Source organism: Salvelinus fontinalis, chromosome 23 (assembly GCF_029448725.1).
Source record: "Salvelinus fontinalis isolate EN_2023a chromosome 23, ASM2944872v1, whole genome shotgun sequence".
NCBI classification, from domain to species: Eukaryota; Metazoa; Chordata; class Actinopteri; order Salmoniformes; family Salmonidae; genus Salvelinus; species Salvelinus fontinalis.
This window is the reverse complement of record NC_074687.1, coordinates 5768467-5972822: the sequence shown is the minus strand read 5'-3', so window position 1 is coordinate 5972822 and position 204356 is coordinate 5768467. Positions and strand designations below refer to the sequence as shown.

Genomic DNA, 204356 nt, shown 5'->3' with positions numbered 1-204356 from the left:
ACTTACTTCCTCTGTACACTGTGTCATGAACGTCTGTGTCTCCGTTTGCCTTTCCAGGTCTGTACTTGATGGTGAAGTTGAAATCAGCCAATTCAGCAACCCTCCTCTGTCTTGTTGCATTCAACTTAGCGGAGGTCAGTGTAACCGGTGTAAAATGGTTAGCGGGGTGCGCGCTAATAGCGTTTCAATCGTTGACATCACTTGCTCTGAGACCTTGAAGTAGTTGTTTCCCCCCACAGCTTTTGTGGAGCGATAGGTAACGATGCTTCGAGGGTGTCAGTTGTTGTGTGCAGAGGGTTCCTGGTTCGAGCCCAGGTAGGGGCGAGGAGAGGGACGGAGGCAAAACTGTTACATAAGCACATATGTGAGGGAGTTGTTGTTCGTATACACCACAAAGCAAGGAGCGTGGAATAGGTAGTCTCTGAAATGATCACAGATAGCCCACTTCAGACCCAGGAACTCTAGCTTGCCCTAGTGTAGATTGTAGTTATTCTCTGGACACTGGTACAGCACTGCTCCAAGTCCTACTTGTGATGCGTCCGTGTGTAGTTGAAGTCTGGGTAGGCTAACACTGGAGGGTTGGACAGCCTGTCAGTGAGGTTGTTTAACACTTCCTGGGGCTCCTCTGTCCATTGGATGGGGGTTGCACTCCGTAGCTGGAGTACTTTTCCTGCTGTTTCTGCTTTCCGTGCTTTTGCCTTAGCTTTGACTTCCCATGCTGTAGCTGGGTGTCACTCCTTCAAGGCCTGGACAGGAGCCACCTCTGCAGGGCCCATTGACACCATCCTGCCTAGGAACCTCACTTTTACCTTAAACGGTTCACATTTCTTAGAAGTGAGTTTGATGCAATGTTGTTGGTATCGACGTAGGACTGTTTGGATGTGTCTGATATGTTCATCAAAGGACTGACTGTGAACTAGCTTGTCGTCTAGATACCCCCCCCCCCCCCTCTCTCTCGCTCTCTCTTTTTCTCTGTCTGTCTGTTTGACTCTTGGTCTCTCTGAGTCTCTTTGTCTCACGCTCCTGCTCTGTGTGATACAGTAGCTTTTGTTTAGCACACAAGCTGAATGTCCTCTAGTATGTGAGTTGAGGCCAAGGTCCAGTCGGTTCCATTCAGTCAGAACAGCTTCCAGAAGCTCCTGCTCTTCCCACCTGAACTATTTTCTGTCTCGGTGGAAATCAGTGAGAGCGCTGGGATCCTGCTCCTCATCCCGTGTACGTGAGGACTGTGTTTACACACAGTTGTGACAGCCGCCCAACCTGTGAACAGACAGACAACATATGCCGTGGAAGAGGGAAGACATTCTGTGGAAGAGCTGAAACCTACCCTGGGAGACAGTGTGCAGTTGGAGAGGGAAGGGGCTCCAAGGGCCTGGGCTCGTGTGAGAGAGAGAGACAGAGACAGCAGGACAATGAGTGAACCTGTGCCAGTGGATATGCATGTGCCAGGACTTTGCTGTGAGAAAGTGCACTTCGATACCATTGTTAGTAGTTCTGTAATGTATTGTTGTTGTTGTAATCGTCATCTTGTCGATTGAAATTGTCATCTTCATCATCATCATCGTGACAAGGACGGCCGTCGCATTGTTCACTTAAAAGATTAAAAAGTAGACAGAGAACTGTTCAAAGATGCTAAAACCAACCTTTGACCTTTCAGACATGGCTCTAGAACATACTGAACACACTTGTTTTATACTCCGGTTTGACCATCAACTAATTAGGTACACCTGAAGTGTGGCCATGCAACATTTAACCAAACACAGTAAAGAGGGCAGGACAAAGGTATTGTGAAGAGGGCACGACAAAGCCTATTCCCTATCAGGAAAATAAAAAGATTTGGCAATGGGTCCTGAGATCCTCAAAAGTTTCTACAGCTGCAACATCGAGAGCATCCTGACCGGTTGCATCACTGCCTGGTGCGTCAATGTGCTCCTGCACATTGGCTAATCGGGCTATCTGCATTGTGTCCCTCCACCCGCCAACCCCTCTTTTACGCTACTGCTACTCTCTGTTCATCATATATGCATAGTCACTTTAACCATACCTACATGTACATACTACCTCAATAAGCCTGACTAACCGGTGTCTGTATATAGCCTTGCTACTCTTATTTTCAAATGTATTTTTACTGTTGTTTTATTTCTTTACTTACCTACACACACACACACATACCTTTTTTCTCCGCATCATTGGTTAGAGCCTGTAAGTAAGCATTTCACTGTAAGGTCTACACCTGTTGTATTCGGCGCACGTGACAAATAAACTTTGATTTGTTAAAGACAATTAAGACATTTAGGGCAATTCAATCTAAATGCTGAAGCGTGACAGATTCCGTGATAGAAATGTAAAGGTCATTTCCGATTGCACCAACATATACAGCGTTTACCACGAATGCAGTCTCCGCTAAAGCGGGAACATTGCCTTTAAATTTTGCACACAGGTTGTAATATGGCTTTTTTTTCTGGCTTGGCCTCCACAGTGATTTTAACACGCGCACCGCTAGTCTAAAATAATGAATAAAACACAACAAACACACCTTGCTCTTGAATAAATACTTGAATACACATTTAAAACAGTCCAATGTCTAGTGAAGGAGCCTCACCTTCACAATCATCATCATCACCATCATTTTGACCATCATCACTATCACCATCATTACCATTACCATCATCACTATTACCATCATCATCACCATTACCATCATCACTATCATCACCATCGTCATCGTGAACCATGCCAACCATATGCCCATATTCTGATTTCAATCCATGGTTTCCACATAATGCACAAAAGCTTTTGATCATTGGATCATCTATTCCCATTGAATGGTCATGTAAGAGTGGATGCTGATGTACAGTGCCTTGCAAAAGTATTCATCCCCCTTGGTGTTTTTCCTATTTTGTTGTGTTACAACCTTTAATTTAAATAGTTTTTAGTTGGATTTCATACACAAAATAGTCCAAATTGGTGAAGTGAAATTCAAAAAAACAAACTGAAAAGTGGTGCATGCATACAGTGGGGAGAACAAGTATTTGATACACTGCTGATTTTGCAGGTTTTCCTACTTACAAAGCATGTAGAGGTCTGTCATTTTTATCATAGGTACACTTCAACTGTGAGAGACGGAATCTAAAACAAAAATCCAGAATATCACATTGTATGATTTTTTTGTAATTCATTTGCATTTTATTGCATGACATAATTATTGATCACCTACCAACCAGTAAGAATTCCGTCTCTCACAGACATATTAGTTTTTCTTTAAGAATCCCTCCTGTTCTCCACTCATTACCTGTATTAACTGCACCTGTTTGAACTCGTTACCTGTATTAAATGACACCTGTCCATACACTCAATCAAACAGACTCCAACCGCTCCATAATGGCCAAGACCAGAGAGCTGTGTAAGGACATCATGGATAAAATTGTAGACCTGCACAAGGCTGGGATGGGCTACAGGACAATAGGCAAGCAGCTTGGTGAGAAGGCAACACCTGTTGGCGCAATTATTAGAAAATGGAAGAAGTTCAAGATGATGGTCAATCACCCTCGGTCTGGGGCTCCATGCAAGATCTCACCTCGTGGGGCATCAGGAAGGTGAGGGATCAGCCCAGAACTACACGGCAGGACCTGGTCAAGGACCTGAAGAGAGCTGGGACCACAGTCTCAAAGAAAACCATTAGTAACACACTACGCCGTCATGGATTAAAATCCTGCAGCGCACGCAAGGTCTCCCTGTTCAAGCCAGCACATGTCCAGGCCCGTCTGAAGTTTGCCAATGGCCATCTGGATGATCCAGAGGAGGAATGGGAGGAGGTCATGTGGTCTGATGAGACAAAAATAGAGCTTTTTGGTCTAAACTCCACTCGCCGTGTTTGGAGGAAGAAGAAGGATGAGTACAACCCCAAAAACACCATCCCAACCGTGAAGCATGGAGGTGGAAACATCGTTCTTTGGGGATGCTTTTCTGCAAAGGGGAAAGGACGACTGCACCGTATTGAGGGGAGGATGGATGGGGCCATGTATCGCAAGATCTTGGCCAACAACCTCCTTCCCTCTGTAAGAGAATTGAAGATGGGTCGTGGCTGGGTCTTCCAGCATGACAACGACCCGAAACACACAGCCAGGGCAACTAAGGAGTGGCACCGTAAGAAGCATCTCAAGGTCCTGGAGTGGCCTAGCCAGTCTCCAGACCTGAACCCAATAGAAAGTCTTTGGAGGGAGCTGAAAGTCCGTATTGCCCAGCGACAGCCCCGAAACCTGAAGGATCTGGAGAAGGTCTGTATGGAGGAGTGGGCCAAAATCCCTGCTGCAGTGTGTGCAAACCTGGTCAAGAACTACAGGAAACGCATGATCTCTGTAATTGCAAACAAAGGTTTCTGTACCAAATATTAAGTTCTGCTTTTCTGATGTATCAAATACTTATGTCATGCAATAAAATGCAAATTAATTACTTAAAAATCATACAATGGGATTTTCTGGATTTTAGACCTCTACATGCTTTGTAAGTAGGAAAACCTGCAAAATTGGCAGTGTATCAAATACTTGTTCTCCCCACTGTATGTATTCACCCCCTTTGCTATGAAGACCCTAAATAATATCTGGTGCAACCAATTACCTTCAGAAGTCACATAATTAGTTAAATAAAGTCCACCTGTACGCAATCTAATTGTCACTAGATCTGTCACATGATCTCAGTATATATACACCTGTTCTGAAAGGCCCCAGAGTCTGCAACACCGCTAAGCAAGGGGCACCACCAAGCAAGCGGCACTATGAAGACCAAGGAGCTCTTCAAACAGGTCAGGGACAATGTTGTGGAGAAGTACAGATCAGGGTTGGGTTATAAAAAAATTCTGAAACTTTTAACATCCCACGGAGCACAATTAAATCCATTATTAAAAAATGGAAAGAATATGACACCACAACAAACCTGCCAAGAGAAGGCCGCCCACCAAAACTCACAGACCAGGCAAGGAGGGCATTATTCAGAGAGACAACACAGAGACCAAAGATAACCCTGAAGGAGCTGCAAAGCTCCATAGCGAAGATTGGAGTATCTGTCCATAGGACCACCTTAAGCCGAACACTCCACAGAGCTGGGCTTTACGGAAGAGTGTCCAGAAAAAAATAAGCAAACACGTTTGATGTTCGCCAAAAGGAAGGTGGGAGACTCCCCAAACACAACTTCACTCCTGGTGCCAAACATACCCTTGTAAAACTGACCATCTTACCGATCCTCGACTTCGGCGATGTCATTTACAACATAGCCTCCAATACCCTACTCAATAAATTGGATGCAGTCTAACACAGTGCCATCTGTTTTGTCACCAAAGCCCCATATACTACCCACCACTGTGACCTGTACGCTCTCGTTGGCGGGCCCTGGCTTTATACTCATCGCCAAACCCACTGACTTCAGGTTATCTACAAGACCCTGCTAGGTAAAGTCCCCCCTTATCTCAGCTCGCTGGTCACCATAGCAGCACCCACCTGTAGCACGCGTTCCAGCAGGTATATCTCTCTGGTCACCCCCAAAACCAATTCTTCCTTTGGCCGCCTCTCCTTCCAGTTCTCTGCTGCCAATGACTGAATTAAACTACAAAAATCTCTGAAACTGGAAACACTTATCTCCCTCACTAGCTTTAGGCACCAGCTGTCAGAGCAGCTCACAGATTACTGCACCTGTACATAGCCCATCTATAATTTAGCCAAACAACTACCTCTCCCCCTACTGTATTTATTTATTTTGCTCCTTTGCACACCATTATTTCTATCTCTACTTTGCACATTCTTCCACTGCAAATCTACCATTCCAGTGTTTTACTTGCTATATGCTTGCCTACGGAGCTGTGAGGGGAACGGCACCTCAGTACCTTCAGGCTCTGATCAGGCCCTACACCCAAACAAGGGCACTGCGTTCATCCACCTCTGGCCTGCTCGCCTCCCTACCACTGAGGAAGTACAGTTCCCGCTCAGCCCAGTCAAAACTGTTCGCTGCTCTGGCCCCCCAATGGTGGAACAAACTCCCTCACGACGCCAGGACAGCGGAGTCAATCACCACCTTCCGGAGACACCTGAAACCCCACCTCTTCAAGGAATACCTAGGATAAAGCAATCCTTCTGCCCCCCCCCCCCCCCCCCCCCCCCTTAAAAGATCTGATGCACTATTGTAAAGTGGCTGTTCCACTGGATGTCATAAGGTGAATGCACCAATTTGTAAGTCGCTCTGGATAAGAGCGTCTGCTAAATGACTTAAATGTAAATGTAATGTATATTATATTTACTTCACCACCATGGCCTTTTTTTGCCTTTACCTCCCTTTTCTCACTTCATTTGCTCACATTGTATATAGACTTATTTTTCTACTGTATTATTGACTGTATGTTTGCTTTACTCCATGTGTAACTCTGTGTTGTTGTATGTGTCGAACTGCTTTGCTTTATCTTGGCCAGGTCGCAATTGTAAATGAGAACTTGTTCTCAACTTGCCTACCTGGTAAAAATAAAGGTGATATAAAAAATATGGAAGAAGGTACTCTGGTCAGATGAGACTAAAATTCAGCTTTTACGCCATCAAGGAAAACTCTATGTCTGGCGCAAACCCAACACCTCTCATCACCCCGAGGAGACCAGTTTTTCATTTGCAGGGACTGGGAAACTGGTCAGAATTGAAGAAATTATGGATGGCGCTAAATACAGGGAAATTCTTGAGGGAAACCTGTTTCGGTCTCCCAGAGATTTGAGACTGGGACAGAGGGTCACCTTCCAGCAGGACAATGACTCTAAGTATACTGCTAAAGCAACACTTAAGTGGTTTTAGGGGAAACATTTAAATCTCTTGGAATTGCCTAGTCAAAGCCCAGACTACAATCCAATTGAGTATCTGTGGTATGACTTAAAGACTGCTGTACACCAGCGGAACCCATCCAACTTGAAGGAGCTGGAGCAGTTGTGCCTTGAAGAATGGGCAAAAATCCCAGTGTCTAGATGTGTGAAGCTTATAGAGACATACCCCAAGAGACTTGCAGCTGTAATTGCTGCAAAAGGTGTCTCTACAAACTATTGACTTTGGGGGGTGAATAGTTATGCACGCTCAAGTTTCCTGTTTTTTTGTCTTATTTCTTGTTTGTTTCACAAAAAAAAATACTTCAAAGTGGTAGGCATGTTGTGTAAATCAAATGATACATCCCCCCAAAAAATCAATTTTAATTACAGGTTGTAAGACAACAAAATATGAAAAATACCAAGGGGGTGAATACTTTTGCAAGCCACTGTACTTTACTTCAATATGAACTGTATGGGGAGGCTGCGCTGGGGCTTGGTCTGTGTTGTCTCCGTGCCCTACCAACATTTTTGTTATTCTACCCCTGTGGGGAAAGGAGGGAGGGGGATAGAACATGTTTTATATTTCTTACTTTTTCCGTACATCCTCCTCCTCCTCCTCATACCCCCTTCAATACTTCACACTATACCTCATCATTTAGGAGTAGAGCACCGGGCCATCCCTCCTGCCTGATTGGTTGGACGGTATAACAGATCTCCCCTTGATTGGTTGGTTTGCCAACTCTCTTCTGGCTTGGGAATGGAAGACACAAATGAGCGACAACTAAAACCAGAATTTATGGTTGCCCGGGTGGCTGTCCAAGAACGGGAATGCTATAGTAGACGTTGCTGATATAAAATAGCATTCTATTTATGATGGTAAAAACAGAGACTCCCTGCTATGTTGCATATTGAAACAGACTATTGTGTAACTGAGCAGAAGGTTTGGACCTGTCAGTCTCAGCCTGTTCCCGTCTCTTCTTCTGGTGATTTTTTAATACATTTTTTATTTCACCTTTATTTAACCAGATAGGCCAGTTGAGAACAAGTTCTCATTTACAACTGCAACCTGGCCAAGATGAAGTAAAGCAGTGTGACAAAAACAAACAACACAGAGTTACACATGGAACAAACAAACATACAGTCAATAACACAATACACAGAGTTACACATGGAATACACAAACATACAGTCAATAACAAAATAGAAAAGTCTATATGCAGTGTGTGCAAATGAGGTAAGATAAGGGAGGTAAGGCAATAAATAGGCCGTAGTGGCAAAATAATCACAGTTTAGCAATTAAACACTGGAGTGATAGATGTGCAGAAGATGAATGTGCAAGTAGAGATACTGGGGTGCAAAGGAGCAGTCCTCTGGGGCTCCAATGCCCACTGAACACACAAAAGACATGGAAATGTGTAGAATTGCAGGACATTAGCTATAAAACTGCAAAACTTTATTTTCGCTCCATGGCATAATGTGTAGAATTGCAGGAAATTATCTTTAAAAATGCATTTTTTTTCTCTGCCAACAAGAGGGGTGTGAACAGTTTGAACAGTTTGGGACCACATGGGTGGCAGATTCGGATCACACTGAAGCCAACTGTAACTTTGGAGCAAGAATCTTACGTGTCCTTTTGGGCTCATAAGGAAGTTGATGTTGTTGTGCGATGACATGTTAGCCATCTGGTACACAAGTTTATAGTGAGTGTAAAGCATATGTGCACTTGTCAATAATCAGCTGTACAATACAGTCCTGCACCAAAAACAAACAATTTTCCATTTACATACAGTGCCTTCGGAAAGTACTCAGAACCCTTGACTTTATCCACATTTTGTCACGTTACAGACTTATTTTAAAATGGATGAAAAAAAATATCCTCAGCAATCTACACACAATACCCCATAAAGACAAAGCGAAAACAGAAATACCTTATTTACATAAGTATTCAGACCCTTTGCTATGAGTCTCGAAATTGAGCTCAGGGCATCCTGTTACCATTGATCATCTTTGAGATGTTTCTACAACTTGATTGGAATCCAGTTGTGGTAAATTCAATTGATTGGACATGATTTGGAAAGGCACACACCTGTCTATATAAGTTGACAGGGCATGTTAGAGCAAAAACCACGCCATTATGTAGAAGGAATTGTCCGTAGAGCTCCGAGACAGGATTGTGTCGAGGCACAGATCTGGGGAAGGGTACCAAAAAATGTCTGCGGCATTGAAGGTCCCCAAGAACACAGTGGCCTCCCCCATTGTTATATGGATGAAGTTTAGAACCAAGACTCTTCCGAGAGCTGGCCGCCCGGCCAAAGTGAGCAATTGGGGGAGAAGGGCTTTGGTCAGGGAGGTGGGAGAACCTTCCAGAAGGACAACCATCTCTGCAGCACTCCACCAATCAGGCCTTCATGGTAGAGTGGCCAGGCGGAAACCACTCCTCAGTAAAAGGCACATGACAGCCCGCTTGGAGTTTGCCTAAAGGCACCTAAAGACTCTCATGCCATGAGAAACAAGATTCTCTGGTCTGATGAAACCAAGATTGAACTCTTTGGCCTGAATGCCAAGTGTCACGTCTGGAGGAAACCTGGCACCATCCCTACGGTGAATCATGGTGGCGGCAGCATCATGCTGTGGGGACGTTTTTAACGGCAGGGACTGGGAGACTCGTCAGGATCGAGGAAAATATAAACAGAGCAAAGTACAGAGAGATCCTTGATGAAAACCTGATCCAGAGTGCTCAGGACCTCAGACTGGGGCGAAGGTTCACCTTCCAACAGGACCACGACCCTAAGGAAACAGCCAAGACAACGCAGGAGTGGCTTCGGGACAAGTCTTTGAATGTCCTTGAGTGGCCCAGCCAGTGACCGGACTTGAACCTGATCGAACATCTCTGGAGAAACATGAAAATGTTTTGTTAGTACAGACTGGAATATGTTCTGGGATCCCTTGAGGAGTACACCACATCGGTCATTGGCTTCAAGTGACCGTATGTACATACCCCAACCATAAGCCATGGATTACAGGCAACATCTGCACTGAGCTGAAGGCTAGAGTTGCAGATTTCAAGGAGTGGGACTCTAACCCGGAAGCTTATAAGAAATCGTGCTATTCCCTCTGACAAACCATCAAACAGGCAAAGCATCAATACAGGACCCAGAACGAACCGTACTACACCGGCTCTGATGCTCGTCGGATGTGGCAGGGCTTGCAAACCATTACAGACTACAAAGGGAAGCACAGCCAAAAGCTGCACAGTGATATGAGCCTTCCAGACGAGCTAAACTACTTATACGCTCGCTTCGAGGCAAATAACACTGAAACATGCATGAGAGCACCAGCTGTTCTAGAAGACTGTGTGATCACGCTCTCCGCAGTCGATGTGAATAAGACCTTAAAACAGGTCAACATTCACAAGGCCGCAGGTCCAGATGAATTACCAGGACGCGTACTCCGAGCATGCGCTGACAAACTGGCAAGTGTCTTCACTGACATTATCAAACTCTCCCTGTCCGAGTCTGTAATACCAATATGTTTAAAGAAGACCACCATAGTCCTTGTGCCCAAGAACACTAAGATAACCTGCCTAAATGACTACCGACACTTAGCATTCACGTCTGAAGCCATGAAGTGCTTTGAAACGCTGGTCATGTCTCAAATCAACACCATCATCCCAGAAACCCTAGACCCACTCCAATTTGCATACCGCCCCAACAGATCCACAGATGATGCAATCTTTATTGTACTCCACACTGCCCTTTCCCACCTGGACAAAAGGAACACCTATGTGAGAATGCTATTCATTGACTACAGCTCAGTGTCCTCAAAGCTAATCAATAAGCTAAGGACCCTGGGACTAAATACCTCCCTCTGTAACTGGATCCTGGACTTCCTGACGGGCCGCCGCCATGTGGTAAGGGTAGGTAACAATAAATCACACAGGGGCCCCTCAGGGGCGCTCAGTCCCCTCCTGTACTCCCTGTTCACTCATTTTAATTTTTAATTTTTATTTCACCTTTATTTAACCAGGTAGGCCAGTTCTCATTTACAACTGTGACCTGGCCAAGATAAAAGCAAAACAATGCGACAAAAACAACAACACAGAGTTACACATGGGATAAAAAACGTACAGTCAATAACACAATAGAAAAATCTATGTACAGTGTGTGCAAATGTAGAAGATTAGGGGGGTAAAGCAATAAATAGGTCATAGAGGTGAAATAATTACAACTTAGCATTAACACTGGAGTGATAGATGTGCAGATGATGATGTGCAAGTAGAGATACTGGGGTGCAAAAGAGAAAATAAATAAATAACAATATGGGGATGAGGTAGTTGTTTGGGCTAAATTACAGATGGGCTATGTACAGGTGCAGTGATCTGTGAGCTGCTCTGACAGCTGATGCTTAAAGTTAGAGAGGGATAAAAAACTCCAGCTTCAGTGAATTTTGCAATTCGTTCCAGTCATTGACAGCAGAGAAATGGATGGAAAGGCGGCCAAAGGAAGAGTTGGCTTTGGGGATGACCAATGAAATATACCTGCTGGAGCGTGTGCTATGGGTGGGTGCTGCTATGGTGACCAGTGAGCTGAGGTAAGGCGGGGCTTTACCTAGCAAAGACTTATAGATGACCTGGAGCCAGTGGGTTTGGCAACGAATATGTAGCGTGAGCCAGCCAAGGAGAGCATACAAGTCGCGGTGTTGGGTGGTATATGGGGCTTTGGTGACAAAACAGATGGCACTGTGATAGATTGCATCCATTTTGTTGAGTAGAGTGTTGGAGGCTATTTTGTAAATGACATCGCCGAAGTCGAGGATCGTTAGGATAGTCAGTTTTACGAGGGTATGTTGGCAGCATGAGTGAAGGAGGCTTTGTTGCGAAATAGAAAGTCGATTCTAGATTTTAACTTTGTATTGGAGATGCTTAATGTGAGTCTGGAAGGAGATTTTACAGTCTAACCAGACACCTAGATATTTGTAGTTGTCCACATATTCTAAGTCAGAACCGTCCAGAGTAGTGATGCTAGACGGGCTGGAGGGTGCGGGTTGAAGAGCATGCATTTAGTTTTACTAGCATTTAAAAGCAGTTGGAGGCCACAGAAGGAGTGTTGTATGGCATTGAAGCTTGTTTGGAGGTTTGTTAACACAGTCTCCAAAGACAGGCCAGATATATACATAATGGGGTTGTCTGCGTAGAGGTGGATCAGAGAAACACCAGCAGCAAGAGCGACATCATTTATACATACAAAGAAAAGAGTCGGCCCGAGAATTGAACCCTGTGGCACCCCCATAGAGACTGCCAGAGGTCCGGACAACAGGCCCTCCGATTTGACACACTGAACTCTATCTGAGAAGTAGTTGCTGTACCAGGCGAGGCAGTCATTTGAGAGACCAAGGTTATTGAGTCTGCCGATAAGAATGCAGTGATTGACAGAGTCAAAAGCCTTGGCCAGTTTGATGAAGACGGCTGCACAGTATTGTCTTTTATCGATGAGGGTTATGATGTTGTTTTGGACCTTGAGCGTGGCTGAGTTGCTCCCATGCTCGGAAAACAGATTGCATAGCTACAGTGGGATTTGAAATGGTCGGTAATCTGTTTGGCTTTCGAAGAATTTAGAAAAGCATGGCAGGATGGATATAGGTCTATAACAGTTTGGGTCTAGAGTGTCTTCCCCTTTGAAGAAGGGGATGACCGCGGCAGCTTTCCAATCTTTGGGGGATCTCAGACAATACGAAAGAGAGGTTGAACAGGCTAGTAATAGGGGTTGCAACAATTTTGGCGGATAATTTTAGAAAGAGAGGGTCCAGATTGTCTAGCCCAGCTGATTTGTAGGTATCCAGATTTTGTAGCTCTTTCAGAACATCAGCTGTCTGGATTTGGGTGAAGGAGAAGTGGGGGTGGGGGGGGCTTGGGCAAGTTGCTATAGGTGGTGCAGAGCTGTTGGCCGGGGTAGGGGTAGCCAGGTGGAAAGCATGGCCAGCCGTAGAAAAATGCTTATTGAAATGATCGATTATAATAGATTTATCAGTGTTTCCTAGCTTCAGTGCACTGGGTAGCTGGGAGGAGGCGCTTTTATTCTCCATGGACCTTACAGTTCAAATTTATGTTGGAAAAGCTAGCCTTAGCTTTCCTAATTGACTGTGTATATTGGTTCCTGACTTCCCTGAAAAGTTGCATATCGCGGGGCTATCTGATGTTAATGCAGAACGCCACAGGATGTTTTTTTGCTGGTCAAGGGTAGTCAAATCTGGGGTGAACCAAGGGCTATATCTGTTCTTTGTTCTACATTTTTTGAATGGGGCATGCTTATTTAAGATGGTGAGGGAAGCACTTTTAAAGAGCAACCAAGAATCCTCTATTGACAGGATGAGGTCGATATCCTTCCAGGGCATCCGGGCCAGGTCGATTAGAAAGGCCTCAAGACTGCACGGCCAGGCACGACTCCAATTACCTTGACTAACTGGTGGCCCCGCAGATTGACTCTGTACCGGTACCCCCCTGTATATAGTCTCGCTAATGTTATTTTACTGCTGCTCTTTAGTAACTTGTTACTTTTATTTCTTCTTCTTTTTTTTCTTTTAACTGCATTGTTGTGTCTTGTCTGTGACTATCATTAAATGTGAAGACTGTTATTTTATCAAATCAATTCTCTAGGTTTAATTGTTACGTGATTAAACTAATCATGTAAACATTAATTAACTAGGAAGTCGGGGCACCATGGAAAATGTTGAGATTACAAAGTTATAATTTTCCGAATATAACTCCACAGGTATTTTAATATCTGATCAATTAGTCTTCTATTCATGAATTATTATTTTTACCTCAATTCTCATTACTGAACACCGCAAACCCTTGGATATCTGCACAAACCCTAGCCAAAATCATGAATCAGCGATATACAAATTGGCTTCATTTTTTATTTACTAACTAACTAAATAATCACACAGAATTACATAACAAACAGTAGATATTGGTTACTAACAATGATAGAAAAGTCCCTAGTGGTCTAAGCTGATATGACGGCGTGGTAGACAAAGGAAAGGGGTGGGCACCGAGAAAGAGCAGGAAAGACAAAATCGATTCACTACACACAGTCAATCAATCAATCAACCAATCAGGTCAATAGTTATATTCATTGAAATGAAAATCCTTTGCACATTAATGGCCGCTCATAATTGCAATTTATATTTTTACGCCCGTATGTCATTGTTGTCTTCTCTGTTGGAGTCCTCGATCGTCCTGTAATGTTCATCAGAGTCTCTGGTTAACTTTCCCTGAAGTCACAATGTCTTTCATGGTTGTAGGTGGTTAGAATGGATACCTCAGAATACCATTCGGAAATGTTCTCATAGAGTAGATGCTTCGGCGGTTGTCGGTATTCTCATCCTAGATTTGCGTAAATTCTAGCTGCAGACTAGTAATTATACGTCTAAGATTTGCTCTTATTCTGTAGTGATCGATAGTCTAAGAGTTGAACCATTTCCAGCCGTGTAGCCAAAACTATAGCTGTATGGTCTCCGATGGCCTATAGAATTGTAACCACTCCAACATGGGGACTCTGTCCCGGTGTTCTCTGACTTCTTAACCATTCGAGACGTCCGGCTTACCGTGGGTCTCTTTGTCATGAAATGCAAATTTCATCACGGGTGGTTTTATACTCTGGAGTAGAAAAGGGCGGTTCCATGACGCCGACCTAATGTCTACGCTCATGTGGGCGTGGCAATTGATTTGGTTAACTATATTTGAAAACCCATACTCTCATTTAGAAGGTTAACATCACATTACATCTTTTCACAAATAGGTTCATGTTTAATCACATACGTTTCCAAATATTTAGATGTAAACCAGAAAGCTGGGAGATGTACACTTTAAGAGATATCGTTATGTGTGTTTCCTGTCCTTCATGAGATCACCAAATGAAACACACTCATCATAACTGTCCCTTAAGCGTCCACGGACCATTCACACATTCTCAAAAATAGAAATATTGTTTAGTTCTCGCATTTTGGGGATTAGGAGTTTTGAACAAAAGAAGGTCTTTGTTCTCTCTCCCTCAATGCTGTATGGCAGTTTCTACCAGGTATTTATGTCTTCAAGTAAAAAAAAATGTAGAGAGGGGGAGGGGGGGCTATGATCCTCCCCCCAGGGCACGTCATGACAGTTGGTTAGGGGCTCGTAAGTAAGCATTTCACTGTAAGGTCTACACCTGTTGTATTCAGCGCATGTGACTAATACCATTTGATTTGATTTGAAATAGCTGTGCAGCTTAGTCCCCATCCAACCTGACAGAGTTTGAGAGGATCTGCAGAGAAGAATGGGAGAAACTCCCCAAATACAGGTGCGCCAAGCTTGTAGCGTCATATCCAAGAAGACGCTGTAATCACTGCAGGTGCTTCAACAAAGTACTGAGTAAAGGGTCTGAATACTTATGTAAATGTAATAATTTATTTTTTATTCTTTAATAAATTTGCAAACATTTCTAAAAACCTGTTTTTGTTTTGTCATTATGGGATATTGATTTAGAATGATGAGGGGAAAATACAATTTAATACATTTTAGAATAAGGCTGCAACGTAACAAAATGTGGAAAAGGTCAAGAGGTCTGAAAACCTTCTGAAGGCACTGTACGCAGTGATCTACTCATTCAAGGGTTTTTCTAAATTTGTACTATTTTCTACATTGTAGAATATTGTAGAGTAACCATTTCTGTTAAGCAAATCAAAATATATTTTATATTTCAGATTCTTCAAAGTAGTCACCCTTTTCCTTGATGACAACTTTAAACACTTGGCATTCTCTCAACCAGCTTCATGAGATAGAAATTAAATTAAATTAACAGGTGTGACTTGTTAATTTGTGGAATTTATTTCCTTCTTAATGTGTTTGAGCCAATCAGTTGTGTTGTGACAAGGTAGGGGTGGTATACAGAAGATAGTATGGACTTGGTCTTTAACCAAATAGGGCTATGTCAGGAACAGCTAAAATAAGCAAAGGGAAACGACAGTCCATCATTACCTTAAGACATGAAGGTCAGTCATTACGGAAAATTTCAAGAAAGTTTCTTCAAGTGCAGTCGCAAAAACCATCAAGCGCTCTGATGAAACTGGCTCTCATGAGGACTGGCACTGAGGTGCAGCTGCAGTGTGATCCCAGTAGGATACCCAACAGTGTGTGAGTGCGTCTGTGTCTCTATTGCTCTCTGTGTGTGTGTGTGTTTCCACATCTTTTTCTCTGTCCTTAACTGCACCTCAGATTGCTGCCCAAATAAATGCTTCACAGAGTTCAAGTAACAGACACATCTCAACATTAACTGTTCAGAGGAGACTACATGAATCAGGCCTTCATGGTCAAATTGCTACAAAGAAACCACTACTAAAGAACACCAATAAGAAGAAGAGACATGCTTGGGCCAAGAAACATGAGCGATGGACAATAGACTGGTGGAAATCTGTCCTTTGGTCTGATGAGTCCAAATCTGTCCTTTGGTCTGATGAGTCCAACCGCCATGTCTTCTTGATACAGAGTAGGTGAACGAACGATCTCTGCATGTGTGTTTCCCACAGTGAAGCACGGAGGAGGAGGTGTTATGGTGTGGGGGTACTTTGCTGGTGACACTGTCTGTGATTTATTTAGAATTCAAAGAACACTTAACCAGCATGGCTACCACAGCATTCTGCAGCAATACACCGTCCCATTTGATTTGCGCTTAGTGGGGCCATCATTTGTTTTTTAAGACAATGACCCAACACACCTCCAGGCTTTGTAAGGGCTATTTTACCAAGAAGGAGAGTAATGGAATGCTGCATCAGATGACCTGGCCTCCACAATCACCCGACCTCAACCCAATTAAGATGGTTTTGGATGAGTTAGACCGCAGAGTGAAGGAAAAGCAGCCAACAAGTGCTCATTATATGTGGGAACTCCTTCAAGACTGTTGGAAAAGCATTCCAGGTGAAGCTGGTTGAGATAATGTCAAGAGTGTGCAAAGCTGTCATCAAGGCAAAGGGTGGATACTTTGACGAAACAAAAATATTAAATATATTTGGATTTGTTAAACACTTTTTTGTTTACTACAAGATTACATATGTGTTATTTCATAGTTTTGATGTCTTCACTATTATTCTACAATGTAGAAAATAGTACAAATAAAGAAAAACCCTTGAATGAGTAGAAGTGTCCAAACTTTTGACTGGTACTGTACATCAAGCGTCCATCTTAGTCAGGGCTGATATAACAGATGCATAACTTTCTCTTTTCTTTTTCATGTGGGAGTCCTCTGGCCAATCAGGGGTGTTGGTTGGTGTCCAGCCAATCACATGACTTGTCTTGGACAGCAATATGGTTACCAGATGGTTTTCAGCCCCAACAATTCCGCTAAGCTCCAAAACGGTATGTGTGTGTAAAAAACAATTTTGAGGCTAACACACCAACCTGTGACCTCAAAATGAATGTGACACACTTCAACTCACTGCAAACACTTTTTTAAGTGTGTGTGTGTTCTGTGCATATCTGCCAGAATATGTGTGTGTACTGCATGTGTGTGTATATGCCTGGCCCTGTGTGTATGCATACCTTTCATCCTCCTTGCAGCCCTTACCAAACCACCTCAATGATGACCCCTGGTCAATGGGTTTCCTGGATGAAGTGCTGTTTTTGGTTACGTGTGTATCATGCATTTTGGCGGTGCCCTCCTAATGGTCATGCAAGGTGTGTGTTACTGTGTGTCTGTGTGTGTACGTGCATGCATGTGTGTCGTGGATTAAGGAATTAAATTAGCTTCGTAGGGAATGTGGTCGTATGGACCGCCACTGCAGTTGGAATGGCGGGCGTGTTTTTCCGATCTGCCCGTAGCGCTGTGCCTGCTGCTGGTCACCTGTTCACAATTAAGACTGGATCTGGATATCTCCCCTGCTCTCCCCTCACTGGCCCCTGCAATCACTGCCTGGACTGGACCGAGCCTCTCCATCACTGGTCTGGGAACAGTTACATTGACACAGTGAGTTCTGAGGAGGTGTCAAAGAGGCAGATCAAATTACCAGAAATAAGTCACGTTACTCAGTGATATCTAGTTTTTAAAAACCTCACAGTACATAGATGCTGTTGACCTTCAGGCTTTTAACCATTTTACAATGGGTGCAAATTTGACCAACTAGAATAGCTTAAATTTCCCAGTGTTGCGTAAGTCCTACACCTGCAACAACGTGATATACTTCTGTTTTTTCTTTGTATAATTTTGACGACAATTATCCCGAATTCCCCTAAATCCACGGCTATTACACGCCGAGTGATTTCATCTCTGTGTGTTTTGGAACAAAAAGACGTACAAAACAGCAGTATAGCAGGCCCGGCTCTTGGCAGTGGAGTGGAAAAGGGAGAATTCAAGGAATCTGCTTGGTGAGAGGCTAGCTCCGGAGTCAGGGGCCACTGCGGTGAAACCTAACTGCAGTCTGGCAGTGGCTGCAGCAGGTGCTACCTAAGGCCGGCTGTTTCAAAACCCTATTTCCACTGGCTGAAAACTATTTTAATGAGAAACGCAGAGATGGTTAATAAAGAGAGAGAGAGAGAGAGAGAGAGAGAGAGAAAGAGCAAGCGAGACAAAGAAAGAAAGAGAGCGAGAGCGGGACAGAGAGTGAGAGAGAGCGAGCGAGAAAGAGAAATTAGCTGGTGAGGTGTTTTTGTCAAGAGCCTTTCAGCGGGTGTTCAGGGAGCCATACTTATTACACAACTACATTGTCTAACCCTTGAAACTTTGACACCCTGCCTGTGGAAACTAAGGTCTTTAGGGAGGTGGAGAGAGAAGGGGTAGGGAGGGAGGGATAGAGAGAAGAAAGGGAGAAAGAGAGAGAGAGACGGCTGGGGTATGGAGGGTTAGAGAGAGGGAGAAAGAGAAAGAGAAAATAGATTGGGTGGGTGAGAAAGTGTAGAGAGACAAAAACTGAGTGAACAAAGGAGAAAGAGGTCTATTTAATACTATATGAGGTATTTAGAGATTGACAGTTGTGAGTGATATGAAATACCAGGTGGATATTTCTTCCTCCATCTCAGTAACAACAGCTGTTAGGTAATAATAATTGCACCCGGTAAATTACCGGATATATCACAAATGAAGTGCAATCAGGCGTGTGCGTGCGCTCTTCACAAGTCTGGCCACGACTGCTGGCACTGACTATATCCTAAATACCTTCTCTCCCTGTGGCACCTCAACTTGTTGTTGTCTACACATTTTATTTAATCATCTGTCAACTAACTTTATGGCGACTTTCCCACAGTATGTCTAAGCCACAGCTGCAGTGTGATCCCAGTAGGATAACCAACAGTGTGTGAGTACGTGTGTGTCTCTTATCTCTGTCCTTAAACAGTGGGGATCCCAGATGGATATACTCTGTAAGAACACAGGACTGAGGAATCATGGATGTGTTTCAGGTGTGATCCGTGCTACGGACTTGAGGGAGATCACTGTTTCATTACAAATTTGCCCAAAATTTACAGTACCAGTCAAAAGTTTGGACACACCTACTCATTCAAGGGTTTTTCTTAATTTTACTGTTTTCTACATTGTAGAATAATAGTGAAGACATCAAAACTATGAAATAACACATATGGAATCATGTAATAACCAATAAAAAGGTGTAACAAATCTAAATATATTTTATATTTGAGATTCTTCAAAGTAGCCACCCTTTGCCTTGATGACAGCTTTGCACACTCTTGGCATTCTCTCAATCAGCTTCATGAGGTAGTCACCTGGAATGCATTTCAATTAACTGGTGTGCCTTGTTAAAAGTACATTTGTGGAATTTCTGTCCTTCTTAATGCGTTTGAGCCAATCAGATGTGTTGTGACAAGGTAGGGGTGGTATACAGAAGAGCCCTATTTGGAAGAAGACCAAGTCCATATTATGGCAAGAACAGCTCAAGTAAGCAAAGAGAAATGACAGCACATCATTACTCTAAGACATGAAGGTCAGTCAATCTGGAAAATGGAAAACTTTTAAACTTTCTTCAAGTGTAGTCGCAAAAACCATCAAGCACTATGATGAAACTGGCTCTCATGAGGACCGCCACAAGAAAGGAAGACCCAGAGTTACCTCTGCTGTAGAGTATAAGTTCATTAGAGTTACCAGCCTCAGAAATTGCAGCCCAAATAAATACTTCACAAACTTCAGGTAACAGACACATCTTAACATCAACTGTTCAGAGGAGACTGCGTGAATCAGGCCCTCATGGTCGAATTGCTACAAAGAGGAGGTGTGATGGTGTGGGGGTGATTTGCTGGTGACACTGTCTGTGATTTATTTAGAATTCAAGGCACACTTAACCAGCATGGCTAACACAGCATTCTACAGCGATACGGCATCCCATCTGGTTTGTGCTTAGTGGGACCATCATTTGTTTTTCAACAGGACAATGACCCAACACACCTCCAGGCTGTGTAAGGGCTATTTGACAAAGAAGGAGAGTGATGGAGTGCTGCATCAGATGACCTGGCCTCCACAATCACCTGACCTTACCTCAATTGAGATGGTTTGGGATGAGTTGGACCGTAGAGTAAAGGAAAAGCAGACAACAAGGGCTCAGCATATGTGGGAACTCCTTCAAGACTGTTGGAAAAGCATTCCAGGTGAAGCTGGTTGAAAGAATGCCAAGAGTGTGCAAAGCTGTCATCAAGGCAATGGGTGGCTACTTTGAAGAATCTAAAATATATTTGTTGGTTACTACATGATTCCATAAGTGTTATTTCATCGTTTTGATGTCTTCACCACTATTCTACAATGTAGAAAATAGTAAAAATAAGAAAAACCCTTGAATGAGTAGGTGTGTCCACACTTTTGACTGGTACTGTATCTCCAACACTTTGTGCCAAATAATCACTCAATGATTCTTTACTCACTTCATTGCCAGATGGAAGAGAATGTGAGGGCTTTTCCAAGAGCAGACCAAACTTGTGTTTGTGTATCCAGAGATAAGGATGGTCAGAGAGAGAAAATAGATTGATGTTACTGTCCTCAAGAGGATTGCTGTTTTCCTAACACATTGAATTGTACAAATGCAACACAATGTAACGTGGAACAGTAAACATCAGAGAACCAATATTGTATTTTCTACCTTCAGATGTATCCTGATTTCTCCAACATGATCTCAAAGGGATTCCCCTGTGTGCTGAGAAAGGCCTCATATTGACTTGCTTTGAAGTATTGAGGGAGCAAATTTGAAAGATGCTCTTTCCTTTGGTCTTCCATGTAGCCATGGTACCAATTTCAGCTGTGTTCCTTTAAAGACACAAACGTCGATCTCACAGAGAGTTGGAGCTTCGATACGTGAAACCTCCTTGTTCCCCATAGCTTTTGATACACAACGACTAACTGACGTGTGTGTGGTACCACACTTTTCCTTCCAACTCATTCCAGCTGTTCTTATGATCGGAGTAATTTGTCACCAGTGTCACCAGAACATGAGAGGGCTCAGGCTCCCATTGGGTTTAAATGTCCCCAGACTACAAATCAAATGTATTTTGTAATGTGCTTCGTAAACAATAGGCGTAGACTAACAGTGAAATGCTTCCCTATGGGTCCTTTTCAACAATGCAGGGGCAATGCAGGGTCAATGCAGGGTCAATGCAGGTTCAATGCAGGGTCAATGCAGGGTCAATGCAGGGTCAATGCAGGGTCAATGCAGGGTCACTGCTGAGTTAATGCTGAGTTATAGTTAAAATAGGAATAGAAATAAAATAGAGACACGAGGAATACATACACTGTGAATAATACATACCAATAACGAGTCAAAAATAACATGGTTATGTACAGGGAGTACCAGTACAGAGTTGTGCAGAGGATGATGTAATTGAGGTAGCTAGGTACATATAGGTAGGGGTAAAGTGACTAGGCAACAGGATAGATAATAGACAGTAGCAGCAGTGTATGTGGTGAGTATGACAGTCAAATCAAATCAAATCAAATTCTATTAGTCACATGCGTCGAATACAACAGGTGTAGACCTTACAGTGAAATGCTGACTTACGAGCCCCTAACCAACAGTGTAGTTTCAAAAGAAATATGGATAAGAATAAGAGGTAAAAGTAACAAGTAAATAAAGAGCAGCAGTAAAAAATAACAATATATACAGGGGGGGTGCCGGTACAGAGTCAGTGTGCGGGGGCACCAGTTAGTTGAGGTAGTATGTAGGTAGAGTTAATGTGACTATGCATAGATGACAACAGAGTGGTAGTGGTGTGGAGGAGGGGGGGGGGGGGGGGGGGGCAATGCAAATAGTCTGGGTAGCCATTTGACTAGATGTTCAGGAGTCTCATGGCTTTTGGGTAGAAGCTGTTTAGAAGCCTCTTGGTCCTAGACTTGGTGCTCTGGTACCGCTTGCCGGGTGGTAGCAGAGAGAACAGTCTATGACTAGGGTGGCTGGAGTCTTTGGAAATTTTTAGGGTTAGTGTGTGTGTGCGTGCGTGTGTGTGTGAGAGTGTATGTGGCGTTAGTATGCATGTGTGTGTTGGCTGATGTAGTGTGTGTGTTTGGGTGTCGATGTAAGTATGTGTGAGTGTGTGGGTAGAGTCCAGTGCAAGAGAGTTAATGCAAAAAAGGGTCAGTGCATGTAGTCTGGGTAACCCTTTGGTTAGCTATTTAGCAGTCTTGTTTAGCAGTCATGGCTTGGGGATAGAAGCTGTTTAGGGTCCTGTTGATTCCAGAAGTCCTGGATAGCAGGGAGCGATGTACTGGGCCGTACTCACCACCTTCTGTAGCGCCTTGGGATCGGGTGCCTTGCAGTTGCCTTACCAAGCAGTGATGCAGCCAGTCAATATGCTCTTAATGGTGCAGCTGCAGTACTTTTAAGGATTTGAGGACCCATGCCAAATCTTTTCAGCCTCCTGAGGGGAAGAGGCGCTGTCGTGCCCACTTCACAACTGTCTGGGTGTGTGTGGATTATGTCAATTTCTTAGTGATGTGGACACAGAGGAACTTGAAGCTCTCGACCCGCTCCACTACAGCCTCATCGATGTGGATGGGGCGTGCTCGCCACTCCATTTCTTGTAGTCCACAATCAGCTCCTTTCTTGCTGACATTGAGGGAGAGGTTGTTATGATCGCACCATGCTGCCAGGTCCTTGACCTCCTCCATATAGGCTGCCTTATCCTCGTCTGTGATCAGTCTTACCACTGCTGTGTTGTCAGGTTGTTGTTTACACCTGTTTAAAGGTCTTACTCACATCAGCTACAGAGAGAGAGATCAGACAGTTGTTCAGAACAGCTGGTGCTCTAATGCATGGTTCAGTGTTTCTTGCCTCGAAGTGTGCATAGAAGACATTTAGCTAATCTGGTAGGCTTGTGGTTTTAGTTTCCCTTTGTAATCCGTGATAGTTTACACAACCTGATGAGCATCAGAGCCGGCGTAGTAGGATTTGATCTTAGTCCTGTATTGATGCTTTGCCTGTTTGATGGCCCATCGGATGTCGTAGCGGGCTTTTTTATAAATGTCTGGATTAGTGTCCCTCTCCTTGAAAGTGGCAGCTCTAGCCTTTAGCTCAGTGTGAATGTAGCCTGTAATCCGTGCCTTCTACAGTATAATCCAAAATGTGCTGTCATTACTCCAAACTTTTTAAGAAACCCGTTGCACTTAATATATGAGTACAGTTACTTAATCTTGAGAATACAGGGGGTGCTGTTTTCGCATTAGCACAATTTCCTCTACAGATTAAACTGCCTCTTATTCAATTATTGCTGTTACTATATGCATATAATTAATACCATTGGATAGAAAACAATCTATGTGTCACGCCCTGGCCTTATTATTCTTTGTTTTCTTTATTATTTTAGTTAGGTCAGGGTGTGACATGGGTAATGTTTATGTTTTGTTGGTTTTGGGTGTTTATTTGGTAAAGGGGTTATGGGGTGTAGTAGATGGTTTTGTGTTGAGTGTATATGTCTAGTGTTGTCTATGTTGGTTAGTTATCTAGGAGAGTCTATGGTTACCTGAATGAGTTCCCAATTAGAGACAGCTGATTTCGGTTGTCTCTGATTGGGAGCCTTATTTAGGGTAGCCATAGGCTCTCATTGGTTGTGGGTAATTGTCTATGTAGAACGTTTGTAGCCTGTCTGTATGTGCACAACGTTTGTAGCTTCACGGTCGTTTTGTTGTTTTGTTGTTTGTATAGAGTTTTGTGTCGTGTTCATCTTCGTGTTGTTAAATAAAGAAGATGGCTTATTTTCCAACAGCTGCATTTTGGTCCGTCAATCCGCCACACGATCGTGACACTATGGTTTCTAAAACCGTTTCAATTTTGTCTCTGAGTGAAACATAAGTCATTTGACAGCACTTTCCCTGAGAAAGAAGAAGATTGCAAGATGTGTATGCTCGCTTCAACGCTCTGCCTATATATGGTCACGCCACCTATGACCCGAAACACACTTCATTCGTCTTCCTCTGGGTGTCAAGAAGACGTCAGAGGAGAAATTTTTTGTTTATCTTGTACTGACGTGAAATAAGACCTATTTCTTTAGCGTGACCGACAACTTCCGGTTTTCTGAAACGCGCGTTTTAGAGGTGCAATTGTCTTTTGTTATGCTGCCGTTACGGATGAAAACTATCTCCGTCTCGAAGTTTGTTTGATACATGTGACCATATCATCTTAATGTATGTTTTTTCAATATAGTTTAATCAGATTATTTGAATTTTTTCGGGAGTTTTGCCGTGTTCCGTTCTGTGAGTTTTTTAACTTTGGAAAGAACCGTGCCAGTCGACCAGTACCTATGCTAAATGAAGAGGGAAAGTTGCCATTGTGAATGGATTGAACGACTCATCAGGACTAAGGACACCTTTATCAACATTCTGATGAAAGATCAGCAATAGTAAGACCCAATTTACGATGTTATTTCATATATCTGTCGTGCATGTGAACTGGTCGGGCGCGCCCAGCTGGTTCTGGCTGGCGTGGCTATGCTAATTTAGCGCTACATTTTGTTTTCGCTATAAAACATTTAATAAATCTGAAATATTGTTTGGATTCACCAGATGTTGGGCTTTCAATATCTGTACGCTGTGTATTTTTTCTGAAATGTTTTAAGACAAGTAATTAGTTATATGACGTTGGTCTCTGTAATTGTTCTGGCTGCATCAGCACTATATCAGATTGCAGCTGCAATGTAGAACTGTGATTTATACCTGAAAAATGCACATTTAAAAAAAAATAACTATGCTATACCATAAATATGTTATCAGACTGTCATCTTATGAATTTGTTTCTTGGTTAGTGGCTATATATATTTTCATTTAGTCGAATTAGTGATAGCTACTGACGCAGGAAAAAACTGTTGGAGTAAAAAAATTGTGTCTTTTGCTAACGTGTTTAGCTAATAGATTTACATATTGTGTCTTCCCTGTAAAACATTTTAAAAATCTGAAATGGTGGCTTTATTCACAAGATCTGTGTCTTTCATTGGGTGTCTTGGACTTGTGATTTAATGATATTTAGATGCTACTATTTAATTGTGACGCTATGCTAGCGATGCTAATCAGTGTGGGGGGGGTGGGGGGTGCTCCCGAATCCGGGTTAGGTACTCGGTAGAGGTTCAAGTGATTTTGTAGTCATTACTCAAACCAATTAAAACATATAGAGGGGTCCAGATTTGAGTTGTATCAGCTTAAAAATGATGAGTAACAACCCAACGAAGCCATGCCTCCAATATAATATCACAGTGTGCCTTGTCTTTTTGAGTGAATTGTAGAGTTACCAACCATGACTGTATTTGTTAGTGACAGAAACATGGTTGTTGAATTGTGACTGACCGCCTTGATTTAGTCATATGTAGCAAAATGTACAATGGTGTTTTTCACATTGGATAAAAGCAGAGACGGAGAGCAACAACATGGTATATCATGCACTGTATTTGAGGAACAATGGGGAAGTAATTATGCTTTGAAAGTTCATAAACTTGCAAGCCCACTTTTGAGAAAATGGCCCTTGAATATTTTGGTACACCTACGGGAGAGCTCTTCTTTGTCTACACCCATTCAGCATTGTTCACACCCTCTTAAGTAAGTAATGTCATCTAAAACAATAATCTGTTTCCATTATGTGGAACTGTGTCCAGAATTGAAGTAGATTCAAGTAAATGTTTTTAGTACCAAATATTGAGCTGATAAGTCAGCACCAACATTTTGAAGGTCCTAGCAGATTTGCTAAACAACAGGTTTCATATTTGACTACTTGATGTCCTAGGGACAGTTAGTACAGAACTGTTTGTCATTGCAACATGCCAAAAAGATTAAGATTACAAGAGAGGGGCTCTGGGATTTAAATCAAATAAAATGTTATTTGTCACATACAAATTGTTAGCAGATGTTAATGCGAGTGAAGTGAAATGCTTGTGGTTCTGGTTCAGACAGTGCAGTCATATCTAACAGGTAATCTAACAATTCCCCAACAACTACCCAATACACACAAATCTAAAAGGGGTGAATGAGACTATGTACATAGAAATATATGGATGAGCGATGGCCGAGCGGTATAGGCAAGTTGCAATAGATGGATATGTGATATGAGTAATGTAAGATATGTAAACATTATTAAAGTGGCATTATTTAAAGTGGCATTGTTTAAAGTGACTAGTGATCCATTTGTTAGAGTGACCAGTGATTGGGTCTCCATGTAGGCAGCAGCCTTGAGAAAGAAGCTGTTCTTCAGTCTCTCGGTCCCAGCTTTGATTCACCTGTACTGACCTCGCCTTCTGGATGGTAGTGGTGTGAACAGGCAGTGGCTCGGGTGGTTGTTGTCTTTGAAGATCTTTTTTGCCTTCCTGTTACATCGGGTGCTATAGGTGTCATGGAGGGCAGGTAGTTTGCCCCCAGTGATGCGTTGTGCAGACCGCACCACCTTCTGGAGAGCCTTGCGGTTGAGGGCGAAGCAGTTGCCATACCAGGCTGTGATACAGCCCGACAGGATGCTCTCGATTGTGGATCTATAAAAGTTAGTCAGGGTTTTGGGTGACAAGCCAAATTTCTTCTGCCTCCTGAAGTTGAAGAGGCACTGTTGCACCTTCTTCACCACACTGCCTGTGTGGGTGGACCATTTCAATTTGCGTTGATGCGTACGCAGATGAACTTAACTTTCCACTTTCTCCTCTGCTGTCCCTTCGATGTGGATAGGGGGCTGCTCCCTCTGCTGTTTCCTGAAGTCCACGATCATCTCCTTTGTTTTGTTGACGTTGAGTGAGAGGTTGTTTTCCTGACACCACACTCCGGGTGCCCTCACCTACTCCCTATAGGCTGTCTCGTTGTTGGTGATCAAGACCACTACTGTTGTGTCGTCTGCAAACTTGATGATTGAGTTGGAGGCATGCATGGCCACGCAGCATTCTGACATAGGTATTCCTCTTGTCCAGATGGGATAGGGAAGCGCGATGGTGACTGCATCATCTGTGGACCTGTTGGGGTGATATGCAAACTGAAGTGGGTCTAGGGTGGCCATTAAGGTGGAGGTGATATGATATCCTTAACTAGTCTCTCAAAGCACTTCATGATGACAGAAGTGTTAGCTCTCTTTAGCGGGCCGCAACGGTGGAACTGTATTATCCTCAAAGCGGGCAAAGAAGGTGTTTAGTTTGTCTGGAAGCGTGACGTCGGTGTCCATGATGTGGCTGGTTTTCTTTTTGTTGTCCGTGATTTCTTGTAGACCCTGCCACATAAGTCTCGTGTCTGAGCCGTTTTTTGTCCCTGTACCAGCATTTCACTTGTTTGATTAACTTGCGGAGGGAATAACTACACTGTTTTATATTCAGCCATATTCCAAGACCTTTCTCCATGGATAAATGCTGTGGTTAGCACTTTTAGTTTTGCAGCGAATGCCACCATCCATCCACGGTTTCTGGTTAGGGTAGGTTTTAATAGACACAGTGGGTACAAGATCTCCAATGAACTTCCTTATAAATTCACTCACCAAGTCAGTTTACTTCAGTAGGTGCCTATTCAGCTTTACAGGAAAGCGTATCATCTGATGTGTCTGGAGTTTAATTCTGTATACATATGGTTTTATTAAGACTTCCTGCCCAAGATGCAGTAAACGCAATTAATGATGAAGAATTTTCAGGACTCATTAAAATGTAGCATAGTGAAACTAAGTACGTGTTTATTTTCTTTCTTCCAGGACTGATGAAATGTCCACTACCAAGTTTTTTATCAACGATTCTGTATCTCTTCCTTTGAAACGCTTTCTGAGGCAGGTGCCTTGGCAGTTAGTATAAAGGTACACAAATCCGACTGTTAAAGGAGCCCCAAATTAAGTAAGGCCTGGCCATTTTGTTTGTTTTTACCTGTTGTTGAATGTTTGTTAGTGGTGTTAATACTGATTTGTGTGTTTTTATTTTATTTTTGGTTTTAGTGGATTTTCACAGTTTAGAAAGGATGCACCTTAAAGGGCACACAAAGGAACTTTTCTGAAGTATCTATTGTCAGAGTTTTGGTTGCACACAAAATATTCTCTTGATGAGAAATGAACTGAAGAACCCAATGTAAACCTGATACACAAAATATTATCTGAGGTACAGGGAAAGAAACACTCACTTAATGGGGTTGAATGACCTCTGACCTCTGCTTTGACTTTCTGGTGAGGCCTGATCACCCTAGGCCATGTTAACACTAGTCATTTAGGATGGAGTCAGTCCTAGATGTGATTCCAAACAAGAGAAGGAGAGAGAGAGCGCTGCCCCTGAATGAGGGACACATGTATATAGTCTATTTTACCATTACCTTATGGGATACCATTTAAAAAATATATATATATTTAACCAGGTAAACTAGTTGAGAACAAGTTCTCATTTACAACTGCGACCTGGCCAAGATGAAGCACAACAGTGCGACAGAAACAACAACACAGAGTTACACATGGAATAAACAAGCGTACAGTCAATAACACAATAGAAAATGCAAATGGCATGAGGAGGTAAGGTAATAAATAGGCCATAGTAGCAAAGTAATTACAATTTAGCAGATTAATGCAACCGCTGTGTCAGATTTAAAAAAAACTTTACGGAAAAAGCACACCGTGCAATAATCTGAGTACAGCGCTCAGAGACCAAAACAACCCAAACAGATATCCGCATTGTTGTGTAGTCAACAGAAGTCATAAATTGCATTATAAATATTTACTTACCTTTGATGATCTTCATCAGAATGCACTCCCAGGAATCCCAGTTCCACAATAAATGTTTGTTTTGTTCGATAATGTCCATCATTTATGTCCAAATACCTCCTTTTTGTTTGCGCATTTAGCCCAGTAATCAAAATTCATGAGGCGCGATCACTAGGTGCAGACGAAAAGTTAAAAAGTTCCGTTACAGTCCGTAGAAACATGTCAAATGATGTATAGAATCAATCTTTAGGATGTTTTTCATTAGCCCCCACGTCACAGTAGAAGCCTCAAACGAGGTTCTAAAGACTGTTGACATCTAGTGGAAGCCTTAGGAAGTGCAATATGACCCCATAGACACTGTGTATTTGATAGGCCATGAGTTGAAAAACTACAAACTTCAGATTTCCCATTTCCTGGTTGGATTTTCTCTCAGGTTTTTGCCTGCCATATGAGTTCTGTTATACTCACATCATTCAAACCGTTTTAGAAACTTCAGAGTGTTTTCTATCCAACTCTACTAATTATATGCATATTCTAGCTTTTATGGCTGAGTAGCAGGCAGTTTAATTTGGGCACGGTTTTCATCCAAAATTCCCATTGCTGCCCCCTACCCTAGTGAAGTTAAGTACATTTAAATGTGCAGTATTTCCATGACATGCCTTTCACTGAGGAGTGGCATCCGTCTGGCCACCCTACCATGAATGCCTGATTGGTGGAGTGCTGCAGAGATGGTGTTCCTTCTGGAAGGTTCTCCCATCTCCACAGAGGAAATCTGGAGCTCTGTCAGAGTGAACATCGGGTTCTTGGTAACCTCCCTGACCAAGGCCTTTCTCCCCCGATTGCTCAGTTTGGCCGGGCGGCTACCTCTAGGAAGAGTCTTGGTGGTTCTAAACTTCTTCCATTTAAGAATGATGGATGCCACTGTGTTCTTGGGAACCTTCAATGCTGGATAAATTTTTTGGTACCCTTCCCCAGATCTGTGCCTCGACACAATCCTGTCTCGGAGCTCTACGGACAATTCCTTCGACCTCATGGCTTGGTTTTTGCTCTGACATGCACTGTCAACAGTGGGACCTTATATAGACAGGTGTGTGCCTTTCCAAACCATGTCCAATCAATTCAATTTACCACAGGTGGACTCCAAGTTGTAGAGACAACTCAGGGATGATCAATGGAAACATGATGCACCTGAGCTCAATTTCAAGTCTCATACATTTGCACAACATTGTCATTATGAGGTATTGTGTGTAGATTCATGAGCAAAAAAATATTTCATACATTTTAGTATAAGGCTGTAACGTAACAAAATGTGGAAAAGGGGAAGGGGTCTGAATATTTTTCGAAGGCACTGTATGCTGTATATATTATTTTTTTTACGGCAGAATCCCAAAATATCACGCATGATTCATAGAGCCACCTTTCTCAACTCCTGGCTTTGGAATTTGTATTTTATTAGGATCCCCATTATCTGTTGCATAAGCAGCAGCTACTCTTCCTGTGGTCCACACAAAACATGAAACATAATACAGAATGATATAATAGAGAACATCAACAGACAAGAACAGCTCAAGCACAGAACTGCATACATTTTTAAAAAGGCACACAGCCTACATACCAATACATACACACAAACTAACTAAAACTGCAACACTGCTGGTTTTCATTCTTCCCTTTAATCTGGAAACTAGGTGAGTGGCCTCTCTGTGGTCAATCAGTGACATGTAATCAATCAATTAATAAGGAGAAAAAATCTGCAGTATTGCAAAAGACCTGGATCAGATTTGAAGGTTTTTATTCAAAAAGGCTGGTACATGGTGAATATCATCCCCGTTGACAACCACCCCAGGCTGTTCTGGGATCTGTTGTCCCTGTGTAGGGGATCAGAACGGAGCTGGAATGCTGTTAGGAGGAACGGTCTGCGTTAATGGTTTGTCTTCATCTGTCATGCTCACCTCAGATGCTGCAGAGACAGCTTGGAGTCATTTGTAGTGGTGGACTGGAGTGGCTGGGATGCTTTACTTTAGAAAACGTACAGCAGCATTCTTATGTTTATGATATGCAGATCCCTCTCTCTTTCTCCGTCTACACACACATGTTGATCTGACAACACTCAACAGTGTGCGTGTGTGTGTGTGTTCTCTGTGAGGTTCATCGCTTCCTGGTAGCACGCTGTCCTGACACACACTGTAGCCTCTGGAGCCTCCTGACCAGCTGTCCCCTTGCACTCTTTGCACCACTCGACCCTCTAACTGCTTCCCCCAGAGCAGAGCTGCAGTGAGTTTCTCCCAGTGGTTTACTTGTGTTAATCACCCGGTGAAGAACAGAGGGAGCCCCGAATACAGAGAGTGTAACACTATAGCAGATCAGCCAGCTAGCAAAACAAACACACATCAATCACAATCTCTCTGTCTTTCGCTCTCTCTCTCTCTCCATCTCTCTCTTTCTCTTTCTCTCTCTTGACTCAGTTTCTGAATCTCTGTATGACTCTCTAACATGTATTTTCCTAACATTGTCTCTAAAACCCTCTCTCTCAACAATATCAACTCAATTCAAGGGGCTTTATTGGCATGGGAAACATATGTTAACATTGCCAAAGCATGTGAAGTAGATAATTTACAAAAGTGAAATAAACTATAAAAATGAACAGGTAACATTACACTCACAGAAGTTCCAAAAGAAAAAAGACAATACACATGTCATATTATGTATATATACAGTGTTGTAACGATGTACAAATGGTTAAAGTACAAAAGGGAAAATAAGTAAACATGAATATGGGTTGTATTTACGATATCTCTCACACCCTCTCTCTCAACAATACCCTCTCTCAAGAATATCTCAATCACCCTCTCTCTCAATAATATCTCAATCACCCTCTCTCTCTCAATAATATCTCTACCTCTCTCAATAATATCTCTACCTCTCTCAATAATATCTCATTCACCCTCTCTCTCTCAATAATATCTCTACCTCTCTCAATAATATCTCAATCAGCCTCTCTCTCAATAATATCTCTATCACCCTCTCTCTCTCAAAAATATCTCTATCACCCTCTCTCTCTCAATAATATCTCTACCTCTCTCAAGAATATCTCTATCACCCTTTCTCTCTCAATAATATCTCTATCACCCTCTCTCTCTCTCTCTCAATAATATCTCTATCACCCTCTCTCTCTCAATAATATCTCTACCTCTCTCAAGAATATCTCTATCACCCTCTCTCTCTCAATAATATCTCTATCACCCTCTCTCTCTCAATAATATCTCTACCTCTCTCAATAATATCTCTATCACCCTCTCTCTCAATAATATCTCTATCACCCTCTCTCTCTCAATAATATCTCTATCACCCTCTCTCTCAATAATATCTCTATCACCCTCTCTCTCTCAATAATATCTCTATCACCCACTCTCTCTCAATAATATCTCTACCTCTCTCAATCATATCTCTATCACCCTCTCTCTCTCAATAATATCTATACCTCTCTCAATAATATCTCTATCACCCTCTTTCTCTCAATAATATCTCTACCTCTCTCAATAATATCTCAATCACCCTCTCTCTCAATAACATCTCTATCACCCTCTCTCAATAATATCTCTATCACCCTCTCTCTCTCAATAATATCTCAATCACCCTCTCTCTTAATAATATCTCTTTCACCCTCTCTCAATAATATCTCTACCTCTCTCAATAATATCTCTACCTCTCTCAATAATATCTCTACCTCTCTCAATAATATCTCTACCTCTCTCAATAATATCTCTATCACCCTCTCTCTCAATAATATCTCAATCACCCTCTCTCTCTCAATCATATCTCAATCACCCTCTCTCTCTCAATAATATCTCTATCACCCTCTCTCTCAATAATATCTCTATCACCCTCTCTCTCTCAATAATATCTCTACCTCTCTCAATAATATCTCTATCACCCTCTCTCTCTCTCAATAATATCTCTACCTCTCTCAATAATATCTCTATCACCCTCTCTCTCTCAATAATATCTCTACCTCTCTCAAGAATATCTCTGTCACCCTCTCTCTCTCAATAATATCTCTACCTCTCTCAATAATATCTCTATCACCCTCTCTCTCTCAATAATATCTCTATCACCCTCTCTCTCTCAATAATATCTCTACCTCTCTCAATAATATCTCTATCACCCTCTCTCTCAATAATATCTCTATCACCCTCTCTCTCTCAATAATATCTCAATCACCCTCTCTCTCAATAGCATCTCTATCACCCTCTCTCAATAATATCTCTATCACCCTCTCTCTCTCAATAATATCTCAATCACCCTCTCTCTCTCAATAATATCTCTACCTCTCTCAATAATATCTCTACCTCTCTTAATAATATCTCTACCTCTCTCAATAATATCTCTACCTCTCTCAATAATATCTCTACCTCTCTCAATAATATCTCTATCACCCTCTCTCTCAATAATATCTCTATCACCCTCTCTCTCTCAATAATATCTCTATCACCCTCTCTCTCTCAATAATATCTCTATCACCCTCTCTCTCAATAATATCTCTATCACCCACTCTCTCTCAATAATATCTCTACCTCTCTCAATAATATCTCTATCACCCTCTCTCTCTCTCAATAATATCTCTACCTCTCTCAATAATATCTCTATCACCCTCTCTCTCTCAATAATATCTCTACCTCTCTCAAGAATATCTCTGTCACCCTCTCTCTCTCAATAATATCTCTACCTCTCTCAATAATATCTCTATCACCCTCTCTCTCTCAATAATATCTCTATCACCCTCTCTCTCTCAATAATATCTCTACCTCTCTCAATAATATCTCTATCACCCTCTCTCTCAATAATATCTCTATCACCCTCTCTCTCTCAATAATATCTCAATCACCCTCTCTCTCAATAGCATCTCTATCACCCTCTCTCAATAATATCTCTATCACCCTCTCTCTCTCAATAATATCTCAATCACCCTCTCTCTCTCAATAATATCTCTACCTCTCTCAATAATATCTCTACCTCTCTCAATAATATCTCTACCTCTCTCAATAATATCTCTACCTCTCTCAATAATATCTCTACCTCTCTCAATAATATCTCTATCACCCTCTCTCTCAATAATATCTCTATCACCCTCTCTCTCTCAATAATATCTCTATCACCCTCTCTCTCTCAATAATATCTCTATCACCCTCTCTCTCAATAATATCTCTATCACCCACTCTCTCTCAATAATATCTCTACCTCTCTCAATAATATCTCTATCACCCTCTCTCTCTCTCAATAATATCTCTACCTCTCTCAATAATATCTCTATCACCCTCTCTCTCTCAATAAAATCTCAATCACCCTCTCTCTCAATAATATCTCAATCACCCTCTCTCAATATTATCTCTACCTCTCTCAATAATATCTCTATCACCCTCTCTCTCTCAATAATATCTCTACCTCTCTCAATAATATCTCTATCACCCTCTCTCTCAATAATATCTCTATCACCCTCTCTCTCTCAATAATATCTCTATCACCCTCTCTCTCTCAATAATATCTCTATCACCCTCTCTCTCTCAATAATATCTCTATCACCCTCTCTCTCTCAATAATATCTCTATCACCCTCTCTCTCTCAATAATATCTCTACCTCTCTCAATAATATCTCTATCACCCTCTTTCTCTCAATAATATCTCTACCTCTCTCAATAATATCTCTATCACCCTCTTTCTCTCAATAATATCTCTACCTCTCTCAATAATATCTCAATCACCCTCTCTCTCAATAACATCTCTATCACCCTCTCTCAATAATATCGCTATCACCCTCTCTCTCTCAATAATATCTCAATCACCCTCTCTCTCAATAATATCTCTTTCACCCTCTCTCAATAATATCTCTACCTCTCTCAATAATATCTATACCTCTCTCAATAATATCTCTATCACCCTCTCTCTCTCAATAATATCTCTACATCTCTCATTAATATCTCTACCTCTCTCAATAATATCTCAATCACCCTCTCTCTCAATAATATCTCAATCACCCTTTCTCTCAATAATATCTCTATCACCCTCTCTCTCAATAATATCTCTATCACCCTCTCTCTCTCAATAATATCTCAATCACCCTCTCTCTCAATAATATCTCTACCTCTCTCAATAATATCTCTACCTCTCTCAATAATATCTCTACCTCTCTCAATAATATCTCTACCTCTCTCAATAATATCTCTATCACCCTCTCTCTCAATAATATCTCTATCACCCTCTCTCTCAATAATATCTCTGTCACCCTCTCTCTCTCAATAATATCTGTATCACCCTCTCTCTCAATAATATCTCTATCACCCTCTCTCTCTCAATAATATCTGTATCACCCTCTCTCTCAATAATATCTCTATCACCCTCTCTCTCTCAATAATATCTCAATCACCCTCTCTCTCTCAATAATATCTCAATCACCCTCTCTCTCTCAATAATATCTCTACCTCTCTCAATAATATCTCTACCTCTCTCAATAATATCTCTACCTCTCTCAATAATATCTCTACCTCTCTCAATAATATCTCTACCTCTCTCAATAATATCTCTACCTCTCTCAATAATATCTCTACCTCTCTCAATAATATCTCTACCTCTCTCAATAATATCTCTATCACCCTCTCTCTCAATAATATCTGTATCACCCTCTCTCTCAATAATATCTCTATCACCCTCTCTCTCTCAATAATATCTCTATCACCCTCTCTCTCTCAATAATATCTCAATCACCCTCTCTCTCTCAATAATATCTCTACCTCTCTCAATAATATCTCTACCTCTCTCAATAATATCTCTACCTCTCTCAATAATATCTCTACCTCTCTCAATAATATCTCTACCTCTCTCAATAATATCTCTACCTCTCTCAATAATATCTCTACCTCTCTCAATAATATCTCTACCTCTCTCAATAATATCTCTATCACCCTCTCTCTCAATAATATCTCTACCTCTCTCAATAATATCTCTATCACCCTCTCTCTCTCAATAATATCTCTATCACCCTCTCTCAATAATATCAATTAAATTCAAGGGGCTTTATTGGCATGGGAAACATATGTTAACATTGCCAAAGCAAGTGAAGTAGATAATATACAAAAGTGAAATAAACTATAAAAATGAACGGTAAACATTACACTCACAGAAGTTCCAAAAGAATAAAGACATTACAAATGTTCTATTATGTCTATATACAGTGTTGTAACGATGTACAAATGGATAAAGTACAAAAGGGAAAATAAATAAGCATAAATATGGGTTGCATTTACAATGGTGTTTGTTCTTCACTGGTTGCCCTTTTCTTGTGGCAACAGGTCACAAATCTCGCTGCTGTGATGGCACACTGTGGTATTTCAGTTTAAGTTTAAGAGTTTAACAAAATCGGGTTTGTTTTCGAATTCTTTGTGGATCTGTGTAATCTGAGGGAAATATGAGTCTCTAATATGGTCATACATTGGGCATGAGGTTAGGAAGTGCAGCTCAGTTTCCACCTCATTTTGTGGGCAGTGTGCACATAGCCTGTCTTCTCTTGAGAGCCAGGTCTGCCTACGGCGGCCTTTCTCAATAGCAAGGCTATGCTCACTGAGTCTGTACATAGTCAAAGCTTTCCTTAAGTTTGGGTCAGTCACAGTGGTCAGGTATTCTGGGCCAAATAGCATTCTAGTTCGCTCTGTTTTTTATCTCTAAGACCCTCTCTCTCAACAATATCTCTATCACCCTCTCTCTCAACAATATCTCTAAGACCCTCTCTCTCAACAATATCTCTATCACCCTCTCTCTCAACAATATCTCTAAGACCCTCTCTCTCAACAATGTCTCTAAAATCTATCTCAATAATATCTCTACCTCTCTCAATATCTCTACCTCTCTCTCTTTCAATAATATCTCTATCACCCGCTCTCTCAATAATATCTCTACCTCTCTCAATAATATCTCTACCTCTCTCAATAAGATCTCTACCTCTCTCTTTTTCAACGATGTCTCTATCTCTCTCAATAATATCTCTAACTCTATTTTTCAATAATATCTCTACCACCCTCTCTCTCAATAATATCTCTAGCTCTCTCTCATTTAATAATATATATATTTATCTCTCTCTCTCTCTCTCTCTCTCTCTCTTTCCTCTCTCTTTCTCCCATTGTGTGGCAATGGCCTTGAGAGTATTTCAAGACGCCCTTCATCATTCTTCACATCTTTGTCTCAGTTGGAATATTGTTCCACCACATCTTACACGCAGCTTCTCAAACCAAAGACGAGAAAAACATGCCACAGAGTCTGCCTTTTGTCATCATGCCTCGGCTAAAATAATACAGATCATTTCACACGTGGAACCTCTTAAAATCAGGGAAAATATTTTTAAAAAAATTCAGAGATGGGATCTCTATTTCACCTCCCTGTCAGTTAGTGTGTAGGCGTATAGCATTTTAAATGTTAATATTGCATTATTTACAGGTAAGATTTTGACTTAAAGGTTATTGGCAGATGAGATGGGCAAGTAAAGTGGATCTTTGAAGAGGCTTGATTTACATGTACCCACATGTCCCCAACACCAAATCCGTTGTTTTTAAAACCTCTTGAGTCCCTTAAGCAGCACTTGTTAGTGAAAGCCAAATGATACGCAACACACACCAGCAACTGCCATCCTCAACGCAACATAAAAACGTGCAGAGCCCAGTGATTCTTTGCAATTCACTGTACGCCTCGCAACATGTTTGGCTTATTTTCATATTCACAGTGTGCTTCCTCACCGCATGGCAACAACAAAAACAATCCATCGTTGCCTGAGTGAAATCTTTGGCCTCCAACTTGTTTTGGTTGTTTGTCACTTGGAGTGCTGACATGCTCACAATGTCTTTTTGTTTTCACAGGGTTAGGTTGTAATACAGGATCAGAGGTCATTATCACACCTACCATCAACTGGGATCTTCAACACAACATAAATAACATGTGTAGAGACCAGTGATTACCCAGCAACGAATTTACAGCCATCAACAGACTTCTGTCCGGCACATCTAATGTGCTTCTTTTGTGTCTAAACTAGAGATCAACTAGGACCATTGGCTGGTATTGCTCTCTCTTTGAACAGGTTGTGTCCTGCTTGTTGAGGTTTCCCCTCATGTTGACGCGCTGTCTTCTGTGAATCATCCTGTTCTGTGCCACTGTCCAATCACCGCCAGCTACACCGAACAACAACATCAGTGTTCAACCACACTTAAACATGGGAGAAGTCAGAGAGCTCACCTCTAAAACAATGCTTTGATACCTAGAGGTGAGTGATTGTCCATACTACGGATACTGTGGATTCTGTATATGGCTTTAGTATGGTGTGTGTCTTATTTGGCTTTGCCCATAAACGTGTTACGTAAAGTATTGTTGTAGCTGCTTTAACTATCATCACGGCCTTCCTCTGTTTGACTAACGTGTCTTGTAGTCAGTAGACATGAATATGTTTCTCTGATGTAATCGTGCAGGATATTGTACTATTGTGATTTGTGATGGTGATGTGATTTCTGTTCCGCCTTGATGAGCTTGTACTGTTCTGCCATTGTGTGGACTCTCCATACTCTCTGCTATTCATATGTGTGTGTGATTGTATGCATGCCTGTGTACACGGGTTGATGTGTATGTGCTTGTCCAACTGCATGTGCTTTAGCATGTATAGTGTGTGTGTGTGTGCTTAATCGTGTCTTGTGTGTATGAATGTGTGTGTGCGATTACTTAAGCATGTCTTGTGTGTAGGGGGTGTGTGTGTGTGTCTGATCTAGACTTGTCTGAATCCTCCCTCCATGTGTTAGCGGTGGACGTGTAATGAGGTTATATATCACTGAGAGGCTGGAGGCTTTCAGCAGGGAGCACCCACCCACACACTCACACAATCAGAAACACATTGGGCTTCTCTCCCTCTCCCAAATCCAGTGCTTCTTCCTCACAATCCCAGCAGCACTGACTAGAGTACTGTTTTCCCCACACAACCGTCCAGAAAAGATCTGCTGATTGCCTGAGTGAAATCTTTGGCCTCCAACTTGTTTTGGTTGTTTGTCACTTGGAGTGCTGACATGCTCACGATGACGTATGTTTGCGCAGGGTTAGGTTGCAATACAGGATCATACGTCATCAGTGTATTTGGACTCGTTGTGGTATGGCATTCCTCCACTTAATGTCACAACAGATCACTAAACAAACAATAGTTTTCTGTGAAAGGACCCCAGTGTTTCACTCACACGTTTTACCGTAACACAGATTCAAGACAGGGATGCAAATTTAGCGATGTAAGTCAAACATCTCACCAGATATGGATCACTGGTGTCTGTGAGTGAGGAGGTGTGTTTCTGCTTTTTAGGTGCATTAGTCACGCTTAGGACTGAAGAATAATACACAGGAAATGACTGACCCAGTTACCTGCAACAGAGAGAGAAAGAGACAGGATACTACTGTTTATGGCCTTGTTAAGATGACCATTGCCGTCTCGACCATCTCCAATCCCACCGTACCTTCTACGCTATGCAATCCGGTTTCCGAGCTGGTCATGGGTGCACCTCAGCCACGCTCAAGGTCCTAAATGATATCATAACCGCCATCGATTTTAAAAAAAGTACTGTGCAGCCATTTGACTCTCAATCACCGTATTCTTATCGGCAGACTCAACAGCCTTGGTTTCTCTGATGACTGCCTCACCTGGTTCACTAACTACTTCTCAGATAGAGTTCAGTGTGTCAAATCGGAGAGCTTGTTGTCCGGACCTCTGGCAGTCTCTATGGGGGTGACACAGGGTTCAATTCTCGGGCCGACTCTTTCTTCTGTATATATCTCTTGCTGCGGGTGATTCTTTGATCCACCTCTACGCAGACGACACCATTGTGCATACATCTGGTTCTTCTTTGGACACTGTGTTAACAAACCTCCAAACGAGCTTCAATGACATACAACACTCCTTCCGTGGCCTCCACCTGCTCTTAAACGCTAGTAAAACTAAGTGCATGCTCTTCAACCGATCGCTACCCGCACACGGCCTGCCCGCCCATCCAGCATCACTACACTGGACAGTTCTGACTTAGAATATGTGGACAACTATAAATACCTAGGTGTCTGGTTAGACTGTAAACTCTCCTTCCAGACTCACATTAAGCATCTCCAATCCAAATTGAAATCTAGAATCGGCTTCCTATTTCGCAACAAAGCCTCCTTCACTCATGCTGCCAAACATACCCTCGTAAAACTGACTACCCTGCCGATCCTTGACTTCAGCAATGTCATTTACAAAATAGCCTCCAACACTCTACTCAGCAAATTGGATGCAATCTATCACAGTGCCATCCATTTTGTCACCAAAGCCCCATATACTACCCACCACTGCGACGTGTATGCTCTCGTTGGCTGGTCCTCGCTACATATTCGTCGCCAAACCCACTGGCTCTAGGTCATCTATAAGTCTTTGCTAGGTAAAGCTCCGTCTTATCTCAGCTCACTGGTCACCATAGCAACACCCACCCGTAGCACGCGCTCCAGCAGGTATATTTCACTGGTCATCCCCAAAGCCAATTCTTCCTTTGGCCGCCTCTCCTTCCAGTTCTCTGCTGCCAGTGACTGGAATGAATTGCAAAAATCACTGAAGTTGGAGTCTTATATCTCCCTCACTAACTTCAAGCATCGGCTGTCAGAGCAGCTTACCGATCGCTGCAGCTGTTCACAGCCCATCTGTAAATAGCCCATCCATCCAACCAACTACCTGCCTCATCCCCATATTGTTTTTTAGTTTTTTTCTGCTCTTTTGCACACCATTATTTCTACTTGCACATCCTCATCTGCACATCTCTCACTCCAACGTCAATTGCTAAATTGTAATTACTTCGCCCATTGTGGGCTATTTTTTGCTTTACCCTCTTCCTTCATTTGCACACACTGTATAAAGATTTTCTATTGTGTTATTGACTGTATTTTTTTGTTTATCCCATCAGTAACTCTGTGTTGTTATTTTTGTCGCACTGCTTTGCTCTATCTTGGCCAGGTCGCAGTTGTAAATAAGAACTTGTTCTCAACTGGCCTACCTGGTAAAATAAAGGTGAAATATATATTTTTTAAAGAATGGGTGTGTGTGTTCATACATTTGCATCTGTGTGTGTGCATGTACGTGTGCATATGTGTGTGTGTGCGTGTGCGTGTGCGTGTGTGTGGTGAAACTCTGAGGAGCTGCGTAAATATTTGCGGGAACATTCCATACATCAAATTTTCCACTGTGCTGTCCTGAGCCGTCAGTGTTCCTCATGTCCATTCTGGCAGGAAAACCAGCCTTGCACGAGACTCTACCCGAGATTCTACCCGTCAGTCACATGATACAGCTCAACATATAGAATAGTGTTAAAGGTTCAGAGGTCTTATGGTTTGCCCAACCATTGTACAATGAGGAAGCAAGAGAGTGACGCTGAAATTTTTTAGAATATGCAGTATAATTTAACTTTTACTCTGTAACAAACTGCTTTAGAGTGAAGGCATGAACCGTGCTACTTGAGCATTCAAACAAGGATTTCACAGAGGACGTAATGAAAATGCAGGATTTGTGGTGAAAGAGCACACATTCATCAATAGTTTCTATAGAATCATCGATAATCATATTGTAGGCTACTGTGTATTCCCAAATTGGCGTAAATTGCTGTGTGGAATTTGGAGGTGAACCTAGAATTTGGAGGTGGAGAACCTAGAATTTGGAGGTGAACCTAGAATTTGGAGGTGGAGAATTCTGGAATTTGGAGGTGGAGAATTCTAGAGATGTGTGGAGGACAAAATGTGAAACTGAAATGGAAAATTGGGACCCAATAAGCCATTCAATACCAGGTATCAGCAGATGAAAACGGCTTTGGAAAAGAATATCAAAATAATAGTATTTTTCCATTCTACATAATCACAACCTGGTCCAAGTGGGGAAACTTACAAACCCAAGTGACTCTGGTAAGCTGCGAAATACTGTCCGCCTGTGTAACGATCGTCCTCCTCCTCTTCAGACGAAGAGGAGGAGTAGGGATTTGACCAAAACGCAGCGTTGTGATACGACATGAATATTTATTAAACAAGACGAAAACTAAACATACTTGAGAATTTACAAAATAATAAACGAAGTCAAACAGACCCGAACAAACGAACTTACATAACACGAAGAACGCATGAACTGGTACAGACGACACAAACGAACGAACAAACGAAAAAGTCCCGTGTGGTGCACAGACACAGACACGGAAGACAATCACCCACAAACAAACAGTGTAAACAGCCAACCTTTATATGGTTCTCAATCAGAGGAAACGTCAAACACCTGTCCCTGATTGAGAACCATATAAGGCTAATTACAAGTGACCTAAACATAGAAACACAAAACATAGAATGCCCACCCCAACTCACGCCCTGACCAACTAAACACATACAAAATAACAGAAAACAGGTCAGGAACGTGACATAACCCCCCCCCCTCAAGGTGCGAACTCCGGACGCACCACCAAAAGTCTAGGGGAGGGTCTGGGTGGGCATCTGTCCACGGTGGCGGCTCAGGCTCTGGGCGTGGTCCCCATCCCACCTTAGTCAAACCCCGCTTTTGTAGCCTCCTCCCAATGACCACCCTCCAAATTAATCCCACCGGACTAAGGGGCAGCACCGGACTAAGGGGCAGCACCGGACTGAGGGGCAGCACCGGACTGAGGGGCAGCACCGGACTGAGGGGCAGCACCGGACTGAGGGGCAGCACCAGAATGAGGGGCAACACCAGAATGACTGGCGGATCCTGGCTGGCTGGCTCTGGCGGATCCTGGCTGGCTGGCTCTGGCGAATCCTGACTGGCTGGCTCTGGCGGATCCTGGCTGGCTGGCTCTGGCGGATCCTGGCTGGCTGGCTCTGGCGGATCCTGGCTGGATGATGGCTTAATGCTGGATGACGGCTCTGGCTGGTCATGGCTGGATGACGGCTCTGGCTGGTCATGGCTGGATGACGGCTCTGGCTGGTCATGGCTGGATGACGGCTCTGGCTGGTCATGGCTGGATGACGGCTCTGGCTGGTCATGGCTGAATGACGTCTCTGGCTGGTCATGGCTGGATGACGGCTCTGGCTGGTCATGGCTCGCTGACGGCTCTGGCTGGTCATGGCTCGCTGACGGCTCTGGCTGGTCATGGCTCGCTGACGGCTCTGGCTGGTCATGGCTCGCTGACGGCTCTGGCTGATCCTGTCTGGCGGAAGGCTCTGGCTGATCCTGTCTGGCGGAAGGCTCTGGCTGATCCTGTCTGGCGGAAGGCTCTGGCTGATCCTGTCTGGCGGAAGGCTTTGGCTGCTCCTGTCTGGCGGAAGGCTCTAGCGGCTCCTGTCTGGCGGAAGGCTCTAGCGGCTCCTGTCTGGCGGACGGCTCTGTAGGCTCATGGCAGACGGGCGGCTTTGAAGGCTCAGTACCGACGGGCGGCTTTGAAGGCTCAATACAGACGGGCAGTTCAGGCGCCGCTGGGCAGACGGCAGACTCTAGCCGGCTGAGACGCACTGTAGGCCTGGTGCGTGGTACCGGAACTGGAGATATCGGGCTAAAGACACGCACCTTCAGGCTAGTGCGGGGAACAACAACAGGGCACACTGGACTCTCAAGGCGTACTATAGGCCTGGTGCGTGGTACCGGCACTGGTGGTACCGGGCTGAGGGCACGCACATCAGGGCGAGTACAGGGAGAAGGAACAGTGCGTACAGGGCTCTGGAGACGCACAGGAGGCTTGGTGCGTGGTGCCGGGACTGGTGGTACTGGGCTGGAGACACGCACCATAGGGAGAGTGCGTGGAGGAGGAACAGGGCTCTGGAGACGCACTGGAAGCCTGGTGCGTGGTGTAGGCACTGGTGGTACTGGCCTGGAGCGGGGAGGTGGCGCCGGAAATACCGGACCGTGCAGGCGTACTGGCTCCCTTGAGCACTGAGCCTGCCCAACCTTACCTGGTTGTATGCTCCCCGTCGCCCGACCAGTGCGGGGAGGTGGAATAACCCGCACCGGGCTATGTAGGCGAACCGGGGACACCATGCGGAAGGCTGGTGCCATGTAAGCCGGCCCGACGAGACGCACTGGTGGCCAGATGCGTTGGGCCGGCTTCATGACATCCGGCTCAACGCTCAATCTAGCCCGGCCGATACGTGGAGCTGGAATGTACCGAACCGGGCTATGCACGCGTACAGGAGACACCATGCACTCTACTGCGTAACACGGTGTCTGCCCGTACTCTCGCTCTCCACGGTAAGTACAGGGAGTGGGCGCAGGTCTCCTACCTGACTTCGCCACTCTCCCTTTAAGCCCCCCCCAAGAAATTTTTGGGGTTTACTCACAGGCTTCCTACCGCGTCGTCGTGCTGCCTCCATTCGCCGGTATCCCTCCTCGCACTGCGCCAGAGAATCCCAGGCGGGCTCCGGCACTCGCCCTGGGTCCATCGCCCACCTGTCGATCTCCTCCCACGTAGTGTAGCCCAGATCCTTCTCCTGCTTCCGAGCTAGCTCCTCGTAACGCCGCCTCTCTGCTTTCGCTGCCTCCAGCTCAGCTTTGGGGCGGCGATATTCTCCTGGTTGAGCCCAGGGTCCCTTTCCGTCCAATATTTCCTCCCATGTCCACGAGTCCTGTTTTCTTTGTTGCGCTCTCCCACGCCGCTTGGTCTTTGGTTGGTGGGTGATTCTGTAACGATCGTCCTCCTCCTCTTCAGACGAAGAGGAGGAGTAGGAATTTGACCAAAACGCAGCGTTGTGATACGACATGAATATTTATTAAACAAGACGAAAACTAAACATACTTGAGAATTTACAAAATAATAAACGAAGTCAAACAGACCCGAACAAATGAACTTACATAACACGAAGAACGCATGAACTGGTACAGACGACACAAACGAACGAACAAACGAAAAAGTCCCGTGTGGTGCACAGACACAGACACGGAAGACAATCACCCACAAACAAACAGTGTGAACAGCCAACCTTTATATGGTTCTCAATCAGAGGAAACGTCAAACACCTGTCCCTGATTGAGAACCATATAAGGCTAATTACAAGTGACCTAAACATAGAAACACAAAACATAGAATGCCCACCCCAACTCACGCCCTGACCAACTAAACACATACAAAATAACAGAAAACAGGTGAGGAACGTGACAGCCTGGTGTGTGTGTGTGTGTGTGTGTGTGTGTGTGTGTGTGTGTGTGTGTGTGTGTGTGTGTGTGTGTGTGTGTGTGTGTGTGTGATATTTTATTTCAGCTCATGAGACATGGAACCAACATGTTGTGTTTATATTTTTGTTCAGTGTATTTAGCAGTCTTAGAGCTAATTTATGCTTGATTCGAAATGTGGTCGGAGGTGCCGTATGGATGGTGTGACACAATTGTGGAGCCTATGGAGGCATGCAGAGGCCAAATAGAGCTCTATACCACACCACCGTGTGCCTCTCAAATTCTGTAACAATGCAGAGGGCTCCCTATAGCTCTGCATTGATATAATTGGTTGATGGTAGGTGAGGGCAGGAGGTCCTGTATAAACACAAACTCACTTCCTTGACAACTTCCTTCACAACAGCTCTGTGCTGCTCAGCAAATCACAAGAAGTGTGAATGTCCTGACATCTGCAGAGGCCGTATCACCTTAAATGCTGCACGTCCAATGCAGATATCGGATTGACCATGCTGCTCCTTTTATGGCTTGGGGGTTAGAAGCTGCTCAGGGTCCTGTTAGTTCCAGACTTGTTGCATCAGTACTGCTTGCCTTGCGGAAGCATAGAGAACAGTCTATGACTTGGGTGGCTGGAGTCTTTGCCAATTGTTAGCTGTCTCGTTGTCGTCCGTGATTAGGCCAACCACCATTGTGTCGTCAGCAAACTTAAGGATGGTGTTGGAGTCGTGAGCAGCCACACAGTCATGGGTGAACAGGAAGTACAGGAGTGGATTAAACACGCACCCCTGAGGGGCCCCCGTGTTGAGGGGCAGACGTGTTGTTACTGACACTCACCACCTGGGGGCGCCCGGCTGGATGTTCGGGATCCAGTTGCAGAGGGAGGTGATTAGTCCCAGGGTCCTGAGCTTAGTGATGACCTTGGAGGGCACTATGGTGTTTAACGTTGAGCAATAGCATATAGGTGTTCGTCTTGTCCAGGTGGGAGAGGGTAATGTGGAGAGCAATAGTGACTGCGTCATCGGTGGATCTGTGGGGCGGTACATGAATTGGAGTGGGTCCTGGGTGTCTGGGATGATAGTGTTGATGTGAGTCATGACCAGCCTTTCAAAGCTTTTCTAAGGGGGCGATAGTCATTTAGACAGGTTACCTTGCGTGCATGTGTGTGCGCACGTGTGAGTTTGAAGTTTTCCAGCAGCATGGCTCTGGTTGGCAGGTGGGCCTGATGATGTGGCAAAAGGCTATAAAATGGAGGAAAGGAACAACCAATCAGTGATTACTAAAGCAGAACAACATGTCTCACCTACATGGTTCTGCTCTCTGAAATATCACTTATTTCAGTAGAGATGCAACTACTATACTGAACAACAATATAAACGCAACATGTAAAGTGTTGGTCCCATGTTTCATGAGCTGAAATAAAAGATCACAGAAATGTTCCATATGCACAGAAAGCTTATTTCTCTCTAAATGTATTTCTCTTTTGTGCACTAATATGTTTACATCCCTGTTAGTGAGCATTTCTCCTTTGCCAAGATAATCCATCCACCGGACAGGTGTGGCATATCAAGAAGCTGATTAAACAGCATGGTCATTACACAGGTGCACCTTGTGTTGGGGACAATAAAATGCAACTCTAAAATGTGCCGTTTTGTCACAGACATCTCAAGTTTTGAGGGAGCATGCAATTGGCATGCTGACTGAAGGAATGTCTACCAGAGCTGTTGCCAGATAATTTAATGTTAATTTCTCTAGCATAAGCCGTCTCCAATGTCGTTTTAGAGAATGTCGCAGTATGTCTAACAGGCCTCACAACCACAGACCACGTGTAACCACGCCAGACAAAGCCCTCCACATCCGGCTTCTTCACCTGCGGGATCATCTCAGACCATCCACCCAGACCGCTGATGAAATTGTGGGTTTGCACAACCAAAGAATTTCTGCACAAGCTGTCAGAAATCATCTCACGGAAGCTCATCTGCGAACTGCAGTCAGGGTCTTGACCTGACTGCAGTTCGGAATCTTAATCACCTTTGTGGCCACCGGCACACTGAAGAAGTGTGCTCTTCACAGATTAATTCCGGTTTCAACTGTACCGTGCAGATGGCAAACAGTGTGTATGGTGTCGTGTGGGCGAGCGGTTTGCTGATGTCAATGTTGTGAACAGAGTGTCCCATGGTGGCGATGGGGTTATGGTATGGGCAGGCATAAGCTTCAGACAATGAACACAATTGCATTTTATCGATGGCAATTTGAATGCACAGAGATACCATGACAAGATTCTGAGGCCCATTGTCGTGCCGTTCATCCGACGCCATCACCTCCTGTTTTAGCATGATAATGCACAACCCAATATAGCAAGGATCTGTACACAATTCCTGGAAGCTGAACATGTCCTAGTTCTTCCATGGCCTGCATACTCAGACATGTGACCCATTGAGCATGTTTGGGATGCAGTTTGTTTCAGTTCCCGCCAACATCCAGCAACTTCGCACAATGAAGAGTAGGACATCATTCCACAGGCCACAATCAACAACCTGGTCAACTCTATGCGAAGGATATGTGTCACACTGCATCAGGTAAATGGTGGTCACACCAGATACTGACTGGTTTTCTGACCCACGTCCCTACCTTCTTTTTGTGACCAACAGTTGCATATCTGTATTCCCATACATGTGAAATCCATAGATTAGAGCCTCATTTATTTATTTATTTATTGATTTATTTATTTATTGATTTCCTTATATGAACTGTTGTTTCATATAACAAATGAACAAATGAATTGTTCATGTTGCATTTATATATTTGTTCAGTGTAGATGACCATAGGATTGACTATACAGTACATCAGTATCCATTTTTATTTATTTATTTATTTAACCTTTATTTAACCAGGTAGGCAAATTGAGAACACGTTCTCATTTACAATTGCGACCTGGCCAAGATAAAGCAAAGCAGTTCGACACATACAACAACACATAGTTACACATGGAGTAAAACAAACATATAGTCAATAATACAGTGAGAAAAAAAAATAAAAAAATAAGTCTATATACAATGTGAGCAAGTGAGGTGAGATAAGGGAGGTGAAGGCAAACAGATATATGTATAGATAAATAAAAATATAAAAAGGCCATGGAGGCGAAGTGAGTACAACACAGTAAGTAAAATAAAAGCTGAAAAAAAACACTGGAATGGTTGGTTTGCAGTGGAAGAAAGTGCAAAGTAAAGACAGAAATAATGGGGTGCAAAGGAGCAAAATAAATTAATAAATAAATACAGTAGGTAAAGAGGTAGTTGTGTGGGCTAAATTGTAGATGGGTTATGTACAGGTGCAGTAATCCATCTGACAGACATACACACACTGGCACCAGGCACACAGACACGCAGTATAAGCACATACTTGTAGACAGGTGTTTCTGCCCTTAAAGGAATCTGAGGTCAGAGGTGGGGTGTCAGAGGTCATGGTCACGAATAGCTCCGGACATTGTCTGACAGGTATATGGCTATCTTGAAATTAACCAGGAAACATTCCACTACAGGTTAGCTGGATAGCATGGATAAGGCCTGGAGAAGGTTAACAAAGGAAATATCTTAAGAACATAACTGACAGATGCTATGGAAACAGTTATCTTGTCTTCCCCGGAGTATGTGGAACATTGACTAGATTGGATGAAAACTCTGTGACTCAGATTTAAATCAAAGGCACTTGTCTCACTTCAGAGGTTTCACAGCATTTTAGATTACTTTGGACATTTTTGTTGGCACAGCTTTAGTCCATCCCCTCTCTTTTTTACCTTCCCTCCCTTGTTCTTTCTCTCCCTCCTCCCTCTCTCTCTGGCCACCCATCCTTTGCCCAGTACAGAGGGACAGAGGTGGTATTGTGCTGTACAGAGGGAGTTTCATCTGACTTCCCCCTGAAGATCTCCTGAGTCTTGGACATGACTTTTGTAGCAAAGACACGGTTATGTAAGCTGAGCTCAGACAACGCCATCCTGCACTCACTGTTCGGTCTCTTCCTGTGGCTTCATCACTGATCACCCTCACAGACTACATGTGGAGAGGATGGGTGGGAGGGAGATGTAAGGAGGAGGGAGGAAGTGGAAGTAGGTGGGTAGAGGTGGAAAAATGTTGGAGGAGGTGGAAGGAGGAACAGTAGTTGTAGAAGTTGAACAGGGGAACGGGGCTTGGCCAGGTACAGGGAGGGGCAGGATAGTAAAAAGTTCCCCATTGTCCTAGAAATGCTCTCTGTCGACTTCTGGACCTGGCACCTCTGTATGTCCATTTAACACTCAGCCCTCAGATAACCCCTGACACACCAGTCTATGGCTGGCTTACTGGACAGGACAAAGAGACAAAGAATCAACATTTTTACAACCTTAATTATAGCCATGTTGTGATCTGACTAAGTCCTTAGTCCTTGATGTCTAATGCAAATTAACAAAGACATTGTGTATTTTCCTATTTCGTTCTAAATATAGTTGTTCCTCATTTATAAGCTCTGAATTATAACATTTAAAGGAAAGCAGTCTGTTGCACCATAACACGTCCCACTGGGCACAGATGTCAATTCAATGCGTATTCCACATTGGTTCAACGTCATTTCAATCAACGTTAATTCAACCAGTGTGTGCCCAGTGGGATGTCTTTATGTGAATATTGACTCTGTAGCACCATAACACATACCTTTATATGGATATTGGAGAACGAAGCCTGTGTCCTGGACTATGACAGTGCTTAGGGACTTCCTGTTTGAATAGACCCGCCCCCTCTGCCCAAGCCTAGTTCATGTCTCGTGTGATGGCATGTGGGATGGAATCTCAGTGCCAGAGGGGCGGAGCTCCTGGTAACAAACCTCATCCCAGAGGCCTGGTTCTGGCAGAACTTTGTTGGACGACTGACTGCTGGCAGTCTGGACCCAGACAGGCACACGCATGCACACACTCAATCACATGCACATACACACACGCACATGTGCCCAAGTATGTACACAAGCACACACTCACGTTACCACGCACGTTACCACACACTCACTGTGCCCAATGGTGATAAACATTGATGGATGAATCTACAGTTCAAAGGCACTTTTATGGTGCAGCACTAATATACCAGCACGTGTTTGTGATGGGTGGGTGACATGTTTGGGGGCTCATAGTAGGCATGTAGTGACCAAAGTTGCACGTGTTGGTGGCGTGTTTTGGGGTTTGGTACAGTAGAATGAGTTGAGATTGTGTGAGAGAGGAATGAGAGAGGAATGAGAGAGGAATGAGAGAGGGATGAGAGAGGAATGATAGAGGGATGAGAGAGGAATGAGAGAGGAATGAGAGAGGGATGAGAGAGGGAAAGAAAAAGAAGGAGGGAGACAAAGAAAGGAAAGGGAGAAATAGAGAATAAGTGCAATCAAAAATCAGAGAGAGAGAGAGAGAGAGACAGAGAGAGAGAGAGAGAGAGAGAGAGAGAGAGAGAGAGAGAGACTGAGAGAGAGACTGAGAGAGAGTGTGACAGCAAGTAAAAGAGCTCTGTTCTCTGTGGGAGAGTGAGAAAAAGAAAGGGGGTGTGTTTGCCTCCCTGTGTCCCCTCCCTCTGTATGTATATATGCTGCAGACTGGTCTCCCTGGATCCCAGAGCACAGCATAGAGCCCCAGAGCAACCAGCCCTTCAGCCCCAGACAGAGTCTGTCCAGTGTGCTGCACTAGTCCTGAGACCCACCAGCTCAGGGAAGTAGTCCAGACACCAGAGACAGTTCTCATAGTCACACAGACCTAAGAGAATAACTTTATTGTTCTAGTTCTACTGTTCTAGTCGTATACCAGGCTCAGTCTGTGAGCTAGTCCGGAGCAGGTGGATATTTACACTGAAATTCTCCAGTACTGTAGTCCAGTGGCTCACCTTAGTCCTCCTCTTAGTCCTGAACTGAGATCCTTTAGTGGAGCACCTGAGCAGATCTACACAAGTCACGTGTATCTAGTGAGACCCACCAGCCAGTCCTTTTTACCTGAGACCTCTGCAGATCAGCTACAACCATGCAGCGTTCACACACCTTCCTCCTCTTCCTCCTCTTCATCGTTGGGATGGCGCTGGCCAGCTCGTCCACGGCTCGGAGAAGCAGAGGTAGGTGACATCTGCATCACCATCATGGCCATGATGAACCCTTACAGTTGACTCCTGATCAATACAACCGTATTTCAATTGCTTGACTTGCACTAAACTGAAGCATGCAGATACAAAACAATGAAAAGGACAGGACTTTAATAAGAACTGGTGAAATAGAGCGCACAGCCTGCAGCTATCCAATGTTTCCTTACCACGGGTTGACTGTACATCAAATAGCATGAATATAGGCCTTTTTTATTGGAATTCTGTCTTGCCTATCACGACGACAGCCTCAGATGATGTAAATGAAATGCATGTATACATGCAGGTGAATGAAATGTGGACACCCCATACTATGATCACATTACATTTTATGATGCTGACCGCTCAGTTTCATGTAGAATTGTTGGACCAAATTGGAGACTGGTATTTTATAATCATCAGATAGGGCTAATTATCAACCTACTTGTATGGATCCTGTAGTGATTATGGGTTCATATAATATTGCTAGACATTATTTTTTTATCCTTTATTTAACTAGGCAAGTCAGTTAAGAATAACTTCTTATTTACAATGACAGCCTAGGAACACTGGGTTAACTGCCTTGTTCAGGGGCAGAACGACAGATTTTTACCTCATCAGCCCGGGGATTCGATCCAGCAACCTTTCAGTTACTGACCCAACGCTCTTACCACTAGGCTACCTGCCGCCCCATTGTTGCAATGCTGAATCTAAATCTGGAATATGACTGTTATTGTAATGCATACGCTGAGACTATGTCCACTGAGACCATGCTCCAAAACAGTCTGTGTACTTCACACTACGTGGTTGTGGTCGTAGTCTATGTACACTGATTAATGCTATGCAATTGTTATTAGAAACTGGGTCGTTTGAGCCTTGAATTCTGATTGGCTGACTGCCATGGTATAACAGACCGTATACCATGGGTATTACAAAACATATTTTTTTTACTGCTCTAATTACGTTGGTAACCAGTTTATAACAGCAATAAGGCACCTCGGGGGTTTGTGGTATATGGCCAATATAGCACGGCTAAGGACTGTCTTTAGTTGACCATGGACTGTCTTTAGTTGACCATGGACTGTCTTTAGTTGACCATGGACTGTCTTTAGTTGACCATGGACTATCTTTAGTTGACCATGGACTGTCTTTAGTTGACCATGTCCAAAATTGTGCTTGTGCTGGATTTTTTAAGAGCCACGTGAGTTTGTCCTATTTCCGTGAAACAAGGTGGGCAGACGAGGGTAAGAGAGGTTAACTCCTACTAATAGTGTCCATTCTTTACAAATGAAAGTGTTTCCAGGTTACAGGTCAGGGTTGTGGCAGTTTGGTCCTTTTTGCAATGTGCCATGTTGTTGATGCACTTTATATCAATTCAATTCAATTCAATTGAATTCAATTGAATCTCTTTGTGCATGTTAGGTGTATTAAATACTGATGAAGACAGCATGGCTGTTGAAACGATGGTATTAAATTCTTGCATCTGAGCTCCTACAGTGTGCGACTCTCCTTTCATTTTTCAGTTGTATGTGCTCTTACAGCCTGAGGGATGGAGGGATGGATAAGAGAGCTAGAAAGATAGAGGGATGGATGAGAGAGGTCTGGACAGATGGAGGGATGGCTGATGGATAGCTAGACAGATGGAGAGATGGCTGAGAGAGGGCTGGATAGATGGAGGGATTGATGAGAGAGCGCAAGACAGATGGAGGGATGGCTGAGAGAGGGCTAAACAGATGGAGGGATTGATGAGAGAGGGCTAGACAGATGGAGGGATGGCTGAGAGATAGCTAGACAGATAAGGGATGATTGGAGAGCAATGGAGGGAGACGAAGGAAGGGAGATTTGGGAAAAGAGAAAAATATTTTTGCCACCAGAGAAAACAGCTGTAGTTGAGCCAGATGTGGGAGATATAGTATGAGATTAGATCAGATGTGGGAGATATAGTATGAGCTCAGATCAGACGTGGGAGATATAGTATGAGATCAGATCAGATGTTGGAGATATAGTATGAGATCAGATCAGATGTGGGCGATATAGTATGAGATCAGATCAGACGTGGGAGATATAGTATGAGATCAGATGTGGGAGATATAGTATGAGATCAGACATGGGAGATATAGTATGAGATCAGATCAGATGTTGGAGATATAGTATGAGATCAGATCAGATGTGGGAGATATAGTATGAGATCAGATCAGACATGGGATATATAGTATGAGATCAGATCAGATGGTGGAGATATAGTATGAGATCAGATCAGATGGTGGAGATATAGTATGAGATCAGATCAGATGGTGGAGATATAGTATGAGATCAGATCAGATGTGGGATATATAGTATGAGATCAGGGGTACCAGTGCAGATGATAGTGTGGGAGTGTTAGCCCAGGCACGGCTCTCTCTAGCTGGGCTGTGAGGTAAAGCTCTCCTCCCTGAGAACCTGGAGCATGGCTGGGCTGGCCCATGGCCAAAGGTGTGGTGCAGTGGTGTAAAGCCCCCTAAAGCTTATCAAGCCCCACCCCCTCCCCTGTCCCCCATTGGAGTTATGTGATACTGTAGGTGAGGCCTCGCTCTTTTTGCTCTGAGGCGGAACCATTCTTCCCCAGCTCTTCACCTTCTCATTCCCAGGATGGAAACCTGGGAGCCAAAAACAAGGAGAGCTACATAAAATCAACTACAGCCACAGAGCCCCACAGTCTTCAACTAGACTAAAGTTAAAGAGCCCCACAGTCTTCAACTAGACTAAAGTTAAAGAGCCCCACAGACTTCAACTAGACTAAAGTTAAAGAGCCCCACAGTCTTCAACTAGACTAAAGTTAAAGAGCCCCACAGTCTTCAACTAGACTAAAGTAAAGAGCCCCACAGTCTTCAACTAGACTAAAGTTAAAGAACCCCACAGTCTTCAACTAGACTAAAGTAAAGAGCCCCACAGTCTTCAACTAGACTAAAGTTAAAGAGCCCCACAGTCTTCAACTAGACTAAAGTTAAAGAGCCCCACAGTCTTCAACTAGACTAAAGTAAAGAGCCCCACAGTCTTCAACTAGACTAAAGTTAAAGAGCCCCACAGTCTTCAACTAGACTAAAGTTAAAGAGCCCCACAGTCTTCAACTAGACTAAAGTTAAAGAGCCCCACAGTCTTCAACTAGACTAAAGTTAAAGAACCCCACCGTCTTCAACTAGACTAGAGCCACACAGCCCCTAAAACACAAAACCTGCCCAGTAGTGTGTGAATGTGTGTGTTTTATGTATTGTATGTGCATACAGTAGGATCCTAGTAGTCAATGTCCCTTCAAACAGAGGAAGGAGAAGAACAAGTATAGAAGGACATGAGGGAGGAGGAATCCAAACACTAAGAATACAAAACAAGCTGCCAAGAGGACACACACAACACACAACACACACACACACACACACACACACACACACACACACACACACACACACACACACACACACACACACACACACACACACACACACACACACACACACACACACACACACACACACACAGAGTACATTTGAATTTCTGCAAGAGCACTGAGCTCAACCACTGACAAAACGAATGACCTCCTCCCTCTCCCAGAGGACCATCCATCACCAGTGATGAGCCGGGATGGCCGTTGTGAAGCCCAGTCTCCTCAAGTCAATGTTTCTGCTCAGTGTCTTCAGTCAAAGGGAGGCTCTATGATCCAGCCATAGAGGAATACAGTGGGATCAGAGTGGGAGGGTTTATTGTGTCTTGTCAAGTGTGCTGATGGATTGTCAGGTCCATTTTTGTGGTGATTCACTATCAGTATGAGGTGGAGGTTTCATCTCTTGATCAAGAAAGGATTGTATTTTAGGATTGTGTCGTTTCTCTGATAATTGTTGAAGTGTGCGAGTGGAGAAAGTTGCTGTAGTAAACCCCATGATAACATGGTGATAGGCAGAGCTCTCCTCCATAAAAACAAAACATCTGATCTTCCTGCTTAGTAACCACTTGGATGAATCCTGCAGCTATGTGGGAAATTTGCATTGGTTATCACCTTCTAATAACATTCAGATGACATTTATGAAAGAATCTATGATTTATTGATCTATTGCATAATTAAATAAGTGTGCGTAGCTGCTGAGACCTGGAACAGAGTATGGAGCACACTGCACACACTGTGTCCCTGTCACAACATGTGGACTACATTTTCTCAGATGAAGAGCCAATTAGCTATCTCAATGGTTTTATCTAAACATTTCACATTACATTTCTCTCATACCTGTGTAGTAACATATATGGTAACACAATTGTTTAGTAACATGTTGTTGCTATAGGTGTGAGCTTTTCACCTGGTGCAAATGCTTAGTAATTGTGGCCATAGATGGTCAAAGGCATGTCCTATCCATGAGGTCCATCAGGGTCAAACAGTCAATTGGTACATTCAACTGAAGTATTTATTCGTTACATATAACAGGTTGCTGGTAAGGTCAGGTCCATGATTACAGATGGCTATCTACAGGTCTGCTGCCCTCAGTACAAGCCTAGGTGTTTGTGTCAGTGTGCGTGTGTTTGTTGTGAAGATGAATATGGTCCTCAAGCTGTAAGTCCGTGGTAACAGTGACAAAACTTTGGTCAGTTTGAACATTCTGTTACGTTGGAGATGTTGGAACTTAAAGATGATAATCCGTCATTCTTAATCCTTACTGCCTGTATCCAAGACGATAACAAAATTCTCTTCCTTATCTGTGTTGTTGTTGGCTAATATTCCTTTCTAGTCTCATCTGTTCTTGTGGCTTGGCTGTGAACAGCTTTCATTTTAATTCAGACTGCAACACAACAATTGTGGAATAAGTCAAGCGGTATGAAAACCTTCTGAAGCGACTGTAGATGATTGGAGTAATGACTGTCCATTTACAAACATCCAGTCATTTCAAACTGGAAATACAGATAAGCCTAATAGTCTCTGGTGTAGAACGGCCAAACTGTTGGGGGTTGGACCGGGTTCTTAGGTGACTGAGACAATGTTTGCTTGTTTTGGAGTTGGAAACCCCTCTCATTGGAGCCAAAGCAAAAGCCAATCCCTCATTGTTTGATCTGAAATATTGAGGAGAAAAAAAACAAATGCAGTTTTGATAGAAAACACACAGTTGGCAAAGCTTGAGGCTATTTATCAAAACCATGGTTTCCCCTCATTTCTGGCCAACCTCTTTGTCTCTGGCGGCTGCTGGCAGTGTGTGCATATTTATTTTTTCAAAAGCATGTTCCACAATTTCAACTTAACTATTTAGTTTGCCCTTAGATATCTCATTGCAGTTTGCAAAATGCACATCCTGTATAATTAAGTAAAATACGTGACCGACTCGCTCGATTCAATCTTACACTGCCTCCAGAATGTATTCAGACCCCTTGTCTTTTTCCACATTTTGTTATGTTACAGCCTTACTCTAAAATGGATTAAATACAACAATTTCCTCAGCAATCTACACACAAAACCCATAAGGACAAAGCGAAAACAGGTTTTTAGATTTTTTTGCAACGGTATTAAAATTAAAAATAAAAATAACTTATTTACATAAGTATTCAGACCCTTTACTATGAGACTCAAAATTGAGCTCAGGTAAATCATGTTTCCATTGATCATCAGAGTCCACCTGTGGCAAATTCCATTAATAGGACATGATTTAGGAAGGCACACACCTGTCTATATAAGATCCGACAGTTGACAGTGCATGTCAGAGCAAAAACCAAGCCATGACGTTGAAGGAATTGTCCGTAAAGTTCCGAGACAGGATTCTGTCGAGGCACAGATCTGGGGAAGGGTACCAAAAAATGTCTGCAGAATTGAAGGTCCCCAAGAACACAGTGGCCTCCACCATTCTTAAATGGAAGAAGTTTGGAACCACCAAGTCTATTCCTAGAGCTGAGCAATCGGTGGGGGACAAACTGAGCAATCGGTGGGGGAAGGGAATGGTCAGGGAGGTGACCACGAACCCGACAGAGCTCTATAGTTCCTCAGTGTAGATGGGAGAACCTTTCAGAAGGACAATCCTTGATGAAAACCTGGTCCAGAGTGCTCAGGACCTCAGACTGGGGCGAAGGCTCACCAACAGGACTACGACCCTAAGCACACAGCCAAGACAATGTAGGAGGGGTTTCGGGACAAGTCTCTGAATGTCCTTGAGTGGCCCAGCCAGAGCCCGGACTTGAACCCAATTGGTACATCTCTGGAGAGACCTGAAAATAGCTGTGCTGCGACGCTCCCCATCCAACCTGACAAAGAAGAATGGGAGAAACTCCCCAAATACAGGTATGCCAAGCTTGTAGCTTCATACCCAAGAAGACTCAAGGCTGTAATCGCTGCCAAAGGTGCTTCAACAGAGTACTGAGTAAATGGTCTGAATACTTATGTAAATGTGTATTTCATTATTATACTTTTTTAAAATTAGCAAACATTTCTAAAACCCAGTTTTTGCTTTGTCATTATGGGGTATTGTGTGTAGATTGATGAGAGAAAAAAACATTTCATCCATTTTAGAATAAGGCTGTAACCTAACAAGATGTGAGAAATGTGGAAAAAGTCAAGGGGTCTGAATACTTTCGATGGCACAGCTTCCAAATAATGTTACTACACAGATCAGACACGTAACGTTAGCTAGCAAGCCAGCCAGCTAACATTAGCTAGCTAGCTAACAATACACTTTAACTTGCAATGAAATTACTTTCTGACAAAATTAGAAATGTATAATGTGTGTAGCTAGCTAGACTCTCTGACCTGTATTCATGGATGAACGCGTCTCCCTCTATTTCACGGATGCCATGGTTGCCCTTAGTTTGAAGATTTAATCCATAGACAGGGATTTTATACAACAACCTTCTGTGTTCCATTTTCGACTTCCTGCGCATATTTGCAATCAAACGGCAGAACTTTTTTAGCTATCATACTCTGCTTCCGCCGGGCATTCCACTGATTTCGAAACTCAGTCAACTTCTTCTGTGACAACAAGAATGATGATCGCTGTTTCAGAAGAGTCTACAATGTCTGGTTCAATGAAAATGTATTTACCTAAATCAGGGATTTCCTCATCGTCTGATTCAAAGCATTTGCAACACTTTTGCAGTTCTTCGTGGTATCTTTCAAAAAAGCTGTGTTAGAAATGATTACCTACACATACTGAGCAGCTCATGTTATAGATAGAAGCGTGCTGCATGGCAGACCAATCCGAACTCATCTCTCGGCGTGTCCAGCCCATCAATTATCTCAGCCAATCATGACTAGCAGGAAGGTTCATGACTTTTTCCATGGCTAAACCAACGAGGATCATAATAAAATAAAACAAATCTTTGTATTTTCAGATATACAAGTTTGTTTTTAAGGCACAGGAAATTCACATGTTCCAGAACACGTTTCTGAACATTTGTACATAAATGTTTATGTTCAAATGCCTCTTCTGTGACGTGCGACATACGGCTAGTTTCCTGAAACGAGTGACATATTTGATCATTCTGACCTTTGGTTTACTTCTGTCTGTTTTTGCGTTTACCTTCACAAGTTAACGGAGCAGGAACTTTGTATCCTTCCATTCCGTCTCATACCCAACACAGACCTGGCCAAAGGTCTCTCACCCAATTAACACTCCTAGCTTCAGTCCCTGTTTACTACCAGTAATTTATATATTTATTATTATTTTAATTTAACCTTTGTTTAACTAGGCAAGTCAAATAAGAACAAATTCTTATTTACAATGACGGCCTAACCCCGGAGAAGGGGGGGGGGGGGGGGCATGTGTGTGTGTGTGCGCACCATGCTGACTACTGTACGCTCTCTTCTGCCCCCAGTGAGACGACAGAACATGAAGGTGAGGATCAATGCTACAGGCGACACCATCGTGATGAAGTTTGTACGTCCCAACGCTGACACCAAGCTGGAGGGTTACATCCTGGGCTACGGCAGCAGCATGTTCTCTAAACAGTTCATCCAACTCCCAGAGAACGGACTGCCCTACGAGACAGAGATCGGTGAGGCGTTTGTGTGTGTGTGTTTGGTATGTAATGTATGATTGCATGATTATGCCCCATGAACTGTGGTAGATTGCTCTGGCACACGTGTTTTATCTTCACGTTTTAGTCATGGTTTGATTCTATGCGTCACTGACAAAGGACACATCTGTGCAGACTCACTTTGACTCATCCAACATCCGTACAACACACATACCTAGACACATGTAGATGCTCGCACACACACACACACACGCACACGCACACGCACACCTCACCCTCAAGCCTCCTTTTCAAGACAGCATGTCCTGTCCTGAATGTTCAGTCAGGTAACATATGAGAACACGCACACTCAACGCTATGGAGCGAACCACTTCAGAGACATTCATTAGCAACCTTTCTTCTGCTAGCAGTGCTAAACCCTGAATCTCTCTTCCAGATGCCGAGCCCAAGTACCTGATTGCTGTCCAGCCCGTCCCAGTTAACAATGTGAAGAAACAGTGCACAGGTACTGCACGTGCACCAACTCTGTGTTACCAGTAATCATTTGATAGATTACATTGACTCTTTTCTTATTTATACCCATTGCTTTGAATCTGATGAGGTTGACCTTTGAACTCTGACCCCTGTGACTCCCCAGGCAAGGTGAACCTGGAGAAGCCACTGCACCTGGTGATTGGGTCCGTGACCCCCACCTCGGTGCTGCTGTCCTGGGGGACCTTCCTCAAGACGCCCTACGAGGGGGACATCATGAACGATTGCCTGGAGGACGGGTGAGTTAAAGTACACCAACACACACGTAAGGACGCACAAACATGCACACTCAGCAGAGTGAGCCAGTGAGGGGGTTACGGGTACACAGCTCATGTCCCAACCCATCTACAAAGGTTCATGTTGTTCCCATTCCAGTACTGGTTCGTCATGCTGCTCTCTGTCCATAGAGACACAGGGCAGTAAGGGTACTCAGATGGGCCAAAAAGCACACAGTGGGTCCCACAACACTAAGGAGATTATTTTCACAGTTTGAGAAAAACAAAGACCTATTTCACTCAAACTGACACTTACAGTATGTCATACACAACAGACAGCATAAAAAATGTGGTATAACTGCAACACATTGTTCCGCCAGGGAGGCAGTGGGGCGAGGGCACAGGTGTTTAGTCGTGGTGGAGTGATACTCATCCTACACATCAACCAAATGTACCTCTCTAAACTTCCCCTCTTCTCTCTACTGAGCTTTGGAAAACCCATTGGAAAGATTGACCTCAACCTGCTCTGCCCACCCAACACTTGAATGTCGCACACGACCACGGCCTGCACAACAAATCTCAACCAGGAAACTAGAACTTACAGCTCTGCATTCATAGCTGTCACTGTCACAAAATGGTGAACAGACAGCTGTCACAGCTTAATAACAAGCCATTGTGTTACAAATGAGTCCCTAGAAACTGTGCCATCAATGCTGTAGTATCCATGTTACTACACAATATCTGACATTTCTATTACATTCTATGTTTGTTGACATAGTCACCACACAATACACAATGTTATAATACTACTGATGAAAATGTGTGATAATGAACAATGTTGTGTTCTATCTGTGTTGACCCAGGCACTACACGGTGCGTTACCGTGAGAGGAACAGGAAGTGGACTCAACAGACCTGCCCCGCCAGCGACATGGTCATCGATAACCTGAAGCCCAACACGGCCTACGAGTTTGGTGTCCGACCCAACAACGAGGAACGCAGCGGAGTGTGGAGCAAGCCAGTTATCCACAACACCAACATAGGTAGGTCACCTAAACACTTCGTCTCTTTCCTTCCATGGTGCATCGCTCAAATCATTCCCCCTTCAAACACATCCAAAAATGGATGCAGCACTGAGTCTGTCAGTATCTTACACATATCACCTGTTTTTACATACAGTTGAAGATGGAAGTTTACATACACCTCAGCCAAATACATTTAAACTCAGGTTTTCACAATTACTGACATTTAATCCAAGTAAAAATTCCTTGTCTTAGATCAGTTAGGATCACTACTTTATTTTAAGAATGTGAAATGTCAGAATAATAGTAGAGAGAATTATTTATTTCAGCTTTGTTTTCTTTCATCTCATTCCCAGTGGGTCAGAAGTTTACATACAGTCAATTAGTATTTGGTAACATTTCCTTTAAATTGTTTAACTTGGGTCAAACGTTTTGGGTAGACTTCCACAAGTTCCCCACAATAAGTTGGGTGAATTTTGGCCCATTCCTCCTGACAGAGCTGGTGTAACTGAATCAGGTTTGTAGGCCTCCTTGCTCGCACACGCTTTTTCAGTTCTGCCCACAAATTTTCTATAGGATTTAGGTCAGGGCTTTGTGATGGCCACTCCAATACCTTAGCCAAATACATTTCAACTCAGATTTTCACAATTCCTGACATTTAATCCTAGTAAGAATTCCCTGTCTTAGGTCAGTTAGGATCAGAACTTTATTGTAAGATTGTGAAATGTCAGAATAATACTAGAGAGAATGATTTATTTCAGCTTTGTTTTCTTTCATCTCATTCCCAGTGGGTCAGAAGTTTACATACACTCAATTAGTATTTGGTAGCATTGCCTTTAAATTGTTTAACTTGGGTCAAATGTTTCGGGTAGCCTTCCACAAGCTTCCCACAATATGTTGGGTGAATGTTGGCCCATTCCCCCTGACAGAGCTGGTGTAAAGGAGTCAGGTTTGTTGTTCTCATTGCTCGCACACACTTTTTCAGTTCTGCCCAAAAAATGTCTATGGGATTGAGGTCAGGGCTTTGTGATGACCACTCCAATACCTTGACTTTGTTGTCCTTAAGTCCTTTTTCCACAACTTTTGAAGTATGCTTGGGGTCATTGTCCATTTGGAAGACCCATTTGCGACCAAGCTTTATTTTCCTGACTGATGTCTTGAGATGTTGCTTCAGTATATCCACATAATTTTCCTGCCTCATGATGCCATCCATTTTGTGAAGTGCACTAGTCCCTCCTGCAGCAAAGCACCCCCACAACATGATGCTGCCACCCCCGTGCTTCACGGTTGGGATGGTGTTCTTCAGCTTGCAAGCTTCCCCCTTTTTCCACCAAACATAACGATGGTCATTATGGCCAAACAGTTCTATTTTTGTTTCATCGGACCAGAGATACATTTCTCCAAAAGGTATGATCTTTGTCCTCATGTGCAGTTGCAAACCGTAGTCTGTTTTTTTATGGCGGTTTTGGAGCAGTGGCTTCTTCCTTGATGAGCGGCCTTTCAGGTTATGTCGATATAAGACTCGTTTTACTGTGGATATAGATACTTTTGTACCTGTTTCCTCCAGCATCTTCACAAGGTCCTTTGCTGTTGTTCTGGGATTGATTTGCACTTTTCGCACCAAAGTACGTTCATCTCTAGGAGACAGAATGCGTCTCCTTCCTGAGCGGTATGATGGCTGCGTGGTCCCATGGTGTTTATACTTGTGTACTATTGTTTGTACAGATGAACGTGGTACCTTCAGGCATTTGGAAATTGCTCCCAAGGATGAACCAGACTTGTGGAGGTCTACAATTTTTTTTCTGAGGTCTTGGCTGATTTCTTTTGATTTTCCCATGATGTCAAGCAAAGAGGCACTGAGTTTGAAGGTAGGCCTTGAAATACATCCACAGGTACACCTCCAATTGACTCAAATTATGTCAATTAGCCTATCAGAAGCTTCTAAAGCCATGACATCATTTTCTGGAATTTTCCAAGCTGTTTAATGCACAGTCAACTTAGTGTATGTAAACTTCCGACCCACTGGAATTGTGATACAGTGAATTATAAGTGAAATAATTTGCCTGTAAACAATTGTTGGAAAAATGACTTGTGTCATGCACAAAGTAGATGTCCTAACTGACTTGCCAAAACTATAGTTTGTTAACAAGAAATATGTTGAGTGGTTGAAAAACGAGTTTTAATGACTCCAACCTAAGTGTATGTAAACTTCAGACTTCAACTGTATATATTCCTTACGCTCCAGTACCAGTAACGTGTTATTACTTCCAGCTGTTCATTCTTTTTGTGTTGTGGTTGTATTTTCAGAGAAGGCCATGCAGAAACCTTTCAGACCAAGAACCCCTCTGACGCCTGTGGTACGTCCTGCACTTATTACTCCTGCTAAAGAATGTGCACTGTGTCTGTGGTGAGCGTTCTGTACAACGTTGGTGATTTACCTTAGTAAGTTTGTAATGTACTCTAGTCTGTAGTGTACTCTAGTCTGTAGTGTACTCTAGTCTGTAATGTACTCTAGTCTGTAGTGTATTCTAGTCTGTAATGTACTCTAGTCTGTAGTGTACTCTAGTCTGTAGTGTACTCTAGTCTGTAATGTACTCTAGTCTGTAGTGTATTCTAGTCTGTAATGTACTCTAGTCTGTAGTGTACTCTAGTCTGTAGTGTACTCTAGTCTGTAGTGTACTCTAGTCTGTAATGTACTCTAGTCTGTAGTGTATTCTAGTCTGTAGTGTACTCTAGTCTGTAGTGTACTCTAGTCTGTAGTGTACTCTAGTCTGTAGTGTACTCTAGTCTGTAGTGTACTCTAGTCTGTAATGTACTCTAGTCTGTAATGTACTCTAGTCTGTAATGTACTCTAGTCTGTAGTGTACTCTAGTCTGTAGTGTACTCTAGTCTGTAGTGTACTCTAGTCTGTAGTGTACTCTAGTCTGTAGTGTACTCTAATCTGAAGTGTACTCTAGTCTGTAGTGTACTCTAGTCTGTAATGTACTCTAGTCTGTAGTGTACTCTAGTCTGTAGTGTGCTCTAATCTGTAGTGTACTCTAGTCTGTAGTGTACTCTAATCTGTAATGTACTCTAGTCTGTAGTGTACTCTAGTCTGTAGTGTGCTCTAGTCTGTAGTGTACTCTAGTCTGTAGTGTACTCTAGTCTGTAGTGTGCTCTAGTCTGTAGTGTGCTCTAGTCTGTAGTGTACTCTAGTCTGTAGTGTGCTCTAGTCTGTAGTGTACTCTAGTCTGTAGTGTACTCTAATCTGTAATGTACTCTAGTCTGTAGTGTGCTCTAGTCTGTAGTGTGCTCTAGTCTGTAGTGTACTCTAATCTGTAATGTACTCTAGTCTGTAGTGTGCTCTAGTCTGTAGTGTGCTCTAGTCTGTAGTGTACTCTAGTCTGTAATGTACTCTAGTCTGTAGTGTGCTCTAGTCTGTAGTGTGCTCTAGTCTGTAGTGTACTCTAGTCTGTAGTGTGCTCTAGTCTGTAGTGTGCTCTAGTCTGTAGTGTACTCTAGTCTGTAGTGTACTCTAGTCTGTAGTGTACTCTAATCTGTAGTGTACTCTAGTCTGTAGTGTACTCTAGTCTGTAGTGTACTCTAGTCTGTAGTGTATTCTAGTCTGTAATGTACTCTAGTCTGTAGTGTGCTCTAGTCTGTAGTGTACTCTAGTCTGTAATGTACTCTAGTCTGTAGTGTGCTCTAGTCTGTAGTGTACTCTAGTCTGTAGTGTACTCTAATCTGTAATGTACTCTAGTCTGTAGTGTGCTCTAGTCTGTAGTGTGCTCTAGTCTGTAGTGTACTCTAATCTGTAATGTACTCTAGTCTGTAGTGTGCTCTAGTCTGTAGTGTGCTCTAGTCTGTAGTGTACTCTAGTCTGTAATGTACTCTAGTCTGTAGTGTGCTCTAGTCTGTAGTGTGCTCTAGTCTGTAGTGTACTCTAGTCTGTAGTGTACTCTAGTCTGTAGTGTACTCTAATCTGTAGTGTACTCTAGTCTGTAGTGTACTCTAGTCTGTAGTGTACTCTAGTCTGTAGTGTATTCTAGTCTGTAATGTACTCTAGTCTGTAGTGTGCTCTAGTCTGTAGTGTACTCTAGTCTGTAATGTACTCTAGTCTGTAATGTACTCTAGTCTGTAGTGTACTCTAGTCTGTAGTGTATTCTAGTCTGTAGTGTGCTCTAGTCTGTAATGTACTCTAGTCTGTAGTGTACTCTAGTCTGTAGTGTATTCTAGTCTGTAGTGTGCTCTAGTCTGTAGTGTACTCTAATCTGTAATGTACTCTAGTCTGTAGTGTGCTCTAGTCTGTAGTGTGCTCTAGTCTGTAGTGTACTCTAATCTGTAATGTACTCTAGTCTGTAGTGTGCTCTAGTCTGTAGTGTGCTCTAGTCTGTAGTGTACTCTAATCTGTAATGTACTCTAGTCTGTAGTGTGCTCTAGTCTGTAGTGTGCTCTAGTCTGTAGTGTACTCTAGTCTGTAATGTACTCTAGTCTGTAGTGTGCTCTAGTCTGTAGTGTGCTCTAGTCTGTAGTGTGCTCTAGTCTGTAGTGTACTCTAGTCTGTAGTGTACTCTAATCTGTAGTGTACTCTAGTCTGTAGTGTACTCTAGTCTGTAGTGTACTCTAGTCTGTAGTGTACTCTAGTCTGTAATGTACTCTAGTCTGTAGTGTGCTCTAGTCTGTAGTGTATTCTAGTCTGTAATGTACTCTAGTCTGTAGTGTACTCTAGTCTGTAATGTACTCTAGTCTGTAGTGTACTCTAGTCTGTAATGTACTCTAGTCTGTAATGTACTCTAGTCTGTAATGTACTCTAGTCTGTAATGTACTCTAGTCTGTAATGTACTCTAGTCTGTAATGTATTCTAGTCTGTAATGTACTCTAGTCTGTAGTGTACTCTAGTCTGTAGTGTACTCTAGTCTGTAGTGTACTCTAGTCTGTAATGTACTCTAGTCTGTAATGTATTCTAGTCTGTAGTGTACTCTAGTCTGTAATGTACTCTAGTCTGTAGTGTACTCTAGTCTGTAGTGTACTCTAGTCTGTAATGTACTCTAGTCTGTAATGTATTCTAGTCTGTAGTGTACTCTAGTCTGTAATGTACTCTAGTCTGTAATGTACTCTAGTCTGTAATGTACTCTAGTCTGTAGTGTATTCTAGTCTGTAATGTACTCTAGTCTGTAATGTACTCTAGTCTGTAATGTACTCTAGTCTGTAGTGTACTCTAGTCTGTAGTGTATTCTAGTCTGTAGTGTGCTCTAGTCTGTAATGTACTCTAGTCTGTAGTGTACTCTAGTCTGTAGTGTATTCCAGTCTGTAGTGTGCTCTAGTCTGTAGTGTACTCTAGTCTGTAGTGTACTCTAGTCTGTAGTGTACTCTAGTCTGTAATGTACTCTAGTCTGTAGTGTGCTCTAGTCTGTAGTGTACTCTAGTCTGTAATGTACTCTAGTCTGTAATGTACTCTAGTCTGTAATGTACTCTAATCTGTAATGTACTCTAGTCTGTAGTGTACTCTAGTCTGTAGTGTACTCTAGTCTGTAGTGTACTCTAGTCTGTAGTGTACTCTAGTCTGTAATGTACTCTAGTCTGTAGTGTGCTCTAGTCTGTAGTGTACTCTAGTCTCTAGTGTACTCTAGTCTGTAATGTACTCTAGTCTGTAGTGTACTCTAGTCTGTAATGTACTCTAGTCTGTAGTGTACTCTAGTCTGTAGTGTACTCTAGTCTGTAATGTACTCTAGTCTGTAGTGTGCTCTAGTCTGTAGTGTACTCTAGTCTGTAATGTACTCTAGTCTGTAATGTACTCTAGTCTGTAGTGTACTCTAGTCTGTAGTGTATTCTAGTCTGTAGTGTGCTCTAGTCTGTAGTGTGCTCTAGTCTGTAATGTACTCTAGTCTGTAGTGTACTCTAGTCTGTAGTGTATTCTAGTCTGTAGTGTGCTCTAGTCTGTAGTGTACTCTAGTCTGTAGTGTACTCTAGTCTGTAGTGTACTCTAGTCTGTAGTGTACTCTAGTCTGTAATGTACTCTAGTCTGTAATGTACTCTAGTCTGTAGTGTACTCTAGTCTGTAGTGTATTCTAGTCTGTAGTGTATTCTAGTCTGTAATGTACTCTAGTCTGTAGTGTACTCTAGTCTGTAATGTACTCTAGTCTGTAGTGTACTCTAGTCTGTAATGTACTCTAGTCTGTAATGTACTCTAGTCTGTAATGTACTCTAGTCTGTAATGTACTCTAGTCTGTAATGTATTCTAGTCTGTAATGTACTCTAGTCTGTAGTGTACTCTAGTCTGTAGTGTACTCTAGTCTGTAGTGTACTCTAGTCTGTAATGTACTCTAGTCTGTAATGTATTCTAGTCTGTAGTGTACTCTAGTCTGTAATGTACTCTAGTCTGTAGTGTACTCTAGTCTGTAGTGTACTCTAGTCTGTAATGTACTCTAGTCTGTAATGTATTCTAGTCTGTAGTGTACTCTAGTCTGTAATGTACTCTAGTCTGTAATGTACTCTAGTCTGTAATGTACTCTAGTCTGTAGTGTATTCTAGTCTGTAATGTACTCTAGTCTGTAGTGTACTCTAGTCTGTAATGTACTCTAGTCTGTAATGTACTCTAGTCTGTAGTGTACTCTAGTCTGTAGTGTATTCTAGTCTGTAGTGTGCTCTAGTCTGTAATGTACTCTAGTCTGTAGTGTACTCTAGTCTGTAGTGTATTCTAGTCTGTAGTGTGCTCTAGTCTGTAGTGTACTCTAGTCTGTAGTGTACTCTAGTCTGTAATGTACTCTAGTCTGTAGTGTACTCTAGTCTGTAATGTACTCTAGTCTGTAATGTACTCTAGTCTGTAGTGTACTCTAGTCTGTAGTGTATTCTAGTCTGTAGTGTATTCTAGTCTGTAGTGTGCTCTAGTCTGTAGTGTACTCTAGTCTGTAGTGTATTCTAGTCTGTAGTGTACTCTAGTCTGTAATGTACTCTAGTCTGTAGTGTACTCTAGTCTGTAGTGTATTCTAGTGTGTAGTGTGCTCTAGTCTGTAGTGTACTCTAGTCTGTAGTGTACTCTAGTCTGTAATGTACTCTAGTCTGTAGTGTACTCTAGTCTGTAATGTACTCTAGTCTGTAATGTACTCTAGTCTGTAGTGTACTCTAGTCTGTAGTGTATTCTAGTCTGTAGTGTATTCTAGTCTGTAGTGTGCTCTAGTCTGTAATGTACTCTAGTCTGTAGTGTACTCTAGTCTGTAGTGTATTCTAGTCTGTAGTGTGCTCTAGTCTGTAGTGTACTCTAGTCTGTAGTGTACTCTAGTCTGTAATGTACTCTAGTCTGTAGTGTACTCTAGTCTGTAATGTACTCTAGTCTGTAATGTACTCTAGTCTGTAGTGTACTCTAGTCTGTAGTGTATTCTAGTCTGTAGTGTGCTCTAGTCTGTAGTCTGTAGTGTACTATAGTCTGTAGTGTACTCTAGTCTGTAGTGTACTATAGTCTGTAATGTACTCTAGTCTGTAATATACTCTAGTCTGTAGTGTGCTCTAGTCTGTAGTGTGCTCTAGTCTGTAGTCTGTAGTGTACTATAGTCTGTAGTGTACTCTAGTCTGTAGTGTACTCTAGTCTGTAGTGTACTCTAGTCTGTAATGTATTCTAGTCTTTAGTGTGCTCTAGTCTGTAGTGTGCTCTAGTCTGTAGTGTGCTCTAGTCTGTAGTGTGCTGTAGCCTGTAGTGTGCTCTAGTCTGTAGTGTACTCTAGTCTCTAGTGTACTCTAGTCTGTAGTGTGCTCTAGTCTGTAGTGTGCTCTAGTCTGTAGTGTACTCTAATCTGTAGTGTACTCTAGTCTGTAGTGTGCACTAGTCTGTAGTGTACTCTAGTCTCTAGTGTGCTCTAGTCTGTAGTGTGCTCTAGTCTGTAGTGTGCTCTAGTCTGTAGTGTACTCTAGTCTGTAGTGTATTCTAGTCTGTAGTGTGATCTAGTCTGTAGTGTGCTCTAGTCTGTAGTGTGCTCTAGTCTGTAGTCTGTACTGTACTCTAGTCTGTAGTGTGCTCTAATCTGTAGTGTACTCTAGTCTGAAGTGTGCTCTAATCTGTAGTGTACTCTAGTCTGAAGTGTGCTCTAGTCTGTAGTGTGCTCTAGTCTGTAGTGTACTCTAGTCTGTAGTGTATTCTAGTCTGTAGTGTGCTCTAGTCTGTAGTGTGCTCTAGTCTGTAGTGTACTCTAGCCTGTAGTGTATTCTAGTCTGTAGTGTATTCTAGTCTGTAGTGTGCTCTAGTCTGTAATGTACTCTAGTCTGTAGTGTACTCTAGTCTGTAGTGTATTCTAGTCTGTAGTGTGCTCTAGTCTGTAGTGTACTCTAGTCTGTAGTGTACTCTAGTCTGTAATGTACTCTAGTCTGTAGTGTACTCTAGTCTGTAATGTACTCTAGTCTGTAATGTACTCTAGTCTGTAGTGTTCTCTAGTCTGTAGTGTATTCTAGTCTGTAGTGTGCTCTAGTCTGTAGTCTGTAGTGTACTATAGTCTGTAGTGTACTCTAGTCTGTAGTGTACTATAGTCTGTAATGTACTCTAGTCTGTAATATACTCTAGTCTGTAGTGTGCTCTAGTCTGTAGTGTGCTCTAGTCTGTAGTCTGTAGTGTACTATAGTCTGTAGTGTACTCTAGTCTGTAGTGTACTCTAGTCTGTAGTGTACTCTAGTCTGTAATGTATTCTAGTCTTTAGTGTGCTCTAGTCTGTAGTGTGCTCTAGTCTGTAGTGTGCTCTAGTCTGTAGTGTGCTGTAGCCTGTAGTGTGCTCTAGTCTGTAGTGTACTCTAGTCTCTAGTGTACTCTAGTCTGTAGTGTGCTCTAGTCTGTAGTGTGCTCTAGCCTGTAGTGTACTCTAATCTGTAGTGTACTCTAGTCTGTAGTGTGCACTAGTCTGTAGTGTACTCTAGTCTCTAGTGTGCTCTAGTCTGTAGTGTGCTCTAGTCTGTAGTGTGCTCTAGTCTGTAGTGTACTCTAGTCTGTAGTGTATTCTAGTCTGTAGTGTGATCTAGTCTGTAGTGTGCTCTAGTCTGTAGTGTGCTCTAGTCTGTAGTCTGTACTGTACTCTAGTCTGTAGTGTGCTCTAATCTGTAGTGTACTCTAGTCTGAAGTGTACTCTAGTCTGAAGTGTGCTCTAATCTGTAGTGTACTCTAGTCTGAAGTGTGCTCTAGTCTGTAGTGTACTCTAGTCTGTAGTGTATTCTAGTCTGTAGTGTGCTCTAGTCTGTAGTGTGCTCTAGTCTGTAGTGTGCTCTAGTCTGTAGTGTGCTCTAGTCTGTAGTGTGCTCTAGTCTGTAGTGTGCTCTAGTCTGTAGTGTGCTCTAGTCTGTAGTGTGCTCTAGTCTGTAGTCTGTACTGTACTCTAGTCTGTAGTGTGCTCTAATCTGTAGTGTACTCTAGTCTGAAGTGTGCTCTAGTCTGTAGTGTATTCTAGTCTGTAGTGTGCTCTAGTCTGTAGTCTGTACTGTACTCTAGTCTGTAGTGTTCTCTAGTGTACTCTAGTCTGTAGTGTATTCTAGTCTGTAGTGTACTCTAGTTTGTAGTGTACTCTATTGTACTCTAGTCTCTAGTGTGCTCTAGTCTGTAGTGTGATCTAGTCTGTAGTGTGCTCTAGTCTGTAGTGTTCTATAGTGTACTCTAGTCTCTAGTGTGCTCTAGTCTGTAGTGTGCTCTAGTCTGTAGTGTACTCTAGTCTGTAGTGTACTCTAGTCTCTAGTGTACTCTAGTCTGTAGTGTACTCTAGTCTGTAGTGTGCTCTAATCTGTAGTGTGCTCTAATCTGTAGTGTGCTCTAGTCTGTAGTGTGCTCTAGTCTGTAGTGTGCTCTAGTCTGTAGTGTGCTCTAGTCTGTAGTGTGCTCTAGTCTGTAGTCTGTACTGTACTCTAGTCTGTAGTGTGCTCTAATCTGTAGTGTACTCTAGTCTGAAGTGTGCTCTAATCTGTAGTGTACTCTAGTCTGAAGTGTGCTCTAGTCTGTAGTGTGCTCTAGTCTGTAGTGTACTCTAGTCTGTAGTGTATTCTAGTCTGTAGTGTGCTCTAGTCTGTAGTGTGCTCTAGTCTGTAGTGTGCTCTAGTCTGTAGTGTGCTCTAGTCTGTAGTGTGCTCTAGTCTGTAGTGTGCTCTAGTCTGTAGTGTGCTCTAGTCTGTAGTCTGTACTGTACTCTAGTCTGTAGTGTGCTCTAATCTGTAGTGTACTCTAGTATGAAGTGTGCTCTAGTCTGTAGTGTATTCTAGTCTGTAGTGTGCTCTAGTCTGTAGTCTGTACTGTACTCTAGTCTGTAGTGTTCTCTAGTGTACTCTAGTCTGTAGTGTATTCTAGTCTGTAGTGTACTCTAGTCTGTAGTGTACTCTAGTGTACTCTAGTCTCTAGTGTGCTCTAGTCTGTAGTGTGATCTAGTCTGTAGTGTGCTCTAGTCTGTAGTGTTCTATAGTGTACTCTAGTCTCTAGTGTGCTCTAGTCTGTAGTGTGCTCTAGTCTGTAGTGTACTCTAGTCTGTAGTGTACTCTAGTCTCTAGTGTACTCTAGTCTGTAGTGTACTCTAGTCTGTAGTGTGCTCTAATCTGTAGTGTGCTCTAGTCTGTAGTGTGCTCTAGTCTCTAGTGTACTCTAGTCTGTAGTGTGCTCTAGTCTGTAGTGTACTCTAGTCTGTAGTGTACTCTAGTCTCTAGTGTACTCTAGTCTGTAGTGTACTCTAATCTGTAGTTTGCTCTAGTCTGTAGTGTACTCTATTCTGTAGTGTATTCTAGTCTGTAGTGTACTCTAGTCTGTAGTGTACTCTAGTCTGTAGTGTGCTCTAGTCTCTAGTGTACTATAGTCTGTAGTGTACTCTAGTCTGTAGTGTACTCTAGTCTGTAGTGTACTCTAGTCTGTAGTGTGCTCTAGTCTGTAGTGTACTCTAGTCTGTAGTGTACTCTAGTCTGTAGTGTGCTCTAGTCTGTAGTGTGCTCTAGTCTGTAGTGTACTCTAGTCTGTAGTGTGCTCTAGCCTTTAGTGTGCTCTAGTCTGTAGTGTACTCTAGTCTCTAGTGTACTCTAGTCTGTAGTGTGCTCTAGTCTGTAGTGTGCTCTAGTCTGTAGTGTGCTCTAGTCTGTAGTGTGCTCTAGTCTGTAGTGTACTCTAGTCTGTAGTGTGCTCTAGTCTGTAGTGTGCTCTAGTCTGTAGTGTGCTCTAGTCTGTAGTGTACTCTAGTCTGTAGTGTATTCTAGTCTGTAGTGTGATCTAGTCTGTAGTGTGCTCTAGTCTGTAGTGTGCTCTAGTCTGTAGTGTGCTCTAGTCTGTAGTGTGCTCTAGTCTGTAGTGTGCTCTAGTCTGTAGTGTGCTCTAGTCTGTAGTCTGTACTGTACTCTAGTCTGTAGTGTGCTCTAATCTGAAGTGTACTCTAGTCTGAAGTGTGCTCTAGTCTGTAGTGTATTCTAGTCTGTAGTGTGCTCTAGTCTGTAGTCTGTACTGTACTCTAGTCTGTAGTGTTCTCTAGTGTACTCTAGTCTGTAGTGTATTCTAGTCTGTAGTGTACTCTAGTCTGTAGTGTACTCTAGTGTACTCTAGTTTCTAGTGTGCTCTAGTCTGTAGTGTGATCTAGTCTGTAGTGTGCTCTAGTCTGTAGTGTTCTATAGTGTACTCTAGTATCCAGTGTGCTCTAGTCTGTAGTGTGCTCTAGTCTGTAGTGTACTCTAGTCTGTAGTGTACTCTAGTCTCTAGTGTACTCTAGTCTGTAGTGTACTCTAGTCTGTAGTGTGCTCTAATCTGTAGTGTGCTCTAATCTGTAGTGTGCTCTAGTCTGTAGTGTGCTCTAGTCTGTAGTGTACTCTAGTCTCTAGTGTGCTCTAGCCTCTAGTGTGCTCTAATCTGTAGTGTGCTCTAGTCTGTAGTGTGCTCTAGTCTCTAGTGTACTCTAGTCTGTAGTGTGCTCTAGTCTGTAGTGTACTCTAGTCTGTAGTGTACTCTAATCTCTAGTGTACTCTAGTCTGTAGTGTACTCTAATCTGTAGTTTGCTCTAGTCTGTAGTGTACTCTATTCTGTAGTGTATTCTAGTCTGTAGTGTACTCTAGTCTGTAGTGTACTCTAGTCTGTAGTGTACTCTAGTCTGTAGTGTGCTCTAGTCTCTAGTGTACTATAGTCTGTAGTGTACTCTATTCTGTAGTGTACTCTAGTCTGTAGTGTACTCTAGTCTGTAGTGTGCTCTAGTCTGTAGTGTACTCTAGTCTGTAGTGTACTCTAGTCTGTAGTGTGCTCTAGTCTGTAGTGTGCTCTAGTCTGTAATGTACTCTAGTTTCTAGTGTGCTCTAGTCTGTAGTGTGCTCTGATCTGTAGTGTACTCTAGTCTGAAGTGTGCTCTAATCTGTAGTGTACTCTAGTCTGAAGTGTGCTCTAGTCTGTAGTGTGCTCTAGTCTGTAGTGTGCTCTAGTCTGTAGTGTGCTCTAGTCTGTAGTGTGCTCTAGTCTGTAGTGTGCTCTAGTCTGTAGTGTGCTCTAGTCTGTAGTCTGTACTGTACTCTAGTCTGTAGTGTGCTCTAATCTGAAGTGTACTCTAGTCTGAAGTGTGCTCTAGTCTGTAATGTATTCTAGTCTGTAGTGTGCTCTAGTCTGTAGTCTGTACTGTACTCTAGTCTGTAGTGTTCTCTAGTGTACTCTAGTCTGTAGTGTATTCTAGTCTGTAGTGTACTCTAGTCTGTAGTGTACTCTAGTGTACTCTAGTCTCTAGTGTGCTCTAGTCTGTAGTGTGATCTAGTCTGTAGTGTGCTCTAGTCTGTAGTGTTCTATAGTGTACTCTAGTATCTAGTGTGCTCTAGTCTGTAGTGTGCTCTAGTCTGTAGTGTACTCTAGTCTCTAGTGTGCTCTAGCCTCTAGTGTGCTCTAATCTGTAGTGTGCTCTAGTCTGTAGTGTGCTCTAGTCTCTAGTGTACTCTAGTCTGTAGTGTGCTCTAGTCTGTAGTGTACTCTAGTCTGCAGTGTACTCTAGTCTCTAGTGTACTCTAGTCTTTAGTGTACTCTAATCTGTAGTTTGCTCTAGTCTCTAGTGTACTCTATTCTGTAGTGTATTCTAGTCTGTAGTGTACTCTAGTCTGTAGTGTACTGTAGTCTGTCGTGTGCTCTAGTCTCTAGTGTACTATAGTCTGTAGTGTACTATAGTCTGTAGTGTACTCTAGTCTGTAGTGTACTCTAGTCTGTAGTGTACTCTAGTCTGTAGTGTGCTCTAGTCTGTAGTGTACTCTAGTCTGTAATGTACTCTAGTCTGTAGTGTGCTCTAGTTTGTAGTGTGCTCTAGTCTGTAATGTACTCTAGTTTCTAGTGTACTCTAGTCTGTAGTGTACTCTAGTCTGTAGTGTACTCTAGTCTGTAGTGTACTCTAGTCTGTAGTGTGCTCTAGTCTGTAGTGTACTCTAGTCTGTAGTGTGCTCTAGTCTGTAGTGTACTCTAGTCTGTAGTGCACTCTAGTCTGTACTGTGCTCTAGTCTGTACTGTGCTCTAGTCTGTAGTGTGCTCTAGTCTGTAGTGTGCTCTAGTCTGTAGTGTGCTCTAGTCTGTAGTGTACTCTAGTCTCTAGTGTACTCTAGTCTGTAGTGTGCTCTAGTCTGTAGTGTGCTCTAGTCTGTAGTGTGCTCTAGTCTGTAGTGTGCTCTAGTCTGTAGTGTGCTCTAGTGTGCTCTAGTCTGTAGTGTACTATAGTCTCTAGTGTGCTCTAGTCTGTAGTGTACTCTAGTCTGTAGTGTACTCTAGTCTGTAGTGTGCTCTAGTGTGCTCTAGTCTGTAGTGTACTCTAGTCTGTAGTGTACTCTAGTCTGTAGTGTGCTCTAGTCTGTAATGTGATCTAGTCTGTAGTGTACTCTAGTCTCTAGTGGTTAGAGTGTTGGACTAGTACCCGGAAGGTTGCAAGTTCAAATCCCCGAGCTGACAAGGTACAAATCTGTCGTTCTGCCCCTGAACAAGGCAGTTAACCCACTGTTCCTAGGCTGTCATTGAAAAATAAGAATTTGTTCTTAACTGACTTGCCTAGTTAAATAAATAAAAAAATAAAATAAAAAAAGGTATAAAAATATATATATACTGTATGTAACTAGTATTGAAATATGATGTAACTACATTGAAATATGTAAGAAAGTGAAAAGCTGTGAAAATCTCAATGCTATCCAATTTGTAAGTCGCTCTGGATAAGAGCGAGGAGAGGAGAGGAGAGGAGAGGAGAGGAGAGGAGAGGAGAGGAGAGGAGAGGAGAGGAGAGAAAAGTGTTGGCCTTGAGTTTCTGGCCGTGACTGGACTGTGTTCCTCTGTTGTATCACTTGTCCCCGGCCCCACTCTTATGCAGCTGCACAGCTTATGAAGTGCCTCAACGCTGGCACTTCATAAGGGAAAGTTGGAATAACCGGAGAGATTACAGATAAGACACAGTGAAGAGGGCAAGGGGCCATGTAACAGAAAGAGAGAGTGAAGATACAGGGATAGAGACTATGAGAGAGACATACACACCCCACAGAGCCCCAGGACAGCAACACAATTAGACCCAACCAAATCATGAGAAAACAAAAATATAATTACTTGACACATTGGAAAGAATTAACAAAAAACAGAGCAAACTAGAATGCTATTTGGCCCTAAACAGAGAGTACACAGTGGCAGAATACCTGACCACTGTGACTGACCCAAACTTAAGAAAAGCGTTGACTATGTACAGACTCAGTGAGCATAGCCTTGCTATTGAGAAAGGCTGCCGTAGGCAGACCTAGCTCTCAAGAGAAGACATGCTATGTGCACACTGCCCACAAAATGAGGTGGAAACTGAGCTGCACTTCCTAACCTCCTGCCCAATGTATGACCATATTAGAGACACATAATTCCCTCAGATTACACAGATCCACAAAGAATTTGAAAACAACCCCGATTTTGATAAACTCCCATATCTACCGGGTGAAATACCACAGTGTGCCATCACAGCAGCAATATGTGTGACCTGTTGCCACAAGAAAAGGTCAACCAGTGAAGAACAAACACCATTGTAAATGCAACCCATATTTATGCTTATTTATTTTCCCTTTTGTACTTTAACTATTTGTACATCGTTACAACACTGTATATATATATATATATATATATATATATATATATATATATATATATATATATATATATATATATATATATATATATATATATATATATATATATATATATATATATATATATATAATATAACATTTGTAATGTCTTTATTCTTTTGGAACTTCTGTGAGTGTAATGTTTACTGTTCATTTTTATAGTTTATTTAACTTTTGTATATTATCTACCTCACTTGCTTTGGCAATGTTAACACATGTTTCCCATGCCATTAAAGCCCCTTGAATTGAATTGAAAATGGACAGACACTGACTGGATTGAGTGAAGTAAATAGGTGAAGTAGGTAGCTCTTCATCTTATCATTGTTGCGTCACGTCCAATGACCATAGCCTACAGTATCATGGAGATCTCGCTGTCTCCACCCCTTCCCTCTCTCTCTTTCCCCCATCTCTCTCTTTCTTTCCCTCTCCTAACAGAAAACGGACAACATGCCACTGTCCTTCTTCCCTCCTCGTCACGGTAAGCCAACAGACAGACATACAGTGGGGCAAAAAAGTATTTAGTCAGCCACCAATTGTGCAAGTTCTCCCACTTAAAAAGATGAGAGAGGCCTGTAATTTTCATCATAGGTACACTTCAACTATGACAGACAAAATGAGAAAAGAATATCCAGAAAATCACATTGTAGGATTATTAATGAATTTATTTTCAAATTATGGTGGAAAATAAGTATTTGGTCAATAACAAAAGTTTATCTCAATACTTTGTTATATACCCTTTGTTGGCAATGACAGAGGTCAAACATTTTCTGTAAGTCTTCACAAGGTTTTCACACACTGTTGTGGTATTTTGGCCCATTCCTCCATGCAGATCTCCTCTAGAGCAGTGATGTTTTGGGGCTGTTGCTGGGCAACACAGACTTTCAACTCCCTCCAAAGATTTTCTATGGGGTTGAGATCTGGAGACTGGCTAGGCCACTCCAGGACCTTGAAATGCTTCTTACGAAGCCACTCTTTCATTGCCCGGGCGGTGTATTTGGGATCATTGTCATGCTGAAAGACCCAGCCACGTTTCATCTTCAATGCCCTTGCTGATGGAAGGAGGTTTCCACTCAAAATCTCACGATACATGGCCCCATTCATTCTTTCCTTTACACGGATGAATCGTCCAGGTCCCTTTGCAGAAAAACAGCCCCAAAGCATGATGTTTTCACCCCCATGCTTCACAGTAGGTATGGTGTTCTTTGGATGCAACTCAGCATTCTTTGTCCTCCAAACACGACGAGTTGAGTTTTTACCAAAAAGTTCTATTTTGGTTTCATCTGACCATATGACATTCTCCCAATCTTCTTCTGGATCATCCAAATGCTCTCTAGCAAAATTCAGACAGGCATGGACATGTACTGGCTTAAGCAGGGGGACACGTCTGGCACTGCAGGATTTGAGTCCCTGGCGGCGTAGTGTGTTACTGATGGTAGGCTTTGTTACTTTGGTCCCAGCTCTCTGCAGGTCATTCACTAGGTCCCCCCGTGTGGTTCTGGGATTTTTGCTCACCGTTCTTGTGATCATTTTGACCCCACGGGGTGAGATCTTGCGTGGAGCCCCAGATCGAGGAAGATTATCAGTGGTCTTGTATGTCTTCCATTTCCTAATAATTGCTCCCACAGTTGATTTCTTCAAACCAAGCTGCTTACCTATTGCAGATTCAGTCTTCCCAGCCTGGTGCAGGTCTACAATTTTGTTTCTGGTGTCCTTTGACAGCTCTTTGGTCTTAGCCATAGTGGAGTTTGGAGTGTGACTGTTTGAGGTTGTGGACAGGTGTCTTTTATACTGATAACAAGTTCAAACAGGTGCCATTAATACAGGTAACGAGTGGAGGACAGAGGAGCCTCTTAAAGAAGAAGTTACAGGTCTGTGAGAGCCAGAAATCTTGCTTGTTTGTAGGTGACCAAATACTTATTTTCCACCATAATTTGCAAATAAATTCATTAAAAATCCTACAATGGGATTTTCTGGATTTTTTTTCTTCTCATTTTGTCTGTCATAGTTGAAGTGTACCTATGATGAAAATTACAGGCCTATCTCATCTTTTTAAGTGGGAGAACTTGCACAATTGGTGGCTGACTAAATACTTTTTTGCCCCACTGTACACACAGACACTTACACACGCATGCACATACTGTACACATGCGCTCCTGGTTTGGTCAAACCCTGGTTTTACACTGCGGCAAAGACTTAACAGGACATGATGATTTATCACCATCCCTTCCAAAACGTGTTCCACCACTCCTCACTGAACCCTGTTCTGAGGAACCAGCACTGGAAGAATTTAAACAGAACGTCTGAATTATGACTCTGTAGACAGGACCTCATCATCATTAATTCAATGTTATAGTCTCCTAATCTTCCTTCTGATAACCACAGGGTTTATTACAGGTGACCAGAGAAGATGACAGCCACTGTGTACATGTCTACTGTACACACATGTCGCCCGATGATGGTTATGACGATGTGATCAGCAAGATACATGCTTGTTAGGGCTGTCAATACTTTTTTTATAATCTTTGTGAAATAGGCTTACTGTACTTAACTCAGGCCATATAACCTGTGCTGTAATATACTGTGCTCATACATACTGCACTGTAATACACTGAACCCATATAACCTGCACTGTATCACACTGAGCCCATACATACTGCACTGTAATACACTGAACCCATATAACCTGCACTGTAATACACTGAATCCATACAACCTGCACTGTATTACACTGAACCCATACAACCTGCACTGTATTACACTGAGCCCATACAACCTGCACTGTATTACACTGAGCCCATACAACCTGCACTGTATTACACTGAACCCATACATACTGCACTGTATTACACTGAGCCCATACAACCTGTACTGTATTACACTGAGCCCATACATACTGCACTGTATTACACTGAACCCATACAACCTGCACTGTATAACACTGAGCCAATACAACCTGCACTGTATTACACTGAACCCATACATACTGCACTGTATTACACTGAACCCATACATACTGCACTGTATTACACTGAACCCATACATACTGCACTGTATTACACTGAGCCAATACAACCTGCACTGTATTACACTGAGCCCGTACATACTGCACTGTATTACACTGAGCCCATACAACCTGCACTGTATTACACTGAGCCCATACATACTGCACTGCATTACACTGAGCCCATACAACCTGCACTGTATAACACTGAGCCCATACAACCTGCACTGTAATACACTGAACCCATACATACTGCCACATAATACACTGAGCCCATACATACTGCACTGTAATACACTGAGCCCATACATACTGCACTGTATTATACTGAACCCATACAACCTGCACTGTATTACACTGAACCCATACAACCTGCACTGTATTACACTGAACCCATACAACCTGCACTGTAATACACTGAGCCCATACATACTGCACTGTAATACACTGAACCCATACATACTGCACTGTATTACACTGAACCCATACAACCTGCACTGTAATACACTGAGCCCATACATACTGCACTGTAATATACTGAGCTCATACATACGGCACTGTATTACACTGAACCCATACAACCTGCACTGTATTATACTGAACCCATACAACCTGCACTGTATTACACTGAACCCATACAACCTGCACTGTAATACACTGAACCCATACATACTGCACTGTAATAACCTGAACCCATAAAACTTGCACTGTAATACACTGAACCCATACAACCTGCACTGCAATACACTGAGTGCATACATACTGCACTGTAATACACTGAGCCCATACATACTGCACTGTAATACACTTAGCCCATACATACTGCACTGTAATACACTGAGCCCATACATACTGCACTGTAATACACTGAACCCATGCATACTTCGCTGTAATACACTGAGCCCATACATACTGCACTGTAATATACTGAGCCCATACATACTACACTGTAACACACTGAGCCCATACATACTGCACTGTAATACACTGAGCCCATGCATACTGCACTGTATAATACACTGAATTCATTCATACTGCACTGTAATACACTGAATTCATTCATACTGCACTGTAATACAATGAACATAGCCAATACATTGGGAATGTAATTGCTACTCACAGCAGCCACACAGGGAAACTCCAGCCTGGCAAATGATAGCTGTTGATGATAGCTGTTGATGTTTGTCGCCTCCTTCTGTTTAGCTGTCCGTAACAGGAGCCAGGGCAGAACCCTCTTCAGGACCCCTATGGCTCCAAGGACCACCTTCGGTAATGAGCCATGCAACTATGTCCTATGATCTTTCCTTCTTGACCTTATTCCATATTGACCTTATTCTTCTTGACCTTATTCCTTCTTAACCTTGTAGTCTTTTTCAATCTTACACTTTTCATTTCTCTTTCTTTTCCTCGGGAAAGCATTGACACCATTTCACAGTGTATATCCTGTAGTAGGACATCACGTTTCACTCCACAGATTTTGTGTTGTTCTTAAAGTGTGTTATGTTCCTCAGCCCCAACCTCGACCAATAGACAGCGCTTCCTGTCCACTCCAAGACCCACAATGCCTCTGGTGCAGAACGAGCCAACCGGTAAACAAACAGACACTTTACTCCCTAACGAGGCAGGACGGCTTAACTGTCAGTCAGCTTGGCTGCAGCCAGTGAAAGGCTGGGTGGGTGGGTGCTATTTCAGAGGGATCTTCTTTTATGATTGCCTACATGAGTACGATTGGCATGCACTAAGTACAGAAGTAGAGAGCCCCTCATCCGGATCTCAGGAGAAGATGACTGAAAGTTCTAATACTGCCTCAGACAATTGGTCCCCATGGAGGCGAAGGTAGGTTGCCACGGCAGCATGGCCTAGCCTAGTGGTTGGTTGGTCCAGGTGAGAACGACTCTTGAACTTTTGAGCATATTGCATAAGCGCTGCTTGTTCACTCAATATGTTTCTCATCAGTCACGTCCCACAAACAAGTCAATCGTCTTTCTCACTCTTCCTCAATCTTTGTCTCATTTCGATGCTGTCTGTCCAAACATCCATCATCATCTTGTACCATATGTAACCCACATTCATTCATCTGTTGATTTCAATACTTTTAAAACGTTCTACACAACACTGTTCATTTAGAATCATTATTTTAACCCATGGTGCTTTGCTTTCAGCCAGCGTTGAAGGTGTTCAGTCCAGTTTGCATGATAAAGTAGAATATTACAGTCTAGAAGGTGTTCAGTCCAGTCTGCATGATAAAGTAGAATATTACAGTCTAGAAGGTGTTCAGTCCAGTCTGCATGATAAAGTAGAATATTACAGTCTAGAAGGTGTTCAGTCCAGTTTGCATGATAAAGTAGAATATTACAGTCTAGAAGGTGTTCAGTCTGCATGATAAAGTAGAATATTACAGTCTAGAAGGTGTTCAGTCCAGTTTGCATGATAAAGTAGAATATTACAGTCTAGAAGGTGTTCAGTCCAGTCTGCATGATAAAGTAGAATATTACAGTCTAGAAGGTGTTCAGTCCAGTCTGCATGATAAAGTAGAATATTACAGTCTAGAAGGTGTTCAGTCCAGTTTGCATGATAAAGTAGAATATTACAGTCTAGAAGGTGTTCAGTCTGCATGATAAAGTAGAATATTACAGTCTAGAAGGTGTTCAGTCCAGTCTGCATGATAAAGTAGCATATTACAGTCTAGAAGGTGTTCAGTCCAGTCTGCATGATAAAGTAGAATATTACAGTCTAGAAGGTGTTCAGTCCAGTCTGCATGATAAAGTAGAATATTACAGTCTAGAAGGTGTTCAGTCCAGTCTGCATGATAAAGTAGCATATTACAGTCTAGAAGGTGTTCAGTCCAGTCTGCATGATAAAGTAGAATATTACAGTCTAGAAGGTGTTCAGTCCAGTCTGCATGATAAAGTAGAATATTACAGTCTAGAAGGTGTTCAGTCCAGTTTGCATGATAAAGTAGAATATTACAGTCTAGAAGGTGTTCAGTCCAGTTTGCATGATAAAGTAGAATATTACAGTCTAGAAGGTGTTCAGTCTGCATGATAAAGTAGAATATTACAGTCTAGAAGGTGTTCAGTCCAGTCTGCATGATAAAGTAGCATATTACAGTCTAGAAGGTGTTCAGTCCAGTCTGCATGATAAAGTAGAATATTACAGTCTAGAAGGTGTTCAGTCCAGTCTGCATGATAAAGTAGCATATTACAGTCTAGAAGGTGTTCAGTCCAGTCTGCATGATAAAGTAGAATATTACAGTCTAGAAGGTGTTCAGTCCAGTCTGCAAGGTAAAATAGAATATTACAGTCTAGAAGGTGTTCAGTCCAGTCTGCAAGGTAAAGTAGAAAGTTACAGTCTAGAAGGTGTTCAGTCCAGTCTGCAAGGTAAAGTAGAATATTACAGTCTAGAAGGTGTTCAGTCTGCATGATAAAGTAGAATATTACAGTCTAGAAGGTGTTCAGTCCAGTCTGCATGATAAAGTAGAATATTACAGTCTAGAAGGTGTTCAGTCCAGTCTGCAAGGTAAAGTAGAATATTACAGTGTAGAAGGTGTTCAGTCTGCATGATAAAGTAGAATATTACAGTCTAGAAGGTGTTCAGTCCAGTCTGCATGATAAAGTAGAATATTACAGTCTAGAAGGTGTTCAGTCCAGTCTGCAAGGTAAAGTAGAAAGTTACAGTCTAGAAGGTGTTCAGTCCAGTCTGCAAGGTAAAGTAGAATATTACAGTCTAGAAGGTGTTCAGTCCAGTCTGCAAGGTAAAGTAGAATATTACAGTCTAGAAGGTGTTCAGTCCAGTCTGCATGATAATGTGTCATGCTACTAAATGAGTCCACTTTCTTCCCAACAGAAGCAGAGCCTCACAGATCTATCATAAAATGTCCTTGTTTCTCATAGTGTGCTCTTTTTATTTGTATTTTTTAAATATGTTTTTAATTTAACTTTTAATTTAACTAGGCAAGTCACCTAAGAACAAATTCTTATTTACAATGACGGCCTACCGGCCAAGCCCTAACCCGGACGACGCTGGGCCAACTGTGCGCCGCCCTGTGGGACTCCCAATCACGGCCGGTTGTTAAACAGTCTGGAATGATACATACAGTACTCTGACTGTATGTCCCTTCTATCCTTTCTTTATTCACATCATTCTATCGTTTCTGTTATCCCTCTTGAACAAGTGTTAGCAAAACATCCGAAAAAGAAAACTATACTCTCAACATTATCCCTGAAGTACTTTTGTATATATTTTAGACAGCAGTTCTGAAAATAGCACTCATGAGCCAAAAGCTGTCCCAGAAAATGGCCTACTACGTCACACATGTGCAGATATGTGCACCACGTCATTGCTCTCTCTATTGCAGTGTTCATATGCTAGTCGGAACTAGGGAACTCTGACATTTCTCACTTGCTGATTTGTTGAACATGGTACCTGTATAACTACAACCAGTTAGCATGTCGAAAATTTCAGAGTTTCCTCGTTTCGACTAGCACTTGAAATCGGCATCTCTCTCTCTTTCTCTCTCTCTCTCTCTCTCTCTGCTGTATCTACTGAGCTGTTGGGCCCGCCCTGCAACCTCATTTGATAATGCTGGGCAGGCCTCTTACTGGGCAGGCCTCTTAGTTTTTCTAAGCCATTTAAATATAAATTTTTTCCAGTGTCAAAAGACCTGTCCTTGGTGTGCTGTCTGTTCTATAAAACATATTTCTATGGCCTCAATGTTCTACTCTCATCTCTCACCCACTCCAGGACGAGCAGACCAGATCAGATCTGCCTCCTCTCCCTCCGTGGACATCACCCGTGCCGCCCCCACCCTCCCCAGTGCCGCCCCCACCCTCCCCCGTGCTTCCCCCACCGTCCCCCGTGCCTCCCCAACCATCCCCCGTGCTTCCCCCACCGTCCCCCGTGCCTCCCCAACCATCCCCCGTGCTTCCCCCACCGTCCCCCTTGCCTCCCCCACTCTCCCCCATGCCTCCCCCCAGCTCCTGCCCTCCCCCACCCTTCCCCTGGCCTCTCCCACGGCCCCTGCTCCTAATCCCCATCGTAAGGAAGAGAGACACAGGGGACCGGCCCAGGGCAGGCCCCAACAGCCCAGACCCCAACAGGCCAGACCCCAACAAGCCAGACCCCAGCCTGAGCCTCAGGCCGAGCCCCAACAGGCCAGACCCCAACAGGCCAGACCCCAGCCTGAGCCTCAGGTCCAGCCCCAACAGGCCAGACCCCAACAGGTCAGACCCCAACAGGCAAGACCCCAGCCCGAGACGCAGGCCCAGCCTCAGGCAAAGCCCCAACAGGCCAGACCCCAACAGGTCAGACCCCAACAGGCCAGACCCCAGCCCGAGACGCAGGCCCAGCCTCAGGCACAGCCCCAACAGGCCAGACCCCAACAGGCCAGACCCCAACAGACCAGACCCCAACAGGCCAGACCCCAACAGGCCAGACCCCAACAGGTCCAGCCTCAGGCCCAGCCTCAGGCCCAACCTCAGGTCCAGCCCCAACAGGCCAGACCCCAGCCAGAGCCTCAGGCCCAGCCCCAACAGCCTGCTAAGGTCACCCAGAACCTACAGACACCCACGGGTAAAGACCCTGCTCTCTCCACTCACCTAGGCCGTAACAGAGAAATAGAAACATTTATAATGGATCATTGAGTCCAAACGTCTAATCTGATAAAAAATAAAGTTCTCTCTCACACAGCTCCCAGCCAATATCAGGTGGGACAACCTCTGCCAAGACCCGCCCTCGCCACTGAGAGGGCCAATAGTAACACCCGGGGTAACGATGACACCATTTTGTCCTATCACCATCTCTGTTGTCATCCAACCTCATGAACCCAAAACTCTCATTGGTCATGTCTGCTCTCCATCAGTCAATTATTGGATGACCTCATAGCTTACCCATAATACTATTTTCAGCAGTCCGCACACTGTTACTATTGGTTGAAGCTGTCTGTGTTGCACTCTGAACCCTTTCTCCCTCCTACCATCCCATTACAACAAACTGTACACCTAAACTCCTGCATCTCTCCATCACCCTTGCCCATCCATCTCATCCTTACTCCACCACACTCACCCCATTCCTGATCATTCCAAGCACTGGATAGTTTGGTCTCACTGGCATTAAATCATCCATCTTTCATGGAAAAGAAAAGAAGGGCAGTTCAACCAAAGTTTTGTTTCGTATCTCCATCCATTATTTTCACTTCACTCTTCCTTTCCTTGTCTGCATCTTTCATTCATCCATTTATCCACTCACTCATTCATTTATTTTTCCATCCAGGGCTCCTACCATCTCACCTGAATGACCTTTGAACCTTGTCTCCATGGGATCGGACCCCTTCTCTCTCTCTAACCTCTCTTACTGCCAATCTCTCTGTTCATATAGGTACCAGCTTCCTGAGACCGTTGACCCCCACCGAGCCTCGCTCTCCTATAGGCTCTGCCATTACCACGGCAGCCAGGAACACGACGTTGCCTCGTGGTCACGTAGCTCTCTACTCCACCCCTAACGGCATCAGACCTCTCTCTCTACCCAGGAACAAAAACACCACCTCCCTCCTCACCTCCGTCACACGTGAGGGTAACGGAGCAATGTTTTCCTCTTCCTCCTCCTTATCTTCCCCCCTCTGTCCTCACCACTAGCTCAGGTCTCACCTTCTCTCTCTCTCTCTCTCTCTCTCTCTCTCTCTCTCTCTCTCTCTCTCTCAATTCAATTCAATACAATTCAATTCAAGGGGCTTTATTGGCATGGGAAACATGTGTTAACATTGCCAAAGCAAATGAGGTAGACAATACACAATCTCTCTCTCTCTCTCTCTCTCTCTCTCTCTCTCTCTCTCTCTCTCTCTCTCTCTCTCGCTAACTCTCTCTCCTCTCACAAATCGATATGGGTGTCATGTGGTCTTGGTCCACAGTGTGGGTCAGAGAATGTGTAGGCTTAAATCATTTCTGCCAATGTTTTTGGAGAGAGAGAGAGAGAGCTACGTCTGTGGAACACAGGCCAACTGGCTTCAAATCATTCCAAACACCAGACTGATCTGACCATTTCCTTTTAAGAGACAGTGTTTTCAGATGAGATTATGTTATCCACTTTTAGTCCTGTTGTTGTTGTCCTCTCGTGTGTTCCTAGCATGTCTTAAGCATGTTTTCTGCATTTTTAGACATGCTTAATTTAATGAGCCCTCTTCTCCCTCCAACAGCCGACGGGGAGCACCACAAGGGTCTTGCTATTCCCAAACCTGCAGTTTGGTCCGGAAACCGACTGGGTAAAAAACAGAGATGATTGTTACCTCTCAGTTTGTCTCTCACCCACTAACCCATCTCCCCCGAGAGATGCCATTTTGTTTTATGTTCCCCGCAGCAAGCCCTCCATGCGCTTAAGCCTCAACAACTTGCCCCTGTCCTAAGATTGGCAAGCTTGTCTGTTTGTCCACATGACTGTCCATTCTTATTGAGCATCCTGTCCATTTGCGTGTTGTGCCTGTTATTGTTGATGTGGGTCTGAATCTGCTGGTGTGTTTTTCCACGTTTTGACTGTCAATATGACTGAGACTAAAGAAGAGTCCTCTCCTCTGGTCGTATCACTACAGTCTGATCCTAGACCTGTTGTTCATAAGTAGCCAGCAGCATACCACCCTGCATACCACTGCTGGCTTGCTTCTGAAGCTAAGCAGGGTTGGTCCTGGTCAGTCCCTGGATGGGAGACCAGATGCTGCTGGAAGTGGTGTTGGAGGGCCAGTAGGAGGCACTCTTTCCTCTGGTCTAAAAAATATCCCAATGCCCCAGGGCAGTGATTGGGGACACTGCCCTGTGTAGGGTGCCGTCTTTCGGATGGGACGTTAAATGGGTGTCCTGACTCTCTGAGGTCATTAAAGATCCCATGGCACTTATCGTAAGAGTAGGGGTGTTAACCCCGGTGTCCTGGCTAAATTCCCAATCTGGCCCTCAAACCATCATGGTCACCTAATAATCCCCAGTTTACAATTGGCTCATTCATCCCCCTCCTCTCCCCTGTAACTATTCCCCAGGTCGTTGCTGCAAATGAGAACGTGTTCTCAGTCAACTTACCTGGTGAAATAACGGTAAAATAAAAAATAAAAAAATAAAAAAATAAAGGTCATAAAAGACTGCATCTTACAGTAACTTGATATCTGGGAGCATGGTTAGAATTTTCACACAAATCTCCCATTGACGTCAATGCATGATTTGCTCGAAAATGTGTTACATCTCAAACCAAAAAATGACCACAGTCATGGATGTCCACACCTACATTCCACTATAACCAGTTGTTGGCTTCAGTTTCTGCTTCAGTCTCAGCCGGTGTGTGTGTTTCTGTGAAACTGGCAGAGTTTCAGAGGTCATCAAGGAGCCCTAGGGCTTGCAGGAAGCAGCTCTACAGAATTAAAAACACACTTTGTCGACAAAAACCAATCTGAAATACCAATGAAATATTATTAGATTTCAAATGTCCCCACAGCAATGTTATCCCAATATTTGCACTTTTTGGTTTCTAATGAACTGCAAAAGTAAATCATTGATGTAGTTGTGAATTATGTGTCTAAACGATCTGTCAGTGGTGTCTGTCTGTCTGTCTGTCAGTGGTGTCTGTCAGTGGTGTCTGTCTGTCTGTCTGTCTGTCTGTCTGTCTGTCTGTCTGTCTGTCTGTCTGTCTGTCTGTCTGTCTGTCAGTGGTGTCTGTCTGTCTTGGGCGTATCTGTCTGTCTGTCTGTCTGTCTGTCTGTCTGTCTGTCTGTCTGTCTGTCTTGGGCGTATCTGTCTCCTATTACTCTGTTCCCATCCACCTCCTGAAGCATGTGTTTCTCAGGGTGAATTCCACACTGGATGGAGTGCTCATGTCTGTGTTCGGTACCTCAATGTCTTGCACATTGCACATCTCATGTTTGATTTGATGTTGCTCAACTGTGAATGTGGTCTATATAGTTTTTATAGGCCTTACATTGTTTTGAGCCCTCTGCTTTGAGAGTGGATAGTGACCTTGAGTTTCTCCAGTATACAGTGCATTCGGAAAGTATTCAGACCCCTTGACTTTTTCCACATTTTGTTACGTTACAGCCTTATTCTAAAATTGTTCAATTGTATTTTTCCCTCATTAATCTACACACAATACCCCATAATGACAAAGCAAAAACTTGTTTTTAGACATTTTTGCAAATTTATAGAAGAAAAATAATACATTTACATAAGTATTCAGGCCCTTTACTCAGTACTTTGTTGAAGCACCTTTGTCAGTGATTACAGCCTTGAGTCTTCTTGGGTATGACGCTACAAGCTTGGTACACCTACATTTGGGGAGTATCTCCCATTCTTCTCTACAGATCCTCTTGGGGAGCGTTGCTGCACAGCTATTTTCAGGTCTCTCCAGAGATGTACCAACTGAGTTCAAGTCCGGGCTCTGGCTGGGCCACTCAAGGACATTCAGAGACTTGTCCCGAAGCCACTCCTGCGTTGTCTTGGCTGTGTGCTTAGGGTTGTTGTTCTGTTGGAAGGTAAACCTTCGCCCCAGTCTGAGGCCGTGAATGCTCTGAACCAGGTTTTCATCAAGGATCTCTCTGTACTTTGCTCTAATCATCTTTGCCTCGATCCTGACTAGACTCCCAGTCCCTGCCGCTGAAAAACATCCCCACAGCATGATGCTGCCACCACCATGCTTCATCGTAGAGATGGTGCCAGGTTTCCTCCAGATGTGACGCTTGGCATTCAGGCCAAAGACTTCAATCTTGGTTTCATCAGATCATAGAATCTAGTTTCTAATGGTTTGAGAGTCCTTTAGGTGCCTTTGGGCAGACTCCAAGCGGGCTGTCATGTGCCTTTTACAGAGTAATGGCTTCTGTCTGGCCACTCTACCATAAAGGTCTGATTGGTGGATTGCTGAATAGATGTTTGTTCTTCTGGAAGGTTCTCCTTTGTTTTGGTAGCCTTCCCCAGATCTGTGCCTCAACACAATCCTGTCTCGGAGCTCTACGGACAATTACCTCCACCTCATGGCTTGGTTTTTGCTCTGACATGCACTGTCAACTGTGGGGACCTCATATAGACAGGTGTGTGCCTTTTCAAATCATGTCCTATCAAATTTACCACAGGTGGACTACAATCAAATTGTAGACACTTCTCAAGGATGATCAAAGGAATCAGGATGTACCTGAGTTCAATTTCGAGTCTCATATCAACGTGTCTGAATACTTATGTAAATAAGGATATTTCATTTTCTTTATTTTTGAAATTTGCAAAAATGTATAAAACCTTTTTCCGCTTCGTCAATCTGGGGTATTGTGTGTAGATTGATGAGGGAAAAAAAGATTTCATCAATTTTAGAATAAGGTCGTAACATCACAAAATGTTGAAAAAGGGGAGAGGTCTGAATGCTTTTCGATTGCACTGTATGTTGCAACAAGCATAACAGTAATTTTGTAAATCAGTGTAAAATCTTTTCTCAGGGAATATTGTTCTGGGCAAACCTAAAGCACAGTGTTTGAACAGTGTTTTTGACTGTCTTGCCAGAGGATTCTGACAGAAACCAGCTCACACAACAATCTACTGCTGGTAAAGCTCACACTTCAAAACAGTGTGTGTGTGTGTGTGTGTGTGTGTGTGTGTGTGTGTGTGTGTGTGTGTTTTGTGTGTTTTGTGTGTTTTGTGTGTTTAAGTGCGTGGGAGCGTGTGTGTGTGTGTCACTGCTGTTGTAAAACAGTGCAGCGGTTAGGTGTTTGTCACCCAAAGAGACCAGTGAGTGTTTTGTGGGGTGTTGTGAATAATCTGGTTCTCCTATAGCCAGCTGCAGGGTTCAGGATGATAAACAGAGCTTCCTCATGACATCACACCTTACGTTCCCATAACGCTGATCCCCATCACCCAATGAGCAGTCAACAAAAGTTGTAGATTACATTTTTTGGGGAAAAAGCATTTAAGGAGCCACAAGGTTTTACACACAGCCACATTTTCTTTGGCTGAAAGCGACACACACTGTGGCTCTCCAAGACTTTCCCTTGCTTGGCTTCAAGTTCTACTTATCCTTGTTTGGTCTTCGTAGCCCCATTGAGGTTGGAGCTCAGTCTGATTTACCCCTGAAAGAGTGGCAGGCATGCAGGGTCAGATCCGACTGGGCCAGGGGGTCGAGGGGGGGGGGGGGGGGGGGTAATATTTATGAAGGGGTTTAGTGCTGATAAGGAGGGCTTAGGAACAGTAGATACCCTAGAGGAGAACACAACCACTAATCATTCTCTTGAGATAAGCGTGGGCCAAGTGGAAATGACATGATGTGACATAGGGTCCCCTGGGCTGCACACTGGGTGGTCAGAGCTATAGACATAGGCTACAGTGAATAGAAGGAACCAGTCTCCCAAGCATTCAAAGAACTGCCACAATCACGCTCAGATAGTGTCTACCACATCAAAGTCAACGGTATGGAGAGATGACGCATGTCCAGTAAGTGCATTTACTCAATGAGACCTGAACTAGGGTTGCCAACACTCTCAGTTTGGCCAGGAGTAAAGATATTCAGGGAGAATATCCTGACCTGGATTGCTTAATAGTAGATCTGAGTTCAGTCTGAGTGGCCTGTTCTGAGTTTGATACTCCAGAGTCTTCATCACAGAGCTTTGCCCCTACAATCAGTCCACAGCCTGCTAAAGCTCCAACAGACTTTAAAAGAACATAATTTAGCGGGAGTTTGAACTGGCGTCCGCCTTATTCCCTGGGTTGTGTTTAGTTTGATCCTATTCGTAGTTTTTGGAATAGGAACAATACAGGGATTGTGAAGAATTTTGGCTTGGCTGTAGCAGAGGATTAATTGAGACCAGGTTTCTTGCTTTTCATCTAAAATATATAAGAACATGCATAAAATGTTATGGTGTTTCAGGGGTCTATTCAATCAGCTCTGCTTTAGTTGACATTCACATAGCGGCTGTTTTGGCAGTGTCGGAGGTGGAACTGCGTTAGAGCTGTTAAATCCACAAACTGCTCCTGTGGCATTATACCTAAAGCGGACATTGGCATTGGCTGCATGGAGTCACATTAAGAGAAATCCCATGCAGACTTTTTTTTACAAGTTCGAACACTGGAATGTGAGATGTAATCAACAACTTGATTAGTCTGATAGAAATCGTCATTATTTAGTTTAATGATTTTCAAATTGAACGTAATTATTTCTACAGTAAATAGACTACACTTTCTTGTTCTGAACTTCTAACGCAAGTGGGAGGGTGTGGCTTTGTGGCAATAATCAAGAGCAGTTGCTCAGCTGCAGTTTCACCTTGAATGCAGTTCAACCTCCAACACCGCCAAAATATCAGCTACAGAGCCTTCAGAAAGTATGCAGACCATTTGACTTTATACACATTTTGTTACGTTACAGCCTTATTCTAAAATAGATTAAATAATTAAACCTATTCAGCAATCTACACACACTAACCAATAATGACAAAGCAAAAACAGTATTTTTGGACATTTGTGCAAAGTTATTTAAAAAATTAAGCAGAAATACCTTATTTACATAAGTATTCAGACACTTTGCTATGAGACTCGAAATTGAGCTCAGGTGCATCATGTTTCCATTGATCATCCTTGAGATGTTTCTACAACTTGATTGGATTCCACCTATGGTAAATTCAATTGATTGGACATGATTTGGAAAGGCACACACACACACACACCTAAGATATGGTCCCACAGTTGACAGTGAATGTCAGAGCAAAAACCAAACCATGAGGTTGAAGGAATTGTCCGTAGAGCTCCGAGACAGGATTGTGTCGAGGCACAGATCTGGGGAAGGGTATCAAAACATTTCTGCAGGATTGAAGGTCTCCAAGAACACAGTGGCCTCGATCAATCTTAAAAAGTCCTGCGTCCCCCTCTTCCTGACCAAGAACCCGATGGTCAGGCTGACAGAACTCCAGAGTTCATCTGTGGAGATGGGAGAACCTTCCAGAAGAACAAGCACCTCTGTAGCACTCCACCAATCTGGCCTTTATGGTAGAGTGGCCAGACTGGAGACACTCCTCAGTAAAAGGCACATGACAGCCCACTTGGAGTTTGCCAAAAGGCACCTAAAGACTCTCAGACCATCAAAAATAAGATTTTCTGGTCTGAGGAAACCAAGATTGAACTCTTTGGCTTGAATGCCAAGCGTCACTTCTAGAGGATACCTAGCACCATCCATACGGTGAAGCATGGTGGTGGCACCATCATGCTGTGGGGATGTTTTTCAGTGGTAGGGTCTGGGAGACTAATTAGGATCGAGTCAAAGATGAACTGAGCAAAATACAGAGAGATCCTTATGAAAACCTGCTCCAGAGCACTCAGGACCTCAGAAAGGGGTGAAGGTTCACTTTCCAACAGGACAACGACCCTAAGCACACAGCCAAGACAACGCAGGAGTGGCTTCGGGACAAGTCTCTGAATGTCCTTGAGTGGCCCAGCCAGAGCCCGGACCTGAACCCGATCAAAATTCTCTGGAGACCTGAAAATAGCTGTGCAGCGAACCTCCCCATCCAACCTGACAGAGCTTGAGAGGATCTGCAGAGAAGAATGGGAGAAACTTCCCAAATACAGGTGTGCCAAGCTTCCAGCGTCAGACCCAATAAGACTCCAGGCTGTAATCACTGCCAAAGGTGCTTCAACAATGTACTGAGTTAAGCGTCTGAATACTTATGTAAATGTGATATTTCATTTTTTTATATTAGCAAACATTTCTAAATTCCTGTTTTTGCTTTTTCATTATGGGGTATTGTGTGTAGATTAATGTGGGAAAACACTATTTAATACATTTTTGAATAAGGCTGTAACCTAACAAAATGTGGAAAAAGTCAAGGGGTCTGGAAACATTCCGAAGGCACTGTATGTGTCGGCTATCACCGGTAAATACTTGATCTTATTAAATCTATGCCTCGGTCTTGTTGTCAAATTCTTTGAATCCTCGTGTGGTTTTTAGGTTTCTTCTGATTGCTGCTCTTGTGTTTTTTATGTGACAGCTAGGTTTATAGTTGAAGGTTATTAAGAGTTGATGTGGTGTTACTCATAGCCTATGGCTGTGCAATGTAGTAGGAATTCTCAACATCCTTTTTTAACAAGTCCAATCTGTTGGGCCTGTTTGTATGGCAATGCTTTTTGTCCATCACGATCTCCTCTCCATTGGTTCAGTTAGCACTGTGGCTTCTCTCTTCTTCATCCCTCTTGAAAAGTTTTCCACTGATTTTTCAAAAGCCCAATATTCATCCTCAGTTATGAGTTAATAGGCCTCTCAACAGTGCACTCCAGCAGCCTCCAAATATGTAGTTCCTAACCCTGCTATGGCCTCTATTTCCCAGGCTCCCCTGCAGTCCTGCGTCCCTCTCTTCCTGTCAACAAGAGGCCCAACCTGGTGGGGAAAACAGGAGACAAGGGTGAGGGCAGAACTGACCGCTGTTTTGGCTGCTGAATACTTTGACTTCTGTTAAAGCAACACTTCACAAGTTTTTCACCGACATCTTCATTTTGTCGTCATTTTGATGGTTCTTCCTTCCCTCAGTAAAGTTATAAAGCGCCTTGCACTTCTCTGAAGAATACACACACAGCTTTAAACCACTTCTTTGAAGAATTCACACACAGCTTTAAACCACTTCTCTGAAGAATACACACACAGCTTTAAACCACTTCTTTGAAGAATACACACACAGCTTTAAACCACTTCTCTGAGGAATACACACAGCTTTAAACCACTTCTCTGAGGAATACATACACAGCTTTAAACCACTTCTCTGAGGAATACACACACAGCTTTAAACCACTTCTCTGAAGAATACACACACAGCTTTAAACCACTTCTCTGAGGAATACACACACAGCTTTAAACCACTTCTCTGAGGAATACACACACTGCTTTAAACCACTTCTCTGAAGAATACACACACAGCTTTAAACCACTTCTTTGAAGAATACACACACAGCTTTAAACCACTTCTCTGAGGAATACACACACAGCTTTAAACCACTTCTCTGAGGAATACACACACAGCTTTAAACCACTTCTCTGAAGAATACACACACAGCTTTAAACCACTTCTCTGAAGAATACACACACAGCTTTAAACCACTTCTCTGAAGAATACACACACAGCTTTAAACCACTACTCTGAAGAATACACACACAGCTTTAAACCACTACTCTGAAGAATACATACACAGCTTTAAACCACTTCTCTGAGGAATACACACACAGCTTTAAACCACTACTCTGAAGAATACACACACAGCTTTAAACCACTACTCTGAAGAATACACACACAGCTTTAAACCACTACTCTGAAGAATACACACACAGCTTTAAACGCAACAACTGTGTGTGAGTGCGCTCCTGTCAGTATACAGCTGAGAGATACACCTGGCTGGGTATCAGATGACCACAACTGTATCTGTAGCTAATATGACTGAGCTGTGTTTTCTCCCCCCTGTCCTCAGATAAGTCCATAGACCTGAAGCAGGGAGACAAGGCATCCATCTTGAAGTCCTTCCTTCCGGTTACGACTAAGCCCTCCAAACAAAAGACCACAACCATCGCCCCGGCCTTGAACGGTACGGTTCAGTGATTGTGTTTCTAAGAATATACACTATATAAATACAGTGCATTCGGGAAGTATTCAGTCCCGTTGATTTTTTCCTGATTTTTTTCCCCCCTCGTCAATCTACACACAATACCCCATAATGACAAAGCAGAAACAGGTTTTTAGAAATGTTAGGAAATTTACAATAACTTCAAACCGGAAACATTTACATAATTATTCAGACCCTTTACTCAGTACTTTGTTGAAGCCCCTTTGGCAGCGATCACAGCCTTGAGTCTTCTTGGGTACGACGCTAGAAGCTTGGCACACCTGTATTTGGGGAGTTTCTCCCATTCTTCTCTGCAGATCCTCTCAAGCTCTGTCAGGTTGGATGGGGAGCATCGCTGCACAGCTATTTTCAGGTCTCTCCGGAGATGTTCGATCGGGTTCAAGTCCGAGCTCTAGGTGAGCCACTCAAGGACATTCAGAGACTTGTCCCGAAGCCACTCCTGCGTTGTCTTGGCTGTGTGCTTAGGGTCGTTGTCCTGTTGGAAAGTGAACCATTGCCCCAGTCTGAGGTCCTGAGCAATCTGGAGCAGGTTTTCATCCAAGATATTTCTGTACTTTGCTCAGTTCATCTTTCCCTCAATCCTGACTAGTCTCCCAGTCTCTGCCGCTGAAAAACATCCCCACAGGACGATGGTGCCACCACCATGCTTCACAGTAGGGATGGTGCCAGGTTTCCTCCAGATATGACGCTTGGCATTCAAGCCAAAGAGTTCAATACTGGTTTCATCAGACCAGGGAATCTTGTTTCTCATGGTCTGAGAGTCTTTAGGTGCCTTTGGGCAAACTCAAATCGGGCTGTCATGTGCTTTTTACTAGGGAGGGGCTTCCGTCTGGCCATTCTACCATAATGTCCTGATTGGTGGAGTGTTGCAGATATGGTTGTCCTTCTGGAAGGTTCTCCCATCTCCCCAGAAGAACTCTGGAGCTCTGTCAGAGTGACCATCGAGTTCTTGCTCACCCCCCTGATCAAGGCCCTTCCCCCCCGATTGTTCAGTTTCACCAGGCGACCAGCTCTCGGAAGAATCTTGGTGGTTCCAAACTTCTTCTATTTAAGAATGATGGAGGACACTGTGTTCTTGGGGACCTTCAATCCTGCAGAAATGTTTTGGTACCCTTCCCCATATCTGTGCCTCGACACAATCCTGTCTCGGAGCTCTACGGACAATTCCTTCAACCTCATGGCTTACTACATTTCAGAGCAAAAACCGTCAACTGTGGGACCTTATATTGACAGGTGTGTGCCTTTCCAAATAATGTCCAATCAACTGAATTTACCACAGGTGGACTCCAATAAAGTTGTAGAAACATCTCAAGGATGATCAATGGAAACAGGATGCCCCGGAGCTCAATGTCGAGTCTCATAGCACATGTTCGGAATACTTTTGTTAATAAGGTATTTCTGTTTTTATTGTTAATACATTTGTAAAAATGTCTAAAAACCTATTTTCGCTTTGTCATTATTGTGTGTTGATTAATGAGGAAAGTAATTTATTTAATCCATTTTAGAATAAGGCTGTAATGTAACAAAATGTGGGAAAAGGGAAGGTGTCTGAATACTTTCCGTATGCACTCTATAGAAGTATGTGGACACCCCTTCAAATTAGTGGATTCAGCTATTTTAGCCACACCCGTTGCTGACATGTGTATAAAATGGAGCACACAGCGATGCAATCTCCATAGACAAACATTGGCAGTAGAATGTCCTTACTGATTAGCTCAGTGACTTTCAATGTTGCACCGTCATAGGATGGCACTTTTCAAACAAGTCAGTTCGTCAAAATTGTGCCCTTCTAGTGCTTCCCCGGTCAACTGTAAGTGCTGCTATTGTCAAGTGGAAACGTCTAGGAGCAACAACAGCTCAGCCGCGAAGTGGTAGGTCACACAAGCTCACAGAACGGGACTGCCGAGTACTGAAGCGCTTCACGCGTAAAAATCCTCTGTCCTCAGTTTCAACACTCACTACCGAGTTCCAAATTGCCTCTGTAAGCAAATTCAGCACAATAATTGTTTGTTGGGAGCTTCCATGGCCGAGAAGCTGCACACAAGCCTAAGATCACCATGTGCAATTCCAAACGTTGGCTGGAGTGGTGTAAAGCTCGCCGCCATTAGACTCTGGAGCAGTGGAAACATGTTCTCTGGAGTGATGAATCACACTTCACCATCTAGCAGTCCAATGGACAAATTCGGGTTTGGCGGATTTCAGGAGAAAGCTAACCTGCCCGAATGCATAGAGACAACTGTAAAACTTGGTGGAGGACAAAAAATGGTCTGGGGCTGTTTTTCATGGTACGAGCCCCTTAGTTCCAGTGAAAGGAAATCTTAACACTACAGCATACAATGACATTTTAGACGATTCTGTGCGTCCAACTTTGTGGCAACAGTTTTGGAAATGTCCTTTCCTGTTTCAGCATGACAATGCCCCGTGCAGAAAGTGAGGTCCATACAGAAATGGTTTGGCGATAATGGTGTGGAAGAACTTGACTGGCCTGCACGGAGCCCTAACTTCAACCCCATCGAACACCTTTGGAATTAATTGGCATGCTGACTGCGAGCCAGGCCTAATTGCCCAAAATCAGTACCCAACCTCACTAATGCTCTTGTGGCTGAATGGAAGCACATTTCCGCAGAAATGTTCCAACATCTATTGGAAAGCCTTCCCAGAAGAGTGAAGGCTGTTATGACAGCCAACTCCATATTAATGCCCATCATTTTGGAATGAGATGCTCAACGAGCATCTTTTGGTCGTGTAGTGTATGTGTTTTTTTGTGCTTTTTTAAAACTTTTATTTGTTCAAGTTAGCCCAATTGAGACCATGGTATCATTCACAATGGTGCCGTGAGAACAAACAATTCATTAGTCAACATGATGATTCAGTAAAATAGCAAAAAAACTACAAGATACACTACATTTCAACAACACACATCATTTATTTCTATCAAGCAAAACACTCGCAAACCTCAGTGAATTCATCCCTCATCAGCCTTCTAAACTGCCCTGTTGGCACCAAAGATTCAAGATGTAATGTGGATTGTAAATTATTCCAAACATGGGGGGGGGGGGGGGGGGTTTAAACTAAAGACTGATTTACGTAGGTTGGTAGAAACACGAGGGACTTCAAGAGTTAACCAACCATGTGAGCGTGTTTGGTGCCTCGTATTTTTATACTTTAACAGAGAATTAAGATATGTTGGAAGCTTGTGCAGAAGAGCTTTGTAAACAAAAAGGGAGAAATGAAATGAAATGGTTCCACAACATCCAAGGGTTTTAGAGAATTGCTGCTGCAGTCTGATGAATAGTGTCATCATAATTGCCTGTACAACCTGCAGGATATATTTCTATAAAAGAAGCCTATTTTAAATCTCAGCTTTTTAGCTAGCTCATCTGAATGTTTTTTAAACGTAAAATCTTTGTCAATCCAAAAGCCCAGATATTTACATGCATAAGTGTCATCTGCATACAGATGAATGTTACAGGATTTTGCAGATAGACCAACATTATTTATATAAATAGTAGAGGACAGGTCCCAAAATTGACCTTTGCACGACACCTTTAGTAGTATTGAGGTAACTTGACTTGACACCATCAAAAAGCACACGTGTTCTGTCTGACAGTTCCCAAACCATTTGCAAGATGCCTGTTCGAGGCCCATTCCAGACAACTTTTGGACAGTATCCTAGTCCTTAGATACGCTGTGAGTCTATAAATATGGAAACACAATGATGCCTATGATCTATTAAACACAGAATTTAAGACAAGCGTAGCTGCTGAAACATCAAGAATATCATTTGAAGTTCTTAGCTGACAGTTGGTTATTTTTTTCTCTCTCACTGTTCTGGGACCAGAGGCTGTCATAACCTGTTAGGGCAATGAGGGGGTGGAGTTTGGTTTCAAAGATTTGACCACATTCCAGAATTGCTACAGAATTGCTTGATTTCCACCAGATACACAATGTTGACTTTGCTTTCTAACCAGAGTAAGACATCTACTTCTCAAATGTCTACTTCTCAAATCTAGCCAGTGTGCGTTAAGAGAGAGAGAGAGAGAGACCAAAGCAGCTGCGGACTGTAGGACTGAGCCAGAGAAGTTCTGCCAGGGAATGTTGACATATCATCACAGTACTCTCATAGCATGCACACACACTCACTTTGTTGTTTCTCAATCTCATCATCCATTTCCCTATAGCCACTCGTAATGAGACAGGTGACAACTCTTCTGTGTTCAGCTCTCTGCCTGCTTCGGAAGTGGACGCCTTGGGCAAGAAGCGCTTCGTAGGTAAGGACACATGCATCATAACAGTATTCAACAAACCCCCATGACTAAACTCACGGTGGACAGGGGCTGGAGGATCACTGAGGACAATAACCTGGAGAACATTAGCCTTTCGTGCTTCCTCTTACCGCCAGTTGTTTTGGATTTGTCTTGTCTGTATCCAGATGGTTGGCTGAGCTCCAGCTGACTTACATCTCTTGTCTCTTACAGATGTCAGATACGTAAACAATAATACCACTATACTGCTGATCATAAGCTGTTCGAGGCCTTTTCAATGAATGCAATGTATAATTAATTGCATGTAACCCGGATGTAGAACAATATGTGACAGTACATTGTAAGTGCACTGAAAAACATTTACCTAAATCTGTAGTTACAATGTTTTTAATCGTTCTTATCCTATTGTGATTCTTTGTAGATCGGTTGGTAGAGATTGGCGCTAGCAATGCCAGGATAGTGGGTTTAATTCCCACGACCACCTGTATGTAAAAAGTAGTCCTATGCCGCATTACTGAAAGTCACTTTGGATAAAATCGTCTGCTAAATGACGTGTTATCCTACAGAGTTCTGTGTCTTTTAAGATATTATTGTTTGAGCACCAACCCTTTAATGTCTTTTCCAGCCCCTCATGTGCTCTATAAGACGGACAAGAAGCCAGACGAGCCGTGTTCCATAACACACTCCCTCAGCTTCTTCCCTGAGGAGGAGGGCGTGGAGCAGAACGTCACCGCACCCCCCCGCTTGTCCCCCTCCAACGTCACCGTGGTGACCGTGGAGGGATGCCCCTCCTTCATCATCCTGGACTGGGAGAAGACTGACAACGACACCACAGGTTTGTGTGTGAATGTGTGTGTGTGTGTGTGCGTATGCGTGTGTGCGTATACATATGTGCGTGTGCGGGTGTGTGTGCGTGTGTGTGTGTGTGTGCGTATACGCGCATTTATATGTATATGTGTGTGCGTATATGTGTGTGTGCATATATATGTGTGTGTGTGCGTATACGTGTGTGCGTATATGCGCGTATCTATGTGCGTGTGTGTGTATGATTGTGTGTGTGTGCTGATACACGCGTGTGTGCGTATACGTGTGTGCGTATACGCGTGTGTGCGTGTATACTAGTGTGTGTGTGTGTGCGTGTGTGCGTATACGTGTGTGTGCGTGTATACTAGTGTGTGTGTGTGTGCGTGTGTGCGTATACGTGTGTGTGCGTGTGTGCGTATACGTGTGTGCGTATACGTGTGTGTGCGTGTATACTATTGTGTGTGTGCGTGTGTGCGTATACGTGTGTGTGCGTGTATACTAGTGTGTGTGTGCGTATACGTGTGTGTGCGTGTATACTAGTGTGTGTGTGCGTATACGTGTGTGTGCGTGTATACTAGTGTGTGTGTGCGTATACGTGTGTGTGCGTGTATACTAGTGTGTGTGTGTGCGTATACGCGTGTGTGCGTGTATACTAGTGTGTGTGTGTGCGTGTGTGCGTGTGCGTATACGCGTGTGTGCGTGTATATTAGTGTGTGTGTGCGTATACGTGTGTGTGCGTGTATACTAGTGTGTGTGTGCGTATACGTGTGTGTGCGTGTATACTAGTGTGTGTGTGCGTATACGTGTGTGTGCGTGTATACTAGTGTGTGTGTGCGTATACGTGTGTGTGCGTGTATACTAGTGTGTGTGTGTGTGCGTGTGTGCGTATACGTGTGTGCGTATACGTGTGTGTGCGTGTATACTAGTGTGTGTGTGCGTATACGTGTGTGTGCGTGTATACTAGTGTGTGTGCGCGTATACGTGTGTGCGTATACGCGTGTGTGCGTGTATACTAGTGTGTGTGTGCGTATACGTGTGTGTGCGTGTATACTAGTGTGTGTGTGTGTGCGTGTGTGCGTATACGTGTGTGCGTATACGTGTGTGTGCGTGTATACTAGTGTGTGTGTGCGTATACGCGTGTGTGCGTGTATACTAGTGTGTGTGTGCGTATACGTGTGTGTGCGTGTATACTAGTGTGTGTGTGCGTATACGTGTGTGCGTATACGTGTGTGTGCGTGTGTGCCTGTGTGCAAGAGCACATGCGCAGAGGTTCATAAAGCTCTCTAGGTTATTGAAGGGTGAAGTCCTAACTCATAAGACTCTATTACAATGGTTCTTTTAATAACATCCTGAAAGTCCATCTGTGCTCCATCAGGATAACTCTACAATAAGAACATGTCGTGGAGGTGGAGTGTTGCGGCAACATATTTTCACGACGCTTTTTATGGCCCAGTCCTTGTCAAACCCACCCAAATCCGCAGAGTCCTGTCTTGAAATGTTATATTTCCCTCGTTAAGACACATAAATCACATATGTATGATATCAATGAGGTTGTAAAGATATAATTAAACACGTTGTGTGGATTTGCTGCTTCTCGTTTGATCAGAGTATGAGGTAATTTCAAGGACCCAAGGACCCAATGGAGAAGAGGTGTCCATCCTGACTACCAACCAGACTCACACTGCTGTGGAGAATTTAAAACCAGAGAGCAGGTGTGTGTCTGTGTTTGTTTTTATGTGGTGTGTGGAGGCTTGCTGGAGCAGTGTTGAGTTGGGAAGGTTCACTGTGTTTCTAATTATGCTGGATCCTGATCTTCGTCTTGGCTGGGAGTTAGAGATTCATAGAATAAACCACATTAACCAGAACCTTATCCTGGGCTGGGTCTGTTTCCCCCACCACAACATCTGAACATCACATACGTTATGGAACAGCCATTAGCAAAGTGTGTGTGTGTGTGTATGTGTGTGAATGTATGTGTGTGTGTTTAAGTGAGAGAGTCTGTGTGTGTGTGTGTGTGTGTGTGTGTGTGTCTGTGTGGGAGAGAGAATAGGAGAGAGAGGCAGACAGAAAGAGAAAGAGCAAGAGAGAGAGGGAGATGGAGAAGTAGAGAAAGGGATAAGGGAACCATGAGCAAGCACTGGCCTCTGCTCAAGGCTGTGGAGAATATAAAATATCAAGTGTCATAGTGTTGGAGATGGGTGGAATATAAACTCAAGCTCCACAAAGGTTACGATTATAGCGAACAAGTGTAACTAATGTTTCTTTTTGTGTACGTGAAACACAGGTGGCTGGTGGCACCATAATTGGGGAGGACGGGCTCATAGTAATGGCTGGACTGGAATTAATGGAATGGTATCAAATACGTCAAACGCATGTTTCCATGTGTTTGATACCATTCCATTCACTCCATTCCAGCCATTATTATGAGCCATCCTCCCCTCAGCAGCCTCCTGTGATGTGGAATCTCCCGTTTACATTCCTTTGATGGGAAAGCTATCTCACCATGGCGATTGGAATAGAAAGTTCTGTATATAAAAATGAGATTTTGAAATGACTGAGCTGGATTAACACCATGCTGACTTTTTCTCTTTCCTTTTTCAGTTACGAGTTCAAAGTGAAACCCAAGAATGAGCTTGGGGAAGGGCCTGCCAGTGAGGCGGTGTCATTCAACACAGAGTCAGGTAGGTGTAGAGCCAAAATGGACTCCACTGTATCAAATCAAATGTTATTGGTCACATACACGTGTTTAGCAGTTATTGTGGGTGTAGCGAAATGCTTGTGTTTCTAGCTCCGACAGTGCAGTAGTATCTAACAAGTAATATCTAACAAGTAATATCTAACAATTCCACAACATATACCCAATGCTCACAAATCTAAGTAAAGGGATGATGAATTAAGACTATGTATTAAGAATATATAAATAGATGGATGAGCAATGTCAGAGCGACCAATATGTCTAATTACACTTACATACTGGAGCCGGAATGGAGGCCAGCTCCAGATAGAAGTTCCCATTGGGCATGGATAGATCTATGATCAGCTTACCATTCCCATATCCAAATGTTAACTGTTGATGGAAACCATGCAAAAGGGACCATAGATCAGAACCTTGACCTAGGACCACAATTCCCACTGTTGGCATTATAGAGCCCCATTGGCTGCGCCAGTGAATTAGTTAAAAAAATGGAATAACAATCTTACTGTTTCAACTTGAATACTTTGCTTTAGCTTGGCTCCGCCTCTAAATGCTGTATCAAACACTGATATCACATGCTTTTCAGACATGTGTCGCTAATTAGTTGCAATTGGCATGCTGACTGCAGGAATGTCTCCCAGAGCTGTTGCCAGAGAATTGAATGTTAATTTCTCTACCATAAGCCGCCTCCAATATCGTTTTAGAGATTTTGGGTACGTCCAACCGGCCTCACAACTGCAGAACATGTGTAACCACGCCAACCCAGGACCTCCACATGCGGATTCTTCATCTGCGGGATCATTTGAGATCAGCCACCCAGAAAGCTCATGAAACTGTGGTTTTGCACAACCAACGAATTTTGGCACAAACTGCAGGAACTGTTTTAGGGAAGCTCATCTGTGTGCTCATTGTCTCCACCAGGGTCTTGACCTGACTGCATTTTGGCATCGTAACCGAGTTCAGTGGGCAAATACTCACCTTTGAAGGCCACTGGCATGCTGGAGAAGTGTGCTCTTCATGGATGAATCAGCGTTTCAACTGTACTGGGCTGACGGCAGACAGCATCGTGTGGACGAGCGGTTTGCTGATGTCAACATTGTGAACCGAGTGCCCCATGGTGGCAGTGGGGTTATGGTATGGGCAGGCATAAGCTAAGGACAACGAACACAATTGCATTTTATCGATGACAATTTGAATGCACAGAGATACAGTGATGAGATCCTAAAGGCCCATTGTCGTGACATTCATCCGCTGCCATCATCTCACGTTTCAGCATGATAATGCACGGCCCCATGTCGGAAGGATTTGTACACAATTCCTGGAAGCTGAAAATGTCCCAGTTCTTCCATGGCCTTCATACTCACCAGACATGTCACCCTTTGAGCATGTGTGGGGTGCTCTGGATCTATGTGTTCGACAGGGTGTTCTAGTTCCCGCCAAGTGGGAAAACATTCCACAGGCCTGCGAAGGAGATTTCACGCTGAATGAGGCAAATGACGGTCACACCAGATACTGACTGGCTTTCTGATATTAAGATATATGTGACCAACAGATGCATATCTGTATCCCAGTCGTGAAATCCATAGATCAGGGCCTAATGAATTCATTTCAATTGACTGATTTCGTTATATGAACTGTAACTCAGTAAAATCTTTGAAATTGGTGCATGTGGCATTTATATTTTTGTTCAGTGTACCTAAAGGGGACATTGCCATTGGCTGCACAGTCACATTAAGAAACATCCCATGCAGCCTTGTTAACAAGTTGGAACACTGGAATTTGAGATGTAATCTACACCTCCATAAGGAACACTGGAATGTGAGATGTAATCTACATTTCCATAAGGAATACTGGAATGTGAGATGTAATCTACACCTCCATAAGGAACACTGGAGTGTGAGATGTAATCTACACCTCCATTAGGAACACTGGAATGTGAGATGTAATCTACACCTCCATAAGGAACACTGGAATGTGAGATGTAATCTACACCTCCATTAGGAACACTGGAATGTGAGATGTAATCTACACCTCCATTAGGAACACTGGAATGTGAGATGTAATATACATTTCCATAAGGAATACTGGAATGTGAGATGTAATCTACACCTCCATAAGGAACACTGGAATGTGAGATGTAATCTACATTTCCATAAGGAATACTGGAATGTGAGATGTAATCTACACCTCCATAAGGAACACTGGAATGTGAGATGTAATCTACATTTCCATAAGGAATACTGGAATGTGAGATGTAATCTACACCTCCATTAGGAACACTGGAATGTGAGATATAATCTGCACCTCCATAAGGAACACTGGAATGTGAGATGTAATCTACACCTCCATAAGGAACACTGGAATGTGAGATGTAATCTACACCTCCATTAGGAACACTGGAATGTGAGATGTAATCTACACCTCCATAAGGAACACTGGAATGTGAGATGTAATCTACACCTCCATAAGGAACACTGGAATGTGAGATGTAATCTACACCTCCATAAGGAACACTGGAATGTGAGATGTAATCTACACCTCCATAAGGAACACTGGAGTGTGAGATGTAATCTACACCTCCATTAGGAACACTGGAATGTGAGATGTAATCTACATTTCCATAAGGAATACTGGAATGTGAGATGTAATCTACACCTCCATAAGGAACACTGGAATGTGAGATGTAATCTACATTTCCATAAGGAATACTGGAATGTGAGATGTAATCTACACCTCCATAAGGAACACTGGAATGTGAGATGTAATCTACATTTCCATAAGGAATACTGGAATGTGAGATGTAATCTACACCTCCATAAGGAACACTGGAATGTGAGATGTAATCTACATTTCCATAAGGAATACTGGAATGTGAGATGTAATCTACACCTCCATAAGGAACACTGGAATGTGAGATGTAATCTACATTTCCATAAGGAATACTGGAATGTGAGATGTAATCTACACCTCCATAAGGAACACTGGAATGTGAGATGTAATCTACACCTCCATAAGGAACACTGGAATGTGAGATGTAATCTACACCTCCATTAGGAACACTGGAGTGTGAGATGTAATCTACACCTCCATTAGGAACACTGGAATGTGAGATATAATCTGCACCTCCATAAGGAACACTGGAATGTGAGATGTAATCTACACCTCCATAAGGAACACTGGAATGTGAGATGTAATCTACACCTCCATTAGGAACACTGGAATGTGAGATGTAATCTACACCTCCATAAGGAACACTGGAATGTGAGATGTAATCTACACCTCCATAAGGAACACTGGAATGTGAGATGTAATCTACACCTCCATAAGGAACACTGGAATGTGAGATGTAATCTACACCTCCATAAGGAACACTGGAGTGTGAGATGTAATCTACACCTCCATTAGGAACACTGGAATGTGAGATGTAATCTACATTTCCATAAGGAATACTGGAATGTGAGATGTAATCTACATTTCCATAAGGAACACTGGAATGTGAGATGTAATCTACATTTCCATAAGGAATACTGGAATGTGAGATGTAATCTACACCTCCATAAGGAACACTGGAATGTGAGATGTAATCTACACCTCCATTAGGAACACTGGAATGTGAGATGTAATCTACAACTCCATAAGGAACACTGGAATGTGAGATGTAATCTACACCTCCATAAGGAACACTGGAATGTGAGATGTAATCTACACCTCCATAAGGAACACTGGAATGTGAGATGTAATCTACACCTCCATTAGGAACACTGGAATGTGAGATGTAATCTACATTTCCATAAGGAATACTGGAATGTGAGATGTAATCTACACCTCCATAAGGAACACTGGAATGTGAGATGTAATCTACACCTCCATAAGGAACACTGGAGTGTGAGATGTAATCTACACCTCCATAAGGAACACTGGAGTGTGAGATGTAATCTACACCTCCATAAGGAACACTGGAATGTGAGATGTAATCTACATTTCCATAAGGAACACTGGAATGTGAGATGTAATCTACATTTCCATAAGGAATACTGGAATGTGAGATGTAATCTACACCTCCATAAGGAACACTGGAATGTGAGATGTAATCTACACCTCCATTAGGAACACTGGAATGTGAGATGTAATCTACATTTCCATAAGGAATACTGGAATGTGAGATGTAATCTACAACTCCATAAGGAACACTGGAATGTGAGATGTAATCTACACCTCCATAAGGAACACTGGAATGTGAGATGTAATCTACACCTCCATAAGGAACACTGGAATGTGAGATGTAATCTACACCTCCATAAGGAACACTGGAATGTGAGATGTAATCTACACCTCCATTAGGAACACTGGAATGTGAGATGTAATCTACACCTCCATAAGGAACACTGGAATGTGAGATGTAATCTACGCCTCCATAAGGAACACTGGAATGTGAGATGTAATCTACACCTCCATTAGGAACACTGGAATGTGAGATGTAATCTACACCTCCATTAGGAACACTGGAATGTGAGATGGAATCTACACCTCCATAAGGAACACTGGAATGTGAGATGGAATCTACACCTCCATAAGGAACACTGGAATGTGAGATGTAATCTACAACTCCAATAGGCTGATCGAAATCTTCAGTATTTTGTTTAATGAATTTCAATTTGAGTGTCATTTTTTCTATATAGCCTACACTCTGAACTTCTAACCTGAAAGGGAGGATGTGGCTTCGTGACAATGATCAAGAGCAGCTGCTCAACGATTTGACAGCTTCAACATCAGTCATAGTCACATAATAGCTACAGATGGACTGGATTTTGGGATTCATATCATATCCGTCATGCACACTACTGAAATCAATGAACTAACTTCATTCAAAGCAATATTGTGTCCAAACAGAAATAACAGTCGACTGATGTGCCTGAGATGGATTGATCTCCAACACTGATAAAGAGGAGTGATTGGACCAAAGGCTCTTTGCCCTGTAGTGAAATCAGACTGGGAGAGACACGACTATGTAGCTGTCCATGTGCAAGTATTGCTTATTAATGCGGTAATAATGGACTGATGTGTGACTAATGATGTTTTCTCTCTTTCACTCTCTCCTCCATAGCGGACCCTCGGGTGAGTGAGAATGTCTCAGGTGAGTGGACTCAGTATGTCATGTTCACAATCATTTTTCCTCCATAGTTTGTGTCCCGTTCTCTATGCCATAGTGTCATATGCATCTTTAAATATATTCTCTCTCCTGCCTCCAGGTAAAGCTGCTATCTGGACACAGTTCCCCTTCAAGGCAGATTCCTACTCGGAGTGTAACGGGAAGCAGTACGTGAAGAGGACCTGGTACCGCAAGTTTGTGGGCATCCAACTATGCAACTCCCTTAGATACAAAATCTACATGAGCGACTCGCTCAATGGTCAGTATAGTATAGTAAGAGGGTTTGTACAGTGCCTTCGGAAAGTATTCAGACCGCTTGACTTTTTCCAAATTTTGTTAGGTTACAGTAGGTTACAGCCAGGATTAGGGAGTAATGAATTACATGTAATCCTTTATATGTAAGGGATTACAAAAAACTATAACTGTAAACCGTTACATTACCAGGAAAAATATTGTAATCAGATTACAGATGCTTTTGAAAAATTAGATCATTACATCGAGGATAGCTTTTAAGTTCAAAAAGGAGATTTGCGAGAAAAAAAATCTTTGACACTTCTGTTTTCTCAATGACATTCAAATCAGCATTGAAAAAAGGCGCATGTTTAAATTTGTTCCACCTGATTCAGAGACCACTATGATGACACACCAAATGGGTTTGATGGATTGCGGGAAAAGAGCAGGAAAGGGCTTTTGTAAACTCCAGTCCAAGCCATGTCTTCCAATGGTACGACTGCTGTCGGCATCCAAAAATTATCCAACTTGAATAAACGCTTGGAGGTAAGGATGACAGCAGTGTAGTCTATGGCGATACGGATATCACTTATTATTGCCATCTACATAGCGCATTGATGTGAATCACACTGCTGCTCTCTCATTTAGCTATTTGCACCTTACGGTGGTTGTGGTGGATGGCTGTTCCCAAATCTAAATGTATATTTGAACCAAATAATGGTTGAATTCAAAAAGTTTAAGCTGCCTCTCAATCATTGTTTTTGAAAACAGTGGACAGCCAGTAAAAAATATGCTATTGCAACAGCTGCATAGTGCGAATCCCAGCCTATGGAATAAAAGTGGGGGTTTTATTGCTCAATCTAATTCATGCTGATACTTTTTTTTCTTATCCATAGGCCTAATGGGCACGTGTTCAAACTCAAACTCACTTTTGACAGACTTAAAGGAGCAATCTGTAGTTGCTACATCCATTTTTGGACTTATAAATTATATACCAACTGATTCTTGAAGAATATAATTTATAAATGCCTCATGAGCTTAGTTCAACTGTCACACTCCATGAGAACCCAAAATGTCTAATTACACTTACATACTGGAGCCGGAATGGAGGCCAGCTCCAGATAGAAGTTCCCATTGGGCATGGATAGATCTATGATCAGCTTACCATTCCCATATCCAAATGTTAACTGTTGATGGAAACCATGCAAAAGGGACCATAGATCAGAACCTTGACCTAGGACCACAATTCCCACTGTTGGCATTATAGAGCCCCATTGGCTGCGCCAGTGAATTAGTTAAAAAAATGGAATAACAATCTTACTGTTTCAACTTGAATACTTTGCTTTAGCTTGGCTCCGCCTCTAAATGCTGTATCAAACACTGATATCACATGCTTTTCAGACATGTGTCGCTAATTAGTTGCAATTGGCATGCTGACTGCAGGAATGTCTCCCAGAGCTGTTGCCAGAGAATTGAATGTTAATTTCTCTACCATAAGCCGCCTCCAATATCGTTTTAGAGATTTTGGGTACGTCCAACCGGCCTCACAACTGCAGAACATGTGTAACCACGCCAACCCAGGACCTCCACATGCGGATTCTTCATCTGCGGGATCATTTGAGATCAGCCACCCAGAAAGCTCATGAAACTGTGGGTTTGCACAACCAACGAATTTTGGCACAAACTGCAGGAACTGTTTTAGGGAAGCTCATCTGTGTGCTCATTGTCTCCACCAGGGTCTTGACCTGACTGCATTTTGGCATCGTAACCGAGTTCAGTGGGCAAATACTCACCTTTGAAGGCCACTGGCATGCTGGAGAAGTGTGCTCTTCATGGATGAATCAGCGTTTCAACTGTACTGGGCTGACGGCAGACAGCATCGTGTGGACGAGCGGTTTGCTGATGTCAACATTGTGAACCGAGTGCCCCATGGTGGCAGTGGGGTTATGGTATGGGCAGGCATAAGCTAAGGACAACGAACACAATTGCATTTTATCGATGACAATTTGAATGCACAGAGATACAGTGATGAGATCCTAAAGGCCCATTGTCGTGACATTCATCCGCTGCCATCATCTCACGTTTCAGCATGATAATGCACGGCCCCATGTCGGAAGGATTTGTACACAATTCCTGGAAGCTGAAAATGTCCCAGTTCTTCCATGGCCTTCATACTCACCAGACATGTCACCCTTTGAGCATGTGTGGGGTGCTCTGGATCTATGTGTTCGACAGGGTGTTCTAGTTCCCGCCAAGTGGGAAAACATTCCACAGGCCTGCGAAGGAGATTTCACGCTGCATGAGGCAAATGACGGTCACACCAGATACTGACTGGCTTTCTGATATTAAGATATATGTGACCAACAGATGCATATCTGTATCCCAGTCGTGAAATCCATAGATCAGGGCCTAATGAATTCATTTCAATTGACTGATTTCGTTATATGAACTGTAACTCAGTAAAATCTTTGAAATTGGTGCATGTGGCATTTATATTTTTGTTCAGTGTACCTAAAGGGACATTGCCATTGGCTGCACAGTCACATTAAGAAACATCCCATGCAGCCTTGTTAACAAGTTGGAACACTGGAATTTGAGATGTAATCTACACCTCCATAAGGAACACTGGAATGTGAGATGTAATCTACATTTCCATAAGGAATACTGGAATGTGAGATGTAATCTACACCTCCATAAGGAACACTGGAATGTGAGATGTAATCTGAGAGTGGTTACATTTCTCCAGGCCCATTCCTCAGCTTTTTACCAAAACAGAGGCGGGGTGCCATTTTGTTATTGTTTCATCTGTCGATTTGCCCTTTAAACAGCTGCATATTATCAAGATATCAAAGTGTCACCAACAAAATGTTAAATAGGCCTATAGAAAATGTAGCATATGGCATTCATTTTTCACATGTAAATAGCTCTTTTCAGTAGTGCTCAAAGCGTGCCGTTCCATGAGCGCAGCATTTATTTTTCAACTCGAATCAATCAGTCCTCCATGACAACAAAATCATAAATAACAGAGTAGGGCTGGCTGATAAGTCCTTAGTTTTGGGGTTATGTTCAGGCTAATCTATACTTCCATATTTCCAAGTCCTATTCTAGAAGATCAAGGGGTATAACATTTATTGGAATGACTGGAATTCTGATTAAATTATATTTTTACATTAAAAACCAAAGTTTAACACATTATTAAATGTAGTAGAAAGCGATGGGGGAGAAGAAGCCTACACAACCAACGCATAAAGTCAAATGTAACATCCATATGTGGCCAGCTATGTCAACTTTAACATTGCAGCAGAATTCAATAGATGTGGTTCAATTGGTAACATACATTTTTTTTCCTTCTAATGCCTCTTAAGGGGAAAGTAATCTAAACGTAACTGAATGTAATCAGATTACGTTACTGAGTTTGGGGTAATCCAAAAGTAACGTTACTGATACAATTTTTGTACAGGTAACTAGTAACTGTAACGGATTACATTTAGAAAGTAACCTACCCAACCCTGGTGAGACAGCCTTATTCTAAAATTGATTAAACTGTTTTTTTCTCATATCAATCTACACACAATGGCCCATAATGACAAAGCAAAAACTGGTTTGTCGAAATGTTTCGACATTTATTAAAAATATAAAAGTATTCAGACCATTTACTCAGTACTTTGTTGAATCACCTTTGGCAGCGATTACAGCCTTGAGTCTTCTTGGGTATGACGCTACAAGCTTGGCCCACCTGTATTTGGGGAGTTTCTTGCATTCTTCTCTGCAGATCCTCTCAATCTCCATCAGGTTGGATAGGGAGCATTGCTGCACGGCTATTTTCAGGTCTCTCGAGAATTGTTCGATCGGGTTCAAGTCTGGCTGGACCACTCAAGGACATTCAGAGACTTGTCCCGAAGCCACTCCTGCATTGTCTTGGCTGTGTGCTTAGAGTCATTGTCCTGTTGGAAGGTAAACCTTCGCCCCAGTCTGAGGTTCAGGACCAGGTTTTCATCATGGACCTCTCTGTACTTTGCTCTGTTCATCTTTCCCTCGATCCAGTCTCGTCTCCCAGTCCATGCTGCTGAAAAACATCCCCAAAGCATGATGCTGCCACCACCATGCTTCATTGTAGGGATGGTGCCAGGTTTCCTCCAGACGTGACACTTAGCATTCTGGCACTCTACCATAAAGGCCTAATTGGTGGAGTGCTGCAGAGATGGTTGTCCTCCCATCTTCACAGAGCAACTCTAGAGCTCTGTCAGACTGACCATTGGGTTCGTGGTCACCTCCCTGACCAGGTCCCTTCTCCCCCGATTGCTCAGTTTGGTCTGGCGGCCAACTCGGTGATTCCAAACTTCTTCCATTTAATAATTATGGAGGCCACTGTGTTCTTGGAGACATTCAATGCTGCATAAATGTTTAGGTAGCCTTCTCCAGGTTTATGCCTCGACATAATCCTGTCTCAGAGCTCTACGGACAATTTCTTCGACCTCACGGCTTGGTTTTTGCTCTGACATGCACTGTCAACTGTGGGACCTTATATAGACAGGTGTGTGCCTATCTAAAACATGTCCAATCAATTGAATTTACCACAGGTGGACTCCAATCAGGTTGTAGAAACATCTCAAGGATGATCAATGGAAACAGAATGCACCTGAGCTCAATTTCGAGTCTCATAGCAAAGGGTCTGAATACTTATGTAAACTGGGTATTTCTGTTTTTTTTAAAAATACATTTGCAAAAATGTTTAAAAACCTGTTTTCGCTTAGTCATTTTGGGGTATTGTTTGTAGATTGCTGAGGAAACTGTTTTATTTAATCAATTTTAGAATAAGGCTGTAACGAACAAAATGTGGAAAAAGTCAAGAGGTTTGAATAGTTTCCGAAGTCATTGTATACACTGAGTGTACAAAACATTAAGAACACCTGCTCTTTCCATGACATAGACTGACCAGGTGAATGCACCACTCTTAGAAAAATGGTGCTATCTAGAACTAAAAAGGGTTATTTGGCTGTCCCCATAAGACAGTCCTTTGAAGAACCCCTTTTGGTTCCAGGTAGAACCCTTTTGGAGGGTTCTACATGGAAACCAAAATAGTTCTACCTGGAACTAAAAAAGGGTTCTCTTTTGGGGACAGCCGCAGAACCCTTTTGAAACCCTTTTCAAAGAGTGTTTGATCTCTTATTGATGTTACTTGTTAAATTCACTTCAGTCAGTGTGATGATGAAGGGGAGGAGACGGGTTAAAGAAGGATTTTAAGCCTTGAGACAATTGAGACATGGATTGTGTGTATGTGCCATTCAGATGGTGAATGGGGAAGACAAAATATTTAAGTGCCTTTGAACGGGGTATGGTAGTAGGTGCCAGGCGCACTGGATTTGTCAAGAACTGCAACATTGCTGAGTTTTTCATGCTCAACAGTTTCCTGTGAGTATATTAAAAATGGTCCACCACCTAAAGGTCAACCAACCAACTTGACACAACTGTGGGAAGCATTGGAGTCAACATGGGCAGCATCCCTGAAGAACACTTTCGACACCTTGTAGAGTCCATGCTCCGATGAATTGAGGCTGTTCTGAGGGCAAAAAGGGGGACAACTTAATATTAGGAAGGTGTCCCTAATGTTTTATACACTCAGTGTATGTCTGTTTTACTCTGTTTATATTGCCTTGTCTCTGTGTACGTACGACTATAAAGGATTTATAAATTACAATGGAATTCTGAACGAGGTGTAACTAACAAAAATGATTTAATCTCAAACAACAATATTTAACCTATAGCATCATAGAGAGCCATAACCTTTGACCCTGTGCAGGCAAGTTCTACAACATCGGGGACCAGACTGGTCATGGGGAGGACCACTGCCAGTTTGTAGATTCTTTCCTGGACGGACGAACAGGCAGCCAGGTACTGGCCGACCAGTTACCCAGCCGATCAGGTAGAGTACCATCAACTGGGACCCATTAGAAAGATCAGTGGGAGAGAACCACTTGTACAGGTGTCCATGACCATGATTTCTTGTTCACTTTTCAATGACTACTAAAGATTTCTGTTTCAGGGTTAACTATGGGAAACAATGATCTCTAGACTATATAAAAAGACCATTCACATTCCAAACCATTTTTAAAAGAAAGGTTCTCATTATGCCTTTCTCTCATGCTCAGGTTTCTACCGGGCTATGCGTCAGGAACCAGTCAACTTCGGCCAGATCGGAGGGAACTCACATTCCACCTATGTCGGCTGGTACGAGTGCGGAACACCCATACCTGGGAAATGGTAAGACCCCTCCACCAAGGAGGTGGCCAGGAAGATGCCTGACTGAAAGAGGGATTATTTTACCAGGCTGAAAGGAGGACTGAGGAGGCCTGAGGGGAGGTGGGCTTCTCTGTTACCATGGAGATGCGCCTTTCTGACTGTCTATTTGTCAGATGGCAACAGCCCACATTCCATTGTATAAAAGTGTACAGGACCATGCTTTGTCACGAACTCTGTTAGGCACATTTTTCATATCTCCTTAAATCTAATCTCACTATTTATCAAACACGACAACATGAGAAAATACTCAAAACCTGTAAACATGGAAGAGAAGTAGTTAAAGGTTTTTCAGAGTGCTTCATTAAATATGAACACCGGAAACTGTTGGGAAGCTGGCTCCCTAAAAATGTAACGTGTATGGTTTTATTTATCAGCAGTTGTTATTCATGTACCTTGTGGTTTCTATTGGCCAGTCTGCTACAAAAGCATTCGTTTTCACTCATACGGATACTGTCTATACTCAATACCTTTCTTGATTGGTCCTGTGGGATTAACAGTTGCGGTTTGCACAATATGAAAGTATTAAATATATGTATATGATGTGAAAGAACAATATTTCTGAACTACTATTAAGTCTCAGCATTAAGTTTACAAAGCAAGGCGGTTCCACGAGTGTGTTAATCACTTGGAAAAACACCTGAATGGGTTCTTTAGCCAATGAATGTCCAAATATTAAGTAGAGATAAAATCATCAGATACTGGGATTCACTCAGTTGGAATGAACAGCATAAGGATATGCTTTGTTGTTCTTTCGTCTTCAATTTTCTAACTTCAACTCATCTCAATTTGCAGAATGATTGCCAGGTATCCGTTATGTGGATGTGGTCCTAAGCTCATTGCAAGTGACCACAATTGTCCACCTCTGGGGCGTGTTCAGTGGGGTGCAACATGGCAGAATGTTCAGATGTAATGTATTGGGTTTGTAGGATGATGAATTGTGTCAGTTCTATACGTTACATTTCTACCTACAACATTCAGAACATTTCCCCTCACTGACAAAACCCTTTGTTTTTAGCCTTGGAATGTTTTGCTACAGTTTTGTTCGTCTGAGTTTAAATATTATATAACATGTACATAAAGGCTTCTTTTAGTATGGAAACAACCAAAGAAATATTACATTTAGTACAGTTGCTCGCAAATGGCTGCAGTTGTATTTTCAACCCACATTTTGTGGGAAAAGTGTTTATAGATTGTTTCAGATATGTACAACCATTTCTGTTTCTGTTTTCAACAATAAATCCTTAAGTATGGTCCTTTTTTTACTACTTATACGACTCAAATTGGTTGTAAATGCATTGTGCACATCTGAAAGTGTGTTCATATGTCACACACACACACACACAAATCATCAACACATGCCACGTTTCACTTGTTTGGCCATTAGTTGACTGCAGACAGGCAGAGCTGAGGGACCTACCACACACTCCCTCACCACACGTCCCAGCCAACCACAACGCCCGATTAGGAAAACAAACATCAACAGCAGCATTACCACACTTTTCCAAATCCAAAATCCAAATCTGGTGGGATACGAAAGGCTCTCGGAAGCCAAGCTCAACACGGAGCCGTAAACTCACAAACCACAGTGTGAGGGAAGGAGGGATAGAGAGTGAGGGAGAGAAAGAGTGAGGGAGAGAAAGAATCAAAACAGTGACAGACTTCAAGGTTTCAAAGCCTTTATTAGGTTTAGAGAAAATGTTTCAGTTTAAACAAACTAAATGACACTTCAAGGTGGAAAATCTGACTGATATATTATTACAAACCAGTGAGGGAAAAAAATGTATGAGAGAGAGAGCGATAAACCATAAGGAGGTGATCTAAGAGGCTAAACATGGTAGGACCCTTCTGGAAGGTCAAAACTACGCCTCCCATATTGTACTCAACCGAGAGGCAGATTCCATGACACGTCTTAATATCAACATGGCGGTGATGAAAACAAGTTGTAAAAAAGGGGATGAACACCATTTTGAACACTAGCATCGGTTGACACTCTATATCCTCAAAAGATCAGTTAAATGCCAAACGAATCAACATCATCTGTTGACCAGCGTATACAGGTGCATTTACAGCTGTCAGACTAGCAAAACAAGTCTGATGATGATAATGATAGACAGCTTTCATATTCCAGCCTGTTTTGTTCTCCCAGCTGATTGTGCTTACAGACTAGACTGACTACATGTTCACCAGTGTTGAGCACAATTTGAACTGAAGGCAGTCAATTTGAAATTAAAACATTTTGAAATAAATACCTTCGACTTCTCAGTTTATTGAAAAGTCATTGAAAATGCTTTGAATTGTACATTAGGAGTTTTCTTCCTGAATTGACTGCCTTCAATTCAAATTGAGCCCACCCTGATGACAGACACATGGGGGGGAGAGTGTGGGTAGGAAACATTGAATTTCAAATAACAGGGCAATAACACATGGGTGTAACATGGGTTTGTGTGTGTGTTGGTGGGGTCGAGACAGAGCACAGACGATCAGATGGGGGGGGGGGGGGGGTTGTAGTTTGTTTTGGATATGGACTCATCAGTGACTGAGGACTGACAGAAGGACGGATGGACAGATTAGCAGACTATGTTTACCAAACCCAGGCCAAACAGAGCCAGCCAGGACACAAAGGGTAGGGGTGGGTGTGTGTGGATAACGTTTTTCATTCCTTCTCTTTTACCGGTACCCAGGGCCAGGCTGGGCATAGCCCGAGCCGAAGGGGGGCCGGTTGCGGGCATAGGGGTTGGATGCCCCAGGAGGGGGGGTAACGTTGCTACCGGGGGGAGGAGTGTAGCTGGGACGGGCCTGGTAACCCTGGCCAGACTGGGAGGTGGGGGGTAGGCTGTAGTTGGCAGGCTGGTTGGCCTGGGAGGTGTAGTTTTGGGGAGGGAAGGCCCCTGGGGGGTACTGCTGGGGCCCCTGGGGTGGAGCGGCCTGCTGTTGGCCTCCCTGGAAGCCGGGGGCTGGGCCCTGGCTGGGTGCGGGGCCCTGGGAGTTGGGGGCAGGGTAGTTCTGGAACTGCTGTTGTTGAGGCTGAGAGGTGCCGGGCTGGGGGGTGCATCCTGCTGAGTGAGAGAGAGAAGTACAGTATAACTTTTGATTGTAATCCATTTCACATTCATAGAATCATTCCTGTGAAAGTCTGGGCCATTTTTATAAGATCAGCCTGTCCTTCTTGGACCTTTTCTGAGGGAAAGTGTCACTGTCTTACCCGGGTACTGCATGCCATACTGCTGCTGCGGTGCTGGCTGCTGGGGAGGGTATCCACCTGGAGACTGGTACATCTGACCTGGAGAAGAGAGAGCTGGAGGACATCAGTATGACTGCTGGGGAAGACAGGCACACACCTGGGTGTCTGGATGGAACCAGACAGGAGCATCTTAATGCAAACAGCCCCGAGCACTAAAATAAAACAGGACTGGTTCTTCAAAGCCCTGCGCCTAGACACTCTCTATGGCACATTACAGTCAGCTGAACAGCTCCAAGCTAAACACGCACACACTTTTATTTGGATAGACGTGTTGGGTCAGAGCCGGTGCCATCTGTCTTAACAGGTCTGTCTGTCAGTAGACAAGACACTTCCCTCCCAACTTTAATTAGCCATAACCTCAGTCTACGTGTGTGTGTGTGTGTGTGTGTGTGTGTGTGTGTGTGTGTGTGTCTCTTTCTCGGGTCCATGTCACATTTAATAGTCTAGACTGGAAAGTCGGCTCAATACCATGGACTGAAGAGTGTGGTTAAGAGTGTCTGAAAATAAAAACTAGAAACACAAACGGCACATACACGTAGTGTGCACACAATGTGGACGGGACCGCTGAGCTTCAAAGACCTCAAGACACTGACTGACAAACGTTTTGCCACAGGCAATGAATATTCCATTCTTTTACATTGGTCTGTATTGTTGTGTATGGTTAGATATTATTGCATTGTTGGAGCTAGGAACACAAGCATTTCGCTACACCTGCAGTAACACCTGCTAAATTGATTTGATGGTTGCTTCTACGCAGGTCAAAGCTGATTAACATGAGCTTGTCTGGCACAGCTGCCTGACCGAGACTTTTATCTTTGCTAAAGTTCACAGTTTTTTCATGTGCCAGTTGAAGCAGAGCGTTGATTTTCCACTCAGAGGGCCCGTAACAGAGCCCTATGGAACTCCTTTGTGAGGGAATAGGGACTAGACATAATTCTAAGAAGTTCTGCAGGGACATTTGTGCTAGGCTATCACTAGGCTGATTAAACACTCACTGAAGTGGTAGTTCACTCCAAACACACACATGCAGTGTCTGAAAGATACACAGACAAACACAGATCCAAACAGCTGGGGCACAAATGTGCCAGAATAAAACTGACCCAAAACCTGCAGGGGACAAACTTTCTCAAAGTCAGAGGAAGATCAAAAAAACAAGGGTCTGAGCTGCAGTGGACTGGGGAACTAATGAAGACTGTCTACTACAGACAGACAGGGTGCCACACAGACACATGAAGTGATCTTATGGCAGCAATCTTATACACTCCCAGATCATAACCCAGACCCAGACTGTAGGTCCGTACCTGGGTTGAAATGCTATTTGTTTTTTCTTTCAAATACTTCAGATACATTAAGTACAAATACATTTTGACCCAAGTCTGGACCAGATGAAAGAACCATGTTTCATTCCTCCACCATTGGTGATCTCTCATCGAACATGATTCAAACATTTACAAAAATGTAACTAGGCAAGTCAGTTTAGCGCAAATTCTTATTTACATTGACGGCCTACTGGGGAACAGTGGGTTAACTGCCTTGTTCAGGGGCAGAACGACAGATTTTTACCTTGTCAGCTCGGGGATTCAATTCCCAAGCTGACAAGGTAAAAAGCTGACAAGGCCCAACGCTCTAACCACTAGGCTACCATCTTGCCCCAAATTGTGAAAAGTCTATAGAATGAAACCAGACATACTGCTCTATAGGACTGCATCTATGAAATCAGCTGTAAGCCCACTGTTAACCCCTGTAATGTGAGCACCATGGTGCTCGAGTGAGAATCACAAAGTGTGTGTGTGAATGTGTGTGTGTGTGTTCGCGAGCATGTAGGTGCTGACTTTCTCTCCGTCTTGGTTTCCTGTCTGCTATCCATCATGTGTGTTATGTAATCCGATAGAGGGATGGATGGAACTGCCGTCAGGCCTCATTGGCCAGAAGAATTCATCTCTGATCAGTAAATGTAAGTCCCAGAGGACAGAGAAATCACTGCGGCTCTATGGAGAGACCGGCTGCCTGCACATCCCTTCAGCTGAACACAAAACAGAGCTGGAAAAATTATCTGGAATGTTATTGCTTCACTGTAGTTCTCAAGCCTATTAGGGATGTTTTCAGAAAGGAAACAAGATAATATGGGTAGTATTACATTTACGTCAGTTATTTAGCAGATGCTCTTATCAGTTAGTGCATTCACCTTAAGATAGCTAGGTGGAACAACCACATATCATAGTCATAGTAAGTACATTTCCCTCAATAAAGCAGGTATCAGCGAAGTCAGAGCCAGTAGTGTGGGGGGGGGGGTCAAGTGCGAGTGTTAGTTCACAAAAGTCGATTTCTTTGTGTGTGTGGGGGGCTGAGGAGGTTGTGTGAGAGGGTACTGTGGGATTATTTAAGATACTCCTTGAAGAGGCAGAGTTTCAAATGGTTTTGAAGATGGGCAGGGAGTTTGCTGTCCTAGTTTCAGGGTGAAGCTGTTTCCACCATTGGGGTGCCAGGACAGAGAAGAGCTTGGACTGGGCTGAGCGGGAGCTGCTCTCCCATAGCGGTGGGAGTGCCAAGAGGTGGCAGAACGGAGTGCTCAGGTTGGGGTGTAGGGTTTTAACAGAGCCTGAAGGTAGGCAGTTCCTCTCGCTGCTCCGAAGGCAAGTACCATGGTCTTTTGTGGATGCAAGCTTCAACTGGAAGCCAGTGGAGTGTGGGGAGGAGTGGTGTGACATGGGAGAACTTGGGAAGGTTGAACACCAGGTGGGTTGCAGTGTTCTGGATAAGGTGCAGGGGTTTGATGGCACAAGCGGGGAGCCCAGCCAACAGCGAGTTGCAGTAGTCCAGATGGGAGATGACAAGTGCCAGCTCCGCTTTATGTGTGAGGTAGGGTTGTACTCTATGGATGTTGTGCACATGAACCTGCAGCGAGTTAAATCAAATAATGTATTTGTCACATGCACCGAATACAACAGGTATAGTGAAATGGTACAGTGAAATACTTACTTATAAGAACTTAACCAACAATGCAGTCAAGAAAAATAAGTGATAAAAGTATTCACTAAAATAATAAAATAAATAAAGAGCAACAATAAAATAACAGTAGTGAGGCTATATACAGGGGGTACCGGTGCAGAGTCAATGTGTGAAGGGCACATGTTAGTCGAGGTAATTGAGGTAACATGTACATGGGGGTGTTGGTGGGGGGGGGGTCAATGCAAATAGTCCAGGTAGCCATTTGATTAGCTGTTCAGGAGTCTTATGGCTTGGGGGTAGAAGCTGTTAAAAACCTTTTGGACCTACACTTAGCACTCCGGTACTGCTTGCCGTGCAGTAGCAGAGAACAGTCTATGACTAGGGTGGCTGGAGTCTGACAAATTTTAGGGCCTTCCTCTGACACCAAGGAACTTGAAGCTCTCAACCTGCTCCACTACAGCCCCGCCGTTGAGAATGGGGGCGTGCTCAGCCCTCCTTTACCTGTAGGCCACGATCACCACTTTTGTCTTGATCACATCGAGGGAGATGTTGTTATCCTGGCATCCACTGCCAGGTCTTTGACCTCCTCCCTATAGGCTGTCTCATCATTGTCAGTGATCAGGCCTACCAATGCTGTGTCGTCAGCAAACTTAATGATGTTGGAGTTGTGCTTGGCCATGCAGTCATGGGTGAATAGGGAGTACAGGAGGGGACTGAGCACGCATCCCTGAGGGGCCCCCGTGTTGTTACCTACCCTTACCATTTAGGGTTGGGCCGTCAGGAAGTCCAGGATCCTGATGCAGAGGAAGGTGTTTAGTCCCAGGGTGCATAGCATAGTGATGAGCTTTGAGAGCACCATGGTGTTGAACACTGAGCTGTAGTCAATGAACAGCATTCTCACGTGGGTATTCCTTTTGTCCAGGTGAGAAAGGGCAGTGTGGAGTGCAATAGTGATTGCATCATTTGTGGATCTGTTGGGGCGGTATGCAATTGGAGTGGGTCTAGGGTTTCTGGGATAATGGTGTTGATGTGAGCCATAACCAGCCTTTCAAAGCACTTCATGGCTACAGACGTGAGTGCTTGGGGTCAGTAGTCATTTAGGCAGGTTACCTTTGTGTTCTTGGGAACAGGGACATGGTGGTCTACTTGAAACAAGTAGGTATTACAGACTCGGTCAGGGACAGGTTGAAAATGTCAATGAAGACACTTGCCAGATGGTCAGCGCATGATCGGAATACACGTCCTATTGCCTTGTGAATGGTGACCTGTTTAAAAAGGTCTTACATCGGCTATGGAGAGCGTGATCACACAGTCATCCATCCGGAACAGCTGGTGCACTCATGCATGCTTCAGTGTTGCTTACCTCGAAGAAACCATATAAGTAATTTAGCTCGTCTGGTAGGCTCGTGTCACTGGGCAGCTCGCGGCTGTGCTTCCCTTTGTAGTCTGTAATAGTTTGCAAGCCCTGCCACACCCGACGAGCGTCTGAATTGTACTACACCGGCTCCATCTTAGTCCTGTATTGATGCTTTGCCTGTTTGATAGTTTGTCGGAGGGCATAGTGGGATTTCTTATAAGCGTCCAGGTTAGATTCCTGCTCCTTGAAAGCGGCAGCTCTACCCTTTAGCTCAGTGCGGATGTTGCCTGTAATCAATGGCTTCTGGTTGGGGTATGTGCGTACGGTCACTGTGGGGACGATGTCGTCGATGCACTTATTGAAGCCAGTGACTGATGTGGTGTACTCCTCAATGCCATTGGAAGAATCCCAGAACATATTCCAGTCTGAGATAACAACAGTCATGTAGCTTAGCATCTGCGTCATCTGAGTCACTGCTTTGATGTTTGCAGAGAACGACAGGGTGTTGTCCAGGGTCACGGCAAGGTTCTTTGCACTTTGGGCGAGGGACACCGTGGAGTTGTCAACCGTGATGGAGAGGTATTCCTATTTTTTTATTACATTTTTACTCCACATACAAAACAACTTAGACGCACAAACAATGACTACATCTCTGCCCAGACCAGCATGCTTACACCCTCATCCCTTGTGCCTGTATTATTGTTTGCCACTTGGCCTTAAATTGTATCAATTTGTTTTTCTTGGTCACCCATGCTATTTCAATAAATTATTATATTTTTCCATTGTGTTCATGATGGCGGAATGATTGATTTCCACATTTAGTATACTTTCTTTCAACATCAGTAATGAAAAGAGTATCTTCCAGCCTATATGGTCTCTCACTACACCCCCATATGCCATGTCTTGAAATAAGCAGACAGACGGATTAAAAGTTCACACTGTAATACTTCTGTCAGCAGACTTTCAAGCTGGAGAGGTATTCAATCTGATAAAGCATCAAAGACACCGTCTGTGCAGTGGTGGGTGAACAGGTGTGCTAAAACTCAGACACAAACACAGAACATTCCTTATCTAGGGTTGATCATAATCTGTACAAAACATTAAGAACACCTTCCTAATAGTGAGTTGCACCCCCCCTCCCCTCAGAACAGCCTCAATTTGTCAGGGCATGGACTCTACAAGGTGGCCCATGTTGACTCCAATGATTCCAACAGTTGTGTCAAGTTGGTTGGATGTCCTTTGGGTGGTGGCCCATTCTTGATACACACGGGAAACTGTTGAGTGTAGAAAAGCCAATCAGCGTTGCAGCTCTTGACACAAACCGGTGCGCCTGGCAACTACTACCATAACCCGTTCAAAAGGAACTTAAATCTTTTTTTCTTGCCCATTCACCCTCTGAATGGCACATACACAATCCATGTCTCAATTGTCTCAAGGCATAAAAATCCTTCTTTAACTGGTCTCCTCCCCTTCATCTAGACTGATTGAAGTGGATTTAACACGTGACATCAATAAGAGGTCATAGCTTTCATCTGGATTCACCTGGTCAGTCTAAGTCATGGAAAGAGCAGGTGTTCATAATGTTTTGTCCACTCAGTGTAAACGAGAGACAGCCACTAGAAATCTTCTGCTTATGGATCTTATTAGCGCCATGTTTACGTGTAAACACAAACCAAATGTTGACAGAGAGATGAGAGAGTGATTGGTCCATCTACCCCCAAAGTACATGATCTGTGTCCTTGTTGAGTTTCTGAAGTCGTCCTCTGTGCATAATGTCAAGGCACCACACCCTTAAATCAACGTGTTCATTCCCAACATGTTGGCAGGAGTGCACTGATCCTTTGAGACTATTCCTGGTCAACGATGATCAGTCTTCAATGTATTGTCTTTGTACAGACCCTATGGACACTCCTGAACTAAGGGAACATTTGGGGTCTCTCTCTCTCACCAGAGCGTTGGGATAGGGAAAAACGTGTCCTTGCAGCCTGACTCGGCCGTCTGGCCAACAGCTGCAGCCCAGAGCCTCTCTCCTCCCTGGAAGTCTGGGAGAGAGGGAGGAACGGATGAGCAGAGGGAGGAAAAGATGAGGATGATGAACTCCAGAAGACGACCAGCCAACCACACAGTCAGCGATGTCACACAACCTAGTAACAGCCCGTGACCGTTATATGACCGCACAGTCATTTATGGACAAACTAAAACTAATAACCAGCACAAAGTGCAAGGGTCTGGAATATAAAGAGTACGACTGAGTTGAATAAGTAAGACGTAAGGAAGAATGACTGTAACTTTAGACTCTTAGGGGTGTCTTAGCTCCGTTAAACTCAACCCAAACCCCTTGGAGAAGCCTGAACCCTGCCCGAGCCAAAACCACAGAGCTGGTCTGGGGAAACACGGTCAAACCAACACCATGTGGAACTGCACTCTCTTTGTTCCAAGTGTGGTTTGGAGGCCCTGGTATGGCTCCTCTGTGTTCAAGCCACAGCTCAACGAGCGTACCGTGCGTGTGCGTGTACCAGCTGTGGTTTGGCTCCTGTGGTGGGGTTTTGTCTGTGAGCTGGTTATGGGTCTCTCTGGGTGAAAACAGAGACGTCTCCAGGGATGGAGGCGGCTACGGAGAGCCAGAAGAGCCAAAACCCGTGCCCGCCAATGAAAAAACATCCCATCCAAAATAATGAGGTAGCTTAATAATAAGACTGACTCACAACATGTTCCTCTGTCCCCTCCCTTCCTGTGTGTCTGTGTCATATACTGAGATGCCAAAAACTAGAGCACACCTCGTTATCTGGTAAGAGAGTTACTTTCGATCTCTGTTCATTCCAGATCACAACCATTATGGGAATACTCAGCGGGTCCTAGAGGAAAAGCTGTGTTCATTCCAGATCACAACCATTATGGGAATACTCAGCGGGCCCTAGAGGAAAAGCTGTGTTCATTCCAGATCACAACCATTATGGGAATACTCAGCGGGTCCTAGAGGAAAAGCTGTGTTCATTCCAGATCACAACCATTATGGGAATACTCAGCGGGTCCTAGAGGAAAAGCTGTGTTCATTCCAGATCACAACCATTATGGGAATACTCAGCGGGTCCTAGAGGAAAAGCTGTGTTCATTCCAGATCACAACCATTATGGGAATACTCAGCGGGTCCTAGAGGAAAAGCTGTGTTCATTCCAGATCACAACCATTATGGGAATACTCAGCGGGTCCTAGAGGAAAAGCTGTGTTCATTCCAGATCACAACCATTATGGGAATACTCAGCGGGTCCTATAGTTGAAGCTCTGTGTTCTTCCTCAATTTACACACAATACCCCAGAAATGACTAAGCAAAAACAGATTTGGATTTTTTGGGAAATTTATAAAGATAATAAAAACTGAAAAATGACATTTACATAAGTACTCAGACCCTTAGTACTTTGTTGAAGCACGTTTGGCAGCGATTACAACCTTGAGTCATCTTGGGTATGACGCTACAAGCTTGGCACACCTGTATTTAGGGGAGTTTCTCCCATTCTTCTTTGTCAGGTTGGATGGGGAGCGTTGCACAGCTATTTTCAGGTCTCTCTGGAGATGTTCAATCGGGTTCAAGTCGGGGCTCTGCCTGGGCCACTCAAGGACATTCAGAGACTTGTCCCGAAGCCACTCCTGCGTTGTCTTGGCTGTGTGCTTAGGGTCGTTGTCCTGTTGGAAGGTGAACCTTTGCCCCAGTCTGAGGTCGAGAGCAGGTATTCATGAAGTATCTCTGTACTACTTACTAGTCTCCCAGTCCCTGCCGCTGAAAAATATCCCCACAGCATGATGCTGCCACCACCATGATTCACCACAGGGATGGCGCCAGGTTTCCTCCAGACATGACGCGTGGCATTCAGGCCAACAAGTTCAATCTTGGTTTAATCAGACAAGAGAATCTTGTTTCTCATCGTCCGAGAGTCTTTACGTCCCTTTTGGCAAACTCCAGCAGGCTGTCATGTGTCTTTTACTCAAAGCAAATCAAATTTTATTTGATCACACGTGCCAAATACAACAGGTGTAGACCTTACTGTGAAATGCTTAGTTACAAGCCCTTAACTCTATTTATTGAACTGCTTTGTTGGTTAAGAAAATATTTACTAAATAAACTAAAGTAAAAAAAATTAAATAAAAAAGCTACTCAGGAGTGGCTTCCATCTGGCCAAACTACCATAAAGGCCTGATTGGTGGAGTGCTGCAGAGATGGTTGTCCTTAGAGGAACTCTGGACCTATGTTAGAGTGACCATCGGGTTCTTGGTCACCTCCCTGACCAAGGCCCTTCTCCCCAAATGGCTCAGTTTGGCCGGGCGGCCAGCTCGAGGAAGAGTTTTGGTGAACTCAGCAAAAATAGAAACGTCCCTTTTTCAGGACCCTATCTTTCGAAGAATTCATAAAAATCCAAATAACTTCATAGATCTTTATTGTAAATAATTTAAACACCGTGTCCCATGCTTGTTCAATGAACCATAAATAATAAATGAACATGCACCTGTGGAACGGTCGTTAAGACACTAACAGCTTGCAGACGGTAGGCAATTAAGGTCAGTTCTAAAAACTTAGGACACTAAGGAGGCATTTCTACTGACTGAAAAACACCAAAATAAAGATACCCAGGGTCCCTGCTCATCTGCGTGAACGTGCATTAGGCATGCTGCAAGGAGGCAAGAGTATTGCAGATGTGGTCAGGGCAAAAAATTGCAATGTCCGTACTGTGAGACACCTAAGACAGTGTTACAGGGAGACAGAACGGACAACTAATCGTCCTCACAGTGGCAGACCACGTCTACACCACCTGCACAGGATCGGTACACCCGAACATCACACCTGCATGGGTCAGGTACAGGATGGCAACTGCCCGAGTTACACCAGGAATGCACAATCCCTCCATTAGTGCTCAGACTCTCAGCCTATTGCGGACAGAGGCTGGACTGAGGGCTTGTAGGCCTGTTGTAAGGCAGGTCTTCACCAGACATCACCGGCAACAATGTCGCCTATGGGCACAAAGACACCGTCGCTGGACCAGACAGAACTTGCAAAAAGTGCACGTCGCTGACGAGTCTGGGTTTTGTCTCACCAGGGGTGATAGTTGGAGTTGCGTTTAATCGTCAAAGGAATGAGTGTTACACCGAGGCCTGTACTCTGGAGTGGGATCGATTTGGAGGTGGAGGGTCCGTCATGGTCTGGAAGGGTGTGTCACAGCATCATCGGACTGAGCTTGTTGTCATTGCAGGCAATCTCAAAGCTGTGCGTTACAGGGAAGACATCCTCCTCCCTCATGTGGTACCCTTCCTGCAGACTCATCCTGACATGACCCTCCAGCATGACAATGCCACCAGCCATACTGCTCGTTCTGTGCGTGAATTACTGCAAGACAGGAATGTCAGTGTTCTGCCATGGCCAGCGAAGAGTCCGGATCTCAATCCCATTGAGCATGTCTGGGACCTGTTGGATCAGAGGTTGAGGGCTAGGGACATTCCCCCACAGAAATATCCGGGAACTTGCAGGTGCCTTGGTGGAAGAGTGGGGTAACATCTCACAGCAAGAACTGGCAAATCTGGTGCAGTCCATGAGGAGGAGATGCACTGCAGTACCTAATGCAGCTGGGGGCCACACCAGATACTGACTGTTACTTTTGATTTTGACCCCCCCTTTGTTCAGGGACACATTATTCAATTTTTGTTAGTCACATGTCTGTGGAACATGGTCAGTTTATGTCTCATACAAATATTTACAAATGTTAAGTTTGCTGAAAATAAATGCAGTTGACAGTGAGAGGACGTTTCTATTTTTGCTGAATTTAGTTCCAAACTTCTTCCATTTAAGAATTATGGAGGCCACTGAGTTCTTGGGGACCTTGAAAGCTGCAGACATTTTTGGTACTGTTCCCCAGATCTCAAATCAAAATCAAATTGTATGTCACATATGCCAAATACAACAGGTGTAGACCTTACCGTGAAATGCTTCCTTATAAGCCCATAACTCTATTTCGATTGTTGGTTAAGAAAATATTTACTAAATAAACAAAAGTAAAAATGTAATAAAAACAAAATAACAATATGGTCAGATTGCCATACCAGGCGGTGATGCAACCGGTCTGGATGCTCTTGATAGTGCATCTGTAGAACTTTTTGAGGATCTGGAGACCCATGCAAAATCTAAATCGGTCTCCTGAGGGGAAAAAGGTGTTATCGTGCCCTCTTCACGACTGTCTTGGTGTGTTTGAACTACGATAAGAATTTGAAACTCTCGACCCACTCAACTACAGTGCCGTAAATGAGAATGGGAGCGTGTTTGGCCCTCCTTTTCCTGCAGTCCACGATGATCTCCTTTGTCTTGCTCACGTAGAGTGAGAGGTTGTTGTCCTGGCACCACACCACCCAAGTCTCGGACTTCCTCCCTATAGGCTGTCTCATCGTTGTCGGTGATCAGGCCTACCACTGTTGTGTCATCAGCACTTAACTTGTCAATAGGGGGGCGCTGTTTTCACTTTGGAAAAAATCGTGCCCAAATTAAACGGCCTCGTACTCTGTTCTAGATCATACAATATGCATATTATTATTACTATTGGATAGAAAACACTCATAAGTTTCTAAAACTGTTTGAATTATATATGTGAGTAAAACAGAACTCATTTGGCAGCAAACTTCCTTACAGGTAATGAAAAATCTTAAAACGAGGCTCTGTTTCAGGGCCTGCCTATTCAACTGGCTTTTATTTATCGATATGTATGCCCTTCATACGCCTTCCACTAGATGTCAACAGGCAGTGGAAGGTTGAATGGGGTGTCTAGCTTGATCTGAGGCCGAATAAGAGCTTTTGGAGTGGCAGGTCCGGTATTTTGTTTGTTGTCGACGGCGCGCGGGGGACCTCGACATTGTCTTCTGAAGAGCGTTCGGTATACACGGCGAATTGCTCCGGCTCTGATTTTATTTGATACATATGAGAAAAACATCATAAAGTAGGATTTTTCAACCGAGTTTTATCAGTTTATTCAACGTTTATTGGGACTTTTGGAATTTTCCGTTCTTTGCGCCAAGAGAAGATGAGCATGTTCACGCCACATGGCTAGCCAAGGTTGCTAATTCGACAGAAGAAATGGACATTCTAAAACCAAACAACGCTTTATTCTGTACCAAGGACTCCTTGCACAACATTCTGATGGAAGCTCAGCAAAAGTAAGACACAATTTATGATGTTATTTCGTATTTCTGTGGAATATGTTCACTCCAACAGGGGGTAGAATATGTGAGCGCTCTCACACAATAATGCTTTTTGTATGTTGTAGTAAAGTTATTTTTAAAAATCTAACACAGCGGTTGCATTAAGAACCAGTGCATCTTTAATTTGCTGTACAACATGTATTTTTTAGTAAAGTTTATGATGAGTTCTTTGATTAGATGACTGTCCAAAATATCTCCGGAGATTTGTGAATTGTTGCTACATATTCACAATGTATAACCACGATTTGCAGCTCTAAATATGCACATTTTCGAACAAAACATAAATGTATTGTATAACATGATGTTAAGACTGTCATCTGATGAAGTTGTCCAAAGGTTAGTGATTCATTTTATCTATATTGCTGTTTTTGTGAAATCTATGCTGGCGGTGGATAAATAGCTTTGTGTGTTTGGCTATTGTGATGAGCTAATATAATTCTATATTGTGTTTTCGCTGTAAAACACTTTAAAAAAAAAACTGAAATATTGGCTGGATTCACAAGATGTTTATCTTTCATTTGCTGTACACCATGTATTTTTCATAAATGTTTTATGATGAGTATTTATGTATTTCACGTTGCTCTCTAATTATTCCTGCTGCTTTGGTGCTATTTGTGATGGTGGCTACAATGTAAAACGAGGATTTGTAGCTATAAATATGCACATTTTCGAACAAAACCTAAATGTATTGTATAACATGATGTTAAAAGACTCATCTGATGAAGTTGTTCTAGGTTAGTGATTAATTTTCTCTCTATTTGTGGGTTTTGTGAAGGCTACCTATGCGGTGGAAACATGGTGAAAATATGCGGTTGTGTGTTTGGCTATTGTGGTTAGCTAATATAAATACATATTGTGTTTGCTGTAAAACATTTTAAAAATGGGAAATGATGGCTGGATTCACAAGATGTTTATCTTTCATTTGCTGTATTGGACTTGTAATTTCATGAAATTATATGATATCCCTGTCCCGTTAGGCTAGGCTATGCTAGTCAGCTTTTTTGATGAGGATACTCCCGGATGGGTATGAAGTAAAGGTTAATGGTATTGCAGTTGAGCCTGGCCACGCAATCGTGGGTGAACATGAGGGGCCAAAGCACACACCCATGGGGCCCCTGTTTTGAAGATCAGCGTGGCAGATGTGTTGTTGCCTACCCATACGACCTGGGAGCAGCCCGTCAGGAAGTCCAGGATCCAGTTGCAAAGAGAGATGTTTAGTGCCAGGGTCCTTAGCTCAGTGATAAGCTTTGTGGGCACTATGGTGTTGAACAAGGAGCTGTAGTAAATGAACAGCATTCTTCCATAGGTGTTCCTTTAGTCCAGGTGGGAAAGGACAGCGTGGATTGAGATTGCGTCATCTGTGGATCTGATGGGGCAGTATGCAAATTGGAGTGGGTCTAGGGTTTTGGCGATGATGGTGTTGATGTGAGCCATGAACAGTATTTCAAAGAACTTCATGGCTACCGACGTGAGTGCTACGGGAGGTAGTCAATTAGGTCTACTTGAAGCACGTAAGTATTACAGATTCCGTCAGGGACAGGTTGAAAATGGTCAGTGAAGACACTTGCCAGTTGATCAGTGCATGATCGGAGTACACGTGCTGGTAACCCGTCTGGCCCCACGGCCTTGTGAATGTTGACCTGTTTAAAGGTCTTGCTCACATAGGTTATTGAGAGTGTGATCACAGTCGTCTGGAACAGCTGGTGCCCTCATGCATGCTTCAGTGTTGCATGCCTCGAAGCAAGCATAAAAAGGCATTTAGCTCATCTGGTAGGCTTGCGTCACTGGGCAGCTCGTGGCTGGGTTTCACTTTGTAGTCTGTAATAGTTTGCAAGACCTGCCACATCCAACGAGCGTCAGAGTCGGTGTAGTAGGATTCCATATTAGTCCATATTAGTCCTGGCTACGTCCCTTCCGTCTTCAAGAGAGCGAGAGTTGCACCCCTTCTGAAAAAACCTACACTCGATCCCTCGGATGTCAACAACTACAGACCAGTATCCCTTCTTTCTTTTCTCTCCAAAACTCTTGAACGTGCCGTCCTTGGCCAGCTCTCCTGCTATCTCTCTCAGAATGACCTTCTTGATCCAAATCAGTCAGGTTTCAAGACTAGTCACTCAACTGAGACTGCTCTTCTCTGTATCACGGAGGCGCTCCGCACTGCTAAAGCTAACTCTCCTCTGATCCTTCTAGACCTATCGGCTGCCTTCGATACTGTGAACCATCAGATCTTCCTCTCCACCCTCTTCGAGTTGGGCATCTCCGGCGCGGCCCACGCTTGGATTGCGTCCTACCTGACAGGTCGCTCCTACCAGGTGGCGTGGCGAGAATCTGTCTCCTCACCACGCGCTCTCACCACTGGTGTCCCCCAGGGCTCTGTTCTAGGCCCTCTCCTATTCTCGCTATACACCAAGTCACTTGGCTCTGTCATAACCTCACATGGTCTCTCCTATCATTGCTATGCAGACGACACACAATTAATCTTCTCCTTTCCCCCTTCTGATGACCAGGTGACGAATCGCATCTCTGCATGTCTGGCAGACATATCAGTGTGGATGACGGATCACCACCTCAAGCTGAACCTCGGCAAGACGGAGCTGCTCTTCCTCCCGGGGAAGGACTGCCCGTTCCATGATCTCGCCATCACGGTTGACAACTCCATTGTGTCTTCCTCCCAGAGCGCTAAGAACCTTGGCGTGATCCTGGACAACACCCTGTCGTTCTCAACTAACATCAAGGCGGTGGCCCGTTCCTGTAGGTTCATGCTCTACAACATCCGCAGAGTACGACCCTGCCTCACACAGGAAGCGGCGCAGGTCCTAATCCAGGCACTTGTCATCTCCCGTCTGGATTACTGCAACTCGCTGTTGGCTGGGCTCCCTGCCTGTGCCATTAAACCCCTACAACTCATCCAGAACGCCGCAGCCCGTCTGGTGTTCAACCTTCCCAAGTTCTCTCACGTCACTCCCCTCCTCCGCTCTCTCCACTGGCTTCCAGTTGAAGCTCGCATCCGCTACAAGACCATGGTGCTTGCCTACGGAGCTGTGAGGGGAACGGCACCTCAGTACCTTCAGGCTCTGATCAGGCCCTACACCCAAACAAGGGCACTGCGTTCATCCACCTCTGGCCTGCTCGCCTCCCTACCACTGAGGAAGTACAGTTCCCGCTCAGCCCAGTCAAAACTGTTCGCTGCTCTGGCACCCCAATGGTGGAACAAACTCCCTCACGACGCCAGGACAGCGGAGTCAATCACCACCTTCCGGAGACACCTGAAACCCCACCTCTTCAAGGAATACCTAGGATAGGATAAAGCAATCCTTCTGACCCCCCCCCCCCCCCCTTAAAAGATTTAGATGCACTATTGTAAAGTGGCTGTTCCACTGGATGTCATAAGGTGAATGCACCAATTTGTAAGTCGCTCTGGATAAGAGCGTCTGCTAAATGACTTAAATGTAAATGTAAATGTCCTGTACTGACGCTTTGCCTGTTTGATAGTTCGTCTGAGGGCATAGCATGATTTCTTATAAGCGTCCGGATTAGTGTCCCGCTCCTTGAAAGCGGCCGCTCTAGCCTTTAGCTCGGTGCAGATGTTGCGTGTAATCAATGGCTTCTGGTTGGGATATGTAGGTAAAGTCACTGTGGGGACGAAGACGTCAAGGAACTTATTGATTAAGCAGGTGACTGAGGAGGCATACTCCAATGCCATTGGATGAATCCAGGAAGATATTCCAGTCTGTGCTAGCAAAACAGTCCTGTAGCGTAGCATCCACGTCATCTGACCTCCCCCATATTGAGCGAGTCACTGGAACTTCCTGCTTTAGTTTTTGCTTCTAAGCAGTTGTCAGGAGGATAGACTAATGGTCAGATTTGCCAAATGGAGGGCGATGGAGAGCTTTGTATGCATCTCTTGTGTGTAGTAAAGCCGGTCTAGAGTTATTTTTCCTCTGGTTGCACATTTGACATGCTGGTAGAAATGAGGTAAAACAGATTTAAAGTTTGCCTGCATTAAAGCCCCCGGACACTAGAAGCACCGCTTCTGGGTGAGCATTTTCTTGTTCGCTTATGGCCTTACACATCTCATTAAGTGCGATCTTAATGCCAGCAATGGGTTGTGGTGGTAAATAGATGGCTACGAAAAATGGTAGATAGAGTACCTCATCATAAACTGTAGACCACACTACCTCAGGCGAGCAATACCTAGAGACCTCTTTAATATTAGACATTGCGCACCGGCTGTTACTGAAAAATAGACACCACCACCCCTCGTCTTACCAGACGTAACTGTTCTGTCCTGCCGATGCACGGAAAACCCAGCCAACTGTATATTATCCGTGTTGTTCCGCCACGACTCTGTGAAACACAAGATATTACAGTTAAAGTCCCGTTGGCAGGATAGTCTCGAGCAGAGATCATCCAGTTATTTTCCAGTGTTACTCACGTGCCAACAAATTCTCACAAGTCACCCCGATCTCCGGCCTCCTTTATTACTGTCTTTTCTTCACGCGAATATAACAGGGATTTGGGCCTGGTCTCCGAGAAGCAGTATATCCTTCGCATCGGACACATTAAAGGAAAAATCTTCATCCAACTCTAGGTGAGTAAACACTGTTCTGATATCTAGAAGCTCTTTTCAGTCATAAGAGACAGTAGCAGCAGCATTATGTACTGTTACATACAATGTGAAAAAACACAAAAAAAGCAAAGTTGGTTAGGAGCGCGTAAAACGGCAGTCATCCCCCACCGGCGCCATTCTGTCATATGTGCCTCGACCCAATCCTGTCTCGGAGCTCTACGGACAATTCCTTCCACCTCATGGTTTGGTTTTTGCTCTGACATGCACTGTCCACTGTGGGACCTTATATAGACAGGTGTGTGCCTTTCCAAATCATGTCCAAACAATTTAATTTACTACCGGTGGAATCCAATCAAGTTGTAGAAACATCTCAAGGATGATCAATGTAAACGGAATTCATCTGAGCTCAATTTCAAGTCTCATAGCAAAGGGTTTGAATACGTATATAATAAAATAAAATATTTTTGGGGAATTTGCAAACATTTTTGAAAAATCTGTTTTTGCTATGTCATTATGGGGTATTGTGTGTAGATGAGTGGAAAAATGTATTTAATCTATTTTAGAATAAGGCTGTAACGTAACATGTGGGAAAAGGTATGTTCTGAATACTTTCTGAATGCACTGTATGTTACTGATACATCAGCATGCAGATATGCAGAGTTAAACTACTGTACAGAAAACAGGACTGGGGAACTAGCCAATCCAAGTGTAAAATGTAGCCATCCCTGACTAAAATGGAGGCATTAATAAATACCCTACTAAGATGGCAGTTGTGATTTCCATTAGATTTAATTTCCAACAGCATGACACAAACAATTAAGTAGGACAACCAATTCCTCCCGTTTGTGGTTGCCGACAAGTCTGAGCAGTGAAAATCATCTGGATGAAACCATCGTGACACTGACACATTCATAATTTTAACGGAAATAAGAGCAAAAAAACAACATGCCATTGGCTTGGCAGGGGACTGGAACATCGTTCTGTGGTAGGGCCTGGGACAACACTACTTGAGCAAAAGGGCCCAAAGCTGCCACGCCAGAGAGGTGTACCACAACACATCAACTGGATTGAGGTGGGCCTGAGGCACAGGCCTAAGATCAGTTTAAAGCACAAACTGACCTCGGGTCACTGTCATGGGGTGAAGTCACTCTACCATCTTGACAAGACAACAGTTTTTTAGGGATCCCAGTTAACCCCAGATATTTGGAGGTGCTAAACCACCCAATGGCTACACTGGCCCACACTGATAACCTCCCTCCCCACACATTCCTACATATATTCATCCATGCAGAGATATGGTCTGGTGGTAATGGTTACTGTGTGCGTGTTCCTAACCGTCGAGGGCTGCTGGGTGTCCCTGCTGCATCCCTGCGTAGGGGGACTGTGGCTGTAGGGCGGCGGACGAGGATGATGCAATGCTTTCTGGAGTATCTGACCGCTCCACAGACGAAACACCCGGGGGGGCTAGAGAGAGGGAGAAAGAGAGAGGGACAGAGAGAGAGAGAGAGAGAGAGAGAGATGATGATGAGGATAGGCTACCCGTCCTGTTGGGGGAGGACGCAGAGAGCTGTGGGTTGGCAGCGCACTACATTGCTGCCTGCCATAAGTTGAGGGACAGTGTCTGACAGACCAATCAACCTGCACATGTCCTCTATTGTATGTTTATTGTTATTGTTGAATGTATGGTTATTTTGACACTTAGTTATTGTTGTTACTGTTGTCCCGTTGACCATTTTGATTCTCATTTTTATATTGTAAATAAGCTTTGGCAATATGTACATTGTTTCGTCATGCCAATAAAGCAAATTGAATTGAATTGAATTGAATTGAATTGAGAGAGAGAGAGAGGATGATGAGATTACAGAGCATGAGCAGAGAGAGAGAGAGAAATATATAAAACATATATAATTAGAGTTGGATAAATGTAGATAGATTTTTTTTCACAAGGACATACAGGACACCATCCTCTACGGGACACTATCCTCAAAACTCCATACCTAAAACCATGATTTGACAAAATTACCTGAATGGATTCTAACTACCAAGGACAGAAGAAAAAAAACTTAGAGCAAACAAAAACCTGCAGAAGAGACACAGCGGAAACCTGGAAATACCATCCAACACAAAACTGAGTGAACATTACTCAGTATGAACCTACTTTTGGAGCCAAAAAGTAAAAGATTTTTAATAAGCTTTATATAACCAAATTAACTAAGGCTACTAAGCTGCTAGGACAGAACAGACCTGACCTGGCTGCAACTTCAATTAGCACTGAAGTGATGTGTGTGAACACTCGAGGCTAACAATGGCAGCAGTTTCATAGCCTCCCCCACCCAAATGCAAAGGCCGTTGAAGCCCCCTGTGCCATGGCGTATCCCTATGCAGATGTCAAAGTACAGTACCCCTTGGATATTTAAAATAAAACTGCACGGAATAACTACAAAAATAAGCTCCTCAAGGACAATCCAGACACACTATTTGCTGACTGCAGCAAAGAGGGGAACATAAGCAACTTAATTTTCCGCACAGACCATCCCCTGGCATGACACAGTGCTATATTAACACAGACCATCCCCTGGCATGACACAGTGCTATATTAACACAGACCATCCCCTGGCATGACACAGTGCTATATTAACACAGACCATCCCCTGGCATGACACAGTGCTATATTAACACAGACCATCCCCTGGCATGACACAGTGCTATATTAACACAGACCATCCCCTGGCATGACACAGTGCTATATTAACACAGACCATCCCCTGGCATGACACAGTGCTATAAGAGCACACTACCCTTACGTCAAGAGAGAGGGTATTGGCCCAGGATGGAAACTCAGAATATTAGACATTGAGGAAATTGAAACAACCTGTCAACATGTACAAGTCTGGGACAGTAATGGTGCAGGGCATCCTCATGCACTTCCATCCAGCAGGACTTTTACGGGATCAAAGAGAGAACACAGAAGGAAAAGCGCTATCTCTCTGTGACGACTCCCCCATCCTGAGTGAGCCTTATCACATCTCTTCAAACTGTCCTGCAGACGAGGATAATCACCCCTCCTCCCCAGTACTGAACACACTCAGGTCCAACAACTGCACTGCTCCACAATCATTGAGAGGGATAAGTTCACAGAGCTGGAGAGAGACATGGTGGAGGTCAGAGAGCTAGTCCACACAATCCAGACAGAACAAACCCACAAAACAGACCAGCACAACAACAACCCCTCAACAAGACCCGGAGGGCAGAAGGTGGAGATGGACGGCTGTCTGAGAGCTGACTGCGCAACGGACTGAGGTGAGAGAACTTATGTGGGGAGAAATACACATGGCACAGCTAACAGCAGTGAAGGAGGAGAGAGAGAAACACATGGGACAGCTAACAGTACTGAACAAGGAGGTAAGAAAGCTGAGGAGTGACAGAGCCGGACACTCCCCCAGAGAAGCCCACCTCAGACCCGGACCACAACGGGACAGACAACCCAACAGACACCACCCCCTTTTAACAGTCCCCGTCAGCTCCCCCATTAGCTCCCCTGACAACACCCACATATCCACTGAGGACACAAAAGCCAGAAATTGTGTTCCTCATTGACTCAAATGGAAAATCAATTCAAGAGAATAAACTTTTCCCCCAACGCACAAGTAGTTATCTCCACCCTGCTACCACGAAAATACTTCCACCCAGCCACCATACAGCGGGTGAATGAAAGCATTTCCCAGGACTGTCTCAAAACCTAATGTCTACCTGGCCCACCACATCACCCTGGACTTTAACAGCCTTTACGACCAGGTCCACCTCAACAAGGCAGCCATCCCAACTTCTGCCAGGACCCTGAAGGACGCAACCCTGAACCGCAGCACCTCACACAGGAGCGACAGAGCAGTGGAAACCCCGCCCAGACCAGCGAGACACCTGCACCAAGAGAACCTACACCACGAGGACCTACACTCAGACCACAGCATCACCAGCCACACCCCAACCAAACCCTGGCCACACTCTATATAGGTCCCCCCAGATCAGACCTATGCCCCTTCTGCCCCCCCATGCCGCCCGCCCACAGCAAAGACCTCAACATGAGAGCCGCACATATGCCCAGGACAAGAGCAGAGCAACAGGCCCAACCACCACTAATTTTGGGCTCCAGAGTGGCGCAGCGGTCCAAGGCACTGCATCTCAGTGCTAGAGGCGTCATTAGAAACCCTGGTTCGACTCCAGGCTGTATCACAACCGGCCGTGATTGACCCAGCGTCGTCCGGGTTAGTGTTTGGCCGGGGTAAGCCGTCATTGTAAATAAGAATTTGTTCTGAACTGACTTGCCTAGTTAACATTTTATTTAAGTAAAATACAAAAATTATGCACCCCCCAAGCCCCATCCTGCGACAAAGCGGGTATGTATCAGACGCTCAACAGAGAGAGAGACAGACAGACAGAGAGGCAAGTGAGAAATCAAACAGGGTGGGGAGTGAGGGCAAGGTCAGTCAGAAGACTGCATAAAAAAATACAAACAGAAAGCAACAGAAAGTAATAACAATGATGGACGGCCTTACCTAGGACATGGTTCTCACTCAGGCCAAAGGCGGACATGACGTTCTTGCTGACTTCGTCCTGCTTATTCAGGGGGTCGAAGGCCGACATGCTGGCCGCACTGACTGGGACCGGGGCCTGCTTCACCGCCGCCACCACCACCCTCCCTTCACATACATCCACCGAGTCTGGAGGAGAGAGGAAGTGGATGGGAGGGAGAGGGAGGGAGGGGATGCATGTCAACACACAATCACAAAAAATACATTGTCAAATATGCAAATAAGCAGAACGTTCCATTATCTTTTATCATTGAAACATCAACTCATTACCCCGGATTAGCGGCATAAACATGCCAAAGGAAACAACTCGTAAAAACATTTTTTACACTTCTCTCCTCTACACCTTGGAAAAACAAATCCACCTGTTGCTGTCCACCACAAGCCAGCTAGCGAACAACATTGATGCAAAGCATGCTGTGATTAGAAGCAATGGATGGTTTTGGAAAGAGGACAAACCACCCTTTTCAGGGCTACCTAGTGAAGTTACAGAGAGGGTTTAGGAACTAATAAAAACCAGCCTGTATCTGTGTGGATACTTCATAAAGTTATAGAACAAATATGCAAGACGTGTGCATATCAGTAGATAATTAGATGATTTAAAAACACACTTCACACTTGCAAAGATAGAGGTAGGTGTGTGTGTGTGTGTGTGTGTGTGTGTGTGTGTGTGTGTGTGTGTGTGTGTGTGTGTGTGTGTGTGTGTGTGTGTGTGTGTGTGTGTGTGTGTGTGTGTGTGTGTGTGTGTGTGTGTGTGTGTGTGTGTGTGTGTGTGTGTGTGTGTGTGTGTGTGTGTGTGTGTGTGTGTGTGTGTACGTACCCCTGTCTAGCGCGGAGGCAGCCAGGCCAGGTTCTGAGGGGGGCTCCAGACATTCCAAGAGACCGTTGATTTTGTTCCTGAGCTCAATGAGCTCCTTACGCAGGTACTTGACCTGACAGGACTCCAGAGGTCTCGGCTGACCATTCACTGTGGGGGGAGAGAAGAGATGACCACTTTAGAGATACATAGACTGAACAAAAATATAAAACGCAACATGTAAAGCATTTCAGCTGAAATAAAATATGAGTGAAATTTAACATTTGCACAAAATGCTTATTTCTCTTAAATTTTGTGCACAAATTTCTCCTTTGCCAAGATAATCCATCCACCTGACAGGTGTGGCATGTGAAGAAGCTGAATAAACAGCATGATCATTACACAGGTGCACGTTGCGCTGGGGACACTAAAATGTGCAGTTTTGTCAAACAACACAATGCCACAGATGTCTCAAGTTTTAAGGGAGTGTGCAATTGGCATGCTGACTGCAGGATTGTCCAACAGAGTAGTTGCCAGATAATTGAATGTTAATTTCTATACCAGAAGACGACCTCCATGTTGTTGTAGAGCAGGTATTCCCAAACTGGGGTAAACGTAATGCCGTCGGGGGTACGCCAAATAAAAATGTGATCCACAATTTAAAAAAATATATACATACACTACCGTTCAAAAGTTTGGGGTCATTTAGAAATGTCCTTGTTTTTGAAAAAAAAGCACATTTTTTGTCAATTAAAATAAAATTGATCAGAAATACAGTGTAGGCATTGTTAATGTTACATTCTGATCAATTTGCTGTTATTTTAATGGACCAAAAAAATTGCTTTTCCTTCAAAAACAAGGACATTTCTAAGTAGGTAGAGTTAGAGTGTAGAGTTAAAGTGACTATGCATCGATAAACAGAGTAGCAGCAGCGTAAAAGAAAGAGAGAGGGGGGGGGGTAATGCAAATAGTCTGGGTAGCCATTTGATTAGATGTTCAGGAGTCTTATGGTTTGGGGGTAGAAGCTGGTAACAATCCTTTTGGAACTAGACTTGGCACTCCGGTACCGCTTGCCGTGTTGTAGCAGAGAGAATAGTCTATGACTAGGGTGGCTGGAGCCTCTGACACCGCCTGGTATGGAGGTCCTGGATGGCAGGGAGCTTGGCCCCAGTTATGTACTGGGCCGTATGCACTACCCACTGTAGTACTTTGCGGTTGGAGGCCAAGCAGATGCCATTCTAGGCAGTGATGCAACCAGTCAGGATGCTCTCGATGGTGCAGCTGTAGAACCTTTTGAGGATCAATGGCAAATCTTGTCAGTCTCCTGAGGGGGAATAGGCTTTGTCGTGCCCTCTTCACAACTGTCTTGGTGTGCTAGTTTGTTAGTGATGTGGACACCGAGGAACTTGAAGCTCTCAACCTGCTCCACTATAGCCTCGTCGATGAGAATGGGGGCGTGCTCGGTTCTCCTTTTCCTGTAGTCCACAATCATCCCCTTTGTCTTGATCACGTTGAGGGAGAGGTTGTTGTCCTGGCACCACACGGTCAGGTCTCTGACCTCGTTCCTAAGGGTTCTTTCATCTCATCTTTTGTTCAGTGTATTTCCCACAGATCACACAGACCCACAAACAATTTCAAAACAAATATTGATAAACTCCCCTACATGTTAGGCCAAATACCACAGTAGACAATCACAGCAGCAAGATTTGTGGCACGTTGCCATTGAATAGAGAGCGAGAGACAAAGAGAGAGAGACAGACAGCGAGAGAGGGAGAGAGAAAGAAAGCTAGGGAGGGGATATATTGGGGAAGAGAGAGAAGAGTACGAGACGATATAACATTATTACATTTCAAATATATAGCGGTATGGAACTTCACATTGGTAAGGATCACCTCTTCAATCTCTCTCCATCCACACTGCAGCATCCCAGAGCTATAGGATACAGTGATCTGTCCCAGACCTTCTGATCACTATAACAGATGAGCCCTAACCTCTGTACAGAGATGTACATTTATTTTGGTCCTGCGTGAATGCAGAGGAGTGTGAACAGTTTGTGTCATGAACAGAGCTTCTGCCCATAGAAATAGACACAGGGGGAGGATGTTCCCCAATGCTGGAGAGGAAGCCAGAGTGAAAACGTTTGGGAACCATGTATCATCTCAAAGAGTCCCAGTCTTACAGGCTGTCATAGCACAACACACCACCATCCTCATCAGCACTGAATCAATAGCTAGAGAGTATAGGGGCACAGAGGAGAGGTAGAGTATGGCCCATCAATGGGTACAAAAAGAACAGGGAGACGAGCAGCCCCACAGTACTCTGGCTTGACACAGAAACCACATGACTGAATCCACAAAGCGACACTAAGGATGTGGCTCTGGCCACTCAATGGGGAACAGGGAGTCATTTGAGATGTGACCAACAATCATCTCCTGGACCACGACTAGTACAGACAGATGAGCACTGTTCCACACTACAGGAAGTCCAACAAATAAATCTCAGTTGAAATGCATGATGGGAGCTTTGGACACAAGGTATATGATATCAATGAGGCTGTAGTATATGACATACGAGGGTATAGGCAGAGCATTCTACAGACAGAATTCCAGATTCCTGTGTGAGCAGAGACACAGCAGGTCAGAAAAAGGCCCTGGATGGAGACACGGACCGTCGGGATGAATCCTAATCTTCCCTCCTGCTCCCAATCCCTGTACACATGTCTGGGAATATCGACTACACGTGAGGTCCCGGCCGGTGGCACGTGCTGACGCTCCAGGCCTCGGCACTAAAGTCTCGGGATGGAGTCAAATATCCCCAAAACATTTACTTTCTGCCGCTCCCTCTCTAATAATAGCAGGGATAGTTCAGGGACACTGGGGTGTAATTGGGAACAGAGCACGGGAAATTACATTGGAGATGAAAGAGGGAGAGGTGTGTGTGTGTAAACAGTAACACATATCTGACATTTCTGCACTGTGAAACAAAGGCGGAAGCATAACACATGGCCAGCGTACAATACTGTGACATGGACACACACTACAGTGTAGGGATGTCGCTGGCAGAAGAGCAGAAGGCATTATGATGATTAGGCCTAAAGCAGACAAAAGTTCTCGTCGTCCATCTGCCATCCTTTGCAGAGCACACTCTTAAAACTCTCTGAAAAGGGGTTGACAACATGGAGCCCGAGATGGAGCTCAACTCTTGAGAGACATGTGAAAAGTATTACAAAAATTATAATAACTTTCAAGTATAACTTGGTGCCTCTACTAACCAACCAGCATAGGAACACTGCCATTGGGACGATATTGGCAGGAGAGAAAAACAGAAAGTGTCAAGGGGTACGAAGTAGGAGTTCAATGTCAAGGTCTTCTTGGATCGAAAAATTGAGATCCAAACCATTCAATTCCTACCCAACCAACAGGATCCAGTATTTTGGGGGGAAAATCAATATCCAATGCAGTTCGGATACGAAGTGGACCAGATGTGACAGAACACATGTCCGACCTGAGAGAGAATTAGATTAAACTAATATATCTGTATCCGACTTAAACGGATGAGAAAGAAACATTATTTTTTAGCTTTACTGCCACGGAAGGTGGTTTTATTTGGCCTCAAACGTTTTCTGAGTAAAATAAAAATAAATATTTTTAAAATTTTCATTGCTGGACATAAGACTGTATAAACACCAGGATATCAACTCCAAGTGATTTGAATTTTGTAAATCTCTTAAAATATTCCCACGCATAGTAGAGAGACGTGATCATATACAAATGTAAGCAAGGTTTGAAATTAATATGTTTCAGTCAAATATTATCTCTGTTTGGGCTTCTTGCGATCAATTTGCAGTCTACAAAAATTGTTTTATTATGTTTGACATTTAAATTATGTAATTATTATTTATTTAATTGAAAAAATTGACATTTTAAAATGTATTTATTTTAAATCGGCCCGTGGATGAATCTAGTTGATGATTCCTGATCTAGAGTTCAGTATACCAACGCTATAATTGCATGTAGAATATTGTAGTTTTCAAAGATCTATTCATTTTGTTTCTGTTGACCACATTTTTTAGATTCAAGGATTTTTATTTTGTGATTTTAGGACGCTAGCAAGTGTTATAGCCTACCAAAACATGTCTTTCTACAACTCAGGTCTAACTCATATAATAGCCTAATATTTTTTGTTCAAAATTAAATGTAGATATAGCCTTTAGGCCCGCAGATTCAGCCTGGTTCGGATATAGGTTTGATCGAAAAGTAATCCACGCCACGGCTGTGAAGTCCTACTGTCCTGAGAGTTGAAGTTGTCCTGATATTTCTTATACCTATCCATGCATTACACAATCAAAATCGGCAGCCTTCCAACATTAGAAATACAATATTTCTGCAGATAAGCCTACAGCAATGAGTCTACCGCACACGCAAACATGAGCAGATTAGTCAAATATGTGTTCTTTATTAAAGACGATCAGAAAGAATGTGTAAGTAACTCTGCATTATATAACTTATTTATTTTGAACGAAAGCCACGAAACTAGCACATAAATGAGCCACTCATCTTTATGCTGACAAATATCACACTTGACTCGAGACATTCACAATTAGTTCAACTGTTATTTGAACACATAACTGTCAAGGTAAGCGTAAGCCCTGTCTAAGCCTGGGGTGCGGAAGTGACATCAGCAGATGCGGTGGACAGACAGATCCAATTAAAAAAAAAAAAAAAATCTCTAGCTTAAACGTACAGATTTTTATGCAGATATTATTTTGCCAATTAGATTTCCACCGGGGCGCAGACATCGACTCTAGGGGGTTTTAAACAAAGGAAATAGTCAAATAAAATAGCAAAAGCCTACTAAATAGGCCAAGCTTAAAAATATAAATGAAATACCCTAAATAAACTAGTAAATTGAATAAATAAAACAAATTAAATATCTCAGGTCTTGACAATATGGGCAACCTTTTCCCCCTTCACATCCACAATGTACATAAATGAAGGTTATACAGATGACTGTTGTTTTTTCCTCCCTCTATGGTCTTTCATTCAGTTTCTTCTTCACGTCAGCAAAGAACGACTGACTCAATGTTTCAGAAACTCACTTTATATAGTCTAGGTGCTATCACTCTTTTCCGCTGTCGCGTCCTCCTCTCTCACAGCAAGTAGGCTATTTTACCCCACATTACATAAGTGGCTTGTTTTAATAAAGCAAATTTGCCTTTTTGTCACAAAATGACACATTTGATTTGATTAAAAGGGACCCCCCCTGACAGTCATTCAGCCCTAAGATAACATTTAAAATGTATGAAATGTTGTTTAGGAACTAAACTCTTCAAATATAATTTGGGATCCGGTCAGTATTTCACATATTTTCACAAAGATCCGAGGCCCGTGGCCACCGAGCGGGATCCGAGGATTAACTACAAAATGTGACTGGGTCGGATCTCGGGTAATCAAGTTCAGGTAGATCTATGAAGACCTCAGGTTCAATGTCAAACTATGAGACTAGACTGCCTCCCAGTGGCATGTTCCTGGAAATGAACCTTAACTTTTGGAGAGAGGGTGATGCTGGAATGGAACAGTCAGAATGAGTATTCAAGAGGATATAAAGAACCTAAGTTCTATATAGTACAGTACCATAACAAAGACTAGAAAAACAGAATGAGCCTCCATTAATATCCACGGGAAAAATCAAGTGGTTTTGATTATTCAAGGATGGGCGTGCTTGGCACAGCAGCACGTAGGCCTATAGTAAAAAAAGGAAAGGATGGTTATGTATGTGTATGATAATATCTTACCGAAGAGAGTGAGTTTGAGTATCCTACTGCACTGGATGGCGAAAGACAGGTCCGAGCTGTCGAAAATAGTAATGAGGTCATCGTCTACAGGAAGAGAAGAGAGCAGGGAACATCATTCAAAACCCAAATCAGAATGAGGCCACGTTCCAATAGTTTTACAATTAATCCTTTAATTTCCTAAGATAATGACTATTCTGAAATGACTGAATTGGTGAAAGCTGTGAGGTAGAAACCCTCACATTAACCTATTCTCTTACGTCCAATAATAACTCAAAACAAGTGGAGGATGCATTCTCAAGTGTATGGAAGAGAACATCTGTTTCCATTACCAGCAGGGAGCAGGTAAATGTTGAGGGGTCCGATGGCATCTAGCTAGGCAACGGAGTTCAGAACGTACCGTAAACTTATTTCATAGCTATCTTAAAATGTTGCGGATGGAGCCATCCAAATTGGTACCTTTTGTATGGTTCTATCGGTTTACACGTTGTCAAGGAGGGCTGTCATGTGTGTTGCTAAGCAGAGGATCACTGGATTGCGCCCAGTATGGGGCAGTCGGACAGTGGAGGAAGCTAAGTAGTAAGCAGCACACTGACTACCAGTATTGTGATAATCCATCTTATTCCAGTGCTAGTCCAGAACGGCCCAGTCCCCTTCCATGCTTACCCTCGTCCTTGTATTTGATGGTGACCTCGTCGTTGCTCTGCAGCTTGCCCCTGAAGACGCGCTGCATCATCAGCACCAGCTCGTCATAGGTGATGTCCTCATTGTGGATGGGGATGCGTCTGATGTCATCGCCCAGCTGGGCCTTGATGATCAGCTTGCCGCTCAGGTCCAGCTGTCCGTTCATGGTACAGTCTACTGCTTCCACCGCTGGAGGGGACATCACAAAAGGAAGGAGATGGAACATACATTACACAGGAATCATGTAGGTTTGATTATGGTGCCAACCTGTTACCATATGACCATTAAAAGGGGAAATCTGCAGTTGCTACATACATTTTTTACATAAATTAAAGCTGGAATCATTCATGGTGAAAATGCAATGTCAATTTGCAATATTACAACAAAGAATTTAGTGCAAACAGCACACGTCCCCCCCAATTGTACATAATTATGACATAACATTGAAGGTTGTACAATGTAACAGCAATATTTAGACTTAGGGAAGCCACCCGTTCGATCAAATACGGAACGGTTCCGTATTTCACTGAAAGAATAAAAGTTTTGTTATTGAAATGATAGTTTCCGGATTCGACCATATTAATGACCAAAGGCTCGTATTTCTGTGTGTTATTATGTTATAATTAAGTCTATGATTTGATATTTGATAGAGCAGTCTGACTGAGCGATGGTAGGCAGCAGCAGGCTCGTAAGCATTCATTCAAACAGCACTTTCATGCGTTTGCCAGAAGCTCTTCACAATGCTTCAAGCATTGAGCTGTTTATGACTTCAAGCCCATCAACTCCCGAGATTAGGCTGGTGTAACCGATGTGAAATGGCTAGCTAGTTAGCAGGGTGTGCGTGTAACGGATGTGAAATGGCTAGCTAGTTAGCGGTGGTGCGAGCTAGCAGCCTTTCAGTCGGTTACGTCACTTGCTCTGAAACCTAGAAGTAGTGGTTCCCCTTGCTCTGCAAGAGCCGCGGCTTTTGTGGAGCGATGGGTAACGACGCTTCGTGGGTGACTGTTGTTGATGTGTGCAGAGGATCACTGATTGCTGTGGAAAGGGAGGAGTTCGAAAGAAGGAGGTGTGGCCACAGACCCAGAAAAAGTGAAGGCTATTGCAGGGATGACAGAGAAGGATCTCATGGAGGATAACACGGACGTGCCCTCCCAGGGGATGATTCGGTCCTTTCTCTGAATGATAGTCTATTACCAGCAGTTCATTGAGGGGTGCTCCACCCTCGCTAAGCCGCTGCATGGGCTGACAACTGGGACGAAGGCACCACGCCATGGGAAAGAGGAAAAGAAGAATATATAGGAAACTCACAGCAGCAGACTGGACTGGTGAGTGCAAACAGGCCTTAAGTCAGTTGAAACAAGCTCTCCTCGATCAGGTCATGCTAGCCCACCCTGATTTTAGTAGACCTTTCTTGCTGTCTGTAGACGCATCTAGTAATGGATTAGGTGCTGTCCTCTCCCAAGTGCCAGAGGATGGGTCTGCAGCCAGGCCCGTAGCATTCTCTAGCAAATATCTTACTTATGCACAGTCAAAGTATCCTGCCCATAGGTTAGAGTTTTTTGCTTTACGCTGGGCAGTCTGTGAGAAGTATAGTCATTGGCTAAGGGGCAAGCCTTTTACTGTATGGACAGACAACAACCCATTAACATACATCCTGTCCAAGCCCAAATTGGACACCTGTGAACAGAGATGGGTTGCTAAACTCGCTCCATTCGAGTTTGACATAAAGTACATCCCCGGTCCCAAAAATGTCATTGCTGATGCACTCAGACAGCCATTTGTGCAGCCGAGCGCTCTCCACCGCATCACAAGGGTTCCATACAAGGCCTTGCTGGAAGAAGCTGCGGGAGTACATGCTGAGAAGGTGCAAGATGTGTTCCGCTGGTCGAACCACCCATTCGACCTCGAAAGCTGCTCACCGTCAATTGAGGCAGATGCCTGTGAAATTGTCATGGACTGCCAAACTACCTCCTATCCTTCTCCTGGTTCGCGCCCGTGTCGTGGCGAGGGGACGGTCTAGAGTTAAACTGTTACATTGATGCTGTTGACCCGGATCACTGGTTGCTGCGGAAAAGGAGGAGGTCGAAAGGGGGGTGAGTGTAACGGATGTGAAATGGCTAGCTAGTTAGCGGTGGTGCGAGCTAGCAGCCTTTCAGTCGGTTACGTCACTTGCTCTGAAACCTAGAAGTAGTGGTTCCCCTTGCTCTGCAAGAGCCGCGGCTTTTGTGGAGCGATGGGTAACGACGCTTCGTGGGTGACTGTTGTTGATGTGTGCAGAGGGTCCCTGGTTCGCGCCCGAGGTAGGGGCGAGGGGACGTACTAAAGTTATACTGTTACACGCGCTAATAGCGTTTCAATCGGTGACGTCATGCGGTCTGACACTTGGAGTAGTTGTTCCCCTTGCTCTGCAAGGGCGGCGGCTTTTGTGGAGCGATGGGTAACGATGCTTCGAGGGTGGCGGTTGTCGATGTGTTCCTGGTTCGAGCCCAGGTAGGGGCGAGGAGAGGGACGGAAGCTATACTGTTACACTGGCAATACTAAAGTGCCTATAAGAACATCCAATAGTCAAAGGTAAATGAAATACAAATGGTATAGAGAGAAATAGTCCTATAATTCCTACAACCTAAAACTTCTTACCTGGGAATATTGAAGACTCATGTTAAAAAGGAACCACCAGCTTTCATATGTTCTCATGTTCTGAGCACAGAACTTAAATATTAGCTTTTTTACATGGCACATATTGCACTTTTACTTTCTTCTCCAACACTTTGTTTTTGCATTATTTAAACCAAATTGAACATGTTTCATTATTTATTTGAGGCTAAATTGATTTGATTTATCTATTATATTAAGTTAAAATAAGTGTTAATTCAGTATTGTTGTAATTGTCATTATTACAAATAAAACAACTTTTATTTATTTAGTATTATTATATATATATATATATATATATATATTCTTATTATTTATTTATTTTATTTTTAAATCGGCATCGTTTTTTTTTAGGTCCTCCAATAATCGGTATCTGCGTTGAAAAATCATAATCGGTATACTAGTTAATATCATCAGAATGATATAAGCACTAGCTGAACTGATTAGTTTATGATGAACAATCCCTTCCCTATCCAGATAGGCCTTTTTTATCAACAAACAGTTACAATACATAGATTCAATCACGTTAAATGCAACTACTTTAGTTGATTTTGATTTGAACTTGGTCTGGCCTTTGGCTAGCAAACAAGCTAGCCAAATGAGCTACCAACAAAAGGTGTCTGTCTAGATAGTTCGCATAATATAGAAAGTAATGACACCCATCTCATTTTAACATAAGGCTTGGCTTGTACAGAAGTCATTCAATTAACTTGCTGACTAATGAAAGGGCGAGGTTCGGGATTACAGCTTGTCATTTTATTTGCAGTGATCCATGACATGATAGTTAACGTTAGACGTACCTAACGTTACCTAGCGTGGTAATTTGACAGCTCGTTCGTTTGCTGTTATGCCAATAACTAACTCTAGCTCAAAATCTGTTGCACTGGCTATATTGTTAGCTAACATAACTAGATAATGTTATTGTTGCTAGAGGTGTCAAAACGAATGTAACTCCCTGAACTAGCTAGTAAGAAAGCCAAGTTGGTTCATACATAGCCAATTTTCCTGTAACTGACAGGATGTAGAACCATGCCAAATACAGACCAACTCAAAACTCCAATTTATGGTTAGAATGTTGACTTCCTGCAAAATAATTCCCAGTTTAGCGTTTTAACCGGCATCAGAGAATGAATGTTCGACTTAATTTAATACAAAAACGAATATAATTGCACCAATAAAATTATGTATACAATTTAAGAGAGGTCTTTGAGAAAATAAAACAAATGTGGCTTTAAAAACACAACAAACCCGACGCTAGCGTCAATCGTTAGGTAGAAATGCTAATTGTGATTGAGATTGTGATTCAGGTTGTCAATATTAGCAATATCGAAACAGACATCTATATGTATCCCACCTGTAACTGGACGTCTTTATCCCACTGTTGTGTCGGTATTTCTCTCAGGACCTTGTCAGCCAAAATGTTTAACCAGGGCTGGCAAACACAGAATCCTAGCCTCACATGAGGAAATCTGCCCGCCTGTCGACGTAAAACGTGTACGTGTCGTACAGTGGAGCGCGCAGTAGTGACTTAACTATTTGACGTATTTTTTCTGCATAGGAACAGTGGTGGAAAAAGTACCCAAATCTCATACTTGAGTAAAGTAAAGATACCTTAATAGAAAATGACTTAAGTGAAAGTCACCCAGTAAAATACTACTTGAGTAAAAGGCTAAAGAATTTGGTTTGAATTATACATAAGTATCAAAAGTAAATGTAATTGCTAAAATATACTTAAAATATAAAATATAAGAAATCAAAAGTAAAAGTACAAGTGTAAATCATTTCAAATTCCTTATATTAAGCAATCCAGACAGCATCGTCTTATTTTAATTTACGGATAGCCAGGGGCACGCTCCAACACTCAGACATCATTTACAAACAAAGCATGTGTTTAGTGAGTCCGTCAGATCAGAGGCAGTAGGGATGACCAGGGATGTTCTCTTAATGAGTGTGAATTTGCTAATTTTCCTGTCCAGCTAAGCATTACAATGTAAAGAGTACTTTTGGGTGTCAAGGAAAATGTATGGTGTAAAAAGTAAATACTTTTCTTTAGGAATGTAGTGAAGTAAAACTACTTAAGTAGTAATTTCAAGTATTTTTACTAAATTATTTTACACCACTGCATAGGAGCAGGTTGACAAATTGAGTTTTATATGAAATATGTGACTCTGTGTGATGTGGTTCCCTCTATACTGACTTTACAGGACGTGTTTTGCTTAATTTCAAAGGTTACTGTGACACATACGGGATTATGTGGTGAAAGCAACTGTGATGAAACAGCTCATCAAGCACATCACAAGGTCTGTAAAAATCAAGATAACTAAAGACACAATCAAGACAGCAAGGATTTAATTTCCCTTTTTATTGGTGGTAAAAACATAATCATATAAAGTGAGGGAGCAATGGGTAAGCATACAGGACATTTAAGAGATATATGAATGATGAGCACCAGGGTTGGGGTCAATTCCATTTCAAATCCAGTCAATTCAGGAAGTACACTGAAATTACAATTCTCTTCAATGCTTATCAATGATAATTTGGAATTTATATTTGGTTTACTTTCTGAATTGACTGGTATCGACCACAACCCTGATGAGCACTACAGTTTGGGCACATTACAGGGGCAAATCAAGACCCCTTGATAGCTGTCAAGACACAGACTAACCTGTCAGGCCAACTTAGCATACATTTTTGGGCCTTTGAAACACAGCATCCCATGTCTCTCAGTCTCAAGCTTTGGACAGTACTTGTGCGCATGCCTTACAGGGATTTCAATATTGACAGACTAGTCACCGGATGTCAATTTACTGAAACCGTCACAACAAACTAGTCCAGCCCTCATTCCTCCACTGTTAAGACAAAGAGTCAGTAGAGATCCTCCGTCATGCTGCAGTCTCACACAAGAGCTTGGTTCATATGTCTAAATGCTTCACAACAGCTGTAAATATAGCAGTCTCAGAAGGAGCTGCAGTCTCTATCGTTTATTCTCTGAGGCCAGATAAACAAAATAGAGAATTGCTTTTATTTTCATTTATTTGATTTAACTAGGCAAGTCAGTTAACAACAAATTCTTATTTACAATGACTACCCCAGCCAAATCCGAACGACGCTGGGTCTGTAGTGACACCGCTAGCACTGAGATGCAGTGCCTTAGACCGCTGCGCCACTAATTGTTTGTGAATGTGAGAGAAAATGTATACACCTGAGTGTCTTTGAAATGGAGAGAGAGTATGCGTGTTTTGGCGAGAAAATGTGTGTTGGATAGACCATCTGGAAAGATTTAATAGCCAGTGATTACATGAGGTAATAAATAAATAACAGAATATACTAATATATGCATCCTAAAGACAGAGAGAAAAACAAAAACACAGTTTTCCCCTAGCCTCAAAACCCACCAAACATCCTCATCACTTCTTCTTCTTCTCCTGTGTGGAGTCGAACCAGGCGTCCAGCAGCTTCTTACTGTAGTAGATCTGCCAGGCGTGCACCTGCACCGCCACCACCATCACCAGGTACATGACGGTGACCGCCGCCCAGCCGAAGATGAAGCGGTAAGCCTTGCCGTGGCGGTACAGCTGCTGAGCCTCGCCGAGCATCTCCATGGAGCCGTAGAAGAGTGGAGCGATGGAGAACAGGCCTGAGCTGATCATGGAGATCACCAGGTAGCTGATGTTGTTCTTGGGCAGCGACAGGCTGCCGGTGACCAGTGGAAAGAGACTGATCAGGTAGGGGTACTCCCATCTGTAGGGCTCAGCCACTTTATCACTTGACACCAGGTCGAGTTTGCTGGCGATCACCTGGGCCGCCACCAGAAGCCAGAGCAGCAGGTGGACGAAGTTGAGTTTCCGGATCTCAGACTTTAGCGAGGCGCTGGAGACACAGGGAAAAGGGGGAGAGGGAGAGGGAGTTGAGACAGTATGGTTAATGGATAACTATAAACAATATGGTAATAGACAGGCAGGCACACTCAGACAGACAGAAAGGCAAGCGCAGACAAACAGACAGGCAGACAAACAAGCGTACAGACAGACACAGACATACAGCCAGCCAGCAGACAGACATGACTGATTACCTCATCTGGTAGTGTGAGGCCACCTTCTCTCTGTGTTTGAAGTCACTCCCATCAGTACCTGCAGCTCGAGGGCCCACACGAGACGTCATGGTAACAACCTGCTTACCCAAATACCACGCAACAATAATTTGTCTTATTTGACTTGGTGTACATTTTCTAATTTATTTTGCCCACATCTGATTCATCAATAATGAGCATATGCGTTCTTTACGTGCATTTAATCCATGACAATGACTTGATCCATGCAGACAGACACACTGATGTGATGATCAGTCTTCTATTTCTACACTTAAACAATTGAATATTAGAAGCTCCTCTATTATTTAAGTTGTTTTATCAACCGTAATATAACATCAATAGATATGAATAGTAGCTAGCTGCATATTTCTCTGCCTCTGGCAACTGGGAAAGCTTTGCTAACGTTCGCTATTTAACGTTAGCTAGCATAACTTTCACAAGCAGTTGGTCACGTTACCTGGCTATGTTAAGCGGATTAATTCATTGTCCTCTTTGAAAGAATGGTTACCGAGATCACACTCTAGCTGCATAAATGTCTTTGTATGCAAACGTTTCACCTATTTATTGGTTCATCCATGTTTCATCCATATTTCACCTGCTAATAAATTGTAATGCTAACGTACGTTAGCAATCGCTAACTAGCTAGCCTACTGAAAATTACCTTGAATGCAGTAATTCACGATACAGTAGTTTAAAAATAACAATTAATTGAGGATTCTTACCGTTTGTTACTGAGATGCTGAATGAACGTAGTTAGGTAGCTACTACAGTATCTAAATATGCCTAAATGCCAAGATGAATAGAAGCTGGGTGAATAGATAGAAGCCGGCTGAATAGAGGACAAGACACATGCGTTGTGCGCACTGCGCACGCGCATCACATCAGTCGCAGCATCCCTTTTTCTCTCAACATCCTTCATGAGACTTTCGAGACTGGTCCATTGACTATTTTGGCTGCTTCGTTTTCCATCACGGAAACATAATTGTTGGTAAGACACCAAAAACGTTTCCTTTTGTGTTTTGCGGGAAAAAGAAAGCACCTCTTAAAACGACGAAATACAATAATACATTTCATTAAAATTAACATTCCGTTTTTCCACACCCTCAATTGGTACTCTATAGATGTGCCAACAAAAATGTGTGATAGAAGAAGCTATACGATGAATCCTATTTACCTTATTCATCTTTGTCTTGAGCATATGATACCATTTAATAACCATGGGCGAGTCAACTTAGAGTATCTGTCTGCCTCTGGCAGCACAGAATGCTCATCTCTTCTCACTATGGCATATCAGTCAAGAGCAATATGATTAAGACAGAGCCAGAGGATATTTACTGGCCATCCGGGGCAAGTAAAATTACTTTATTGAAATTTGACTGGTGAACTGGACTAATCTGATGTGCACTTATCAGTGTCACACAATAAAATAATACATGTTTAGATATATGTTAAAAGAAGAATAACACATAACCTTTTAGTTAAATCATCTTTATTTAAAAAACAACATCTACAGTATAACAGTAAAAAGATAAAAACTCAAGGTTTTGTTTGGTTATACTGTGTTTAGCACCATGGACTGAAATAAAGATAGAAAACAGAATTGATACCTGGAGTCAAGGGGGGGTAGAAGGGTAGGGATGGGTAGAAAGGAAGGGTAGACTAGAGGGGTTAGGTATAGGGATATATAGGTGGGTGAGAGGTGAGGGAGGGGGCATGCAGGGAGGCATTTTCATCCTTCCCCCTCTCTCTTTTGACATTCTATTCTTTGTCTATATTCTTTGTCTATAAGTCTCCACACTAACTTGTAACCACAACCACCTCCTCCTGGTTTGTTTTGGGCATTATTCTCGCTAATTGACATCAAAGTATTTATTAACCTTCAATCTTAACCTCCACATACAGTACCTTTAACCCAATTACTTAAATTCTGTACTGCTGAACCCAGAGGGACTAGGCCTACACACCATTTCCCCCAGAGTAATTCATTCATTCAATTATCTTTTTCAAAATTATTCACAATTGATTATCAATTTCTATCCTACTTACATAACCGTATAGGCCATCTAAATGAGTGTCTAGCTGTTGGTCATACGTGTTTTATACCTCTGTCAGTATAGTGCTACTGCTTCATTCAGCTGACAACAGACACATACAGCAAGAAGGGGCTTTGTAATGAGAGCAGTGGTTTTCATATTTGTGGGCTAGTCAGTGTCTGTTGGAGCATTACTCTTACTCTTTACGTGCCACAAGAGGCATCGCTTTGAACCAATACACCCATAATGCATTATATTCCCATCCATTTCATGCAACAGAATCACCCCTATAAACATCACAGATGATGCTTGTCTGCAAAAGTAACAACAAAAAATAATCACACAAATCAAACAAAAACAAAAAAACAAAGTTATGTAAAAAACTCAAATGTGACATAAATGATAGCACCACTTTATGTGAATCTTGAACTGTCTCTATTGGTTTTCAATTGCCATTTTATAAGTACCGTAATACAAAGGTTCAGGTGCCAATATAGGTATTCAATTGATTTTCTTTAGTTTTCTTTTTAAAGTTATCCAATTTACATTCTTTGCCACAGTTTCGTTTATGGCAGCTGCCAGTTTGAATAGGAACATGTAGGGGCTGGGGAAACACAATACTAAATATATACCTCAGATATCCCATTCTTTCTTCTACAGTCTCCAAATCAGTCTGTGTTGTACATTAAATCAAACCAATACATATCACCAGATTTTACAATAAATGAACCCAGTTGCTGTAATGGAATATTTTAATGCAGTGTTGTTCTGAAAACTTCTCAGACCAGTAGATAGATACAGCAATCTTTTTACCCCAACATACATTGTTATTAAAAACGGCATATATGTACCCTCACACAAGTACACTCCTCTCTCAGAATTTCCCTGGGACGGTCCGACATGTCCTCCCGTCACTGTCGATCTCAACAGCGTCAATCTCAGCAGATAGTTGATGTTTTTAAAACAACATATCAATTTAAAGAATTCTATAATCAATGTTTACATTTCTCCAACATTCTCTCTCTTTGTGACCGTCTCTTCCTCTCTGAAGGTTGGTGTTCTTACATGGGGTACAACAAGTATCCAGAGAAGGAGGAGTGGACGTATTGGCCAGCGTATAGTCCTGCGGCCTGGTCCGAGGGTAGCTGGAGGTACACAGTGTCCCCGGGCTGTAAAGGTAACACTGCGCTCCCCGATGCCTGATCCAGGAAGCCCTTTTTATACTCATCATATGTGTACATCACAGGCTCATCGTTCCTCATCAGTGCAACCCAGACGTTGGCCCCTTTGCAGCTGATGTGGTAGGCAAAGTAGTAGATCCCGGGCATGTCGCAGGTGAACACGCCTGTCTGGGGGTTGTAGTTCTGACGGCCGTTGTACAGGATTTTGTCGAACACCACAGCTGTGCCCACAGGTGGGAAGGGCGTGGTCACCAGAGCCGTGAACGCGGGCATCTCCAGGCCGTTGGGGCCCATCACTTCTCCGCCGTTTCCTCCATATTTTCCCTTCTTGCCATAACCGTCAGTCTTGACTCCGTCCAGCCCAGGAGGAAAACCCATCTCAGGGAGGACTGCTCCCATGTCAGTGGGTCCGGGAGGGCCTGGAGGACCAGGTGGACCTGGCTGGCCTGGGTTTCCCGGTGGTCCTCCAGGACCTTCTTTACCTGGAGGTCCAAGAGGACCAGGGACACCTGGGTTTCCCTTACCATCAACGCCGGGAAGACCAGGAGGTCCGCTGTCACCTTTAGTTCCAGGAGCACCAGGAGGTCCGATCGGCCCACCTGCACCTCCCAGACCTGGAATGCCCTTAGGACCTTGGGGACCCTTCTCGCCTGGAAGTCCTCCCTCTCCCTTTGGCCCAGGTAGACCTGGAATACCAGTGGCGCCTGCTAACCCTTTGTGTCCGCCTTCCCCTTGGGGTCCTACAGGCCCGGTGGGACCCCTTGGCCCTGGCTCTCCTCCCTTTCCAGGGAAGCCATTCTGACCAGTCAGTCCAGTAGGACCAGGCTCCCCTTGCCCACCAGGCAACCCCTTATGACCTCCTTCTCCAGCCTCGCCTTTTGGCCCTGGTTGACCCAGACCTCCAGGGGGTCCCATAGGGCCAAGGGGACCAGCTTGTCCAATTGATCCAGGCTGTCCTAGCATACCAGGCAGTCCCCCATGGCCCTTGTCTCCCTTTGGTCCTGGGCCTCCGGGCATCCCACCCATCCCCTTATCTCCTTTGGGTCCTGGGAATCCTGGTTTTCCGAATCCAGGCAATCCAGGCTTCCCTGGAAAACCTGGAGGGCCTGGGTGCCCTTTCCCACCGGGCATCCCTGGTTGTCCCGGCAGACCATTCTGGCCAGGTTTTCCCTGACCTGGCAGCCCTGGTGGACCGGGCTCTCCGCCCTCTCCTGCTGGTCCAGCCAGCCCCTGCTCTCCAGGGAGGCCTGGTTTCCCTGGTCCTCCTGGTGGCCCTGACATGCCATTAATTCCAGGCTTGCCCACACCAGGCATCCCTCCCTGTCCTGGAGGTCCAGGAGCTCCTGCTAGTCCTTTGTGGCCTGGCTGTCCTGGCTGTCCAATCCCCTTGTCACCCTTGGGTCCTGGTAATCCTGGTAGTCCCGACAGGCCCTTGTGTCCTGGCTCTCCTCTGGGTCCCGGTTGTCCTGGCAACCCCCCAGCCCCTAATTGTCCTATCCCTGGAAGACCTGGAGGACCAGGGGACCCCTGAGGCCCTGGCTGCCCCATCGGACCCTCCCTGCCGCTGGGGCCCAATTCTCCAGGTACTCCTGGCTCTCCCATGCTGCCTGGCTTGCCTGGAATTCCTGGGAGTCCTGGTTTTCCTACTCCAGGGAATCCTGGGGGACCAGCGTGGCCTGGTTTTCCTTCCCCTCCTGGCTGTCCTTCCCCGGGAGGTCCTGGAGGCCCAGAGGGACCCTCAGGTCCGGGAGGCCCAGCTGGGCCCTGCTCTCCTGGCAGACCCCCAGGGAGACCTCCCACTGCCCCACTGGGGATGGTTTGACCTGTGGGGGATAAGATGTCCATTCAGTCTAAACATTCCAAGATGGCAGAGTGTGTGTGTCCTAACTCGAGTTAGGTTAAGGTAATAAACATTGAAGATTGACATAATCTTAATATAAGTAACATACTACTGGCCTACTTTTGACCAGAGCCACATGTCATTTGAGATTGCCCTTCGGTCTCACCTTTATCCTGTCCACTGTTGACTACTCCACCCTTGTGGGGGTTCGCCTTGCCCATGTGCATGGACATCTGTGGGATCTCTTTTCTGTACTGGGGGTACTGCATGTGGGGCATCTCTTTTCCCGGCCAATGCTGCTGAGGGTGCTGCTCCTTACCCCCTATGCCCATGTGGGACAGGTGTGGCGTGGGCTGATGCTGCTGCGGGTGCTGCTTGTGTCTGTAGTACGCCCCCGCGTGGACAAGAGGTAGTACTGCAAGCTGAAGCAGAGCCACTAGGAGAGGGAGGGGGGCGGAGAAGGGAGGTACAACCATGGCCTAGGGAAGTCACCAGAGGAGAAGTCTGTTAGATAATCAGTTAGTTGATCAATTGATCACAAAGTCAATCAGTTAATAAAGTGAATCTAATTCACAATGCAAACAATCAAACATTCAGACATGGCGATAAAATCCATAGGCCTTTGACTGGTACTATGATTCATACCCTGGTAGACCTTTGCATTGCTCTGCCTTCACCTGCTGGACACTAACGTGTAATGCATCCAACATGCATTTTGCAGTTATAAACCACCACCAGCACGGTGGAAAAAGTACACAATTGTCACACTTGAGTAAAAGTAAAGAAGTATATGTTTAGTGAGTCAGCCAGAACATAGGCAGTAGGGATGACCACGTGTTCTCTTGATAAGTGTGAGTTTCACAATTTTCCTGTCCTGCTAAACATTCAAAATGTAACGAGGACTTTGGGTTGTCAGCGAAAATGAATGGAGTAAAAAGTACAATAGTAAAAGTACAATAGTAAAAGTAGAAGTTGTCAAAAATATAAATAGTAAATTAAAGTACAGATACCCCCCAAAAAAACTACTGAAGTAGTACTTTCAAGTATTTTTACTTAATTACTATACACCACTGACCACCAGTCACTCAACACTCAACAAAGGCGCCATCCTTTTGAAACAATAGAAAATGAAAAAGGAGTTTATGTTGCAGGATGTTCTTTTTAAACATGCTGACTGCTGACTGACTACACTTTACCTTGGATTTCAAACAGCAGAGGAAGCAACATGAGAAAATGACAAATAGCCATTTTAACTCAAGATAGGGAGGCGGGAGAAAGTCTTGTCTGTTATTTCTCTTAACATGTTCTTTCTTTCATAAAATAATGAATAATACAATGGGGCTGATTTTGGCTGGGCCGACTGTTAGATAGCCTTTTATGTGGCCCTGACCTTTTACTGTGAACCTCCCGGATCTTCCTATGAGGGCGCTCTATCACAGGAGGTTGGTGGCACCTTAATTGCGGAGGACGGGTTTGTGGTAATGGCTTGAGCGGAATTGGTGGAATGGTATCAAATACATGTTTTCCATGTGTAAACTTTGTTTGAACTCCACTGTCGGTATTCTGTCTCTAAAAATGGTCTGTCATTAGCAGCACCATAGCACCAAGTAAAATTCTGACTGTGTGAATTATTCAGTAGGTGAATAAAGGTGATCCTGATTCTGAGAGCTGGTCTGGCAAATATATGCAGTAGGAATGACTTATTACTGTTGGCTTGGCCTCTTAGGGAGTCAGTTTAACCCAATCAGTTGTCACAGCTGACCTTTGTGAATGAGAAATATTCAAATCAAATCACATTTTATTGTTCACATACACATGGTTAGCAGATATTATTGTTCACATACACATGGTTAGCAGATATTATTGTTCACATACACGTGGTTAGCAGATATTATTGTTCACATACACGTGGTTAGCAGATATTATTGTTCACATACACGTGGTTAGCAGATATTATTGTTCACATACACGTGGTTAGCAGATATTATTGTTCACATACACGTGGTTAGCAGATATTATTGTTCACATACACGTGGTTAGCAGATATTATTGTTCACATACACGTGGTTAGCAGATATTATTGTTCACATACACGTGGTTAGCAGATATTATTGTTCACATACACGTGGTTAGCAGATATTATTGGGCACATACACGTGGTTAGCAGATATTATTGGTCACATACACGTGGTTAGCAGATATCATTGGTCACATACACGTGGTTAGCAGATATTATTGTTCACATACACGTGGTTAGCAGATATTATTGTTCACATACACGTGGTTAGCAGATATTATTGTTCACATACACGTGGTTAGCAGATATTATTGTTCACATACACGTGGTTAGCAGATATTATTGTTCACATACACGTGGTTAGCAGATATTATTGTTCACATACACGTGGTTAGCAGATATCATTGGTCACATACACGTGGTTAGCAGATATTATTGTTCACATACACGTGGTTAGCAGATATTATTGTTCACATACACGTGGTTAGCAGATATTATTGTTCACATACACGTGGTTAGCAGATATTATTGTTTACATACACGTGGTTAGCAGATATTATTGTTCACATACACGTGGTTAGCAGATATTATTGTTCACATACACGTGGTTAGCAGATATTATTGGGCACATACACGTGGTTAGCAGATATTATTGGTCACATACACGTGGTTAGCAGATATCATTGGTCACATACATGTGGTTAGCAGATATTATTGTTCACATACACGTGGTTAGCAGATATTATTGTTCACATACACGTGGTTAGCAGATATTATTGGGCACATACACGTGGTTAGCAGATATTATTGTTCACATACACGTGGTTAGCAGATATTATTGTTCACATACACGTGGTTAGCAGATATTATTGTTTACATACACGTGGTTAGCAGATATTATTGTTCACATACACGTGGTTAGCAGATATTATTGTTCACATACACGTGGTTAGCAGATATTATTGGGCACATACACGTGGTTAGCAGATATTATTGGTCACATACACGTGGTTAGCAGATATCATTGGTCACATACATGTGGTTAGCAGATATTATTGTTCACATACACGTGGTTAGCAGATATTATTGGTCACATACACGTGGTTAGCAGATATTATTGGTCACATACACGTGGTTAGCAGATATTATTGTTCACATACACGTGGTTAGCAGATATTATTGCGAGTGTAGCGAAATGCTTGTGCTTCTAGTTCCGATAGTACAGTAATATCTAACAAGTAATCTAACAATTCCACAACAACTACCTAATACACACAAATCTAAGTAAAGGAATGGAATAAGAATATATACATATAAATATATGGATGAGCAATGACAGAGCGGCATAGGCAAGATGCAATAGATGGTATAAAATACAGTATATACATATGAGATGAGTAATGCAAGATATCTAAATATTATTAAAGTGATAGTGGCATACTCTCCATACTGATGGAAAGATGGAGAGGCTATTATTCATTTCCAATGGGATTTATCGCAACCTGTTCACCAATTGCTGTGTGTGTCTCTCTCTCTCTCTCTCTCTCTCTCTCTCTCTCTCTCTCTCTCTCTCTCTCTCTCTCTCTCTCTCTCTCTCTCTCTCTCTCTCTCTCCCCCCCCCCCCCCCCCAGAATGAGTCTGTAGGAGTCTCCCCAAGCTAGATCGAACACACCTGCACTAACACCCCTCAGCCACCAGGGAGAGACACAGGACATGCATGGCTCTTTCTCTTTAGCCTGGTTTCAGCAATACCCCACATTCAAGCTTGTTTCTGTCTATTCCGGTGTTGGAAAGTAGTGAGCTACATTAGTAGTGAACACCTAATTCAACTAGTAATGTAACTCCATTTTTCAGTAGCTTGGTAGTAGTTCATTACTTTCCTGTTCGGGACAACTGTGTGATCACGCTCTCCGTAGCCGACGTGAGTAAGACCTTTAAACAGGTCAACATACACAAGGCTGCGGGGCCAGACGGATTACCAGGACGTGTGCTCCGGGCATGTGCTGACCAACTGGCAGGTGTCTTCACTGACATTTTCAACATGTCCCTGATTGAGTCTGTAATACTAACATGTTTCAAGCAGACCAGCATAATCCCTGTGCCCAAGAACACAAAGGCAACCGGCCTAAATGGCTACAAACCCGTAGCACTCACGTCCATAGCCATGAAGTGCTTCGAAAAGCTGGTAATGGCTCACATCAACACCATTATCGAAGAAACCCTAGACCTACTCCAATTTGCACACCGCCCAAACAGATCCACAGATGATGCAATCTCCATTACACTCCACACTGCTCTTTCCCACCTGGACAAAAGGAACACTTTGGTGAGAATGCTATTCATTGACTACAGCTCAGCGTTCAACACCATAGTTCCCTCAAATCTCATCACTAAGCTAAGGACCATGGGACTAAACACCTCCCTCTGCAACTGGATCCTGGACTTCCTGACGGGCCGCCCCCAGGTGGTGAGGGTAGGTAACAACACATCTGCCACCCTGGTCCTCAACATTGGAGCCCCCCAGGGGTGTGTGCTCAGATCCCAGACTAAGGAGAAGATTGTGGACTACAGGAAAAGGAGCACCGAGTACGCCCCCATTCTCATCGACGGGGCTGTAGTGGAGCAGGTTGAGAGCTTCACCAAGACATTCTAACCTCTCACCAATACCAATAACAGGGGAGGTTAGCATGTCCTGGGGGTATGATCATTGACCCTCTGTAACTTTTGCACTCATCATTATTCAAGATTCATTCAGGATTATCCGTAATCATGATAACGTCCATATTAATGTAGAAGTGTTTAGAAATACTCTATATTATATTCTTATTTACAATAAAAGTGACTCCAAAAGAACAGAATACATTCACTCTCATTTCTATTGGTCACAAAATAATCTGAAACACAACCAAAATGAACTAAAGAAAAGAAGAATACATTCAACAAGTTTGTAGTCACAAGCTTGATGTGGTCATTGTGTGCTAGAAATATGAACGTTTTAGCATACAATATAGCTCAGTATTTGAATTATTTATTTTATACAGTAATTTTTGCTCATCTGTTCCAAGGAATTGTCCGTAGAGCACTGAGACAGGATTGTGTCGAGGCACAGATCTGGGGAAGGATACCAAAACATTTCTGCAACTCTGAAGGTCCCCAAGAACACAGTGGCCTCCATCATTCTTAAATGGAAGAAGTTTGGAACCACCAAGACTCTTCATAGAGCTGGCCGCACAGCCAAACTGATCAATCAGGGGAGAAGGGCCTTGGTCAGGGAGGTGACCAAGAACCCGTTGGTCACTCTGACAGAGCTCCAGAGTTCCTCTATGGAGATGGGAGAACCTTCCAGAAGACAACCATCTCTGCAACACTTCACTAATCAGGCACACCAATCAGACGAACGTAACAAAATGTGGAAAAAGTCAAGGGGTCTGAATACTTTCCGAATACACTGTAGCAATTTCAGACTTAGACCTACATATTATAATTTTAGTAGTTTGGATGTACTGAACTACTTAAAGTTGCAATATGCAGAAATCGTTCTGCCATTTCTTGGTTTTAAAATGCAACATACTGTACAGAATGGATGATGGACATCCACAAATTAATACATACCATACAAAACGTTACATTTCATACTAATTGGAGTGAGTCTAAATTATATTTACTATGTTACGTCTACCCTGAGTCCAGGTTACAGCGCCCACTGGGCACACACCAGGGGTTGGAACCGGTTCAGGGAACAGAACAGAAAACCGTAAAAGAACAAACAGTTCAAATCTGAAGTGGGAAAGAAAGTGATCTATACTGTTCCGGAACTATTTACCTTTTTTTCAACAAGGAAGTCATATTGAGACTAAAGTCTCTTTTACAAATGAGCCCTGCACATAAATAAGCACATATAATATACAATATGCAATATACACATTAAATACACATTAAGTCAATTAATACAAACACCACCATTCTTCATTACGAAAATCTTCTATCAGCTGCCTGAATTGGCTTAGGGACTTCAAAGCGTCCAACCAAAAGGTATTTTGGAGATTATTCCAAACATAGGGTGCAAGGTTTTTAAAGCCCGACACCAAAGAAGTCTCCAAAGTTAACCAACCATGTGAATGGGTTTGATAACTTGTAATTTTTCATCTTAACAGTGGCATTAGGTAGGTCAGAAGCTTATGGAGCAGGGATTTGTAAACAAGAAGAGCATAACGATGTGATCTGCTTGACTTTAAAGAGGCCCAGTCAAACTTTTGGTAAAGGATGCAGTGATGAGTAATAAAATTGTCTCCTGTGATAAAACAAAGGGTGCTATGATAAATAGAATCCAGGGGTTTAAGAGTAGTGGCAGCTGCAATTTGATAAATAATAACATCATAATTGAGAACAGGTAGAAAGGTTAATAAATAGTATTGCCATAATCAAGAACAGGTAGAAAGATTGATTGCACAATCTGCTTCCTGCTGACTAAAAAGAGGCAAGATCTAAAAAAAATTATAAAACCCTGCACCCCCCAAAAACATGCTTTTAAAATAACACAACCGTTATTTTAAAGGCATGGGAACCGGTTAATAACATTCTTTTATGTTCAAGACATTTTTTTCCAGTCCCACAAAAAATGCAAATGCCTATGCAAAGCCCTCCCTCGGTCAATCAGAATTTCTTCCACTGTCTGCCTGTCACCTGAATATCTTAGCCTACACGCACACGCACTGGCAATCTGCCCATCCCCCTCCAAAGCATAGCTGTAGTCTACTGAAGTTACAAGCCCCGCCCCCCTCCAAAGCATAGCTGTAGTCTACTGAAGTTACAAGCCCCACCCCCCTCCAAAGCATAGCTGTAGCCTACTGAAGTTACAAGCCCCGCCCCCTCCAAAGCATAGCTGTAGCCTACTGAAGTTACAAGCCCCGCCCCCCTCCAAAGCATAGCTGTAGTCTACTGAAGTTACAAGCCCCGCCCCCCTCCAAAGCATAGCTGTAGCCTACTGAAGTTACAAGCCCTGCCCCCCTCCAAAGCATAGCTGTAGCCTACTGAAGTTACAAGCCCCGCCCCCCTCCAAAGCATAGCTGTAGCCTACTGAAGTTACAAGCCCCGCCCCCTCCAAAGCATAGCTGTAGCCTACTGAAGTTACAAGCCCCGCCCCCTCCAAAGCATAGCTGTAGTCTACTGAAGTTACAAGCCCCATCCCCCTCCAAAGCATAGCTGTAGCCTACTGAAGTTACAAGCCCCATCCCCCTCCAAAGCATAGCTGTAGTCTACTGAAGTTACAAGCCCCGCCCCCTCCAAAGCATAGCTGTAGTCTACTGAAGTTACAAGCCCCACCACCTCCAAAGCATAGCTGTAGTCTACTGAAGTTACAAGCCCCGCCCCCTCCAAAGCATAGCTGTAGTCTACTGAAGTTACAAGCCCCACCACCTCCAAAGCATAGCTGTAGTCTACTGAAGTTACAAGCCCCATCCCCCTCCAAAGCATAGCTGTAGTCTACTGAAGTTACAAGCCCCGCCCCCTCCAAAGCATAGCTATAGTCTACTGAAGTTACAAGCCCCATCCCCCTCCAAAGCATAGCTGTAGTCTACTGAAGTTACAAGCCCCGCCCCCTCCAAAGCATAGCTGTAGCCTACTGAAGTTACAAGCCCCGCCCCCTCCAAAGCATAGCTGTAGCCTACTGAAGTTACAAGCCCCGCCCCCTCCAAAGCATAGCTGTAGTCTACTGAAGTTACAAGCCCCGCCCCCTCCAAAGCATAGCTGTAGTCTACTGAAGTTACAAGCCCCGCCCCCTCCAAAGCATAGCTGTAGTCTACTGAAGTTACAAGCCCCGCCCCCTCCAAAGCATAGCTGTAGTCTACTGAAGTTACAAGCCCCGCCCCCTCCAAAGCATAGCTGTAGCCTACTGAAGTTACAAGCCCCGCCCCCTCCAAAGCATAGCTGTAGTCTACTGAAGTTACAAGCCCCGCCCCCTCCAAAGCACAGCTGTAGCGTTGTGACATGATTCAGAAGAAAGGGAGAGAGATTTTTCATTAGAGAAGAATGCATTCACTTTTTAAATGCTAGTTAGGGATACTATAGTTATTACATTTCACATTGGATTTATTATCTACAAAAAGCTAAGATGTGTTTTTAATTCTGGTTCCGCACACACAAGCTTATTAGCTAGCTTATTGTTAAGCCAACTCTTGAGTTCAAAGACATTCAAAGTTCCTCCATAGAAGCCGCTCCTCCGTAGGTATAATTCTGTGGGCCTAATTCAAATAATGAATGTCATCACAAGATGCCCAGTGCTTCAAGCCAAGCCTCCTCCTTCTCGTCCCTCTCTCCCCACCTGAAACATTTCAAATGCATCTGGAGCCCTACTCCTCTTGTTCTTCTTCTATGATATGGCGGTCCACAAACAACATTAGAGGTGCATGCCGCCACCTACTGGATGGGCTGAAAACTGATCAACTTGAATGCTAAATAATAGGGAGAAGGGAAGGGTGAAAAAATATACTTCTAATATTCAAAAGTAAACAAGAATAACTAAAACTACTCCAGTTAGATTCAAATGTCTACTCAGATCCCTACACAGGCTCAGGAACCTGGGAGGGGGGAACCTCTTCATTCCGTATTCCCTGTAACATTTAGGCTGTAAAGTCCTGGAGATCCAGAAATCTTTTTGCCACATTCACAATATCTAGTTTCTTAGATTTTATAACAGTTTGTCCAGTGCATTTCATCACTTGCGCTATAAACGCAACAAAATCCACCTACTTCACTGTTAATGTTTCAGGATCCTTCTCCTGAATGGCATTCACTGCAGGCTGTGGGCCATCCACTACCATCTCATCTCCACTCGCTCCTTCAGGTATTTTCACTGCCTCCACATAGGAGACCTGCTGGATAGCCCTGATCCTGCTACTGCAACCTCCTTCATCCTTATAGGGCACTTCGGGAACTCAGGAACGTGATTCCCATCACAATTACATCAACGTGCTTCATCGGACTCTTCAACTACGAGATATTTATTCCTTTGACAAACACTTGCCACGTGTCCATACTTTTTACAATTGTATCACTGCAGTGTCTTCTGTACATGTGGTCTCGCTGCAAATCTCACATACCCAAGTTTCACGAGTCAGAAGAAACTCTTGATCAAACGACAACAAAACCGATAGGATTTCCTCTTTCTTTCGATCTATAATTCAGGTCAGTAGACATGCGTCTACCACTTCTGGCATGTTCTTCCAAAGCCACGAAGCCTCGATATCCTTCAAAACGCAAGAGATGACACCTTTAATCGGTGTCCTACTCTGAAAATCATAGCTTTCCACATCATATTTTGATATTTGTAGAGCCACAACGCTTCCTCCTTTTGTTCTTTTGACTCACACAAAATCTCCCTCAAGCCCTTGTCCTTGTTCGTCCAGCTCTCCACGCGCCCTACACTTGTCTTTCCATCACGTACAGTGGCAAGAAAAAGTATGTGAACCCTTTGGAATTACCTGGACTTCTTTATAAATTGGTCATCAAATTTGATCTGATCTTCATCTAAGTCACAACAATAGACAAACAGTGTGCTTAAACTAATAACACACAAATTATTGTATTTTTCTTGTCTATATTGAATAGATCATTTAAACATTCACAGTGAAGGTTGGAAAAAGTATGTGAACCCAGAGGCTAATGACTTCTCCAAAAGCTAATTGGAGTCAGGAGTCAGCCAACATGGAGTCCAATCAATGAGACGAGATTGGAGATGTTGGTTAGAGCTGCCTTGCCCTATATAAACACTCACAAAATGTTTGTTGGCTATTCACAAGAGGCATTGCCTGATGTGAACCATTCCTCAAACAAAAGAGATCACAGAAGACCTAAGATTAAGAATTGTTAACTTGCATAAAGCTGGAAAGGGTTACAAAAGTATCTCTAAAAGCCTTTATGTTCATCAGACCACAGTGAGAAATTGAGAAATACAGCACTGTTGCTACTCTCCCTAGGAGTGGCCGACCTGCAAAGATGACTGCAAGAGCACAGCGCAGAATGCTCAATGAGGTTAAGAAGAATTCTAGAGTGTCAGCTAAAGACTTACAGAAATCTCTTGAACATTCTACCATCTCTGTTGACGAGTCTACTATACGTAAAACACTCAACAAGAATGGTGTTCATGGGAGGATACAACAGAAGAAGCCACTGCTGTCCAAAAAAATCATTGCTGCACGCCTGAAGTTTGCAAAAGTGCACCTGGATGTTCCACAGCCCTACTGGCAAAATATTCTGTGGACAGATGAAACTATAGTTGAGTTGTTTGGATGGAACACACAACACCATGTGTGGAGAAAAAAAGGCACAGCACACCAACATCAAAACCTCATCCCAACTGTAAAGTATGGTGGAGGGAGCATCATGGTTTGGGGCTGTGTTGCTGCCTCAGGGCCTGGACAGCTTGCTATCATTGACGGAAAAATGAATTCCCAAGTTTATCAAGACCTTTTGCAGGAGTATGTTAGGCTACCTGTCTGCCAATTGAAGCTCAACAAAACTTGGGTGATGCAACATGACAACAACCCAAAACACAGAAGTAAATCAACAACAGAATGGCTTCAACAGAAGAAAATACGCCTTCTGGAGAGACCCAGTCAGAGTCCTGACCTCAATCCAATTGAGATGGTGTGGCATGACCTCAAGAGATGCATGATTGGTGAAGTAATTTAAATCAGAGTTTAAAAAAAAATGAACAACATAAACCGGTACGTTTTTGGGTTCGAACCGGTTCAGAACTTTATTTTGCTGGTCGGAACAAAAACAAATAATGGTACTCTTCAGAACGAAACGATTGGAAAATGATTTTGTTTCAAACCCCTGGCACACACTGGTTGAATCAACATCGTTTCCACGTCCTTTCAATGACATTACGTTGAACCAACGTTGAATTGACATCTGTGCCCGGTCAATAGTAGCTTGTTAAACTACTGTATATTTTCAGAGTAGCTTCCCCAACACTGTTGTATTCATAGTTCAAACTTTCTGAAGAGAAATACAAAATAATTGCTGATTTCTGAGTTTTTTTGTGTTTACAGTAGGGTTCCTGCAAAGCCTTTGAACCGCAGAAGCTTTATTTATAAGCGCATCATTTTAGAATAACTAGGCTAGTACTTCAAAATACTAATTGACCTAAGGCAACTCGGAAGGGATATCTTCACATGTTTGGGAAAAACACCTAGGCTAGGCACCTAGGTGACCCTAGAAGTCCACCAAAAAGAGTGTCCACCTGATCTGTGTGTTTTTCGGGTGTGTGTGTGGTGCATAGATAAAAGAGTGCATGTGTTAGCATGTTACTCTGTTTCATTTGTTCCCAGGGGGGAAGGAGAAGGCACTTTGGGAGTGCTTAGGCAAGAGGCCCGCGGGCATACATATACCCGTAGTATATTTACTGTCTAGGCACACTAGGTAAGACCTGGGCGGACCACCCCCTGTATTTTGGTTAGGGCACCAGACGGTGCTAAGTTAGGTAAGTTAAGTGGGTAGGCAGGTTAGATAGGAGAGGGGGAACTTTGATATTTACTTTCTTTGCTTTGGTTCCGTCCAGCCCCTTTTCCCCATATTACCGTGTAAGAAAATAAATTATAGTAAACGGTAAAATCTGCTTTTGTGTCATCCTTGCTCGCACCTACAGTCCATACCTCTTGCACTTCAGAGAGTTGAGTTATAGCAGGGAGTTGCGTTCCCTCTTCTCAGAGGCGTGCGTAACAGTGTGTGTGTGTGTGTTGTTGCGTCTGTTTTTTTTCTTCTCATTTTCACTCACATCCAGGACCCAGAAGTGGCGTCCAACAAGCAGAGCTCGGGTCATACAGACAGAAGAGCGGTCCAACGAGTCAGTCCTCCAGACCACCACCTAGTCTTATACTCATGTTCTTCCTCCTGTGCGTTCCCCTCTGAGGGTCAGTAACACAGACAGACATTTGGGTTTTCTTTGGTTTAGTTTAGTTTATTAATTCGACCATTTAAAAAAAAAAAACAAGCAAACTTGAAAATGTCTTACATGCACATGAGTTAAATCATAGAGGATAACACACAAAGTCTGGGACTTATTTCCATTGTTAAATCATGGAGGATAACACACAATAAAGTCTGAGACGTATTTCCATTGTTAAATCATGGAGGATAACACACAACAAAGTCTAGGTAGGTAGCCTGGCGGGTAGGAGTGTTGGGACGGTAACCGAAAGGTTGCTGGATCAAATCCCTGAGCTGATAGATTTTTAAAAAACGGTCATTCTGCCGCCAAACAAGGCAGTTAACCCACTGCCTAAACAAGGCAGTTAACCCACTGCCTAAACAAGGCAGTTAACCCACTGCCTAAACAAGGCAGTTAACCCACTGCCTAAACAAGGCAGTTAACCCACTGCCCAAACAAGGCAGTTAACCCACTGCCCAAACAAGGCAGTTAACCCACTGCCCAAACAAGGCAGTTAACCCACTGCCCAAACAAGGCAGTTAACCCACTGCCCAAACAAGGCAGTTAACCCACTGCCCAAACAAGGCAGTTAACCCACTGTTCCCTGGGTGCTGATGACATGGAGGTCAATTAAGGCAGCATTCACCACCTCTCTGATTCAGAGGGGTTGGGTTAGATGCGGAAGATGCATTCAGTTGTACAACTGACAAGGTATTCCCCTTTCCCAGTACAGTTAAAAAATGTGATCTTATTTCCATTGTGGTCCTCTGTTGCAGCTAGGGTAGGATGTGAGTGTGTGGGTGTGTGTGTTTCTCTGTCTTTTTCTATTTGAGCTTTAAACAAAGGCAGTCCTGATCCTGTCTAGATGGGCCAGAGGGATGGGATTCCGCTCTGTGGTTGGGTTTGGGTCAGGCCGACTGGTTCTGGGAGAGGTGGTAATGCTTTATTTTACATTATTATTTTTATTTCTAAGAAAAAAGGTTTCCAAAAAGGTTCTTCGACTGTCCCCATTGGATAACCCTTTTTGGTTCCATGTAAAACTATTTTTGGTTCCATGTAAAAACCTCTCTGGAAAGGGTTCTACATGGAAGCCAAAATGGTTCTACTTGGAACCAAAGGGTTCTACCTGGAACTAGAAAGGGTTCTTCAAAGGTTTCTCCTATGGGGACAGCCGAAGAATCATTTAAGGTTCTAGATATCACCTTTCTTTCTAAGAGTGAACTGGTATATAGTATTAACTAAGAGATTGTGGGTTCTAGCCCCATGCCATCCAACCTCTGTACACCAACACCAGCCCCATTCTAAGCCCTAGCCCTAGCTCCAGCCATATACCTATGCCACAGGAGGCTGGTGAGGGGTGGATGACTCATAATAATGTCTGGAATGGAGTGAATGGAACGGTATCGAACACATGGAAACATGGGATGTACTTGATACCATTCCATTTATTATATTCCTGCTATTACTATGACCCTGTCCTCCCAAATTAAGGTTCCACCAGCCACCTGTGACATATACCAATATCCCATCCCCTCTCTCCTAGTTCCAGTTGCAACCCTTTTTCTCCACAACCAACACTCAGCCACAGACTCAGCCTCATGCCCTACCCCGGCCTCATGCCTTACCCCTACCCCAGCCCCAGGCCCTAGCCCTACCCCAGGCCCTAGCCCTACACCAGCACCAGGCCCTACCCCTACCCCTACCCCATCCCCAGCCTCAGCCCTACCCCTGGGCTTACCCCAGCCCCAGCCTCAGCCCTAGCCCTAGCCCTGCCCCAGCCCCTAGCCCTACCCCAGCCCCAGACCCCAGCCCTACTCCTAGCCCTACCCCAGCCTCAGCTCTACTCCAGCCTCAGCCCTATCCCTACCCCTGCCCCTGCCCCAGCTCTACCCCAGCCTCAGCCCTACCCCTGCCCCAGCCCTACCCCAGCCTCAGCCCTACCCCTACCCCTGCCCCATCCCTACCCCTAGCGCCAGCCTCAGCCCTACCCCAGCCCCAGACCCTAGCCCTACTCCTAGCCCTACCCCAGCCTCAGCTCTACCCTAGCCCTACCCCAGACCCAGCCCTAACCCTACCCCAGCCTCAGCCCTACCCCTAGCCCTACCCCAGCCCCAGCCCTAGCCCAGCCCCAGCCCCAACCCTACCCTAGCCTCAGCCCTACCCCTAGCACTACCCCAGCCCCAGCTCTATACACTAGCTCACCTATGATGGATGACAACTGAGTTGACCCTTGACCTTTTCTCAGGCGGCTGGCGATTCTAACGCGGCTGTGCCACCCTCTCTCCTCCCGCGGGAGCCAGCCATCTCCTGCCTTTGAAGGGGGCCCGTCTCGTTTCTGTGGCAATGGGAGCCAGACGTGCCAAAGAGCCCTCGCTCCACATCCTTATTTCTTTCTTGGCTCTCAACGCCTGCGATATAGAAATAGATCCATCAAACAACCAAAACATGGAGTGGGAGAAGTGGGGGGGCAGTGGTGATCTCACTGCAAACTGTGACTTCACACCCTTGTCCACAGAATGGATCCACCACCCACATGCATCCACATATGAATACATACACGACCCAGATGGGGTCCCGAGTGGCGCCGCGGTCTGAGGCATTGTATCTCAGTGCTAGAGGTGTCACTACAGACCCTGGTTTGATCCCAGGCTGTATCACAACCGGCAAGGATTGGGAGTCCCATAAGGTGGTGCACAATTTGGCCCAGCGTTGTCTGGGTTAGGGTTTGGCTGGGGTAGATACCGGCAAATTACATTTTTTTGTGTGGAACAACATATTATGTGTTTGGAAAGGGGGGGTTGGGAGACCCAGACACATAGGTGGATGAAGAGGCTCGAGACTAATAGCCTAATTCATGACTGCTGGTTCAATGTGTGTGTGTGTGTGTGTGTGCGTGTGCGTGTGTGAGCACATGTATCCAGTATGGCGTAGATAGAACATTCTAGACTCTGGTCCAGTAGAGGTGGACTGAGGACATGCTCTGTTAGCTGGTATAGCAGAATTGAGAGATTATAGATCATGTATGGTATGTTCAGTTTTGGCCATCCACGCCTGGCTTGGGTTGCACTGCTAATGACGCAGATTTCTTTTATGATACAGTCACATTTAAGCCATTTCGCAGACTCTAGTATGCAGAGTGATTTGGAGTGTGTATTCAAGTAAGAAAGCCAGAACTAAAACATAATACCATCCTTATTGTAGCTTTCCAGGACTAGGGTTGGGAGAAATGCCTAGGTGCTGATACATTCCACAGGTCACTTTAATTGTCACACACACTTCCGTCACCAAATTGCAACTCAAAGAGTAAATAGATTCAGCTGACGTCTTTAAGAGTGGGAATGTGTTTGGGGGATTTGTGAGGTAGGTGCAAACTTTCACTGGCTGTCTATTATTAATATGCCATATGCAGTGACAGACTGAGCTCGTCGCCTCATTTTAACAAAGGATCAACTGTACGAGAACAGCTAGAGTACATACCATCTGACAGAAAGCATTAAGATGACCCAAAGTGATACACATTTCTACAGTATATTATGGCCATCGTTAACCTAAACCATAGTGTATGTGTGTGTATATCTGCATACTGTATGTGTGTGCATATGTGCGTGTGTGTGTACGTGTGTGTATGCCCGCGTGTGTGTGTGTAAGCGTGTGTGCGTGTAAGTGTAAGCGTGTGTGTTTGTACACGTGTGTGTTTGTCACGGGCCACACTCGGGAGGGTGGGAAACATTTTGATAGAACATAACAGATACAGAACATGATTTCTGTTTAGTGTCAGACACGTCCTGTTGTCATGGAGATGTCATGACAAGTCAGAGTTTGGACACAGATAGAACAATGAGACAGGTATTTCACCGGGTGCAAAAGCTAATTGAGTTCACAGAGTAGGCGTTCCCTAACGGAAATATGCAGATAATAGGATCTCGCGCCAATAGGATCTCGCTAGCTTGTGCTTGGCTCTGCCCACCTTCTTGCTTGTTCTGCCCACTATGACTCATTTGTTCCCATTGGAAATGACAAGCTGTGGTCTATCTTGGTTTAGTTGTAAAAAATCTTTGGTTTAGATGAGCAGCAAAGGTAACCATAACAATGTGGAACAGACAGGATTTCACAGAGTTCCCCCTAGCTGTCAGACACGTGTAGACCTACATTATGCGAGACCTGTTGTATTAAGGAAGGTGTAGGGTAGGCAACCTCAAGACGTGATGCAGCTTGGTTCCAAAAAGTATAGGCTACGCTATGCAATACACCCGTCATTCACTGGCATTGTATTTAGCTACAGGATCCACTGAATAAGGTCCTTTCAAACTGCTTCCATGAAATCAATGTACAGAAATGTCAGTTTGGCTTAGAGTAGCCTCGGACACCCAGGCTTCGCTCACGTAGTCAACGAGACGCGATTTGTAAGGAAGGCCCCTTGTGACTATAGGGTTTGGAAGGAAGTGCCGCCCTCTTGGTCACACTGACCTTCTATTAGCTTGTCATTAGACAAGATGACATTGTTCCTAACCTACAGCCCCCTCAGTTTGACTCTGTCTGAATGATTACGTGGTGGGTTCAGGGTGGAAAAGTCTTCATGAGATAGTCACTCACTCAGTCACTCAGTCACTCAGTCACTCACTCAGTCAGTCAGTCACTCAGTCACTCAGTCACTCAGTTACTCACTCACTCACTCACTCACTCACTCACTCTGTGGTCCTGCCTATTAACCACATGTGGTTGGCCACACGCCACAGAGATTTCAGCTGCCCTGCCTGCCGAAGACTCACAAAACAATTATTCAAAGCTGTCTGATGTATGCGTGAGTGAGTGTGTGTGGGTGAGTGATCCAGTGTCTCTTTAGCCTTTTACTGCACTGAGCTAAATCATGGTCACACAGAGTGTTTCTTGGTAGTCTTAAACAAATCTACTTTGAAACTAAAGTATACACCTCACACACATGGCTATGGGCTTAAAAGAAGACACCTGTACCATGTCAGATATAGAGTTGAAATGTATTACATTTTCAGTTTGTATCACAATATTACACTTTATATACATCACAGAAGACTGAAATATAACAAAACTGTTTGACATAGAAACACCAGATTTTCTAGGTTTTTTGTAAATAATGTTGGTTAATTATGAAATTATGAAAATGATTAAGAACATTCCAGCCATGAGGCCACTACAGGGGGATTTGGTCTTTTGACTGCAGGAAAGGGCTACCAGGGTTGTTCAGTTACACAAGTCAGAATGGCTTGGCTGTTTACAACTGGGATGCTTTTATTTCTGTAAACATTGACAGCGTCACTCTCTCTTCCACATAAGATGTGTTTCCGTTGCTTAAAAAGGATAAAACAATCTGTATCAATGACGCAGTACTGTCTGACATGCACAAGCTGTGTTTTACAAAGAATGCAAAAAGTGTAAGCTATTGCAATATGAACTTTGTTGGTGTATAGTCAAAACATGCATTATCTAATTGTTTGCAATGCCAACAGCTGTAAAAACAGAAGTGACCAGTGGGGGAAGAAGAGAGGGAGAAGAAGGAGAAGAAGAGGGAGGAGAGGGAGGAGAGGGGGGAGAAGAAGAGAGATGAGAGGGTATGAGAAGAAGAGATAGGAGGGGGAGGAGATGAAGAGAGAGGAGGGGGAGGAGATGGAGAGGGAGGAGAAGAAGAGAGAGGAGAGGGAGGAGAAGAAGAGAGAGGAAGAGAGAGGAGAAGAAGAGAGAGGAGGGGGAGGAGAAGAAGAGAGAGGAGGGGGAGGAGAAGAAGAGAAAGGGGGAGGAGAAGAAGAGAGAGGAGGGGGAGGAGAAGAAGAGAGAGGAGGGGGAGGAGAAGAAGAGAGAGGAGGGGAGGAGAAGAAGAGAGAGGAGGGGGAGGAGAAGAAGATAGAGGAGGGGGAGGAGAAGAAGAGAGAGGAGAGGGAGGAGAAGAAGAGAGAGGAAGAGAGAGGAGGGGAGGAGATGAAGAGAGGAGAGGGAGGAGATGAAGAGAGAGGAGAGGGAGGAGAAGAAGAGAGAGGAGGGGGAGGAGATGAAGAGAGAGGAGGGGGAGGAGATGGAGAGGGAGGAGAAGAAGAGAGAGGAAGAGAGAGGAGAGGGAGGAGAAGAAGAGAGAGGAGGGGGAGGAGAAGAAGAGAGAGGAGGGGTGGAGATGAAGAGAGAGGGGGAGGAGAAGAAGAGAGAGGAGGGGGAGGAGAAGAAGAGAGAGGAGGGGGAGGAGAAGAAGAGAGAGGAGGGGGAGGAGAAGAAGAGAGAGGAGAGGGAGGAGAAGAAGAGAGAGGAGGGGGAGGAGAAGAAGAGAGAGGAGGGGAGGAGAAGAAGAGAGAGGAGGGGGAAGAGATGAAGAGAGAGGAGGGGGAGGAGAAGAAGAGAGAGGAGAGGGAGGAGAAGAAGAGAGAGGAGGGGGAGGAGAAGAAGAGAGAGGAAGAGAGAGGAGGGGAGGAGATGAAGGGAGGAGAAGAAGAGAGAGGAGAGGGAGGAGAAGAAGAGAGGAGGGGGAGGAGATGAACAGAGAGGAGGGGGAAGTGTGTGTGTGTGTGTGTGTGTGTGTGTGTGTGTGTGTGTGTGTGTGTGTGTGTGTGTGTGTGTGTGTGTGTGTGTGTGTGTGTGTGTGTGTGTGTGTGTGTGTAAGTGCGTGTGTGTTAGTGCGTGTGTGTTAGTGAGTGTGTGCTAGTGTGTGTGTAAGTGTGTGTGTGTGTGTTAGTGAATGTGTGTGTTAGTGAGTGTGTTTGTTAGTGAGTGTGTGTGTGTGTGTGTGTGTGTGTTAGTGAATGTGTGTAAGTTTGTGTGTGTAAGTGTGTGTGTGTAAGTGTGTGTGTGTTAGTGAGTGTGTGTGTGTGTGTGTGTGTGTGTGTGTGTGTGTGTGTGTGTGTGTGTGTGTGTGTGTGTGTGTTAGTGAGTGTGTGTGCGTGCGTGCGTGCGTGCACAAACACTCATGCAAGGGGGGACCATTTATAATTGGACATCTATAAAATGCAACACAAACACTCTGACACACACTCACTAACACACACTCACTAACACACACATACACACACTCACTAACACACACTCACTAACACACACACACACTCACTAACACACACTAACTAACACACGCACTGGCCCCGTTAGACACAGCTGTGCCGCTAAACAACCAAACTATGTTTACAGATTCTCTCACTCCCTTTGTCAGTCTCTCGCTCTCGCATTCACTCATGCAGTGAATTCCTTCAGTTTAAAATCTCTTAACACTAAGTTAGAGGTGTATGGTCGCAGAAACATGCCCTTTATCTACCGCACACACACACACACACACACACACACACACACACACACACACACACACACACACACACACACACACACACACACACACACACACACACACACACACACACACACACACACACACACAATCTGAAGTGTCGGAGGGGTCATCATCATCTTAGAACGCTCTTTGACCTTTCTGTTCTTAGTCGGCCTTTCTGACCCTGTACCTCCTGTGTCCACTTGAAGGGAGGGGGTACGCAGAATGTGTTTTCAGTTGATTTGTTCAACTCTAGGTGGGTATATACCTGTGCACAGCGAGGTGTCCCACTGGGAAAAACCTACTTGAATCAGCGTTGTTTCCACATCATTTCAACCCCAAAAATCTAGGTGATGACATTGCATCAACGTGGAAAACTGATTGGATTTGCAAATCTAATTATATGGTGACTTGTTGTTGCCTCACAGAATAAGAGCATAACTGGACATTCACTTTTAAATGACAGACCAATGGACCGATGAGCTTTCCAGTGAGAGAAAACCATCCATTTCAACTAATGAGCTGTCATTTTTCCAGGGAAAAATAGCTCTTGTCAGCCAGTGACAGTGTTTGACCTGGGCTCTTTTCTCACCAAACTGCTGCACCTGCCCCCATCACACAGACCTGACAGTTTGGCTTCATTTCTCTGCCATGCACACATCTCACAGCCTACACATAGACATGTACGTTCACTCACACACACACATGCACATACACAATCTCCTGCATACACACACACACACACACACACACACACACACACACACACACACACACACACACACACACACACACGCACACGCCTTCCACACAAGCAATCTTTCACAGATACCCACATTCCATTCCCTGGGGATGGCAACTTTTAGCAGAAGAAGAGAATCGGACAAACCCAGTAGGGGGCACTGTCACTACATACCCTGGGACACCAACTACCCACTGCCCAGGCTTCCACCGGCTCACACTCTGTCCACCAATAATACTATGATCTACTTCACTGTTCAACGCTTTGGTAGCATCCTCTGTCTGAAACATGGACTGTATGACAAAAAAGCATATTTGTCTCAGTGACCTCTGCATGTGAAGCAGCCACAGTGAACACAGACAACACTTAATGGTACTTAAGCTTTACAAGGAAAACCAACCCTAATTGTTAAAACAGTCTAGCTGACTGATTCCCCTTTATTCCAAACTGCCAAGATACCCAATAACATCCAAGAACAACTAAATTTGATGTGAACCAAAGTTTATTGGTGCTACCCCAAAACTATTTAGTTTCATTGACATACAAAGGAAGACTTGGATTTTACTGGACTATTTAAAGTGCCTTTAGAAATTATTCACACCCCTTGACTTTTTCCACATTTTGTTGTGTTAAAAAAAGTATTACATTTAGAGTTTGTGTCACTGGCCCACACACAATACCAAAGTGAAATTATGTTTTAGACATTTTCACAAATTAATAAAAAATGAAAAGCTGAAATGTCTTGAGTTAATAAGTAAGTATTCAACCCCTTTGTCACAGCAATCCAAAGTAAATTCAGGAGTAAAAATGGGTTTAACAAATCGCAAAATAAGTTGCATGGACATAGGTTTTGAAGGACTACCCCATCTCTGTACCTCACACATACAACTATCTGTAACGTCTCTCAGTCGAGCAGTACATTTCAAACACAGATTTAACCACAAAGACCAAGGAGAGTTTCCAATGTCTCACAAAAAAGGGCACCTATTGGTAGATGGGTAAAAAAAGAAGAAGCAGATATTCAATATCCTTTTGAACATGGTGAAGTTATTAATTACACTTTGGATGGTGTAGCAATACACCCAGTCACTACAAAGATACACCCAGTCACTACAAAGATACAGGCGTCCTTCCTAACTCAGTTGCTGGAGGGGAAGGAAACCGTTCAGGGATTTCACCATGAGGCCAATGGTGACTTTAAAACAGTTACAGAGTTTAATTAATGGCTGCGATAGGAGAAAACTTAGGATGGATCAACAACATTGAAGTTACTCCACAATACTAACCTAAATGACAGAGTGAAAAGAAGGAAGTACAGAATAAAAGAAAAGGAAAGGAATTCACTTAATGTACTGAATACATCTCCCGAATACAATGTTTTCAAGCATTGTGGTGGCTGCATCATGTTGAGGGTATGCTTGTCATCGGCAAGGACTAGGGAGTTTTTTAGGATAAAAAGTAATGGAATAGAGCTAGGCACAGGCAAAATCCTAGAGAAAAACCTGGTTCAGTCTGCTTTCCAACACTCACTGGGAGATAAATTCTCCATTCAACAGGATAATAACCTAAAACACAAGGCCAAATATAAACTGGAGTAGCTTACCAAGATGACATTGAATGTTTCTGAGTGGCCAAGATACAGTTTTGATTTAAATCAGCTTGAAAATCTATGGCAAGACTTGAAAATATCTCTCTAGCAATGATCAACAATCAACTTGACAGAGCTCGAAGAGTTAAAAAATTATAATTAAGTGCAAATATTGTACATTCTAGGTCTGCAAAGCTCTTAGATTTACCCAGAAAGACTCACAGATGTAATCGCTACCAATGGTGATTTTAACATGCATCGACTCAAGGGTACTTATGTAAATTAGATATTTCATTTTGTATACATTTGCTAAAAACATGTTTTCACTTTGTTATTATGGGGTATTGTGTGTAGGTGGGTGAGAAAAATGTTATCAATTTTGAATTGAGGCTGTAACAGAACAAAATGTGGAATAAGTCAAGGGTATTAATCATTTCAGAAGGCACTGTACAATCATGTAAAACCAGTCCTGATATGAAAACACACTGAGGAAATATTATGGATATCATCACAGAGCAACAAAAAACAACGACAAGGAACACCACTCTATACAAAGACTTCAGTCTACAACTCTGGTTCTGATCATTCCAAAATACACTCAAAGGCAATAAACCTGTCAACTGTTCCTAAATGACCCGTGCTGATTGAACAAATACAAACACATTGCATATACAGACACATAAACCAAGTGCCAAGATGACAACCTGAACATAACTATACGTCTTTTGTTTTACATGCATCTAAAAAGTTTAATTTATCACAGCATTCACCCTTGTAATCTGACATCATGAAAAAGGTGCTAAGGCTGGAGAATTGGAAGGTGCCTTACCTTTCTCTGTGAGTGGCTGTTTAAAGGGGGAATAATCACTGCAGTTAGACAGATGGAGAGACAGACAGATGGATGTACAGAGACAACCCTGGGTTATGAGCTCCGAACAGCATCACGTCATGGACCTGTCTTATATCTACTACTGGGAGGAGTCAGGGGAAGAAGAGCGCAGAGAGAGAGAGAGGGGGGGGCAAGAGAGAGAGGGGGGAAAGGGCAAGAGACAGAGAGAGGGAGGAGGGATGGAAAGAGAACGAGAGAGGGGAATGGGCAAGAGAGAGAGAATGGGGAAAGAAAGAGTAGAGAGAGAGAGAGAGAGAGAGAATAACAGGTGGAAGAGTCCAGACTTCAGTAAGAATAATGGGTGGAAGAGTGCCGACTTCAGTAAGAATAATGGGTGGAAGAGTGCAGACTTCAATAAGAATAATGGGTGGAAGAGTGCAGACTTCAATAAGAATAATGGATGGAAGAGTGCAGACTTCAATAAGAATAATGGGTGGAAGAGTGCAGACTTCAATAAGAATAATGGGTGGAAGAGTGCAGACTTCAATAAGAATAATGGGTGGAAGAGTGCAGACTTCAGTAAGAATAATGGATGGAAGAGTGCAGACTTCAATAAGAATAATGGGTGGAAGAGTGCAGACTTCAATAAGAATAATTAATGGAAGAGTGCAGACTTCAATAAGAATAATTAATGGAAGAGTGCAGACTTCAATAAGAATAATGGATGGAATAGTGCAGACTTCAATAAGAATAATGGATGGAAGAGTGCAGACTTCAGTAAGAATAATGGATGGAAGAGTGCAGACTTCACTAAGAATAATGGGTGGAAGAGTGCAGACTTCAGTAAGAATAATGGATGGAAGAGTGCAGACTTCAATAAGAATAATGGGTGGAAGAGTGCAGACTTCAGTAAGAATAATGGATGGAAGAGTGCAGACTTCAATAAGAATAATGGATAGAAGAGTGCAGACTTCAATAAGAATTATGGATGGAAGAGTGCAGATGACTAAGAATAATGGGTGGAAGAGTGTAGACTTCAGTAAGAATAATGGATGGAAGAGTGCAGACTTCAGTAAGAATAATGGATGGAAGAGTGCAGTGTTCAGTAAGAATAATGGATGGAAGAGTGCAGACTTCAGTAAGAATTATGGGTGGAAGAGTGCAGACTACACTAAGAATAATGGGTGGAAGAGTGCAGACTTCAATAAGAATAATGGGTGGAAGAGTGCAGACTTCACTAAGAATTATGGGTGGAAGAGTGCAGACTTCAATAAGAATAATGGGTGGAAGAGTGCAGACTTCAGTAAGAATTATGGGTGGAAGAGTGCAGACTTCAGTAAGAATAAGGGATGGAAGAGTGCAGACTTCAGTAAGAATTATGGGTGGAAGAGTGCAGACTTCAGTAAGAATAAGGGATGGAAGAGTGCAGACTTCACTAAGAAGAACAGGTGGAAGAGTGCAGACTTCACTAAGAATAATGGATGGAAGAGTGCAGACTTCAATAAGAATAATGGGTGGAAGAGTGCAGACTTCAATAAGAATAATGGGTGGAAGAGTGCAGACTTCACTAAGAAGAACAGGTGGAAGAGTGCAGACTTCACTAAGAATAATGGATGGAAGAGTGCAGACTTCAATAAGAATAATGGGTGGAAGAGTGCAGACTTCAGTAAGAATAAGGGATGGAAGAGTGCAGACTTCAGTAAGAATTATGGGTGGAAGAGTGCAGACTTCAGTAAGAATAAGGGATGGAAGAGTGCAGACTTCACTAAGAAGAACAGGTGGAAGAGTGCAGACTTCACTAAGAATAATGGATGGAAGAGTGCAGACTTCAATAAGAATAATGGGTGGAAGAGTGGAGACTTCAATAAGAATAATGGGTGGAAGAGTGCAGACTTCACTAAGAATAATGGGTGGAAGAGTGCAGACTTCAATAAGAATAATGGGTGGAAGAGTGCAGACTTCAGTAAGAATTATGGGTGGAAGAGTGCAGACTTCAGTAAGAATAAGGGATGGAAGAGTGGAGACTTCAATAAGAATAATGGATGGAAGAGTGCAGACTTCAGTAAGAATAATTAATGGAAGAGTGCAGACTTCACTAAGAAGAACAGGTGGAAGAGTGCAGACTTCACTAAGAATAATGGGTGGAAGAGTGCAGACTTCAATAAGAATAATGGGTGGAAGAGTGCAGACTTCAGTAAGAATTATGGGTGGAAGAGTGCAGACTTCAGTAAGAATAAGGGATGGAAGAGTGCAGACTTCACTAAGAATAATGGATGGAAGAGTGGAGACTTCAATAAGAATAATGGATGGAAGAGTGCAGACTTCAATAAGAATAATGGATGGAAGAGTGGAGACTTCAATAAGAATTATGGGTGGAAGAGTGCAGACTTCAGTAAGAATAATTAATTGAAGAGTGCAGACTTCACTAAGAAGAACAGGTGGAAGAGTGCAGACTTCACTAAGAATAACAGGTGGAAGAGTGCAGACTCCACTAAAAAGAACAGGTGGAAGAGTGCAGACTTCACTAAGAATAACAGGTGGAAGAGTGCAGACTTCACTAAGAATAATGGATGGAAGAGTGCAGACTTCACTAAGAATAATGGATGGAAGAGTGCAGACTTCACTAAGAATAACAGGTGGAAGAGTGCAGACTTCAATAAGAATAACAGGTGGAAGAGTGCAGACTCCACTAAAAAGAACAGGTGGAAGAGTGCAGACTTCACTAAGAATAATGGATGGAAGAGTGCAGACTTCACTAAGAATAACAGGTGGAAGAGTGCAGACTTCACTAAGAATAATGGATGGAAGAGTGCAGACTTCAATAAGAATAACAGGTGGAAGAGTGCAGACTTCACTAAGAATAATGGATGGAAGAGTGCAGACTTCACTAAGAATAATGGATGGAAGAGTGCAGACTTCACTAAGAATAATGGATGGAAGAGTGCAGACTTCACTAAGAATAATGGATGGAAGAGTGCAGACTTCACTAAGAATAATGGATGGAAGAGTGCAGACTTCAATAAGAATAATGGATGGAAGAGTGCAGACTTCACTAAGAATAATGGATGGAAGAGTGCAGACTTCACTAAGAATAATGGATGGAAGAGTGCAGACTTCACTAAGAATAATGGATGGAAGAGTGCAGACTTCACTAAGAATAATGGATGGAAGAGTGCAGACTTCAATAAGAATAATGGGTGTTAGATTTGGGATTATTAGTCGTGAATTAGCTGCTCCTAGCCACCTGGTCCAGTTCAAACTGTGGGTCAGCTGCTGGGTCAGGGGCTTCCACAATAGGCCATCACTGGACGTCATCACCGCTTAAACACACTTACTGCATTCACCCAAACCCACCCACACCCACACATTTACACCCACACACACACCCACACAAACATACATGAGTCGGGAGTCCTAAAAGAAAGAACATGACAGTGTTCTTCGAGGCCAGTTCTGACACCTGTCCTCAACCCTCCACCACACCTGACTCACTCACTTTGTGGTCTTCAGAGAGTGTCTGTACGTACACACCACCATGTGTCCACCCCTCCACTACCAGAGCCTGTACTCTGCCCTCAGGGTCTTAGTGAATGGACAGAGAGCAGTGTGTCTCTCCCGCAGGTGGATGAATGCAGTAAGTGTGTATGGGGGACCAAGGTGACAGAGGGGAGTGAAAGGGTGGATGTCCTGTCCTGTCTTTCACAGGCAAGCGTCAGCTCTGCCAGCATTGGCCAACTCTTCTCTGAGGGAACTGTGTGTCTGAGGGAGGGGGGATTGTTACCTTAGACATCACCAGCCATGTCCAGCCAGTCAACTACTGATGACTAATGATTCATTACTAATAACGTATGATTAATAACTAATAATTAATGACTAATGATAAATGACTAATGATCGATAATTATTGACTGATTATTAATGACTAATGACTGATGATTAATGACTAATGACGTACGTGTAAAGTCAAGTAGTTAAAAACAGCTGAGTAGCCTCATGTTGCAGTGGTTCTCAACTGCTGTCCAACGCATTGCACTTTTGTTGTCCTAGCCTGGCACTAACACACCTGTGCATTCATGGAGGACTGGAGTCAACCACTTAAACACTGTTCTAGTGTGCTTTGTTTTCAGTAGGTGGGAGTTGAACTGTTTTATTGGCAAAGATTCCCTGTCATTCTCTGAAAGTGGGCTGTGGGCATTCATACTGATAGAGCTCTACTGTACACACACACAGTTTGAGTGGCGGTGTAAAAGGAACACGTTAGTCAGGCTGTAATGAGACCGTGTGTTTGTCCCTGGGCTTCCATTCTCATCCTGTTCCTTTAACGAAGCCTCAATAAGCCTCAGGCACCTCCCATTGTTTGTGTGTTTGTGTGTGTGTTTGTACAGTTGAAGTCGGAAGTTTACATACACCTTAGGCAAACACATTTAAACTCAGTTTTTCACAATTCCTGACATTTAATCCTAGTAAAAATCCCCTTTCTAAGGTCAGTTAGGATCACAACTTTAATTTAAGAATGTGAAATATCAGAATAATAATAGAGAGAATGATTTATTTGAGCTTTTATTTCTTTCATCACATTCCCAGTGGGTCAGAAGTTTACATACACTCAATTAGTATTTGGTAGCATTGCCTTTAAATTGTTTAACTTGGGTCAAACGTTTCGGGTAGCCTTCCACAACCTTCCCACAATAAATTGGGTGAATTTTGGCCCATTCCTCCTGACAGAGCTGGTGTAACTGAATCAGGTTTGTAGGCCTCCTTGCTCGCACACGCTTTTTCAGTTCTGCCCACAAATTATCTGTAGGATTGAGGTCAGGGCTTTTGGATGGCCACTCCAATACCTTGACTTTGTTGTTCTTAAGCCATTTTGCCAGAAATGTGGAAGTATGCTTGAGGTCATTGTCCATTTGGAAGACCCATTTGCAACCAAGCTTTAACTTCCTGACTAATGTCTTGAGATGTTGCTTCAATATATCCACATCATTTTCCTGCCTCATGATGCCATCTATTTTGTGAAGTGCACCAGTCCCTCCTGCAGAGCTGGTGTAACTGAATCAGGTTTGTAGGCCTCCTTGCTCGCACACGCTTTTTCAGTTCTGCCCACAAATTATCTGTAGGATTGAGGTCAGGGCTTTTGGATGGCCACTCCAATACCTTGACTTTGTTGTTCTTAAGCCATTTTGCCAGAAATGTGGAAGTATGCTTGAGGTCATTGTCCATTTGGAAGACCCATTTGCAACCAAGCTTTAACTTCCTGACTAATGTCTTGAGATGTTGCTTCAATATATCCACATCATTTTCCTGCCTCATGATGCCATCTATTTTGTGAAGTGCACCAGTCCCTCCTGCAGCAAAGCACCCCCAAAACATGATGCTGCCACCCCCGTGCTTCACGGTCGTGATGGTGTTCTTCGGCTTGCAGGCCTCCCCTTTTTTCCTCCAAAAATAACAATGGTCATTATGGCCAAAGAGTTTTATTTTTGTTTCATCAGACCAGAAGACATTTCTCCAAAAAGTACGTTCTTTGTCCCCATGTACAGTTGCAAACCGTAGTCTGTTTTTTTATGGCGATTTTGGAGCAGTGGCTTCTTCCTTGCAGAGCGGCCTTTCAGGTTATGTCGATACAGGACTCGTTTTACTGAGTGGATATAGATACTTTTGTAACTGTTTCCTCCAGCATCTTCACAAGGTCCTTTGCTGTAGTTCTGGGATTGATTTGCTCTTTCCTGAGCGGTATGACAGCTGTGTGGTCCCATGGTGTTTATACTTGCATACTATTGTTTGTACAGATGAACGTGGTACCTTCAGGTGTTTGGAAATTGCTCCCAATAATGAACCAGGCTTGTGGAGGTCTACAATTTTTGGGCTGATTTCTTTTGATTTTCCCATGATTTCAAGCAAAGAGGCACTGAGTTTGAAGGTAGGCCTTAAAATACATCCACAGGTACACCTCCAATTGACTCAAATGATGTCAATTAGCCTATCAGAAGCTTCTAAAGCCATGACATAATTTTCTGTAATTTTCCAAGCACAGTCAACTTAGTGTATGTAAACTTCTGACCCACTGGAATTGTTATACAGTGAATTATAAGTGAAATAATCTGTCTATAAACAATTGTTGGAAAAAATTACTTGTGTCATGCACAAAGTAGATGTCCTAACCGACTTGCCAAAACTTTCGTTTGTTAACAAGAAATTTGTGGAGTGGTTGAAAAACATGTTTTAATGACTCCAACCTAAGTGTATGTAAACTTCTGACTTCAACTGTATGCGTTTGTGTGTGTGTGTGTGTGTGTGTGTGTGTGTGTGTGTGTGTGTGTGTGTGTGTGTGTGTGTGTGTGTGTGTGTGTGTGTGTGTGTGTGTGTGTGTGTGTGTGTGTGTGTGTGTGTGTGTGTGTGTGTGTGTGTGTGTGTGTGTGTGTTCCCACTCTAAATAGTACAAACACCCATCTTTTCTCCATTGCCTGCCAGGTAAACATCTGTATCTGTAGCAATCCCTGAATCTCTGGTTTATTAGGACCTGACGCCAAGCCACACAGTCCACACCACACTCATCATGACCACTTCCTGTTAGCGTTGGCTCACCATCTAGACCAGAGAGAGAGAGAGAGAGAGAGAGAGAGAGAGAGAGAGAGAGAGAGAGAGAGAGAGAGAGACAGATGTTTCACACCCACTCCCGTGGGTGTGAGTGAATGGATTTGAAGGACATTACAGGAGGTTTCAGCACCTTATTATCTCATTACAGAGCTGGGTCGGTGCTGTGTGTCTCCCACATGCCACCCACCCCGCCAGCAGGCCTCTGCTGTGTCCTGAGAAAGTGTATGATGCCTGTTATGTGTGACGTTGTCCAGAACCCCTGATGAGTGTTACCTATTTGTGTTTTGGTTTAACTGTTCCCCAGGAACACTATTTAGAGGCTCAATGAAAACATGCTTAGAGTCCAACCAAAAACATCCTGTTGAAATAACTCAGTAATAACCATTGGAGCAAAAGGATCCCAGACAGAATGGCACGTGCAGAAAATACAGTAATGTGTGTGAATGAGTGAGAGTGCTTGGGTTTTGCTTGGTAAAGTGTTTTTAATGGTTCTATTTGTAATGTATACAGCTCAATCTGTGTCTAGTCTGCAATCTGTCATTGTCTCTCTCTTTGCTGCTCCCACTCCCGGGCTTTACTACATTCCCTCCCTGCCTTGAGAATGTGTGTGTGTGCGCGTGTGCACATGTGTGTGTGAGTCATACAGCAGATACACAGTCAAGGGGAATCCTATAGCTATTCATTGGTACTGAGACATTATTCAATTAGTGTGCTTGCCCTTTAAACATCATCCACCTCCCTGTAACTATGACATCTGGCCTACTGTTTACCAGGAGAGGAGAGGAGAGGAGAGGAGAGGAGAGGAGAGGAGAGGAGAGGAGAGGAGAGGAGAGGAGAGGAGAGGAGAGGAGAGGAGACTCCAAACCAGCCACCCTTTTAGGTTACTGTTTTATTACAGCTATTACTGTGGGAGTTGAGAGGCTGAGCCTGTCACCGTGGTAACAATGGGTCAACCATCTCTCCTTTACGGTCCCACAGCCGTCAGGGCTCTATCTCTGATTGGTTGACACAGCTTAACTTTGCAAAACTCCCACATTACCACATTCTTCCTTATGTTCCCGTTCTCCGTGTGGCAACACTGGAATTCCGTGGGTAAACAGAGGAGTCAACATACCAACACTACTGTCACACCATCCCATTGGGACGGAGAGGCACCCAGATGGTCTCGGCTGGCACAGTGAAAACATGGGTCTGACTTTAAAGAGAGGGCTCCTTCAGAACAGTTCTCTACACAGTGACAAGTATTAATCCCCCTCAACTCAGACCGTCACAGCCTCACGCATGGCTTAAAACAAGGTCATCCGGGGTATAGGTCACCATTAGGGCTGTGGCGGTCACACAATTTCATCAGCCGGTAATTGTCAAGCAAATAACGGTTGGTCTCACGGTAATTTACCTATAATTAGCATGAACACATTTAGCATCTTCTGGCTTCCATACACAGCCTACAAGCCACTTATGCAGACCTTCTGAACATCTACATTTTAAAAAAGTATAATAAATCCATGTAATATAACAGGATGGACAGCTGATCGTCCTCGCAGAGGCAGACCACGTTTAACAACACCTGCGCAGGACGTCTGGGACCTGTTGGATCAGAGGGTGAAGGCTAGGGCCATTCCCCCCAGAAATGTCCGGGAACTTGCAGGTGCCTTGGTGGAAGAGTGGGGTAACATCTCACAGAAAGAACTGGCAAATCTGGTGCAGTCCATGAGGAGGAGATGCACTGCAGTACTTAATACAGCTGGTGGCTTCACCAGATACTGACTGTTACTTTTGATTTTGACCCCCCCCCCCTTTGTTCAGGGACACATTATTAAATTTCTATTCATCACATCTGTGGAGATTTTCCGGTTATGTCTCAGTTGTTGAATCTTATGTTCATACAAATATTTACACATGTTAAGTTCGCTGAAAATAAACGCAGTTGACAGTGAGAGGACATCTATTTTTTTGCTGAGATTAGGTACTCCTATATGCTTAATTTAGAGTTATTAATTTAACTTTAGTTGTTATACAAATGTTGGACTATATGTTTTGTTTTTAATACATTGTAAGGCGGCATAATGAGACTCTAATGATGATTTGACAAAAGTCACTTGAAAGGCATGAGCTCTGCTTTGTTTTTTGAGCGCTCTGTACATACTTCATCAGTCTCTCATTCACAATTTGACAAGCACTTGATAATGCATCGGATTTCACAGCGGCAGCCACTTCGTGTGGCTGTAATGCACCCTAAAAACTCCAAGCATTTTGTGACCAGTAGCTGTTCCAGAGTGCTGCATTGTGCACTTCTCCCTGAGTGCTGCGTGCTCTGAAGCACCTCTCACTCACACGCCTCTCCATCACATGATCGGGTCTTTCTCACAGGCTACAAATTAAGACCGACACATCGGTGAAACAACTGAGCTCCTCCTTATCCAATTCGAAGGTGCATATTGAAGATATTGGAAGAACTGTCCACGTTTACTTTTTGTCACCTGACGTAAAGAGCAAAAGCACTAGCCTATGTCAATCTACTATCCCCCATAGTACAAAAGTCAACCTATCCTGTGCCAGAAATAAATATTCGAAACATAGTCTGGGACAGTTGTGGGATGCGATAGATCCTAAATGAATACAACCACTAGCATCAAAAAGCTTTTTTATACAATGTGGCTGACGCAACAGATCCGAACATTTAGCTTACATTTTAAATAAACTATTAGGATATTTCTTCACATTATATGTGCAGCAATGCACACACAGAAGTAGGCTATAAGCACAAATGTTCCATTAGCGGGAAAACATCAATATCAAAGTGATGCAATTGTGCCTGTAATGCTTTTATTATAAAAGTGCATTTTTATGGTGAAAATTATCTTCCCCAAACTTGAAACTCAAGCGCTGCTTACGTATGCCAGTTAGGCTCTACACCCCTTATAAACCGGATTAATATGCTACATTTTAAGAAGCTATTTGGCCACTTTATTTGTGATACAAACCTTATCAAAACATATAGGCCTATGGGCTAGGCTACATGAGGTGTTCGACTATGATTACGGAAAAGTGTCTCTTGCCTTATGCTGGGCATCATTCACAAGTGATAACATATAATTCACAAGTTATATGCTAATATTGTCACCCATCAGGCTATTGTTGATTTAATCTTCTCTTTATAATATATGTGTGAAATGTGGTTTGATTTATAATGGACCATTATCATTCATCTTGAAACAGGGGTAGTACTGTACTTCAATAGCGAAGGGAGGACTGCTTTTCCACATTGTTAATTTTTATGCCAGCCGGGTAGGTTATACTCCTGTTGTAAAGAGATGCAATGTGCTTAATATTAGGAAAGTTGAGAAATAAATATAGTTGGCCTAGCTTATAGAAAGCTTCTTCATAAAGGCCATCACCCTGTTTTCTTGCGGAATTGCATGGCCTATAGAAATATTGCGCTACGTGAGCTCATGGGCTCTCATGAAGTGTTTGATTAGATTTTTGATTATATTTACATTGATGTCAGAGGGATTAGAGGGACAATAGAGTGCTGAGAACAAGCAGTTAACAAGTTTGGTAGGCTACTAATGACCATCAGCAGCATCAGAGCTGGGAGAAGCCTAATTACCATGACTAAATGGTCAAGTGGATTTTGACTGCCTTCATGACTTGTGACCTCCAGTGTGACGGTAATGCAGTCACCGCAACAGCCCTAGTCACCGTCCCTAATCCTGAGTCTGGAGAGCTTTAACAAAAATGAATAAAAAAACATTGGTCACCAACTCTGGTCCTGGAGAACTGCAACAGTGGTCACCAACCCTGGTCCTGGAGAACTGCAACAGTGGTCACCAACCCTGGTTCTGGAGAACTGCAACAGTGGTCACCAACCCTGGTTCTGGAGAACTGCACCAGTGGTCACCAACCTTGGTTCTGGAGAACTACAACAGTGGTCACCAACCCTGGTTCTGGAGAACTACAACAGTGGTCACCAACCCTGGTCCTGGAGAACTACAACAGTGGTCACCAACCCTGGTTCTGGAGAACTACAACAGTGGTCACCAACCCTGGTTCTGGAGAACTACAACAGTGGTCACCAACCCTGGTCCTGGAGAAGTACAACAGTGGTCACCAACCCTGGTTCTGGAGAACTACAACAGTGGTCACCAACCCTGGTCCTGGAGAAGTACAACAGTGGTCACCAACCCTGGTCCTGGAGAACTACAACAGTGGTCACCAACCCTGGTCCTGGAGAAGTACAACAGTGGTCACCAACCCTGGTCCTGGAGAACTGCAACAGTGGTCACCAACCCTGGTTCTGGAGAACTACAACAGTGGTCACCAACCCTGGTCCTGGAGAACTACAACAGTGGTCACCAACCCTGGTCCTGGAGAACTACAACAGTGGTCACCAACCCTGGTCCTGGAGAACTGCAACAGTGGTCACCAACCCTGGTTCTGGAGAACTGCACCAGTGGTCACCAACCTTGGTTCTGGAGAACTACAACAGTGGTCACCAACCCTGGTTCTGGAGAACTACAACAGTGGTCACCAACCCTGGTCCTGGAGAACTACAACAGTGGTCACCAACCCTGGTTCTGGAGAACTACAACAGTGGTCACCAACCCTGGTCCTGGAGAAGTACAACAGTGGTCACCAACCCTGGTCCTGGAGAAGTACAACAGTGGTTACCAACCCTGGTCCTGGAGAAGTACAACAGTGGTCACCAACCCTGGTCCTGGAGAACTACATGGTATGCTGGCTTTATGTTATTTTCGATTTTTTTTTACAGCTCAGCACAAAGACATCTGATTCAGCATATCAGGGAAATTAAGTATTTCAAACTATTTGAAACTCGTGCTCCCTGTTTGTGCTTGGCTGCAAATGAATGTTTGCACACCATATTGCTCTCCGAACCAGCAGTGGGACAAGGGTAAGATGGTCGGATGAATGTGAGATTCACAAAGTTCATCTGACCCTACTCGTGAGGGTGTCCCATCCTGGGCTTAAAGAGACCTTTCCCCCCTGTCCCTCCCCTGGTTCTCTGCTTGGTTGTTAGGGGCACGTCGTCACACTTCACATCCCACACCTGCTACACCCAAGGCGGGTAGGAACCACTACCCTACCCCCCAACCCCCAACCCTAGGACAGCCAGTAAATCAGTCAAAGTAGAAATTTAAGAGCCCCCAGTGCCACGTTAAAAGTGCCACTCTCAACACCAGCAAGGCACAACATTTGTTTGATTGTTTTTGTAAAAACAACCCTGTTGCTTGTTCACTGGGGGCTAGCATGACTTCAACATTCCCCTCTCCCAGAACACACACACACACACACACACACACACACACACACACACACACACACACACACACACACACACACACACACACACACACACACGAGTTGGTGTCAATTTTATTTACATTTCAGTCAATTCAGAAAGTGTGGTGGGGTAGTAGAGTTCTAAATCCCATATCCTCAGCATATCTTAGAAATGTGAGTGTATGAAGTACAGTAATTTCAAAGTCACTTAGTTCACATAGCTATGCTACTACCCTCCTAAAGCTAACTGCATAATGGCTCCATTACTACAGACTCTGATGATTCAGGTTCTCCTAAAGACACCCTCCTCACCCCAGTCAGCTAATATCCCCGTGCCCAGACTATGGACGAAAGGGAACTAGCTTGGTGTCACTATTCCATAACCTTAGCTTACTGTATCTCCAAATCGTGGAAATGAGTACCACAAACTAGACCATAAGTGAAGCGTGTATGTATTTCCCATATTGTTTGTTTCAATATCTATGTTTTTGATTGACTATTACATCTTACGCTACTCAAATACAAATAACATACAGTGACTTCGTATTCAAAGCCCTTGACTTTTTCCACATTTTGTACCATTACAGCCTTATTCTAAAATGAATTAAATAAGAACATTTCTGAGCAGTCTACACACAAAACCCAATAATGACAAAGTCTACACACAAAACCCCATAATGACAAAGTCTACACACAAAACCCAATAATGACAAAGTCTACACACAAAACCCCATAATGACAAAGTCTACACACAAAACCCAATAATGACAAAGTCTACACACAAAACCCCATAATGACAAAGTCAACACACAAAACCCCATAATGACAAAGTCTACACACAAAACCCAATAATGACAAAGTCTACACACAAAACCCCATAATGACAAAGTCTACACACAAAACCCCATAATGACAAAGTCTACACACAAAACCCCATAATGACAAAGTCTACACACAAAACCCCATAATGACAAAGTCTACACACAAAACCCCATAATGACAAAGTCTACACACAAAACCCCATAATGACAAAGTCTACACACAAAACCCAATAATGACAAAGTCTACACACAAAACCCCATAATGACAAAGTCTACACACAAAACCCCATAATGACAAAGTCTACACACAAAACCCAATAATGACAAAGTCTACACACAAAACCCAATAATGACAAAGTCTACACACAAAACCCCATAATGACAAAGTCTACACACAAAACCCCATAATGACAGTCTACACACAAAACCCCATAATGACAAAGTCTACACACAAAACCCCATAATGACAAAGTCTACACACAAAACCCCATAATGACAAAGCGAAAACGGGTTGAGATTTTTTTACAAATGTATTAAAAATAAAAAACAGAAATACCTTATTTACATTAGTATTCAGACCCTTTGCTAAGAGACTCAAAATTGATCTCCGGTGCATCCTGTTTCCATTGATTATCCTTGAGATGTTTCTACAACTTGATTAGAGTCCACCTGTGTTTCACGACTTCTACCGAAGTCGGTCCTTCTCCTTGTTCGGGCGGTGTTCGGCGGTCGACGTCACCGACCTTCTAGCCATCATTGATCCATTTTTAATTTTCCATTGGTTTTGTCTTGTCTTCCTTCACACCCGGTCCCAATCCCACCAATTACATGTTGTGTATTTAACCCTCTGTTTCCCCTCATGTCCTTGTCGGAGATTGTTTTGTTTGTACGTGATGTGCATTTTTGTGTTGGTGTGCGATGCGTTTCTGTACCCACTTGTTATTTTGTACATTTTGGTTGTTTTGGAGTTTTGTCAGCATTTATTAAACAACTCCGTTTATACCAAGTTCGTTCTCCTGCGCCTGACTTCCCTGCCACCTGGTAGATTCAATTGATTGGACATGATTTGGAAAGGGACACACCTGTCTATATAAGGTCAAACAGTTGACAGTGCATGTCAGAGCAAAAAACCAAGCCATGAGGTCAAAGAAATTGTCCGCAGAGCTTCGAGACAGGATTGTGTCGAGGCACAGATCTGGGGAAGGGTACCAAAATATTTCTGCAGCATTGAAGATCCCCAAGAACGCAGTGACCTAAATTGAAGAAGTTTGGAACCACTAAGACTCTTCCTAGAGCTGGCCACCCAGCCAAACTGAGCAGTTGGGGGAGAAGGGCCTTGGTCAGGGAGGTGACCAAGAACCTGATGGTGACTCTGACCGAGCTCTAGAGTTCCTCTGTGGAGATGGGAGAACCTTCCAGAAGGACAACCATCTCTGCAGCACTCCACCAATCAGGCCTTTATGGTTGAGTGGCCAGACGGAAGCCACTCCTCAGTAAAAGGAACATGACAGCCCACTTGACTCTAAGACCATGAGAAACAAGATCATCTTGTCTGATGAATCCAAGATTGAAGTCTTTGGAGTGAATGCCAAGTGTCACGTCTGGAGGAAACCTGGCACCATCCTTATGGTGAAGCATGGTGGTGGCAGCATCATGCTGTGGGGATGTTTTTCAGCAGCACGGACTGGGAGTCTAGTCAGGATCGAGGCAAAAATAAACTGAGCAAAGTACGGTGAGATCCTTGATGAAATCCTTCTCCAGAGTGCTCAGGACCTCAGACTGGGGGGAAGGTTCACCTTCCAACAGGACAACGAACCCAGGCACACAGCCAAGATGCAGGAATGGCTTCGGGACATGCCTCTGAATGTCCTTGAGTGGCCCGGCCAGAGCCCAGACTTGAACCCGATCAAACATCTCTGGAGAGACCTGAAAATAGCTGTGCAGCGATGCTTACCATCCAACCTGACAGAGCTTGAGAGGATCTGCAGAGAAAAATGGGAGAAACTCCCCAAATACAGGTGTACCAAGCTTGTAGCGTCATACCCAAAAAGACTCAAGGCTGTAATCGCTGCCAAAGGTGCTTCAACAAAGTACTGAGTAAAGGGTCTGAATACTTATGCAAATGTGATATTCTGTTATTTATTTTTAATAGATTTGCAAAATGTCTAAAAACCTGTTTTGCTTTGTCATTATAGGGTATTGTGTTTAGATTGAGGGAAAGTAACTATTTAATACATTTTGGAATAAGGCTGTAATGTGAAAAAAGTCAAGGGGTCTGAATACTTTCTGAAGGCGCTGTATATTCCAATCTGTTATTTGGACTTATTTATTATTATTTTTTAACCTTTATTTACCAAGGCAAGCCAGTTAAGAACAAATTCTTATTTACAATGACGGCCAACTCCAGCCAAACCTTAAACCGGACGACGCTGGGCCAATTGTGCGCCGCTCTATGGGACTCCCAGTCACGGCCGGTTGTGATACAGCCTGGAATCGAATCAAGGTGTGTAGTGACGTCTCTAGCACTGAGACGCAGTGCCTTAGACCTCTGTCACTAGCAAACCCAGTCATGGTCGGTACTGGTATCTAAAAAATCCACTCAAAAGGTCTTGGAGGGCAAAAACATTTCTGGTTTTGGATTTTGGAACGTTTCTTCAAAAGAACCATCCCATTTATGGCTATCCAGAGACCTCAAAATAGTTCCCCTATGGCATCACTCTCAATAAACTTATTTGATTCCAACTTTGGGAGTTTACTGTGAATGTATAGGCTGTCCACACACCCCCCCATACACAGCTGGCCCGTACACAAAGACCAGGCTTCACACTGCAGTGTCGCAGTAAAGTCCCCCTTCAAACAAACATAAGCACACACGCAAACACATAGGCACACATACACTTTTCATGCCACTTGACAGGACCCGTCCCATAATCCCTAGCCTCAATCAACAGACTGTAACATTCCTGCCTCTCGCCCAGGGCTGCCAACAGATGACATCACCATCACTGAGGGGTTTACAAGGTTTAGGGCTGGGGGGTACAGGGGGCTTGGTAGGGCGACCCCAGTTCAAAAGAGTGCTTCTCCGATGGGTGGACATCACAACAGCATTGTATCCAACTGATAGGTTTTATAGGCCATTGAACATAAACAGAATGATTCAACTTTGTGAATGACTTGGGTGTCATGCTTGTAAATGAATGTGTGTGTGTGTGTGTGTGTGTGTGTGTGTGTGTGTGTGTGTGTGTGTGTGTGTGTGTGTGTGTGTGTGTGTGTGTGTGTGTGTGTGTGTGTGTGTGTGTGTGTGTGTGTGTGTGTGTGTGTATCAAATAAAATTTAATTTGACACGTGCCGAATCCAACAGATTTTCTACCTTACCGTGAAATGCAAGCCCTTAACCAACAAGCCCTTAACCAACAATGCAGAGTTTTAAAAAAGAAAGTAAGACAAATTTGCTTTCCTTGTTAATACGTTTGGGACAATCAGATGTGTTGTGACAAGGTAGAGTTTGGTAAAATACCAAGTCCATATTATGGCAAGAACAGCTCAAATAACCAAAGAGAAATGACAGTCCATCATTACCTTATTAAGATATTAAGGTCAGTCAATTCGGAAAATTCCAAGGACTTTAAAAGTTTCTTCAAGTGAAGTCGCAAACACCATCAAGCACTATGATGAAACTGGCTCTGATGAGGACCGCCACAGGAACGGAAGACCCAGAGTTACCTCTGCTGCAGAGGATAAATACATTAGAGTTACCAGCCCAAGTAAATGCTTTACAGAGTGCAGGTAACAGACACATCTCAACATCAGAGGAGACTGCGTGAATTAGGCCTTCATGGCCGAATTGCTGCAAAGAAACCACTACTAAAGGACACCAATAATAAGAAGAGACGTGATTGGACCAAGAAACACGAGCAATGGATATTAGACTGGTGTAAATCTGTCCTTTGGTCTGATGAGTCCACATTTGAGATTTTTGGTTCCAACCTCCGTGTCTTTGTGAGACGCAGAGTAGGTTAACGGATGATTGCTGCATGTGTGGTTCCCATCGTGAAGCATGGAGGAGGAGAAGGAGGATGGATGGTGTGGGGATGCTTTGCTGGTGACACTGTCAGTGAATTATTTAGAATTCAAGGCTCACTTAACCAGGATGGCTACCTCAGCATTCTGCAGCGATACGCCGTCCCATCTGGTTTGCGCTAAGTGGGACTATCATTTGTTTTTCAACAGGACAATGACCCAACAAACCTCCAGGCTGTGTAAGGGCTATTTGACCAAGAAGGAGAGTGATGCATCAGATGACCTGGCCTCCACAATCCCCCAAACTCAACCCAATTGAGATGGTTTGGGATGAGTTGGACTGCAGAGTAAAAGCAGCCAACAAGTGCTCAGCATATGTGGGAAATCCTTCAAGACTGTTGGAAAAGCATTCCAGGTTAAACTGGTTGAGAGAATGCCGAAAGGGTGGCTACTTTGAAGAATCTAAGACATAAAATATATTTTGATTTGTTTTACACTTTTTTTGGTTACAACATGACTCCATATGTGTTTTTTCATAGTTTTAATGTCTTCACTGTTATTCTACAATGTAGAAAATAGTAAAAAATAAAGTAAAACCCTTGAATGAGTAGGCGTGTCCAAACTTTTGACTGGTACTGTTCATGTAGGTAGCGGTAAAGTGACTATGCATAGATAATAATCAGAGAGTAGTAGCAGCGTATGTGAAGAGTGTGAAGGAATGTGAATGTTTGTGTGTGTGTGTGTGTGGCGTCAATATGCATGTGTGTATGTGTGAGATTTGTGTGTGAGTGTTGGAGTGCCAATGTAGTAGTATGTGTGATTGTGTGGTTAGAGTCCAGTGAGTGTACATTGAGCCTATGCAAGAGAGATTATTATTATTAATAAATAATAATAAAATATGGGGGTCAATAAAAATATTCCAGATAGTCTTTTGATTAACTCTTCAGCAGTCTTATGGCTTGGGGATAGAAGAAGTTATGGAGCCTTTTGGTCCCAGACATGGCGCTCCGGTACCAATTTCCATGCTGTAGTAGAGAGAACAGTCTATGACTAGGTTGGCTGGAGTCTTTGAACATTTTTAGGGACTTCCTCTGACACCACCTGGTATAGAGGTCGAGGATGGTAGGAAACTCGGCCCAGTGATGTACTAGGCCATTCGCATTACCCTCTGTAGCATCTTGCTGTCAGATACCGAGCAGTTGCCTTACGAAGCGGTGACGCAACCAGTCAGGATGCTCTTGATGGTGCAGCTGTAGAACTTCTTGAGCATATGACGTCCCATGCCAAATATTTTCAGCCTCCTTAGGGGAATAGGCATTGTCATGCCCTCTTCACTAGTGTCTTGGTGTGTTTGGACCATGATAGCACCTTTGTGATGTGGACACCAAGGAACTTGAAGCTCTCGACCCGCTCCACTACATTCCTGTCAACGTTAATGGTGACATGCTCGGCCCTCCTTTTACTGTAGTCCACGTTCAGTTCATTTGTCTTGCTCACGTTAAGGGATGGTTGTTGTCCTGGCACCACACTGCCAGGTCTCTGACCTCCTTCCTATAGGCTGTCTCATTGTCTTCTGTGATCAGGCCTACCACTGTTGTGTTATCGGCAAACTTAATGATAGTGTTGGAGTCGTGCATGGCCACACAGTTGTGCGTGAACAGGGAGTACAGAATGCGACTAAGCATGCACTCCTGAGATGCCCCCGTGTTGAGGGTCAGCGTGGCGGATGTGTTGTTGCCTACCCTCACCACCTAGGGGTGGCCCGTCAGGAAGTCCAGAATCCAGTTGCAGTGGGAAGTGTTCAGTCCCAGGGTCCTTAGCTTACTGATGAGGTCAGAGGGCACTATGGTGTTGAACGCTGAGCTGTAGTCAATGAACAGCATTCTCAAATAGGTTTTCCTTTTGTCCAGGTGGGAAAGGGCAGTGTGGAGTGCAATAGATATTGCGTAATCTGTGGATATGTTGGGGCGGTATGTGAATTGGAGTGGGTCTAGGGTTTCTGGAATGATGGTGTTGATGTGAGCCATGAGCAGCCTTTCAAAGAATTTCATGGCTACAGATGTAAGCGCAACAGGAAGTCGTCTGGAACAGCTGGTGCTATCATGCATGGTTCAGTGTTGATTGCCTCGAAGCGAGCATAGAATATATTTATCTCGTCTGTTATGCTCGCGTCACTGGGCAGATCTCGGCTGGGTTTCCCTTTGTAATCGGTTTTAATTTGCCAACTCTGCCACAACCAACAAGCATCAGAGCCGGTGTAGTAGGATTCTATCTTAGTCCTGTATTGAAGCTTTGTCTGTTTGATGGTTGATCGGAGGGCATAGCAGAATTTCTTATAAGTGTCCGGATTAGTGTCCCACTCCTTGAAAGTGGCAGCTCTAACCTGTAATTCAATGCAGATGTTGCCTGGAATCCATGGCTTCTGGTTGGGGCACTAATCAGAAGCCAGTGTATGGTCACTTTGGGGACAACGTTGTTAATACACTTATGAATGAAGCTGGTGACTGAGGAAGAGCTTTGTACACGTGTGTGGAGTAAAGGCGATGTAGACTTTTTTGTAATATGTTTGTAGAAATTAGGTAAAATGGATTTCAGTTTTCCTGCAATAATGTCCCCAGCCACTAGGAGCACCGCCACTGGATGATAATTTTCTTGTTTGCTTATGGCCTTACACAGCTCGTTGTGTGTGTATTTGTGTGTGTGAGCGTGCGTGCGTTCACATTTGAGACCCCTATGGCCATTTCCAGTTGAGACAAGCCTACCACAGAAGGTAAACTAATTGTATATGACCCCAAAACACACCCCATTGCATCATTATGTGGTACCATCTTCACTCTGATAATGTACACTGAGTGTACAAAACATTAGGAACACTCTTTCCATTACCTAGGCTGACCTGCAATGTTCCCTCTAAGCTGGCGCGTAGGACTGCCGCAGAAGAAATATCCACCTATGCAGAGAATGACGAGTTTGAACTTCACACAACTTTCTAGAGTTTTCCACCTTAGTTAACACTATCAACGTTTCCCTTTACTGTGGGAACTGTGATCGAATCAACACAATATTAGTCACTTTGAATGCAACACACCGAAACAAAATGAACTATGCAAGACTTAGTATGCAAAACTAACTAAGCAAGAGATTTTGTTGTAGGCAGAACGAATTGGAGTAGGATTATATTGCATTGACACGCACGACTCAGCCTGTACTCTACACAGACCGGCGCTGCATAACCAATCAGCGGTGCAGTAGGCCTATATGCAAATAGACCATTGCCATATATGGATCTGTGCCATTCAGTTCGAACTGGACTGTGTTTACAGCATGACCGGTTGTGAGTAGATATGCTTGTTTTGAGATCAAAGAGAGTGCTGCATGTGTGCACATTTGTTCATATCGTTTGCTAGTTGAGTTATTAGCCCAGTTATAGATAATTTGTAATCAGCAATGATGGAGTGATTGCTTCCTACAAGAGCACAAAACATTACATTTCTACATTTCTCTTTACATGGTAAAGAGCTTTTATTTCTCTTAGAGTGTTGTATTTTCAGACAGGCTTGAATAAGCTAAGTTTCCAATAGGCAGAGGGTAGCATAATGTGTCAGATTCTCTGTAATAATGGTTTGGGAATAATAATGCATTTATTTTGTAAAGTGGTTTCTTGCATCAAACACAACATTTCCAGTCACCTCCTTGTCTGAAGGACAATGGATAAAAAGGTTAATGTCAAGCCCTGCATGTTTTTTAAAAGTTATCATGGAATGTAGGCCTACATTGAACACCACACATTGGCTGCTACTGTAGACTGAATAATAGAACAGCTATTTCCATGTTAAAATGTTATGGGATGCATTTTCTCCATTGTTTTTGATGGTAGGCCACTCTGGTAGACCTACATTATGACCACAGTAGCCTTCTAGACCACTGTCTAAAACTGTAACTTAAAGCGGGTGTCAGGCCCAGGTGCGAGAAACATTCACTAATAATCGTCAGAACCCAGAAGATGAGGCAGACACAGCAGTACTAGAGATGGTGGTTTAATAAAAGAACAAAATCTTCAGGCAAAGAAACTAAATCCAATGTCCAAAAATAAAGCCAAGAGGCACAAAATGGAAATCCTCCAAAATACAAAAGAAACTCCACAAAGTGGTAAAAAACAGCAGGGATAAACAAACCTCAAAAGACTACTCAAATAATACACAAGAACTAAACCAGAGAACCTCTGGAAAATCCAACAAGAGAAATATCTGTATAAAACAAGGCTTGGGCTGGGTGCTAACTTACAAACACTGAGCAAGGAACTGAGGAACACACAGGGTTTAAATACTAACAAGGGAATGACCTACAGGTGCAAACAATAATTAGAGCAAGAAAAACAAAAAAGGTACAAAAAAGGTGCAATGGGGACATCTAGTGACCAAAACCCGAACAGTCTTGGCCAAAACCTGACAGAATCCCCCTCCTAGGAACGGCTCCTGACGTTCCTACCAGCCTTCTCAGGGTGGAGAAACCTGAACTGACGAATGAGGTCAGGGTCCAGTATGTCCTTGGCAGGAACCCAGGAGCGCTCCTCGGGACCGTAGTCTTCCCAGTCCACCAGATACTGCCAAGACCGCTGCACCCGGCGGGAATCCAGTATCCGGTGGACGGTATAAGCCGACTGGCCACCGATGACACGGGGCGGAGGGGGAGGTCTGCCTGCCGGGATAAGGGGAGAAAAAAACAGGTTTTAATAAAGAAATGTGAAATGTTGGATTGATCTTAAGGGATCTGGGTAAGTGCAGGCGAAAAGTAACGGGATTGACTCTCCTGGCAATCTTAAAGGGACCGATGAACCTCTGGGACAGCTTGCGAGACTCCACCCGTAGTGGTAAGTTCTTAGTTGAGAGCCATACTCTCTGGCCGGGGTACAGGGTAGGACCGGGACGGCGACGTCTGTTGGCTTGTCGTTGGTACTGCTGAGAGGAACGCAGAAGATTAAGACGTGCCTTCTTCCACGTAAGCCGACAGCGTCTGATGAACCTCGAGGCTGAAGGCACTCTGACTTCTGCCTCCTGGTCCGGGAACAATAGAGGCGCATAGCCAAACTGACACTCATGCGGGGATATACCAGTGGAGGAGGAGCACAAGGTGTTGTGCGCGTACTCGGCCCAAACAATGAAGGATGACCATGTGGACGGGTTGTTGGAAACCATGCATCTGAGGGTGGTTTCCAGCTCCTGATTCATCCTCTCAGTTTGGCCATTGGACTCCGGATGGTACCCTGAAGATAAACTGGCCGTGGCCCCTATGAGTTGGCTGAGTCAGGGCCGTTGGTAGGACCTTGAAACACTCGCTTGAATTCTTCAGCAATGGTAGAGTAGCTGGCACAGCAGGGACTTTGGGCATCCCACACAGCAGTAGCCCAGGCTAGGGCTTTTTCCGACAGCAGGGTGATGATATATGCTATCTTGGACCGGTCGGTGGGAAACGACAATGGTTGCAGCTCAAAGGAGAGAGAACATTGGGTGAAAAACCCCTTACAAACACTCGGATCCCCTGAGAACCGTTGGGGAGGCGGCAGACGAGGGTCAGCCAGGGGGTTAACTGCCAGGGGCACTTGAATTGGATGAACTGGAGCAGAAGCGGTTGCCGGGGAAAGTCGATCCGAAATCTGCTTTATGGAAGTCAGCATCTCTGACAGAAGTTGAGAATGTCTAGCCATTAAGGCCTCTTGCTGAACCAGAGCAGCTTCGTGGCGTTGGACAGTCCCCTCGTGGTGGGACAGCATGGAAAAAAAATCCTGGGTACTGGCTGCCTCTGGGTTCATTATAATGGCTCAGTGTTTCTGTCAGGCCCCGGTGCGAGAAACAGTCACTAATAATCGTCAGAACCCAGAAGAGGAGGCAGACACAGCAGTACTAGAGATGGTGGTTTAATAAAAGAACAAAATCTTCAGGCAAAGAAACTAAATCCACAATGTCCAGAAATAAAGCCAAGAGGCACAAAATGGAAATCCTCCAAAATACAAAAGAAACTCCACAAAGTGGTAAAAAACAGCAGGGAAAAACAAACCTCAAAAGACTACTCAAATAATACACAAGAACTAAACCAGAGAACCTCTGGAAAATCCAACAAGAGAAATATCTGTATAAAACAAGGCTTGGGCTGGGTGCTAACTTACAAACACTGAGCAAGGAACTGAGGAACACACAGGGTTTAAATACTAACAAGGGAATGACCTACAGGTGCAAACAATAATTAGAGCAAGAAAAACAAAAGGTACAAAAAAGGTGCAATGGGGACATCTAGTGACCAAAACCCGAACAGTCTTGGCCAAAACCTGACAGCGGGTACAGCCTTAGTGTTCACAGTAAACACGCTGGAATTTGCACAGAATTTTCACAACGTTCAAGTTTGTGTCCAGCACACCTGAAATTTGCTCAGTGCCCAAATTTTTTTTAGGGAACATTGCTGACCAGGTGAATCCAGGTGATATCAATGATCCCTTATTGATGTCACTTGTTAAATCCACGTCAAATCAATGTAGAAGGGGAGCAGATAGGATAAAGAAGGATTTTTAAGCCATGAGACAATTGACACATGGATTGTGTGTGTGCCATTCAGAGGGTGTATGGGTAAGACTTAAGTGCCTTTGAACGGGGTATGGTAGTAGGTGCCAGGTACACCGGTTTGAGTGTGTCAAGAACTGCAACCCTGCTGGGTTTTTCACGCTCAACAGTTTCCCGTGTGTATCAAGAATGGTCCACCACCCAAAAGACATCTAGTCAACTTGACACAACTGTGGGAAGAATCGGAGTCCACATTGGCCAGCACACCTGTGGAATGATTGACACCTTGTAGAGTCCATGCCCCGACAAATTGAGGTTGTTCTGAAGTCAAAAAGGGGTGCAACTCCATATTAAGACGGTGTTCCTAATGTTTTCTACATTCAGTGTATGTATGTCTGTGAGTGACCCAAAAGTACCCTCTCCCCCATTTCGCCATTTTGTGATGAAAACCTTTCCCCAGCTCACCAGCCTTCTGACATCCAGAGCATCATATATATGATGTGAGGTAAAAAGTAAAGATAGAGAGAGGAGCCGGGATGTTTGGGACTAGGATAGATATGGCTGCGAAGCAGGCTTGCTCTCAGAGTGTAAACACTAGGACCCTCACTGGCTGCATTAAACACCAGGCTGCCCAGTGCCAACAGCCCAGCCCTGTTCAACACCTAGTGTTACTGGGCCTCTGTCCAACAAGGGGACCAATCAGAGGCCAGGGAACAGGAGTAGAATTGGGATTGGGACAAGAGTAGTACAGGGTAAAGAGAGAGAGAGGTGATGCGTTAGTGGTTGAGACCAGGGTTAAGGTTGCATCAGAATGTGGACATGCTAGGGTTAGTGTTCTGGTTGAGACCAGGGTTAAGGTTGCATCAGAATGTGGACATGCTAGGGTTAGTGTTCTGGTTGAGACCAGGGTTAAGGTTGCATCAGAATGTGGACATGCTAGGATTAGTGTTCTGGTTGAGACCAGGGTTAAGGTTGCATCAGAATGTGGACATGCTAGGGTTAGTGTTCTGGTTGAGACCAGGGTTAAGGTTGCATCAGAATGTGGACATGCTAGGATTAGTGTTCTGGTTGAGACCAGGGTTAAGGTTGCATCAGAATGTGGACATGCTAGGGTTAGTGTTCTGGTTGAGACCAGGGTTAAGGTTGCATCAGAATGTGGACATGCTAGGATTAGTGTTCTGGTTGAGACCAGGGTTAAGGTTGCATCAGAATGTGGACATGCTAGGATTAGTGTTCTGGTTGAGACCAGGGTTAAGGTTGCATCAGAATGTGGACATGCTAGGGTTAGTGTTCTGGTTGAGACCAGGGTTAAGGTTGCATCAGAATGTGGACATGCTAGGGTTAGTGTTCTGGTTGAGACCAGGGTTAAGGTTGCATCAGAATGTGGACATGCTAGGGTTAGTGTTCTGGTTGAGACCAGGGTTAAGGTTGCATCAGAATGTGGACATGCTAGGGTTGGTGTTCTGGTTGAGACCAGGGTTAAGGTTGCATCAGAATGTGGACATGCTAGGGTTGGTGTTCTGGTTAGGAGGGAGAAAGCTATCAGGTAGGAGGGAGACATCTGTCAGTTAGGAGGGAGACATCTATCAGGTAGAACGGAGACATCTA

The 204356-nt window shown here is 43.6% G+C and overlaps 4 protein-coding genes across 10 annotated transcripts; 1 reads left to right on the top strand and 3 right to left on the bottom strand.

Moving 5' to 3' along the window:
• The first annotated feature begins 50765 nt into the window (after positions 1-50765).
• On the top strand, positions 50766-115336 carry LOC129820766 (target of Nesh-SH3-like). Of its 3 annotated transcripts, XM_055877716.1 has the most exons (24): positions 50766-51241; positions 59054-59233; positions 59652-59720; positions 59853-59985; positions 60825-61003; positions 63290-63339; positions 76472-76514; positions 80241-80306; positions 80549-80626; positions 83781-83823; positions 83908-84608; positions 84726-84803; positions 85413-85607; positions 86227-86292; positions 93349-93423; positions 94478-94591; positions 98812-98901; positions 99521-99730; positions 101306-101411; positions 102301-102380; positions 107499-107528; positions 107644-107802; positions 113575-113697; positions 113924-115336. In XM_055877716.1, the coding sequence occupies exons 1-24, from the start codon at positions 51154-51156 to the stop codon at positions 114037-114039; spliced, it is 3072 nt and encodes a 1023-aa protein (XP_055733691.1). In that variant the 5' UTR covers positions 50766-51153; the 3' UTR covers positions 114040-115336. The 3 variants fall into 3 exon arrangements, with proteins under 3 accessions (XP_055733691.1, XP_055733690.1, XP_055733689.1); XM_055877715.1 differs by lacking the exons at positions 83781-83823; positions 83908-84608; positions 84726-84803 and having other exon boundaries at positions 85413-85601; XM_055877714.1 differs by lacking the exons at positions 83781-83823; positions 83908-84608; positions 84726-84803.
• A 397-nt stretch (positions 115337-115733) lies between these two features.
• Positions 115734-149439, bottom strand: LOC129820765 (protein TFG-like). 4 transcript variants are annotated; one of them, XM_055877709.1, is made up of 9 exons: positions 149286-149439; positions 145262-145468; positions 144599-144682; positions 138829-138975; positions 137976-138140; positions 134758-134886; positions 133122-133199; positions 117277-117354; positions 115734-117130 (listed from the first exon to the last, which is right to left on the bottom strand). In XM_055877709.1, exons 2-9 carry the CDS (start codon positions 145443-145445, stop codon positions 116742-116744), a joined length of 1254 nt encoding a protein of 417 aa, XP_055733684.1. In that variant the 5' UTR covers positions 145446-145468; positions 149286-149439; the 3' UTR covers positions 115734-116741. The 4 variants fall into 4 exon arrangements, with proteins under 4 accessions (XP_055733684.1, XP_055733685.1, XP_055733686.1 ...); XM_055877710.1 differs by having other exon boundaries at positions 115734-117127; XM_055877711.1 differs by lacking the exon at positions 133122-133199.
• An 839-nt stretch (positions 149440-150278) lies between these two features.
• Positions 150279-152913, bottom strand: LOC129820763 (protein jagunal homolog 1-A-like). 2 transcript variants are annotated; one of them, XM_055877708.1, is made up of 3 exons: positions 152744-152913; positions 152004-152061; positions 150279-151801 (listed from the first exon to the last, which is right to left on the bottom strand). In XM_055877708.1, exons 2-3 carry the CDS (start codon positions 152006-152008, stop codon positions 151339-151341), a joined length of 468 nt encoding a protein of 155 aa, XP_055733683.1. In that variant the 5' UTR covers positions 152009-152061; positions 152744-152913; the 3' UTR covers positions 150279-151338. The 2 variants fall into 2 exon arrangements, with proteins under 2 accessions (XP_055733683.1, XP_055733682.1); XM_055877707.1 differs by having other exon boundaries at positions 152004-152101; positions 152744-152911.
• Positions 152914-153514: 601 nt separating this feature from the next.
• LOC129820762 (collagen alpha-1(VIII) chain-like) lies at positions 153515-179544 on the bottom strand. The gene is made up of 3 exons (XM_055877706.1): positions 179459-179544; positions 157242-157554; positions 153515-157058 (listed from the first exon to the last, which is right to left on the bottom strand). The coding sequence occupies exons 2-3, from the start codon at positions 157549-157551 to the stop codon at positions 155116-155118; spliced, it is 2253 nt and encodes a 750-aa protein (XP_055733681.1). The 5' UTR covers positions 157552-157554; positions 179459-179544; the 3' UTR covers positions 153515-155115.
• Positions 179545-204356: the final 24812 nt, after the last annotated feature.

Excerpts from the sequence above, each read along its gene's own strand:
- LOC129820766 (XM_055877716.1), top strand. The coding sequence starts at position 51,154 with ATGCAGCGTTCACACACCTTCCTCCTCTTCCTCCTCTTCATCGTTGGG. Across the intron at positions 80,627-83,780 it reads GGTGCAGAACGAGCCAACCG|GACGAGCAGACCAGATCAGA; the intron begins GTAAACAAACAG and ends CACCCACTCCAG. Across the intron at positions 98,902-99,520 it reads GGGCAAGAAGCGCTTCGTAG|CCCCTCATGTGCTCTATAAG; the intron begins GTAAGGACACAT and ends TGTCTTTTCCAG.
- LOC129820765 (XM_055877709.1), bottom strand. The coding sequence starts at position 145,445 with ATGAACGGACAGCTGGACCTGAGCGGCAAGCTGATCATCAAGGCCCAG. Across the intron at positions 138,976-144,598 it reads ACTCAAACTCACTCTCTTCG|TGAATGGTCAGCCGAGACCT; the intron begins GTAAGATATTAT and ends CTCCCCCCACAG. Across the intron at positions 117,131-117,276 it reads GTATGGCATGCAGTACCCGG|CAGGATGCACCCCCCAGCCC; the intron begins GTAAGACAGTGA and ends TCTCTCACTCAG.
- LOC129820763 (XM_055877707.1), bottom strand. The coding sequence starts at position 152,092 with ATGACGTCTCGTGTGGGCCCTCGAGCTGCAGGTACTGATGGGAGTGAC. Across the intron at positions 151,802-152,003 it reads GCCTCACACTACCAGATGAG|CGCCTCGCTAAAGTCTGAGA; the intron begins GTAATCAGTCAT and ends CTGTGTCTCCAG.
- LOC129820762 (XM_055877706.1), bottom strand. The coding sequence starts at position 157,551 with ATGGTTGTACCTCCCTTCTCCGCCCCCCTCCCTCTCCTAGTGGCTCTG. Across the intron at positions 157,059-157,241 it reads CAACAGTGGACAGGATAAAG|GTCAAACCATCCCCAGTGGG; the intron begins GTGAGACCGAAG and ends TATCCCCCACAG.